Source organism: Pseudophryne corroboree, chromosome 4, assembly GCF_028390025.1.
Source record: "Pseudophryne corroboree isolate aPseCor3 chromosome 4, aPseCor3.hap2, whole genome shotgun sequence".
Taxonomy (NCBI): domain Eukaryota; kingdom Metazoa; phylum Chordata; class Amphibia; order Anura; family Myobatrachidae; genus Pseudophryne; species Pseudophryne corroboree.
This window is the reverse complement of record NC_086447.1, coordinates 760,905,644-761,194,001: the sequence shown is the minus strand read 5'-3', so window position 1 is coordinate 761,194,001 and position 288,358 is coordinate 760,905,644. Positions and strand designations below refer to the sequence as shown.

The 288,358-nt window shown below is 47.6% G+C and overlaps 3 protein-coding genes and 1 pseudogene across 7 annotated transcripts in view; 2 read left to right on the top strand and 2 right to left on the bottom strand.

Annotated features, from left to right (window-relative positions):
• PNPT1 (polyribonucleotide nucleotidyltransferase 1) overlaps positions 1–16,343 on the top strand; it is a 311,784-nt gene extending 295,441 nt beyond the window's left edge. For both annotated transcript variants that reach the window (XM_063918199.1, XM_063918198.1), the window contains 3 exons: positions 11,196–11,274; positions 12,477–12,524; positions 16,080–16,343. In XM_063918199.1, the coding sequence (XP_063774269.1) occupies positions 11,196–11,274; positions 12,477–12,524; positions 16,080–16,226 (274 nt within the window). In that variant the 3' untranslated portion in view covers positions 16,227–16,343. The remainder of the gene's footprint in view (positions 1–11,195; positions 11,275–12,476; positions 12,525–16,079) is intronic.
• A 16,603-nt stretch (positions 16,344–32,946) lies between these two features.
• CFAP36 (cilia and flagella associated protein 36) lies at positions 32,947–94,489 on the top strand. Its single transcript, XM_063918197.1, has 10 exons — positions 32,947–33,193; positions 44,875–44,939; positions 52,582–52,683; positions 60,281–60,395; positions 60,571–60,658; positions 62,704–62,746; positions 62,827–62,902; positions 64,900–65,060; positions 81,045–81,194; positions 94,135–94,489. Exons 1-10 carry the CDS (start codon positions 33,088–33,090, stop codon positions 94,219–94,221), a joined length of 993 nt encoding a protein of 330 aa, XP_063774267.1. The 5' UTR covers positions 32,947–33,087; the 3' UTR covers positions 94,222–94,489.
• Positions 94,490–148,068: 53,579 nt separating this feature from the next.
• PPP4R3B (protein phosphatase 4 regulatory subunit 3B) lies at positions 148,069–278,947 on the bottom strand. Of its 4 annotated transcripts, none has more exons than XM_063918193.1 (16): positions 278,403–278,947; positions 275,026–275,081; positions 269,983–270,081; positions 266,628–267,251; positions 237,639–237,716; positions 237,288–237,404; positions 226,103–226,219; positions 225,343–225,492; positions 225,012–225,114; positions 222,825–222,866; positions 174,631–174,789; positions 173,623–173,792; positions 173,160–173,299; positions 165,537–165,721; positions 151,489–151,691; positions 148,069–149,724 (listed from the first exon to the last, which is right to left on the bottom strand). In XM_063918193.1, exons 1-16 carry the CDS (start codon positions 278,542–278,544, stop codon positions 149,629–149,631), a joined length of 2,481 nt encoding a protein of 826 aa, XP_063774263.1. In that variant the 5' UTR covers positions 278,545–278,947; the 3' UTR covers positions 148,069–149,628. The 4 variants fall into 4 exon arrangements, with proteins under 4 accessions (XP_063774263.1, XP_063774265.1, XP_063774262.1 ...); XM_063918195.1 differs by having other exon boundaries at positions 225,361–225,492; positions 278,403–278,945; XM_063918192.1 differs by having other exon boundaries at positions 148,069–149,727; positions 278,403–278,944.
• On the bottom strand, positions 183,761–183,879 carry LOC134913795 (5S ribosomal RNA; annotated as a pseudogene).
• Positions 278,948–288,358: the final 9,411 nt, after the last annotated feature.

Below are 288,358 nucleotides of genomic sequence, written 5' to 3'. Positions count from 1 at the left end.
AAGACTTGTATATAGTTATTGCTTACACAAGGGTTATGTTATAGTTTCATCGGTTTTGGACTGATGCTATGTCGTTTTCATACTGTTAACTAGATAGTATATCACAAGTTATACGGTGTAATTGGTGTGGCTGGTATGACTCTTACCCTTGGATTAACAAAAATCCTTTCCTCGTACTGTCCGTCTCCTCTGGGCACAGTTTCTCTAACTGAGGTCTGGAGGAGGGGCATAGAGGGAGAAGCCAGTGCACACCAGGAACTAAATTCTTTCTTAAAGTGCCCATGTCTCCTGCGGAGCCCGTCTATCCCCATGGTCCTTACGGAGTCCCCAGCATCCTCTACGGACTACGAGAAAAAGATTTACCGGTAGGTTTAAAATTTTATTTTTTTTACCATCTCTTTCACAGAGCGTGTGGCGGGACCGTGTCTTTGACGCCCCCACCACCGCTCCTACGCTTTCCCTGCCCCAGCAACCGGAGTGCAGGTTTTGAAGTCAGTGTACTCGGCCAGGTTCCACACCAGTGAGCCGTAGCTGCAGCAGGTGAGACGGGTATCAGGTAAGGCTGCACTAATTGCGGCTGTTGCTGCCAGCTAGGAAGGCTACCCATTTGGCAATGGAGCACTATATTGATTGTAGCGGCAATGTCCCTGAGGGTTGCCAGAAGGGGGAGGTTGGCTTTTCCCATTAGCCCTTCCCCCACCCCTTGGCATGTCCCATAACTCAAGCTACCCGCCAGAAGGATTTCTCCCACAGGCAGACACCGGGCAGCCATTTCCACAGTACCTGCCTCTTGTGAAGCTGAGACACTGGCTCCTGCCTCTCTGTATACCTCACCCAGGTTATACATTTTTGCTCTTTCCTCCTCTCTGGGCTGGTCTGTTGCCCATTTCTCTGACGTCCTAAGTGGATGCTGGGGACTCCGTCAGGACCAGGGGGATAGCAGCTCCGCAGGAGACAGGGCACAAAAGTAAAAGCTTTAGTATCAGGTGGTGTGCACTGGCTCCTCCCCCTATGACCCTCCTCCAAGCCTCAGTTAGGTTTTTGTGCCCGGCCGAGAAGGGTGCAATCTAGGTGGCTCTCCTAAAGAGCTGCTTAGAGTAAAAGTTTTCTTAGGTTTTTTATTTTCAGTGAGTCCTGCTGGCAACAGGCTCACTGCATCGAGGGACTTAGGGGAGAAGAAGTGAACTCACCTGCGTGCAGGATGGATTGGCTTCTTAGGCTACTGGACACTAGCTCCAGAGGGACGATCACAGGTACAGCCTGGATGGGTCACCGGAGCCGCGCCGCCGACCCCCTTGCAGATGCTGAAGAGAGAAGAGGTCCAGAAATCGGCGGCTGAAGACTTCCCAGTCTTCTTAAGGTAGCGCACAGCACTGCAGCTGTGCGCCATTGCTCTCAGCACACTTCACACCAACGGTCACTGAGGGTGCAGGGCGCTTGGGGGGGCGCCCTGGGCAGCAATGAAAGTACCTATGCTGGCTAAAAATACATCACATATAGCCCCTGGGGCTATATGGATGTATTTAACCCCTGCCAGGTTGTCAGAAAAACGGGAGAAGAAGCCCGCCGAAAAGGGGGCGGGGCCTATTCTCCTCAGCACACAGCGCCATTTTCCCTCACAGAACTGCTGGTGGGAAGGCTCCCAGGCTCTCCCCTGCACTGCACTACAGAAACAGGGTTAAAACAGAGAGGGGGGGCATTTTTGTGGCGATATTATTACATATTAGGATGCTATAAGGGAAAACACTTATATAAGGTTGTCCCTGTAAAATTATAGCGTTTTGGTGTGTGCTGGCAAACTCTCCCTCTGTCTCCCCAAAGGGCTAGTGGGGTCCTGTCCTCTACCAGAGCATTCCCTGTGTGTGTGCTGTGTGTCGGTACGTGTGTGTCGACATGTATGAGGACGATGTTGGTGAGGAGGCGGAGCAATTGCCTGTAATGGTGATGTCACTCTCTAGGGAGTCGACACCGGAATGGATGGCTTATTTAGGGAATTACGTGATAATGTCAACAAGCTGCAAGGTCGGTTGACGACATGAGACGGCCGGCAAACCAATTAGTACCTGTCCAGGCGTCTCAAACACCGTCAGGGGCTTTAAAACGCCCATTACCTCAGTCGGTCGACACAGACACGGACACTGACTCCAGTGTCGACGGTGAAGAAACAAACGTATTTTCCATTAGGGCCACACATGTTAAGGGCAATGAAGGAGGTGTTACATATTTCTGATACTACAAGTACCACAAAAAAGGGTATTATGTGGGGTGTGAAAAAACTGCCTGTAGTTTTTCCTGAATCAGATAAATTAAATGAAGTGTGTGATGATGCGTGGGTTTTCCTCGATAGAAAATTAAAGACGCTCACACGCTTATCAAAACAAGTGGCGTTACCGTCTCCAGATACGGCCGCCCTCAAGGAGCCAGCTAATAGGAGGCTGGAAAATATCCTAAAAAGTATATACACACATACTGGTGTTATACTGCGACCAGCGATCGCCTCAGCCTGGATGTGCAGCGCTGGGGTGGCTTGGTCGGATTCCCTGACTGAAAATATTGATACCCTTGACAGGGACAGTATTTTATTGACTATAGAGCATTTAAAGGATGCAGTTCTATATATACGAGATGCACAGAGGGATATTTGCACTCTGGCATCAAGAGTAAGTGCGATGTCCATGTCTGCCAGAAGATGTTTATGGACACGACAGTGGTCAGGTGATGCAGATCCCAAACGGCACATGGAAGTATTGCCGTATAAAGGGGAGGAGTTATTTGGGGTCGGTCCATCGGACCTGGTGGCCACGGCAACAGCTGGAAAATCCACTTTTTTACCCCAAGTCACATCTCAGCAGAAAAAGACACCGTCTTTTCAGCCTCAGTCCTTTCGTCCCCATAAGGGCAAGCGGGCAAAAGGCCAGTCATATCTGCCCAGGGGTAGAGGAACGGAAGAAGACTGCAGCAGGCAGCCCCTTCCCAGGAACACTCGCAAGTGGACCCCTGGATCCTACAAGTAGTATCCCAGGGGTACAGATTGGAAATTCGAGACGTCTCCCCCTCGCAGGTTCCTGAAATCTGCTTTACCAACGTCTCCCTCCGACAGGGAGGCATTATTGGAAACAATTCACAAGCTGTATTCCCAGCAGGTGATAATCAAAGTACCCCTCCTACAACAAGGAAAGGGGTATTATTCCACACTATTTGTGGTACTGAAGCCAGACGGCTCGGTGAGATCTATTCTAAATCTGAAATCTTTGAACACTTACATACAAAGGTTCAAATCAAGATGGAGTCACTCAGAGCAGTGATAGCGAACCAGGAAGAAGGGGACTATATGGTGTCCCTGGACATCAAGGATGCTTACCTCCATGTCCCAAATTGCCCTTCTCACCAAGGGTACCTCAGGTTCGTGGTACAGAACTGTCACTATCAGTTTCAGATGCTGCCGTTTGGATTGTCCACGGCACCCCGGGTATTTACCAAGGTAATGGCCGAAATGATGATTCTACTTCAAAGAAAAGGCGTCTTAATTATCCCTTTCTTGGACGATCTCCTGATAAGGGCAAGGTCCAGAGAACAGTTGGAGGTCGGAGTAGCACTATCTCAAGTAGTTCTACGACAGCACGGGTGGATTCTAAATATTCCAAAATCGCAGCTGATTCCGACGACACGTCTGCTGTTACTAGGGATGATTCTGGACACAGTCCAGAAAAAGGTGTTTCTCCCGGAGGAGAAAGCCTGGGAGTTATCCGAGCTAGTTAGGAACCTCCTAGAACCAGGCCAAGTGTCAGTGCATCAATGCACAAGAGTCCTGGGAAAAATGGTGGCTTCTTACGAAGCGATTCCATTCGGCAGATTTCAGGAAAGAATTTTTTAGTGGGATCTGCTGGACGAATGGTCCGGATCGCATCTTCAGATGCATCAGCGGATAATCCTGTCTCCAAGGACAAGGGTGTCTCTTCTGTGGTGGCTGCAGAGTGCTCATCTACTAGAGGGCAGCAGATTCGGCATTCAGGACTAGGTCCTGGTGACCACGGATGCCAGCCTGAGAGGCTGGGGAGCAGTCACACAGGGAAGAAATTTCCAAGGAGTGTGGTCAAGTCTGGAGACTTCTCTCCACATAAATATACTGGAGCTAAGGGCAATTTACAATGCTCTGAGCCTAGGAAGACCTCTGCTTCAAAGTCAACCGGTGCTGATCCAGTCGGACAACATCACGGCAGTCGCCCATGTAAACAGACAGGGCGGCACAAGAAGCAGGAGGGCAATGGCAGCAAGGATTCTTCGCTGGGCGAAAAATCATGTGATAACACTGTTAGCGGTGTTCATTCCGGGAGTGGACAACTGGGAAGCAGACTTCCTCAGCAGGCACGACCTCCACCCGGGAGAGTGGAGACTTCATCTGGAAGTCTTCCACATGATTGTGAACCGTTGGGAAAGACCAAAGGTGGACATGATGGTGTCCCGTCTGAACAAAAAACTGGACAGGTATTGCGCCAGGTCAAGAGACCCTCAGGCAATAGCTGGGACGCTCTGGTAACACCGTGGGTGTACCAGTCGGTGTATGTGTTCCCTCCTCTGCCTCTCATACCCAATGGTACTGAGAATTATAAGAAGGAGAGGAGTAAGAACTATACTCGTGGCTCCGGATTGGCCAAGAAGGACTTGGTACCCGGAACTTCAAGAGATACTAAGAAGGGACTTGCTTCAGCAAGGATCATGTCTGTTCCAAGACTTACCGCGGCTGCGTTTGACGGCATGGCGGTTGAACGCCGGATCCTAAAGGAAAAAGGCATTCCGGAAGAGGTCATCCCTACCCTGGTCAGAGCCAGGAAGGAGGTGACCACACAACATTATCACCGCATTTGGCGAAAATATGTTGCATGGTGTGAGGCCAGGAAGGCCCCCACGGAGGAATTTCAACTCGGTCGATTCCTACATTTCCTGCAAACAGGAGTGTCTATGTGCCTCAAATTGGGGTCCATTAAGGTTCAAATTTCGGCCCTGTCGATTTTCTTCCAGAAAGAATTGGCTTCAGTTCCTGAAGTCCAGAAGTTTGTCAAGGGAGTACTGCATATACAACCCCCTTTTGTGCCTCCAGTGGCACTGTGGGATCTCAACGTAGTTCTGGGATTCCTCAAATCACATTGGTTTAAACCGCTCAAATCTGTGGATTTGAAATATCTCACATGGAAAGTGACCATGCTGTTGGCCCTGGCCTCGGCCAGGCGAGTGTCAGAATTGGCGGCTTTGTCTCACAAAAGCCCATATCTGATTGTCCATTCGGACAGGGCAGAGCTGCGGACTCGTCCCCAGTTTCTCCCTAAGGTGGTGTCAGCGTTTCACCTGAACCAGCTTATTGTGGTACCTGCGGATACTAGGGACTTGGAGGACTCCAAGTTGCTAGATGTTGTCAGGGCCCTGAAAATATATTTTTCCAGGACGGCTGGAGTCGGGAAAACTGACTTGCTGTTATCCTGTATGCACCCAACAAACGGGGTGCTCTTGCTTCTAAGCAGACGATTGCTAGTTGGATGTGTAGTACAATTCAGCTTGCACATTCTGTGGCAGGCCTGCCACAGCCAAAATATGTAAATGCCCATTCCACAAGGAAGGTGGGCTCATCTTGGGCGGCTGCCCGAGGGGTCTCGGCTTTACAACTTTGCCGAGCTGCTACTTGGTCAGGGGCACACCCTGGCTGAGGAGGACCTGGAGTTCTCTCACTCGGTGCTGCAGAGTCATCCGCACTCTCCCGCCCGTTTGGGAGCTTTGGTATAATCCCCATGGTCCTGACGGAGTCCCCAGCATCCACTTAGGACGTCAGAGAAAATAAGAATTTACTTACCGATAATTCTATTTCTCGTAGTCCGTAGTGGATGCTGGGCGCCCATCCCAAGTGCGGATTGTCTGCAATACTTGTACATAGTTATTGTTACAAAAATCGGGTTATTATTGTTGTGAGCCATCTTTTCAGAGGCTCCGCTGTTATCATGCTGTTAACTGGGTTCAGATCACAGGTTGTACAGTGTGATTGGTGTGGCTGGTATGAGTCTTACCCGGGATTCAAAATCCTTCCTTATTGTGTACGCTCGTCCGGGCACAGTATCCTAACTGAGGCTTGGAGGAGGGTCATAGGGGGAGGAGCCAGTGCACACCACCTGATACTAAAGCTTTTACTTTTGTGCCCTGTCTCCTGCGGAGCTGCTATCCCCCTGGTCCTGACGGAGTCCCCAGCATCCACTACGGACTACGAGAAATAGAATTATCGGTAAGTAAATTCTTATTTTATAATTTATCTGCATTGAATGTTCTGTGCGCCTATTTTATTTTAATGTGTAGGAGTACTTTGATAGGCTCTATACTTTATGTATGCTACCTGTGACTTTCTTCTCTTACACTTTACTACTTAGTTGTTGTTGTTTTTTTTTAGCTTTTTCTGTGTTTACTGTTTAGTGAGAACACTTTTTTATTAGTGTTCACAGTTCTTACAATATACAGTGTTGTAGCCCCACTCATTTCTTTATTTGAGGTGCTCGTACATCCAGTGCTCTCCCATTATAATTGTGCACTGTTGTTTTCTTATAAACTTCTCTGTGTGGGGACGTGGAATACTTTAGTCTGTCTTCCAAGAGCAAAGCACCCAGGGAGGGGGTGCTACTGTGCTGCAGCGCTTTCTCCTCAGGCTCCAGACCATGATGGCTTATACGTCCGCTGTTTTTAAAATATGCAACGTTATGTCCCTTTGGTTAATGCTTCCTCTCAGGAACCTGCATGGGCATCCTCGCTCTCGCAGGTAATGTTACAGCTAGTATACCAGCTTGCAAATCCCAGGCTGTGCTGAAGCGCTTTCTCCTCAGGCCCTAGACCATGATGGCTTATATGTTCGATGTTTTTAAAATATGCAGCATTAGGTCCCTTTGGTTACTGCTTCCTCTCAGCGGTGATCGCGCTGAAACAAAAAAAAAAGTGGGTCCCAGGGACCCCTCACTTTTAAAAATTGGGGTCCTACCGGTCTTTTTCTGGGTCCCATTGGAATGAAGGTTCGTATTAATCTTAATCTTGTTTGGACACTACAAAAGTGTTGCAAGGTGGGGGGATGGGGTGACAATGCTGCTGGGCCGTGTAGCATGCAGGACACCCTGCACCAGAGGTGTAACTAGACATTTTGGTGCCCTTAGGCAGAAAGTGAATTGGTGTTCCACCGCCCAGACTGCAAAGTATACGCAAAATTTCATGGGCATGGCTTCATGGGGACGGGGCGTGACCACATTATAGTGCCAATTCACATTACACCACACAATAGTGCCGCTTATATACATTGCACCAGGTAGAACCTCCTATGCACACTGCGCCAGGTAGAGCACTTTATAGACTTTGCTCCAGGTACAGCACGTTATACACTTTGCTCCAGGTACAGCACGTTATACACTTTGCTCCAGGTACAGCACGTTATACACTTTGCTCCAGGTATAGCCCGTTATACACATTGCGCCAGGCAGAGCACTTTATACACATTGCGCCAGGCAGAGCACGTTATTATACACATTGCGCCAGGCAGAGCACGTTATTATACACATTGCGCCAGGCAGAGCACGTTATTATACACATTGCGCCAAGCAGAGCACGTTATTATACACATTGCGCCAGGCAGAGCACGTTATTATACACATTGCGGCAGGCAGAGCAGGTTATTATACACATTGCGCAAGTCAGAGCACGTTATTATACACATTACGCCAGGCAGAGCACGTCATACACATTGCGCCAGGCAGAGCACGTTATACACATTGCCCCAGGCAGAGCACGTTATACATATTGCGCCAGGCAGAGCATGAGTGTGGTACTATCCTGCTAGCCCAAGTGGCATTATGCCATTGTGCAGATATGTCAAGGCAGTGCAAATAGAGGGTACTGCATACATGAATTGCCAAATATAGCTGATGGGAACCCACTTCTTGACAACCAGATTTTAAGTTAGACACCTCTGGCTTTAGTGTAAAAACACACACACATTTACACATGAATACAGCCACATTTATACTCCTATACATACAGACACATACATACAGACACACACATACTTATTATAAGTACACAAACACATGTATATATACAGACACAAACACAAGCTGCCCATCCTTGTTACCGGGTTGCTGGGTGCTGAGAATGGCATGACGATAAGGTCACAGCCTGGGAGTAGCTGCGGATTAAGGAATTAGCGGGGAACAGAGCTCTTTCCACTCTGCGTCTCCTGCTGCCCGCCCCCAGGCCCGAGCTCCATAGACACTGTGCCTGACATGCTGTCCTTCCCCCGTCGCCAGGTAATCACTGATCCGTTCTGGGCGCCGCTCTCTCTGCTGTGTCGGGCCGGAGGTGAGTGAGGAGAGGCGGCAGCAATGTCTATCAGTGACCGGGGGGGCTCACGGCAGCGCAACACTAATTGTAAGGGGACGGGGAGGCGGCAACAACCATGCTCCACCCTCCCTGTCTATCAGTGACCCGGGGGGGGGGGGGGGGGGGGGGCAGCTCACGGCAGCGCAGCACCAATTGGAAGGGGAGGCAGCAGGAGGATTATTACACTGGCTGGTTGCAGTGTGCAGCGGTAATCACAGTGTGGGACCCGCTGATTTTTGAAAACTGGGTCCCTTACTGCTTATAGCATGTAAAATACGCGCTATAGCGAGTATTAACGATCACTGTCTCAGGAACCTGCATGGGCATCCTCGCTCTCGCAGGTAATGTTACAGCTAGTATACCAGCTTGCAAAATCCCAGGCTACCCCCCCCCCCCCCCCTCTCTCCCCGCATTTGTAAGTACAGGTGTGTGTCAGTCTGCTCAGGGAGATGCACAACCCACTTCTGAAGAACCGCCATGGGTTCAGTCTTTCTCGCAGTCTGTTCAGGGGCTAGCGCAGGTGTCTGCTTCTCTCCAACAGATGCTTGTCATGGACAGGCCATCCAAGCACAGACTCGCCAAACAGGACATCGCTCTGTGTGCAACTGGGACTCGAATGTTTTGTCGGACCACAAGGACAACATCTCTATCTCTTCAGATGTGAAAATCTCCTCCTCTGTTTCGGAAGATTCCCAAGCACAAGTGAATGTTAGATCCGTGCTTTTGATTAAGGGCACGAATCAGTCTTCTAAGTCTGATGACTCTGTATTTAAATAACCGAAGAAGGTGGCAGCTGAATTCCCTTCCTCTAGCCAGGTAAAACGTGATAGGCCAACCCCCGCAAGTAGTGAGCTGAAATGCTGATGTCGCGCCCATCGGTAGCAACATTTGAATAGCTACCGGCGGGTGTGATAGGGGCCATATCCGCGAGTTAAGGCCACCATTGACCTTGGCATCCCCACTTCTAAAGTTTCAGTATCCGCTGCCGGGAGAGCTTCATACTTGGCGTGCCAATGCAAATTCCAAGAAGGCTTTCAAGTCTCTTCCCATTTCCAGCGATGTGCTGTTCAGTCCAGAATTGGATAAGATTATGGCTAAAATGGCACCTTCAAAAATGGCCTTTAAACCCTCTGTGACAGCCCCTAGGTTGCAAACTTCTACTTTTCGCTCCTTTCGCCTACAAGGTAAGGCCAAAAGCCAGTCTTTCAACAGGTTCCAAGGCTCTTCAACTAAGAGTTCGATGTCCAGTGGTAAACAGACCTGGTCTGCCCGACGTTTTGCTGCCAAGCCGGCAGACAATAAGAAAAGTAGCGCTTATAGGTCACATAAGAGAAGAGCAGTTCATTACAATACACATGTTTAATGGATTAGCAATTTGTACACTGCATTAATGAATAAAATAATAAATAAAAAATAGACACATAACATACACATTAAAATCTAATAAATAGGTCCTTGAAAAAGTTGCGTGAACGCAACGAAACGCGTTGGTGATAGCTGTTGTGTTGTTTACTCCCATGGATTTACAGTAACAGAAGATTATCAGACCTGGATCAAGTCCCCCATCTTTACACTTTTGGACATTCTCCTGCATCTATTTCATCAAGGGACTGCAAATTGCGGGACGCTGATCCGCTTAAACGCCTTGAACACGCTTGTGGTAACTATTACCCTCGGTTGTTAACCTCACGGGTCCACATGAGACTTATAAGGGGACTTATATGAGGAACAGGTCATTCAAATTCTTCTTGGTCCATATGCCATCTGATTGGGAGCAGCACTATTAGCAGTATTTTATTAGATATTAATGTGTATGTTATGTGTCTATTTTTTATTTATTATTTTATTCATTGATGCAGTTTACAAATTGCTAATCCATTAAACGTGTATTGTAATGATCTGCTCTTCTCTTATGTGACCTATAAGCGTTACTTTTCTTATTGCATTTGTATCCATTAGGGGTCTGACCAACCCCTCACTTTTGTTCAGCTGCTGGGCCTATCAAGCACCAGGAGTCAATTACCCTCTGGTAATTTTCTTTCATATCTGCATTATCACAAGCCGGCAGACAAGCCTTTTACCTGAGAACTCCCAGGGTGGGAGGCCGTGTTCTGCTTTTCATTGATGTCGACAATACTCCCAAGGTTCCTTTTTTTTTTTCTTTTTCTTTGCTTATCCTCCCTTAAGGACAGTTTTTGGACATCCTCATAGTATCCATTATCCCACGGTTGGCTGGCAGAGAAAATGGGATTTTTGTACTTTCTTAAATCTTATTTTTCTCAGTCATCCCTTTGTTTGGTTTTCTTTTATCCTTTGTTATTCCTTGTTAGGATTATGGTTTCCTTGCTTGTTTCTACCCTTGGTTCTGTCCTTTTGGGGCTTTATGCAAAAAAATACTGAACTCTAAGGTAGCTTGTGGAGTTTGAAGGGGAGGTTTTGCACTTTTAGAGTTAGATTTAAAGTGCCCTAATGCCTTTGCTGCACCTCTATACTACATAGTATCCTACCCCCCACCCCACCCCATCCAGCTGGGCATGTTATAAAACTGTGTTCAAGAAAATGGTTTATTGATCTCTCCTCCCTGTTAATAATCTACTTGTATTATTGCTTTATATGCTACTATACTGAAGCCAATGTTTTCCATCATTCTATATTTTCCCCAAAGTAAAAATAGAATATTTTTTGCTATTTTGAAATTAGATACTGGTGCATAGTTGTGACAAGAACACGTTGTAAGTTCATTTATGCAGTGGGAAATATTACTATACTGTAATAACTTTCCTCCATTTGTTTTCATTTTCCAGGGAGATTGGAGTAATGGTGAAGCTTTACCAAAACATGACGCCTGTTTTGCTTCATAATTCACAACTTGACCATCGAAAAGTAACTTTTTTTTTTAAGCGTTAATTCTTGAAATGTGCGAGATTTTGTCTGATTCCATAGCTTAGCATGATCTGAAATAGTTGAAATGTTACGTGTTTCACAAAGTGTTTCTAGTGGAAGCTTGGGTATACACTTATCCACCGGACACACAATTGGCCACCTGTAAGCTGAAAGTTAGCCAGATCCCGTTGCAGCAATGTTTCTTCTCTGCAGCAGAACTTTTAGTGAGATTCTGGCAGAATCATTATTCTCCTGATGGCTGTGCAGCATAGGGGCCCAGTCCTGTTTCTCCCCAAGTCCAACGTGGTGTTCCTGGGTTGTGACAGCCCAAAACATAGCTGAACCTTTCCTCTGGCACTGCCTTCACTCGATTTCATTACTCTAATCGAGTAGGGCAGCACGACTTGCGGCGGGCGGGAGGAGAGGTTGTGGTGGTGTCACTCTCACAGAGCAGGGTTTGTTTTTTTTTAGCAGGGTTTTTTTTTTTTTTTTTTTTGTCTCAAGACATTTCAACTCCTAAGTGATTTTTTATTCAGTTTTTAATCATGACGCTTTTTAGAATGACATGATGAGTTTTCTGAATGTCAGTATAACAAAATCAGATCCGATGTGTCCTTATACGCCTATCCTTGTTGTGTACACAGGGCATAAGCTGCATGGTGTGACTTAGAGGCTTTTCCACGGGTAGCGATTCCCAGACTTTAATAATCTTTCCTAAATTTAGTGTCTTATTCGCATTTTAGCCACATACAATTTAAATTGCTTATAGTGACCAAGTAGCTTAGAATGAGTATCTTTGTTGTAAATTAATTATGGCATGTCGTATCCGTGGTACACATCAGAGCGATGTAATGAAGGACGGAATGATCCCTTGTTCCGTCTTTCATTACACTGCATGGCGACGCATGCGATGTCGTCTGGTTGGCCGTGCAGCATGCCTGACTGGAAAACATTGTATGCGGGGGCGCGCATATTGGGTGTACACACTGAACGATCCTGCCAATATGTCACTCAGATTCAGCCGGAAACTACATATACCGGGCTGAGATCGCTCTAGTGTGTACCCGGCCTTAGTCACAAAATCTGGATTAGAGAATAGGTGTATGTGTTTATGAGAAGCATACCCTATGAAGTAAATTGAATTCACTGTAGGTAATAATTTTAATGTTATTTTATAAACTTACCTCTTAATATTCTTCCAGATACAACATCCTAGTGCATTGGGTTTAGAAGTCGGAAATGAAATCCAGGTAAAGTGGTTCATATTCACCAGAAAAATTATATTGTCACAGTGCAAGAATGTTGCAAAAACACAAATCTTATTTAGTTTGGTGGAGCGACAGAGCTCAAATAAACAAACAGTTGTATGAGTAGAGTACACTGGGCCTGAGCATTTCAGACTTTTACGTTAGAAGCTAGTATCTCTCTGGATTGAAAGATGCCCTCTAGCTCAGTGGTTCTCAAACCCGGTCCTCAGGATGCCAAATAGTTCATGTTTTCAGGTCACCTAGCAGGTGCACAGGTGCATTCGTTACTCACTGACCAGAGAGGCTGCATGTTCATGAGGTTCTGCACCATTGGTGGCTTTAGAGGATTGATCACTTCTGGTCTTCAGGGCAGAGTCACAAGAAAGTATTCTTGCCCTTGTAGCTGGTATAAAGCAAAATTCTCTTGAGTCTCTAAAAGAGCAACCAGGGACTTTGGGGCAGATGTATGAACCTGGAGAAGGCATAAGGAAGTGATAAACCAGTGATATGTGCAAGGTGATAAAGGCACCAGCCAGTCGGCTCCTAACTGTTCATTTACATATTGGAGCTGATTGGCTGGTGCGTTCATCACCTTGCACATATCAATGGTTTATCACTTCCTTATGCCTTCTCCAGGTTAATACATCTGCCCCTATGTTTGAAATATGACAGTCCCCTAAGCATTGAGTCGTGCTATAGCATTTATATAGTAATTATTAGATGTGGGGCCAAATGTAATAGAGTGAGAGTTTCAGAAAGTGAGAGATTTGGTCAGGTTTTTCTGTTTTTTTTAAGAAGGGCAATCATTTACACTACAAAACCAGGTTGCTCTTGCTGTGTAAATGATTGCCACTTTAAAAAAAAACTGCAAAACCTTCCCAAATCTCTCACTTTCTGAAACTCTCACTCTATTACATTTGGCCCGTGACATATTATTGTTATTATTACATTTTATTTATAAGGCGCCACAAGTATTCTGCAGCGCCGTACAAAGGACAGTACAGGGAGACAAAACTTAGCATTACAGTACATAAATAACAAAAACAGAGTACAGGTAACAAAGAGCACCACAATTCTCAAAACATAAAGCAGATAAGATGTAAGTAGCGAGGGAGTAATCATCGTACTACTTGGGGCTGATGAGCCTTTACCAGCAGGAGAAAAAGCGGGTAAAGATGGTCGCTGAGAAGGAGAGAGCTGCAAGTGAAATGTGTTGAGAAGTGGGCTTTGACAATAAGAGGAAAGAGGGCCCTGCTCTGAAGAGCTAACAATCTAGTGGGAAGGGGCGATAGACAGATGACATGAGGTTCAAGCAAGCGGGATGATGACAGTGATGATCAAGGCATGAGGCAGGGGGATGGAGGAGCAGCCTCAAAACTAGGTTATGCATCGGAAGGATACGCTTTGATGAATAGGTGGGTTTTTAGTGCCCGTTTGAAGCTTTGCAAGATTGGTGAGAATCTAATGGAGCGGGGGAGCGTGTTCCACTGAAGGGGTGCAGCACGGGCAAAATCTTGAATTCGAGCATGGGGAGCAGTGACCAGGGCAGAGGAGAGGCGACGGTCATTGGCCGACCGTAGGGAGCGGGAGGGAGTATGAAGGGAGAGGAGGTTGGAGATGTAGGGAGCAGTGGAATTAGAGTTGGCCATGTATGTGAGGGTGAGCAGTTTGATGAGGATTCTGTAGGGGAATGGGAGCCAGTGCAGATTTTGTCAAAGAGGAGTGGCAGATGTGGAGCGGCGTTGAGGACAGATTGGAGCGAGATGGGAGCAAGTGAGGCCAGTGAGGAGAACATTGCAGTAGTCGAGTCGTGAGATAACCAGTGAGTAGATGATAAGTTTAGTTGCACTCTGGGAAAGAAATGTCCTGATGCGAGCAATGTTGTGTAGCTGGAACTGACAGGATTGTGCCAGAGCTTGGATGTGGGGTGCAAAGGAGAGGGAGGAGTCAAGAGTGACGCCAGAGCAGCGGAGTTGGAAACGGGGGAGATGATGGTGTTGTCAACAGTGATAGAGGTATGGTAGGGGGTGTTGCTCTGGCTGGGGGAAAGATAATGTGTTCAGTTTTGTCCATGTTGAGCCTCAGCGGTGCGCTCAGACATCCAGGAGGAGATGGCGGAGAGGCAGCTGGAAACCTGAGAGAAGATAAAGGGGGAGAGATCAGGAGAGAAGAGGTAGAGTTGTGTGTCATCAGCATAGAGGTGGTATTGAAGGCCAAAGGAGTTAATGAGCGCACCCAGGGAAGAGGTGTACAGGGAGAACAGAAGGGGGCCTAGGACAGAACCCTGAGGGACACCAACAGGAAGGATGGAAGGGTGTGAGGTGGTGCCGGAGGCAGACACAGAGAAGGAGCGGTTGGTAAGGTAAGAGGTAAACCAGTCAAGGACCGTGCTAGAGAGACCAACTTTTTGGAGTATGCGGAGGAGGAGAGGATGATCCACGGTGTCAAAGGCAGCAGAGAGGTCCAGAAGGATGAGCAGAGAGAAGTGGCCCCTGGATTTGGCCGAAAGCAGGTCATTGGTGACTTTCACCAGGGCAGTCTCTGTGGAGTGGAGTGGGCGAAAGCCAGAATGTAGTGGATCAAGGATGGAGTTGTCAGAGAAGTAGCTTGTGAGACGGCTGTATACCAGTCATTCAAGTAGTTTGGAGGCGAATGGGAGAAGAGAGATGGGGCGGTAGCTGGTTAGTGATGAAGGGTCGAGGTTGGTTTTTTTGAGAATAGGTGAGACCAGAGCATGTTTGAATGGTGAGGGAAATATGCCGGTAGAGAGCGGTAGGTTAAAGAGGTGAGCAAGGTGGGAGCAGGCAGTGGGGGAGAGGGAGCGGAGAAGACTGGAGGGGAAGGGGTCCAGGGGGCAGGTTGAGGGGGGAAGGAGATAAGATGAGGGAGTGGACTTCCTTGTCTGTAGTGGGACGGAAGGAGGACAGGGTGGGATAGATGGAGGGGAAGGATGATGGGGGCAGCAAAGGGGTGACGGTAGGAGATGTGTTGGATATCCTCAATTTTGGGGATGAAGAAGGAGGCAAAGTCGGTGACAGTGAAGGAGGAGGGGGGCGAAAGGAGAGTGTTGAAAGTTTCGAAGAGACGTTGTGGATTGGAGGATTGAGAAGAGATGAGTACTTGGAAAAAGGATTGCTTGGCGAGGGAAAGAGCAGAGCTGTAGGAGGAGAAAATAAACTTGAAATGGAGGAAGTCCGCCAGAGAGTGAGATTTCCTCCAGGAGCGTTCAGCAGAGTGTGAACATTTTTGTAAGACTCGTGTTAGTTTGTTGTGCCAGGGTAGGGGTTTGGAGTGGCGGAGGGGAACAGAGGAGAGGGAAGCCACAGAGTCAAGAGCAGCGGTAAGGGAAGAGTTATAGAAGGAGGCTGCCTGGTTGGGACAAGTCATAGATATACATAGACATAACAAATTTTTTATTTTAGATGGAGTAAGATTATTATATACATCAGTTGTATTTCCTCACTCTTGATTTCATTACTGCTAGGTAAATACACATTCTGCATTAGTAGTCTGAAAAAAACTAACGTCTGTTTTTTTTCTGGGTTTTTTTCTGGACAGGTAAAATACTTTGGCCGTGATCCAACTGATGGTAGAATGAGGCTTTCTCGGAAAGTTCTCCAGTCACCTGCTAGTACTGTGGCCAAAACACTAAGTGATCGTAATAGTATTATCATGAGTGGAGTGGGCTCTTCAACATCACCTTAGACAATATCTTGAAGTTATTTCCCATCCATGTGAATGAACATCTCACTCTGTTTGTATATTCTGTAGATAATGTATTTTAAATACTTGATAAATAAAATGTATTTCGTACAATCTTAAGTACTTATTTTCCGTCGTTTTTTTATTTGTGCTTTTATGGTTCATTTAGGTAAATTGGGAACTGAAATATGAAAATCAAAAACATTCCATGCAATGTACAAAGCTTTATGTTGTGTCACACACTTCCTACACCAACCAGCTCTCTTTCATCAGGTTTCCTCTTACCTCTCTACCTCTGTCTCCCCAAATGCATCTTTTCTCCAAACATAGGGGCAGATGTATTAAGCCTGGAGAAGTGATAAAGCAGTGATAAGTGGAAGGTGATAACGCACCAGCCAATCAGCTCCTAAAGGTGGGTACACACTAGCCGATGTGCTCCATGAGTGATGTCGCTAAGTGTGTTCCCTTCCCTGCCGGTGCAGTTGTCAAACTTACCACAGACAGTACTGCTCCCCTATGCATTATTGACACCTACACTGTATCGCTTTCACTTACCATTTACAGTACAAACAATTCATATACTATATACAGACCACGCAACATTGCAGTTGCATGTAATGCTTCTACCCATACAATACACACAGAAATGTATAAAGCGCACACATTACGCAGAGCTTTACAGAGAATTTTTAGTCATTCACATTTTTGGATTGTGGGAAGAAACCAAACTACCCAGAGGAAATGCAAGCATGGAAAGAATGTAGAAACTCCTGAAGCATGGAGAGAACATATAAACTCTACACCTTTGTAGGGATCCTGCCCAAGACCATTGTACCTCCATACACTGCTATTACACTTTCTGAACTCCTTTTATAATAGCAACTGTTGATGGCAAGAGGGACATGAAGCAGCCATACAGTGATGTGAAAGGTCAGACCCGGGACTTATCCCTTTTCCATTGCAGTGCGCAAGATATTCCAGATTGGGACCCTGGGGTGTGGCCTCTGTTTGCCACACCTTCTCACAGAAGTTGTCCCGCGTCATGCTGGCGTGCACCTTCACCCGACACCGCTGCTGTCTTCAGGGCAGACAGCGTACACCATGCCCCCAATCCGTGGGACACAGCAGTTTATGCTCTCCGCATGCTGCAAATAGGTCCTATGTGGATGACCCGGGTTACCCATTCACATTGCCCCTGCACCCAGGTCCTACCAGTGTCCCAATACTGCAAGCTTCCCAGGCTGGATTCCCGGGTAGCAGCCCTTTTTTATTTTTTTGGGGGGGGCCCGTGTTGATGCAAATTCATTTGCAAAATCATGCAATTTCCAAGGCAGTGGAGTAATTACTTTGGCCATAAAGACAATACATTTCATCATCCATGGGGGAATCTGGAGACTTATAGCATAGCATGAGGAGTCCTAGGCATCAAGTAGTTAACTTCTTGCAGGCATAGGTTCCTCCTCTCCTATACCCTGCCTGCAACATCCAGTTTTTTCTTGGTGCCAAAGGGGCTATCTCTTTCAGCAACGCTGGGGGAAATTGGACCATGGGGTTGTAGGTTGGGAGTGCTGGAGCTGGCACTTAAACTATAGCTTTAAACTCTAAGCTCTTCCAAGTGCTTTTGTTTGCAGTATAAGCCCTGTGCGCACAGCCTGAGTGCAGTGGTGGCTGGGAGCTCTGGGCAGCTTCCTTAGTCATGATGATACTATGGTGACAGCCGGGAGGAAGGGGGAATGTGCTATTGGCTGAGACCACCCGGACCTGGAGACTGGGAGCACTCACCCTGTCCCAGGTTGCGGCACCATCTTTTGCCGGATTTTCTGCAGGCAGCTCCTTTACAAGCAGCTCGTGATCAGGTAAAACCAAGTGATTTCCCCATAGATGGATTGGAGTAGCACTTTCAGCAAGAAGAGTGCAGCCACAGAGTTGGGGAGAGCCTGTTGGTCCTCACTGTTGCTATGGTCCACTGTGGATTTGCTGCGTAGCACACTAAAACAGCATTCTCCAGCTCTCATGCAGAACAGAAACTGCCCTTCAGGCTGGGATCACTGTGGTGCAGATATATCACCAGCTCCTATTATCTACAGCTGTTAGCCTCTCCAGAAACACTAAAAGGACGTATTCACGGCCCAATTTGGGGAAAGATGTGTGCTGAGCGAACCGCGTCGGATCCAGAGGAGGGTGAAGTGGATGCGAGTGGGGAGGATGCTGTCCTGTCACAGGGTATTCAGATCTGTCCTACATATTCCTGACAAGACTGAAGATGTAGAAGAGGAATCTTATTTTAACACTAAAAATAAATCCTCACTTCAAAGGAATTAAATGCCCTGTTTGAAGAGATGTGGGAGAACCCTGACAAAAAGTTTCAGATCACTAAAAGGCTGATTTCTTCCTTTCCCTTTCCTGCGGAGGATAGGAAGAAATGGAATAACCCGCCGATTGTGGACGCATCAGTGTCCCGGTTGTCACGTAAGATAGTTTTACCGGTTCCTGGGGCCGCGTCCTTACAGGACGCAGCTGAGCGCAAGATTGAAACCACTCTCAAATCTTTACACACTGCAGCTGGGGTGGCCCAGAGACCCACTATTGCTTGTGCATGGATCACAAGGGCCATTGCTAAGTGGTCAGGTAACCTAATTCACGGCTTAGATTCCTTACCCAGGGGGGAGATTATTTTACTCCTACAGCATATTCAGGATTCTGCTAACTTTATGGTGGAGGCCTTAAAGGAAATTGGTTTACTCAACGCACGCACCACAGCCATGGCAGTGTCAGCACGTAGAGGCTTGTGGCTACGCCAGTGGACTGCAGATGCGGATTCCAGGAAAGGCGTGGAAAGCCTACCATTCACGGGTGAGGCTCTTCTTGGAGATGAACTGGAAACGTGAATATTCAAAGCTACGGCGGGTAAGTCTACAGGAAAATCCAAGGGTTCTTCTACAACCTTCCGAGGTGGTAAAAGTAAACCCAGAAAACCCGCGGTTGCAGGTTCTTAGGAACAGACCTCCGGATCTGCTTCCTCAAAGCCTTCAGCATGACGGTGGACCGCACTGCCTGGAAGACAGGCAGGTGGGAACCCGTTGCGTTATTTCAGTCACATATGGGCGACATCATGTAAAGATCCCTGGGTCAAAGAGCTTATCGCACAGGGATACAGACTGGAATTTCAGGAACTCCCACCTCCTAGATTCTTCAAATCCTGCTTAACAGCTTCTCCAGAAGCAGGTTTGACTTTGCAGGCAGAGATTCAAAAACTGGTACAGACTCAGGTCATTGTTCCAGTTCCACTATACCTACAAAACAAGGGTTATTATTCCAACCTGTTTGTAGTACCGAAACCGGACGGTTCGGTAAGGCCCATTTTAAACCTCAAATCACTGAACCCGTACTTACGGGTGTTCAAATTCAAGATGGAGTCTCTGAGAGCAGTGATCTCAGGTCTGGTGGAGGGGGAATTCCTGGTGTCTCTCGACATCAAGGATGCGTACCTTCACATTCCGATTTGGCCGCCTCATCAGACATATCTAAGGTTCACCCTGCAGGACTGTCACTACCAGTTTCAGGCCCTGCCAATTGGCCTCTCCACGGCACCGAGGGTTTTCACCAAGGTGATGGCAGAGATGATGTCTCTCCTCCGCAAACAGGGAGTAAACATCATACCATACCTGGACGACCTGCTGATAAAAGCGCCTTCCAGGGAGAGGTTGTTGGACAGCATTGCCTTCTCAACCAGATTTCTCCAGGATCATGGATGGATTCTGAACCTACCAAAATCCTACCTGGAACCAACACGGAGGCTTCTGTTCCTAGGAATGATCCTGGATACGGCGGAACAAAAGGTGTTCCTTCCCTTAGAAAAGGCTTTGGCAATCCAGTCAATGGTGCGGGGTGTCCTAAAACCAACCCGGATATCAGTGCATCTGTGCATTCGCCTTCTGGGGAAGATGGTAGCCTCTTACGAGGCTCTGCAGTACGGAAGGTTTCATGCCAGGCCATTCCAGCTGGATCTGTTGGACAAATGGTCCGGATCACATCTTCACTTGCACCAGAGGATACGTCTCTCTCCAAAAGCCAGGATTTCTCTTCTACGGTGGCTCCAGACTTCTCACTTGACCGAGGGTCGATGGTTCGGGATTCAAAAAGCCTCAGAGGTTGGGGAGCAGTCACCCAAGGGGAACAGTTCCAAGGAAAATGGCCAAGTCAGGAAGCCATTCATCTGATCAACATCCTGGAATTAAGGGCCATATACAACGCCCTTCTACAGGCATCGCATCTTCTTCAAGACCAAGCCATTCAGGTTCAATTGGACAACGTGACGGCCGTAACGTACATAAACCGACAAGGTGGAACGAAGAGCAGAGCTGCAATGTCAGAGGTGACAAAAATTCTCCTCTGGGCAGAAAGATACGCGGTGGCGCTGTCGCCAATCTTCATTCCAGGAATAGACAACTGCAAAGTGGACTTCCTCAGCAAACACGACCTCCATTCAGGATAGTGGGGCTTTCACACGCAGGTGTTCGAGTCCTTCACAAGTCGGTGGGGAATTCCACAGATAGACATGATGGCATCTCGTCTCAACAAGAAGCTAAAGCGCTATTGTTCAAGGTCAAGGGACCCACAAGCAGTGGCGGTGGACGCTCTGGTGACTCAATGGGTTTACCAGATGGTTTACGTGTTCCCACCACTTCCACTGATCCCAAGAATTCTCAAAAGAATAAAAAGGGAAAAGGTTCAAGCGATTATAATTGCTCCAGATTGGCCGAGAAGGGCCTGGTACGCGGATCTACTGGAGTTGCTCCTGGAGGACCCGTGGCCTCTTCCTCTGCAAGAGGATCTTCTGCAACAGGGGCCGTTCGTCTATCAAGACTTACCGGGGCTTTGTTTGACGGCATGGAAGTTGAATGTCAGATTTTAGCCCGGAAAGGCAATCCGAACAAGGTTATTCCAACCCTGATCCAAGCTAGAAAAGGGGTAACGTCTAAAAATTACCACCGTATTTGGAAAAAATATGTCTCGTGGTGTGAAAACAGGAAATTTCCTGCAGTGGAATTTCAACTGGGACAACATCCGCCTGTCACTGAGCTGGTGGCTTCAGGACCAGCAATTGAGCAGGGGCCGTCCTTTCTGGATATCCAACTGGGTCTTTCTGACGACGGATGCCAGTCTGAGAGGTTGGGGCGCGGTGTTGGAACAACACTCTTCAGGGTCAGTGGACCAAGGAGGAGTCTCTGCTCCCGATCAATATTCTGGAGCATCTTATACAGAACAGACCTGTTCAAGTACAGTCGGACAACGCCACCACGGTGGCGTACATAAATCATAAAGGAGGCACTCAAAGCCGCATGGCAATGAGGGAAGTATCACGGATTCTTCAGTGGGCATAACGCCATCTGCCGGCCATATCCGCAGTGTTCATTCCGGGGGTCCTGAACCGGGAAGCGAACTATCTCAGTCATCAGGACGTACACGCAGGGGAGTGGAGCCTCCATCCGGAGGTGTTCCAACTTCTCGTGGACACGTGGGGCCTACCAGATGTGGATCTGATGGCATCTCAACACAATCACAAGGTTTCGGTCTTCGGCGGAAGGACAAGGGATCCTCAAGCTGCGTTTGTGGACGCTCTTGCTATTCCATGGAATCTTCAGCTACCGTATGTGTTCCCTCCTGTGTCACTCCTGCCCAGAGTAATACGGAAGTTCAAGCAAGAAGGAGAAAACCTGCTTCTGGTCGCTCCAGCGTGGCCCAGAAGGCACTGGTTCTCCGACCTACTGGGTCTCGTGGGATCGTCCCCTTCTACTTACACAATGACCAGACCTCCTAGTTCAGGGCCCTTGTGTTAACTAGGATTTGGCCATTCTGGCTTTGACGGCATGGCTCTTGAAGCTTCCGTCCTGAGGGCTAAGGGTTTTTCTGAGGCGGTCGTTCAAACTATGTTAAAGGCCTGCAAGCTGGCTTCTGCTCAGATTTGCCCTAGGGTCTGGAATGTTTACTTTACTTGGTGTGCGTCTCACAGTCATGACATTTTCAAGTTTAGTAAGGCCGAACTATTGGCCTTTCTACAACAGGGCCTGGACTTAGGTCTGCCTCAAGGTTCACATATCTGCCTTGTTGGTTTGGTTTCAGAGATAGATTGCCACCCTACCTGATGTCCATACATTCACTCAGGGTGTGCTGAGGATTCAGCCTCCTTATGTGCCGCCTGTGGCCCCTTGGGACTTGGTGGTTTTGGAGGCCTTGCAAGTGTCTCCGTTTGAGCCTCTTGCCTCTGCTGACCTTATGTGGCTTTCCCTTAAGGTCCAATTCTTGCTAGCTATTGCTTCAGCTAGAAGGGTCTCGGACTTGAGTGCCTTATCCTGCAAGTCTCCCTATTTGATTTTTCACGTGACCGGGCGGTTATTAGAACACGGCCAGGTTTTTTGCCTAAGGTGGTGTCTTCTTTCCACCTTAGCCAGGAGATTGTGGTTCTGGCCTTTTATTCTCCTGAGTTGTCTCCCAAAGAACGGTCTTTGGATGTGGTTCGGGCTCTCCGTATCTATGTGAAGAGAACTTCCTCCGTAAGGAAATCTGATTCTCTTGATATTGTTTGGTTTTCACAAACGTGGCTGGCCTGCTTCCAAGTGGACTCTAGTGAGATGGATAAGAATGGTGATTGCATATGCTTATGTACAGGCTGGTCGTCCAGCTCATGCTACCATTAAGGCCCATTCTACTCGGTCGGTTGGACCTTCTTGGGCGTCCCACTGTGGTGCGACCCTTGAACAATTGTGCAAGGCGGCTCCGTGGTCCTCAGGGAACACGTTTATAAGGTTCTATGCCTTCAATACCGCCGCTTCCCAGGATGCTTCCTTTGGACGCTGGATTCTTGTGCCCGCTACAGTGCGTCCCCTCCGATAAGGAACTGCTTTAGGACATCCCCGATGTTATTCCCTGTGGAGCCCAGTGTACCCCGCAGCAGAAAACGAGATTTATGGTAAGAACTTACCGTTGTTAAATCTCTTTCTGCGAGGTACACTGGGCTCCACAAGGCGCCCACCCTGACGCACTTAGCTTCTTTGGGTTGGTGTGGCATTGGCCGCTAACACCATCTCCTGTGGTGAGTTTGTGGTGTAATTGGCTACGAGCGATTGTCGTCTCTGGTACCTGCTACTGCATAGGGCTGGTTAACGAAACTGAGGTCCTGCATCTTGGGAAGAAGGTCAAAGCTTTGAGCCTTTTGGTGCCTTGGATCAAGATCCTACTCGATACCCAATGTTATTCTTTGTGGAGCCCAGTGTACCTCGCAGAAAGAGATTTAACAACGGTAAGCTCTTACCATAAATCTCGTTTTTTCCTTGGAATTCTGGCGTTTAATCCAAAATATTGACGTCTGTGTCAAACAGTCCTGGCACTGTGGTTTACACAACATTCACATAAATCATTTTGAATTGCCTCAGACGATTTTCTTCTGTCTCTCAAGCACAGTTTTTTCATTCTTCTATCACAGCATGGCGTTGTGGATCTTATCTTACCTTTACCAGTTTGGTTTTGAATGGACAGAGTCTGCTGATACTTATTCCACAGTTTCGAAATTCCTCCTTTGGTTATGTTACCACCTACTTTTATAATTTCGTTGTAAGTGTTACCTACTTCATGTAAAGTTATTATTTTGTACCTCTTTCTAGGTGACCGGTCAACTCTTTTTACTTTGCTTGTCATCCTAAATAAGTTACGGCAGGAAATTACAGTAAAATAAACGCATAAAAAGCAGTGACCAACTTAGTGATAATCAAACAACTAAATAATATGTTTTACTATCAATTCTGGTAGCAAAAAATGTGAGCTTACTCATGCTAACATCTTATTGGATATATTTTGTGGCATCACAACACCTCAAAACAATCACTCCTATTGGTCAGTTTGGAGTTGAAGAAATCCCCTCTCTTTACAGATAAAGTCTACCTATGTTTATTTAGCTATAACTTTTTACGTAATAAAGATAATTAATTGCGGCAAACAGCATTATATTGTGTATAAAAAATATTTACAGTGATATATACCTTCATAGGCTTTTCTTTAAAAATAATGCAGTTATACACAATTAAAGCCTAAAAACACACATTTTACAAAAGGGTTCCACAATTTTGCCCACTACTATAAAAAAAAAAGCGAAAAGGTCAGTATTTCAACATGACCTGTACTCTGCAAGCACCACGTATCATTATGCTCAAGCTTATTTATTTTATTTTTTTCTTTTCATTTATGTAGATGCACCAAAGGAAATTTTTGCCCTGGGCTCCACTTGGTCTAGAACCGGCCCCGAGAGACACACAGATGAAAAACAGTATTGTTTGGGTTTCAGAATATCATGTTGTTCCTAAGACTGGGTACACACTGGAGCGATGTCACACCAAAATGCTGTTTTAGTGTGACGTATCACTTACATTGATCAGTGTGTACCCAGGACTGTGCACTCCCGCGGTCGCATGTGACAGACACTTGGTTTGATGGGCTGCACATTAAACCAAGCGTCCATCGCTAGAGTCCTGTGTTATGTTAATGAAGGACGGAACATGGTCATTCTATCCTTCATTAAAATCGCCCCAGTGTGTACGGGCAATTCAAGCTGACGGTGATTTATCCTGTGTTGGAACGAATCCCAGTTGCTCCAGTGTGACCCAGCTTAAGAGTTAAGATTCTAATTAAGCCTATAGATATGTGTAGGGGGAGATGCTATTGAAATTCGAGTTATATTTACATTTGTGTAAGAGACAAGAACATGCTCAGACTTTACATAGGAAAGCCTCCTCTATATAACCACGCCTCCAGGTACTGTGAGCTCAGTTTTAGTTAACCAGTCCAATGCAGAAGCAGGTAAAAGAGAAGGCAGATGTTAGTCACATAGAACCACGTTCTCACGACAGGAGAAAGGACTAGCGGCTAATGCCATACAAACCCAAAGAAGCTAAGTGCATCAGGGTGGGCGCCCTGTGGAACCCAGTGTGCCTCACAGAAAGAGATTTAACCATGGTAAGTCTACCATCAATCTCCTTTTCTCTGACGTCCTAAGTGGATGCTGGGACTCCGTAAGGACCATGGGGAATAGCGGCTCCGCAGGAGACTGGGCACAACTAAAAGAAAGCTTTTAGTCTAACTGGTGTGCACTGGCTCCTCCCTCTATGACCCTCCTCCAGACTTCAGTTAGAATCTTGTGCCCGGCTGAGCTGGATGCACACTAGGGGCTCTCCTGAGCTCCTAGAAAAGAAAGTATATTTTAGGTTTTTTATTTTCAGTGAGATCTGCTGGCAACAGACTCACTGCTACGAGGGACTAAGGGGAGAAGAAGCGAACCTACCTGCTTGCAGCTAGCTTGGGCTTCTTAGGCTACTGGACACCATTAGCTCCAGAGGGATCGAACACAGGACCCGACCTCAATCGTCTGGTCCCGGAGCCGCGCCGCCGTCCCCCTTACAGAGCCAGAAGCATGAAGATGGTCCGGAAAATCGGCGGCAGAAGACTTCGGTCTTCAACAAGGTAGCGCACAGCACTGCAGCTGTGCGCCATTGCTCCTCATGCACACCTCACACTCCGGTCACTGATGGGTGCAGGGCGCTGGGGGGGGGTGCCCTGAGCAGCAATATAAATACCTTGGCTGGCTAAAAATCACAATATATAGTCCCAGAGGCTATATATGTGATAAATACCCCTGCCAGAATCCATATAAAAGCGGGAGAAAAGTCAGCCGAAAAAGGGGCGGGGCTATCTCCCTCAGCACACTGGCGCCATTTTTCCCTCACCGCTCCGCTGGAAGGATCGCTCCCTGGCTCTCCCCTGCAGTTTCAAGCTACAAAAGGGTAAAAAAGAGAGGGGGGGCACTAAATTTAGGCGCAGCAATATATATATATATATAAGCAGCTATAAGGGAAAACACTCAGTTATAGTGTTAATCCCTGTGTTATATAGCGCTCTGGTGTGTGCTGGCATACACTCTCTCTGTCTCCCCAAAGGGCTTTGTGGGGTCCTGTCCTCTGTCAGAGCATTCCCGGTGTGTGTGCGGTGTGTCGGTACGGCTGTGTCGACATGTTTGATGAGGAGGCTTATGTGGAGGCGGAGCAGATGCCTGCGGGGCCGACTCCTGAGTGGATGGTTATGTGGAAGGAATTACGTGACAGTGTCGACTCCTTACATAAAAGGTTTGACGACATACCAAATATGGGACAGCCGGCTTCTCAGCCTGTGCCTGCCCAGGCGTCTCAAAAGCCATCAGGGGCTCTAAAGCGCCCGCTACCTCAGATGGCAGACACAGATGTCGACACGGATACTGACTCCAGTGTCGACGACGATGAGACTAATATAACTTCCAATAGGGCCACACGTTAGATGATTGAGGCTATGAAAAATGTGTTGCACATTTCTGATGTTACCCCAGGTACCACAAAAAAGGGTATTATGTTTGGAGAGAAAAAACTACCAGTAGTTTTTCCTCCATCTGAGGAGTTAAATGAAGTGTGTGAAGAAGCGTGGGCTTCCCCCGATACGAAACTGGTAATTTCTAAAAGGTTACTAATGACGTACCCTTTCCCGCCAGAGGATAGGTCACGTTGGGAAACATCCCCTAGGGTGGATAAAGCGCTCACACGCTTGTCAAAGAAGGTGGCACTACCGTCTCCGGATACGGCCGCCCTAAAGGAGCCTGCTGATAGAAAGCAGGAGGCTATCCTGAAGTCTGTATATACACACACAGGTATTATACTGAGACCAGCTATTGCTTCAGCATGGATGTGCAGTGCTGCAGCTGCGTGGTCAGATTCCCTGTCGGAAAATATTGATACCCTAGACAGGGACACACTATATTGCTAACCATAGAGCATATTAAAGACGCAGTCTTATACATGAGAGATGCACAGAGGGATATTTGCCGGCTGGCATCTAAAATAAGTGCAATGTCCATTTCTGCCAGGAGAGGGTTATGGACTCGGCAGTGGACAGGTGATGCAGATTCTAAAAGGCACATGGAAGTTTTGCCTTATAAGGGTGAGGAGGAGTTCGGGGATGGTCTCTCGGACCTCGTTTCCACAGCAACAGCTGGGAAGTCTGCATTTTTACCCCATGTTCCCTCATAGCCAAAGAAAGCACCGTATTATCAGGTACAGTCCTTTCGGCCCCATAAGGGCAAGCGGGTTAAAGGCGCGTCTTTTCTACCCAGAGGCAGAGGTAGAGGGAAAAAGCTGCCGCATACAGCCAGTTCACAGGAGCAAAAGTCCTCCCCCGCTTCCTCCAAGTCCACCGCATGACGCTGGGGCTCCACAGGCGAAGCCAGGTACGGTGGGGGCCCGTCTCAAAAACTTCAGCAATCAGTGGGCTCGCTCACGGGTGGATCCCTGGATCCTTCAAGTAGTATCTCAGGGGTACAAGCTGGAATTTGAGATGTCTCCCCCCCGCCGTTTCCTCAAATCTGCCTTGCCAACAACTCCCTCAGGCAGGGAGGCAGTGCTAGAGGCAATTCACAAGCTGTATTCCCAGCAGGTGATAGTCAAGGTGCCCCTACTTCAACAAGGACGGGGTTACTATTCCACAATGTTTGTGGTACCGAAACCGGACGGTTCGGTGAGACCCATTTTAAATTTGAAATCCTTGAACACATATATAAAAAAATTCAAGTTCAAGATGGAATCGCTCAGGGCGGTTATTGCAAGCCTGGACGAGGGGGATTACATGGTATCTCTGGACATCAAGGATGCTTACGTGCATGTCCCCATTTACCATCCTCACCAGGAGTACCTCAGATTTGTGGTACAGGATTGTCATTACCAATTCCAGACGTTGCCGTTTGGTCTATCCACGGCTCCGAGGGTCTTTACCAAGGTAATAGCCGAAATGATGATACTCCTTCGAAAGAAGGGAGTTTTAATTATCCCGTACTTGGACAATCTCCTGATAAAGGCGAGGTCCAGGGAGCAGTTGTTGGTCGGGGTAGCACTATCTCGGGAGGTGCTACAACAGCACGGCTGGATTCTAAATATTCCAAAGTCACAGCTGGTCCCTACGACACGTCTACTGTTCCTGGGGGTGGTTCTGGACACAAAACAGAAAAAAGTGTTTCTCCCAGAGGAGAAGGCCAAGGAGCTGTCATCTCTAGTCAGAGGCCTCCTAAAACCAAAACAGGTGTCGGTGCGTCACTGCACGCGGATCCTGGGAAATATGGTAGCTTCCTACGAAGCTATTCCATTCGGCAGGTTCCATGCAAGAACCTTTCAGTGGGATCTGTTGGACAAGTGGTCCGGATCGCATCTTCAGATGCATCGGCTGATAACCCTGTCTCCAAGGACCAGGGTGTCTCTGCTATGGTGGCTGCAAAGTGCTCATCTTCAAGAGGGCCGCAGATTCGGCATACAGGACTGGGTCCTGGTGACCACGGATGCCAGCCTTCGAGGCTGGGGGGCAGTCACACAGGGAAGAAACTTCCAAGGACTATGGTCAAGTCAGGAGACTTCCCTACACATAAATATTCTGGAACTGAGGGCCATTTTCAATGCCCTAAGTCAGGCAAAACCCCTGCTTCAAAACCAGCCGGTACTGATCCAGTCAGACAACATCACGGCAGTCGCCCATGTACACCGACAGGGCGGCACGAGAAGCAGGACGGCGATGGCAGAAGCCACAAGGATTCTCCGATGGGCGGAAAATCACGTGTTAGCACTGTCAGCAGTGTTTATTCCGGGAGTGGACAACTGGGAAGCAGACTTCCTCAGCAGGCACGACCTCCACCCGGGAGAGTGGGGACTTCATCCAGAAGTCTTCCAACTGATTGTAAACCGTTGGGAAAGGCCACAGGTGGACATGATGGCGTCCCGCCTAAACAAAAAGCTAGAAAGATATTGCGCCAGGCCAAGAGACCCTCAGGCGATAGCTGTGGACGCTCTAGTGACACTGTGGGTGTACCGGTCGGTTTATGTGTTCCCTCCTCTTCCTCTCATACCAAAGGTACTGAGGATAATAAGGAGAAGAGGAGTAAGAACTATACTCATTGTTCCGGATTGGCCAAGAATAGCTTGGTACCCTGAACTTCAAGAAATGATCTCAGAGGACCCATGGCCTCTGCCGCTCAGACAGGACCTGCTGCAGCAGGGGCCCTGTCTGTTCCAAGACTTACCGCGGCTGCGTTTGACGGCATGGCGGTTGAACACCGGATCCTGAAGGAAAAGGGCATTCCGGAGGAAGTCATTCCTACGCTGATTAAAGCTAGGAAAGAAGTGACCGCAAACCATTATCACCGCATTTGGCGAAAATATGTTGCGTGGTGTGAGGCCAGGAAGGCCCCAACGGAGGAATTTCAGCTGGGCCGTTTTCTGCACTTCCTACAGTCAGGGGTGACTATGGGCCTCAAATTGGGTTCCATTAAGGTCCAGATTTCGGCTCTATCGATTTTCTTCCAGAAAGAACTGGCTTCACTACCTGAAGTTCAGACGTTTGTTAAAGGAGTGCTGCATATTCAGCCCCCTTTTGTGCCTCCAGTGGCACCTTGGGATCTCAACGTGGTGTTGGATTTCCTAAAGTCACATTGGTTTGAGCCACTTAAAACCGTGGTTTTGAAATATCTCATGTGGAAAGTGGTCATGTTGTTGGCCTTGGCTTCGGCCAGGCGTGTATCAGAATTGGCGGCTTTGTCATGTAAAAGCCCTTATCTGATATTCCATATGGATAGGGCAGAATTGAGGACTCGTCCCCAATTTCTCCCTAAGGTGGTATCAGCCTTTCATCTGAACCAACCTATCGTGGTGCCTGCGGCTACTAATGACTTGGAGGCTTCCAAGTTGTTGGACGTAGTCAGGGCCCTGAAAATTTATGTTTCCAGGACAGCTGGAGTCAGAAAGACTGACTCGCTATTTATCCTGTATGCGCCCCACAAGTTGGGTGCACCTGCTTCAAAGCAGACTATTGCTCGCTGGATCTGTAGTACGATTCAGCTTGCACATTCTGCGGCTGGACTGCCGCATCCTAAATCAGTGAAAGCCCATTCCACGAGGAAGGTGGGCTCTTCTTGGGCGGCTGCCCGAGGGGGTCTCGTCTCTACAACTTTGCCGAGCAGCTACTTGGTCGGGGTCAAACACATTTGCTAAATTCTACAAGTTTGACACCCTGGCTGAGGAGAACCTAGAGTTTGCCCATTCGGTGCTGCAGAGTCATCCGCACTCTCCCGCCCGTTTGGGAGCTTTGGTATAATCCCCATGGTCCTTACGGAGTCCCAGCATCCACTTAGGACGTCAGAGAAAATAAGAATTTACTCACCGGTAATTCTATTTCTCGTAGTCCGTAGTGGATGCTGGGCGCCCATCCCAAGTGCGGATTGTCTGCAATACTTGTATATAGTTATTGTTTAACTAAAGGGTTATTGTTGAGCCATCTGTTGAGAGGCTCAGTTGTTGTCATACTGTTAACTGGGTATTGTATCACGAGTTATACGGTGTGATTGGTGTGGCTGGTATGAGTCTTACCCGGGATTCAAAATCCTTCCTTATTGTGTCAGCTCTTCCGGGCACAGTATCCTAACTGAAGTCTGGAGGAGGGTCATAGAGGAAGGAACCAGTGCACACCAGTTAGACCAAAAGCTTTCTTTTAGTTGTGCCCAGTCTCCTGCGGAGCCGCTATTCCCCATGGTCCTTACGGAGTCCCAGCATCCACTACGGACTACGAGAAATAGAATTACCGGTGAGTAAATTCTTATTTTCTGCAGCGGGGTACACTGTGTTCTGCAGGGAAAACATCGGGGATGTCCTAAAGCAGTTCCTCAAGGGAGGGGACGCACCTTAGCGGGTATGAGAAGCTGGCGTCCAAAGGAAGCATCTTGGGAGGCGGAAGTATCAAGTGCATTGAACCTAATGAACGTGTTCACTGTGGACCACGTAGCCGCCTTGCACAATTGTTCTGCAGACGCGCCACAGTGGGCCTCCCAAGAAGGTCCAACAGATCGAGTAGAATAGGATTCAATAGCAGCAGGAGCTGGGAATCCCTCCTGCGCATAAGCTTGTACAATCACCATTCTAATCCATCTGGCCAAGGTTTGCTTATTCACAGGCCAGCCACGTTTGTGAAAACCAAACAGTACAAAGAGGGTATCTGACCTCCTGATAGAAGCAGTCCTCTCCACATATATACGGAGAGCCCGTACCACATCCACAGACCGTTCTTTGGAGGACAATTCAGAAGAGATGAAGGCTGGAACCACAAAATCTTGATTAAGGTGAAAAGATGACACCACCTTATGTAAATAACCAGGGCGACTTCTAAGAACTGCTCGGTCACGATGAAAAATCAAAAAGGGTGGACGACAGGACAAAGCGCCTAAGTCTGACACCCGTCTAGCAGAGGCATTAGCCAGCAGAAACAGGACCTTGGCTGTGAGCCATTTAAGGTCCACTGATTTAAGAGGTTCAAATGGAAGTCGGCTTCCCAGTTGAGGACCCCCGAAATGAACACTGCCGATATTGCTGGCAGATGGCGTTCCGCTCAACAAAGGATTTTTGACTCTTCCATCATTGCCTTGCGGCTTCGAGTGACCCCTTGATGATTTATGTAAGCCACCGTGGTAGCGTTGTCTGATTGTACTTGAACAGGCCTGTTCCGTGTCAGGCAGGGCAAGAGTCAAAGCATTGAACACTGCCTGCAATTCCAGACTGCTTACCGGGAGGAGAGATTCCTCCCTGGTCCACTGACATTGGAGAGAGTGTTGCTCCAACACCGTGCCCCCAACCCCTCAGACTTGCATCTGTAGTCAGTAGGACCCAGTTGGGAATCCAGAAGGGACGGCCCCTTCTCACCTGCGGTCCCGTAGCCACCAGGTCAGAGACGGACGAACCTCCGGAGTCAAGATCATTTCAGACCTGATCCGATGAGTCAGGCCATCCCACTTGGAAAGGATTAACCTCTGTAGAGGGCGGGAATGAAATGGAGCGTACTCTACCATGTTTAACGCCAACAGCATGAGGCCTAGTACTTGCATCACCGAGTGTATTGACACTCTTGGGCGAGAGAGGAAGCATCTTATCCTGTCCTGAAGTTTCAGGACTTTCTCTGGAGGCAGAAACAGTCTTTGACTGTGTGTGTCCAGCAGTGCCACCAGGTGCACCATGCTCCGAGCAAGGACCAGCGAGGACTTCTTCCAGTTGACGAGCCACCCGTGGGCTTGTAGGAAGTTTACTGTCAGTTGTAGATGACTGAGGAGGACATATTGGGAGTTCGCCAGGATCCGCAAGTCGTCCAGATATGGCAGGATCCTGATTCTCAGACGACGCAGATGAGTCGTCATGGCCATAACCTTGGTGAAGATCCGAGGGACCGTGGCCAGTCCAAACGGCAGAGCCTGGAACTGATAATGAAGGTTGCCAATAGCAAACCGCAGATATTGCTGATGCGATACGGCAATAAGTATATGCAGATAGGCATCGTGTATATCTAGGGTTACCATATAATCTCCGGGTTCCACGCCAGTACAATCGAGCGCAGCGTTTCCATACGGAACTTGGACACTCTCACCCCGATGTTTTCCCTGTGGAACACAGTATATCCTGCTGCAGATATATCTATCTAGATAGATAGATATAATTAGTTTGTTTGTCTCAGCCTTGCAGCACAGCTTCTGGCGTGAACCACCCATACACATTTATACACTACACACTGCACTGCTGAGGCACAGCTGCATGCGCGGCCTCGCGGTGTTCCCGCATCACCATGACGTCGGTCGCCATGGAGATGCTCCCGCCCCGACCAGCGCGCTCACGGGCCCCTTCTACTGTACTTCATCCGGGGTCCTGGCTCCGGTGCCAGCCGCCGTTGCTTCCTTATCGGAGGAGGGTCCAGACAGGTACAGGCACCTGAGGGAGGATCGGCAATGGCCGCGGAGGACGCTGAGTGGGTGCTGGAGAGCGTGCTGGGCTTCCTTAGCTGCCCCGTCTGGACTGAGCCGGTGGCCGACTTTATAGAACAGAAATGCACAGGTACTAGCCGAGGACAGAGTCTCACCCCGCTCCCAACCGTGATGCCGTATTATTCTGCCTGTCCGCACTCCTCAGATGGACAGAGCAAAGGAAGGAACTACAAGTCCCAGCATGCACAGTTGGGAGCAGAGTGCTCAGTCACTAATACAGATACACGGGAGATGTCGGGGAAAGTGGTATATGATGACTGCAATGCATAACGTACAGGAGCGGGTGCTGCTGGGTGGCCCAGGTGCAGTCAGCATAGACCTGTGTGATGTAGAGTGCGTGTTGCTGTGTAGCCCAGGTGTAATGAGCATAGACCTGTGTAATGCTGGTGCTGATGGGTGGCCTAGGTGTAGTCAGTATCGACCAGCGCAAGTTACAGGAGCTGGTGCCCACATGTAGTCTGCATGGACCTGTGTAATGGACAGGAGCGGGTGCTGATGGGTGGCCCAGGTGTAGTCGGCATAGACCTGTGTAATGTACAGGAGCGGGTATTTCTGGGTAGCCCAGGTGTAGTCAGCATAGACCTGTGTAATGTACATGAGTGGTTGTTGCTGGGTAGCCAAGGGGTAGTCCGCATAGGCCTGTGTAATGTACAGGAGCGGGTGCTGATGGGTGGCCCAGGTGTAGTCCGTATCGACCAGCGCAAGTTACAGGAGCGGGTGCCCACGTGTAGTCTGCATGGACCTGTGTAATGTACAGGAGTGGGTGCCCACGTGTAGTCTGCATGGACCTGTGTAATGTACAGGAGCGGGTGCCCACGTGTAGTCTGCATGGACCTGTGTAATGGACAGGAGCGGGTGCTGCTGGGTGGTCCATGTGTAGTCGGCATAGACCTGTGTAATGTACAGGAGCTGGTATTGCTGGGTAGCCCAGGTGTAGTTGGTATAGACATGTGTAATGTACAGGAGCGGGTGTTGCTGGGTAGCCCAGGGGTAGTCTGCATAGACCTGTGTAATGTACAGGAGCGGGTGTTGCTAGGTAGCCCAGATGTAGTCGGCATAGACCTGTGTAATGTACAGGAGCGGGTGTTGCTGGGTAGCCCAGGTATAGTAAAATAGACCTGTGTAATGTACAGGAGCTGGTGTTGCTGGGTAGCCCAGATGTATTAAGCATAGACCTGTGTAATCTACAGGAGCGGGTGTTGCTGGGTGGCCTAGGTGTAGTCGGCATAGACCTGTGTAATGTACTGGAGTGGGTGTTGCTGGGTGGCCCAGGTGTAGTCAGCATAGACCTGTGTAATGTACAGGAGCGGGTGTTGCTGGGTAGCCCAGATGTAGTTGGCATAGACCTGTGTAATGTACAGGAGCTGGTGTTGCTGGTTAGCCCAGATGTATTAAGCATAGACCTGTGTAATGTACAGGAGCGGGTGCTGCTAGGTAGCCCAGATGTAGTCGGCATAGACCTGTGTAATGTACAGGAGCGGGTGTTGCTGGGTAGCCCAGATGTAGTCGGCATAGACCTGTGTAATGTACAGGAGCGGGTGTTGCTGGGTAGCCCAGGTATAGTAAAATAGACCTGTGTAATGTACAGGAGCAGTGTTGCTGGGTAGGCCAGATGTAGTTGGCATAGACCTGTGTAATGTACAGGAGCTGGTGTTGCTGGGTAGCCCAGATGTATTAAGCATAGACCTGTGTAATGTACAGGAGCGGGTGCTGCTAGGTAGCTCAGATGTAGTCTGCATAGACCTGTGTAATGTACAGGAGCAGTGTTGCTGGGTAGCCCAGGTATAGTAAAATAGACCTGTGTAATGTACAGGAGCGGGTGTTGCTGGGTGGCCCAGGTGTAGTCAGCATGACCTGTGTAATGTACAGGAGCGGGTGTTGCTGGGTAGCCCAGGTATAGTAAAATAGACCTGTGTAATGTACAGGAGCAGTGTTGCTGGGTAGCCCAGATGTAGTCAGCATAGACCTGTGTAATGTACAGGAGCTGGTGTTGCTGGGTAGCCCAGATGTATTAAGCATAGACCTGTGTAATGTACGGGAGCGGGTGCTGCTAGGTAGCCCAGATGTAGTCGGCATAGACCTGTGTAATGTACAGGAGCAGTGTTGCTGGGTAGCCCAGGTATAGTAAAATAGACCTGTGTAATGTACAGGAGCGGTGTTGCTGGGTAGCCCAGATGTAGTCGGCATAGACCTGTGTAATGTACAGGAGCGGGTGTTGCTGGGTAGCCCAGATGTAGTCGGCATAGACCTGTGTAATGTACAGGAGCAGTGTTGCTGGGTAGCCCAGGTATAGTAAAATAGACCTGTGTAATGTACAGGAGCGGTGTTGCTGGGTAGCCCAGATGTAGTCATCATAGACCTGTGTAATGTACAGGAGCTGGTGTTGCTGGGTAGCTCAGATGTAGTCAGCATAGACCTGTGTAATGTACAGGAGCGGGTGCTGCTTGGTGGCCCCAGTGTAGTTGGCATAGACCTGTGTAATCTACAGGAGCGGGTGTTGCTGGGTGGCCTAGGTGTAGTCGGCATAGACCTGTGTAATGTACAGGAGCGGGTGTTGTTGGGTGGCCCAGGTGTAGTCAGCATAGACCTGTGTAATGTACAGGAGCAGGTGTTGCTGGGTAGCTCAGGTGTAGTCGGCATAGACATGTGTAATGTACAGGAGCGGGTGTTGCTGGGTAGCCCAGGTATAGTAAAATAGACCTGTGTAATGTACAGGAGCGGGTGTTGCTGGGTAGCCCAGATGTAGTCGGCATAGACCTGTGTAATGTACAGGAGCGGGTGTTGCTGGGTAGCCCAGATGTAGTCGGCATAGACCTGTGTAATGTACAGGAGCGGGTATTGCTGGGTAGCCCAGATGTAGTCGGCATAGACCTGTGTAATGTACAGGAGCGGGTGTTGCTGGGTAGCCCAGATGTAGTCGGCATAGACCTGTGTAATGTACAGGAGCGGGTGTTGCTGGGTAGCCCAGATGTAGTCGGCATAGACCTGTGTAATGTACAGGAGCGGGTGTTGCTGGGTAGCCCAGATGTAGTCGGCATAGACCTGTGTAATGTACAGGAGCGGGTATTGCTGGGTAGCCCAGATGTAGTCAGCATAGACCTGTGTAATGTACAGGAGCTGGTGTTGCTGGGTAGCCCAGATGTATTAAGCATAGACCTGTGTAATGTACAGGAGCGGGTGCTGATGGGTGGCCCAGGTGTAGTCAGTATCGACCAGCGCAAGTTACAGGAGCGGGTGCCCACGTGTAGTCTGCATGGACCTGTGTAATGTACAGGAGTGGGTGCCAACGTGTAGTCTTCATGGACCTGTGTAATGTACAGGAGCGGGTGCCCACGTGTAGTCTGCATGGACCTGTGTAATGGACAGGAGCGGGTGCTGCTGGGTGGTCCATGTGTAGTCGGCATAGACCTGTGTAATGTACAGGAGCTGGTATTGCTGGGTAGTCCAGGTGTAGTTGGCATAGACATGTGTAATGTACAGGAGTGGTTGTTGCTGGGTAGCCAAGGGGTAGTCCGCATAGGCCTGTGTAATGTACAGGAGCGGGTGCTGCTAGGTAGCCCAGATGTAGTCGGCATAGACCTGTGTAATGTACAGGAGCGGGTGTTGCTGGGTAGCCCAGGTATAGTAAAATAGACCTGTGTAATGTACAGGAGCAGTGTTGCTGGGTAGCCCAGATGTAGTCAGCATAGACCTGTGTAATGTACAGGAGCTGGTGTTGCTGGGTAGCCCAGATGTATTAAGCATAGACCTGTGTAATGTACGGGAGCGGGTGCTGCTAGGTAGCCCAGATGTAGTCGGCATAGACCTGTGTAATGTACAGGAGCAGTGTTGCTGGGTAGCCCAGGTATAGTAAAATAGACCTGTGTAATGTACAGGAGCGGTGTTGCTGGGTAGCCCAGATGTAGTCGGCATAGACCTGTGTAATGTACAGGAGCGGGTGTTGCTGGGTAGCCCAGATGTAGTCGGCATAGACCTGTGTAATGTACAGGAGCAGTGTTGCTGGGTAGCCCAGGTATAGTAAAATAGACCTGTGTAATGTACAGGAGCGGTGTTGCTGGGTAGCCCAGATGTAGTCATCATAGACCTGTGTAATGTACAGGAGCTGGTGTTGCTGGGTAGCTCAGATGTAGTCAGCATAGACCTGTGTAATGTACAGGAGCGGGTGCTGCTTGGTGGCCCCAGTGTAGTTGGCATAGACCTGTGTAATCTACAGGAGCGGGTGTTGCTGGGTGGCCTAGGTGTAGTCGGCATAGACCTGTGTAATGTACAGGAGCGGGTGTTGTTGGGTGGCCCAGGTGTAGTCAGCATAGACCTGTGTAATGTACAGGAGCAGGTGTTGCTGGGTAGCTCAGGTGTAGTCGGCTTAGACATGTGTAATGTACAGGAGCGGGTGTTGCTGGGTAGCCCAGGTATAGTAAAATAGACCTGTGTAATGTACAGGAGCGGGTGTTGCTGGGTAGCCCAGATGTAGTCGGCATAGACCTGTGTAATGTACAGGAGCGGGTGTTGCTGGGTAGCCCAGATGTAGTCGGCATAGACCTGTGTAATGTACAGGAGCGGGTATTGCTGGGTAGCCCAGATGTAGTCGGCATAGACCTGTGTAATGTACAGGAGCGGTGTTGCTGGGTAGCCCAGATGTAGTCAGCATAGGCCTGTGTAATGTACAGGAGCTGGTGTTGCTGGGTAGCCCAGATGTATAAGGCATAGACCTGTGTAATGTACAGGAGCGGGTGCTGATGGGTGGCCCAGGTGTAGTCAGTATCGACCAGCGCAAGTTACAGGAGCGGGTGCCCACGTGTAGTCTGCATGGACCTGTGTAATGTACAGGAGTGGGTGCCAACGTGTAGTCTTCATGGACCTGTGTAATGTACAGGAGCGGGTGCCCACGTGTAGTCTGCATGGACCTGTGTAATGGACAGGAGCGGGTGCTGCTGGGTGGTCCATGTGTAGTCGGCATAGACCTGTGTAATGTACAGGAGCTGGTATTGCTGGGTAGTCCAGGTGTAGTTGGCATAGACATGTGTAATGTACAGGAGTGGTTGTTGCTGGGTAGCCAAGGGGTAGTCCGCATAGGCCTGTGTAATGTACAGGAGCGGGTGCTGCTAGGTAGCCCAGATGTAGTCTGCATAGACCTGTGTAATGTACAGGAGCGGGTGTTGCTGGGTAGCCCAGGTATAGTAAAATAGACCTGTGTAATGTACAGGAGCAGTGTTGCTGGGTAGCCCAGGTATAGTAAAATAGACCTGTGTAATGTACAGGAGCGGGTGCTGCTGGGTGGTCCATGTGTAGTCGGCATAGACCTGTGTAATGTACAGGAGCTGGTGTTGCTGGGTAGCCCTGATGTAGTCAGCATAGACCTGTGTAATGTACAGGAGCTGGTGTTGCTGGGTAGCCCAGATGTATTAAGCATAGACCTGTGTAATGTACGGGAGCGGGTGCTGCTAGGTAGCCCAGATGTAGTCGGCATAGACCTGTGTAATGTACAGGAGCAGTGTTGCTGGGTAGCCCAGGTATAGTAAAATAGACCTGTGTAATGTACAGGAGCGGTGTTGCTGGGTAGCCCAGATGTAGTCGGCATAGACCTGTGTAATGTACAGGAGCGGGTGTTGCTGGGTAGCCCAGGTATAGTAAAATAGACCTGTGTAATGTACAGGAGCAGTGTTGCTGGGTAGCCCAGATGTAGTTGGCAAAGACCTGTGTAATGTACAGGAGCTGGTATTGCTGGGTAGTCCAGGTGTAGTTGGCATAGACATGTGTAATGTACAGGAGTGGTTGTTGCTGGGTAGGCAAGGGGTAGTCCGCATAGGCCTGTGTAATGTACAGGAGCGGTTGCTGCTGGGTAGCCCAGATGTAGTCGGCATAGACCTGTGTAATGTACAGGAGCGGGTGTTGCTGGGTAGCCCAGGTATAGTAAAATAGACCTGTGTAATGTACAGGAGCGGTGTTGCTGGGTAGCCCAGATGTAGTCGGCATAGACCTGTGTAATGTACAGGAGCGGGTGCTGCTAGGTAGCCCAGATGTAGTCGGCATAGACCTGTGTAATGTACAGGAGCGGGTGCTGCTAGGTAGCCCAGATGTAGTCGGCATAGACCTGTGTAATGTACAGGAGCGGGTGTTGCTGGGTAGCCCAGATGTAGTTGGCATAGACCTGTGTAATGTACAGGAGCTGGTGTTGCTGGGTAGCCCAGATGTATTAAGCATAGACCTGTGTAATGTACGGGAGCGGGTGCTGCTAGGTAGCCCAGATGTAGTCGGCATAGACCTGTGTAATGTACAGGAGCAGTGCTGCTAGGTAGCCCAGGTATAGTAAAATAGACCTGTGTAATGTACAGGAGCGGTGTTGCTGGGTAGCCCAGATGTAGTCTGCATAGACCTGTGTAATGTACAGGAGCGGGTGTTGCTGGGTAGCCCAGGTATAGTAAAATAGACCTGTGTAATGTACAGGAGCGGTGTTGCTGGGTAGCCCAGATGTAGTCTGCATAGACCTGTGTAATGTACAGGAGCGGGTGTTGCTGGGTAGCCCAGGTATAGTAAAATAGACCTGTGTAATGTACAGGAGCGGGTGTTGCTGGGTAGCCCAGGTATAGTAAAATAGACCTGTGTAATGTACAGGAGCGGGTGTTGCTGGGTAGCCCAGATGTAGTTGGCATAGACCTGTGTAATGTACAGGAGCTGGTGTTGCTGGGTAGCCCAGATGTATTAAGCATAGACCTGTGTAATGTACGGGAGCGGGTGTTGCTGGGTAGTCCAGGTGTAGTTGGCATAGACATGTGTAATGTACAGGAGTGGTTGTTGCTGGGTAGGCAAGGGGTAGTCCGCATAGGCCTGTGTAATGTACAGGAGCGGTTGCTGCTGGGTAGCCCAGATGTAGTCGGCATAGACCTGTGTAATGTACAGGAGCAGTGTTGCTGGGTAGCCCAGGTATAGTAAAATAGACCTGTGTAATGTACAGGAGCGGTGTTGCTGGGTAGCCCAGATGTAGTCGGCATAGACCTGTGTAATGTACAGGAGCGGGTGCTGCTAGGTAGCCCAGATGTAGTCGGCATAGACCTGTGTAATGTACAGGAGCGGGTGTTGCTGGGTAGCCCAGGTATAGTAAAATAGACCTGTGTAATGTACAGGAGCTGGTGTTGCTGGGTAGCCCAGATGTATTAAGCATAGACCTGTGTAATGTACGGGAGCGGGTGTTGCTGGGTGGCCCAGGTGTAGTCAGCATAGACCTGTGTAATGTACAGGAGCGGGTGTTGCTGGGTAGCCCAGATGTAGTTGGCATAGACCTGTGTAATGTACAGGAGCTGGTGTTGCTAGTTAGCCCAGATGTATTAAGCATAGACCTGTGTAATGTACAGGAGCGGGTGCTGCTAGGTAGCCCAGATGTAGTCGGCATAGACCTGTGTAATGTACAGGAGCGGGTATTGCTGGGTAGCCCAGATGTAGTCGGCATAGACCTGTGTAATGTACAGGAGCGGGTGTTGCTGGGTAGCCCAGATGTAGTCGGCATAGACCTGTGTAATGTACAGGAGCGGTGTTGCTGGGTAGCCCAGATGTATTAAGCATAGACCTGTGTAATGTACAGGAGCGGGTGCTGATGGGTGGCCCAGGTGTAGTCAGTATCGACCAGCGCAAGTTACAGGAGCGGGTGCCCACGTGTAGTCTGCATGGACCTGTGTAATGTACAGGAGTGGGTGCCAACGTGTAGTCTGCATGGACCTGTGTAATGTACAGGAGCGGGTGCCCACGTGTAGTCTGCATGGACCTGTGTAATGGACAGGAGCGGGTGCTGCTGGGTGGTCCATGTGTAGTCGGCATAGACCTGTGTAATGTACAGGAGCTGGTATTGCTGGGTAGTCCAGGTGTTGTTGGCATAGACATGTGTAATGTACAGGAGTGGTTGTTGCTGGGTAGCCAAGGGGTAGTCCGCATAGGCCTGTGTAATGTACAGGAGCGGGTGCTGCTAGGTAGCCCAGATGTAGTCTGCATAGACCTGTGTAATGTACAGGAGCGGATGCTGCTGGGTAGCCCAAGTGTAGTCTGCATAGACCTGTATAATGTACAGTAGCAGGTGCTGCTTGGTGGCCCCGGTGTAGTTGGCATAGACCTGTGTAATGTACAGGAGCGGGTGTTGCTGGGTGGCCTAGGTGTAGTCGGCATAGACCTGTGTAATGTACAGGAGCGGGTGTTGCTGGGTGGCCTAGGTGTAGTCGGCATAGACCTGTGTAATGTACAGGAGCGGGTGTTGCTGGGTGGCCCAGGTGTAGTCAGCATAGATTTGTGTAATGTACAGGAGCGGTGTTGCTGGGTAGCCCAGATGTATTAAGCATAGACCTGTGTAATGTACAGGAGCGGGTGTTGCTGGGTGGCCTAGGTGTAGTCGGCATAGACCTGTGTAATGTACAGGAGCGGGTGTTGCTGGGTGGCCCAGGTGTAGTCAGCATAGATTTGTGTAATGTACAGGAGCGGTGTTGCTGGGTAGCCCAGATGTATTAAGCATAGCCCTGTATAATGTACAGGAGCGGGTGGTGCTGGGTAGGCCAGGTGTAGTCAGCATAGACCTGTGTAATGTATAGGAGTGGGTGGTTCTGGGTAGCCCAGGTGCAGTCAGCATAAACCTCTGTAATGTACAGAAGCCGGTGTTGCTAGATAGTACAGGTGTAGTCAGCGTAGACCTGTGTAATGTACAGAAGCCGGTGTTGCTAGATAGTACAGGTGTAGTCAGCGTAGACCTGTGTAATGTACAGGAGCGGGTGCTGCTGGGTGGCCCAGTTGTAGTCGGCATAGACCTGTGTAATGTACAGGAGCGGGTGGTGCTGGGTGGCCCAGTTGTAGTCGGCATAGACCTGTATAATGTACATGAGCAGGTTCTGCTGGTTGGCTGATGTGTAGTCGGCATTGGCCTGTGTAAGGTACAGGAGCAGGTGCTACTGGGGGACCCAGGTGAAGGACACACTATAGATATGTGGGTAATAATGGCACCTCAGCATAGACCTGTATAATGTACAGGAGAGGATGCTGCTGGGTAGCCCAGGTGTAGTTTGCATAGACCTGTATAATGTACAGGAGAGGATGCTGCTGGGTAGCCCAGGTGTAGTTTGCATAGACCTGTATAATGTACAGGAGAGGATGCTGCTGGGTAGCCCAGGTGTAGTTTGCATAGACCTGTATAATGTACAGGAGAGGATGCTGCTGGGTAGCCCAGGTGTAGTTTGCATAGGCCTGTATAAGGTACAGTAGCAGGTGCTTAGTGTTCACTCTAGGATTTTTTTAGGGCAGGGTGCTGAGCATTGAAGAGGGCACATTTTTATTTTGAAGGGCACATTGTTGATGTGACGCTTTGCACACAAAGCATAGCGCATATGTTTATAGTTTTTGTACATAGATTTTGCCCTTAGTAAATCATATACCCATGCATACATATAAGACACCTAACATTTTTACTGAGAAACATACTGTATATGTCCAGTCTTCTTGAAAGATTGGCTGTAGCATATACATAAGTAGATAATTATAAATGTCTCCAGTGCTGAGGTAGTTATAATCCGTATGTGTTCTAAAACAGAAAAGTTAAACAATGGGTTAAAATATATAGGAAAAAAAGAAGTCTGTTCTACTAGGGAAACTGTAAGCAGTACATGCTCACTGCTTACCCTGTTCTTTCCCTCTTATTAGAGTGCTGTGTTATTTACAGTGCCTCCTCTGCCATCCAGTTGGCTAAGGATAGAAATTGTGTTCCAATTTCAGAGGTGGGCAAGGAGTAGACGACAACATTGTAACATGCACTCTGACTGTTGCGTTCTGTTTACAAGGGGGCGATTTATGGTCCTGCAGGGTGCACTGAAAAAGGGCAGGGTGCTTTTTCACATTTCAAAAATGGGCAGGGTGCAGCACCCTGCTGAAACAGCCTAGAAGGAACACTAGGTGCTGCTTGGTGGCCCAGGTGTAGTTGGCATAGATAGACCTGTGTAATGTACAGGAGTAGGTGCTGCTGGGTAGCCCAGGCGTAAGCAGCATAGACCTGTGTAATGTGCAGGAGCGGGTGTTGCTGGGTGGCCCAGGTGTAGTCAACAAAGACCTGTGTAATATACAGGAGCTGGTGCTGCTGGGTGGTTCCATGTGTAGTCAGCATAGACCTGTGTAATGTACAGGAGCTGGTGCTGATGGGGACCCAGGTGTAGGACACGCAGTATAGATATACAGTATGGGGAATAATAGCATTTCAGCATAGACCTGTGTTAGAACCAGACTTATTGTAGCAGGATGAGAGAATGACTGCATGTGTTTGACATTTGCTATATGATAAACCTGGTACAGTCTGCACGTAATGTATATGTACATTCCTGCTAACCTGAGCCGTACCAGAAATGTTGTGCTCTTTGCATTTAAATTGGAATAATGTTGTAATAATTTTATTAGAACTTATGTTAAGGACACTTTCATACAAAACTACTTGTTAATGCCAGCCCCCTCCAGGTAGCAGACACGTACCTCCTAAACTAATCATCAGTTTGCTATGTAGCAGTAAATCGAAGCAAGTTTCACACATATTTTTGTTAGATTTATTACAGATTTGTCTGTTGCGTATGTCCTATCCCTAAGGGATATCTATCTATCTATCTATCTTTATTCCTGGCCGTACACGAGGACGACCAGCATCCAATCCGATTCCTCATACGATTTCGCTTCAATCCCCTGTGGATCCCATTGCTCATGATTTGGCTATTTTTCTGCATAAGATGAATCATACGATTGTATGCCTCGCCTAGCGTGTGATCACAAAAAAAATACATTTAAAGGGATGTTCATCGTATGCACCAACGTACGATGCGTCGTATGTGCATACGATTATGACGGATAATATGGGCTGCACGAATGATCATTTGATGCAACAACAGGGACCCACATCACATTGTAAGCCTACCGAAAACACATACGATGTGCACACAATGCCTCATACGAAGCGTTGAAATCTTACATACGGATCCGATATCGTCCTAATGTATGGCCAGCACATCTATAGCTGGCCATACAATAGGACGACCAGCATCCGATCCGATTCTATACAATCTATCAATCGATTGTGTGCCTCACAAAAAGCACGTGATCACCTGGAAGGAAATGCCACTCAAAAATTATGCTGATCGTATAAGATGCATTGTATGTGCATAAAACAAGGTACGCTGTGCATACGATTTCGCCAGATAATATGGGCCACACATATGATCTAAGGATGCAATATTCGACCCACGGGGCCGCGCATCGCATCATAATCATACCCAAAACATGTACCATGTGCACACAAAGCATCATATGATGCGTCTTAATCGTACATTTGTACGCGATATCGTACTAGTCTTTGGCCAGCATATTTATTTACACATATATGATGTCTACTTGAACACCTCCTGACAAAGCTTACTTTCAATATCCCTTCCTCCATTTTGCTGAATAGCTATGGGTGCCCTCACTGAATCCATGTTCAGCTTTGGGGAAACACCCAACCTGTTTTTAATTGCTGAAGCAGAGAGAAGTGGCATGAAGCCTGAGCTTGTAGAACCTAGGAGCCGTACAAAGGAAAGGGTGGTATTTCATGTTGGTGTCCTTCACTAAGATTGCACACTTCTTACATGCAGGTTGTGGTATACTGACGGTTCCTCTCCAAATTGTCCATGTAGCTATGGATTATTTCTATGTATTCTGCAGTTTCCATTATATATTTTAGTTTAATTACTAAAATCCTGACATTTCTGATTGCAGTTTTTGATGATGAAGAAGAGAACAAGTTGTCATACACAGAGATTCACAATGAGTACAAGGAAATGGTAAATATAGTCTTTTACTAATATGAATGGAAGATCAATATATAATTAGGGCCGAACAATTAGCTGCGAAAGAACCACAAATTTACTGCGAGTGGTGAAACGTGCCTATTCAATTGTCTGCGAAACCGGTTTCACTGTAATTTAACTGCAAATTTCAGTTCACCAACTGTGAGCAGGTGATAAACTTTTTTAATTTTTATAAACTGTATTTTAAGTTACAAAATGTCGGTATTTGGTTCAGAACCCCTGAGACGCCCCCTGAATGACTAATTAGGCACTTGGAAGTTTGATTTATTTTTAATTGGCTAATAATGACTTGTCATTTTTGGGGTAAAAAGTGCAAAATTATGGATATTGCTTTATCAGCGGGACAAGTGTTTTTAGACTTGCAGGTGGGACTTATCGGTCTGTTTCCACTTTAAAAAAAAAAAAAAAGTCCCCTGAAGTGACCCAAATATATACTTATACCCATTTTTATGTACCCCAAATTTAATGAGAGCATTTATTTTGCTGGGGAAAAAAATAGCTTTCTATAATTTTTGAAATTTAAAAAAAAAAGCATAGAACAGCCATTTGACCCAATTTAAGTACCAGAAATATTTTTATTCTAACAAATAATAAACTTCTATTACTGTTATCCAATGTTAGTTTAGCTTTTTTGGGGGGATATAGGCAAATTGACCAATTTTTCACTTTTGGCATCAATTTTTGCAGTAATCCCGTTTTGGGATTTTGTAATTAAATGCGCAGATCGCGGGTGCGTGCATAAAATATTTTTGTAGTGAAGAAGATGCAAATGCGGTGAAAATGCCAATCGAGGAAAATTACCTTGATTTGGCCGCTAATTGAATTTGCCTCTTATGCTGCTTTCAGATCGCAAATGCCGGATCCCACCCGGTAAGAGAAACGTATCCTTACCGGGTGGGATCCGGCATATGCGCTCCTTTGCTGGCTTTCCGACCCGGCAATATACCGGGTCGGTTGCCATAGCAGCGGGGGGAGCAGCAGGGGCGGGGGTGGAGGCGGCGCCGGGAGATGAGCTCATCTCCTGCGCCGCCTCTCCCTATGCTGCGAATGGGAGCCGTGTCGCATCGGAACGGCTCCCATTCACACTGCACCTGACCCGGTATTCAACCCGGTAATAACCCTTCTTTCTCTGACGTCCTAAGTGGATGCTGGGACTCCGTAAGGACCATGGGGAATAGCGGCTCCTCAGGAGACTGGGCACAACTAAAGAAAGCTTTAGGACTACCTGGTGTGCACTGGCTCCTCCCACTATGACCCTCCTCCAGACCTCAGTTAGAATCTTGTGCCTGGCTGAGCTGGATGCACACTAGGGGCTCTCCTGAGCTCCTAGAAAAGAAAGTATACTTTTAGGTTTTTTATTTTCAGTGAGATCTTCTGGCAACAGACTCACTGCTACGAGGGACTAAGGGGAGAAGAAGCGAACCTACCTGCTTGCAGCTAGCTTGGGCTTCTTAGGCTACTGGACACCATTAGCTCCAGAGGGATCGAACACAGGCCCAGCCTCGGTCGTCCGGTCCCGGAGCAGCACCGCCGTCCCCCTTACAGAGCAGCAATATTAAACACCTTGCTGGCATAAAACTCACATAATATAGTCTTAGAGGCTATATATGTGAAAAATACCCCTGCCAGATATCCATAAAAAAGCGGGAGAAGTCCGCCGAAAAAGGGGCGGAGCTATCTCCCTCAGCACACTGGCGCCATTTTTCCCTCACAGCTCCGCTGGAAGGATCGCTCTCAGGCTCTCCTCTGCAGTTTCAAGACTACAAAGGGTAAAAAAGAGAGGGGGGGCACTAAATTTAGGCGCAGTAGTATACATATAAGCAGCTATAAGGGAAAATCACTCAGTTATAGTGTTAATCCCTGTGTTATATAGCGCTCTGGTGTGTGCTGGCATACTCTCTCTCTGTCTCCCCAAAGGGCTTTGTGGGGTCCTGTCCTCAGTCAGAGCATTCCCTGTGTGTGTGCGGTGTGTCGATACGGCTGTGTCGACATGTTTGATGAGGAGGCTTATGTGGAGGCGGAGCAGATGCCGATAAATGTGAAGTCACCCCCTGCGGGGCCGACACCTGAGTGGATGGACTTGTGGAAGGAATTACGTGAAAGTGTCAACTCCTTACATAAAAGGTTTGACGACATAGCAGAAGTGGGACAGCCGGCTTCTCAGCTCGTGCCTGCCCAACTGTCTCAAAAGCCATCAGGGGCTCTAAAACGTCTGCTACCTCAGATGGCAGACACAGATGTCGACACGGATACTGAATCCAGTGTCGACGACGATGAGACTAATGTAACTTCCAGTAGGGCCACACGTTACATGATTGAGGCAATGAAAAATGTGTTGCACATTTCTGATGTTACCCCAGGTACCACAAAAAAGGGTATTATGTTTGGGGAGAAAAAACTACCAGTGGTTTTTCCCCCATCTGATGAATTAAATGAGGTGTGTGAAGAAGCGTGGGCTTCCCCCGATAAGAAACTGGTAATTTCTAAAAAGTTACTAATGGCGTACCCTTTCCCGCCAGAGGATAGGTCACGTTGGGAAACATCCCCTAGGGTGGATAAAGCGCTCACACGCCTGTCAAAGAAGGTGGCACTACCGTCTCCGGATACGGCCGCCCTGAAGGAGCCTGCTGATAGGAAGCAGGAGGCTATCCTGAAGTCTGTATATACACACTCGGGTATTATTTTAAGACCGGCTATTGCTTCAGCATGGATGTGCAGTGCTGCAGCTGCGTGGTCAGATTCCCTGTCGGAAAATATTGATACCCTTGACAGGGACACTGTATTGCTAACCATAGAGCATATAAAAGACGCAGTCTTATACATGAGAGATGCACAGAGGGATATTTGCCGGCTGGCATCTAAAATAAGTGCAATGTCCATTTCTGCCAGGAGAGGGTTATGGACTTGGCAGTGGACAGGGGATGCAGATTCTAAAAGGCATATGGAAGTTTTGCCTTATAAAGGTGAGGAGTTGTTTGGGGATGGTCTCTCGGACCTCGTTTCCACAGCGACAGCTGGGAAGTCAGCTTTTCTACCCCATGTTCCCTCACAGCCAAAGAAATTATCCGGTACAGTCCTTTCGGCCCCATAAGGGCAAGCGGGTTAAAGGCGCGTCCTTTCTGCCCAGAGGCAGAGGTAGAGGGAAAAACCTGCAGCATACAGCCTGTTCCCAGGAACAAAAGTCCTCCCCCGTTTCCTCTAAGTCCACCGCATGACGCTGGGGCTCCATAGGCGGAGCCAGGTACGGTGGGGGCCCGTCTCAAGAACTTCAGCAATCAGTGGGCTCGCTCACGGGTAGATCCCTGGATTCTTCAAGTGGTATCTCAGGGGTACAAGCTGGAATTCGAGACGTCTCCCCCTCGCCGTTTCCTCAAATCTGCCTTGCCAACAACTCCCTCAGACAGGGAGGCTGTGCTAGAGGCAATTCACAAACTGTATTCCCAGCAGGTGATAGTCAAGGTGCCCCTCCTTCAACAAGGACGGGGTTACTATTCCACAATGTTTGTGGTACCGAAACCGGACGGTTCGGTGAGACCCATTTTAAATTTGAAATCCTTGAACACTTATATAAAAAAATTCAAGTTCAAGATGGAATCGCTCAGGGCGGTTATTTCAAGCCTGGACGAGGGGGATTACATGGTATCACTGGACATCAAGGATGCTTACCTGCATGTCCCCATTTACCATCCTCACCAGGAGTACCTCAGATTTGTGGTACAGGATTGTCATTACCAATTCCAGACGTTGCCGTTTGGTCTGTCCACGGCACCGAGGGTATTTACCAAGGTAATGGCCGAAATGATGATACTCCTTCGAAAAAAGGGAGTTTTAATTATCCCGTACTTGGACGATCTCCTGATAAAGGCGAGGTCCAGGGAGCAGTTGTTGGTCGGGGTAGCACTATCTCGGGAGGTGCTACAACAGCACGGTTGGATTCTAAATATTCCAAAGTCACAGCTGGTCCCTACGACACGTCTACTGTTCCTGGGGATGGTTCTGGACACAGAACAGAAAAAAGTGTTTCTCCCGGAGGAGAAAGCCAAGGAGCTGTCATCTCTAGTCAGAGGCCTCCTGAAACCAAAACAGGTGTCGGTGCATCACTGCACGCGAGTCCTGGGAAAAATAGTAGCTTCCTACGAAGCAATTCCATTCGGCAGGTTCCATGCAAGGACCTTTCAGTGGGACCTGTTGGACAAGTGGTCCGGATCGCATCTTCAGATGCATCGGCTGATAACCCTGTCTCCAAGGACCAGGGTGTCTCTGCTGTGGTGGCTGCAGAGTGCTCATCTTCAAGAGGGCCGCAGATTCGGCATACAGGACTGGGTCCTGGTGACCACGGATGCCAGCCTTCGAGGCTGGGGGGCAATCACACAGGGAAGAAACTTCCAGGGACTATGGTCAAGTCAGGAGACTTCCCTACACATAAATATTCTGGAACTGAGGGCCATTTACAATGCCCTAAGTCAGGCAAGACCACTGCTTCAAAACCAGCCGGTACTGATTCAGTCAGACAACATCACGGCAGTCGCCCATGTAAACCGACAGGGCGGCACAAGAAGCAGGATGGCGATGGCAGAAGCCACAAGGATTCTCCGATGGGCGGAAAATCACGTGTTAGCACTGTCAGCAGTGTTTATTCCGGGAGTGGACAACTGGGAAGCAGACTTCCTCAGCAGGCACGACCTCCACCCGGGAGAGTGGGGACTTCATCCAGAAGTCTTCCAGCTGATTGTAAACCGTTGGGAACGGCCACAGGTGGACATGATGGCGTCCCGCCTAAACAAAAAGCTAGAAAGATATTGCGCCAGGTCGAGAGACCCTCAGGCAATAGCTGTGGACGCTCTAGTGACACCGTGGGTGTACCAGTCGGTTTATGTGTTCCCTCCTCTTCCTCTCATACCCAAGGTACTGAGGATAATAAGAAAAAGAGGAGTAAGAACTATATTCATTGTTCCGGATTGGCCAAGAAGAGCTTGGTACCCGGAACTTCAAGAACTGATCTCAGAGGACCCATGGCCTCTGCCGCTCAGACAGGACCTGCTGCAGCAGGGGCCCTGTCTGTTCCAAGACTTACCACGGCTGCGTTTGACGGCATGGCGGTTGAACGCCGGATCCTGAAGGAAAAGGGCATTCCGGAGGAAGTCATCCCTACGCTGATTAAAGTTAGGAAAGAAGTGACCGCAAACTATTATCACCGCATATGGCGAAAATATGTTGCGTGGTGTGAGGCCAGGAAGGCCCCAACGGAGGAATTTCAGCTGGGTCGTTTTCTGCACTTCCTACAGTCAGGGGCGACTATGGGCCTAAAATTGGGTTCCATTAAGGTCCAGATTTCGGCTCTGTCAATTTTCTTCCAGAAAGAACTGGCTTCACTGCCTGAAGTTCAGACATTTGTTAAGGGAGTGCTGCATATTCAGCCCCCTTTTGTGCCTCCAGTGGCACCTTGGGATCTCAACGTGGTGTTGGATTTCCTAAAGTCGCATTGGTTTGAGCCACTTAAAACCGTGGTTTTGAAATATCTCACGTGGAAAGTGGTCATGCTGTTGGCCTTGGCTTCGGCCAGGCGTGTGTCAGAATTGGCGGCTTTGTCATGTAAAAGCCCTTATCTGATTTTCCATATGGATAGGGCAGAATTGAGGACTCGTCCCCAGTTTCTCCCTAAGGTGGTATCAGCTTTTCATTTGAACCAACCTATTGTAGTGCCTGCGGCTACTAAAGACTTGGAGGATTCCAAGTTGTTGGACGTAGTCAGGGCCCTGAAAATTTATGTTTCCAGGACAGCTAGTGTCAGGAAAACTGACTCGCTATTTATCCTGTATGCACCCAACAAGCTGGGTGCTCCTGCTTCAAAGCAGACTATTGCTCGCTGGATCTGTAGTACGATTCAGCTTGCACATTCTGCGACTGGACTGCCGCATCCTAGATCAGTGAAAGCCCATTCCACGAGGAAGGTGGGCTCTTCTTGGGCGGCTGCCCGAGAGGTCTCGGCTTTACAACTTTGCCGAGCAGCTACTTGGTCGGGGTCAAACACATTTGCAAAATTCTACAAGTTTGATACCCTGGCTGAGGAGGACCTAGAGTTTGCTCATTCGGTGCTGCAGAGTCATCCGCACTCTCCCGCCCGTTTGGGAGCTTTGGTATAATCTCCATGGTCCTCACGGAGTCCCAGCATCCACTTAGGATGTCAGAGAAAATAAGATTTTACTCACCGGTAATTCTATTTCTCGTAGTCCGTAGTGGATGCTGGGCGCCCATCCCAAGTACGGATTGTCTGCAATACTTGTATATAGTTATTGTTTAACTAAAGGGTTATTGTTGAGCCATCTGTTGAGAGGCTCAGTTATATTTCATACTGTTAACTGGGTATAGTATCACGAGTTATACGGTGTGATTGGTGTGGCTAATATGAGTCTTACCCGGGATTCAAAATCCTTCCTTATTGTGTCAGCTCTTCCGGGCACAGTATCCTAACTGAGGTCTGGAGGAGGGTCATAGTGGGAGGAGCCAGTGCACACCAGGTAGTCCTAAAGCTTTCTTTAGTTGTGCCCAGTCTCCTGCGGAGCCGCTATTCCCCATGGTCCTTACGGAGTCCCAGCATCCACTACGGACTACGAGAAATAGATTTACCGGTGCGTAAAATCTTATTTTTTTACCGGGTTGAATTACCGGGTCAGGCGACCCGCTAATTTAGCAAAGGAGCTTTCACATCGCACACTGACCCGTTTCGACACGGCAATATGCCGTGTCGATACCGGGTTATTTGTGCGATGTGAAAGGGGTATTAATGTTAAGTGTCCACATTGGCTAAATTACTGTTTTTATTTAAAAAAAAGTATATATACAGACTTCCCTATAATTCTATTTAAAAAAAAGTATATATACAGACTTCCCTATAATTCTATACATTTAATATCAGAATTAAGTAGAACTGAAGTTTATTTGCCACGATGTAAATGACAAGCTTTTCATATGCAGTAAAGTTGCCAACTTTTGCCCAAATGGAATAACTTGCCGGTTGTCGTTAGTGAGCGGTAAATGTCTGATGATATTTCATGCAGCAATTTGTTTTAAGGCAATAACAACTTGGTTTCAGCAAATTGCCACGTCAATCTAGCGGCTATGTAACCGAAATCTTGCTGCTGGCCACAACTCACAGCCTTTTACATTTGGGACTTTGTGGGACTCCCCTCTGGAATGATTTCCATCATTGGTGTCGTGTGGTCATACCCACATACAGAGGTCAGCTGCAGGATAATGGGGATTCTACTCCTTGACTAAAATGATAAGGACTCATCCAGTCTAAAAACTGACTCCTCTTTCAATCAGTTCATCTGATCCCTCTTCTCCCATAGATTCTCCTTCATCTGTGAAGAAGAGGTACCCAATATAAGTGAATACAGGTGATGACTGCATCATACAGATGCTGGGGTGCCAGAGGAGACAGTCCAACAATGTTCTAGTTCAAAGAGAAAGACATCCCATTATCTTCCCCGCTTTTGTCCCAATGGTGGAACACAAAAACACCTTCAGATTGAAGCACAACATTGTGATCTGTAAATGATTGGACATGCACACATATTCACACTGATATTGGACAAACAATACAATTCCACAGGTGGAAACGCTGATTCAAGGCCATCTGAAAGAAGTAGGGATTAATGAAGAGCAGTTTCAACAAGCGTGTTTATCTCCTCTTGCTCATTCTCCAGGAGTAAAGGTAACACTCTTCTTCAAAATAACTATCAATGTGTAAATGGCTCTAAACTAACTTGTGCATGTACCAAGAGCTAACCAAAATATGTATATAATAATAGGGAGGCCAATCCCAGGCCGTTTTTTCAGTCCCGGGATTTCTGGGATTGTAGTATGGATCATTGTAGGGAGCAGGGAAAGTAAGGAAGGAGGGAGGGTGGGTGTAGGGAGCAGTGAGGGAGTGTGGTGGTACAAAGGGGTGTAGTATGGTATGCCGGCGGCCGGGCTCCCGGCGACCAGCATGCCGTCGCCGGGATACCGACAGCGTGGCGAGCGCAAATGAGCCCCTTGCGGGCTCGCCACGCTGCGGGCACGGTGGTGCGTTACGCGCACCACGCTATTTATTCTCCCTCCAGGTGGGTCGTGGACCCCCAAGAGGGTGAAAGTGTCGGTATGCCGGCTGTCAGGATTCCGGCGCCAGTATACTGTGCGCCAGGATCCCGACAGCCGGCAAACTGAAGACCAACCGGTAGAAAGCAGTGAGGGTGGGTATGTGGGGAACACAGACAGGATGGATGTAGGGAGTTTATACATGGTGCTTACTAATAGGTGGGCAGCCATGTAGATGCAGACAGTGCCAGCGGCATTTCAAAGGTAGCGCTGCCCACCAGCTAATCGGAGCTGGTGGTCTGGCAGCCAATGTACACTGCTGCCACCCAGTCCATACAGCCGGGCAGAGTCTGAGCTAAGTGCTGCTAGTGCTCAGCGCTGCCCGGACTAACTGCACATGCGTAACCTAATCCCGCAAATCCCGGGATTGGAGGCTCCAATCTCAAAATTCAATTCCGCTGTTCTAATCCCGGGATTGGCCTCCCTATATAATATATGTAATAGATATACCACTCTTGGGTGTGCTGTCACGCTCTGGTATACTCACGCCTTGGTGTTCGTGTATCAAAGCGCAACTGCACACGCAAGACTGGTATATCTATTCTATGGAATAGCACCGCTTGTGACAAAATACGGTGAAACAGATACAGAATAGTAGGAAAAAATAGTTAAGAATAGGCTGTTTCATTTTAATTATTTCGAGTGAATCAACACAACTGGATAGTGGTGTAAGTCAATAGAGCAGTTGACATTTTTCTGTTAGAAATATTTGTCAGTGAGGCGAGGATCGTGCGCTGCCGTCAGTGAGGCGAGGATCGTGCGCTGCCGTCAGTGAGGCGAGGATCGTGCGCTGCCGTCAGTGAGGCGGGGATCGTGCGCTGCCGTCAGTGAGGCGGGGATCGTGCGCTGCCGTCAGTGAGGCGGGGATCGTGCGCTGCCGTCAGTGAGGCGGGGATCGTGCGCTGCCGTCAGTGAGGCGGGGATCGTGCGCTGCCGTCAGTGAGGCGGGGATCGTGCGCTGCCGTCAGTGAGGCGGGGATCATTCGCTGCTCTCAGTGAGGCAAACCCCCATTTTTCTTGTTTCTACATATTGTACAAGGCAAATCATTTTTCTCTAACGTCCTAAGTGGATGCTGGGGACTCCGTCAGGACCATGGGGTTTAGCGGCTCCGCAGGAGACAGGGCACAATAATAAAAGCTTTAGGATCAGGTGGTGTGCACTGGCTCCTCCCCCTATGACCCTCCTCCAAGCCTCAATTAGATCTTTGTGCCCGGCCGAGAAGGGTGCAATCTAGGTGGCTCTCCTGAGCTGCTTAGAATAAAAGTTTAAGTTAGGTTTTTTATTTTCAGTGAGTCCTGCTGGCAACAGGCTCACTGCTACGAGGGACTTAGGGGAGAGAAGTAAACTCACCTGCGTGCAGGATGGATTTGCTTCTTAGGCTACTGGACACCATTAGCTCCAGAGGGAGTCGGAACACAGGTCTCACCCTGGGGTTCGTCCCGGAGCCGTGCCGCCGACCCCCCTTGCAGATGCCGAAGTTGAAGAGGCCCAGAGGTCCAGAAACAGGCGGCAGAAGACTTTCAGTCTTCATAAGGTAGCGCACAGCACTGCAGCTGTGCGCCATTGTTGTCAGCACACTTCATACCAGCGGTCACTGAGGGTGCAGGGCGCTGGGGGGGGGCGCCCTGGGCAGCAATGTATTATACCTTTTTTATGGCTAAAATACATCACATATAGCCCTTGAGGCTATATGGATGTATTTAACCCCTGCCAGATCTCACAAACTCCGGGAGAAGAGCCCGCCGTTTTAGGGGGCGGGGCCTATTCTCCTCAGCACACGGCGCCATTTTCCTGCTCAGCTCTGCTGTGAGGAAGGCTCCCAGGCTCTCCCCTGCACTGCACTACAGAAACAGGGTTAAAACAGAGAGGGGGGGCACTTATTTGGCGATATGATTACATATGTAAAAATGCTATAAGGGAAAACACTTGTATAAGGGGTTGTCCCTGTATAATTATAGCGTTTTTGGTGTGTGCTGGCAAACTCTCCCTCTGTCTCCCCAAAGGGCTAGTGGGGTCCTGTCCTCTATCAGAGCATTCCCTGTGTGTGTGCTGTGTGTCGGTACGTGTGTGTCGACATGTAGGAGGACGATGTTGGTGAGGAGGCGGAGCAAATTGCCTGTATTGGTGATGTCACTCTCTAGGGAGTCGACACCGGAATGGATGGCTTATTTAGGAATTACGTGATAATGTCAACACGATGCAAGGTCGGTTGACGACATGAGACGGCCGGCAAACAAATTAGTACCTGTCCAGGCGTCTCAGACACCGTCAGGGGCTTGTAAAAACGCCCATTTACCTCAGTTGGTCGACACAGACACAGACACGGACACTGACTTCAGTGTCGACGGTGAAGAAACAAACGTATTTTCCTTTAGGGCCACACGTTACATGTTAAGGGCAATGAAGGAGGTGTTACATATTTCTGATACTACAAGTACCACAAATAAGGGTATTATGTAGGGTGGGAATAATCTACTTGTAGTTTTTCCTGAATCAGATAAATTAAAGTGTGTGATGATACGTGGGTTTCCTCCGATAGAAAATTATTGGAGGTATACCCTTTCCCGCCAGAAGTGAGGGCGAGTTGGGAAACACACCTTAGGGTGGATAAGGCGCTCACACGCTTATAAAAACAAGTGGCGTTACCGTCTCCAGATACGGCCGCCCTCAAAGAGCCAGCTGATAGGAAGCTGAAAAATATCCTAAATAGTATATACACACATACTGGTGTTATACTACGACCAGCAATCGCCTCAGCCTGGATGTGCAGCGCTGGGGGGGCTTGGTCGGATTTCCTGACTGAAAATATTGATACCCTTGACAGGAACAATATTTTATTGACTATAGAGCATTTTAAGGATGCATTTCTATATATGCGAGATGCGCAGAGGGATATTTGCATTCTGGCATCAAGAGTAGATGTGATGTCCATATCTGCCAGACGATGTTTATAGACACGACAGTGGTCAGGTGATGCAGATTCCAGACGGCACATGGAAGTATTGCCGTATAAAGGGGCGGTCCATCGGACCTGGTGGCCATGGCAACAGCTGGAAAATCCACTTTTGTTACCCCAAGTCACATCTCAGCAGAAAAGGACACAGTCTTTTCAGTCTCAGTCTTTTCGTACCCATAAAGGCAGGAGGGCAAAAGGCCAGTCATATCTGCCCAGGGTTAGAGGAAAGGGAAGAAGACTGCAGCAGGCAGCCCATTCCCAGGAACAGAAGTCCTCCACAGCTTCTGCCAAGTCCGCAGCATGACGCTGGGGCCATACAAGCGGACTCAGGTGCGGTGGGGGGTCATCTCAAGAGTTTCAGCACGCAGTGGGCTCACTCGCAAGTGGACTCCTGGATCCTACACGTAGTATCCCAGGTGTACATTGGAAATTCGAGACGTCTTCCCCCTCACAAGTTCCTGAAGTCTGCTTTACCAACGTCTCCCTCCGACAGGGAGGCAGTATGGGAAAAAAATTCACAGGCTGTATTCCCAGCAGGTGATAATCAAAGTACCCCTCCTACAACAAGGGAAGGGGTATTATTCCACACTATATTGTGGTACTGAAGCCAAACGGCTCGGTGAGATCTAAAAGATTTGAACAATTACATACAAGGGTTCAAATCAAGATGGAGTCACTCAGAGCAGTGATAGCGAACCAGGACGATATGGTGTCACTGGATATCAGGGACGCTTACCTACATGTCCAAATTTTGCCCTTCTCACCAAGGGTATCTCAGGTTCGTGGTACAGAACTGTCACTATCAGTTCAGACGCTGCCGTTTGGATTGTCCACGGCACCCCGGGTCTTTACCATGGTAATGGCCGAAATGATGATTCTTCCTAAAAGAAATATGGACGCTTTCCTGATAAGGGCAAGGTCCAGAGAACAGTTGGCGGTCGGAGTAGCACTATCTCAAGTAGTTCTACGACAGCACGAGTGGATTCTAAATATTCCAAAATCGCAGCTTTTTCCGACGACACGTCTAATGTTCCTAGGAATGATTCTGGACACAGTCCAGAAAAGGATGTTTTCTCCCGGAGAAGAAGACCAGGGAGTTATCCGAGCTAGTCAGGAACCTCCTAAAACCAGGAAAAGTATCAGTGCATCATTGCACAAGGGTCCTGTGAAAAATGGTGGTTTCTTACAAAGCGATCCCATTCGGTAGATTTCACGCAAGAACCTTTCAGTGGAATCTGCTGGGAAAATGGTCCGGATCGCATCTTCAGATGCATCAGCGGATAACCCTGTCTCCAAGGACAAGGGTGTTTTCTTCTGCGGTGGCTGCAGAGTGCTCATCTATGAAAGGGCCGCAGATTCGACATTCAGGACTGGGTCCTGGTGACCACGGATGCCAGCCTGAGTGGCTGGGGAGCAGTCACACAAGGAAAAAATTTCCAGGGAGTGTGATCAAGTCTGGAGACTTCTCTCCACATAAATATACTGGAGCTAAGGGCAATTTACAAGGCTCTAAGCTTAGCAAGACCTCTGCTTCAAGGTCAGCCGGTATTGATCCAGTGGGACAACATCACGGCAGTCGCCCACGTAAACAGACAGGGCGGCACATGAAGCAGGAGGGAAATGGCAGAAACTGCAAGGATTCTTCGCTGGGCGAAAAATCATGTGATAACACTCTCAGCAGTGTTAATTCCGGGAGTGGAAAACTGGGAAGCAAACTTCCTCAGCAGGCATAACCTCCACCCGGGAGAGTGGGGACTTCAGCGGGAAGTCTTCCACATGATTGTAAACCGTTGGGAAAAACCAAAGGTGGACATGATGGCGTCCCGCCTGAACAAAAAACTAGACAAATATTGCGCCAGGTCAAGGGACCCTCAGGCAATAGCGGTGGACGCTCTGGTAACACTGTGGGTGTACCAGTCAGGGTATGTGTTCCCTCCTATGCATCTCATACCAAAAGTACTGAGAATCATAAGAAGGAGATGAGTAAGAACGATACTCGTGGTTCCGGATGGGTCAAGAAGGACTTGGTACCCGGAACTTCAAGAGATGCTCACGGAAGAACCGTGGCCTCTACCTTTAAGAAAGGACCTGCTCCAGCAGGGGCCTTGTCTGTTCCAAGACTTACCGCGGCTGCGTTTGACGGCATGGCAGTTGAACGCCGGATCCTGAAAGGGCATTCCAGATGAAGTCCTCTCTACCCTGGTCGAAGCCAGGAAGGATGTAACCGCAAAACATTTTCACCGCATTTGGCGAAAATATGTTGCGTGGTGTGAGGCCAAGAAGGTCCCTACAGAGGAATTCCAACTGGGTCGTTTCCTACATTTCCTGAAAACAGGACTGTCTATCGGCCTAAAATTAGGGTCCATTAAGGTTCAAATTTCGACCCTGTCAAATTTCTACCAGAAAGAACTGGCTTCAGTGCCTGAAGTTCAGACGTTTGTAAAAGGGGTACTGCATATACAGCCTCCTTTTGTGCCCCCAGTGGCACCTTGGGATCTCAATGTTGTTTTGAGTTTCCTAAAGTCACATTGGTTTGATCCACTCACCACTGTGGAATTAAAATATTTCACATGGAAGGTGAAGATTCTATTAGCCCTGGCTTCAGCCAGGCGTGTGTCAGAATGGGCGGCTTTATCATATAAAAGCCCTTACTTAATTTTTCATTCTAACAGGGCAGAATTGAGGACTCGTCCTCAATTTCTCCTTAAGGTGTTTTCTGTTCTTCACATGAACCAACCTATTGTGGTACCTGCGGCTACTAGGGACTTGGAGGACTCCAAGTTACTTGACGTTGTCAGGGCCCTGAATATATATGTTTCCAGGACGACTGGAGTCAGAAAATCTGACTCGCTGTTTAGCCTGTATGCACCCAACAAGATGGGTGTTCCTGCTTCTAAGCAGACGATTGCTCGCTGGATTTGTAGTACAATTCAGCTTGCACATTCTGTGGCAGGCTTGCCACAGCCAAAATCAGTAAAAGCCCATTCCACAAGGAAGTGGGCTCATCTTGGGCGGCTGCCCGAGGGGTCTCGGCTTTACAACTTTGCCGAGCTGCTACTTGGTCAGGGGCACACCCTGACTGAGGAGGACCTGGAGTTCTCTCATTCGGTGCTGCAGAGTCATCCGCACTCTCCCGCCCGTTTGGGAGCTTTGGTATAATCCCCATGGTCCTGACGGAGTCCCCAGCATCCACTTAGGACGTTAGAGAAAATAAGAATTTACTTACCGATAATTCTATTTCTCGTAGTCCGTAGTGGATGCTGGGCGCCCATCCCAAGTGCGGATTGTCTGCAATACTTATACATAGTTATTGTTACAAAAATCGGGTTATTCTTGTTGTGAGCCATCTTTTCAGAGGCTCCTTCGTTGTTATCATACTGTTAACTGGGTTCAGATCACAGGTTGTACGGTGTGATTGGTGTGGCTGGTATGAGTCTTACCCGGGATTCAATATCCTTCCTTATTATGCACGCTCGTCCGGGCACAGTATCCTAACTGAGTCTTGGAGGAGGGTCATAGGGGGAGGAGCCAGTGCACACCACCTGATCCTAAAGCTTTTATTATTGTGCCCTGTCTCCTGCGGAGCCGCTAAACCCCATGGTCCTGACGGAGTCCCCAGCATCCACTACGGACTACGAGAAATAGAATTATCGGTAAGTAAATTCTTATTTTTCAGTATATGATGGTGGCATGGTGCTGCTTTAAATACCCATTTTTTTCAGTATTTGTGGGTTGTTGTTTTTTTTTAAACCATGTTTTTAGTGCATAATTATTATTATTATTATTATTATTATACAGAACCATGTCGATTCTATTAATACATTTCATGCAGATATTGATGTCAGTTAAGGCTAGCTATTTTGCCATCATAAAAAATTCCACTGTTATTTGTAGGTTCTAATGTACACTCTCTAAAATGTAAAGCTTTTCTGTCCAATGTATATTGTTTCCAATTAAGATGAGGCAGCCTGCACCCATAAATCTCTCCAGACCATCTTTGAAGGATAATGTAGATTAAGAGATAATGCGCTGTAATCTGCTCATTGACCTTAGGTTTTTCATCTACATGGAGATCAGTCTGGGATGTTGCTTTCTGAACCTGCCGCAGTGAAACATTAAGAAGTATCAGAAAATAAAATGTAACTTTTATTTTTAATATCCCATCAAACTCCATAGTAATTTAATAAATGTGAATTGTCTTGTCCTTATGTATAGAGCATGTTGCAGCCTGTGGTAGCTGTGGAAGATTTTGCTATCTTTAAAGAAATGATGCTACAGAAGAATATTGAACTGCAGTTACAAGCAATTCAAATAATACAACAAAGAAATGGTAATACATTGCTCCTTCTCTTATTCATGTAACCGTTTCCACAACTAAAAGGTTCTTCTATTTAACTATAAATCCCCTTGTAAAAAAAATACAAGTTAACCCTTGTCATTTATTTTAAAGTGTTCCTATTATATTCTTTAGTATCCTTTAAAAATGTGTTTTATTTCCCATGCAGGTGTGCTTCCCGAATGTCTGCAGAATGGTACGGATATTATGTCTGACCTTGAGCAACAGGAGATGAAACTAATATCCGAAGCATTGAGGTAAAAAAAAAAAGCATCTATCTATCTATCTATCTATCTATCTATCTATCTATCTATCTATCTATCTATCTATCTATCTATCTTATATAAAATTATAGATAGAGTATTGGTGAGTACAACCACTACTTGTGTATCCTATATAATAAAAGGCTAATGCTGCTCCTCACCTCTATGGGGAATTCAAGTGTTTTGTGTGCTGGCGGCCAGTAGATGGCGCCCGACGGAACAATTCAAGTGTTGCTTTGTTCGGGCACACACAAGCACCGACGCTGATATTACTGTTATGTTCCATCATTTGGGCCGGCGGTAAATAGTCTATAATAAATTGTTAGGTATGTTTTGTTTTCTAAAGATGAGATAGAAATCTCCACATGTTATAAATTGTCTTTCATGTTAGGCTGCCGTAGTAAAGGACCTCAGTGCATGGGTTATTCTGCATACTGAATCTGCTTTGATAAGACTGGAAAAATGTATTACAGTGTTAAAAACCCTTGCATGCCTTCTTGGTAGTAAAACAAGCTCTTACTGAACCTCTTCTGCATGGTACACAAGCCCTTTGTCACACTTCCTAAGGTTCCAACAGCCTGCTGCATGTAACCCGCTCACCCCACAGTATAGAAACACCAGACTGACCCTCCACTCAGACTATTGCTCTACCAGTCTGCGGCCTACCCACAAAGTTTTGCACCACCATGCTGTGACTCCTGGAGCATTGCACAAAGCCTCTTCGCTTCTGCATGTGGCCTCCACTCCTGTGACAATGTTATATTACACTGTACTATTATTGCTAACATGGTTCCTAAGAAATACTGGTTCCTAAGACGCGTCCCCATGTAAAACAGCAAAACGGCGGCACTCCGGCCAATGAAACTTCAGTCAAAGAGGTTTGTTAGCTAACAAGCCTGTCTGAATAAAGTTTCATTGACCGGAGTGCCGCCTTTTTGCTGTTTTATAGATATTATATAAAAAATATATATATATATATATATATATATATATATATATATATATATACACATATATATTGTAATATCATTTTTTTTTTATTACATTCCTATGCTCATAGGGATCAGCACCATATTAAGTCCCGACAGTAATTGCGCTGACACCATATTATGCCCCAAACAGTAATGCCCCTGTAACCATATTCTGCCACACACAGTAATGCCTCTGGCACCATTTTAGTCCCCCACATTAATATCCTTGTCATCATATTATGCCCCACACAGTAATTATAATAGTGCCTACTCCTTGTCAGGTGATCCCCCCCCCTCCACCCCAGTTGTTTGCGCCTGCCTGCTTCAAATTAAAACTACACCCCCCTGATGGAGGCCCTGGCTGTGGCTTCTGCTGTTAGTCGCAGAGGCACAACAACAGGTCTACTACGTTATGCCGGCTGACGGGATCCCGCCCGCCGGCATGCAGGCAGCGAGGCGAGCGCCAAAGAGCCACTTGCGGGCACGGTGGCACACTATACGCACCATGCTATTTATTCTCTACCCAGGGGTGTCGTGGACCCCCCTATACGGTGAATAGTTGTTGGTATGCCGGCTGTCGGGATCCCGGCGCCGGTATGTTGAGTCTTCAAGTGTTTGGGGGAAGGTAGCTGCAAGGCTAGCACATAGAAGTGACATGCTTAGCACAGCAGTCCATGTTTTTAGTCGCTGTGGCACTGATTGGTCTAGCTGTGCACTAAGAGGAGACAGGAAGAGACCATGATCAGAGGAAGGCTTGATTTGCTATTGCAATTAATACAACTTACATTAGTCTTTAATAAAATATTGCACATTAAACGACTATATCAATTGAATACACAGTCTTTTCTTGATAAAAACGATTCCATTATCAATCAGGTTTTACTTCTACTATCCATTTGTGTATGTGTAGTATGTGAAAGGCCGCTACAAGTAGTCTGATAAACTTAGTTTTATATCTCTTGCATTTTTAATCTTGTATTTACCATACCAACTGTACTTTTAAAGTAGGGGCTGTACTGATGCAGTTCATGTGCAAAGTACAGCAAATGTGTTTATCTAAAATTCTAGGATATCAAGAGAAGAATATGAACAGGAACAGCAGCGCAAAAAGGTAAGTACATTTTAAGAAATAAATTAATAAAATTGTACAGTCTGCAATATCTTAATGTTGTTTTTTTATTTTTTTGGCAGGAAACAAGTGCAACTAATTTAGGAGAGAATTCCACTAAAACCTCAACATATGTTAAAATGACAGCACAAGAGACAGGTAATAAATGCATCAAGCCTGTACCATAGCGAAAGCCTAGTCGGTGAACGTCTGGGAATCAGTGTTGTGTTGAATCAGTGTTGTGTTATCCAGCTTTCCGGTCATGAATGATCTTCTGCTTGGTGTCAGTTCACTCAGCTGATTTAAAGAATACACTCACAGGTGGATCTGACTGGATAAAGGAGAGAATTAAGCATATATGATCTTCCAGATTCATAATAAATTCTTCCGAGATTGCTATAGAACAAGTAGAATATTCAGCCACTTCAACCTTGTCTTTACATAGTTATACTTATAACTCCAGTAAAGTGTTTTTCTTTGTCAGAATGCCAGCACTTCAGGTAACTTTACTGTCGGGAAGCAATATGTCATTGAAAGGCCCTCTCCCCTGTACTGTAATTGTGATCTAATCCTAGGTATATAATCCTGGATCAGGTCCCCACTTCTGAAAGATGAATTGAACAATGTTTGAGCACCTTTAAAATACGTATCTTTTATCACGGCCATTCGGCAGACATGTATATGATATCTCTGTGCTCAGGAGAACAGTCTAAATAAAGCAGTATTTACTGGTGAACAGTCACAACCTAACAGTATGGGCTCTCTAGTTTAAAAGTGTATTTCCCTCTCTTTTCTCCTTATCAAAAGCTATTCATTTTAATGCAAAGAAAACCTGATCTGTCCTGAAAAAACATTAGGAAATTCAGTTGACTAGACTCATGGCAAAGGGCCTAATTCAGCATGAGTTGTAGTTTTGTGAGAAATCGCAAAACTACAACTCATGGGGCTAATTCAGTAAGCCCCGCAGAAGTGCGGAAATCGCTATTTGCTGATTTCTGCACATGCGTGCACGACGGTGCGTGCATACGCGAGGTCTTAAAATTCAATTGCATGCGACCGCAGTTTTGAGAGCCAGCGGGGGCATCGACAGCACAGTTTTTGTGGTCGTCAACGCACCATTTGGGGAGCACAGTATGGACAACGGAGGTGGGGTGGGCAACCACTTCAACCCGAAAGATGGCAGCCTTCTGACTGCCTATGCAACTAGGCTGCATAGGCAGGGGGCTACCCTTACCATGTGAGCGCTTTGCTGTTTGGCGAAGCACTCGCATGTTATTGGGGGGGGGGCAGGACACTGCATGTGGGGCAGCCTTGCCTTGCCCTGTGCTGGGCGTCCCCCTGCATGCTAGCGAAAAGATTAGTAGTTTTGCTACTTTTAGCAAAACTACAACTCCTGCTGAATTGGGCCCCTTGTCTCTAGCATGCGGGGGGACGCCCAAGTACAGCACAAGGCTTCCCCGCATGCCGAGTCCTCCTCCACCCCCTGCTAAAATGTGAGCGCATCGCTATACAATGCTGCGCTCGTATCTTAAGGGTTGCCCCTTCCTACGCAACCTATCTGCGAAGGCAGTTTCCAGGCAGCCCCACAAACGGTCCAGGCAGGCCTCCATTGTACGGACCGTGCCCCCCGAATGGCTTGTCAATACCTACAAAATGCTGTATTAACAACCCGTTTCCGCCACCCCGCCGGGACTTGGATTGCGGTCACATGCGATTGCAGTTTAAGTCCTCACGTGTGCACACAGCGGCCAAATAGCAATTTCAGCACTTCTGTGATCCATGCTGAATCGGGCCCAAAGTTCCTTCCATTGCAGGCTTCTTTTGCCAAAATGTCACCTGGGTATAAATAGCAGAAAATCCTATGGGCAAGTGTTTAACTAGAAGTAGCTGCTGCAACAGACTTTAAGCTGATGGAAAGGCACACTAAATATATTGAAACCTACTGAGGACAAACACTGCCTGCCATCAAAGTAAGATACTGATGAGCTAAATTAGCTAAATAAAGGAAACGTATAATTATCAATAGTTATTGGTGCTCCATTTATTTGTAAAGTTAAAATTTTAATTTTGGACATATACAGTACATACACATATATGTACACCGCTTACAGTGTCATCTGTACCAAGGTTTCATTATATAGTTTATCTCCCCACAGAAGTAGCCAAGCCTGTTGAGGCCACAAAACAGTGCTTGAAAGCACAAGAGCTTCCATATAAGCCACCAACTGTTAGAGTTAAAGAACTTAGTAATACAGAGGCTGCTGAGGCCTGGATGGAGCAAGCAAGGAAAGAGGCTGGCATACAAGGTTCTGTCACTGTAAGTATTTTTCAGATTATTTTTTTCTTAATGTGGTAATTTTTTTTTAAATAGTTTAAACTAATAATACCCCTTTTCCACCTGAGTACTGGGTCAGATCCAGGATGTTTAACCCGGCTACAACCCATGTCAGTCCCGCTGTTTCCACTGCACTTCGACACGGGTTATTCCCGGGTCGGATCTGTTTCCACTTAGCCCGGGTAAGCTCTGTAAAAGCTATTGATGTCACTTGTTACTCGGGTCTGAAAACACGGGTAATGACCGTTTCCACTGCACAATTACCCGGGTCATTACCGTGTTCAACCCAGGTAGCTACCCGGGTAAGATTCCAGGGTCACTCAACCCGTGTTGAGCCGTTTCCACTTACTAAAAACCTGTGTTGATGCATGCCCCCGTGCAAAAACATGGGTAAATTTAGCCAGTCGAAAAGGAATATTAGTGGCAGGTTCTGACTGTGCTAATAGCTGGTAATTATATAGAGACTAGGCCTGGACTGCACACCCTAGCTTCTTATAGCTTCTAGCTGGTAATTATGGAGGGGAAACTCGGTTGTTTGTTCACACCTCTATGGGCTTAGAGCAAGGCTACCTTAGCAGATAACCCACGTTATAGTATCGCACAAGATTCTGATGAAACCTTGCGGCTACCCTCTCCCATAGAGTTTATCAGCAGTAATCCAGATCTCAAGAAGGTGAGAAGAGCAACACATTAGTCTACATCAGTGGGTGGTAGTCTCTGACACTCCAGCTGCTGTGGAGCTCCACAGCCCTGCTTATAGTCTTGTTAAGGAATGCGAAAACTGTGCACTAGAAAGGTGCAGGAGCATGGATGAGAATCCACCAAGTTTCTTAGAGGGACAGAAACAGCACCAAACACTCATAAAGATCGCTAGGAGACGTGAGTAATCCAGATTCAGATAGCTAGAAGGAGACACGAACAGCACAGAATACAGATGAGGTTGGATGGCTGCTCTCCAATGATTCCTGCTATGTACTTCTTAAGGCTGAAGAAACTGTTCAGAAGGAGAGGTGCATGTATAGGATGTGTTTGAGCAACTTCAATATATTAGAGCACACCTCATGTTGTAGAATTGCCTGCATTAGTATAGTAAGGCTTACAATTTTCCTGCTGTTGGTGGACTACAACTTTCAAAGTTCTCACTCAGTCTACAGTCTAAATAACACCTGTTAGACAACACACTGTTTCTGCCCTCCTGTTTAGGCTTAATGGAACATTCAAAGTGTATTCTCAAGTCTTCCCTACACCATGGTGTAGTACAGTGTGCACTCAGTGACTGCATCCCTAGAACTTTTGTATCATTTAACAAGGAGGTAATAAAATTGATGTAATGCAAAAACTTGCCAGAAAGTGTGCACATTTTTTTCTCTGACGTCCTAGTGGATGCTGGGAACTCCGTAAGGACCATGGGGAATAGCGGCTCCGCAGGAGACTGGGCACAAAAAGTAAAAGCTTTAGACTAGCTGGTGTGCACTGGCTCCTCCCCCTATGACCCTCCTCCAAGCCTCAGTTAGATTTTTGTGCCCGAACGAGAAGGGTGCAAGCTAGGTGGCTCTCCTGAGCTGCTTAGAAGTAAAAGTTTAAATAGGTTTTTTATTTTCAGTGAGTCCTGCTGGCAACAGGCTCACTGCATCGTGGGACTAAGGGGAGAAGAAGCGAACTCACCTGACTGCAGAGTGGATTGGGCTTCTTGGCTACTGGACATTAGCTCCAGAGGGACGATCACAGGTTCAGCCTGGATGGGTCCCGGAGCCGCGCCGCCGGCCCCCTTACAGAGCCAGAAGAGCGAAGAGGTCCGGAGAAAGCGGCGGCAGAAGACGTTCCTGTCTTCAAATAAGGTAGCGCACAGCACTGCAGCTGTGCGCCATTGCTCTCAGCACACTTCACACTCCGGTCACTGAGGGTGCAGGGCGCTGGGGGGGAGCGCCCTGAGACGCAATAAAAACGATATAAAAACCTTATATGGCTAAAAAAAATGCATCACATATAGCTCCTGGGCTATATGGATGCATTTATCCCCTGCCAGTTTCCTGAAAAAAGCGGGAGAAAAGGCCGCCGTGAAGGGGGCGGAGCCTTTCTCCTCGGCACACAAGCGCCATTTTCTTTCACAGCTCCGTTGGAAGGACGGCTCCCTGACTCTCCCCTGCAGACTACACTACAGAAACAGGGTAAAACAAGAGAGGGGGGGCACTATTGGCAGCTAATATATAATACAGCAGCTATAAAGGGAATAACACTTATATAAGGTTATAAGAAGAGAAAAATAATACAGCTGCGCCCGGGATTAACAGAGCATATAGTAAACCATAATTAATCCATTAATTGCACATGCGGATACAGGTCACCGAGTGTCAAATCAATCAAACCCAATCAATAATGCACATAAATGTTTTAATATAACAAAATAAAATTATATTTAAAATATACTGTGCACAGTATCAAATTAATATTGCTTTAAAAAAGCCAAGGAGAAAACATATAAGACATAAATCATAAAAATGTATCCAGTTATGGACACAACACTGTAGCATAAATGATATCTCAGACTTGTCTCAATTGGGAAATATGGTCATTGAGAAACACTGTTTGCGCAATTGATTTTTTATACAATGACTATAAAATCAATTTAAAGTCCACAATATTGTATGGTGCTATATAAAATTCGCACAGATATCTCAATTCATCAAGTCCATACGGTATATAACTGGTCTTATGATAAGTACTGTTCGTGCAAAAAAAACTGTGATATAAATTGCTTGTTCACTAAAACAGGTACGTGTGGCGTCCCACCGTGATGTTACCTGATATGTAGTAAAGGTAGGAGCTGATGTTCGGATTAAGCACACCTCATGTGGCTGCTAAATTGACTGGTAATGTTGAGACCGCTGGTCCTTGATTAAATAGCGGAGGGAAAGGTGCTAGTAATGACCGCCAGACTGCGCTGGCCTCAGGACGGGTCTGCCGGTGAGAGCGGTAAGAGGTGATCCTTCGGGCCAGCGCAGTCTGGCGGTCACTATCTGCACTATCTACGGGACGGATTTTCCGGTGAGAGCATCACGAGGTGATCATTGAGGCCAGCGCAGTCTGGCGGTCATTACTAGCACCTTTCCCTCCGCTATTTAATCAAGGACCAGCGGTCTCAACATTACCAGTCAATTTAGCAGCCACATGAGGTGTGCTTAATCCGAACATCAGCTCCTACCTTTACTACATATCAGGTAACATCACGGTGGGACGCCACACATACCTGTTTTAGTGAACAAGCAATTTATATCACAGTTTTTTTTGCACGAACAGTACTTATCATAAGACCAGTTATATACCGTATGGACTTGATGAATTGAGATATCTGTGCGAATTTTATATAGCACCATACAATATTGTGGACTTTAAATTGATTTTATAGTCATTGTATAAAAAATCAATTGCGCAAACAGTGTTTCTCAATGACCATATTTCCCAATTGAGACAAGTCTGAGATATCATTTATGCTACAGTGTTGTGTCCATAACTGGATACATTTTTATGATTTATGTCTTATATGTTTTCTCCTTGGCTTTTTTAAAGCAATATTAATTTGATACTGTGCACAGTATATTTTAAATATAATTTTATTTTGTTATATTAAAACATTTATGTGCATTATTGATTGGGTTTGATTGATTTGACACTCGGTGACCTGTATCCGCATGTGCAATTAATGGATTAATTATGGTTTACTATATGCTCTGTTAATCCCGGGCGCAGCTGTATTATTTTTCTCTTCTTATATTCATATACAAACGTACAGAAGTTTGTTTGCAGCAGCGAACGGGAGACACAGAGGTACGATCAATTTGGATGTACACGTGCATATTTGCATGTGTATATATACACATACATATCCAATTTTTCCTTAAAATTAGCGCCTAGGTATTTCGTTTTTTTTTTTTATATAAGGTTATCCCTGTATATATATATAGCGCTCTGGTGTGTGCTGGCAAACTCTCCCTCTGTCTCCCCAAAGGGCTAGTGGGGTCCTGTCCTCTATCAGAGCATTCCCTGTGTGTGTGCTGGGTGTCGGTACGATTGTGTCGACATGTATGAGGAGGAAAATGATGTGGAAGCAGAGCAATTGCCTGTGTTAGTGATGTCACCCCCTAGGGAGTCAACACCTGACTGGATGGTAGTAATTAAAGAATTACGTGACAATGTCAGCACTTTGCAAAAAACTGTTGACGACATGAGACAGCCGACAAATCAATTAGTGCCTGTTCAGGCGTCTCAGACACCGTCAGGGGCGCTAAAACGCCCGTTACCTCAGATGGTCGACACAGACCCTGACACGGATACTGAATCCAGTGTCGACGGTGACGAGACAAACGTAATGTCCAGTAGGGCCACACGTTACATGATCACGGCAATGAAGGAGGCATTGAACATTTCTGACACTACAAGTACCACAAAAAAGGGTATTATGTGGGGTGTGAAAAAACTACCAGTAGTTTTTCCTGAGTCAGATGAATTAAATGAGGTGTGTGATAAAGCGTGGGTTTCCCCCGATAAAAAAACTGCTGATTTCTAATAAATTATTGGCACTATACCCTTTCCCGCCAGAGGTTAGGGCACGTTGGGAAACACCCCCTAGGGTAGATAAGGCGCTCACACGCTTATCAAAACAAGTTTACCGTCTCCTGATACGGCCGCTCTCAAGGAACCAGCTGATAGAAGGCTGGAAAATATCTTAAAAGGTATATACACACATACCGGTGTTATACTGCGACCAGCGATCGCCTCAGCCTGGATGTGCAGCGCTGGAGTGGCTTGGTCGGATTCCCTGACTGAAAATATTGATACCCTGGATAGGGACAGTATATTATTAACTATAGAGCATTTAAAGGATGCATTACTATATATGCGAGATGCACAGAGGGATATTTGCACCCTGGCATCTAGAGTAAGTGCGATGTCCATTTCTGCCAGAAGAACGTTATGGACGCGACAGTGGTCAGGTGATGCGGATTCCAAACGACATATGGAAGTATTGCCGTATAAAGGGGAGGAGTTATTTGGGGTCGGTCTATCGGACCTGGTGGCCACGGCAACCGCTGGAAAATCCACCTTTTTACCCCAGGTCACCTCTCAGCAGAAAAAGACACCGTCTTTTCAAACCCAGTCCTTTCGTCCCTATAAAGGCAAGAGGGAAAAAGGCCGCTCATTCCTGCCCCGGGGCAGAGGAAGGGGAAAAAGACTGCACCATGCAGCCTCTTCCCAGGAGCAGAAGCCCTCCCCCGCTTCTGCCAAGTCCTCAGCATGACGCTGGGGCTCTGCAAGCAGACTCGGGCACGGTGGGGGGCCGTCTCAAGAATTTCAGCGCGCAGTGGGCTCACTCGCAAGTGGACCCCTGGATCCTGCAGGTAGTATCACAGGGGTACAAATTGGAATTCGAGACGTCTCCCCCTCGCCGGTTCCTGAAGTCTGCTCTACCAACGTCTCCCTCCGACAGGGAGGCAGTATTGGAAGCTATTCACAAGCTGTATTCCCAGCAGGTGATGATCAAGGTACCCCTCCTACAACAGGGAAAGGGGTATTATTCCACACTGTTTGTGGTACCGAAGCCGGACGGCTCGGTGAGACCAATTTTAAATCTAAAATCTTTGAACACTTACATAAAAAGGTTCAAATTCAAGATGGAGTCACTCAGAGCAGTGATAGCGAACCTGGAAGAAGGGGACTATATGGTATCTCTAGACATCAAGGATGCTTATCTCCATGTCACAATCTACCCTTCTCACCAAGGGTACCTCAGGTTTGTGATACAAAACTGTCATTATCAGTTTCAGACGCTGCCGTTTGGATCGTCCACGGCACCACGGGTCTTTACCAAGGTAATGGCCGAAATGATGATTCTTCTTCGAAGAAAAGGCGTATTAATTATCCCTTACTTGGACGATCTCCTGATAAGGGCAAGGTCCAGGGAACAGTTAGAGGTCGGAGTAGCACTATCTCAGGTAGTGCTACGTCAGCACGGGTGGATTCTAAATATCCCAAAATCACAGCTGATTCCAACAACACGTCTACTGTTCCTAGGGATGATTCTGGACACAGTCCAGAAAAAGGTGTTTCTCCCGGAGGAGAAGGCCAGGGAGTTATCCGAGCTAGTCAGGAACCTCCTAAAACCAGGACAAGTGTCAGTGCATCAGTGCACGAGAGTCCTGGGAAAAATGGTGGCTTCTTACGAAGCGATTCCATTCGGAAGATTCCATGCAAGAACTTTTCAGTGGGATCTGCTGGACAAATGGTCCGGATCGCATCTTCAGATGCATCAGCGGATAACCCTATCTCCAAGGACAAGGGTATCTCTCCTGTGGTGGTTACAGAAGGCTCATCTTCTAGAGGGCCGCAGATTCGGCATTCAGGATTGGATGCTGGTAACCACGGATGCCAGCCTGAGAGGCTGGGGAGCAGTCACACAGGGAAGAAATTTCCAGGGCTTGTGGTCAAGCATGGAAACGTCTCTTCACATAAATATCCTAGAGCTAAGGGCCATTTACAATGCCCTAAGTCAAGCAAGGCCTCTGCTTCAGGGTCAACCGGTATTGATCCAGTCGGACAACATCACGGCTGTCGCCCACGTAAACAGACAGGGCGGCACAAGAAGCAGGAGGGCAATGGCAGAAGCTGCAAGGATTCTTCGCTGGGCGGAAAATCATGTGATAGCACTGTCAGCAGTGTTCATTCCGGGAGTGGACAACTGGGAAGCAGACTTCCTCAGCAGATACGACCTCCACCCGGGGGAGTGGGGACTTCATCCAGAAGTCTTCCAAGTGATTGTAAACCGTTGGGAAAAACCAAAGGTGGACATGATGGCGTCCCGTCTCAACAAGAAACTGGACAGATATTGCGCCAGGTCAAGGGACCCTCAGGCAATAGCGGTGGACGCTCTGGTAACTCCGTGGGTTTTCCAGTCGGTATATGTGTTCCCTCCTCTTCCTCTCATACCAAAAGTACTGAGAATCATAAGAAGGAGAGGAGTAAGAACGATACTCGTGGCTCCGGATTGGCCAAGAAGAACTTGGTACCCGGAGCTGCAAGAGATGCTCACGGAGGACCCGTGGCCTCTACCTCTAAGGAAGGACCTGCTCCAGCAGGGACCTTGTCTGTTCCAAGACTTACCGCGGCTGCGTTTGACGGCATGGCGGTTGAACGCCGGATCCTGAAGGAAAAAGGCATTCCAGATGAAGTCATCCCTACCCTGATCAAGGCCAGGAAGGATGTAACTGCAAAACATTATCATCGCATTTGGCGAAAATATGTTGCGTGGTGTGAGGCCAAGAAGGCCCCTACGGAGGAATTTCAACTGGGTCGTTTCCTACATTTCCTGCAAGCAGGATTGTCTATGGGCCTAAAATTAGGATCCATTAAGGTTCAAATTTCGGCCCTGTCGATCTTCTTCCAAAAAGAACTGGCTTCAGTGCCTGAAGTTCAGACGTTTGTCAAAGGGGTACTGCATATACAGCCTCCTTTTGTGCCTCCAGTGGCACCTTGGGATCTCAATGTAGTTTTAGGGTTCCTAAAATCACATTGGTTTGAACCACTTGCCACAGTGGATTTGAAATATCTCACATGGAAAGTGGTAATGCTGTTGGCCCTGGCTTCAGCCAGGCGCGTATCAGAATTGGCGGCTTTATCCTATAAAAGCCCTTACCTGATATTTCATTCGGATAGGGCGGAATTGAGGACTCGTCCTCAATTTCTCCCTAAGGTGGTTTCAGCGTTTCACATGAATCAACCTATTGTGGTACCTGTGGCTACTAGGGACTTGGAGGACTCCAAGTTGCTGGACGTAGTCAGGGCCCTGAAAATATATGTTTCCAGGACGGCTGGAGTCAGAAAATCTGACTCGCTGTTTATACTGTATGCACCCAACAAGCTGGGTGCTCCTGCTTCTAAGCAGACGATTGCTCGTTGGATTTGTAGTACAATTCAACTTGCACATTCTGTGGCAGGCCTGCCACAGCCAAAATCTGTTAAAGCCCATTCCACAAGGAAGGTGGGCTCATCTTGGGCGGCTGCCCGAGGGGTCTCGGCTTTACAACTTTGCCGAGCAGCTACTTGGTCAGGGGCAAACACGTTTGATAAATTCTACAAATTTGATACCCTGGCTGAGGAGGACCTGGAGTTCTCTCATTCGGTGCTGCAGAGTCATCCGCACTCTCCCGCCCGTTTGGGAGCTTTGGTATAATCCCCATGGTCCTTACGGAGTTCCCAGCATCCACTAGGACGTCAGAGAAAATAAGAATTTACTTACCGATAATTCTATTTCTCGTAGTCCGTAGTGGATGCTGGGCGCCCATCCCAAGTGCGGATTGTCTGCAATACTTGTATATAGTTATTGTTACAAACAAATCGGGTTGTTTATTGTTGGAAGCCATCTTTTCAGAGGCTCCTACGGTTATCATACTGTTAACTGGGTTCAGATCACGAGTTGTACGGTGTGATTGGTGTGGCTGGTATGAGTCTTACCCGGGGATTCAAGATCCTTCCTTATTATGTACGCTCGTCCGGGCACAGTATCCTAACTGAGGCTTGGAGGAGGGTCATAGGGGGAAGAGCCAGTGCACACCAGCTAGTCTAAAGCTTTTACTTTTTGTGCCCAGTCTCCTGCGGAGCCGCTATTCCCCATGGTCCTTACGGAGTTCCCAGCATCCACTACGGACTACGAGAAATAGAATTATCGGTAAGTAAATTCTTATTTTTTTCCTCCTACGTCCTAGAGGATGCTGGGGACTCCAAAAAGACCATGGGGTATAGACTGGATCCGCTGGAGACATGGGCACTTAAAGACTTTAATGGACGTGTACTGGCTTCTCCCTCTATGCCCCTCCTCCAGCTAGATTCTGTGCCCAGCGGAGACTGGTCACACACTAGGGGAGCTCTACAGAGTTTCTCAAAAAAATACTGTTGTTAGGTTTATTATTTTCAGGGAGCACTGCTGGCAACAGGCTCCCTGCTTTGTGGGACTGAGGGGAGAGAAGCAGACCTACTTCTGTGAGTTCAAAGGCTCTGCTTCTTAGGCTACTGGACACCATTAGCTCCAGAGGGTCTGATCACTTGGTATAGCCTAGCTGTTCGTTCCCGGAGCCGCGCCGCCGTCCCCCTCACAGAGCCTGAAGTAAGAAGCCGGGTGAGTAGCAGAAGCAAGAAGACTTCAGAGGCGGCAGAAGACTTCAGTTCTTCCTTGAGGTACCGCGCAGCGGTCGCGCTGCGCTCCATTGCTCCCGCACACACAAGGCACCACATGGGTGTAGAGCGCAGGGGGGGCTCCCTGGACAGCAATAAAACCTCTAACTGAGACTGGCAAGTTGGTATACAGTGCATAGGCACTGTATACAGACCCCCGCCTGTATAAAGAAAAGCGGGACACAAGCGCGCCATTGAGGGGGCGGGGCTTCATCCTCCAGCTCTAACCAGCGCCATTTTATCTCCACAGCTTGCTGCAGAGACGCTGCTCCTGGCCCTTCACTGCTGTCACAAGTAACAGGGTGCAAAAAACAAGGGGGGGCACAGCAATTGGTGTTGGTTACTATTATATAAAAGCGCTTATAGGTCTGGGGCATTATTTAATTCTTTCAGACCGGTGAGGCGCTGGGTGTGAGCTGGCAAACTCCCTCTCTGTCTCTCTGAAGGGCCTTACTGTGGGTCTGTCCCCTATAGCCCAGTGTGTTTGTGGGTGTCTGTACGCATGTGTCGACATGTCTGAGGCTGAATGCTCTTCCCATGAGGAGGCTGTGGTGGGGGCTGAACAGAATGAGGGAGTGACTCCGTCGGCACCGCCGACTGCTGATTGGGTAGAGATGTGGAGTGTTTTAAATACAAGTGTGGCTTTGTTGCACAAGAGGTTGGACAAATCTGAGGCTCAGAACCAAGCAATCCATGGGAGATGTTTTGTCACAATCTCAGACCCCCTCAGGGTCCCAGAAACGTTCATTTACCCAAATAGCAGACACAGATACCGACACGGATTCCGACTCCAGTGTCAACTATAAGGATGCGAAGTTACATCATAAGGTGGCTAAGAGTATTCAGTACATGATTGTGTCAATAAAAGAAGTGTTACATATTACAGAAGACCCCGCTGTTCCTGAGACAAGGGTCTATGTTTAAGGGAAAGAAACCTGAGGTAACGTTTCCTCCCTCTCATGAACTGAACGCTCTTTGAAAAAGCTTGGGAATCTCCTGACAAGAGACTACTGATTCCCAGGAGGATTTCTATGGCGTATCCATTTCCCTCGGGGGATAGGTTACGGTGGGAATCCTCCCCTACGGTGGACAAAGCCCTGGCGCGTTTGTCCAAGAAGGTGGCGCTACCGTCCCCGGACACGGCACCACTTAAAGATCCTGCCGATCGTAAGCAGGAAACTACCTTGAAATCTATTTATGTCACTACGGGTACGCTGCTTAGGCCGGCCGTGGCATCGGCATGGGTGAGTAGCGCTATTGAAAAGTGGGCAGATCACTTGTCATCTGAAATTAGCACCCTGGATAGGGAAAGCGTGCTTTTGACGCTGGGTCACATCAGGGACGCTGCAGTCTATCTAAAGGATGCTGCGAGAGAGATTGGCCTCTTGGCTTCAAGGGCCAATGCCATGGCAGTCTCGGCTAGGAGGGCGTTGTGGATGCGTCAATGGAATGGTGATGCTAATTCTAAAAAGGCTATGGAGGCTCTGCCCTTCAAAGGTGAAGTTTTGTTTGGTGAAGGCCTCGCGGACCTGGTTTCTACAGCTACCGCGGGTAAGTCATCCTTTTTGCCTTTTGTCCCTCCACAGCAAAAGAAAACCCCTCAATACCAGATGCAGTCCTTTCGGTCTCATAAATTCAGGAAAGGACGAGTGTCCTCTTTCCTTGCTGCTAGAGGTAAGGGAAAAGGAAAAAGATCGCCGGCTGGGGCAAGCTCCCAGGAGCAGAAGTCCTCCCCGGCTTCTGCCAAATCCACCGCATGACGCTGGGGCTCCGCTGTGGAAGTCTGCACCGGTGGGGGCGCGTCTTCAGCTCTTCAGTCATGTCTGGGTTCACTCGGGCCTGGATCCTTGGGTGCTGGAAATTGTGACCCAAGGATACAAACTGGAGTTTCAAGACGTGCCTCCGCACCGATTTTTCAAATCGGCCTTGCCAGCTTCTCTTCCAGAAAGAGAGGTAGTGTGTGCGTCAATACAAAAGCTGTGTCGGCAGCAAGTCATTGTCGCGGTACCCCGTTACAGCGGGGGGAAGGGTTTTATTCAACCCTGTTCGTGGTCCCGAAACTGATTGGCTCGGTCAGACCGATTCTGAACTTAAAATCCCTCAATCTGTATTTAAAAAGATTCAAATTCAAGATGGAATATCTCCGAGCAGTGATCTCCAGTCTGGAGGGGGGGGGGATTTTATGGTGTCAGTCGACATAAAGGATGCTTACCTACATGTCCCCGTATATCCTCCACATCAGGCGTACCTGAGGTTCACTGTTCAGGATTGTCACTACCAATTTCAGACGTTGCCGTTTGGTCTTTCCACGGCCCAGAGGATTTTCACCAAGGTAATGACGGAAATGATGGTTCTCCTGTGCAAGCAAGGGGTCACAATTATCCCGTACTTGGACGATCTCCTGATAAAGGCGAGATCACAGGAGCAGTTGCTAAAAAGCGTTGCGCTCTCCCTTACAGTTCTGCAACAACATGGCTGGCTCCTAAATTTGCAAAAGTCGCAGTTGATTCCGACAACATGGGCATGATTCTGGACACGGAACTACAGAGAATTTTTCTCCCATTGGAAAAAGCTCTGGAACTCCAGAACATGGTCAAGAAGCTTCTGAAACCGGCAAGTGTGTCGATTCATCAATGCACTCGAGTGCTGGGGAAAATGGTGGCGGCTTACGAGGCCATTCCGTTTGGCAGGTTCCATGCAAGAACTTTTCAGTGGGACCTGTTGAACAAGTGGTCCGGGTCCCATCTACACATGCACCGGAAGATAAGCCTGTCCCCCAGGGCCAGGATTTCTCTCCTGTGGTGGCTCCTACTTTCTCACCTTCTAGAGGGTCGCAGGTTCGGGATCCAAGATTGGATCTGGGTGACCACGGATGCGAGTCTCCGAGGTTGGGGAGCAGTCACACAGGGGGTTAATTTCCAGGGAAAATGGTTGAGCCAAGAAGCTTGTCTACACATAAACATTCTGGAATTAAGGGCCATCTACAACGGCCTTCTACAAGCGGAACATCTGCTGCGCGGCCTACCCGTCCTGATTCAGTCGGACAACATAACAGCGGTGGCGCACATAAACCGCCAAGGCGGAACAAGGAGCAGAGCAGCGATGGCGGAGGCCACAAAGATTCTTCGCTGGGCGGAAAAACATGCAAGCGCTCTGTCAGCGGTCTTCATTCCAGGCGTGGACAACTGGGAAGCAGACTTCCTCAGCAGACACGATCTCCATCTAGGAGAGTGGGGTCTTCATCAAGAGGTCTTTGCAGAAGTGACAGGTCGTTGGGGAATTCCTCAAATAGACATGATGGTGTCTCGCCTCAACAAGAAGCTTCAGACGTATTGTTCCAGGTCGAGGGACCCTCAGGCAGTAGCTGTGGACGCTCTAGTGACACCGTGGGTGTTTCAGTCGGTCTATGTGTTCCCTCCACTTCCTCTCATCCCAAAGGTGATAAGGATCATAAGAAGAACAAGGGTTCAGGCGATACTCGTTGTTCCAGATTGGCCACGGAGGGCCTGGTATCCGGATCTTCAGGAATTACTCATAGGAGATACCTGGCCTCTTCCTCTAAGAGAGGATCTATTACAGCAGGGGCCGTGCGTGTTCCAAGACTTACCGCGGTTGCATTTGACGGCAGGGCGGTTGAACGCCAAATCCTAGCTCGAAAGGGTATTCCCGGAGAGGTCATCCCCACTCTACTGAAAGCTAGAAAGGAGGTAACGGCGAAGCATTACCACCGTATTTGGAGAAAATATGTGTCATGGTGCGAATCCAAGAAGGCGCCTATGGAAGAATTTCAGCTGGGTCGTTTTCTACATTTTTTGCAAGCTGGTGTGGATGCGGGCCTTAGGTTAGGCTCCATTAAAGTGCAGATCTCGGCCTTATCTATTTTCTTTCAAAAGGATTTGGCCTCGCTTCCAGAAGTACAGACTTTCGTGAAGGGCGTGCTGCACATCCAGCTTCCATTTGTGCCCCCAGTGGCACCATGGGACCTTAACGTGGTGTTACAGTTCCTTATGTCGCATTGGTTTGAACCTTTACAAAAGGTTTAGTTGAAATTTCTCACTTGGAAAGTGGTCATGCTATTGGCCTTGGCGTCCGCAAGGCGGGTGTCAGAGTTGGCGGCTTTGTCTCACAAAAGCCCCTACTTGGTTTTCCATGTAGATAGAGCGGAGTTGAGGACTCGTCAACAATTTCTCCCAAAGGTGGTTTCTTCGTTTCACATGAGCCAACCTATTGTGGTACCTGTGGCTACTGAAGCCTTGGCTGAGTCAAAGTCTCTCGATGTGGTCAGGGCTTTGAAAATTTATGTAGCCAGAACGGCTCGTATTTGGAAAACAGAGGCGCTGTTTGTCGTGTATGCTTCCAACAAGGTTGGGGCTCCTGCTTCTAAGCAGACTATTGCACGCTGGATCTGTAATATGATTCAGCATGTTCATTCTACGGCTGGATTGCCGTTACCGAAATCAGTGAAGGCCCATTCTACCAGAAAGGTGGGCTCATCGTGGGCGGCTGCCCGGGGAGTCTCGGCGTTACAACTTTTTAGAGCAGCTACTTGGTCGGGTTCAAACACTTTTGCAAAATTCTACAAGTTTTATACCCTAGCTCAGGAGTGGGGAACCTCAGGCCCGAGGGCCGTATAAGGCCCTCAAAGCCACTTGATCCGGCCCAGCCAGGCTCACCTAACCGAGAGGAGATGCCGAACGCCCGCTGAGATTTTACAACCAGCGGGCACCCGGCTCCTCATCCTCAGCAGCAGCCGGAGGCAGGAGCTCACTCCTGAGCTCCAGCTTCTGGCTCAGGCAGTGTACATGTGTGGCTGTTCGGTGCTATGGGAGAGATGTCATGACATCTCTCCCATAGTTCCGAGGAGAGGGAGGGCAGCGGTCCGGATGCAGGAGCGGGGCTGGTGAGCTTTGTGGTTTTTTTTTCTTTTAATGTGTGTGTGTGTAAGCGGCGCTACTAGGGGGCATATCTAATGGGGCATAACTACAGGGGGCATATTTAATGGGGCATAACAACTGACGGGGCATATCTAATGGGCCAAAACAACTGACAATGGGCATATCTAATGGAGCATAACTACTGACTGGGGGCAAAACTAATCGGGCATAACAACTGACTAAGGACAGGCTAATTTTTAAGTTGATAATTTTTGTATGGCCCCCGAAGGATTTTATAAATATCCAAATGGCCCTTGGTAGAAAAAAGGTTCCCCACCCCTGCCCTAGCTGATGAGGGGGATCCGGACTGAAGATCGACAGTGTCTAGGTCGACAATGTTTAGGTCTACCACTATAGGTCGACAGTCACTAGGTCGACATGGATGGAAGGTCGACAGGGCTTCTAGGTCGACATGTGCTAGGTCGACTGGTCTAAAGGTCGACATGAGTTTTTCATTTTTATTTTTTATTTTTGGATTTTTTCATACTTAACGATCCACGTGGACTACGATTGGAACGGTAAAGTGTGCCGAGCGAAGCGGTAGTGAAGCGAAGGCACCATGCCCGAAGCATGGCGAGCGAAGCGAGCCATGCGAGGGGACGCTGTGCACTAATTTGGGATCCCGGTCACTTTACGAAGAAAACGACACCAAAAAAACCAAAATCCTCATGTCGACCTTTAGACCTGTCGACCTAGCACATGTCGACCCAGAAACCCTGTCGACCTTCCATCCATGTCGACCTAGTGACTGTCGACCTATAGTGGTCGACCTAAACATTGTCGACCTAGACACTGTCGGTAAAACGAACCACACCCCTGATGAGGACCTCATGTTTGCTCAATCGGTGCTGCAGAGTCATCCGCACTCTCCCGCCCGGTCTGGAGCTTTGGTATAAACCCCATGGTCCTTTTGGAGTCCCCAGCATCCTCTAGGACGTAGGAGAAAATAGGATTTTAATACCTACCGGTAAATCCTTTTCTCTTACTCCGTAGAGCAGGCCTGGCCAACCTGTGGCTCTCCAGATGTAGTGAAACTACACATCCCAGCATGCCCTGCCACAGTTTTAGCATTCCCTAATAGCAAAACTGTGGCAAGGCATGATGGGACTTGTAGTTTCACAACAGCTGGAGAGCCACAGGTTGGCCAGGCCTGCCGTAGAGGATGCTGGTTGCCCGTCCCAGTGCGGACTTTTTTCTGCAGTACTTGTTAATGGTTATTGCTTTTGTTACACAAAGGTTGTGTTTCGGTTAAGGTCAGCCTGTTGCTGATCTCTTTGGTTCACGCTGTTACCTGGTTTTAGTTAAATGCCATGTTGTACGGTGTGTTGTGGTGTGAGCTGGTATGTATCCCACCCTTAGTTTAACAAAATCCTTTTCCTCGAAATGTCTGTCTCCTCTGGGCACAGTTCCTATAACTGAGGTCTGGAGGAGGGGCATAGAGGGAGGAGCCAGTTCACGCCCATTAAAGTCTTAAAGTGCCCATGTCTCCTGCGGATCCCGTCTATACCCCATGGTCCTTTTGGAGTCCCCATCATCCTCTACGGACTAAGAGAAAAGGATTTACCAGTAGGTATTAAAATCCTATTATTATTTTTTTTAATTATTGCCATTCAGTACACCTTTTACCTTGCCTTAATTAACAATGCCTGTTGATAACCTTATAATAATGCCCTTGTCTAAAGGAAAATAAAAATATACAATATTGTCTGCAAGTCATCTTATTAATTTAGAATATATGAAATAAATAAAAAATGAGATCAAGAGAGTGTGAGCAGTTTAAAAGCTGCATGTTCAATCATTTCTTGTACAGAGCTTGACGCAATCGGAGAAGGAACAGCTCAGAGAACGCGCAGAATATCTCAAACAGAGAAGAGCTGTTCTCTTAGCACAGAAGTTTGATTCAAAGAAGGAAACACAAAGTTCGGAAGAAAGCGAAGAACAGGCATCTTGTTCCAGACAGGTAATCTTTTTGAAATACTGTAGCTAGCAAAGATGTCAGTCAGTTGTCCAGATAGCTGTTGGCTCATAGTTGTAATTTTTTTTTTTTCCCTGTTGAAAGTGTCACTCCAAATTACCTAGTGGCTAATCATGTGATAACACCTTACACACAGTGTGTGCCATGTTCACTTGCAAAGGAGTTTCCCTGAGATGGCAGAACTAGCCTGGGCGAGATCCTTGGCACGGTATATTGCTGTGCTCGCTGCCATTTCTTGGGGATAGTGGAGATCAGCCTTGCTGAATGGCCAGATAAGTTTGGGCTTTGCCACTGCCTCACCAGATAAGCTGTCTTGTACAAATGTCTTCATGATGGTTTGAATCTTTGTTCCCTGTAAACTCATGTTTTAGCCATCTTGGTTTTCCTTAAGAGAAAAGTCACACTTTTACTGGAATTGCACATGCAACCTCGATACATCTACCCATTAGGGAGGCCAATCCTGGGATCGGTATCTGCGGGATCCCGGGATTTAGGTCAAAAAATGGCCGGGATTCAATCCCGGGGTTGAAAGATCCAATCCCGGGGATTGCGGGATTTACCTGCCCATTGTTTTTTTTAATGCTGGGCAGCGTTGAGCGTCCTCAGAAAGCTCAAACGCTGCCCGGCTACCCCTGCCCCCATAGTGCATACTGCGCAGCGTGACATGATGTTAGATGTCAGAAGTCACGCTGCACGCTATGAAGCCAGCCGCCCGGACTGCACCTCGCCACCCACAATAGAGAATCTGAAGCCAGCCGCCCGGACCGCACATCGCCGCCCGCTGGCGCAGTTCCCACCCACAGTGAGTATTTGTGGGGACTGGGCGGGTCTTCAACCAAATCCTGGGTGTCCCGGGAATCCCTGGATTTACCTTTTTTTCAATCCTGATACCCGAGATTGGCCTCCCTACTACCCATATAGCTCCTTATGATCTCACTTTAGTGTTGGTAGCATTACAAGATTCCCCCTTTAATCCTTTGGATTTGTTGGATTTAACATTCAATACTTTTGCAAGCCTTCTTTTCGCTATATCTACAGTTGGGAGACATTCGGAATTGGAGGCTCTGTCTTATAGATCTCCATATCTTTGTCTTTCATCAAGGCAAGGCTATTCTTCGGACTAAATCTTCCTTTCGGTGAGCACCTATGTCCAAAGGATTTGTAATGTACACAGGATGGATGACTTTTTGGTCCTTTATGATGTGCATAAGAAACGTTGGCCGCTTTTCAATTAGACCATTGTTAAGTGGATTACTTGCATAAATTCCCAGCCTCTTCCTGAGAATGTAAAGACACATTGTACAAGATGCTTGTGGTCTTGGCTTAGCAGCTGTGCCGGACAGTTACCTGGATTTTCATTTGACACAAAGATTTACACATTCAACATTTCTCTTACGTCCTAGAGGATGCTGGGGACTCCGTAAGGACCATGGGGAATAGACGGGCTCCACAGGAGACATGGGCACTAAAAAGAACTTTTAGGTATGGGTGTGCACTGGCTCCTCCCTCTATGCCCCTCCTCCAGACCTCAGTTTAATACTGTGCCCAGAGGAGACTGGGTGCACTACAGGGAGCTCTCCTGAGCTTCCTGAAAAGAAAGTATTTTGTTAGGTTTTTTATTTTCAGGGAGACCTGCTGGCAACAGGCTCCCTGCATCGTGGGACTGAGGAGAGAGAAGCAGACCTATTTAAATGCTAGGCTCTGCTTCTTAGGCTACTGGACACCATTAGCTCCAGAGGGAGTCAGAACACAGGTCTTCCCTAGCGGTTCGTCCCGGAGCTGCGCCGCCGTCCTCCTCGCAGAGCCGGAAGATAGAAGCCGGGTGAGTATAGGAAAGCAGAAGACTTCACAGGCGGCAGAAGGCTTCGGAGAGGTAACGCTGCGCGCCATTGCTCCCACAACACACACTGTGGGTTGCAGGGCGCGGGGGGGCGCCCTGGGCTGTAATGTAGACCTCAGCACTGGCTTTTAGGAATATAATTACTCAGTTTGATATTATTGCAGAGCCCCCACCAGTTTAAAGAAAGAGCGGGACCGAAGCCCGCCACTGAGGGGGCGAGGCTTCTCCTTCAGCACTCACCAGTGCCATTTTCTCCTCAAGCACACGCTGAGAAGCTGGCTCCCCGGACTCTCCCCTGCTGATCACCGGTGACAGGGGGTTTTAAAGAAGGGGGGGGGGGGGGGGGAATTGGACGCAGTGAATAGCGCTGTATCTGGGTACTATTTTTCTTTTTCCCAAGATTATTGGCGCTGGGTGTGTGCTGGCATACTCTCTCTGTCTCTCCAAAGGGCCTTGTGGGGGAACTGTCTCCAGATGGAGCTTTCCCTGACTGTGTGTTGTGTCAGTACGTGCGTGTCGGCATGTCTGAAGCGGAAGGCTCCCCTAGAGCATGAGTGTGGTGTCGCCGTTGGCAACGCCGACACATGACTGGATGGATATGTGGAATATTTTAAATGCAAATGTGAATTTATTGCACAAACGTTTGGACAAAGAAGAGTCCAGGGACAACACAGAGGGTCATACCCTGCCTTTCCCTATGTCACAGGGACCTTCAGGGTCTCAAAAGCGGCCGCTTTCTCAGGTAGTTGACACAGATACCGACACAGAGTCTGACTCTAGTGTCGATTTATAATGATGCGAGGTTGCAGCCAAAATTGGCTACGAGTATTCATTATATGATTATTGCTATAAAGGATGTGCTGCATATTATAGATGACCCCACGGTGCCTAATCCTAAGATCCACATGTTTAAAGAAAAGAAGCCTGAGGTTACTTTTCCACCTTCTTTTGAATTAAATGAGTTATTTGAAAGTGTTTGGGAAACTCCAGATAAGAAGCTGCAGATTCCCAAAAGGATTCTTATGGCGTATCCTTTCCCTATCAGGGACAGGATACGGTGGGATTCCTCCCCAAGGGTGGACAAGGCGTTGACGCGCCTTTCCAAAAAGGTGGCGCTGCCGTCTCAGGATACAGCGGCCCTCAGGGATCCTGCTGACCGCAAGCAGGAAACTACCTTGAAGTCAATTTACACACATACCGGTACATTACTCAGACCGGCGATAGCGTCGGCTTGGGTTTGTAGCGCTGTACTAGCGTGGACCGATACTTTATCTGCTGATATGGATACGATGGATAAGGAAACTTTTTTATTGACCCTGGGACATATTAAGGATGCAGTCCTTTATATGAGAGAGGCTCAAAGGGATATAGGCATGCTGAGGTCCAGAGCAAACGCTATGGCGATTTCTGCCAGGCGGGCGCTGTGGACTCGACAGTGGTCGGGTGATGCCGACTCAAAACGGCATATGGAGGTGTTGCCGTACAAGGGTGAGGAGTTGTTTGGGGAAGGTCTCGCGGACCTAGTTTCCACAGCTACTGCTGGTAAATCAACTTTTTTACCTTATGTTTCCTCACAGCCTAAGAAAACGCCACATTATCAGATGCAGTCCTTTCGGCCGCATAAATCCAAGAGAGCTCGGGGATCTTCTTTTCTTGCCAGAGGTAAGGGCAAGGGGAAAAAGCTGCCAGCTACAGCCAGTTCCCAGGAACAGAAGTCCTCCCCGGCTTCTACTAAATCCACCGCATGATGCTGGGGCTCCGCTGGGGGAGTCCGCTCCAGTGGGGGCACGTCTTCGTCTTTTCAGCCAAGTCTGCGTTCACTCTCAGGTGGATCCCTGGGCAATAGACACTGTTTCCCAGGGGTACAAGCTGGAATTCGAAGAGGTGCCTTCTCGCCGGTTTCTCAAATCGGCACTGCCGACTTCTTCCCCAGAGAGGGAGGTAGTTTTAGCAGCAATTCAAAAATTGTGTCTCCAACAAGTGGTGGTCAAGGTTCCCCGGCTGCAGCAGGGGATGGGCTATTACTTAACCCTGTTTGTGGTCCCGAAACCGGACGGTTCGGTCAGACCCATTCTAAATTTAAAATCCTTAAACCTATACTTAAAGAGGTTCAGGTTCAAGTCTGGAAGGGGGAGATTATATGGTGTCTCTAGACATAAAGGATGCATACCTTCATGTCCCCATTTATCAACCTCATCAGGCGTTCCTGAGATTTGTGGTGGAGGATTGTCACTACCAATTTCAGACGTTGCCGTTTGGGCTGTCCACGGCCCCGAGAATTTTTACCAAATTAAGGGCGGAGATGATGGTGCTCCTGCGCAAGCAGGGGGTCACAATTATCCCATACTTGGACGATCTCCTGATAAAAGCGAGATCGAGAGAACAGTTGCTGGTCAAAGTATCACTCTCCCTGAGGGTGTTACAACAACACGGTTGGATTCTAAACCTGCCAAAGTCACAGTTCGTTCCAACAACCAGATTGCCTTTCTTAGGCATGATTCTGGACACGGAACAAAAGAGGGTCTTTCTCCCGACGGAAAAGGCCCAGGAACTGCGGGACTTGGTCAGGGACCTGTTGAAGCCAGACAGGGTGTCGGTACATCACTGCACGCGAGTGCTGGGGAAAATGGTTTTCCATTCGGCAGGTTCCATGCCAGAACTTTTCAGTGGGACCTTCTGGACAAGTGGTCCGGGTCACATCTACAGATTCATCAGATGATCCGCCTGTCCCCCAGGGCCAGGGTATCTCTCCTGTGGTGGCTGCAGAGTGCTCACCTTCTAGAGGGTCGCAGGTTCGGAATCCAGGACTGGGTTCTGGTGACCACGGACGCGAGTCTCCGAGGATGGGAAGCAGTCACACAGGGAAGAAACTTCCAGGGTCTGTGGTCAAGCCAGGATGCTTGTCTACACATCAACATTCTGGAATTAAGGGCCATATACAACGGCCTTCGTCAGGCGCAGACCTTACTTCAGGATCTACCGGGTCTGATTCAGTCAGACAACATCACAGCAGTGGCGCATGTAAACCGCCAAGGCGGCACAAGGAGCAGAGTGGCAATGGCAGAAGCCTCAAAGATTCTTCGATGGGCGGAGGGTCATGTAAGCGCTCTGACAGCAGTCTTCATTCCGGGAGTAGACAACTGGGAAGCAGACTTCCTCAGCAGACACGATCTGCATCCAGGAGAGTGGGGACTTCATCAGGAAGTCTTCGCAGAGAATGCAAGTCAGTGGGGTCTGCCCCAAATAGACATGATGGCTTCACGCCTCAACAAGAAACTTCTGAGATATTGCGCCAGGTCAAGGGACCCTCAGGCGATTGCAGTGGACGCACTGGTGACACCGTGGGTGTTTCAGTCGGTCTATGTGTTCCCTCCTCTTCCTCTCATTTCAAAGATACTGAGAATCATAAGACGAAGAGGGGTTCAGGCGATTCTCATCGTTCCAGATTGGCCTCGAAGGGCCTGGTATACGGATCTACAGGAAATGCTCTCAGAAGATCCGTGGCCTTTTCCTCTCAGGGAAGACCTGTTACAACAAGGGCCCTGTCTGTTCCAGGACTTACCGCGACTGCGTTTGACGGCATGGCGGTAGAACGCAGGATCCTAGTGGAGAAGGGCATTCCGGAGGAGGTCATTCCTAATCTGATAAAGGCTAGGAAGGAGGTGACATAGAAACATTATCACCGTATCTGGAGGAAGTATGTGTCTTGGTGCGAAGCCAAGACTGCTCCTCCGGAAGAGTTCCATCTGGGCCGTTTTCTTCACTTCCTGCAAACAGGAGTGAATTTGGGCCTAAAGTTAGGCTCCATTAAGGTTTAGATTTCGGCCTTATCCATTTTCTTTCAAAAGGAATTGGCTTCTCTTCCAGAAGTCCAGACTTTCGTGAAAGGGGTGCTGCATATCCAGCCTCCTTTTGTGCCTCCAGTGGCACCATGGGACCTTAACATGGTGTTACGGTTCCTTAAGTCTCACTGGTTTGAACCGTTTCAAACAGTTGAGTTGAAGTATCTTACCTGGAAAGTGGTCATGTTATTGGCCTTAGCTTCGGCACGGCGAGTGTCAGAGTTGGCGGCTTTGTCTCACAAAAGCCCTTATCTGATTTTCCATGTGGATAGAGCGGAGTTGCGGACTCGTCCCCAATTTTTGCCTAAGGTGGTTTCTTCTTTTCATATGAACCAACCTATTGTGGTGCCTGTGGCTACAAGGGACGTGGAGGATTCCGAGTCCCTAGATGTGGTCAGGGCATAGAAAATTTGTGGCCAGAACGGCTCGGGTTAGGAAAACAAAGGCTCTGTTTATCCTGTACGCAGCCAACAAGGTTGGTGCTCCTGCGTCTAAACAGACTATTGCTCGCTGGATCTGTAACACGATTCAGCAGGCTCATTCTATACGGCTGGATTGCCGTTACCGAATTCGGTTAAGGCCCATTCCACTAGGAAGGTGGGCTCTTCTTGGGCGGCTGCCCGGGGCGTCTCGGCATTACAACTTTGCCGAGCCGCGACTTGGTCGGGTTCAAACACTTTTGCAAAATTCTACAAGTTTGATACCCTGGCTGATGAGGACCTAATGTTTGCTCATTCGGTGCTGCAGAGTCGTCCGCACTCTCCCGCCCGTTTTGGAGCTTTGGTATAATCCCCATGGTCCTTACGGAGTCCCCAGCATCCTCTAGGACGTAAGAGAAAATAAGATTTCTCTATCGTCCTAGTGGATGCTGGGGTTCCTGAAAGGACCATGGGGAATAGCGGCTCCGCAGGAGACAGGGCACAAAAAGTAAAGCTTTTTCCGATCAGGTGGTGTGCACTGGCTCCTCCCCCTATGACCCTCCTCCAGACTCCAGTTAGATTTTTGTGCCCGGCCGAGAAGGGTGCAATCTAGGTGGCTCTCCTAAAGAGCTGCTTAGAAAAAGTTTAGCTAGGTTTTTTATTTTACAGTGATTCCTGCTGGCAACAGGATCACTGCAGCGAGGGACTGAGGGGAGAAGGAGTCAACTCACCTGCGTGCAGGATGGATTGGCTTCTTGGCTACTGGACATCAAGCTCCAGAGGGACGATCACGGGTTCAGCCTGGATGGTCACCGGAGCCACGCCGCCGGCCCCCTTGCAGATGCTGAAGACAGAAGAGGTCCAGAATCGGCGGCTGAAGACTCCTGCAGTCTTCAAAAGGTAGCGCACAGCACTGCAGCTGTGCGCCATTTTCCTCTCAGCACACTTCACACGGCAGTCACTGAGGGTGCAGGGCGCTGGGAGGGGGGCGCCCTGGGAGGCAAAATGATTACCTATAAAGGCTAAAAATACCTCACATATAGCCCTAGAGGCTATATGGAGATATTTAACCCCTGCCTAATTTTTCTAAATAGCGGGAGACGAGCCCGCCAGAAAAGGGGCGGGGCCTATCTCCTCAGCACACGGCGCCATTTCCTCTCACAGCTCCGCTGGTCAGGACGGCTCCCAAGTCTCTCCCCTGCACTGCACTACAGAAACAGGGTAAAACAGAGAGGGGGGGGCACATTTATGGCGATAATTTGATATAACAAAGCAGCTATAAGGGAGCACTTATTATAAGGCTATCCCTGATATATATATAGCGCTTTTGGTGTGTGCTGGCAAACTCTCCCTCTGTCTCCCCAAAGGGCTAGTGGGTCCTGTCTTCGTTAGGAGCATTCCCTGTGTGTCTGCTGTGTGTCGGTACGTGTGTGTCGACATGTATGAGGACGATATTGGTGTGGAGGCGGAGCAATTGCCAAATATGAGGATGTCACCCCCTAGGGAGTCGACACCGGAATGGATGCCTTTATTTATGGAACTACGGGATAGTGTCAACACGCTAAAGCAGTCGTTTGACGACATGAGGCGGCCGGACAATCAATTAGTGCCTGTCCAGGCGACTCAAACACCGTCAGGGGCTGTAAAACGCCCTTTGCCTCAGTCGGTCGACACAGACCCAGACACAGACGATGACTCCAGTGGTGACGGTGACGAATCAACCGTATTTTCCAGTAGGGCCACACGTTATATGATTTTGGCAATGAAGGAGGCGTTACATTTAGCTGATACTACAGGTACCACTAAACAGGGTATTATGTGGGGTATGAAAAAACTACCTATAGTTTTTCCTGAATCAGAAGAATTAAATGACGTGTGTAATGAAGCGTGGGTTGCCCCTGATAAAAAGCTGATAATTTCAAAGAAATTATTGGCATTATACCCTTTCCCGCCAGAGGTTAGGGAGCGCTGGGAAACACCTCCTAGGGTGGACAAGGCGCTAACACGCTTATCTAAACAAGTGGCGTTACCCTCTCCTGAGACGGCCGCACTTAAAGATCCATCAGATAGGAGGATGGAAAATATCCAAAAAAGTATATACACACATGCAGGTGTTATACTACGACCAGCTGTAGCGACTGCCTGGATGGGCAGTGCTGGGGTAGTTTGGTCAGAGTCCCTGATTGAAAATATTGATACCCTGGACAGGGACAATATTTTACTGTCGTTAGAACAAATAAAGGATGCATTTCTTTATATGCGTGATGCACAGAGGGATATCTGCACACTGGCATCACGGGTAAGTGCTATGTCCATTTCGGCCAGAAGAGCTTTATGGACGCGACAGTGGACAGGCGATGCGGATTCAAAACGGCATATGGAAGTTTTGCCGTATAAAGGGGAGGAGTTATTTGGAGTCGGTCTATCAGATTTGGTGGCCACGGCTACAGCCGGGAAATCCCACCTTTCTACCTCAAGTCACTCCCCCACAGAAAAAGGCACCGACTTTTCAACCGCAGCCTTTTCGTTCCTTTAAAAATAAGAGAGCAAAGGGCTATTCATATCTGCCACGAGGCAAAGGTCGAGGGAAGAGACAGCAACACGCAGCTCCTTCCCAGGAACAGAAGCCCTCCCCGGCTTCTACAAAAGCCTCAGCATGACGCTGGGGCTCCTCAAGCGGACTCGGGGAAGGTGGGCGGTCGTCTCAAAAATTACAGCGCGCAGTGGGCTCACTCGCAGGTAGATCCCTGGATCCTGCAGATAATATCTCAAGGGTACAGGTTGGAATTAGAGACGGATCCACCTCGCCGTTCCTGAAGTCTGCTTTACCAACGTCCCCCTCCGAAAGGGAGACGGTTTTGGAAGCCATTCACAAGCTGTACTCTCAGCAGGTGATAGTCAAGGTACCTCTTCTACAACAAGGGAAGGGGTATTATTCCACTCTTTTTGTGGTACCGAAGCCGGATGGCTCGGTAAGGCCTATTCTAAATCTGAAGTCCTTGAACCTGTACATAAAGAAGTTCAAGTTCAAAATGGAGTCACTCAGAGCAGTGATAGCGAACCTGGAAGAGGGGGACTTTATGGTATCCTTGGACATCAAGGATGCGTATCTCCACGTTCCAATTTACCCCTCACACCAGGGGTACCTCAGGTTCGTTGTACAAAACTGTCACTATCAGTTTCAGACGCTGCCATTCGGATTGTCCACGGCACCTCGGATCTTTACAAAGGTAATGGCCGAGATGATGATTCTTCTTCGAAGAAAAGGCGTATTAATTATCCCATACTTGGACGATCTCCTAATAAGGGCGAGGTCCAGAGAACAGCTAGAGATGGGATTAGCACTGTCTCAAGAAGTGCTAAAACAGCACGGGTGGATTCTGAATATTCCAAAATCCCAGTTAATGCCGACAACTCGTCTGCTGTTCCTAGGGATGATTCTGGACACGGTTCAGAAAAAGGTTTTTCTCCCGGAGGAAAAAGCCAAGGAGTTATCCGAGCTTGTCAGGAACCTCCTAAAACCAGGAAAGGTGTCTGTACATCAATGCACAAGAGTCCTGGGAAAAATGGTGGCTTCTTACGAAGCAATTCCATTCGGCAGATTCCACGCAAGAATTTTCCAAAGGGATCTGTTGGACAAATGGTCAGGGTCGCATCTTCAGATGCACCTACGGATAACCCTGTCTCCAAGGACAAGGGTGTCTCTTCTGTGGTGGTTGCAGAGTCCTCCTCTATTGGAGGGCCGCAGATTCGGCATACAGGATTGGATCCTGGTGACCACGGACGCCAGCCTGAGAGGCTGGGGAGCAGTCACACAAGGAAGAAACTTCCAGGGAGTATGGACGAGCCTGGAAACGTCTCTTCACATAAACATTCTGGAACTAAGAGCAATATACAATGCTCTAAGCCAGGCAGAACCTCTGCTTCAGGGAAAACCGGTGTTGATCCAGTCGGACAACATCACGGCAGTCGCCCATGTGAACAGACAGGGCGGCACAAGAAGCAGGAGTGCAATGGCAGAAGCTGCAAGGATTCTTCGCTGGGCAGAGAATCATGTGATAGCGCTGTCAGCAGTGTTCATCCCGGGAGTGGACAACTGGGAAGCAGACTTCCTCAGCAGACACGATCTTCACCCGGGAGAGTGGGGACTTCATCCAGAAGTCTTCCACATGCTGGTAACCCGTTGGGAAAGACCAATGGTGGACATGATGGCGTCTCGCCTCAACAAAAAACTGGACAGGTATTGCGCCAGGTCAAGAGATCCGCAGGCAATAGCTGTGGACGCGCTGGTAACGCCTTGGGTGTACCAGTCGGTGTATGTGTTTCCTCCTCTGCCTCTCATACCAAAAGTATTGAGAATTATACGGCAAAGAGGCGTAAGAACGATACTAGTGGTTCCGGATTGGCCAAGAAGGACTTGGTACCCGGAACTTCAAGAGATGATCACGGAAGATCCGTGGCCTCTACCTCTAAGGAGGGACTTGCTTCAGCAGGGTCCCTGTCTGTTTCAAGACTTACCGCGGCTGCGTTTGACGGCATGGCGGTTGAACGCCGGATCCTAATGGAAAAAGGCATGCCGGAAGAAGTCATTCCTACTTTGATTAAAGCAAGGAAAGAAGTAACCGTGCAACATTATCACCGAATTTGGCGAAAATATGTTGCGTGGTGCGAAGATCGGAGTGCTCCGACGGAGGAATTTCAACTGGGTCGATTCCTACATTTCCTGCAATCAGGATTGTCTATGGGTCTCAAATTGGGATCTATTAAGGTTCAAATTTCGGCCCTGTCGATTTTCTTTCAAAAAGAATTGGCTTCAGTCCCTGAAGTCCAGACCTTTGTTAAGGGAGTGCTGCATATACAGCCTCCTGTGGTGCCTCCAGTGGCACCGTGGGATCTCAATGTAGTTTTGGATTTTCTAAAATCTCATTGGTTTGAACCACTAAATAAGGTGGATTTGAAATATCTCACTTGGAAAGTGACCATGCTTCTAGCCCTGGCTTCTGCCAGGAGAGTGTCAGAATTGGCAGCTTTATCTTACAAAAGCCCATATCTGATTTTCCATTCGGACAGGGCAGAACTGCGGACTCGTCCGCATTTTCTCCCTAAGGTGGTGTCAGCATTTCATCTGAACCAGCCTATTGTAGTGCCTGCGGCTACAAGTGACTTGGAGGACTCCAAGTTACTGGACGTTGTCAGAGCATTAAAAATATATATTGCAAGGACAGCTGGAGTCAGAAAATCTGACTCGTTGTTTATATTGTATGCACCCAACAAGATGGGTGCTCCTGCGTCTAAGCAGACGATTGCTCGTTGGATCTGTAGCACAATCCAACTGGCACATTCTGTGGCAGGCCTGCCACAGCCTAAATCTGTAAAGGCCCACTCCACAAGGAAGGTGGGCTCATCTTGGGCGGCTGCCCGAGGGGTCTCGGCATTACAACTTTGCCGAGCAGCTACGTGGTCAGGGGAGAACACGTTTGTAAAATTTTACAAATTTGATACTCTGGCTAAGGAGGACCTGGAGTTCTCTCATTCGGTGCTGCAGAGTCATCCGCACTCTCCCGCCCGTTTGGGAGCTTTGGTATAATCCCCATGGTCCTTTCAGGAACCCCAGCATCCACTAGGACGATAGAGAAAATAAGATTTTACTTACCGATAAATCTATTTCTCGGAGTCCGTAGTGGATGCTGGGCGCCCATCCCAAGTGCGGATTATCTGCATAAATTGTACATAGTTATTGTTAACTTATTCGGGTTATTGTTGTAGGAAGCCATCTTTCAGAGGCTCCGCTGTTATCATACTGTTAACTGGGTTTAGATCACAAGTTGTACGGTGTGATTGGTGTGGCTGGTATGAGTCTTAACCGGGATTCAAAATCCTCCCTTATTGTGTACGCTCGTCCGGGCACAGTACCTAACTGGAGTCTGGAGGAGGGTCATAGGGGGAGGAGCCAGTGCACACCACCTGATCGGAAAAAGCTTTACTTTTTGTGCCCTGTCTCCTGCGGAGCCGCTATTCCCCATGGTCCTTTCAGGAACCCCAGCATCCACTACGGACTCCGAGAAATAGATTTATCGGTAAGTAAAATCTTATTTTTAAACCTACCGGTAAATCTTTTTCTCGTAGTCCGTAGAGGATGCTGGGCGCCCATCCCTGTGCGGACAACATCCTGCAGGACTTGTATATAGTTGTTGCTTACATAAGGGTTATGTTTCAGTTGGATCAGTTTTGGACTGATACTGGTTTGTTTCATACTGTTGACTGGTTCGTATATCCCATGTTATACGATGTGAATGGTGTGGCTGGTATGAATCTTGCCCTTTGATTTACAAAATCCTTTCCTCGTACTGTCCGTCTCCTCTGGGCACAGTTTCTCTAACTGAGGTCTGGAGGAGGGGCATAGAGTGAGGAGCCAGTGCACATCCATACCTAAAGTTCTTTTTAGTGCCCATGTCTCCTGTGGAGCCCGTCTATTCCCCATGGTCCTTACGGAGTCCCCAGCATCCTCTACGGACTACGAGAAAAAGATTTACCGGTAGGTTTAAAATCTTATTTTTAGTGTCATAAGAATGCAGCTTTGGGTGCAAAGGGTTGCGCTCCTCTGTTGTGAAGGATAAATCTTAACATTACCAGTTGTGTGTTTGGACTGTGATGTGTTCAACATTTTCCAAGTTGGCCATAGCAATTTAGTCTTCTAGAACAGTGTGTATTCTAAAAACATCTGCTAGGAGGAGTTTTGATTAACCAAGCCACGTGTCCATCTATGTAACATGTGAAAATAGACGGTCTTTAAGATCTCAATATTTACTTTTTTCATTTTGCAGCAAAAGATGACAGAAGAAGAAATTAAGAATTTACAGAAAAGGAAGCAGCTAGCCGAGAAGCTGAAAGAAGAAGTAATTCATAAGTGAGAAATTGCCACTGCATTGCGCCTTTTTCATTTAACCAATTGCCAAAGCTAACCACATATATATTTTTTTGTATGCCTTTAAATAAATATTTAGTCACCGCCTCTGGAAAATATTCATCTTCGAAAGGAATGAAGCATGCAACCGAAGGTGGGCACAAAAACCTTTAATCCCTAAAAAGGACTGTCACAAGACGTGTTTGTATTTTTGTAAGCCACAGTTAAATTATATACATCGCACAAGCAATAAAGCTACAGCATCTTACCTTAGAGACCATACTTTTGAAAGCTTGTCTGGAGAATCTCTAGCCAAATGCATAAAGTAATTTTTATCTCCAAAGGCTTAGAGAGGTGAATTCCAGTGAGAAGGGTACCACCTCATAGGGTAGTAATACCTCATAGGGTAGCAGAATAATAAAGACATTAATGATGGTAGTCTGACTCGACCACTTCATTGAAAATCACCTTGAGACAAATTTTGTGGTTCCTACTTTGGAAAGCAGAGAATAGGGGTCATGATCAGACAACTTGCTAAGCTATGTAAGCACAGAACAGTGCTTAAACCGGTAACACAGAAGTCATCAGGCTCCCAGCTTATATGATGCAGTCCAGAAATGTGTTATACATTGTATCCAGAAAGTATTCACAGTGCTTCACTTTTTCCACATTTTGTTATGTTACAGCTTTATTCCAAACTAGAATAAATTAATTTCTCTAGCATCCGTAAGGGATATTGGGAGAACTAGTACGATGGGGTATAGACGGGGTCCAAAGGAGCCAGTGCACTTTAAATTTCTTCAACTGGGTGTGCTGGCTCCTCCCCTCTATACACCCTCCCACAGGCAGTTAAGAAAAAAGTGCCCTCAGGAAAGGATGCACATCTCTGCAGCTCCAGTGAGTTTTCTTCAATTTCATTTAAAACGTATTTTGTCTGGGCAACAGTATAACTGCGCCGTGGGAGTTAGGTGGTGGTGGTGGTGTGGAAGGAAGGGGGGGGGGCTGTCACCGTCCTTCAAGGTGCAGAGCAGATTCCCCGCTGTTTGTTCAGCGGGGCACTGCGCCTTGTCTGTCACAGCCGCAGCACGCCGCGCACCCCTAACATTAGCCTGAAGGTGACATCTGTGACACACCGGGGACCCTGCTAGGGGGGTCCCCGGTTTAAAGTGCGGCTGACCACGGGCGCGGTGTACGGGACCCTCCCTGGGGGGTCCCGTTAGGATCCCCCGTGAGTACACTGGCACAAAATTGCTTAACTAAGCACTTGTATGAGGTTTTAAGCTTATTTGGAGACTTTGCCAGTATAAATTTAATGTACAGCTCCGGTGCCATCGGAGGGGGCAGAGCTTCCTCAGAGCGGGACCAGCGGCGTTTTGGCGCCTTCCTCTACTTACAGCAGCCATCTACAGCACACACACACTGCGCATCCTGTCTCACCGTCACGCCGGAAACTGGTTCAGGGTGTAGCTAATGGGGAGAGCCGCTTGTGTACACTATCCTGAGCATATTTAGGGCTGCATTTATTAGTATTATTGTGATTACTGAGCCGACAGTCTCATTGGGGCTGTGCAGCTCAGGGTGTGCTGTGTTTCTCCCTCTCTTTGTGTCTCCTCTCACATACAGTAGGGCAGGCTTGCATCATAACTGTGTGTGTATGTTTTTGTACTTACTGTGAAATATGGGTAAGCACAAGCTGTGCAGTATATGTCACACCAGATTCTCTCCATTATCTAAAGACACTGTTTCCTGTGAACAATGCAGTCAATCTTCACAAATTAGTGAAGAGGTTAGGGGAGAGGGTACAGAGCCCCACTGGTTAGGGTCTCTTAAAACTATGATGTCAGATATGTCATCCCAGCTCACCGCTAATGTGCAGAAGACACAGCTACTGCAACAAGCTGTTGCAGATTTAGCTGCTAGGGCTGATGCACAGCCCCCCCCCCCCCCCCCCCCCCTCCCCTCTCTCTAATGCAGGTCCCCAGAAGCGTGGTTTACCTGCTCTGCTCTTTGATACAGATGATGATATCCAAAATGATGGGGATGACCTGGATCCCCTTTCTACTCAGGTTATTGAACCCCTCATTTTGGCTATAAGGGATGTGTTACAGCTCCCTCTAGAGTACGCTGATTTACAGCAGTCATTTTTCTTTGTGTAAAACAAGCCCAATGTCACTTTCCCTGAATCTCCAGAGTTAGATGACTTATTCAAACAGGCCTGGAAAAATCCAGACAAAAAATTCCAAGTGTCCAAAACGTTGCACTTTCCCATTTGCTCCTCCAGGTAGAAAATTTTGGGAGGAACCCTCTGGGGTGGATGTCTCAGCCTCTCGTCTGTCTAAGAAGGTGGTGCTGTCTGCCCCGGGCTCCTTTACTAGGAAGGATCCTGGGGTTATAAAGATAGAGACTCCCCCAAAATCTATATATGCTGCAGCCGGCCTTTCACAAAGACCAGTCATTGCGGGTTGCTGGATGACTCATGCCATTCATTCTTGGGCCACGCAAACTGAGGGGAGCCTCGGTATATGCCCTTAGTTACCATGGTTACTCTCCTGAAGCACATTCAGGACACTGCCCATGTCCTCTGTGATTCCCTCAAGGAGATGGGGAACATAAATTCTCGGACGTCGGCCATGGCAGTGTCGGGGACTCCACCATCTGGTGTACCACCAGATCATCGACTGGTGGGGTTGCCCACAAATAGACATGATGGCTTTTCTTCTCAACAAGAAACTTCCCTGGTATTGCTTGCGGACCAGGGACCCTCAGGCGAGGGCAGTGGATGCACTGGCGTCGCCTTGGCAGTACCGGCTGGTCTACCTGTTTCCTCCGATCCCATTGCTCCCAAGAGTGCTAAAGCGAATCAGGAATCAAGGTGTCCAGGCAATTCTGATTGACCCGGATTGGCCTCGGAGGGCGTGGTACGCGGATCTTCTGGACATGTCCGTCAAAGACCCTTGGTCTCTACCACTAAGAAGCGATCTTCAACAAGGACCATTCGTCCACCCGGACTTACAGCGACTTTGTTTGATGGCATGGAGGTTGAGCGGAACATCCTAGCTCACAAGGGCCTTTCCAAATAGGTTTTCTCCTACGTCCTAGAGGATGCTGGGGTTCCAAAAGGACCATGGGGTATAGACGGGATCCGCAGGAGACATGGGCACACTATAAGACTTTGAATGGGTGTGAACTGGCTCCTCCCTCTATGCTCCTCCTCCAGACTTCTGTTAGACTCTGTGCCCAGAGGAGACTGGACACACACTAGGGGAGCTCTCCTGAGTTTCTCTAAAAAGACTTTGTTAGGTTTCTTATTTTCAGGGAGACCTGCTGGCTACAGGCTCCCTGCATCGTGGGAGTGAGGGGAGAGAAGCAGACCTACTTCTTCTGAGTTCAAGGGCTCTGCTTCTTAGGCTACTGGACACCATTAGCTCCAGAGGGTCTGATCACTTGGTTCGCCTAGCTGCTTGTTCCCGGAGCCGCGCCGTCACCCCCCCTCACAAAGCCAGAAGAAAGAAGCCGAGTGAGTATGAGAAGAACAGAAGACTTCAGTGGCGGCAGAAGACTTTGCGCGCCATTGCTCCCACATACCAGCGGCACTACAAGCGTGCAGGGCGCAGGGGGGGTGCCCTGGGCAGCAATATACCTCACAGTTTAACCCTGGCAAAGATATATACAGTGCATAGGCACTGTATACAGACCCCCGCCAGTATAAAACTGTAGAAAGATAGCGGGGCTAAAGCACTCCGAGAAGGGGGCGTGGCTTAGCCCTCACAACTCTATACAGCACCATTTTCTCCTCACAGAGATGCTGGGCCCGCCAAAACACTGTTAAACACTAACAGTGTAAAATGAGGGTGGGGGGGGGGGGGGCCCCACAGTTATGTAGTGCAATATAGTTAACCTATGAGGCACTACAGATATATGTATATAATGTGCGTGTGTACACAGAGTTGGTTAGAATTTCTGTGGTTTCCCTGTCAGAAATCTGCCCATGTTAGCAATGCTGGTGGGTGTTTAGTACATGTGTGTCGACATGTGTGAGTGATCTACCGCAAACAGATATGGGTGTCCCTCTGTCGGCAGTGCCGACTCCAGATGGTACTTGATTCATGAGATTAAGTGTCAGCATGTCAGTAGTGGTAAGCTTTGCCAAAGTAAGCACTGTTTGGGGAACACAGAAGTATGTGGGTGTCCCTGTCGGCACCAACTATGATGACTGGGTGTAAAAATATATAAAAGACCTATACCTGTAGGTGTATATATGTATGGTACATTGCAGTGAGCTGTAACTCGAGCACAGACGTGATAGTATTTTGCGGGGGCGTCCTAGTGAAATTAGGTATATGTTTCCCTCAGATCCCTCGGGGTCACATAAATGTTATTTTGCCCAGTCACCACTCCCTGTCGTCGACACGAATACTATGTTCTATGTCGGCCATAATGTTTCCTGATTAGATCCACTACATTGGCATTCAGTACATGTTCATACACATTCAGAACACATAAATGTCACTAGGGACGCTGATGTTCCTGACAGAAAATAAATATATATATATATATAAGATGTATATGTGTATATATGTGTATTTAAATGTGTACAGTTATTTCTTTTTCATCCACTAGGGGTCACTGGAGTACTCTTGAGATATGGACGGCTTAGCAGAAACAAAGGCACTGAATATTTAAATTTAGAACTCTCCACCCCTCCATATCCCAGAGTACCTCAGTGTACGACCTCAGTGTTTTTTCCGTGCTCAAAGCACTAACAACGGCTTGTGGGAGTTCCCACACTTTGTGGAAGATTTTATTAATTTTTCATTTTTACTTTTTCATTTTTAATTTTTACACTTCCCTTCCCAGTTTCTATAAAAACATGGGTCCGGGATGGTGCCGCTGCAAGGCAGCGCATGGCGTGTCGGTCCTCACAAAGAGCACCCTCACAGCCACAGGCAGCCCACTGTCTACTGCAAGCTGGACGGAGCTTACAAATAGAAGCCCCGTCGCAGCCATCACCTGAACAGCTGGACGGAGCTTACACATAGAAGCCCCGTCGCAGCCATGATCTGAGAAGCTGGACAGAGCTTTCAGATAGAAGCCCGTCGCAGCATGAAGGCAGACCTTTCTACAAAAGGTATGCTGGGGAAACGGGACGGTCAGCGCAGGCTGCCGTCCCGCTGTGTGGGGTCCGTGGGTAAAGCCGACCGCTGTAACACCAGTGCTCTGTCTGCCGCTCAGACGCTCCACGCTCCGTCCCCCAACAGGCGATTCTTCCTCCCGCACGCCGCACGCCACAACCGCCAGCGTTGCTCACACAGGGAGACCCGCCGCACAGAGCTTCGATCCGTCAGCGGTGTTTTCAGTAAGATCGGAGTCTCGGACAAAAAGACCCGCGCAGCTTGCCTAGCGACGCCGCGCTCCGGCCAGCCGATCACTGCTGCTCTGGGTCCTTCGCCTCCCTGCAATAAGCTTCCCGGCTCCCCGCTGAAACACAGCGCTACAGGGAGTACAGGGAAGGGGGAGGGAGTGGGGGATCTGGCAGATTACTGCGTGGCTGCAGCTGCCAAATGCTACAAGTGTAATAGGCTGTTGAGTCTATATATATATCTATATTATCTATAGAATTTATTAATAATAACAGATTATCTATAGAAGATGTTAATACATAATAACTGCAGGCAGAGCTTATATTAAATATGACCTGCCTGTGATTGTATTGTAACCTGCATGTGAGTGTATACTAGACTGTGTTTTTATCAGTGTATACTAGACTGTGATTCTCAGTGGCAGCAGGTATTGTAACTTCTCCTATGAGTTTCAATGTAAGCATGGCATGGGGGCCATTTTCAATCATGTTTCCTGTTTCTTCCAGTGGTAATTCCAGAACATTCCTACACTACATCTCTACGCCACCGGAGGCGCAGGGGTGTTAGTGGGAAATTTGGTTCAGGTTTCACATAGGCCCATGTAAACTGTATTTAGCCATAGCTATATATATATATATATATATATATATATATATATTACGCACCTTAAGTAAACATTTTACTAATTAGTGCAAGTGTCTGTTACTTTGGCTATTGTGGTGTCTGTCTGTAGGGTAAGCCTCCAACACAGACTACATATAAGGTTTACTACAATGGCTGTACATAAATCTACCACAAATTCTGTTGGTTTGTACGTTTCCACTCCGGAAGCCGTGTCAGTCCTAGATCCTATGTTAAGCATAACTCCGCTCGACAGGAGCGGTAAGATCGGAGTCTCGGAAGTCACTCCGCCAGCTCTAACAAAGGAGTCTCAGTGTTTCCAAAGGTCCAATTTTCCCTTTGGGTACCAAGGTGTTAATTTAACTGGTTTTATAATTTAATCTGACAATTATATGTCAATTCTCACAACGATACCTACTAGTGAGAAGGGTACATTAGACCAGCAGTCAGATAGTGCGGGGTTTTGACAACCATACATTGCTAATAACCAGTAAGTCAGTGTCTCAATTGTTACAGAGACTAAGTAGACTTTAACATCTAATCTGTCGATTTTCATAAACAACAGATCTTCAATGAGTTATTATTTAGAATATCTGACTAACATTTAACCCTATTTACCCGTTTCCACATCTAAGTGGGACAATCCGTCATTGGTGAATTCGTCTGTGACAAGGATACATTTGGGTTACTAGACGCTCTATGTATGGAAACAATGACGATCACTGTTAATAAAAAAGCTGCAGAGTATCTCTGTAAAGCTTCTGCTGACACCTGTTACCTCGATTCTCGCTTTTCATCGTCGCTAGTTTCACCAAAACAAGGCCAGAAGTTGTTTGGTCCTAAATTTGATATTCAGGCCTCCGGTATCAAAACGAAAATACTTTGGCCGACGTTTAATCCCTTTAGACTTCAGTCTTTTCAAGGCTGTGGTACAAAAACAGTCACGACTGGTAACGCCAGGGTGCTAAAGTCAACAAGCCAGTGGCTTAACGGCCTCTCAGGCCATCTAGAATTTCCAATTGTGGAAGCGCGCCTTTATACGTTACATTTGCCGGGTTTCCAAACATCCACTCATGGATGTATCCGCTATTTACATAGTTTAACATACTGCCTCTGTCGGACGAAGCTAGGCGTTTTGCCAGGTGGCCATTCAGTCTCTGCTGGTTTCAGCTGTTTTTATTTCCAGACCTGGTACACCAACAGAGTCAGGGCTATTTATTCCCCTCTGTTTGGGGTAACGAAGCCGGAGGGCTCCGTCGCAGTCTCAATCAGCAAGTCGCTTACTACAGTTGCAAATGGTTTTACGGCAGTTAGTACTTGCATATTTGGAGCCACAAGATTGCATGATTGCGCTTGATCTTCACAATGTGTATTTACCCATTCACGTTTGGTCACCGCATCACAGGTTCTTGCGTGTTGCAATACGCCACAACCATTAACCATTTTTAGGTTCTACCGTTTGGCCTCTTATCAACGCCTCGTGTATTCACCAAAGTGATGTTGGTGATGATAGCTCATCTCAGAGCCCTGGCGGTGACAATCGTTCCATACGATCTGATCATAAGAACTCTGTCTCAACAGAGGTTCCTCTTACTTGCGCTACTAACGTACACCACGGTGGCAGGTCAAGTTCAAAAACAATCGCATCTAATTCCGTCTGAACGACTTCAATTCCTAGGTATGATTATAAATACGGTAAATCAAAGAAATTTACCTACTACACCAGGAAGAACAAATATACCATCTAGTACAATTAGTGCAAAAGCCCCGCACACTAGCGGTATATTGGTGTATTCGCCTATTAGGAACAATGATGTGTTTTCAAAGCGCTTTAGTTCCCCGGGTTTCATTCGCGTTTCCCACAGGGGGCCGAGGGTGTATATACTCTGGACGAGAGTCTCAGAGGTTGAGGAGTTGTAGTTAAAAAGGTCAGCGACAGGGGTTCTAAAACGGATCACGACAGATTGCTGTCTATAAATGTCCTGGAACTCCGTGCAATTTACAATGCACTACATGCTTCGCTTTCAGTCCAAGTGCAGTCAGACAACGCAACGGGAGTTACATACACAACAACCAGGGAGGACCGAGAAGCCGCATGGCAATGCGGAAGGTAGCTCGAATCCTCAATTGCCCAGAACACCATTAGGTGATGTTGTCGACGGGGTTCATTCCGGGAGTGGACATCTGTTAGACAGATGATTTCACCCGTCGGGATTTTCATCCAGGAAACTGGGCATTAAATCCAAAGGTGTTTCACATGTGGATCCACAGGGGGGGTTACCCTCAGGTGTACATGATGGCATCTCGCCACAATTACAAACGCTCAGTATGTGTACAGAACGACAGATCACAAGGGCAGTGGCGGGGGAGCCTCTCACATTCGTGTGGTCATACAGCCTCGTGTATCTGGCTCCACCGTTTTCCGCTGCTCTCTCCGTTGCTAAAACGGATCATAAGACAGTTACGTCACAGTCATACTAGTGATATCTCATGGGGTTCGGAGAGCTTGCTTCTCGAATCTCCAAGGAATACTCGCACACGATCTTTGCCCGCTCATAATACGTCCAACCTGTTACAACAGGGACCGTTCTTTTACCCCTATTTACCTATGTACCGCGGCTGCGGTTGACGGGGTGGTGGTTCAGACGCCCTCTTAAGGAAAGATATAGGGCATTACAATATTGGTTATACCAACCATGTTACGAGGGCATTACAGTATTGGTTATACCAACCATGTTACGAACTAGGAAGCCGCTTACGGCAGCTCATTATTGCAAAATTTGGTGTGCCTATATAGGTGGGTGTGAAGCTCGGAAGTTTCCGACATCATCTTTCAAGTTACCCGTATTCTGTTATGTTACAGACGGGGTGGGATGGAGAACTGCGTTTATCTGCACTAAGGGTGCAGGTATCTGTGTAGTCAATTTATTTTCAAAGACTTTTGACTCTATTGCGTCGGTACACACCTTTCTACAAGGTGTCATCAAAGTGCAGCCTCCATTTATCCCACCTACAGCGCCATGCGACTTGAAGCTGGGTTCAGATTTCTTACAGTTTTCATATTTTGAACCCTTACAACAAATGGGGATTAAGTTTCTCACTTGGAAAACGTTTTTCTTCTAGCCTTAGCTTCGGCAAGGGTTTTGTTTTCACATTTGGGTGCCTTGTATTCCAAGCCACCGTATTTGGGTTTTCTCATAACAAAGCAGAACTTCGGACGAATTCCGATTTCTTATTTTTCACATCAATAAACCAATAGTGGTTCCTGTGTTAACAGCACATTCTAGAATTCTGAATGTGGTACACGCATTACGCGTCTATATGTCCCGAACGTCTACAGTTCGTAATACGGATATGTTGTTTGTTCTCTATGATGCTGCCAACTGGGGTTAGCCAGTTTCTCAGCAGACATTATCCAGTTGGATAAAAATGACTACAAGTCAGGCTTACTTTAAGGCTAAGTTATAGTCGCCTACGTCAGTAATAGCTCATTCCACAGGTTCTGTGGGAATGTCATGACCAGTTGGTCGTAGAGCATCTACAACGCGGCTACATAGTCTTCAGTGCACACGTTTGTGCGCGTTTACACGTTATGAAACGGTTGCGGCATCAGCATCTAGCTTTGGCCGCCTACTGTTACAGGTGTCAAACAGCTCTCCCGCCCACGAGGGAAGCTTTGGTACGTCCCAAGAGTACTCCAGTGACCCCTAGTGGATGAAAAAGAAAATAGGATTTTGGTACTTACCAGGTAAATCCTTTTCTTTGAATCCATAGGGGGCACTGGACGCCCACCCAGAGCAGTTTTACCTGGGTTGTATTAAGCTCAGAGGAGCTTATGGTAACACATTTTCACCGATTGGTTCAAATTATAAGGGTCTATCGGTTATGGTGTCAACTGTTTAGTTGACAGTAACGTTATGGGTCAACTTTGTTGTTGTCCGTTATGTGATAGGAATTCTCCATTGTCAACCTCTCTATAGTTCTTGTTCGCTCAGTAAAAAACACTGAGGTCGTACACGGAGGTACTCTGGGATATGGAGGGGTGGAGAGTTCTAAATTTAAATATTCAGTGCCTTTGTTTCTGCTAAGCCGTCCATATCTCAAGAGTACTCCAGTGCCCCCTATGGATTCAAAGAAAAGGATTTACCTGGTAAGTACCAAAATCCTATTATTACAATTTGTTATGAATGCTGAAGTAAAGTTATTCCTTCTCATGTGCTGGTCGCTCTGTTGATGAAGCCCTAGGTCAGCCGTGGGAAGATGGTCTCGAATCCTCACGAGGAGTCTGAGTGTTTATTCTTCTCCCGCCGTGGATAGAATAAAGTGAATGTCTACCCCTGGTCTACACGGGGCCCTGTCACCAAGGATCGTATACAGGAAGCTAAGTTATAATTTTAATTATATGCTTTGATGATATTTGCATTACATGCGCATGGGGGTGTACTTGTATTCAAAGATGGTCGGTTACCTTGTTATCCGATATAATTACCCTGGGGAGAAATGGGATATTCCTTGGGTCTTTTCTAGAACATTGCAGCATGCTGCCGTGCGACTACAAGAGGTATGCACTGACTCCGAGAAATACTGGAGCATCTTCCCTATGAAGGGATAATCTGGTTTGGGGATGGCTTGGTTAAGTGGATCTCGGCAGATACCACTGGTAAGTCTACCGTCCCGAGCTATGTTCCCTCACAACGGTTGGTGACGCATTTTTTGTGGGATGCAGTCATTTTAACCGGTTGGATACCGTTTTGTTTTCCCCTTCTTTGCAGGTAGAGAAAGGTAAGAGGTCTGCGGCCTTTTCAAGTTCGCAGAGCAAGATATCGTCCTCTGTTTCTACCACGTCCATCGCAGATCACTGGGTCTATCTTGCGGGAGCCCACACTGGTGGGAACTCGTCTAATACTCCTCAGTCAGTCCTGGAATGGACTTGACACAGTGAGTTAAGAATACAGTCCATAGGGGGACATACTCGAGTTTCCAGATGATTCCCCTCGCTGATTTTTAAAATTGTTCTAATCAATTCTCCTATGGACGGAGAGGTAGTAGGCGACGCCATACAAGGCTTGGTTCAGGATCAGTACATTGTCCTGCTGTCCCTGTCATAAAAAAAAAAAAAAGGGAATAAGCTGTTATTCAGGCTTTTTCGTGCTCCTGAGACCGGACAGCTCGGTCAGAACAATCCCAAAAAAGATTTCTTCTTAAGAAGTTGAACTACAAGTTGGAATCTTTCAGGGCAGGGATTTCCGACCTGTAAAAGAAGAAAGGGGTTTTAAGTGCGGTGTCATCCGCATTAAACTTACCTATATGTGCTATTCAGGATTGTCATTGCCATTTCACCAGAGTGATGGTGGTATGATGGTTTCCTTCTATAGTAAGAGCCATTATTTTTCTGTACTGGGACGCTCTCCTGACCGACGAGTTCAAGAAACAAATGGTACAATTCGTTGTTTCTCTCTGACAGTTCTTCGTCACAAAGAATCGCTGTTGATCCCAACGACGCTGAGGTCGGAGTTGGTAATAAGTTTAGATACTGATCGGTTAAGAGTTTGTTTTTTCCTGTGGAAAGAGATCTGATGATCCAGAGTCGGATCAGGTTTGCAACAGTGTAAACCCGTCGATACCTTCCGTTGATGCGGAAGGTGGTTGTGGCCTACAAGGCCATTCGGTGAGCAGGTCAAATGCCAGAGTTGTTTTGCGGGACCAGTTGGACATATGGTCCGGGTCTTACCTGCACATGCACCGGTAAATATTCCTATTTTACAGGACCAGGATATCTCTCCTGTGGTGGCTTCACAGTTCTCACCTCCTACAGGGACGATGGTTCGGAATCCAGGATTAGATCCTGGTGTCTATGGATACAAGTCTCCGAGGCTGGGGAGCCGTTTTTCCAAGGGAAGAATTTCCAAGGGGAAAGGTCAAGCCGAAAAGCTTGCCTGCAATAAGCATTCTTGAATTAAGAGCTATTTACAACGGAACATCTTCTTCATGTTCTGCCCGTCTTAATTCTGTCGGAAGACTAAACAGCAGTGGCGTAAGTATGCCACTACGGCGGAATGAGGAGCAGAGTGGAAATGGTGGAAGCCACAAAAGTTTCCGATGAGTGGAAAGGAAGGTTAACGCTCTATTAGAGGTCGTCGTTCCGGGTGAAGACAACGGAGAAATAGACTTCCTCAGCAGACACGATCTTCATCCAGGAGAATGGGGTCTTCATCAAGAAGTTCACAGAAATAACAAGTCTTTGGGGAATTCCTCGATTAGACGTGAGGGCGTTTCGCCTCAACAGGAAACTTTGGGGATGTTGTTCCAGGTCAAGGGACACTCAAGCTATAGCAGTGGACCCCCTTGTGACACCTTGGGGGTTTTCAGTCGGTCTTTGTGTTCCCTCCACTTTCATTCTTTCCGAAGGTGATAACCATAAGAAAAACAAAGATTCAGGCGATCCTCATTGTTCCGGTCTAGCCAAGGAGGGCTTGGTATCCAGATCTTCAAGATTTACTCATAGAAGATCCGTGGCCTCTTCCTCTAAGTGTGGTCCTGTTACAGCAAGGACAGGGCGTGTACCAGGATTTACCGGGGCTGCGTTTGACGGCTTGGCGGTTGAACGCCATATCCTAGCCCGAAAGGGTATTGCCGGTGAAGTCATTTCCACATTGCTTCAGGCTAGGAAAGGAGTAACGGCGAAGATTTACCACCGTATTTGGAGGAAGTATGTGTCTTGGTGTGAATCCAAGAAGGCGCCTACGGAAGTATTTCGGCTGGGTCGTTTTCTCCATTTTTTGCATGCAGGTGTGGGTGCAGACCTAAGGTTAGGCTCTATTAACGTGCAGGTTTCGGCCAAATCAATTTTCTTTAAAAAAAAAAAAAAGAATGGGCCACCTTTCCAGAAGTTCGGACTTTTAGTGAAAGGAGTGCTGCACTTCCAACCTTCATTTGTGCCCCCAGTGGCACCATGGGACCTTTAATGTGGTGTTGCAGTTTCTTATGTCACACTGGTTGGAACCTTTACGTAAGGTAAAAATTTCTCGCTTGAAAAGTGGTCATGCTATTGGTATTGGCGTCCGCAAGGCGGGGGTCGGAATTGGCGGCTTTGCTTCACAAGAGCCCTCTTTGATCTTCCTTGTGGATAGAGCGGAATTGAGAAATTGGCAACAATTTCTGCCTAAAGTGGTTTCTGCGTTTTCACAGGAACCAACCTATTGTGGTGCCTGGGGCTACTTATGCCTTGGCTGATTCGAAGTCTCTTGTGGTAGTCAGAGATTTGAATATTTGAGTCGCCAGAACGGCTTAGATTGGGGAAACGGACGCTCTGTTTATCCTGTATGCTCCCAACAATAGTGGGGCCCCTGCTTCTAAGCAGACTGTTACACGCTGGATCTGTGATACGATTCGGCATGCTCATTCTACGGCTGGCTGGCCGGTACCGAAGTCGGGGAAGGCCCATTCTACCAGGAAGGTGGGCTCTTCTTTGGGCAGATGCCCGGGAATCTCGGCGTTTCAACTTTGCCGAGCGGCTACTTGGTCGGGTTCAAACACTTTTCCTAAGTTCTACAAGTTTGATACCCTGGCTGATGAGGACCTCAGGTTTGCTCAGTCGGTGCTGCAGAGTTGTCCGCACTCTCCCGCCTGGTCTGGAGCTTTGGTATAAACCCCATGGTCCTTTTGGAACCCCAGCATCCTCTAGGACAAAGGAGAAAATAGGATTTTAATACCTACCGGTAAATCCTTTTCTCTTAGTCCGTAGAGGATGCTGGGGGCCCGTCCCAGTGCGTACTGTATCTGCAGCTATTGGTTGTCGTTACACTCATGTGGTGTTTCTTTGCAGTCAAGTCTGTTGCTGCGGTTATTCGTGCCATGACATGCGATTTGTGATTATCGGTCATGATACACACAGGTTGTGTTACGTTTTCGGTCAGCATTTTGCTGTTTGGTTTTTCCATGCCGTCAGCTGGTGTTCTATTGAATGCCACGTTCTGCGGCATGTTCGAAGTGTGAGCTGGTATGACACTCACCGTGTTTAAACAATAAATTCTTTCCTCGAAATGTCCGTCTCTCTGGGCACAGTTTTCTAACTGAAGTCTGGAGGAGGGGCATAGAGGGAGGAGCCAGTTCACACCCATTCAAAGTCTTATAGTGTACCCATGTCTCCTGCGGATCCCGTCTATACCCCATGGTCCTTTTGGAAGCCCAGCATCCTCTACGGACTAAGAGAAAAGGATTTACCGGTAGGTATTAAAATCCTATTATTGCTACCATGGTCCAGGCCAGGAAACCTGTGACGTCAAAACACTATCATAATATTTGGAGGAGATATATCTCTTGGTGCGAAGAACGCACGTTTCCGCCTGCAGAGTTTCACTTGAGATGTTTCCTACATTTCCTGCAGGCTGGTGTGGATAAGGGCTTAAGTCTGGGTTCCATTAAGGTCCAGATTTCAGCTCTCTCCATTTTCTTTCAGAAGAAATTGAGTGTTGCCAGAAGTTCAGACCTTCTTGTAAGGGGTACTCCACATACAACCTCCCTTTTGTGCTGCCTATGGCACCCTGGAATTTGGATGTAGCGTTAAAATTTCTGCAGGCCTCCTGGTTTGAACCTCTGATGACGGTAGAAGACAAGTACCTCACGTGGAAGACAGTGATGTTACTGGCTCTGGCTTCTGCTCGGCGTGTCTCAGAATTGGGGGCCTTATCGTGTAAAAGTCCATACTTGGTCTTTTACGGGGACAGAGCAGAGCTCCGGACTAGACAGCAGTTCTTGCTGAAGGTTGTATCCGCGTTTCATCTGAATCAACCTATTGTGATTCCGTCCAGTTCTGACGCTTCTGCTCCTCCGGGGCCATTGGATGCTGTGCGGGCCTTGAAGATATGTCAAGCGTACAGCTCGGGTCAGAAAGACAAATTCCTTGTGCATGCTCTATGAAGCGCAGAAGAAGGGTTGCCCTGCTTCAAAGCAGGCCATTGCTCGTTGGATTAGACCACAGGTTCTCAAACTCGGTCCTCAGGACCCCACACAGTGCATGTTTTGCAGGTCTCACAGAATCACAAGTTAAATAATTAGCTCCACATGTGGACCTTTTAAAATGTGTCGGTTATTAATTAATACACCTGTGTACCTGCGGGGTTGCCTGCAAAACATGCACTGTGTGGGGTCCTGAGGACCACGTTTGAGAACCTATGGATTAGACTTACTATCCAACAGGCCTGTGTCGGCAGCCTTACCTGTTCCTAAGTCTCTAAAGGCCCACTCTACTAGATCAGTGGGCTCTTCCTGGGCGGCTGCCTGTGGAGTCTCGGCCTTACAACTATGCCAAGCTGCTACGTGGTCGGGGTAGAACACTTTTGTGAAGTTCTACAAATTTGATACCCAGTTTGGGCAGGCGGTGCTGCAGCAGTCTCTGCACGTTCCTGCCCGTTCTGGAAGCTTTGGGACGTCCCCATTGTACTAGATTCCCCCAATATCCCTTATGGATACTAGAGAAAATAGGATTTTAGTTACCTACCGGTAAATCCTTTTCTCGTAGTCCGTTGAGGATACTGGGGTCCACATTAGTGCCATGGGGTATAGACTGGTCCACTAGGAGCCATGGGCACTTTAAGAATTTGATAGTGTGGGCTGGCTCCTCCCTCTATGCCCCCCCTACCAGACTCAGTCTAGGAATCTGTGCCTGAGAAGACTGACATACTTTGAGAGAAGGATAGAAAAGATAGTGGTGAGATTCTGAACCAGCACCCACAAACTAGAGGAAAGCCAAGCTAACCAAACTTTAAACCAGGAACAGCAGCCGCTGAACCAACAATACTTAACCAAGTAACAGTGCAGGAATAAATGAAGCACTGGGCGGGCACCCAGTATCCTCTACGGACTACGAGAAAAATATTTACCGGTAGGTAATTTAAAATCCTATTTTCTCTTACGTCCTAGAGGATACTGGGGTCCACATTAGTACCATAGGGATGTACGAAAACTCCCAAACCGGGTGGGAGAGTGCCGAGGTTCCTGCAGAACTGATTGACCAAACTGAAGGTCTCAGAGGCCAAAATATCGAACTTGTAGAACTTGGCAAACGTGTTCGAACCTGACCAAGTAGCTGCTCGGCAGAGCTGTAAAGCCGAGACACCCCGGGCAGCTGCCCAGGAAGAACCCACTGACCTAGTAGAGTGGGCATGTACGGATTTTGGACATGGCAACCCTGCCGTGGAATAAGCATGCTGGATAGTAAGCCTGATCCAGCATGCAATTGTCTGTTTTGAAGCAGGACACCTAATTTTATTGGGATCATAGAGAACAAACAGCGTGTCAGATTTTCTGTGACGAGCTGACCGCTTCACATAGGTCTTCAAAGCCCTCACAACATCCAAGGACTTTGAAGTAGCAGAGGTGTCGGTAACGACCGGAACCACAATAGGTTGGTTGATATGAAACGCAGACACCACCTTTGGAAGAAATTGCTGACGAGTTCAATGTGACGAGCATAAAAGGGACAGGGAAATTGGGATGTGCTCTGCACTAGCTTAATCAAATGGCAATGTTAACTTCCAAAAGAGGCCCCAATTAATATCCTTTAAATAAGACAATCAATGTTTACTGGATTTTGGGGGTGCACCCTGAGACAATAATATCATACAGAAGAAAAAGGAGAGCAAAGAATGTCTCTTTGTTGGCGCACGTAGAATAATTTTTAAAATTTAACTTTTAATAAATTCATTAAAATTGTTCCAAAAAGACGAAGTTTTGACAATACAATACAACAAATACTAACTGTGAGTGAAATAACTGAATAAAAAGTTTTTTTTAAAAAGACGAAACACGTGTCGGCGGTGCTATGGCCGCTACCTGACTTGTCTAACATAATGATTTGCATGTAATAGATCAATACTCTGACACTTACGGACTTAATATAATATAATAACAGGCAGTTTCTGTGTCAATCCATGTGAGAGCTACCTAATGAATATACTGATACACTAATTTAATGTGGTTTGAATTAGGGGCTCTACGTTATCAGTTAGTGCCTCGTGTTTGAAGAATGCTTTAGAACATTATAACTTAATAGCTGCAGTATTTATTAGTGCTATATCCAATGCTACTGCAGAACACTGCTGACAGGATGTGTTCATGATAACATACTACACCACCTGGTGTCCGTACTCTATTTCAATAGCTACATTGTATGCAATAAAAGCTGATACAGTTTCCTGCTAAAACATCTACTTTCAAGATAGTTACAGTTACACTTCCACATGACGTTCAGCTGCTAGTAAAAGTGTTATAAAATATAATGATTGATAGCTGCAGTGTTTACTAGTGCTATATATCACACCACTTGGTGATTTCATTTATTGAAATAATCTTTTTTGTTACATTGTATTTAAATGACACAGTACACTGCTAAAAGCACTTGCTATCAAGCCAATCTATATTAGCTGCAATACTTAATAGTGTTATACCCAATGTTGCTGTGGAATATTACCAATAGGATGTGTTTATATTAATACACCACACCATCTGGTATTATTATCCTATTTCAATAGTCACACTGTATGCAACAGCAGCTGAGACAGGTTCTAGTTAAAAAAAACATTTACTCTCAAGCACCAACTGGTGTTATTATTTTATTTAATAGTCTCACTGTATGCAACAGCAGTCTACACAGGCTCTTGTTTAAAACATTTACTTCCAAGTTAAGCTACGGCTGTACATTCATGTGATATCTAGCGGTCAGTGATGAAACAGTTACTCACTGCAAGCATTTGTCTTTAAGTGATCTTTGTATCACTACATATCTTTATTTGATACAATTGCTAATAATGAAACAGGCTAGATAGAATTATGGATTCATTACAAGATTCATATAGATAGTTTCTTTGGCAATCTATGAGGAAACCACCTATTGTATATATTAATACACTAATTAAATGTGGCTATCAAACTATTAAAACACACAATTACTGTTTCTATGCAAAGCTATTATATAAGAAATTACAAGTGTGGGAGGTATGTCCTTACTGTGTTTAGCTATCAGCAATAAAAACAGTTATTTATAAGAAAGTATCTGCTTTCAAACGATTCAGCTATAATCATACACCTTTGTTTGGCAGAGCTATTAACAACAAAGGCAACATACAACTATTACAACTATATAATACCTAGAGAAATGCTATAAGAATATAATAATTGTCAGTGATAATATTCACCAGAGTTGTATTTAATGTTGCTGCAATATATTGCTAACAGGGCGTGCTTATATTAATGCACTACACCATTTGGTGATTTTTTCTTATTATAGTCACATTGTATGTAGCAGTGGATGATATAGTTTACTATTAAGAGCAATTATTTTTGAGTTACTCAGTCATAATTACATATTCCACCGTGTTCTCCTGTCCGTAATAATAACACAGGTATCTGCTGAAAACATTGATTCCTAAGGGTTCCTGCTACAATTATATACTGCTATTTGATATAGCTATTGATAATAAAGATAATACACAATTACTGTAACTAATTAATGCCATTATATGAGTGATCATATTGGCTTTTACATCACACTTACCGTAATACAGTAATCCTTTAGGAACATATTGGACATTGTCATAGATACCTAATTTATGGATTGATTATAATCTCACAGATTAACTACACTAGAATAATTAGATCCGTAAGTGTTTTACTATACCAATTAAGCAGAATTAATATAATATAAGACACAGGTAGCGAGCTTTTTGGTTTTAAGAAATTCACTTTATTCCGTTATTTCACTCACAGTTAGTATTTGTTGTATTGTATTGTCAAAACTTCGTCTTTTTGGAACAATTTTAATGAATTTATTAAAAGTTAAATTTTAAAAATTATTCTACGTGCGCCAACAAAGAGACATTCTTTGCTCTCCTTTTTCTTCTGAGTTCAATGTGACGGCCTTCCACGTCAGAAACTTGACGTCAACGTCCTGTAAAGGCTCAAACCATTCTGATTGCAGGAACTGCAACACTACGTTGAGATCCCAAGGTGACGTAGGAGGCACAAAGGGCGGTTGGATGTGCAGAATCCCCTTCAAAAATGTCTGAACCTCAGGGAGAGAAGCCAATGGTTTCTGGAAGAAAATGGATAAGGCCGAAATCTGGACTTTTATGGAGCCAAAACGTAGGCCCAAATCCACACCTAACTGCAGAAAAAGGAGAAAACGTCCACCGCAGGAAATTTCCTGTTCTCACACCAAGAGACGTATTTTTTCCAAATACGGTGGTAATGTTTAGACGTCACCCCCTTTCTGGCTTGGATCAGGGTTGGAATAACCCTATCCGGGATCCCTTTCCGGGCTAGAATTTGACGCTCAACCTCGGTGCCGTCAAACGTAGCCTTGGTAAGTCTTGATAGACAAACGGCCCCTGTTTTAGAAGGTCCTCACGAAGAGGTAGAGGTCACAGGTCCTCTAGGAGCATCTCCAGTAGATCCGCGTACCAGGCCCTTCTTGGCCAGTCCGGAGCAAAGAGAAGTGTTTGAACCTTTTCCCTTTTTATTCTTTTGAGAATTTTTGGGATCAATGGAAGTGGTGGAAACACGTACACCATCTGGTAGACCCATGGAGTCACCAGAGCATCCACCGCTACTGCTTGTGGGTCCCTCGACCTGGAACAATGCCGCTTGAGCTTCTTGAGACGAAAGGCCATCCTGTTGATTTGTGGCATTCCTCACTGATGTGGCAAGCACCCGAACACCTCAGAGTGAAGGCCCCACTGTTCTGGGTGGAGGTCGTGTCTGCTTCCTAGTTGTCTACTCCCAGGATGAAGATTGCCGACAACGCCACAGCATGTCCTTCCGCCCAGAGGAGAATCTTTGTCACCTCTGACATTGCTGCTCTGCTCTTCATTCCTCCCTGTCGGTTTATGTAAGTTACGGTTGTCACATTGTCCGACTGAACCTGAATGGCGTGACCTTGAAGAAGATGTGATGCCTGTAGAAGGGCGTTGTATATGGCCCTTAGTTCCAGAATGTTGATTGGAAGGATGGTTTCCTGACTTGACCATTTTCCTTGGAACTGTTTCTCTTGGGTGATGGCTCCCCAACCTCCTGAGGCTTGTGTCTGTGTTTAGCAGAATCCAATTTTGAATCCCGAACCTTCTGCCCTAGGTCAGGTGAGAGGTCTGAATCTACCACAGAAGAAAAATCCTGGCTTTTGGCGTCAGACAGATCCTCTGGTGCATGTGAAGATGCGATCTGGACCATTTGTCCAACAGATCCAACTGGAAGGGCCGTGCGTGAAACCTTCCGTACTGCAGTGCCTTGTAACAGGCTACCATCTTCCCCAGGAGGCGAATGCATGCATGCACCGATATCCGGGTTAGTTTTAGAACATCCCGTACCATCGACTGGATTACCAATGCCTTGTCTAAAGGAAGGAATACCTTCTGTGCCTCCTATCAAGTATCATCCCCAGCCTCTGTATTGGTTCCAGATGATATTTTGGTAGGTTCAGAATCCACCCTTGATCCTGGAGTAGTCTGGTTGAGAGGACAATGTTGTCCAACAACCTCTTCCTGGATGGTGCTTTTATCAGATCGTCCAGGTACGGTATTATGGTGGTCATTCCGAGTTGATCGCTCGCTAGCAGTTTTTAGCAGCAGTGCAAACGCTAAGCCGCCGCCCTCTGGGAGTGTATTTTAGCTTAGCAGAAGTGGGAACGAAAGGATCGCAGAGCGGCTACAAAAAAAAATTGTGCAGTTTCAGAGTAGCTCCAGACCTACTCCTAGCTTGCGATCACTTCAGACTGTTCAGTTCCGGATTTGACGTCACAAACACGCCCTGAGTTTTTCCTGGCACGCCTGCGTTTTTTCGAACACTCCCTGAAAACGGTCAGTTGACACCCAGAAACGCCCCTTTCCTGTCAATCACTCTGCGGCTGGCATTGCGACTGAAAAGCGTTGCTAGACCTTGTGTAAAAATACTTCGGCCGTTATGAAAGTACGTCGCGCGTGCGTAGAACTGCCGCTTTTTCACTTGATCGGTGCGCTGCGAACATTTTTCACTAGCGATCAACTCGGAATGACCCCCTATGTTTACTCCTTGTTTGCGGAGGAGAAACATCATCTCTGCCATTACCTTGGTGAACATGCTATGTGCCATAGAGTGGCCAAATGGCAGGGCCTGGAACTGGTAGTGGCAGTTCTGTAATGCAAACCTTAGATAAGCCTGATGAGGCGGCCAAATCGGAATATGAAGATATGCATCCTTGATATCTAGAGACACCAAGAATTCCTCCTCCTCCAGACCTGAGATCACCGCTCTCGGAGACTCCATCTTGACCTTGAACACCTGTAAGTACGGGTTAGACGACTTGAGGTTTAAAATGGGCCTTACCGAACCGTCCGGTTTCGGCACCAAACAGGTTGGAATAATAACCTTTGTTTTGCAATTGAGTTTTTGAGTTTTTGAATTGCTTTCTGTAAAGTCATACTTGCTTCTTGAGAAGCTTGTAAGCCTGATTTGAAGAATCTGTGAGGTGGGAGTTCCTAAAACTCCAGTCTGTAGCCCTGGGCGATAAGATCTTTGACCCAGGGATCCTGGCATGATGTTGCCCATATGTGACTGAAATATCTTAATCGGACTCCCACCTGCCTGTCTTCCAGGTAGTGCTGACCACTGTCATGCCGAAGGCTTAGAGGAAGTAGAACCGTGGTTCTGTTCCTGTGAACCTGCTGTTGCTGGTTTTCTGGGTTTACCTCTATTGCCTTTGAAGGCCATAGAAAAACCTTTGGTTATATTTTTAAATTTTGCCGTCCGAAAGGACTGCAGCGTTGGAGCCGAGTAGGTTTTCCTAGTTGGTGGAGCTGCAGAAGGAAGGGATGTAGACTTACCTGCCGTAGCCTTGGAAATCCACGTATCCAGTTCAGCTTCAAACGGCCTCACCTGTAAATGGTAGGTTTTCCACGTCTTTCCTGGAATCCGCAGTCCACTGGCGAGACTATAGGCCCCTGCGTGCTGACACTGCCATGGCGGTGTTGCGTGCATTGAGCAATCCTATTTCTTTTATGGCCTCTACCATAAAATTTGCAGAGTCCTGTATATGCTATAGGAGTAAAACTATCTAACTCGTCAATTAGATTTCCTGACCATTTTGGAATGGCCCTAGTGATCCATGCACAAGCAATAGTGGGTCTCTGGGTCACCCCATCAGCTGTGTACAGGGTTTTGAGAGTATTCTCAATTTTGTGCTCAGCTGTGTCCTTTAAGGAGGCTGCCCCAGGGACAGGTAAGACTATCTTACGTGACAACCTAGATGCTGATGCATCAACAATCGGTGGGTTTTCCCATTTTTTCCTATCCTGAGGGAAAGGGGAGGATGTCCGTAATCTCTTAGGGAGCTGAAACTTTATCAGGATTAACCCAGGTTTCCTCAAACAGAGAATTCAACTCTTTTGATGCAGGAAAAGTAGCAGAGTATTCCTTTTTTACATTAAAATAAGACACCGCATCCTCCTCTGTCACCTTATCAGGAATTTGTAGAACGTCTCTAATAGCTTCTACCAGAGCCTGTACCCAGTGATAGAGCTAAATCCCCCCACACTGAGTTCACCTCACCCTCCTCTGCATCTGACACGTCGTCAGTGTCAGTCTGCAGGATCTGGGCCAGTGTACACTTTTGTGGACAAATGGCAGAGGTCTGAGACGCTGGTATGGGAACTGAATCTCTATTCATCAGGTCATCCACAAACTGTCTTAAGGATTGCGTCTTTCTCATTCTGGGATAATTTATTAGAAATATTCGAGATCATCCCTTTTAGAGAATCCAACCATGCTGGTTTGGATCCACTAGCCAGAGAATGAATACTATCCTGTGTACATGGTAGTGATCCCCCTGGGGCAGAAAAGCACTCTGCCGTGCATGAAACACACTCCTTAGATATTGTAATGTGAGGTGTGTGTATGTGTGTGTATATATATATATATATACACACACACACGAGAAAAAAAGGTTAAGTCCAGTTAACCCACACAGAGCCCTTCTAGGGTGATACAGAGTAAGATGGAGCCAGCCACACAGCGCCCTTGTGCTTAAGCCTAAAGCCTAGCTGGGTTGCAGACTAAGTACCGTTAATAGGGTATCAGTACTCTTATACTGCTCACCCCCCCCCCCCCCCCTTGCTATGACCACCTGGTACCAGTGAGATAATCTGGAGTCCTTGTGGAGGAGTTGTGCTTCTCTTGCAGTCTGCAGTGAGAGCTGCAGGGGGGAAATGGCGCTGGTGAGCCGCTGGATCCGCTCATAGTGAAGCCCCGCCCCCTTAATGGCGTGGTCTTCCCGTTTTTTTTATACTGGCCGAGGTTGATAATGTGCTTTACAGTGGGTTAGAACCCCTGTAAGCTGCTGCTAGTGTGGGTATTTTGTATTTTAAGGCTTCAGCTCGCCCCTCACAGCGAAACACACATAGTATGCCTCTGAAACCTGGAGCCGGAGCCTGCCTGTCAGCGCTGTGTTCTCCCCCCGACATGTAAAATGTCGACAGGTCATAATGCCAACATGAGTTTGTCAGTGTTTTTGGGTGTGTATGTCGACATAGGTCAACATGGAAACTATATAAGTGTACTGCGTCCCCTCGCATGGCTCGCTACACTATTATATCCCCCCTCCAGGTCCACTGGGATGGTAAAGTATGAACAAGCAGTTTTCAATGAAAAACTCATGTCGGTATTTTGACCTTGTCGGTATTTTGTCCATGTCGGGATTTTGACCGTCGGTCAATTGCTGTCGGGATTTTGATTGTCGGTAAATTGACTGCATCCCACCTGTTCAACTGTTGCCAGCCGTAGCTGGTTGTTGTATGTGAGTGGTGTGTAAATCTCACCACCCTTTCTGGTATCGTGTTACTTCTCTCATATATGTCCTTTCTCCTTCGGGCACATTTTTTTTTTTTTACATATAACTGCCTGTGGGAGGGGGCATAGAGGGAAGGAGCCAGCACACCCAGTGAAGAAAATGTAAAGTGCACTGGATCATTTGGACCCAATCTATACCCCATCGTACTAGTTTCCCCCCAATTTCTCTTATGGGCTACGAGAAAAGGATTTACCGGTAGGTATTAAAATCCTATTATCTGTGAAGTACAACACAGACCTGCAGGGTGTTCCCACTGTGACCGGTATCTGCAGGACAGTGCACCTTACACGCACACAAAAACGCTCAATGCATAGCATAGGTGGCCAAATACACATAACAGTCCAGTTAGAAAAGCAGAAAGGAGTTTGCGCAATACAACCAGACTGCTGCGAGCAAGGTATGCAGGAGACAGAAGACCAGCTTCTCTTTGTGCTTAGCTAAGGCAGAAATGTGGTCAAAATGCTTGCCCAGCATTTATGGAGAATAGAGAGGAGTCAACTGGGCTGCAAGTGTGCTCAGGAACAGGGCCAGCAAGAAGCCCACCCACCCCCTCTGGTATGGAACCCAGGGTATCCTGTTCTGTAACTGCCCTGGTGGCCTAGTGTTGCTGCATGAGACTTATGGGAGCAGATTCAATTACCTGCTGTGCTTACTGCACAGGTAAAGCTCAGAGTTTAATGCCTGGAGCCATTAAATTATTGGCTAATTTCCCATAAGGTAACACACCGTAACCTATAGATTTCACATTATGCAGGAATTTAACGGTTATGAAAGTTAAGTCCCAGAGGGTGTGTTTAACACAGATTATTCCTTGCAGCTCCTGAGAAAGGTTGAAAAAATAGGATTTTAATACCTACCAGTAAATTCTTTTCTCCTAGTCCGTAGAGGATGCTGGGGTCCACTTCAGTACCATGGTGGTATAGACTGTTCGGCAGGAGCCATGGGCACTTTAAGACTTTTCAAAGGGTGTGAACTGGCTCCTCCCTCTATGCCCCTCCTCCAGACCTCAGTTATAGGAACTGTGCCCAGGGAGACAGACATTTCGAGGAAAGGATTTATACTAATGGTGAGATTCATACCAGCTCACACCTCAACCATGCCGCACAACATGGCATTCAACATAACACACGCCAACAGGCATGAACTATTTGCAGCAACATGCTGAAAACAAATGTAACACAACTTGTGTAACTATAAAGAACAAACTGCAGGTAAAGTACGCACTGGGTCGGGTGCCCAGCATCCTCTACGGACTAGGAGAAAAGGGTTTACCGGTAGGTATTAAAATCCTATTTTCTTATACGTCCTAGAGGATGCTGGGGTCCGCTTCAGTACCATGGGGTTATACCAAAGCTCCAGTACCGGTGGGAGAGTGCGGATGACCCTGCAGCACCGATTGACCAAACTTAAGGTCCTCATCGGCCAAAGTGTCAAACGTAAAAAAATTAGCAAATGTGTTTGACCCTGACCAAGTAGCCGCTCGGTAAAGTTGTAAAGCCGAGCCGCCCAGGATGAGCCCACTGTCCTAGTAGAATGGGTCTTCACCGACTTCGGTATCGGCAATCCTGCCGTAGAATGAGCGTGCTGAATCATACCTCTGATCCAGCGCGCAATAGTCTGCTTAGAAGCAGGACACCCAATCTTGTTGGGAGCATACAGGACAAATAGAGCCTCTGTTTTCCTTATTCGAGCTGTTCTTGCAACATAAATCTTCAAAGCTCTAACCACATCTAGAGACTTTGACTCAGTGAAAGTGTCAGTAGCTACTGGCACCATAATAGGTTGGTTTATGTAGAAAGATGAAACCACCTTTGGAAGAAAATGTTGGCGAATTCTCAACTCCGCCCTATCTTCATGGAAGATCAGGTAAGGGCTCTTGTGAGACAAGGCCCCCAACTCAGACACCCGCCTTGCGGATGCCAAGGCCAAAAGCATCGCCACTTTCCAAGTGAGAAACTTCAATTTTATCTCCTGCAGAGGTTCAAACCAATCTGATTGAAGGAACTGCAACACCGCATTAAGGTCCCATGGTGCCACTGGAGGCACAAATGGAGGCTGGATGTGCAGAACCCCTTTCACGAACGTCTGAACTTCTGGAAAGGAGGCCAATGGTTTTTGAAAGAAAACTGATAAGGCTGAAATCTGGACCTTGATTGACCCCAATCTAAGGCCCACATCCACACCAGCCTGGAGAAAATGGAGAAAACGTCCCAATTCAAACACTTCCGTAGGAGCCTTGATGGTTTCACACCAAGACGCATACTTTCTCCAGATACGGTGGTAATGTTTAGACATTACTCCTTTCCTGGCCTAAATAAGAGTGGGGATGACTTCCTTGGGAATACCCTTTCGGGCTAGGATCTGGCGCTCAGCCATGCCGTCAAACGTAGTCGCGGTAAGTCTTGATACACACACGGCCCCTGCTGTAGTAGGTCCTCTCGATGAGGAAGAGGCCGAGGATCTTCTATGAGTAACTCCTGAAGATCTGGATACCAAGCCCTCCTTGGTCAGTCTGGGTCAATGAAGATTGCTCGAACTCTTGTTCTTATTATTTTGAAAACTTTTGGAATCAGTGGAAGTGGAGGGAACACATATACCGACCGAAACACCCACTGGGTCACCAGTGCATCCACCGCTATTGCTTGAGGGTCTCTCGACCTGGAACAATATCTCTGAAGCTTCTTGTTTAGACGAGATGCCATCATGTCTACTTGAGGAACTCCCCAAAGACTTGTCACCTCTGCGAAGACTTCTTGGTGGAGGCCCCACTCTCCTGGATGGAGATCGTGTCTGCTGAGGAAGTCTGCTGCCCAGTTGTCCACTCCCGGAATGAAAATTGCTGACAGAGCTTCTACATGTCTTTCTGCCCAGAGGAGAATCCTTGTCACCTCTGCCATTGCCGCTCTGCTTTTCGTTCCGCCTTGCCTGTTTATGTACGCGACTGCTGTTACATTGTCCGACTGGATCTGCACGGGATGATCTTGAAGTTGATGTACCGCTTGTAGAAGGCCGTTGTAAATGGCTCTCAATTCCAGACTGTTTATGTGAATGCAGGCTTCCTGACTTGACAATTTTCCTTGGAAGCTTTCCCCCTGTGTGACAGCTCCCCAGCCTCGGAGACTTGCATCCGTGGTTACCAGGACCCAGTCTTGAATCCCGAACCTGCGTCCCTCCAGTAGGTGAGAACTGTAGCCACCACAGGAGCTAAATCCTGGCTTTGGAGGACAGGATTATCTTCCGGTGCATGTGTAGGTGGGATCCGGACCACTTGTCCAACAGGTCCCACTGAAATACTCTGGCATGAAATCGGCCAAACTGTATGGCCTCGTAGGCCGCTACCATTTTCACCAACAACCGAATGCATTGATGGATCGACGCGCTTGTTGGGTTCAAAATTTGTTTGATCATTTTCTGGATTGCCAGAGCCTTTTCCACTGGAAGAAATACTCTCTGTACTTCTGTGTCCAGAATCATCCCTAAAAAGGACAATCTTGTCGTTGGTTCCAACTGCGATTTTGGAAAATTCATGATCCAACTGTGTTGTTGGAGTATTGACAGGGAGGAGTACGATGTTCGGCACCAACTGTTCCCTGGATCTCGCTTTTATCAGGAGATCGTCCAGATAAGGAATTATATTGACTCCTTTCTGTCGGAGGACCATCATCTCTGCCATCACCTTTGTGAATACCCTTGGTGTCGTGGAGAGGCCAAACGGCAACGTCTGGAACTGGTAATGGCAATCCTGTACTGCGAATCTCAGATAAGCTTGGTGAGGAGGATAAATGGGAACATGCAAGTAAGCAACCTTTATGTCTACTGACACTATGAAGTCCCCCTCCTCCAGACTGGAAATCACCACCCTCAGGGATTCCATCTTGAACTTGAACCTTTTCAGGTAGAGATTCAGATTTTTCAGGTTTAAAATCGGTCTGACCGAGCCGTCCGGCTTCGGAACTACGAAGAGGCTTGAATAAAACCTTCTCTTTGTGACAAAGGTACCAGGATAATGACCTGATCCTGACATAGTTTTTGAATTGCCGTTGTTACTGCCTCTCTTTCTGGAAGAGAAGCTGGCAAGGTCGATTTGAAAAATCGGCATGGGGGGACGTCTTGAAACTCTAGTTTGTGCCCATGGGACACTATTTGTAAGACCCATGGGTCCAGGCCAGGTTGAATCCAAACTTGACTGAAATGTTTCAGACGTGCTCCCACCCAAGCGGACTCCCGCACTGGAGCCCCAGCGTCATGCTGCAGATTTGGCAGAAGTGGGGGTTGACTTCTGCTCCTGGGATCCTGGAGACGCTGCGGATTTCTTTCCTTTTCCCCTGCCTGCAAAGAAGGGGGAACCTTTGGCCTTTTTGTATTTATTGGCCCGAAAGCACTGCATGTGAGAGTGATGTCTTTTTTTGCCGGTGCAGGAGCATAAGGCAAGAATGTCGACTTACCTGCGGTAGCCGCAGGGACTAACGCATCCAGCCCATCACCAAATAAGGCCTCAGCTTTATACGGGAGAGCCTCCATATTTCTTTTGGAATCTGCATCAGCATTCCACTGGCGAATCCACAGCGCCCTCCGAGCCAATACTGCCATGGTAGCAGCTGTTGAACCCAAGAGTCCAATATCCTTCATAGCTTCCAGCATGTATGCGGCAGCGTCTTTGATGTTACCTAACGTTAGGAGTAACTCGTCTAGCAATCGTGTCAATCTCCGATGACAAGTTATCAGACCATTTTTCAATAGCACGCCTCACCCATGCACAAGCAATGGTGGGTCTGAGCAGGGTGTAGTATGGCTGACCGCCGGTCAGCTTACCGACGCCAGGATCCCGGCAGCATACCGACGCCGGGATCCCGGCGGGGAGGGGCGAGTGCAGCAAGCCCCTTGCGGGCTCGGTGGCAACCTGCGGTCGCCACGGGTTCTATTCCCACTCTATGGGTGTCGTGGACACCCACGAGTGGAAATAGTCCCTATTGGTCGGCATGCCGACCGTCGGGCTCGTGGAGGAGGTCATGTGACTGTCGGTCAGCTGCCTGGCGGTCACATGAGTACCACCCTCTGAGCAGCGTACCATTGGCCACATAGATTTTAACGTTGTCTCCATTTTACGGTCTTCCGCCTCCTTTAGTAAAGCCGTCCCAGGTGCCGGGAGAATCACCTTTTTTGTTAACCGTGACAGTGCACTGTCTAACACCGGGGGTGACTCCCATCTTTTCCTGTCCTCTAAAGGAAAGGGGTAAGCAATCTGAATCCTTTTGGGAATATGAAATTTCTTTTCAGGATTCACCCAAACTCCCTCAAAAAGAGTATTGATCTTGTGGGAAGGAGGGAAAAGTTACCTTACATTTCTTTTCCTTATAGAAATAAGCCTTTTCCTGAGGTACAGTAGGGCCTTCCATAACTTCTAATACCTCCTTTATAGCAACAATCATATATTGTATGTTTTTTGCCAATTTAGGATCTACCGCCCTGGAATCACTATCGTCGACACAAGAATCAGAGTCCGTGTCGGTGTCAGTATGGACAATATTTGCAAACGGTCTCTTATGTGACCCAGAGGGGTCGCCTGCAGATGAACAACAGAACCCTGAAAAATCACATCTTCAACTGATTTTCTCCAGCTTTCTGCATGAGACTCAGACTTATCTAATCTCCTATTTGATGATTCACACTATCACGTATTTCTTTCACCCATGCAGGCTCGTGGTGTGCCAGCAGCGCCACCACATTACAACTCTGTGTCCCTAAAATGGTTCCCTCAGGGGAAGAACTCGCTGCCTCAGACATGTCACACACGTGCACAAACACACCACAGACACTCCGGGACTTATAGGGGACAGACCCACGGTAAAATCTGTCAGAAGGACACAGAGAGGAGCAGCCAGTTCACAAACCCAGCGCCAGTAACACAATGCCTGTGAAACACAAAATACCCACTGACATACAGCGCTTTTTTATAATGTAAATACACAATGTAAAGCACCAATTTCACTGTGCCCCCCTGTTTTGCACCCTGATACTTGTATTCCGTAGTGGAGGAGGACCAGCGTTGTTTCTACAGCCTGAGGAGAGAGAAAATGGCGCTGAGCAGTGTGCTGGCTGACTGAGGAGGAATCTCCACCCCCGCAATGGCGCATTTCTCCTCAGAGATTCTGACAATATTATTTATATTGGCGGGGGTAGGGCTGTGCCTCGGCAAATTATGCCCCTTTCTACCAGTTTTATATGGTATCATGCTGCCCCCCCACAGTGCCTGTGTTATGTGGGTAGTATGGCGCGCTGCGGTCCCGCCAGCTGCGTGGTACCTTTAGCCGTCACCTTGATTGAAGCTCTGTCTTCTAACACCTGTTTTCTGACTTGGCTCTGCAAGGGGGGTGACGGCATGCTGTGGGAGTGAGCATCTAGGCACAGCTAGCGTTCAGTACCCTTCAGGAGCTAATGGTGTCCTGTCAACCAGAAGCAGAGCCATGAAACTCTTTAGGAAGTTGGTTCCTAATTCTGCCCCCTCAGTCCCACGAAGCAGGGAGACTGCTGCCAGCAGTTCTCCCTGAAAATAAAAAACCTAACATAAGTCTTTTCAGAGAAACTCAGTAGAGCTCCCCTGGAGTGCATCCAGTCTTCCTGGGCACATTTCTAAAACTGAGGTATGGAGGAGGGGCATAGAGGGAGGAGCCAGATCACAGCCTTTGAAAAGTCTTAAAGTGCCCATGGTACTGAAGTGGACCCCAGCATTCTTTAGGACGTATGAGAAATTAGGAACATTTTATGGAATTTGTTGGTATAGTGCCATCTGTAATATTCTATATATATTTTTTTTTTTTTTTTTTATATTAAACTGGTAGCTATAACCTCTCATCTCAACAGGATTCATCAGGTGGGGGCACCCAGGTCTCTCTTCCATTCGTTACAACACAGTTTCAAAGAGTCCTGACCAGTAATTTATAGATCATGGAGATCAAATCATTTTTATCGGAGATCTTAAGCATAGTTTGCCCTAACCTTTAGGTTTAGAGTCTTTGTAGGAGAAGGGTATATAAGAAAGTATTCAACTTCATAAAATAGGGGTCTGAACGAAGAGTCGTTTTCAGAAGGCTATTTTATGGCACCCATTTTTTTTTAAGGAAATTGGAATCCTTTTTAAGCATCATATTCCCCAACAACCATTAAGTGCAGCTGCTATGAGGCCCAGAGCGGAGAGGGACTCGCCGTACCAGTCAAAGATATGTGCCATAGGTGCAGTATAAGGTTACATAATATGAACTGCAGCATAGTAATTCAGCACAATATGAATTGGGACACAGCACTAAGAAACAATAGGAAGAGGAGGCACTATAGTGTGGGCATAGTATAAACTGGGGACACAGTCATAATGTGTACTGGCAGCCCTACAATGTGACATATAGTGAACAAGGGCACCACTATGGTCCATAAAATAAGCTAGAGCACTACTATAGCGCATAACATTAACTGCTGCTGAGAAGCATTGGCACAGGGGCCCCTTCAAAATGTTGCTATGGGCGCCACAAAGTTCTGGCTACGCCCCTGCAGATACACACCAGTATCGGGTGGTAAAGTGGTCCTTAATAATCGCAGATCCTCTCTCTTATTAAACACCACACAGGCTTGACAACAGTTACCAACAGTACCAGAGACCTCTATTTTTACTTTGTTAAGAATCCATGGATGTGTTTCTACTGGAAGAGAGTTATAAATCAGGCAAAGGTTCACAAAAATAATACGGTGTGAACAAGAAGTGCCTGTGGACCCTGAATCCCAGATCAGACCCAATACACCTTGTGGCTTAGCTAAGACGCCATCTCTCCACACATTTTTAGATGTTCGGGTGAAGTGACCACTTCAGAGGATATGCTTTGCTTATCCATTTTCCACTCCAGCCATGACCATGGCAGATCCCACCAAAACATTATTTTCTGTCTAGCACATAAGCCTGCTGCTTACTTCCATCACAAGAGAGCTTTCAGTGCCTGCCTGATGGAACAACACCGCATTATCCAAATTAACCCTTATGGGCTTTTACCAAAGTAGATGTCTCTGAAAACAATGAACAGAAACCTGGATTCACTTGTAAACTGCACACTCTGAAACCAGCAATGAAGAGACACCCAGAGGTTGACATCCATGGTCACAGTAGTACAATCCCAAACAGCAAAAAGTTTAGGTGTTTTTTTTTCCTTCAACTCGAACAGCAAGTAGGATAGTGTGGTGGCAGCCAAGTGCCTACCTGCACTGGTAGTAAAGAGCGTCACTTCCCTAAACAAAGTCCCTTGGTAGGAGCTAGTTCAAGGAGGAGGCTGGATAACACATGGTACCAGAGATCCCTAAATTTTATATAGAAAAAATAAGATTTTACTCACCGGTAATTCTATTTCTCGTAGTCCGTAGTGGATGCTGGGCCTCCGTAAGGACCATGGGGAATAGCGGCTCCGCAGGAGACTGGGCACAACTAAAAAAAGCTTTAGGACTACCTGGTGTGCACTGGCTCCTCCCACTATGACCCTCCTCCAGACCTCAGTTAGGATACTGTGCCCGGAAGAGCTGACACAATAAGGAAGGATTTTGAATCCCGGGAAAGACTCATACCAGCCACACCAATCACACCGTATAACTCGTGATACTATACCCAGTTAACAGTATGAAATATAACTGAGCCTCTCAACAGATGGCTCAACAATAACCCTTTAGTTAGGCAATAACTATATACAAGTATTGCAGACAATCCGCACTTGGGATGGGGGCCCAGCATCCACTACGGACTACGAGAAATAGATTTACCGGTGAGTAAAATCTTATTTTCTCTGACGTCCTAAGTGGATGCTGGGACTCCGTAAGGACCATGGGGATTTTACCAAAGCTCCCAAACGGGCGGGAGAGTGCGCATGACTGCAGCACCGAATGAGCTAACTCCAGGTCCTCCTCAGCCAGGGTGTCAAACTTGTAGAATTTAGCAAATGTGTTTGACCCCGACCAAGTAGCTGCTCGGCAAAGTTGTAAAGCCGAGACGCCTCGGGCAGCCGCCCAAGAAGAGCCCACTTTCCTCGTGGAATGGGCTTTTACAGAATTAGGGTGCGGCAGTCCAGCCGCAGAATGTGCAAGTTGAATCGTGCTACAGATCCAGTGAGCAATAGTCTGCTTAGAAGCAGGAGCACCCAGCTTGTTGGGTGCATACAGGATAAATAGCGAGTCAGTTTTCCTGACTCCAGCCGTCCTGGAAACATATATTTTTCAGGGCCCTGACTACGTCCAGTAACTTGGAATCCTCCAAGTCCCAAGTAGCCGCAGGCACCACAATTGGTTGGTTCACATGAAAAACTGATACCACCTTAGGAAGGAATTGGGAACGAGTCCTCAATTCCGCCTTATCCATATAAAAAATCAGATAAGGTCTTATGCATGACAAAGCCGCCAATTCTGATACACGCCTGGCCAAGGCCAACAGCATGACCACTTTCCACGTGAGGTATTTTAGCTCCACGGATTTAAGTGGCTCAACCCAATGCGACTTCAGGAAATCCAACACCACGTTGAGATCCCACGGTGCCACTGGAGGCACAAACGGGGGCTGACTATGCAGCACTCCCTTAACAAAAGTCTGAACTTCAGGCAGTGAAGCCAGTTCTATTTTGGAAGAAAAACGATAGAGCCGAAATCTGGACCTTAATGGAACCCAATTTTAGGCCCATAGTCATCCCTGACTGTAGGAAGTGCAGAAATCGACCTAGCTGAAATTCCTCCGTTGGGGCCTTCCTGGCCTCACAGCACGCAACATATTTCCGCCATCTGCGGTGATAATGGTTTGCGTTCACTTCTTTCCTAGCTTTAATTAGCGTAGGGATAACTTCCTCCGGAATGCCCTTTTCCTTCAGGATCCGGCGTTCAACCGCCATGCCATCAAACGCAGCCGCGGTACATCTTGGAACAGACAGGCCCCCTGCTGCAGCAGGTCCTGTCTGAGCGGCAGAGGCCATGGGTCCTCTGAGATCATTTCTTGGAGTTCTGGGTACCAAGCTCTTCTTGGCCAATCCGGAACAATGAGTATAGTTTTTACTCCTCTCCTTCTTATTATTCTTATTACCCTGGGTATGAGAGGCAGAGAAGGGAACACATACACCGACTGGTACACCCACGGTGTTACCAGAGCGTCCACAGCTATCGCCTGACCTGGCGCAATATATATTGCGTCCCTTGACCTGGCGCAATATCTTTTTAGCTTTTTGTTGAGGCGGGACGCCATTATGTCCACCTTTGGCCTTACCCAACGGTGTACAATCATTTGGAAGACTTCTGGATGAAGTCCCCACTCTCCCGGGTGGAGGTCGTGCCTGCTGAGGAAGTCTGCTTCCCAGTTGTCCACTCCCGGAATGAACACTGCTGACAGTGCTAACACATGATTTTCCGCCCATCGGAGAATCCTTGTGGCTTCTGCCATCGCCATCCTGCTTCTTGTGCCGCCCTGTCGGTTTACATGAGCGACCGCCGTGATGTTGTCTGACTGGATCAGCACCGGCCGGTGTTGAAGCAGGGGTCTAGCCTGACTTAGGGCATTGTAAATGGCCCTTAGTTCCAGAATATTTATGTGTAGGGAAGTCTCCTGACTTTTCCATAGTCCTTGGAAGTTTCTTCCCTGTGTGACTGCCCCTCAGCCTCGAAGGCTGGCATCCGTGGTCACCAGGACCCAGTCCTGTATGCCGAATTTGCGGCCCTCTCGAAGATGAACACTCTGCAGCCACCACAACAGCGACACCCTGGCCCTTGGAGACAGGGTTATCTGCCAATGCATCTGAAGATGCGACCCGGACCACTTGTCCAACAGATCCCACTGGAAGATCCTTGCATGGAAACTGCCGAATGGAATTTCTTCGTAAGAAGCTACCATCTTTCCCAGGGCTCGCGTGCATTGATGCACCGACACCTGTATTTGTATTAGGAGGTCTCTGACTAGAGATGACAACTCCTTTGCCTTCTCCTCCGGGAGAAACCCTTTTTCCTGTTCTGTGTCCAGAACCATACCCAGGAACAGTAGACGCGTCGTAGGAACCAGCTGCGACTTTGGAATATTCAGAATCCAGCCGTGCTGTTGTAGCACTTCCCGAGATAGTGCTACTCCGACGAACAACTGCTCCCTGGACCTCGTCTTTATAAGGAGATTGTCCAAGTACGGGATAATTATTTCGGCCATTACCTTGGTAAATACCCTCGGTGCCGGGGACAGACCAACGGCAACGTCTGGAATTGGTAATGACAATCCTGTACCACAATTTTGAGGTACTCCTGGTGAGGAGGGTAAATAGGGACATGCAGGTAAGCATCCTTGATGTCCAGTGATACCATGAAATTCTCCAGGCTTGCACTAATCGCCCTGAGCGATTCCATTTTGAACTTGAACCTTCGTATATAAGTGTTCAAGGATTTTAATTTTAGAATGGGTCTCACCGAACCGTCTGGTTTCGGTACCCCAAACATTTTGGAATAGTAACCCCGGCCTTGTTGAAGGAGGGGTCCCTTGATTTCACCTGCTGGAAGTACAGCTTGTGAATTGCCGCCGGTACTACCTCCCTTTCTCCGAGGGCAGCAGGCAAGGCTGATGTGAGGTAACGGCGAGGGGGAGTCGCCTCGAACTCTAGCTTGTATCCCTGTGATACTACTTGCAGAACCTAGGGATCCACCTGTGGGCAAGCCCACTGGTCCCTGAAGTTCCCGAGACGCGCCCCCACCGCACTTGTCTCCACCTGTGGAGCCCCAGCGTCATGCGGTGGACTCAGAGGAAGCGGGGGAAGATTTTTGATCCTGGGAACTGGCTGTCTGGTGCAGCTTTTTCCTTCTTCCCTTGTCTCTGTGCAGAAAGGAAGCGCCTTTGACCCTCTTGCTTTTCTGAAGCCGAAAGGACTGTACCTGAAAATACGGTGCTTTCTTAGGCTGTGAGGAAACCTGAGGTAAAAATTTTTCTTCCCAGCTGTTGCTGTGGATACGAGGTCCCAGAGACCATCCCCAAACAATTCCTCACCCTTATAAGGCAGAATCTCCATGTGCCTTTTAAAGTCAGCATCACCTGTCCACTGCCGGGTCTCTAATACCCTCCTGGCAGAATGGACATTGCCTTAATTCTGGATGCCAGCCGGCAAATATCCCTCTGTGCATCCCTCATATATAAGACGACGTCTTTAATATGCTCTATGTTAGCAAAATATTATCTCTGTCTAGGGTATTAATATTATCTGACAGGGTATCAGACCACGCTGCAGCAGCACTATTCATGCTGAGGCAATTGCAGGTCTCAGTATAGTACCTGAGTGTGTATATACAGACTTCAGGATAGCCTCCTGCTTTTTATCAGCAGGCTCCTTCAAAGTGGCCGTATCCTAAGACGGCAGTGCCACCTTTTTTGACAAACGTGTGAGCGCCTTATCCACCCTAGGGGATATCTCCCAACGTGACCTATCCTCTGGCGGGAAAGGGTATGCCATCAGTAACTTTTTAGAAATTACCAGTTTCTTATCGGGGGAACCCACGCTTCTTTACACACTTCATTCACTCATCTGATGGGGGAACAAAACACTGGCTGCTTTTTCTCCCCAAACATAAAACCCCTTTTATGTGGTACTTGGGTTCATGTCAGAAATGTGTAACACATTTTTCATTGCCGAGATCATGCAACGGATGTTCCTAGTGGATTTTGTATATGTCTCAATCTCGTCGACACTGGAGTCAGACTCCGTGTCGACATCTGTGTCTGCCATCTGAGGTAACGGGCGTTTTTTGAGCCCCTGATGGCCTTTGAGATGCCAGGGCAGGCGCGGGCTGAGCAGCCGGCTGTCCCACAGCTGTTACGTCATCTAGCCTTTTATGTAAGGAGTTGACATTGTCGGTTAATACCTTCCACCTATCCATCCACTCTGATGTCGGCCCCACAGGGGGCGACATCCCATTTATCGGCCTCTGCTCCGCCTCCACGTAACCTTCCTCATCCAACATGTCGACACAGCCGTACCGACACACCGCACACACACAGGGAATGCTCTGACTGAGGACAGGACCCCACAAAGTCCTTTGGGGAGACAGAGAGAGAGTATGCCAGCACACAGAAGAGCGCTATATAATGCAGGGATTAACACTATAACTGAGTGATTTTTCCCCCAATAGCTGCTTGTATACACATATTGCGCCTAAATTTAGTGCCCCCCCCCTCTCTTTTTAACCCTTTGAGCCTGAAAACTACAGGGGAGAGCCTGGGGAGCTGTCTTCCAGCTGCACTGTGAAGAAAAAATGGCTCCAGTGTGCTGAGGGAGATAGCCCCGCCCCTTTTTCGGCTGACTTTTCTCCCGCTTTTTTCATGGATTCTGGCAGGGGTATTTATCACATATATAGCCTCTGGGACTATATATTGTGATTTTTTGCCTGCCAAGGTATTCATATTGCTGCTCAGGGCGCGCCCCCCCCAGCGCCCTGCACCCATCAGTGACCGGAGTGTGAGGTGTGCATGAGGAGCAATGGCGCACAGCTGCAGTGCTGTGCGCTACCTTGTTGAAGACCGAAGTCTTCTGCCGCCGATTTCCAGGACCATCTTCATGCTTCTGGCTCTGTAAGGGGGACGGCGGCGCGGCTCCGGGACCGAACGATCGAGGTCGGGTCCTGTGTTCGATCCCTCTGGAGCTAATGGTGTCCAGTAGCCTAAGAAGCCCAAACTATCTCCAGTCAGGTAGGTTCGCTTCTTCTCCCCTTAGTCCCTCGTAGCAGTGAGTCTGTTGCCAGCAGATCTCACTGAAAATAAAAAACCTAAAATATACTTTCTTTTGTAGGAGCTCAGGAGAGCCCCTAGTGTGCATCCAGCTCAGCCGGGCACAAGATTCTAACTGAGGTCTGGAGGAGGGTCATAGTGGGAGGAGCCAGTGCACACCAGGTAGTCCTAAAGCTTTCATTTAGTTGTGCCCAGTCTCCTGCGGAGCCGCTATTCCCCATGGTCCTTACGGAGGCCCAGCATCCACTTAGGACGTCAGAGAAAATAAGAATTTACTTACCGATAATTCTATTTCTCGGAGTCCGTAGTGGATGCTGGGGTTCCTGAAAGGACCATGGGGAATAGCGGCTCCGCAGGAGACAGGGCACAAAAAAGTAAAGCTTTACTAGGTCAGGTGGTGTGCACTGGCTCCTCCCCCTATGACCCTCCTCCAGACTCCAGTTAGGTACTGTGCCCGGACGAGCATACACAATAAGGGAGGCATTTTGAATCCCGGGTAAGACTCATACCAGCCACACCAATCACACCGTACAACTTGTGATCTAAACCCAGTTAACAGTATGACAACAGAAAGGGCCTCTTAAAGATGGCTCCTTAACAATAACCCGAATTAGTTAACAATAACTATGTACAAGTATTGCAGATAATCCGCACTTGGGATGGGCGCCCAGCATCCACTACGGACTCCGAGAAATAGAATTATCGGTAAGTAAATTCTTATTTTCTCTATCGTCCTAAGTGGATGCTGGGGTTCCTGAAAGGACCATGGGGATTATACCAAAGCTCCCAAACGGGCGGGAGAGTGCGGATGACTCTGCAGCACCGAATGAGAGAACTCCAGGTCCTCCTTTGCCAGGGTATCAAATTTGTAAAATTTTACAAACGTGTTCTCCCCCGACCACGTAGCTGCTCGGCAGAGTTGTAATGCCGAGACCCCTCGGGCAGCCGCCCAAGATGAGCCCACCTTCCTTGTGGAGTGGGCTTTTACAGTTTTAGGCTGTGGCAGGCCTGCCACAGAATGTGCAAGTTGAATTGTGTTACAAATCCAACGAGCAATCGACTGCTTAGAAGCAGGTGCGCCCAACTTGTTGGGTGCATACAATATAAACAGCGAGTCAGATTTTCTGACTCCAGCCGTCCTTGCAATGTATATTTTTAAGGCTCTGACAACGTCCAACAACTTGGAGTCCTCCAAGTCGCTAGTGGCCGCAGGCACCACAATAGGTTGGTTCAGATGAAATGCTGATACCACTTTAGGGAGAAAATGCGGACGAGTCCGCAGTTCTGCCCTATCCGAATGGAAGATTAGATAAGGACTTTTATAAGATAAAGCCGCCAATTCAGATACTCTCCTGGCAGAGGCCAGGGCTAGTAACATAGTCACTTTCAATGTGAGATATTTCAAATCCACCTTTTTCAATGGTTCAAACCAATGGGATTTGAGGAAATCTAAAACTACATTTAGATCCCACGGTGCCACCGGAGGCACCACAGGAGGCTGTATATGCAGTACTCCCTTGACAAAAGTCTGGACCTCAGGGACAGAGGCCAATTCTTTTTGGAAGAATATTGACAGGGCCGAAATTTGAACCTTAATGGATCCCAATTTGAGACCCATAGATAATCCTGATTGCAGGAAATGTAGGAAACGACCCAGTTGGAATTCCTCCGTCGGAACCCTCCGATCCTCGCACCACGCTACATATTTTCGCCAAATGCGGTGATAATGTTTCACGGTGACTTCCTTCCGTGCCTTAATCAAGGTAGGAATGACTTCTTCTGGAATGCCTTTCCCTTTTAGGATCTGGCGTTCAACCGCCATGCCGTCAAACGCAGCCGCGGTAAGTCTTGAAAAAGACAGGGACCCTGCTGTAGCAGGTCCCTTCTCAGAGGTAGAGGCCACGGTTCGTCCGTGAGCATCTCTTGAAGTTCCGGATACCAAGTCCTTCTCGGCCAATCCGGAACCACTAGTATTGTTCTTACTCTTCTTTGCCGTATGATCTTCAATACCTTTGGTATGAGCGGCAGAGGAGGAAACACATACACTGACTGGTACACCCAAGGAGTTACCAGTGCGTCCACAGCTATTGCCTGTGGATCTCTTGACCTGGCGCAATATTTGTCCAGTTTCTTGTTGAGGCGAGACGCCATCATGTCTACAATTGGTCTTTCCCAACGGTCTATTAACATGTTGAAGACTTCTGGATGTAGACCCCACTCTCCCGGATGAAGATCGTGTCTGCTGAGGAAGTCTGCTTCCCAGTTGTCCACGCCCGGGATGAACACTGCTGACAGTGCTATCACGTGATTCTCCGCCCAGCGAAGAATCTTGGCAGCTTCTGCCATTGCACTCCTGCTTCTTGTGCCGCCCTGCCTGTTTACATGGGCGACCGCCGTGATGTTGTCCGACTGAATCAACACCGGCTTTCCTTGCAGGAGAAGTTCCGCCTGGCTTAGAGCATTGTAGATTGCTCTTAGTTCCAGAATGTTTATGTGAAGAGACTTTTCCAGACTCGTCCATACTCCCTGGAAGTTTCTTCCTTGTGTGACTGCTCCCCAGCCTCTCAGGCTGGCGTCCGTGGTCACCAGGATCCAATCCTGAATGCCGAATCTGCGGCCTTCTAATAGGTGAGCCTTCTGCAACCACCACAGAAGTGACACCCTTGTCTTTGGTGACAGGGTTATTCGCAGGTGCATCTGCAGATGCGACCCTGACCATTTGTCCAACAGATCCCTTTGGAATATTCTTGCATGGAATCTGCCGAATGGAATTGCTTCGTAAGAAGCCACCATTTTTCCCAGGACTCTTGTGCATTGATGTACTGACACTTTTCCTGGTTTTAGGAGGTTCCTGACCAGATCGGATAACTCCTTGGCTTTTTCCTCTGGAAGGAAAACCTTTTTCTGAACCGTGTCCAGAATCATTCCTAGGAACAGCAGACGAGTTGTCGGGATTAAATGGGATTTTGGAATATTCAGAATCCACCCGTGTTGTCTTAGCACCTCTTGAGATAGTGCTAAAGCTGTCTCCAGCTGTTCTCTGGACCTTGCCCTTATTAGGAGATCGTCCAAGTATGGGATAACTAATACGCCTTTTCTTCGAAGAAGAATCATCATCTCGGCCATTACCTTGGTAAAGACCCGAGGCGCCGTGGACAATCCGAACGGCAGCGTCTGAAACTGATAGTGACAGTTTTGAACAATGAACCTGAGGTACCCCTGGTGTGCGGGGTAAATCGGAACGTGTAGATACGCATCCTTGATGTCCAAGGATACCATAAAGTCCCCTTCTTCCAGGTTCGCTATCACTGCTCTGAGTGACTCCATCTTGAACTTGAACTTTTTTATGTAGAGGTTCAAGGACTTCAGATTTAGAATAGGCCTTACCGAGCCATCCGGCTTCGGTACCACAAATAGAGTGGAATAATACCCCTTTCCTTGTTGTAATAGGGGTACTTTGACTATCACCTGCTGAGCGTACAGCTTGTGAATGGCTTCCAACACCCTCTCCCTTTCGGAAGAGACGGTTGGTAAGGCAGACTTCAGGAAACGATGAGGAGGATCCGTCTCTAATTCCAACCTGTACCCCTGAGATATTATCTGCAGGATCCAGGGGTCTACCTGCGAGTGAGCCCACTGCGCGCTGTAATTTTTGAGACGGCCCCCCACTGTCCCCGAGTCCGCTTGAGAGGCCCCAGCGTCATGCTGAGGTTTTTGCAGGAGCCGGGGAGGGCTTCTGTTCCTGGGAAGGAGCTGCCTGTTGGTGTCTCTTCCCTCTTCCTCTGCCTCGTGGCAGGTACGACAAGCCCTTTGCTCTCTTATTTTTGTAGGAGCGAAAAGGCTGCGGTTGAAAGGTCGGTGCCTTTCTCTGTTGGGGAGTGACTTGAGGTAAAAAAGTGGATTTCCCGGCAGTAGCCGTGGCCACCAAGTCTGATAGACCAACTCCAAATAACTCCTCCCCTTTATACGGCAAAACCTCCATGTGACGTTTTGAATCCGCATCGCCTGTCCACTGTCGTGTCCATAAGGCTCTTCTGGCTGAAATGGACATAGCACTCATCCGAGATGCCAGTGTGCAAATATCCCTCTGTGCATCACGCATATAGATAAATGCATCCTTTATTTGTTCTAACGACAGTAAAACATTGTCCCTATCTAGGGTATCAATATTTTCAATCAGGGATTCTGACCAAACTACTCCAGCACTGCACATCCAGGCAGTTGCTATAGCTGGTCGTAGTATAACACCTGCATGTGTGTATATATTCTTTTGAATAACTTCCATCTTTCTATCTGATGGATCCTTAAGTGCGGCCGTCTCAGGAGAGGGTAACGCCACTTGTTTGGATAAGCGTGTGAGCGCCTTGTCCACCTTAGGGGGTGTTTCCCAGCGCGCCCTAACCTCTGGCGGGAAAGGGTATAATGCCAATAACTTTTTTGAAATTATCAACTTTTTATCAGGAGCAACCCACGCTTCATCACACACGTCATTTAATTCTTCTGATTCAGGAAAAACTGTTTGTAGTTTTTTCACACCATACATAATACCCTGTTTTACGGTATCTGTAGTATCAGCTAAATGTAACGTCTCCTTCATTGCCAAAATCATATAACGTGTGGCCCTACTGGAAAATACGTTTGAATTTCTACCGTCGTCACTGGAATCAGTGCCCGTGTCTGGGTCTGTGTCGACCGACTGAGGCAAAGGGCGTTTTACAGCCCCTGACGGTGTTTGAGGCGCCTGGACAGGCATTAATTGATTGTCCGGCCGCCTCATGTCCTCAACTGACTGTTTAAGGGAAGATAAACCATCACGTAATTCCACAAATAAAGGCATCCATTCTGGTGTCGACCCCCTGGGGGGTGACATCTGCATATTTGGCAATTGCTCCGCCTCCACACCAATATCGTCCTCATACATGTCGACACCACGTACCGACACACACCGCAAACTCACAGGGAATGCTCTAATGAAGACAGGACCCACTAGCCCTTTTGGGGAGACAGAGGGAGAGTCTGCCAGCACACACCACAAAGCGCTATATATACAAGGGATATCCTTATATTAAGTGCTCCCTTATAGCTGCTTTAATATATATATATATAGCCATTAATGTGCCCCCCCTCTCTGTTTTACCCTGTTTCTGTAGTGCAGTGCAGGGGAGAGACCTGGGAGCCGTTCTGACCAGCGGAGCTGTGACAGAAAATGGCGCCGTGTGCTGAGGAGATAGGCCCCGCCCCTTTTTCGGCGGGTTCTTCTCCCGCTATTTTTCCAGTCAGGCAGGGGTTAAATATCTCCATATAGCCCCTATGGGCTATATGTGAGGTATTTTTAGCCTTGTATAAGGTTTATATTTGCCTCTCAGAGCGCCCCCCCCCCAGCGCTCTGCACCCTCAGTGACTGCCCAGTGAAGTGTGCTGAGAGGAAAATGGCGCACAGCTGCAGTGCTGTGCGCTACCTTATGAAGACTGAGGAGTCTTCAGCCGCCGGTTTCCGGACCTCTTCACGCTTCAGCATCTGCAAGGGGGTCGGCGGCGCGGCTCCGGGACCGGACTCCACGGCTGGGCCTGTGTTCGATCCCTCTGGAGCTAATGGTGTCCAGTAGCCAAGCAGCAAATCCACTCTGCATGCAGGTGAGTTTACTACTTTCCCCCTAAGTCCCACGTTGCAGTGATCCTGTTGCCAGCAGGACTCACTGTAAAGAAAAAAACCTAAACTAAACTTTCTCTAAGCAGCTCTTTAGGAGAGCCACCTAGATTGCACCCTTCTCGTTCGGGCACAAAATCTAACTGGAGTCTGGAGGAGGGTCATAGGGGGAGGAGCCAGTGCACACCACCTGACCTAGTAAAGCTTTACTTTTTTGTGCCCTGTCTCCTGCGGAGCCGCTATTCCCCATGGTCCTTTCAGGAACCCCAGCATCCACTTAGGACGATAGAGAAATAGGTGTGTATAAACATTAACAATAGATGAATCTTAGCCTATGGCTTTTAAGCTGGTAGATAAACCAGCTGGAGGAGCTGAAGCTAAGAGTGTATACTGTCTGATAGCGTAGTCGCTGGGCTGATTGAGTAGTGTTCATGCTAGGCTATTTTTTGCAGTGTTCCCTGCCTGTTTTCAAGTGCTGGCTTGCACACAGTCTGGGAGCGAAGAGCTGGGTGCCCAGGCCCCAGGAGGCAGGCTGCACTTTTTTCAAAGAACAAGAGGCAGGTCTTTGGTAATCAAGCTCAACATTGCTGGCAGCCCACCACCCTTCACAAGCCTGTAGACTGAACATGGGGAGAGATGGGGGGGGGGGAGAGATGGAGGAGACCTCAAAGTATAGGCAGGAGGGGAGGCCACACTGGTACATCCTTATGTGCAGGTTCGGACCTTGTCCTGAAGGTGTACCACCACAGGACATGGTTTCTTTCTCCAATATGCTTAGCAACAGTGGCTATACACGCCTGGCTTCAGTTCCACCAGCCAGTTTATCTACCAACTAAAAGTTGTGGGCTTGGAAGATTAGCCCGGGGAACACATTTCTAATAGTGGTGTGAAAATGAGCTTTCTACAGTGGTGAAAATATTCACTAGCAACATTTCAGGATTTTTATGCATGTGTTTTTGACCTAATTCCATAGGGAATAAATTTGTCTCTTATGTTAGAACTGGCAATATGACTTATATTACAGGACATTTCTATCTTTCGCATTGGTTATTGCAGAGGCAATTTCAGGCTGAGCTCCTTAAGGTTTTTATTGATAGAGGTTATTATAATTTGGTTTATTTAATTTACTTAGTCAGTTCCTATTTTTTATTTCTCATACGTCCTAGAGGATACTTGTGACTCCAAAAGGACCATGGGGTATAGACGGGATCCGCAGGAGACATGGGCACTTTGGACTGTAAAAGGGGTGTGAACTGGCTCCTTCCTCTATGCCCCTCCTCCAGACTCCAGTTAGATTGTGTGCCCAGAGAGACTGGTCACACGCTGAGGAGCTCCTGAGTTTCTCGGAAAAGACTTTGTTAGGTTTATTATTTTCAGGGAGCACTGCTGGCAACAGACTCCCTGCTTTGTGGGACTGAGGGGAGAGAAGCTGACCTACTTCTGTGAGTTTATAGGCTCTGCTTCTTAGGTTACTGGACACCATTAGCTCCAGAGGGTCTGATCACTTGGTATAGCCTAGCTGCTCGTTCCCGGAGCCGCGCAGTTGTCTCCCTCACAGAGCCAGAAGAATAAAGCCGGTTGAGTAACCGGAGTACAGAAGACTTCAGCAAAGACGGCAGAAGACTTCAGTCTCAGAGGTACCGCACAGCGCGCCATTGCTCCCACACACAAGCGGCACTACAAGGGGGGGGGGGGGGGGGGGGGGGGGGGGTGCCCTGGGCAGCAATAAAGCCTCAATATTAAGCCTGGCATATGAGGTATACAGTGCATAGGCACTGTATACAGACCCCCGCCAGTATAAATAGCTAGAGAATAGTGGGCCATTGAGGGGGCGTGGCTTCGCCCTCATAGCTCGAACCAGCGCCATTTTCTTCCTGGAAACGCTGGCCCTGCCAAATAACACTGCTGAACAAGATCACAGTGAAAAAAAAAGGGGGGGCACAGTGATTTAGTGCAATACATGTTAAAAAAAGCACAATATGTAATACTAATAATAAGAATTTACTCACCGGTAATTCTATTTCTCGTAGTCCGTAGTGGATGCTGGGAACTCCGTAAGGACCATGGGGAATAGCGGGCTCCGAAGGAGGCTGGGCACTCTAGAAAGATCTTAGACTACCTGGTGTGCACTGGCTCCTCCCACTATGACCCTCCTCCAAGCCTCAGTTAGGTACTGTGCCCGGACGAGCGTACACAATAAGGAAGGATTTTGAATCCCGGGTAAGACTCATACCAATCACACCGTACAATTCGTGATATGAAACACAGTTAACAGTATGAAACAATAGAGCCTCTCAACAGATGGCTCAACAATAACCCGATTTAGTTAACAATAACTATGTACAAGTATTGCAGATAAACCGCACTTGGGATGGGCGCCCAGCATCCACTACGGACTACGAGAAATAGAATTACCGGTGAGTAAATTCTTATTTTCTCTGACGTCCTAGTGGATGCTGGGAACTCCGTAAGGACCATGGGGATTATACCAAAGCTCCCAAACGGGCGGGAGAGTGCGGATGACTCTGCAGCACCGAATGAGAGAACTCCAGGTCCTCCTCAGCCAGGGTATCAAATTTGTAGAATTTATCAAACGTGTTTGCCCCTGACCCAGTAGCTGCTCGGCAAAGTTGTAAAGCCGAGACCCCTCGGGCAGCCGCCCAAGATGAGCCCACCTTCCTTGTGGAATGGGCATTGATAGATTTTGGCTGTGGCAGGCCTGCCACAGTATGTGCAAGCTGAATTGTACTACAAATCCAACGAGCAATAGTCTGCTTAGAAGCAGGAGCACCCAGCTTGTTAGGTGCATATAGGATAAACAGCGAGTCAGATTTTCTGACTCTAGCCGTTCTGGAAACATATATTTTCAGTGCCCTGACAACGTCTAGCAACTTGGAGTCCTCCAAGTCCCTAGTAGCCGCAGGCACCACAATAGGCTGGTTCAGGTGAAACGCTGACACCACCTTTGGGAGAAACTGGGGACGAGTCCTCAATTCTGCCCTATCCATATGGAAAATCAAATAAGGGCTTTTACAAGACAAAGCCGCCAATTCTGATACTCGCCTGGCAGAAGCCAAGGCCAATAACATAACCACCTTCCACGTGAGATATTTCAGATCCACGGTTTTTAGTGGTTCAAACCAATGTGATTTTAAGAAACTCAACACCACGTTGAGATCCCAAGGTGCCACAGGAGGCACAAACGGGGGCTGACTATGCAGCACTCCTTTTATAAATGTCTGAACTTCAGGTACTGAAGCTAGTTCTTTTTGAAAGAAAATCGACAGAGCCGAGATCTGTACCTTAATGGAACCCAATTTAAGGTCCATAGTCACTCCTGCTTGCAGGAAATGCAGAAATCGACCTAGTTGAAATTCCTCTGTTGGGGCCCTTTCGGCCTCCCACCATGCAACATATTTTCGCCATATGCGGTGATAATGAGTTGCTGTAACCTCTTTCCTGGCTTTAGTAAGCGTAGGAATGACTTCCTCCGGAATGCCCATTTCCTTCAGGATCCGGCGTTCAACCGCCATGCCGTCAAACGCAGCCGCGGTAAGTCTTGGAACAGACAGGGCCCCTGCTGCCGCAGGTCCTGTCTGAGTGGCAGAGGCCATGGGTCCTCTGATATAAATTCTTGAAGTTCTGGGTACCAAGCTCTTCTTGGCCATCCACGAGTATCGTTCTTACTCCTCGCCTTCTTATTATTCTCAGTACCTTTGGTATGAGAGGCAGAGGGGAGAACACATAAACCGACTGGTACACCCACGGTGTTACCAGAGCGTCCATAGCTATCGCCTGAGGGTCCCTTGACCTGGTGCAATATCTTTTATAGCTTTTTGTTGAGGCGGGACGCCATCATGTCCACCTGTGGCCTTTCCCAATGGTGTACAATCCTATTGGAAGACTTCTGGAGGAAGTCCCCATTCTCCCGGGTGGAGGTCGTGTCTGTTGAGAAGATCTGCTTCCCAGTTGTCCACTCCGGGAATGAACACTGCTGACAGTGCTAACACATGATTTTCCGCCTATCGGAGAATCCTTGTGGCTTCTGCCATCGCCATCCTGCTTCTTGTGCCGCCCTGTTGGTTTACATGGGCGACTGCCGTGATGTTGTCTGATTGGATCAGTACCGGCTGGTTTTGAAGCAGAGGCCTTGCCGGCCTCAGGGCATTGTAAATGGCCCTCAGATCCAGAATATTTATGTGTAGGGAAATAACCTGACTTGACCAAAGTCCCTGGAAGTTTCTTCCCTGTGTGACTGCCCCCCAGCCTCAAAGGCTGGAATCCATGGTCACTAGGACCTAGTCCTGTATGCCGAACCTGCGGCCCTCTTGAAGATGGGCACTCTGCAGCCACCACAGTAGAGATACCCTGGTCCTTGGAGACAGGGTTATCAGCCTATGCATCGGAAGATGCGATCCGGACCACTTGTCAACAGGTCCCTCTGAAAAGTTCTTGTATGGAACCTGCCTAATGGGATTGCTTCGTAGGAAGCTACCATTTTTCCCAGGACTCGCGTGCAATGATGCACCGCTACCTATTTTGGTTTCAGGAGGTCTCTGACTAGAGATGACAACTCCTTGGCTTTCTCCTCCGGGAGAAACACTATTTCTGGTTTATGTCCAGAACCATCCCCAGGAACAGTAGACGTGTCATAGGAACCAGCTGTGACTTTGGACTGTTTAGAATCCAACTATGCTGTTGTAGCACTTTCCAAAATAGTGCTACCCCGACTACCAACTGCTCCTTGGACCTCGCCCTTATAACGAGATTGTCCAAGTACGGGATAATTACAACTCCCTTTTTTCGAAGGAGTATCATCATTTCGGCCATTACCTTGATAAAACACCCTCGGTGCCATGTACAGTCCAAACGGCAGTGTCTGGACTTGGTAATGGTAATCCTGTACCACAAATCTGAGGTACTCCTGGCGAGGATGGTAAATGGGGACATGCAGGTAAGCATCCTTGATGTCCCGGGATACCATGTAATCCCCCTCGTCCAGGCTTGCAATAACCGCCCTGAGCGATTCCATCTTGAACTTGAATTTTTTTATGTTCAAGGATTTTAAATATAAAATGGGTCACACCGAACCATGCGGTTTCGGTACCCCAACCCGTGTGGAATAGTAACCCCGTCCTTGTTGAAGTAGGGGCACCTTGAGTATTACCTGCTGGGAATACCGCTTATTAATTGCCTCTAGCACAGCCTCCCTGCCTGAGGGAGTTGTCAGCAAGGCATATTTTAGGAAACGGCTGGGGGGAGACATCTCGAATTCCAGCTTGTACCCCTGAAATACTACTTGAAAGAAACAGGGATCCACCTGTGAGCGAGCCCACTAATTGCTGAAATTTTTGAGACGGCCCCCCACTGTACCTGGCTACACCTGTGGAGCACCCGCGTCATGGTGTGTACTCACAGGAGGCGGGGGAAGAATCTTGATTCTGGGAACAGGCTGACTGGTGCAGCTTTTTCCCTCTACCCTTGTCTCTGTACAGAAAGGAAGCGCCATTTGACCCGCTTGCTTTTCTGAAGCCGAAAGGACTGTACCTTTGTCTGTGAGGAAACCTGAGGTAAAATTATTTCTTCCCAGCAGTTGCTGTGGATACGAGGTCCCAGAGACCAACCCCAAATAATTCCTCACTTATAAGGCTCTCTATGCGCTTTTTAAGTCAGCATCACCTGTCCAGTGACAGGTCTCTAATACCCTCCTGACAGAATGGACATTACATTTATTTTGGATGCCAGCCGGCAAAATATCCCTCTGTGCATCCCCCATATATAAGACGACGTCTTTAATATGTTTTTATGTTTGCCAACTAGTATCCCTGTTTGACAGGGTCACCGACCACGCTGCAGCAGCACTATCTGCAGGTCTCAGTCTAGTACCTGAGTGTGTAAATACAGACTTCAGGATAGCCTCCTGTTTTTTATCAACAGGTACCTATTAAAGTGGCCGTATCCTAAGACGGCAGTGCCACCTTTTTTGACAAACGTGTGAGCGCCTTATCCACCCTAGGGGATATCTCCCAGCGTAACTTATCCTCCTGGCGGGAAAGGGTACGCCATCAGTAACTTTTTATAAATTACCAGTTTCTTAACGGGGGAACCCACGCTTTTCACACACTTCATTTATTCATCTGATGGGGGAACAAAACACTGCCTGTTTTTTCTCCCCAAACCTAAAACCCATTTATAGAGGTGCTTGGGTTAAAGTCAGAAATGTATAACACATTTTTTATTGCCGGGATCAAGTCACGGATGTTCCTAGTGGATTGTGTATATGTCTCCACCTTGTCGACACTGGAGTCAGACTCTGTGTCGACATCTGTGTCTGCCATCTGAGAGAGCGGGCATTTTTGAGCCCCTGATGGCCTTTGAGACGCCTGGGCAGGCGCGGGCTGCGAAGCCGGCTGTCCCACAGCTGTTACGTCATCCACCCTTTTATGTAAGGAGTTGACACTGTCGGTTAATACCTTTTACCTATCTATCCACTCTGGTGTCGGCCCCACAGGGGGCGACATCACATATATCGGTCTCTGTTCCGTCACCATATAAGCCTCCTCATTCAACATGTCGACACAGCCGTACCGACACACCGCAGACACACAGGGAATGCTCTAAACGAGGACAGGACCCACAAAAGCCCTTTGGGGGGACAGAGTGAGAGTATGCCAGCACACACCAGAGCGCTATATAATGCAGGGACTAACTGAGTTATGTCCCCTATAGCTGCTGTTTTTATATATAATGTATACTGCGCCTAAATTTAGTGCCCCCCCTCTCTTTATTAACCCTTTGTAGACTGCAGGGGAGAGCTAGGGAGCTTCCTTCCAGCGGAGCTGTGAGGGAAAATGGCGCCAGTGTGCTGAGGAGATAGGCTCCGCCCCTTTTTCGCGGCCTATTCTCCCGTTTTTTATGGACTTCTGGCAGGGGTATTTACCTCATATATAGCCCCTGGGGCCATATATTGAGGTATTTTAGCCAGCCAAGGTGTTTTTATTGCTGCCTCAGGGCGCCCCCCCAGCGCCCTGCACCCTCAGTGACCGGAGTGTGAAGTGTGTATGAGGAGCAATGGCGCACAGCTGCAGTGCTGTGCGCTACCTTGGTGAAGACAGAGTCTTCATGCCGCCGATTTTCCGGACCATCTTCTTGCTTCTGGCTCTGTAAGGGGGACGGCGGCGCGGCTCCGGGACCGAACATCAAGGCTGGGCCTGCGGTCGATCCCTCTGGAGCTAATGGTGTCCAGTAGCCTAAGAAGCCCAATCCGGCTGCAAGCAGGCGAGTTCGCTTCTTCTCCCCTTAGTCCCTCGCTGCAGTGAGCCTGTTGCCAGCAGGTCTCACTGAAAATAACAAATTCTAAGACTATAACTTTCTAAGAGCTCAGGAGAGCCCCTAGTGTGCATCCAACCTCGGCCGGGCACGAAATCTAACTGAGGCTTGGAGGAGGGTCATAGTGGGAGGAGCCAGTGCACACCAGGTAGTCTAAGATCTTTCTAGAGTGCCCAGCCTCCTTCGGAGCCCGCTATTCCCCATGGTCCTTACGGAGTTCCCAGCATCCACTAGGACGTCAGAGAAATATATATAGATTTTCCCCCTGACAGTTCTTCAACAGCAGAACTTGCCGGAATCCCTCTTGGTCCCAACGACGCGGTGGTCGACTTGGAAAATATTAATTTGCTTCCAAAAAAAAAAACCTCTGAGGTTTCAGAGTCTGGTCGGACAAGCAACAGTGTCAATCCAAATACATTCAGTTATTGGAAAAGAGCATCCTCTAGGACAGAGGCGGCCAATACGTCGATCGCGATCTACCGGTAGATCGTGGAGCTCTCACCGGTAGATCACGATCCAAGTGTAACTTGCTGCCTCTGCCCGGAGTGTTCCCAATGATGCATTGCGCGGGTGACGTCATGACGTCAGCCGCGCACCCGCGCAATGCGCGATTGGGAACGCGATGTGAGGAGCCTGTGCGCCTGCTGGATCTGGGTTGATCCAGTCAGCGCAGTGGCAGCAGGACAGCAGCAGCGGCAGGAAGCGGGAGCAGGCATGGGAGCAGGATCCAGCCAGCGGGGATCCAGCCAGCTAAAGTAAGTATATCTGGCACTGTGGGGGCATATGTGGCACTGTGGGCACATGGCACTGTGGGGGCATATGTGGCACTGTGGGGGCATATGTGGTACTGTGGGGGCATATCGGGCACTGTGGGGGCATATGGGGCACTGTGAGGGCACATATGGCACTGTGGGGTCACATGTGGTACTTTGGGCATATGGGGCACTGTGGGCACATGGCACTGTGAGGGCACATATGGCCCTGTGGGGTCATATGTGGTACTGTGGGCATATGTGGCACTGTGGGGGCATATGTGGCACTGTGGGGGCATATGTGGCACTGTGGGGGCATATGTGGCACTGTGGGGGCATATCTGGCACTGTGGGGGCATATGTGGCACTGGAGGCATATCTGGCACTGGGGGCATATGTGTATCTGGCACTGTAGGGGCATATGTGGCACATGGCACTGTGGGGGCACATATGGCACTGTGGGGTCATATGTGGTACTGTGGGCACATGTGGCACTGTGGGGGCATATCTAACAGTGTGGGGGCATATCTGGCACTGTGGGGGCATATGTGGCACTGTGGGGGCATATGTGGCACTGTGGGGGCATATGTGGCACTGTGGGGGCATATGTGGCACTGTGGGGGTATATGTGGCACTGTGGGGGCATATCTGGCACTGTGGGGGCATATCTGGCACTGTGGAGGCATATCGGGCACTGGGGGCATGTGTATCTGGCACTGTGGGGGCATATGTGGCACTGTGGGGGCATATGTGGCACTGTGGGGGCATATGTGGCACTGTGGGGGCATATGTGGCACTGTGGGGGCATATGTGGCACTGTGGGGGCATATGTGGCACTGTGGGGGCATATGTGGCACTGTGGGGGCATATGTGGCACTGTGGGGACATATCTGGCACTGTGGGGGCATATGTGTATCTGGCACTGTGGGGGCATATCTGGTACTGTGGGGGCATATGTGTATCTGGCACTGTGGGGGCATGTGTGTATCTGGCACTGTGGGGGCATGTGTGTTTGAGGTTTTTACCTGTGGGGGGCCAATGAGTGATTTCGTGTGAGACAGTCATAACACCCAGTGCAGCAAGGATATGCCCCTTTTTGTTATACCACGCCCCTTTTTTGTTATACCACACCCCTTTTGTGGCACGCGCCTGCGGCGCGCAAAATTATCCCGCATGAGTAGATCACAAAAGCTTTTCAGCTTTCAAAGTAGATCACAGACTCCAAAAGTCTGGCCACCCCTGCTCTAGGACATATGAGAAAATAGGATTTTAATACCTACCGGTAAATCCTTTTCTCTAAGTCCGTAGAGGATGCTGAGCGCCCGTCCCAGTGCGTACTGTACCTGCAGTTATTAAGTTTGGTTACACACATGCTGTGTTACTTTTCCCTCAGCCTGTGGCTGACGTTATTCATGCCGTGGCATGCGTTATGCTATTATTCGTTGTGTTTACACACAGGTTGTGTTACGTTTTCAGGCAGCATATTGCTGCATATTGTTCATGCCGTCAGCTGGTGTTATGTTGAATGCCACGTTCTGCGGCATGCTGGAGGTGTGAGCTGGTTTGACGCTCACCGGGTTTAAATGATAAATTCTTTCCTCGAAATGTCCATCTCCCTGGGCACAGTTCTATAACTGGAGTCGGGGCATAGAGGGAGGAGCCAGTTCACACCTCTTTTAAAGTCTTAAAGTGCCCATGTCTCCAGCGGATCCCGTCTATACATGGTCTTTTTGGAGTCCCCAGCATCCTCTACGGACTAAGAGAAAAGGATTTACCGGTAGGTATTAAAATCCAATTTTTTTTCCATTTTCTTTTATGTACAGTTTATATTTATTAAATTCTTCGTACTGGTCTTTATACTTATTCTCTTTATTTACACCCGAGTATAGCCACTTATTAGAGATGCACCCCCTCTCTCTATATCTGTTTTTTTGGGGGAATTGCACACCCCCTATTCTGCAGCAACACTCTTGGTGTCAACAGTGACACATTTCAAGCACTCAAATGTATTTGTTACTTTATTCTATCTATGGAAACAGCTGAGCTGTATACCCTGCCTATTAGCATAGTGCAGCATTTTAGGAAAGGTTTTTACTAGAGATGTGATATTTCTAAGAACGTGTCACAAGTCAATGACTGTGGTGCAATAACTAATAACTATAAATGATTTCCTGAGATGTTTTCACTTATACATCTTCAAAATGATTAGCACAATACCATTATAAAGGAAAGGATTTCAATTATAAACTACAATGTGCACATTGCAAACTAGTAATGACCACTATAAAAAAAAACACATTTCTAATGCATTAATAGAAGACTTTATCACCCTGTTCACAAATAAAAGCTGGTAAACTGAAAGAGCATCTTGTCAAATAGTCAATGCGTTTCATCGACTAGAGCCAACATAAAAGTTCAACTATCTAAAATTTGGTACATGGACTATATATAGATCTTTAATCTTTGAAAGTTTTTTGTTTTTATTTGACTGTTCAGACAAGAAACCAAGCAGAAGACAAAATGTTATGGAATTACAGGGTCACATTTTAATTCCTGAATTTTACAGTTCAGCATTAATATCACCACATGTATACAAATGGTGTAAAACAAGTACAGTGGTATTTAATACAAAATAAACTTCTGTTTTTATGGAAAAAAAAAAAAAAACCTATACTTCATATCTACACAGACAGCCCATCTTTCCAAACAATAGCTAAAATTATAATTAACTACAAAATCTCCAAAACTGGGAAACTGCTTTAAACTATTTCCATGAGAAATAAGTCTATAACCTGTTACGAGGGCAACTGGCAGAGAGGATTGCAGCTGGTTTCGGTGTCTCTGGAACAGTAAATTCAGGTGACGGAGAGAGCAAGTTCATCAGCATGATCTCAGATCATATATGGGTGAATATTAAAATATTTACAGTTCAGGTGCGGCTTTAAGAAGAAAAAAAAAAAAATTCCAAATTGTGTTCCACAACTACACTGACGTATATCCGTTGCTATTCATTTACATCCATGGAATGTGCTGTGAATTCCTATGTATAAAATGATTGGATTAAAAGCAGCTTTTCCCATTACTCCCTGGCTGAAGATATTCAAAGCTGCATGCATCAGTCTTCCTCAACTTTACGGAATAAAATGGCTGAATACTCATTGCTTGCTGTGTTAACCCTTTGGTATCGGTTTCATAGCCATGGTGATTTCAGCTCAAAAATGTGGAAAAGAATTTTGTATGGACTAAAAGCGCTAGGGTGGTATTGTCAAACCAAGGAAGCCGAATGCAATAAAAAAAAATGTTAAAAAATAATAATAATCATGGTTTCTGTGAAATAAAATAACACTGCAAGAGATTGAGGCACTGGATAGGAGGTCAACGGGCAGTTTCCAGACAGATTTTGGAAGCTACTGATCCTTGGCGTCAGTATTTCTGGAAGTGCAGTATGTAGGACGGGCTACTTTATATTATTATATCTGTCCATTATGACTTCATATATTTTAATAAAATACACATGGAAAGGATTCTTCATTTTTTTTGTGTTTTTTTTAAACTTAACATGCACTACAGTGTGTCCCACTCCCCCTCCCAATTACTGAAGATGGGAAGTAAATTTACAAAGATGGTCCCAAGGTTCTATTATCAGATTTTATTCCCTTCAATTACATTTTGTTTTCATATATAAAATAGGCAATTGATAAAACACTATGGCCAGCACCATTTAAAAAAAAAAAAAAAAATTAAGATTACCGGTGTGCAACTGAAAGCTTTTATTTTATTCTAGTTGTTATACACCTCGGGGCAAACCTGAAACATTAAAATGTATGCCTAAGTGATCCACCTTGTCCCCCATCCCAACCACAAGATGCTTGTGATGCACTGAAGCATTCATCTTGGTTGTCATAGCTAACCCATCATTTTAAACCCCTGCAAGGATTCATAAACACTGGAAAGGCTTCCATAAAAGCTTGGCATTTACACCCTTCTAGTGGAGTTTGGCTATTTCCATATTATTCCCGACTCACACTAAGCTCAAACATCAGTTGCGTGATTGACCCACAACTAATGTTTGTCAGTTTCAGTTTAAGACCCAAGTCGTGGCCTTTTTCTTGGGGACGTGTCTTCCTCCTCCTCTTCATCTTCATCATCAGGGTAATCCACCAAGCCGATCAAACTTCCCTGCTAATGAAATAGTGAAATGTTTACAAATGACTTAGCGTTACATAAAAACATACATAGACCTCTAACGTCAGAGATAGTTCTTCTGGTCAACAGTGTGAAGAAATGAACACACCGACATGGACAAAGCAGCTGAAACAGTATGGAGCAGGGCTCTATGCTGGCCCCGCCCCTGTTATGTAATTACTTCATGTCTAGGGTCAGACCCACCGGCATTAGGAAACAGGGTCTAATGGTGCCATTTGTGCTATTTGTGCTAGATGTGATTTGAGCCTATACAATGTATGCTCAAATGCGATTTGGACTAAGGGGGTAATTCAGATCTGATCGCTGCTGTGCGTTTTCGCTCAGCGGGCGATCAGATCCGACCTGCCCTTGCACTGCAACTAGATGGTGCGAAAAATCCATTTGCACGGGCAATCGCAAGGAGATTGACAGGAAGAGGCCGTTTGTGGGTGGCAATTGACCATTTTCTGGGAGTGTCAGGGAAACCACAGGCGGAATCAAGCATTTTCAAGGGGGGTGTCTGACATCAAATCCGGTCCCGATCAGCCTGATGTGATCGCAGTGGCTAAGTCCTGGGCTCCGCAGAGACTGCACAAAATCAGTTTGTGCAGCTCTGCTACACGCGCGAACGCACCCCTGCACAGCAAAAACCCACTCCCCCTGTAGGCGCAGACTATCTGATCGCAGGGCTGCAAAAATCGCTGCCAGCAATCAGATCTGAATGAATCCCTAAGTGGGGTATGCTATCTGAACTACATCCAATTTTAAATACACTACAATGTACTATATGAGATGTACAAAAATACCTGCCTGCACATACTATTTTGCCTTAAGATATGGACTAGACGGGAGCATGCATCGCAAGGGACAATACACACAGTGTGATTTGAACTAGACGCAATGCTATTTGAACTTTAAAGAGCCAACAGCATGCGAGTATCGCACCATGTGTGGGCACCATTAAACCACTGCCTGGAGAGTCAATAGGCAGTTCTCAAAATCTGCGTGTCCCTGCTGTGGCAGCACTGGCAACAGGGTGACGTTTCAGCCATCCTGAAAGACAAATGTAGAAGCAACAGTGCTTTTCCCTGAGCACTTGGTGGCAGCACTGCTCGCACTCTCTTAGTTACGGCCCTGGTGTGGAGTACGGACTCACATGTCTGCCAGGTAAATTAAATTTACCCAGAAGCCCTCTCTCCTTTGAGATGTTAAGCATTTTACCAAAAGCATAGCCAGAAAGCTGCTTCTTGTTACAGGTATTGCATAAACGAACGGTGTAAAATAAGTTATGGCATTTTGGGATGGATAACTAATGTCCACGTTACACTGGTAGTACAAAGCATTCTGTGATATCCTAGCCTTACATGGTAGACTATGGTGGGTACAGCAAGACTACTAAGCCTTCCCGGTTACATTTTCCATCTTGCCAAACATCAAGACTTTTTTTCTATCTCTGTTTTAATGGCGATACTGAAGTTACAGTACATTTCCATTGCAGACCACAAACACAACAAGATTCTAAGCTGTGAACCGGCTCCTTAGAAACCATATAATGGAACAGCTGTACACCGTGATCCCTGAAAAAGATTATCTTAGGTTCCCCACACCGCACTAGTCCTAAGAATTGTTTGATTAGGGTTCTAAATAAAATAATGTATCACTTTTTTTTAAGTTGGTAAAGAGACCACAGCACAACCAGACTCCGTAGCATTTAATAGAAGGCAAGACTTAAAGAAACCTATATGTAGTAAGCCTCACCTTCGTAGATGTTACGGTGGCAGATAAGCTTGTGTTTTTGGAAGAGGATCCATTAGAACCTGCTGGTGGGGTTTGAGCTGCCACAGATTTGCTATTTGCACTATTTGCACCGTTCGCTGAACTGCCGGAGTGAGAAAAAGTGAACTTGAACCCCCCTACTGACGTCCTCTTTGGAAGATTCTCTTTGTCTTCACTCTCCTTAGCTGAAACACATCAAGTTCATCATTACTGCAGCTGCCACCATAAAGGGAGGATAAATGGAAAGTTACTGATATTGCTGAGAGTGGGAAACTTTGGTGTTTTACAAACTTCTATGCACTTTAACTACACAATTAACAGCAAAATAAACTGTTTGACAATCTCTGTAGAACTAGAAACATGTAATAAAGTTGTCCTACGTGGTAAGGCCAAATGTACATATATCTCCAGAAATCCTCAGTTTCTCACCACCAGTCACTCCAATTCCCAGTATGTATGTATATATGTATATATGTATTATGTACAGTTGTGCTCATAAGTTTACATACCCTAGCAGAATTTGTGATTTTCTGGCCATTTGTCAGAGAATATGAATAAATAAGATTTCTCTGACGTCCTAGTGGATGCTGGGGACTCCGTAAGGACCATGGGGAATAGACGGCTCCGCAGGAGACTGGGCACATCTAAAGAAAGATTTAGGTCTATCTGGTGTGCACTGGCTCCTCCCCCTATGACCCTCCTCCAAGCCTCAGTTAGATTTCTGTGCCCGGCCGAGCTGGATGCAACTAAGGGCTCTCCTGAGCTCCTAGAAAGAAAGTATAGTTTAGTTTTTTTATTTTACAGTGAGACCTGCTGGCAACAGGCTCACTGCAGCGAGGGACTAAGGGGAGAAGAAGCGAACCTACCTAAGTGGTGGTAGCTTGGGCTTCTTAGGCTACTGGACACCATTAGCTCCAGAAGGATCGCACACAGGACCCGACCTCGTCGTCCGTTCCCGGAGCCGCGTCGCCGCCCCCCTTACAGAGCCAGAAGCAAGAAGGTCCGGAAAATCGGCGGCTGAAGACTTCTGTCTTCTCCAAGGTAGCGCACAGCACTGCAGCTGTGCGCCATTGCTCCTCATGCACACCACACACTTCGGTCACTGATGGGTGCAGGGCGCTGGGGGGGGGGGGGGGGCGCCCTGAGCAGCAATATTAACACCTTGGCTGGCAAAACGGACACCATATATAGCCCCAGAGGCTATATAGGTGTAAATTACCCCTGCCAGAATAACACAAAAAGCGGGAGAAAGCCCGCCGAAAAAGGGGCGGAGCCATCTCCCTCAGCACACTGGCGCCATTTTCCCTCACAGCTCCGCTGGAAGGATCGCTCCCTGGCTCTCCCCTGCAGTCCTGCACTACAGAAAGGGTAAAAAAGAGGGGGGGGCGGCACAAATTTAGGCGCAGTATAATATATATATGCAGCTATAAGGGAAAACACTCTTTATAGGTGATATCCCTGTGGTATATAGCGCTCTGGTGTGTGCTGGCATACTCTCCCTCTGTCTCCCCAAAGGGCTTTGTGGGGTCCTGTCCTCTGTCAGAGCATTCCCTGTGTGCGTGCTGTGTGTCGGAACCGCTGTGTCGACATGTATGATGAGGAAAATGATGTGGAGGCAGAGCAAATGCCTGTAAATGTGTAGTCACCCCCTGAGGGGTCGACACCTGTGTGGATGGACTTATGGAAGGAATTACGTGACAGTGTCAGCTCCTTACATAAAAGGTTTGACGACATAGGACAGCCGGCTACTCAGCTTTGCGACTGTTCCAGCGTCTCAAATATCATCAGGGGCTTTAAAACGCCCGCTACCTCAGATGGCAGACACAGATGTTGACACGGATACAGACTCCAGTGTCGACGACGATGAGACTAGTGTACCCTCCAATAGGTCCACCCGTTACATTTCTGATGGTACCCCAGGTACCACATAAAAGGGTATTATGTTCGGTGAGAAAAAACTACCAGTAGTTTTTCCTGCATCTGAGGAATTAAATGAGGTGTGTGAGGAAGCCTGGACTTCCCCCGATAAGAAATTGATCATTTCTAAACGGTTATTGGCAGCGTACCCTTTCCCGCCAGAGGATAGGTCACGTTGGGAAACGTCCCCTAGGGTAGATAAAGCGCTTACACGTTTATCAAAACAGGTGGCACTACCGTCTCCGGATACGGCCGCCCTAAAGGATCCTGCTGATAGAAAGCAGGAGGCTACCCTAAAAGCTATATATACACACACGGGCATTATATTGCGACCAGCGATTGCATCAGCATGGATGTGCAGTGCTGCAGCTGCGTGGTCAGATTCCCTGTCGGATAATATTGATACACTGGATAGGGACACTATTTTGCTGACAGTAGAGCATATAAAGGACGCTGTCTTACACATGCGTGATGCACAGAGGGATATTTGCCGGCTGGCATCAAAAATAAGCGCAATGTCCATTGCCGCCAGAAGGGGGTTATGGACTCGGCAGTGGTCAGGTGATGCCGATTCAAAAAGGCACATGGAAGTTTTGCCTTATAAGGGGGTGGAACTGTTTGGGGATGGTCTTTCAGACCTCGTTTCCACAGCTACGGCTGGGAAATCGACATTTTTGCCACAGGCTACCCCACAGCAAAAGAAGGCACCGTATCATCAAGTACAGTCCTTTCGGCCCCATAAACACAAGAGGGCTCGAGGCGCATCCTTTCTGCCGAGAGGCAAAGGTAGAGGGAAAAAGCTGCAGCATACAGCCAGTTCCCAAGAGCAAAAGTCCTCCCCCGCGTCCGGTAAGTCCACAGCAATTTCAGCACACAGTGGTCTCTCTCACAGGTGGATCCCTGGGCCCTTCAAGTAGTATCTCAGGGGTACAGGCTGGAATTCGAGACGCCCCCCCCCCGCCATTTTCTAAAATCTGCCTTACCAGCAACTCCCTCTGCCAGGGAGGCAGTGTTGGTGGCTATCCAAAAACTGTATTCACAGCAAGTGATTGTCAAGGTACCCCTCCTTCAGCAAGGGAAGGGTTACTATTCCACAATGTTTGTGGTACCGAAACCGGACGGTTCGGTGAGACCCATCTTAAATTTAAAATCCTTGAACACTTATATCAAAAGGTTCAAGTTCAAGATGGAATCGCTCAGGGCGGTTATTGCGAGCCTGGACGAGGGGGATTACATGGTCTCCCTGGACATCAAGGATGCGTACCTGCATGTCCCCATTTACCCTCCTCACCAGGAGTACCTCAGATTTGTGGTACAGGACTGTCACTATCAGTTCCAGGCGCTGCCGTTTGGGTTATCCACGGCACCGAGGGTCTTTACCAAGGTAATGGCCGAAATGATGATACTCCTTCGCAAGAAGGGAGTTTTAATTATCCCGTACTTGGACGATCTCCTGATAAAGGCGAGGTCCAAGGAACAGTTGGTAGTGGGGGTAGCACTTTCTCGGGAAGTGCTACAACAGCACGGCTGGATTCTCAATATTCCAAAGTCACAGCTGGTCCCGACGACACGTCTTCTGTTCCTGGGAATGATTCTGGACACAGACCAGAAAAAAGTGTTTCTTCCAGTGGAAAAAGCCGAGGAGTTGTCATCTCTAGTCAGAGACCTCCTAAAACCGGGACAGGTGTCGGTACATCATTGCACATGAGTCCTGGGAAAAATGGTAGCTTCGTACAAAGCGATTCCATTCGGAAGGTTCCACGCAAGGACTTTCCAGTGGGACCTGTTGGACAAATGGTCCGGGTCCCATCTCCAGACTCAACAGCGGATAACCCTGTCGGCAAGGACCAGGGTGTCGCTGCTGTGGTGGCTGCAGAGGGCTCATCTACTAGAGGGCCGCAGATTCGGAATACAGGACTGGGTCCTGGTGACCACGGATGCCAGCCTTCGGGGCTGGGGCGCAGTCACACAGGGAAGAAATTTCCAAGGACTGTGGTCAAATCAGGAGATTTCGCTTCACATAAATATTCTAGAGCTAAGGGCCATTTACAATGCCCTAAGCCAAGCAAGGCCCCTGCTTCAGAACCAGCCGGTACTGATCCAATCAGACAACATCACGGCGGTCGCCCATGTAAACAGACAGGGCGGCACAAGAAGCAGGAGGGCAATGGCAGAAGCTACAAGGATTCTCCGATGGGCGGAAAATCATGTGTTAGCACTGACAGCAGTGTTCATTCCGGGAGTGGACAACTGGGAAGCAGACTTCCTCAGCAGGCACGACCTCCACCCGGGAGAATGGGGACTTCATCCAGAAGTCTTCCAAATGCTGGGAAACCGGTGGGAAAGACCACAGGTGGACATGATGGCGTCCCGCCTCAACAAAAAGCTAAAAAGATATTGCGCCAGGTCAAGGGACCCTCAGGCGATCGCTGTGGACGCTCTAGTAACACCGTGGGTGTACCAGTCGGTTTATGTGTTTCCTCCTCTGCCTCTCATTCCCAAGGTACTGAGAAAAGGGCATTCCGGAGGAAGTCATCCCTACCCTGATCAAAGCCAGGAAGGATGTCACTGCAAAACATTATCACCGCATTTGGCGGAAATATGTTGCTTGGTGTGAGGCCAGGAAGGCCCCAACGGAGGAATTTCAACTGGGTCGATTCCTGCATTTCCTGCAAGCAGGGGTGACGTTGGGCCTCAAATTGGGGTCCATTAAGGTCCAGATTTCGGCCCTGTCGATTTTCTTCCAGAAAGAACTGGCTTCACTGCCTGAAGTTCAGACTTTTGTCAAAGGAGTTCTGCGTATTCAGCCTCCTTTTGTGCCCCCAGTGGCACCTTGGGATCTCAATGTGGTTTTGGAGTTCCTGAAATCACATTGGTTTAAACCATTTAAGACTGTGGATTTGAAATATCTCACGTGGAAAGTGGTCATGCTGTTGGCTCTGGCTTCGGCCAGGCGTGTGTCAGAACTGGCGGCTTTGTCCTATAAAAGCCCTTATCTGATTTTCCATATGGATAGGGCAGAGTTGAGGACTCGTCCTCAGTTTCTCCCGAAGGTGGTATCAGCGTTTTCACTTGAACCAGCCTATTGTGGTGCCTGCGGCTACTAGGAACTTGGAGGATTCCAAGTTACTGGACGTAGTCAGGGCCCTGAAAATTTGTTTCCAGGACGGCTGGAGTCAGGAAAACTGACTCGCTGTTTATCCTGTATGCACCCAACAAACTGGGTGCTCCTGCTTCTAAGCAGACTATCGCGCGCTGGATTTGTAGCACTATTCAGCTGGCGCATTCTGCGGTGGGACTACCGCAGCCTAAATCTGTAAAAGCCCATTCCACAAGGAAGGTGGGCTCATCTTGGGCGGCTGCCCGAGGGGTCTCGGCTTTACAACTTTGCCGAGCTGCTACTTGGTCAGGGGCAAACACGTTTGCAAAATTCTACAAATTTGATACCCTGGCTGAGGAGGACCTGGAGTTCTCTCATTCGGTGTTGCAGAGTCGTCCGCACTCTCCCGCCCGTTTGGGAGCTTTGGTATAATCCCCATGGTCCTTACGGAGTCCCCAGCATCCACTAGGACGTCAGAGAAAATAAGAATTTACTCACCGGTAATTCTATTTCTCGTAGTCCGTAGTGGATGCTGGGCGCCCATCCCAAGTGCGGATTGTCTGCAATACTTGTAAATAGTTATTGTTACACAAATCGGGTTGTTATTGCGAGCCATCTGTTCAGAGGCTCCGTTGTTATCATACTGTTAACCGGGGTTCCTATCACGAGTTATACGGTGTGATTGGTGTGGCTGGTATGAGTCTTACGCGGGATTCAAAATCCTTCCTTATTGCGTCAACTCTTCCGGGCACAGTGTCCTAACTGAGGCTTGGAGGAGGGTCATAGGGGGTGGAGCCAGTGCACACCAGATAGACCTAAATCTTTCTTTAGATGTGCCCAGTCTCCTGCGGAGCCGTCTATTCCCCATGGTCCTTACGGAGTCCCCAGCATCCACTACGGACTACGAGAAATAGAATTACCGGTGAGTAAATTCTTATTTTTACTCACCGGTAAATCTATTTCTCGTAGTCCGTAGTGGATGCTGGGGACTCTGTAAGGACCATGGGGAATAGATGGGCTCCGCAGGAGACTGGGCACTCTAAGAAAGATTTAGTACTACTGGTGTGCACTGGCTCCTCCCTCTATGCCCCTCCTCCAGACCTCAGTTAAGGAAACTGTGCCCGGAAGAGCTGACATTATAAGGAAAGGATTTTGGAATCCAGGGTAAGACTCATACTAGCCACACCAATCACACCATATAACTTGTGATAAACTTACCCAGTCAACAGTATGAACAAAAACAGAGCATCAACAATGGATGCCCACATAACATAACCCTTTATTAAGCAATAACTATGTACACGTATTGCAGAAAATCCGCACTTGGGACGGGCGCCCAGCATCCACTACGGACTACGAGAAATAGATTTACCGGTGAGTAAAATCTTATTTTCTCTAACGTCCTAGTGGATGCTGGGGACTCCGTAAGGACCATGGGGATTATACCAAAGCTCCCAAACGGGCGGGAGAGTGCGGATGACTCTGCAGCACCGAATGGGCAAACACAAGGTCCTCCTCAGCCAGGGTATCAAATTTGTAGAACTTAGCAAATGTGTTTGTACCCGACCAAGTAGCTGCTCGGCAAAGCTGTAATGCCGAGACCCCTCGGGCAGCCGCCCAAGAAGAGCCCACCTTCCTAGTGGAATGGGCTTTCACTGATTTTGGATCCAGCAAACCAGCCGCAGAATGAGCCTGCTGAATCGTGCTACAGATCCAGCGAGCAATGGTTTGCTTTGAAGCAGGAGCACCCAGCTTGTTGGATGCATACAGGATAAACAGCGAGTCAGTCTTCCTGACTCCAGCCGTCCTGGCTACATAGATCTTCAAAGCCCTGACTACATCAAGCAACTTGGAATCCTCCAAGTCACGAGTAGCCGCAGGCACCACAATAGGTTGGTTCAAACGAAAAGATGACACCACCTTCGGCAGAAATTGCGGACGAATCCGTAATTCTGCCCTGTCCATATGGAAAACCAGATAGGGGCTTTTACATGACAAAGCCGCCAATTCTGAAATGACAAAGCCGCCAATTCTGACACACGCCTAGCCGAAGCTAAGGCCAATAGCATGACAACCTTCCACGTGAGATACTTTAGCTCCACGGTCTTAAGTGGCTCAAACCAGTGGGATTTCAGGAAACCCAACACCACGTTGAGATCCCAAGGTGCCACTGGTGGCACAAAAGGGGGCTGAATATGCAGCACTCCCTTAACAAACGTCTGAACTTCAGGAAGAGAAGCCAGTTCCTTTTGAAAGAAAATGGATAGGGCCGAAATCTGGACCTTTATGGACCCCAACTTCAGGCCCATAGTCACTCCAGACTGTAGGAAGTGCAGGAACCGACCCAGCTTGAATTCCTCTGTAGGGGCCTTCCTGGCCTCACACCAGGCAACATATTTTCGCCATATACTGTGATAGTGTCTTGCTGTCACGTCCTTCCTAGCCTTTATCAGTGTAGGAATAACTTCCTCCGGAATGCCTTTTTCCGCTAGGATCCTGCGTTCAACCGCCATGCCGTCAAACGCAGCCGCGGTAAGTCTTGGAACAGACAGGGCCCCTGTTGCAACAGGTCCTGTCTGAGAGGCAGAGGCCACGGGTCCTCTGTGAGCATTTCTTGCAGTTCCGGGTACCAAGTCCTTCTTGGCCAATCCGGAACAATGAGTATTGTTCTCCTCTTCTTCTTACGATTCTCAGCACCTTGGGTATGAGAGGAAGAGGAGGAAACACATAGACCTACTGGAACACCCACGGTGTTACCAGTGCGTCCACAGCTATCGCCTGAGGGTCTCTTGACCTGGCGCAATACCTTTGTAGCTTTTTGTTGAGACGGGACGCCATCATGTCTACCTGTGGCAGTTCCCATCGATTTGTAATCTGAGTGAAGACTTCGTGATGAAGTCCCCATTCTCCGGGTGGAGGTCGTGCCTGCTGAGAAAGTCTGCTTCCCAGTTGTCCACTCCCGGAATGAACACTGCTGACAGTGCTTGCACGTGATTCTCCGCCCAGCGAAGAATCCTGGTGGCTTCCGCCATCGCCACTCTGCTTCTTGTGCCGCCCTCGCGGTTTACATGAGCCACTGCGGTGATGTTGTCTGACTGAATCAGCACCGGTTGGTTTCGAAGCAGAGGCTCCGCTTGACTCAGGGCGTTGTATATGGCCCTTATTTCCAGGATATTTATGTGCAGACAAGCCTCCTGACTTGACCACAACCCTTGGAAGTTTCTTCCCTGAGTGACTGCCCCCCACCCTCGGAGGCTCGCATCCGTGGTCACCAGGACCCAGTCCTGTATGCCGAACCTGCGGCCCTCGAGAAGGTGAGCACTCTGTAGCCACCACAGAAGAGACACCCTGGCCCTCGGGGACAGGGTGATCAGCCGATGCATCTGAAGATGCGATCCGGACCACTTGTCCAACAGATCCCATTGAAAGATCCTCGCAAGGAACCTGCCGAAGGGAATGGCTTCGTATGATGCCACCATCTTTCCCAGGACTCGCGTGCAGCGATGCACCGACACCTGTTTCGGTCTTAAGAGGTCTCTGACTAGAGTCACGAGCTCTTGAGCCTTCTCCGCCGGGAGAAATACCTTCTTCTGGTCCGTGTCCAGAATCATGCCCAGAAAAGGCAGACGCGTTGTAGGAATCAGCTGCGACTTTGGGATATTCAGAATCCAGCCGTGCTGTTGCAACACTTCCTGAGAGTGTGCTACGCTGATTAGCAACTGCTCTCTGGACCTCGCCTTTATGAGCAGATCGTCTCAAGTATGGGATAACTGTGACTCCTTGCTTTCGAAGGAGCACCATCATTTCTGCCATTACCTTGGTAAATATTCTCGGTGCCGTGGAGAGCCCAAACGGCAACGTCTGGAATTGGTAATGACAGTCCTGTACCACAAATCTGAGGTACTCCTGATGAGGTGGATAAATGGGGACATGCAAATAAGCATCCTTGATGTCCAGAGACACCATAAAATCCCCCTCTTCCAGGCTTGCAATGACCGCTCTGAGCGATTCCATTTTGAACTTGAATCTTTTCAGATAAATGTTCAGGGACTTTAAATTCAATATGGGTCTGACCGAACCGTCCGGTTTCGGTACCACAAACATTGTGGAATAGTATCCTCTTCCTGTTGAAGGAGGGGAACCTTTACCAGCACCTGCTGGAGATATAACTTGGAATTGCCTCTAACACTACTTCCCATTCCATGGGGGAAGCTGGCAGGGCCGATTTGAGGTAACGGTGAGGGGGCATCACTTCGAATTCCAGCTTGTATCCCTGAGACACAATCTGTATAGCCCAGGGATCCACCTGTGAGCGAACCCACTGGTGGCTGAAATTTCGGAGACGCGCCCCCCACCGCTCCTGTGGAGCCCCAGCGTCATGCGGTGGATTTAGTGGAAGCCGGGGAGGACTTCTGTTCCTGGGAACTAGCTGTATGGTGCAGCTTCTTTCCTCTACCCCTGCCTCTGGCAAGAAAGGACGCAACTCTGACCTTCTTGCTTCTTTGTGATCGAAAGGACTGCATTTGGTAATACGGTGCTTTCTTAGGCTGTGAGGGAATATATGGCAAAACGTTTGACTTCCCAGCCGTAGCTGTGGAAACTAGGTCCGAGAGACCGTCCCCAAACAATTCCTCACCCTTGTAAGGTAACACCTCCATATGCTTTTTGGAGTCGGCATCACCTGTCCATTGCCGAGTCCACAGGACCCTTCTGGCAGAAATTGACATTGCATTTATTCTAGAGCCCAGTAGGCAAATGTCCCTCTGGGCATCCCTCATATACAGGACAGCGTCTTTTATATGCCCCAGGGTCAGTAAAATGGTATCCTTGTCTAAGGTATTCATTTCCTCAGACAGATTATCTGTCCATGCTGCTACAGCACTACACATCCAGGCCGACGCAATTGCCGGCCTCGGTAGAGTACCTGAATGTGTATAAACAGACTTCAGGATACTTTCCTGCTTCCTATCTGCAGGATCCTTTAGGGCGGCCGTATCCTGTGACGGCAGGGCCACCTTCTTATATAAGCATGTCAGAGCTTTATCTACCCTAGGAGAGGATTCCCAGTGCATCCTGTCCGTTGGCGGGAAAAGGTACGCCATAAGTAGCCTTTTGGAAATCAGCACTTTCTTATCGGGGGAATCCCACGCTTTCTCACATAATTCATTTAACTCATGTGAAGGGGGAAAAGTCACCTCTTGCTTTTTCTCCCCATACATATAAACCCTCTGGTCAGGGACAGGGTTTACCTCTGATATGTGCAAAACATCCTTTATTGCTATAATCATGTAGCGGATGGCTTTAGCCATTTTAGGCTGCAATTTTGCATCATCGACACTGGAGTCAGAATCCGTGTCGATATCTGTGTCAACAATTTTGGATAGTGGGCGCTTCTGAGACCCTGACGGCCTCTGCCCTGTAGGATCAGGCATGGGCTGAGACCCCGGCTGTCCCAAGGCATCAGCTTTATCCAACCTTTTATGTAAAGGAGTTTACATTATCATTTAACACCTTCCACATATCCATCCAATCAGGTGTCGGCGCCGTCGGCGGAGACACGTCATTCATCTGCACTTGCTCTGCCTCCACATAGCCCTCTTCGTCAAACATGTCGACACACGCGTACCGACACACCACACACACAGGGGATGCTCTATATATGAGGACAGGACCCCCACAAGGCCTTTTGGAGAGACAGAGAGAGAGTATGCCAGCACACACCCCAGCGCTATATGACCCAGGAATCACACAGTAACTTAGTGTTCACCCAGTAGCTGCTGTATATATAATTAATGCGCTAAATTTATGTGCCCCCCCTCCCTTTTTACCCTTTCTACCGTGAGTCTGCAGGGGAGAGCCTGGGGAGCTTCCTCTCAGCGGAGCTGTGGAGAGAAAATGGCGCTGGTGAGTGCTGAGAAAGAAGGCCCCGCCCCCTCAGCGGCGGGCTTCTGTCCCACGATTGTGTGTAAAATTAATGGCGGGGGCTCATGCATATAACAGTGTCCAACTGTATATATGCTGCTTTTGCCAGGAGGTACTTAATTGCTGCCCAGGGCGCCCCCCCTTGCGCCCTGCACCCTACAGTGACCGGAGTGTGTGGGTTAGTGTGGGCGCAATGGCGCACAGCTGCAATGCGCTACCTCATATGAAGACAGGAGTCTTCTGCCGCCGATTTTGACATCTTCTTGCTTCAACCCGCCGGCTTCTGTCTTCTGGCTCTGCGAGGGGGACGGCGGCGCGGCTCCGGGAACGGACGACAAGGTCAGGTTCCTGTGTTCGATCCCTCTGGAGCTAATGGTGTCCAGTAGCCTAAGAAGCGCAACCTAGCCGCAGTTAGTAGGTTTGCTTCTCTCCCCTCAGTCCCACGTAGCAGAGAGTCTGTTGCCAGCATAAGCTCTCTGAAAATAAAAAACCTAACTAAAATACTTTCTTATTAGCAAGCTCAGGAACGCTCACTAAAATGCACCCAGCTCTGTCCGGGCACAGATTCTAACTGAGGTCTGGAGTAGGGGCATAGAGGGAGGAGCCAGTGCACACCAGTAGTACTAAATCTTTCTTAGAGTGCCCAGTCTTCCTGCGGAGCCCGTCTATTCCCCATGGTCCTTACGGAGTCCCCAGCATCCACTAGGACGTTAGAGAAATAATACTTTTATTTATATAGCGCTCTTTCTCCAATAGGACTCAAGGCGCTTAACAGATACATAGCATAATATAGTACAGAAAATAATGAAGTACATTTTTATATAATACAGAAGCATAACGATACTACAAGGGACATTATGGAAATGCTTGAGTAAACAGGAAAGTCTGGAGTTTACTTTGATGATAACTCACAAACTTTTCTTTCACTCATGGTTAGTGGTTGGGTGAAGCCATTTACTGTCAAATAACTGTGTTTACTCTTTTTAAATCATAATGACAACAGAAACTACCCAAATGACCCTGATCAAAAGTTTACATACCCCAGTTCTGAATACCGTGTATTGCCCCCTTTAACATCAATGGCCGCTTGAAGTCTTTTGTGGTAGTTGTGGATGAGGCTCTTTATTGTCTCAGATGGTAAAGCTGCCCATTCTTCTTGGCAAAAAGCCTCCAGTTCCTGTAAATTCTTGGGCTGTCTTGCATGAACTGCACGTTTGAGATCTCCCCGGAGTGGCTCAATGATATTGAGGTCAGGGTACTGAGATGGCCACTCCAGAACCTTCACTTTATTCTGCTGTAGCCACTGACAGGTCGACTTGGCCTTGTGTTTTGGATCATTGTCATGTTAGAACGTCCAAGTACGTCCCATGCGCAGCTTCCGGGCTGATGAGTGCAAATTTTACTCCAGTATTTTCTGACAACATGCTGCATTCATCTTGCCATCAATTTTGACCAAGTTTCCAGTACCTTTGTAGCTCACACATCCCCAAAACATCAGCGATCCACCTCCGTGTTTCACAGTAGGAATGGTGTACCTTTCATCAGAGGCCTTGTTGACTCCTCTCCAAATGAACATTTATGGTTGTGGCCAAAAAGTTAAATTTTGGTCTCATCACTCCAAATGACTTTGTTCCATAAGTTTTGAGGCTTGTCTCTGTGCTGTTTGGAGTATTGTAAGCGGAATGCTTTGTGGCATTTGCGTAGTAACGGCTTTCTTTTGGCGACTCGACCATACAGCCCATTTTTCTTCAAATGCCTCCTTATTGTGCACCTTGAAACAACCACACCACTTTTTTTCAGAGAGTCCTGTATTTCAGCTGAAGCTATTTGTGGATTTTTCTTTGCATCCTAAACAATTTTCCTGGCAGTTGTGGCTGAAATTTTTGTTGGTCTACCTGACCGTGATTTGGTTTCCACAGAATCCCTCATTTTCCACTTCTTAATTAGAGTTTGAACACTGCTGATCGGCATTCTCAATTGCTTGGATATCTTTTTATATCCCTTTCCTGTTTTATACAGTTCAATTAACTTTTCCCGTAGATCCTTTGACAATTCTTTTGCTTTCCCCATGACTCAGAATCCAGACACGTCAGTGCAGCACTGGATGAAAGATGCAAGGGTCTTTCAGGAGTCCAGAAACTCACCAACCTTTTATACACACACTGATTACAAGCAAACAGATCACAGCTGAGGATGGTTACCTTTAGTAGCCATTCAAACCCGTTTGTGTCAACTTGTGTGCATGTTATCAGGCCAAAATCTCCAGGGTATGTAAACTTTTGATCAGGGTCATTTGGGTAGTTTCTGTTGTCATTATGATTTAAAAAGAGTAAACATAGTTGTCTGACAATAAATGGTTTCACCCAACCACTAACCATGAGTGAAAGAAAAGTTTGTGAGTTATCATTCACATTCTCTGACAAATGGCCAGAAAATCACAAATTCTGCTAAGGTATGTAAACTTATGAGCACAACTGTATGTATGTATGTATGTATGTATGTATGTATGATATGGACGTAAGATATTTCACTACTTAAAAACTTGGGGCCTATTTACCAAGCTTTTTTTATTTTCATGAAATTATGTACAAAGTGCAGTTTCTGCATAATTGTATTAATTGTTGCTATGTGCTAACAGCCTAATGCAGAAGATTTCGTAGAAATATCCCACAGAAGGCTTATTAGTGCAGCAGATAACAGTCTTCATCAACATCAATGGGGACTAGGATCTGACCCTTATGAAGCAAATTCAGAAATGACTCCATTAGTTTACACCATTTTCAGATGGTGTAAACCACTTTCAGCCTATGGAGGCTTACTTGCAAGAGAGATAACCTGACAACTCTCCTGCGGCTTGCAGCAGAAAATTACAATGCGTATGAGTACCGGAGGAGGTGAATCTCCAAAATGCAGGTGCAATGATTCTCAGGGACAGCGGTTATCGCTACCACTGTATCTGCAGGTTAAGTTTAGGACATAGCTGGTATATTTTAATTCAACATAAATATATCCACTGCGATAGATTACTAAAAATTGCAGCAGTCCCACAATTATTAATATACAGGCTTCTTGGCCTGACATCTGTTCATACCTTTTTTTGTCTCCATAAATTTTTCATAACTATCGGGAAAGTCATCTTCCGCTTTAGACTTTTCAACAGGAGGTACAACAGCTTCACCTTCCTCCTCTTCATCTTCATTAAACCATAGCTCTTCATCTTCTTCCAAAGCTCGTGTATCCCTACGGAATCTGTTGCTGCGTAATATAGATGGTACACTATGGAAAGTAAGAGTGAACGAAGTTAACAAAAAACTTTCATATTTTGCTTAGTGAAATAAAATGAATATACCGGTATTTGGGAACATAAATAAATATATATATATATATATATATATATATATATAATCCCAAAATAGAAGACAGCGGCACTCAGGGCATTTACGAATCAATCAAGTGTATTCAAATAATACAAAACAAAAGAGCAGACGTTTCGGGGCTCACCCGCACCTTTGTCAAGGTGTGTACACACCTTGACAAAGGGGCGGGTGAGCCCCGAAACGTCGGCTCTTTTGTATTTTTTTAATAAACTTTATTGATTCGTAAATACCCTGTCTTCTAATTTGGGATTCTGCAAAAGTTTTTCCAGAGGGCACCAGGCCCACTCCCATGCGCTATATATATATATATATATATATATATATATATATATATATATATATATATATATATATACACACATATATATATATACACATATATATATACATACACATACATATACACACACATATATATACACACACATATATATATACACACACATATATATATACACACATTTATATATTATTTAAAAAAAAATGTCCCCTTGTCTAACAATAACCCCTCCCTTACAAGCACCTGAGAGGTATTACTAAATTGACTGAGTAGCTACCATTTTATATTGCGGTTCCGAGATGCACAGAAGGTACCAGCATTTTGGAGGTCCTGCTGGTTCTTGCAGTGCCTTTTGGGTGTATGCTATCGTGTAGCATAACAATAAGCAATTATATGACCCAGGGTGGATGCTATTATCATGTAGCAAAAGGGACCACCAGTATCTGGTAAGCCTTGCAGAGGACTGGTGGCCTAACCGTATTGGTGAGCAACATCACCTAGTGTTTCTCCTCCTGGGCCGGGCCACCCGATCGCAGGCAAACACACTGTGCGATGTCGCACAGTCACGTCAGCAGTGACCGTTCCATGCATGCAGCTCATGGATGAGTCCAAATTGAGCTACATGCACAGCCGAGGGAGGGTGACGATGAGCAATGTGCGGGGCCACGCATCGTTCGCAGCATACTGGGCGACATAGTAAACAATGTTGCTCAGGAAGCTCAAAATGAGCAACATCGTTGACTTTATCGGCAAGTGTGTATGCACCTTAAGAGCTCTAATTTCCTATTATCATGTAGTGTTCAAGTCTTATTGATTATATATATTTTTATTATCCATCTATCACACTACACAACACAGATCTATTTAGTATTCAACACATATGGAAAGATCCACTGGCAATTTTGTTTTAACTTATTAAAACCCATAATACAAAAATTTCTATTTTCTAAATATGTAATGATAATATTACACAAACATTATAATCATGAATATGCTAATATTTTGACAAATCAGTCACCAGTTACAAAATTACTAAGTGTTCTATGTATAGGACATTGGGTGTATATTTATACCAATATGTATGAATAGTATTGTGTTGTGCACAAATGTATATAGTAATAGGACAATCGGTCTTAATATGTTAAAGTATAGACTGCAAATAGCAGTGTTGTCCACACAATTTAATGCAATGCTCAAATGGAAAACGGGGGGATTCAATTAGCGGCAGGGTAATTGCCGACGCCGGACCTATTTAATTAGCAGGGTTTGCCCTGCGAACGAGTCCCCAGAGTTGGATTAAACCTCACCGCTTGGGGAAAACCCCCCACTGATTTTGCAGTTTTTACGCGGAATCAGTGGGTCTCCGTGTGAATCCCAATTTTTAATTGAATAGCCTTGCATGTGGGGATTTTTGCCAGCAATTAGTCACTGGGTAAACCCCACGTAATTGAATACCTCCCATGGTTTATAAAAATAGGATTTGTGTCTTACCTGGCAAATCCTTTTCTTCGAGTCCACAGGGGGCACAGTAGTGCTAATGTTGGATATAGGGCTGGCTGGGAGCAGGCAGGCACCAAAAGGGTTACTTTAAAAGTACCCAGCAGGCCTTGCCTCCCCGTCCTCTATACCCCACCGCCAGGCCTACCAGTTTTGTAAGAAAGCCTAAGGCAGGAGCGGAAGGAAGAAAGAAAGGTCACACAGACACCTCACATACAGAAGGCCACTGTGAAGCTGGAAGGTCGCACACCACCTACACAGGAATCCAATACCGCAGGACAGGTGCGTCAGGGAGAGCATCTTGTGCCCCCTACGGACTCGAAGAAAAGGATTTACCAGGTAAACATAAATCCTATTTTCCTTCTTCGACCACTAGGGGGCACAGGAGTGCTAACGCTGGGACGTCCTTAAGCTGTCCCCACTTGGGCGGAGACGGCTCCTCGACTGCACCAATGACCCTTCGCCTGAAGGCCGCGTCGTCCAACGTGAAGTTGTCAAACCCATAGAATTTGATGAATGTCTGAGCAAAGGACCACGTAGCCACTTTACAAAGCTGCTCCATGAGTGGCTGCCCAGGAAGCCCCCACAGCTCGTGTGGAATGGGCCTTCACCCTCGAAGGGATAGGAAGATTCGCCACTAGATAGGTGTGGTGAACTGTCAACAGAAGATATCTAGCTAAGGTTTGTTTGGACGCAGGGCATCTCCATTTATTTGTGTCCAACAACACGAACAGGGAATCCGAACGCCGAATATCTCTAATCTTTTCCACATAGATACGGAAAGCTCGGACAACATCCAAGGAAGCCTCCTCTGGAGAAGTCAATAACAAAACAGGCACCACTATCTCCTGATTGATGTGGAAACTGGAAACCACTTTGGGCAGGAAACCAGCCCTAGTGCAGAGCACTGCCCTGTCGGAGTGAAAGACTATAAAAAGGGGAGCGTCAAGACAAAGCACTGAGATCCGAAACTCGACAAGCTAAGGATATGGCCAAAAGGAATAATGGCTTCCAAGTGACCCAACGAAGATCTGTCTTGTCCATGGGCTCAAAAGGAGCCATTTGAAGAGCTTTCAATGCCAATGAAAGATCCCAGGGCGCCACCGAAGACACAAACGGCGGCTGAACTTGAAGTACCCCCTGGATGAAAGTACTTGCTTCAGGGATAACGGCCAGTTGATTCTGAAAGAGTACTGACAAAGCTGAAACTTGAAGCCAACAGCCAAGGTAATCTGAAAGAACGTGGGTTGTATTGTTTTCCCACACACCAGGAGAAAAGTCCTCCAAATGCGATGGTAGACTATAGCAGAGGACGACTTCCTTGCCTTAAGCATATTCTTGATAACCTGGTTGGAAAATCCTTTCCTCCCCAGGAAGGATGTCTCAAGAGCCAAGCCATTAAAGCTAGACGGTCTGAATGAGGATGCACGCAGGGCTCCTGTGAAAGAAGGTCTTGACATAGATGCCATGGACTGTTGATGGACAGATTGAGCAAGTCCGTATACCATGGGCGACGTGACCAATCTGAAGCGATTAGTATTATCATGCCCCCTTCCTGTTTGAACTTTCGGAGTATCCTGAGAAGCAGGGAAAATCGGGGGAAAGATGTACACTAGGCGGAAAGGCCATTGAGCCGTCAGAGCATCCACTAGGAACGCTTGTGGATCCCTTGTGCGCGAGACAAATTTTCTGACTTAGATCTCATGGTGTCCCGCCACAACCACCATGTCTGGCATCCCCCATCGGGTTACCAGCTGGTCGAACACCTCCGGATTTAACATCCACTCCCTTGAGTGAATTTCTTGCCGACTTAGGAAGTCCGCTTCCCAGTTGAGCACCCCTGGTATGAATACCGCCAACAGTGCCAGAAGATTTCTTTCCGCCCACAGGAAGATCCTAGATACCTCTCACATGGCTCCTCGATTGCGAGTGACGCCCGTCGCGTTGTCCGACTGGATTGTTACCGGATGACTGCACAGAATCTGCTGAGGTGCACGTAGAGCACTCAGGATTGCCCTCAATTCTAGGACATTGATGGGAAGTTCGCTTTCCTAAAGAGTCCAACGACCTTGAAACGTATATGCTTTCGAGACCGCTCACCATCCCCGAAGACTGGCATCCGTTGTGACCACAGTCCAGTCTTGAATCCAAAATGGGCGTCCCTTGTTGAGATTGGATTGGAAGAGCCACCAAGTTAAAGACAGTTGAAACTACGGAGTGAGAATTATGGTCTGTGACCGTATGTGGAGAGGAGACCCGTCCCATTTCCAAAGAACTTCCAGTTGTAGAGGACGCGAGTGGAATTGGGTGTACTCTACCATATCGAATGCTACCATCATCAGGCCAGTACTCCCATACAAGCATCTATGGAAACAGTGTGATGAGGTAGCGTTCGGATTCTGGACTGAATGACCGTGATCTTGTCCCGAGGTAGAAACACTCGCTGCACACCGGAATCTAGAAGCGCCCCTAAATGCACGATTGTTTGAGAGGGCGCTAGAGACAATTTCTTCCAGTTTATTTTTCAGCTATGAGACTGCGAAAAGTCCACTGTCAGCTGAAGATGAAATTCGAGCTCCTCTTGCGAATGACCCAGAAGCAGGAGGTCGTCTAGATATGGGAGAATTTGAACATCTTTGCGTCTGAGGTAAGCTGCCATCACTTTGGTAGAGACTCTTGGAACCGTGGAAAGTTTAAAGGGTAGGATGTGTAACTGAAAATGGTTGGGTTTGACTGCAAAACAAAGAAACCGTTGAGGACGGATTGGGATATGCAAATATGCATCCTGGATGTCCAGTGATGCCATAAAGTGCCCTGGTTGCAGTGTGAGAATTATTCTCCTGAGGGATTCCATTCTGAACTTGGAAACACGTAGAAATCCGTTCAATCATTTGAGGTTGAGTATAGATCGATATGAGCCATCCAACTTCGTAACTAGAAAAAGACGTGTAGAAACCGTGGCCTTCCTGTACTGCTGGTACTGGAACGATCACGTTGGAGACGAGAAGGGAGCTGACTGACTCTTGTACAGCCGCTGCCTCTCCGGGATCACTCGGAAGACTCGCTGTGAAGAACCTTCTTGGAGGAGGACGCCAGAATGTCAAGGCATATCCATGAGTGACTACATCTCTAACCCAGGCGTCCGTTGTGACGTTCCACCACCGCGGAGCAAAAGACAGCAGTCGGCCCCCTACTCTGGGATCCCCCAGAGGGGGGCCTGCCCCGTCACACTGCAGGTTTGTCGGCTGGCTTGGTGGCCGGGCGTCTGGTAGCCAAAGGCTGCTTGCGAGACTTAGTATTCTTAGCTTGGGATTGGTATCTAGGAGAGGTTTGGTCCTTAGCTCTTCCCTGCCGCCGAAGGGGACGAAAGGAAGATTTAGATTTAGCCCGTGTAGCTAACGGCAGAAAAGCCATTTTAGCAGTAGCCAGTGACGTAACAATGTTGTCGAGTTCTTGTCCAAAAAGGGTATCCGCTGCATAAGGTAAAGCTTCTAGAGCTTTCTTGGAAGAGGTGTCCGCCCTCCAAGAACGCAGCCATAACGATAGTCTGTCACAGTGGAAGCAGAAACCTTAGACATAAGGGTGGCCTTATCCAGAACCGCTTCTGCCACGTAAGTATTTGCCTTCTGGATATTCCCAATGATTCCCACCAATTGCTTCCTATTCACGTTAGAGGAAATGCCTTGTTGAAGCTGGTCTGTCCAGCACGAGATTGCTTTATTTACTCATGCCGAAGCTAAAGCTGGTCTGGTTATTGCTCCTGCGTGAGCGTAGGCCGCCTTCAGAAAATTATCTAATTTGCGATCGGTGTAGTCCTTACTGGAGGTGGTGTCCAGAATCGGCAGAACAGAGGATCTCACGAGACGTGCCACATGCGCGTCCACAGGGGGTGGGTTCTCCCACTTGGACCTATCCTTAGAAGGGAAAGGCTAAAAAGACTGCAACCTCAGAGAGCTGAAACAGTTTATCAGGTTTAGCCCAAGCTGCCTCTAGCAAGTCCTCTAGCTGCACTGAGGAGGGAAACTGAAGGATCCTTTTTAGGTTTCTTGAAAATAGGCGTCTTGGAAGTTGGAGTCGGATCTTTGTGTTCAATATCAAGGACCAGTCTGACCTGTTTGACAAGGGCTTCAACTTCCGCTATGGAGAGACAGTCTTCCAGACTAGAAGCTGCGTCCGGATCAGAGTCTGCCGGCCCGCTTTCCTGGCCCAAATTGGGTGACAGAGTCCGAACCCCCTTCTGACAGGGGAGTAGCAGTTCCGCTAGAAGTATGTGCCCGCCTGGGATGGTTTTCTCTGCCCAGAAGCTGCGGCATGGGAGCCAAAACCTGTGACTGGCCCTGGACCAACTGAGTCAGTGTAGGAACCCATGCCGGTTCCATCTGCGGGGAGAAATAGGATAAGACTGACCTGGTACAACTGTACCGGAAGGCGCTGCAACTTCTGGACCCACTTGCGGCGTAGCCAACAGATCCACGAGTTGCATCATAACCTGTGTCAGCGTAGTTGCCCAAACTGGCTCCTGTGACACGGGCGCAGGAGGGAAATCCCTGCGTGATGGGAGGACCATGCACGCCCTGCAATGACTGGAGTCTAAAGAATCCTGTGAAGACAGAATATTACAACATACTGTGCAAGTTAGAAAAAATACAAACACGGTACAGTAATATATAACACAACAATAAATATTAAACATGCACAAACCAGTCCCTGAAGAACCCTCTGCAGAAGAAGAGTCTGTCCAAGCGAGACCAACTACTGCACAGTGGTGTTACAGTCACACACACAGCCCCAGAACGCCAGAAAGACGATAAGGGCCATGGTACTCAACTGGCCTGTGAGGAAGCCACAGGCAGGAGAAATTGACTGGACCCGGCTACAGAAATAGAGAACAGGGAAGACACTTACTCAGTAACTCCCAGCCAGCATGTGAGCCCAAAATGGCTGCTGAGCGTTTTTAGGGAGGGACTGAGTAAGGAGGGACTGCCCAGGGACTGACCTTGAGCCTTGCTACTGGTGAGCCCTGGGTCAGGAGAGGGGCTGTAGGCTAGGCACCCCCTCAAAAGGACACCAGGGACACTGCACACTTGCCCTGCGGCTAGAAAAGCTCACTAGAAAAGACTGGTGGCCGCACCTTGCCGCAACAAAATAAAAAACTGGCGGGCCTGGCGGCAGGGTATAGGGAAGCAAGGCCTGCTGGGTGCTTTAAAGTAACCCTTTTGAAGCCTGACTGCTACCAGCCAGCACCCAGTGTTAGCACTCTTGTGCCCCCTAGTGGACAAAGTAGTAAATTACTCTGACTAACTCTATGGGGTGGATTCAATTGAATGCATGACCACCACCGGGAAGGTCGTCCCGGCGCTATTAAAGTCAACGTGCTGCTTTGACACACTACTGGATCCAACATGATGTATTGTACCCTTGCACAGTGCAAACAGCATAGCGGCAGGCACTTATGTCAGAGACACGTTTAAGGCACAAGTACAGTCACTGTCAGACAAAGCAGTGCACGGAACTGAATAGCGCCAGAATTTTCTACTAATACATTGTGCAAAAGGCCCACCTGTTTAATTTCTGACTTTGTCGATCTTTTTCTTGCTCATACTTTGTCTTCAATCCTTTAAATGTTTGAACATATTCAATAGATTCAAGAGCCTTATAGAAGTTGTCTACTATATGTGCTGTTAAAGACTTAATATCTTCCTGCATGGGGAAAAAGAAGACGCACTATTACAGGCCACAAATACATGTTCGCTTTCTAATTTTCAGAAGCTGAAGAGACTACACAGTATTTTGTCTATCATTTCTGTTATTATGTATATGCTCCGATCTTCCCACTGAAACCATACAATGAAATTATGCTAGGAATGTTTTTTTTTTTTTCACTTCAAGCAAAAACAGGTAATTAGACAACCAACGTCTTATCACAACCAAACTTTTGTTTCAAGTGCGGAAGAAGAGCAGAGACCTGGCTCTCCGTACTAGCATATAAGAGCGCTAATGATGATGTATATAGCTATACTTACCACTCTGACGAATTCAAACAGTTCTATTATTGCAGAGTTTAACAGGTTGTATCTGGTACCATTATCCAGAAGGGCATTAATAACTGGTTCAAAAAGGTTTCCCTTTATGATATAACGGTTGTAGAATTCATCTTTCAGGCCAATTATTCGCCTCATGAAACGCAAAGCACCTAAAACAAAAACAAATCATTGCTACACAGGTTTCAGCTGTTCTAACACTTGCTCTGGATAGCTCATTCAAATAAAGAAAGCTCATGAGCAAGTCTGGGGGGAAAGCTGGGACTGTACTTGTTTCTCAAAAAGGGATCATGCTGGACTGGTGGGTGCAGGGCGATGGGGACTAGTGTACTCTCATCCACCTGCCACAAACAGCCCCTATTATCAATCTGCGCAAAGTACAAAACAAAATGAAATAAAATTACTAAGGATACAAAGCTCTGTTCCCCACCTTCTACATTGGGTACCAGAAAAAATAAACTGGTTATGAGAGCAGGACAGTTTGGGTTTATAGGTAGAATAACCCAGGGACTTATAGGATAGAGCTCAACTACCCATCTGCCTGCTCCAACCATAAGAGAAAGCCTTAATGCCGCATTAAGGGGGATATGCAATTAGAGGAGATAAAACACTGGGTCAGAAAATGTAAGTTTTTTCCAAAGCTTTCCCCAGATGTGTCTTTTTTATTTTTTTGTTTTAAATTACAGGCTATCCAATTAGATTGCCTTTTAAAAAAATAAGTTTTCTTACGAACACGCACAGGTTCAGTGAAAGATGTGCATTTTCGGATGAACACGGGGATGTTTCTGGGGATTTAGTTTCACCTGCCTGAGGAAGGGGAAACAAAATCCCAGATAATCCACGTCTCGTGCCAGCTTATTGGGGCTAATTGGATAGCCCGGCAAGACAATTATTCACCGCGGCTAATTGGATACCCCCCTATATCTACTTTAAGATGCATACAAATTGTACATCAATAGCAGGTAAAGGAAATGTAGGACAAGAACTTACAAAGGGCCAAAAAAGTGTGTTTCGAGTTCATAAGTATCAACACTCGCCGGAGCAAATCCTTGTTCATAATATAGTTTTTGATGTGGTATGTATGATGTTCCACGCAGAATGTCAGTAACTCCAAAATTAATGCAAGCAGCTGGGCTGTCTGGTAATTATCTGAAAAACACGAACAAATCTTAAATTATTACCAGTTATTTATATAGCGCACACATATTCCGCAGCGCTTTACAGAGAATATATGGCCATTCACATCAGTCCCTGCCTCAGTAGAGCTTACAATCTATATTCCCTACCACATGTACACGCACACATTCATGCTAGGGTTAATTTTGTTGAACCCAATTAACCTACTAGTATATTTTTGGTTGGTGGAAGGAAACCGGAGTACCTGGAGGAAACCCACGCAAATACAGAGAGAATATACAAACTCCACACAGTTAGGGCCCTGGAGAGAATCTAACCCATGACCTCAGTGCTATGAGGCAGAAACGCTAACCATTACACCATCCGTACTGCCCATAATAAATGGCCAGTTACCAAACTCACAATGTGTTCCATAAACACCTGCTAGATCTAAGATGCACAATGCTTTACACATACAGTATACATGTGTATAGAAATTATCCTACCAATGCAACACTCCCTTTACCTTGAGAGAACTTGACATGTATGCTGCATAACGATGTATACTGCTGTCTGTTATCAAATCACTCATCTGTGAGCCCAAGCTGTTGTCGTCTTGCAACTGCAGTAACTAACCCCAGCCATGATGGAAGAGAGCCGACTGCTTAGTGCTAGCCTCATCTTTCCAGAGCACACCCATTTTCCACTTACATGTCACCAAACTGCAATCTGATAAGGTCCCTATGTCTGAGCAATAAGAGGACTTGTTGCTGGAAACTGGAAGTTTGCTGCATATAGCAAACAGTTATACACTCTCGTGACAACTATTTCAGTATTTTCAGTTATCTGAACCCATAAAATATTTATACACATTTAAAAGTATTACATATTATTTTAGGTACTAAAATTTCCATTTACAATGCATATAGATTTATCGGCCCCATAATACAGCAATACTGACAGGAAAAAGACATTGTGAGACTAGTAAGCTCATCTTATAAAGGAAATGTAATCATCAATAGATTGTAGCACACACACACACACACACACACAGGAGAATACAAACCAGAATTAAATCTTGACCTATCTACTTTTACCACTAACCTAGTACAGTCGCATAGGATGTGACTGCAGCCAAATGGGACTTTCCCTGAAACGAGTAAAGCTTATGAGACTGTGCTATTTTGCTCCACCCCCAGGCGATTAAATGGAAACAACTTCTGCACAAGTGATGCACTGATTTCCAGCTCCTGCCTGGCCATCTAGACAATGATTAGGCGACCTATGAGCTCTGGCATCACTGCAGATTTGGAATCCCAGAATGCTGTGTCAATGGCACACTGGAGCATATGCGCAGGATTATAAAGTCCAGTGCAAAGAGTGGTTAAAGAAGAAATGGGACACATTGACAATCACTGATGTTCAAGTCCGTCTGATGTATATAGGTTATAAAACGTAAAAAGGAAATTCAAAGCCCAAAACATGTTGAGACAAAACCTAATGGCTAGGTCACTGTGCGACTGGGTTTTACAAACCCTGCACAAAATGGACAGCTCAGATCTAGCTTACCACTCTTACTGCATTTCTAAATAAAGCATGAGACACAAATATGTAACAAGTGTTGATGAGGATAGGGCCTGTACAACCTGAAGACAACCAAAAACAATGGTCCAAGCAGTACAGTGCATTTTAGGGGTCATGTGTACTGGTGTGACTAGAAACGTGCAACCCCCAATGTATACTGAACGAGAAGTAACGGGGCAGCGACTACAGCCAGCACAGAACATTAACAGGGCAGCAGCTACAGCCAGCACAGAATAGAAACAGGGCAGCGACTACAGCCAGCACAGAACAGTAACAGGGCAGCGACTACAGCCAGCACAGAACAGTAACAGGGCAGCGACTACAGCCAGCACAGAACAGTAACAGGGCAGCGACTACAGCCAGCACAGAACAGTAACAAGGAAGCGACTACAGCCAGCACAGAACAGTAACAGGGCAGCGACTACAGCCAGCACAGAACAGTAACAGGGCAGCGACTACAGCCAGCACAGAACAGTAACAGGGCAGCGACTACAGCCAGCACAGAACAGTAACAGGGCAGCGACTACAGCCAGCACAGAACAGTAACAAGGAAGCGACTACAGCCAGCACAGAACAGTAACAGGGCAGCGACTACAGCCAGCACAGAACAGTAACAGGGCAGCAGCTACACCCAGTACAGAACAGTAACAGGGCAGCGACTACAGCCAGCACAGAACAGTAACAGGGCAGCAACTACAGCCAGCACAGAACAGTAACAGGGCAGCGACTACAGCCAGCACAGAACAGTAACAGGGCAGCGACTACAGCCAGCACAGAACAGTAACAAGGAAGCGACTACAGCCAGCACAGAACAGTAACAGGGCAGCGACTACAGCCAGCACAGAACAGTAACAGGGCAGCGACTACAGCCAGCACAGAACAGTAACAGGGCAGCAACTACAGCCAGCACAGAACAGTAACAGGGCAGCAACTACAGCCAGCACAGAACAGTAACAGGGCAGCGACTACAGCCAGCACAGAACAGTAACAGGGCAGCGACTACAGCCAGCACAGAACAGTAACAGGGCAGCAGCTACAGCCAGCACAGAACAGTAACAGGGCAGCGACTACAGCCAGCACAGAACAGTAACAGGGCAGCAACTACAGCCAGCACAGAACAGTAACAGGGCAGCGACTACAGCCAGCACAGAACAGTAACAGGGCAGCGACTACAGCCAGCACAGAACAGTAACAGGGCAGCGACTACAGTCAGCACAGAACAGTAACAGGGCAGCGACTACAGCCAGCACAGAACAGTAACAGGGCAGCGACTACAGCCAGCACAGAACAGTAACAGGGCAGCGACTACAGCCAGCACAGAACAGTAACAGGGCAGCGACTACAGCCAGCACAGAACAGTAACAGCTATGAAGCAACAGGAATGGACCTTTGGAGAGAACAAAGGACCAGAAAATAAGATTTTACTCACCGGTAAATCTATTTCTCGTAGTCCGTAGTGGATGCTGGGAACTCCGTAAGGACCATGGGGAATAGACGGGCTCCGCAGGAGACTGGGCACTCTATAAGAAAGATTTGGTACTATCTGGTGTGCACTGGCTCCTCCCTCTATGCCCCTCCTCCAGACCTCAGTTAGGATACTGTGCCCGGAAGAGCTGACACAATAAGGAAGGATTTTGAATCCCGGGTAAGACTCATACCAGCCACACCAATCACACCGTATAACTCGTGATACTATACCCAGTTAACAGTATGAAATATAACTGAGCCTCTCAATAGATGGCTCAACAATAACCCTTTAGTCAGGCAATAACTATATACAAGTATTGCAGACAATCCGCACTTGGGATGGGCGCCCAGCATCCACTACGGACTACGAGAAATAGATTTACCGGTGAGTAAAATCTTATTTTCTCTGACGTCCTAGTGGATGCTGGGAACTCTGTAAGGACCATGGGGATTATACCAAAGCTCCCAAACGGGCGGGAGAGTGCGGATGACTCTGCAGCACCGAATGAGAGAACTCAAGGTCCTCCTCAGCCAGGGTATCAAATTTGTAGAATTTTGCAAACGTGTTTGCCCCTGACCAAGTAGCAGCTCGGCAAAGTTGTAAAGCCGAGACCCCTCGGGCAGCCGCCCAAGATGAGCCCACCTTCCTTGTGGAATGGGCTTTTACTGATTTAGGATGCGGCAATCCAGCCGCAGAATGCGCCAGCTGAATTGTGCTACAAATCCAGCGAGCAATAGTCTGCTTAGAAGCAGGAGCACCTATTTTGTTGGGTGCATACAGGATAAAAAGCGAGTCAGTTTTCCTGATTCCCGCCGTCCTGGAAACATAAATTTTCAAGGCCCTGACTACGTCCAGTAACTTGGAATCTTCCAAGTCCCTAGTAGCCGCAGGCACTACAATAGGTTGGTTCAAGTGAAAAGCTGATACCACCTTAGGGAGAAACTGGGGACGAGTCCTCAATTCTGCCCTATCCATATGGAAAATCAGATAAGGGCTTTTACATGACAAAGCCGCCAATTCTGACACCCGCCTGGCCGAAGCCAAGGCCAATAACATGACCACTTTCCACGTGAGATATTTCAAATCCACAGTTTTAAGTGGCTCAAACCAATGTGATTTCAGGAAACTCAACACCACATTGAGATCCCAAGGTGCCACAGGAGGCACAAAAGGGGGCTGAATATGAAGCACTCCCTTTACAAAAGTCTGAACTTCAGGCAGTGAAGCCAGTTCTTTTTGGAAGAAAATCGACAGAGCCGAAATCTGGACCTTAATGGAACCCAATTTTAGGCCCATAGTCACTCCCGACTGTAGGAAGTGCAGAAAACGACCCAGCTGAAATTCCTCTGTAGGGGCCTTCCTGGCCTCACACCACGCAACATATTTCCGCCAAATACGGCGATAATGGTTTGCGGTTACTTCTTTCCTGGCTTTTATCAGCATAGGAATGACTTCCTCCGGAATGCCCTTTTCCTTTAGGATCTGGAATTCAACCGCCATGCCGTCAAACGCAGCCGCGGTAAGTCTTGGAACAGACAGGGCCCCTGCTGTAGCAGATCCTGTCTGAGCGGTAGAGGCCATGGGTCCTCTGATATCATTTCTTGAAGTTCTGGGTACCAAGCTCTTCTTGGCCAATCCGGAACCACGAGTATCGTTCTTACTCCTCGCCTTCTTATTATTCTCAGTACCTTTGGTATGAGAGGCAGAGGAGGGAACACATAAACCGACTGGTACACCCACGGTGTCACTAGAGCGTCCACAGCTATCGCCTGAGGGTCCCTTGACCTGGCGCAATATCTCTTTAGCTTTTTGTTGAGACGGGACGCCATCATGTCCACCTGTGGCCTTTCCCAAAGGTTTACCAACAGTTGGAAGACTTCTGGATGAAGTTCCCACTCTCCCGGGTGTAGGTCGTGTCTGCTGAGGAAGTCTGCTTCCCAGTTGTCCACTCCCGGAATGAACACTGCTGACAGTGCTAGTACGTGATTTTCCGCCCATCGGAGAATCCTTGTGGCTTCTGCCATCGCCATCCTGCTTCTTGTGCCGCCCTGTCGGTTTACATGGGCGACTGCCGTGATGTTGTCTGATTGGATCAGTACCGGCTGGTTTTGAAGCAGGGGCCTTGCCTGACTTAGGGCATTGTAAATGGCCCTCAGTTCCAGAATATTTATGTGTAGGGACGACTCCTGACTTGACCAAAGTCCCTGGAAATTTCTTCCCTGTGTGACTACCCCCCAGCCTCGAAGGCTGGCATCCGTGGTCACCAGGACCCAGTCCTGTATGCCAAATCTGCGGCCCTCTAGAAGATGAGCACTCTGCAGCCACCACAGTAGAGACACCCTGGTCCTTGGAGACAGGGTTATCAGTCGATGCATCTGAAGATGCGAACCCGACCACTTGTCCAAGAGGTCCCACTGGAAGGTCCTTGCATGGAACCTGCCGAATGGAATTGTTTCGTATGAAGCCACCATTTTTCCCAGGACTCGTGTGCAGTGATGCACCGATATCCGTTTTGGTTTCAGGAGGTCTCTGACTAGAGATGACAGCTCCTTGGCTTTCTCCTGCGGGAGAAACACTTTTTTCTGTTCTGTGTCCAGAATCAACCCCTAGGAACAGTAGGCGTGTGGAAGGAACCAGCTGTGACTTTGGAATGTTTAGAATCCAGCCATGCTGTTGTAGCACTTCCCGAGATAGTGCTACTCCGACCAGCAACTGCTCCTTGGACCTCGCCTTTATTAGGAGATCGTCCAAGTACGGGATAATTAAAACTCCCTTTTTTCGAAGGAGTATCATCATTTTGGCCATTACCTTGGTAAACACCCTCGGTGCCGTGGACAGTCCAAACGGCAGTGTCTGGAATTGGTAATGGCAATCCTGTACCACAAATCTGAGGTACTCCTGGTGAGGAAGGTAAATGGAGACATGCAGGTAAGCATCCTTGATGTCCAGGGAAATCATGTAATCCCCCTCGTCCAGGCTTGCAATAACCGCCCTGAGCGATTCCATCTTGAACTTGAATTTTTTTATGTATGTGTTCAAGGATTTCAAATTTAAAATGGGTCTCACCGAACCGTCCGGTTTCGGTACCACAAACAGTGTGGAATAGTAACTCCGTCCTTGTTGAAGTAGGGGTACCTTGACTATCACCTGCTGGGAATACAGCTTGTGAATTGCCTCTAGCACAGCCTCCCTGCCCGAGGGAGTTGTCGGTAAGGCCGATTTGAGGAAACGGTGGGGGGGAGACGCCTCGAATTCCAGCTTGTACCCCTGAGAAACTACTTGAAGGATCCAGGGATCCACCCGTGAGCGAACCCACTGATCGCTGAAATTTTTGAGGCGGCCCCCCACCGTACCTGGCTCCGCCTGTGGAGCCCCACCGTCATGCGGCGGATTTGGAAGAAGCGGGGGAGGACTTTTGTTCCTGGGAACCTGCTGTTTGTTGCAGCTTTTTTCCCCTTCCTCTGCCTCTAGACAGAAAGGACCCGCCTTTTCCCCGCCTGTTTTTCTGGGGTCGAAAGGACTGTACCTGATAATACGGCGCTTTCTTAGGCTGTGAGGGGACATGGGGCAAAAATGCTGACTTCCCAGCTGTTGCTGTGGAAACAAGGTCTGAGAGACCATCCCCGAATAACTCCTCACCCTTATAAGGCAAAACTTCCATGTGCCTTTTTGAATCTGCATCCCCTGTCCACTGCCGAGTCCATAAGCCTCTCCTAGCAGAAATGGACAATGCACTTATTCTAGATGCCAGCCGGCAGATCTCCCTCTGTGCATCTCTCATGTATAAGACTGAGTCTTTTATATGCTCTACGGTTAGCAATATAGTGTCCCTGTCTAGGGTGTCAATATTTTCCGACAGGGAATCTGACCAAGCAGCAGCAGCACTGCACATCCACGCTGAAGCAATAGCTGGTCTCAGTATAACACCAGTGTGTGTATATATAGACTTCAGGATAGCCTCCTGCTTTCTATCAGCAGGTTCCTTTGGGCGGCCGTATCCGGAGACGGTATTGCCGCCTTTTTTGACAAACGTGCGAGCGCTTTATCCACCCTAGGGGGAGTTTCCCAACGTGACCTATCCTCTGGCGAGAAAGGGAACGCCATTAGTAATTTTTTTTGAAATCACCAATTTTTTATCGGGGAAAGCCTACGCTTCTTCACACACTTCATTTAATTCTTCAGATGGGGGAAAAACTATTGGTAGTTTTTTCTCCCCAAACATAATACCCTTTTTTGAGGTACCTGGGTTTATATCAGAAATGTGTAATACCTCTTTCATTGCCTCAATCATGCAACGAATGGCCCTACTGGACATTAAATTTGACTCATCGTCATCGACACTGGTATCAGTATCCGTGTCGACATCTGTGTCTGCCATCTGAGGTAGTGGGCGCTTCAGAGCCCCTGATGGCCTTTGAGTTGTCTGGGCAGGCACGAGCTGAGAAGCCGGCTGTCCCGCGTTTGGCATGTCGTCAAATTTTTTATGTCGACACTTGCACGTAATTCCTTCCATAAGTCCAACCACTCCGGTGTCTGCCCCGCAGGGGGTGACATCACATTTATAGGCATCTGCTCTGCCTCCACATAAGCCTCCTCATCAAACATGTCGACACAGCCGTACCGACACACCACGCACACACAGGGAATGCTCTTAAAGGAGACAGGACCCCACAAAAGTCCTTTGGGGAGAGAGAGAGTATGCCAGCACACACCAGAGCGCTATATAATGCAGGGACTAACTGAATTATGTCCCCTTAAAGCTGCTATAAGTTATACTGCACCTAAATTTAGTGCCCCCCCTCTCTTTTTTACCCTTTCTGTAGTGTAGACTGCAGGGGAGAGCCAGGGAGCTTCCTTCCAGCGGAACTGTGAGGGAGAAATGGCGCCAGTGTGCTGAGGGAGATGGCTCCGCCCCTTTTTCGGCTGACTTTTCTCCCGCTTTTTTATGGATTCTGGCAGGGGTAATTACCACATATATAGCCTCTGGGGCTATATATTGTGGTTATTTTGCCAGCCAAGGTGTTTTTATTGCTGCTCAGGGCGCCCCCCCCCCAGCGCCCTGCACCCTCAGTGACCGGAGTGTGAAGTGTGTATGAGGAGCAATGGCGCACAGCTGCAGTGCTGCGCGCTACCTTGGTGAAGACTGAAGTCTTCTGCCGCCGATTTTCCGGACCATCTTCATGCTTCTGGCTCTGTAAGGGGGACGGCGGCGCGGCTCCGGGAACGAACACCAAGGACGGGTCCTGCGGTCGATCCCTCTGGAGCTAATGGTGTCCAGTAGCCTAAGAAGCCCAAGCTAGCTGCAAGCAGGTAGGTTCGCTTCTTCTCCCCTTAGTCCCTCGTTGCAGTGAGCCTGTTGCCAGCAGGGTCTCACTGTAAAATAAAAAAACTAACATATACTTTCTTTCTAGGGGCTCAGGAGAGCCCCTAGTGTGCATCCAGCTCGGCCGGGCACAGAAATCTAACTGAGGTCTGGAGGAGGGGCATAGAGGGAGGAGCCAGTGCACACCAGATAGTACCAAATCTTTCTTATAGAGTGCCCAGTCTCCTGCGGAGCCCGTCTATTCCCCATGGTCCTTACGGTGTTCCCAGCATCCAATAGGACGTCAGAGAAAAAAGGAAACTATAGGCCTTTTCCTGGGCACACTTGAAAGGATTGAAATGATGAAATTATTAAAAATTAACTTTTATTGATATGTACTTAAGAAAAAACGAGAGCTGGCATTAATGTATGACAGTACCAATGTACCTGTTGTAGGCAAAATTAAATTATAAGTGAGCGAAAATATATGAACCCTCATCCATGAAGAGATTCATGCATATCCTCTATAGGAAGGAAATTTAATGAATGAGGTCACTGCCTCGATTCCAATATAATATGACAAATACTGATGATCTGAGATCAGATTGATATAATGAGTCCCAAATAGCCTAGGCTGTTGGAGAGTAAAATACCTACGGTACCTAGTATTCCCTGGTGGTTCCCCATCCAGGTACTGACCAGGCCCTGCAGTGCTTGGCTTCCAAGATCAGACGAGTTTGGGCATACTCAGTGCGGTCTGACCGTAGGTAAATTTTGTCTCCTCGGCGCACCGTTTTCCGATTGTATTGGAACCCAGGATCAATCACCAATTGAATAGGTATTGGATTGTAACAATTAATACTAATAATGATAATGAAATAAGCTGATGAATTTTATGCCAGGAGGTCTAACCAATGGTAATCTGTATTCAAACACCAGTACTGATTGTGCAGTCTGTGAATTGATATTACAAAAAGGCAAGTATACTTCCAATCAGCCTAAGAAGAAGGAGGGCTTAATAATGTCCTCTCTGAGATGCTCAGAACAATAAGACAAATGTGTCTATAGCATAGTCATAATCAATGATATTCAATTAGACATATATAGTAATAGCCAAAAACATTGTCCATTGTAAGAGGGTTGCTCCTCCCCCACCCTTATCCGGTAATAATATACAGTAAGGAGAGGAAAAAATTGAACATGATAATCATGACAAAATACATAAATGTGTATCACAAAACATGGATTTACCACCTTTCCCCTAATATGTGGGGAAATACTTGATAGACACTGTGGAAAAGAGAGGAAAGGGGGAGCCACGATTTGGGCAGGAAGAGCCAGTTTTCGGCTGAGAGCCGAGGGCTGTCTTACCCTGACCCCTATGGGAGACACTCAGATCAGTGGACGTGCAGGAATCGAGACAGGAGGTGCCGGCGGCCGCGGTCCGTGAAACCGGAAGTTCGGGCGCCGGGACCGGAAAGTGACGTACGTTTCGCTCCGAGAGCTTGATCACATGATTGCCTATATCATCAAATTCACTGAATTGAAATCGTTATATCCTGTGCAGATTTATTATTTTTTGCTACAGAACAGTTACAGGGCAGCGACTACAGCCAGCACAGAACAGTAACAGGGCAGAGACTACAGCCAGCACAGAAATTTTGAGCAGAAAGGTTTTGGTGTCATAACACATCATTACGTAACTTGTGCTGTTAGACATTTACCATGTACACAATGGTAACTACATCAAATATAGACAGTGGCTAAAACCATTTGTAGCTGCTTTGAGACTGTGGTGGATAGTCCGTATGCATAATAATGTGACAAATGAAGCTACTCCTCTCCCCTACCCCATCATATTTACATAGCTTATTATGCATATTACTGTTAGTAGCAAACTCTATTGGGTAAGTAACATAAGGTTTAATGGTCATTCAATCCTTAATTTAATGCACTGTGCCTTTTTATAGATTTAAGACAAAAGCAAAATCTCCGGCTTTCAAAAAAAAAAAAAAGCGCTCTGAATACAGTTCGCACACAACAAATAAAAGTTCCACATTACAAATTGTATTCTTTATGGTCATTATATCATACTGTAATAGGAGGATTTTGGTACTTACTGATAAATCCTTTTTTCGAAAGCCATTGGGGACACTGGCACAACTTAAAGACTGTGGGGTGATGGTGGCTTACAGGGAGCCGGCACTTTAAATAATCTAAGAAGTGAAACATGCTCCTCCCCCTCTATCCCTCCATCATCCCTCAGTTATGAATTAGCCAAGAGGAGACGGGAAGAAGAGAACAGAAACAAGACGAAGGAAGAGAGTATATAACTAAATTAAACACAACAGAACAACAAGGAAGGCAAGAGAACAGCGACAGGCGGGCAGCTAGTGTCCCCAATGGCTTAAAAAAAAAAAAAGAAAAAAAAAGGGGGATTTTTAGGTAAATACCAAAATCCTGCTTTTTCTGTCAGCCACTGGAGGACACTGGCACAACTTCAAGACTGTGGGGACTTCCCAAAGTTTCCCCCCTCAGCTGGAGATCGATGAGGAACTTGCAAAACAAGAGAGCCAAACCGTGAAGATGAAGCCGCAAAAGTGTCAAACTTGTAGAATTTAGCAAACGTATGAATACTGGCTGCTCTACAGAGTTGAGACGTGGTAACCCCCCTACTAGCGGCCCACGAAGACCCAAATGAGCATGTACAGTGGGCAGCAATGGTTAATGGAAATCGCCAAGATTGGTGTAGATAGGCCTGACGAATAGTCAACTGAACCCAGCAGGCCAAGGTCTGCTTAGTAGCAGGCCACCCTCGACGCGGGATATCATAAAGCATCAGTCTTTCGTAACAGTGCTGTTCGTTCCACGAGGATCTTCAACATTCTCACTACATCCAAAGGTGTCCCAGAATCCTCCTGCAAGGGATGGTACCGCGGGTGGTATTCATGTGTCCGGCGGTCTGCTGACCGACAGTCACATGACCTCCTCCACCATCCCGCCGGCTCAGTATCCCGATGGTCGGCATGCCGACCAACAGGGACTATTTCCACTCGTGGGTGTCCACGACACCCAGAGAGTGGGAATAGAACCCGTGGCGACCGCAGGTTGCCACCGCGCCCGCAGCGTGGCGAGCCCGCAAGGGGCTTGCTGCACTCGCCCCTCCCCGCCGGGATCCCGGCGTCGGTATGCTGCCGGGATCCCGGCGTCGGTAAACTGACTGGAGGTCAGGAGACCGCCGGTCAGCCATACTACACCCGGTACCGCAATAGGCTGATTGATATGAAAAGCAGACATGACCTTGGGAAGAAAAGAAACATGTGTTCGCAACTCTGCCCTATCAGAATGAAAAAATCAAGTAGGGAGGCATACCAGACAAGGCACTTAATTCAGATACTCTCCGGGCTTAAGCTATGGCCAGTAGAGAAAATAGGGTTTTGGTACTTACCAGGTAAATCCTTTTCTTTGAATCCATAGGGGGCACTGGAGTACTCTTGGGATATGGACGGCTTCCGCAGGAAACAGGGCACTGAATATTTAAATTTAGAACTCTCCACCCCTCCATATCCCAGAGTACCTCAGTGTTTTTTACTGAGCCGAACAGGAGCTATAGAGAGGTTGACAATGGAGAATCACATATAACATAACGGACAATAAAGTTGACACATAACGTTACTGACAACTAAACCGTTGACACCATAACCGATAGAACTTGAAAATTTGAACCAGTCGGTGAAAGTGTGTTACCATAAGATCCCCTGAGCTTACCACAAACCAGGTAAAACTGCTCTGGGTGGGCGTCCAGTGCCCCCTATGGATTCAAAGAAAAGGATTTACCTGGTAAGTACCAAAATCCTTTTTTCTTTTTCATCCACTAGGGGTCACTGGAGTACTCTTGGAACGTACCAAAGTTTCCCTTGTGGGCGGGAGAGCTGTTTGGGACCTGTAACATTATGCGGCTAAAGCTAGATGCTGATGCCGCAAACGTATTAAACTTGTAACAGCGCACAAACGTGTGCACTGATGACCATGTAGCCGCACGGCAAAGCTGCGTCGTAGAAGCTCCACGACCAGATGCCCATGAAGCTCCCACAGAACATGTGGAATGAGCGGTAACTGATGTAGGCGGCTGTAACCTAGCATGAAGGTAAGCCTGACGTATAGTCAGTTTTATCCATCTGGATAAGGTCTGCTTAGAAGATGGCCAACCTATTTTGGCAGCATCATAGAGAACAAACAACGTATCCGTCTTATGAACTGTAGACGTTCGGGATACATAAACGCGTAAAGCGCGTACCACATCCAGAGTTCCAGAATGTTCTGTTAACACAGGAACTACTATTGGTTGATTGATGTGAAAAGATGACACTACATTTGGTAAGAAAGCAGGATTCGTCCGAAGTTCCGCTCTGTCATCATGAAACACCAAATACGGTGGCTTGCATGACAAGGCACCCAAATCCGAAACACGCCTTGCCGAAGCTAAGGCTAGAAGAAAAATTGTTTTCCAAGTGAGAAACTTTATATCCACTTGCTGTAAGACTGTAAGAAATCTAAAACCAGATTCAAGTCCCATGGCGCTGTAGGTGGAATGAATGGAGGCTGTACTCGGAGGACACCTTGCAGAAAGGTGTGTATAGACGGCAATAGAGCCAATCTTCTTTGAAAGTAAATTGACAAAGCAGATACCTGCACCTTTAGTGTAAATAAACGCAGTCCTCCATCTAACCCCGTTTGTAGAAATAACAAAAGACGGGATAACTTGAAAGATGATGTCGGAAACTTCCGAGTTTCACACCAACCTATATAGGCACGCCAAATTCTGTAATAATGAGCTGCCGTAACTGGCTTCCTAGCTCGTAACATGGTTGGTATAACCGATTCTGGAATGCCCTCTCTTCTTAAGAGGGCGGTCTCAGCCACCCCGTCAAACGCAGCCGCGCTAAATCGGGGTAAAGGAACGGACCCTGTTGTAACAAGTCCGGACGTAGTGGGAGCGGCCAAGGATCGTCTGCGAGTAGTCCGTGGAGATCCGAGAACCAAGCTCTCCGAGGCCAATGAGGTGCCACTAGTATGACTGTGACAGACTCTTTTGATCTGTTTTAGCACCAGAGGGAGCAGCGGAAACGGTGGAAACAGATACACTAGGCTGTACGGCCAAGCGATTGTGAGAGCATCCACTGCCACTGCCTTTAGATCTCTCGTTCTGGACACATACTGGAGCGTTTGGTGATTGTGGCGAGACCCCATCAGGTCCACTTGAGGGTAACCCCACCGCTGAACCAACATGTGAAACACTTCTGGATTTAATGCCCATTCTCCTGGATGAAAATCACGACGGCTGAGATAATCCGCCTCCCAGTTGTCCACTCCCGGAATGAACACTGCCGACAATATCACCTGGTGGTATCCAATTGAGGATTCGAGCTACTTCCCGCATTGCCATGCGGCTTCTCGTTTCTCATTGCTTGTTGATGTATGCGACTGCCGTCGCGTTGTCTGACTGCACCTGGACAGTCTGAGACCGAAGCAATTGTACTGCTTGTCGTAGCGCATTGTAAATTGCGCAGAGTTCCAGGACATTTATAGACAGCAATCGTTCGTGATCCGCCCAGAGACCCTGGAGCTGACAATTTTGAACTACAGCTCCCCAACCTCTGAGACTCGCGTCTGTCGTTAGAATTATCCAATTCCATCCGCCGCCTGCGGTTAAATTGTGTACCTTGAGCCACCAGAGTAGAGACACCCATGCCCTTGGCGACAACCTCACCCTGTGGTGAATCTGCAGATGCGAGGCCGACCACTGTGCGAGCACATCCAGTTGAAATGGACGTGAGTGAAATCTTCCGAACTGAAGCACTTCGAAAGCCGCCACCATTGTTCCTAAAAGGCGAATACACAAAATGTACCGAGACTGTGTGGCTTGAGCACTAATTGTACCAGATGGCGAATAATCTGTACTTTCTGTTATGGTAGGTAAATTCTTTGATTTACCGTATCGAGAATCATACCTAGGAATTGAAGTCGTTGAGACGGAATTAGATGTGATTTCTTGAAGTTGACAATCCAACCGTGGTGAACCAGTACATTGTACGTTAGCAGCGCATGTTGGAGGAGCATCTGTTGAGACGGAGCTTTTATGAGCAGATCGTCTAAGTACGGAACAATTGTCACTCCCAGGGATCTGAGATGAGCTATTATCACAGACATCACTTTGGTGAATACCCGAGGCGCTGACGAGAGGCCAAACGGTAGAGCCTGAAACTGGTAATGGTTGTGGCGTATTGCAAAAGCAAGAACCTCAGATGAGGTGACCAAATCGGAATGTGTAAGTACGCATCCTTCAGATCTAGCGCAATCATGTATTCTTGTGGCTCTAAATCTGCAATTACTGACCGCAGAGATTCCATCTTTAATCTGTAGTAAGTGACTTACTGATTGAGACCCTTTAAGTTCAATATTGGCCTGACGGAGCCATCCGGCTTCGGTACCACAAACAGACTGGAATAATAACCCTGACCTTGTTGTACAAGGCCTGGAATTAAAACTGCTGAATCCAGCAGAGACTGAATGGCAATTTGCCGAACCGCCTTCTTGTCGTCCGACAGAGGCAGTCCTGTCTTGAAAAAGCGCAGTGGCGGGAGACAGCTTTGTTTTAACACTAAATTGCGGATCCATCCATCAGTGGATGTCTGGAACCCCGGCAAATGTAACGTCTGAAGGCGTGCTCCCACAATTGGATATTCGAAATATCCTGGGAACCCGTTAAGCCACTGGCTTGTTGGTGACCTTAGCGCGCCACCCCCTCCCCCTCCCTCCCCCTGGGAAGGGATGTGTTTAAGTTGTAATAAAAAAGTAAAAATTAAAATAAAAATATATTCAAAGAAAAGTGTGGGTCCCCACACAAGCCTTGTTAGTGCAGTGAGCACAGAAAAAACACTGAGGTACTCTGGGATATGGAGGGGTGGAGAGTTCTAAATTTAAATATTCAGTGCCCTGTTTCCTGCGGAAGCCGTCCATATCCCAAGAGTACTCCAGTGACCCCTAGTGGATGAAAAAGAAACAAACAGTTGTCAAGTAACATATTTAAGGTCTGCTTCTTCCAAGCGTTCAAAACAGGGTCACTAATTAATGCAGCAGTCGATTTAAAAAGCCAAGGAGCTGTAGGAGAAACAAACGGGGGTTGTACCCGTAGGACCCCTTGTAGGAAAGTTTGCACATTCAGTAGGAGCGCAAGGCGTCTCTGGATAACAAAAGTAGGTAAGGCAGATACCTGAACTTTCTGGGATCCCAGACAAAATCCGGAAACTACACCTGCCTGAAGAAAGAGCAAGAACAATGAGACGTGAAAATAATCTGATTGAAACCCTTTTCGGTCACACCAAGAGATATACGACCGCCAGATGCGATGGTAATGGGCTGCCGTAACAGGTTTTCGTGCCTGCAACATCGTGGGAATCACACCTTCTGGAATCTCTTTGAATTTTAGGATGTCTGCCTCAAGAGCTATCCCGTTAAACATAGCCGTGGTAAATCTGGATGCTCGAAGGGCCCTTGTTGGAATAGATCCGGACGTAGAGGGAGAGGCCAAGGATCGTCCACTAGCAGAAGGTGTAGGTCTAAAAACCAAGCTCTCCGAGGCCAATCTGGTGCCACCAAAATCAGTGATTGACTCCCGTTTGATTCTCTTGAGAATACAAGACAATAGAGGGAATGGAGGAAACATGTATACTAGGTCATACGGCCAGAGCGTCTACAGCTTCCACTTGAGGAGCCCGTGTTCTGGAAATGTATTGAGGAAGCTGATGATTGAGGCAGGACGCCAGGAGATCCACCTCTGGACACACCCAGTGTTGTGTTAGGGCGAACACCTCTGGGTGAAGTGCCCATTCTCCCGGATGTAGATCCTGATGGCTGAGGTATTCTGCTTCCCAGTTGTCAACTCCTGGAATGAAGACCGCCGAGAGAATTACAGCGTTGCGTACTGCCCACTAGAGGATGCGTGTCACCTCTCGCATCACCTGGCGGCTGCGAGTTCCTCCCTGTTTACATACGCTACAGCAGTCGCGTTGTCCGATTGAACCTTTATTGCCTTGGATCGAAGAATGTGGGCAGCTTGTACCAGCGCATTGTAGATCGCTCTCGGTTCCAACAAATTGGCAACAGTGATACCTGTGATTCTCTGAACATGGAAAACCAACACAACCGTGCCCCATTTCCTGAGGCTGGCATCAGTCGTTTGGAGCGTCCAGTTCCATATTCTGAAATGCCTGCCCGCAGTGAGATTGTGCAACTGGAGCCAACAAAGAAGCGAAATTTGTGTCTCTGGAGTCAGACAAACCAACTGCTGAAGGTGTAGATGCGACCCCAACCATTGACGTAACAGGTCCAGCTGGAAAGCACGTGAATGATAACGGCTGAACTCCAGCGTTTCGAAGGCAGCTACCATTTTTCCAAGCAAACAAATGCATAAATGGACTGATACTATTCGTGATTTGAGGACAGAGCTTTGTCTTGTGGCAGATAAACTTTCTGCACGTTGGTGTCCTAGATCACACCGAGAAACTGGAGATGTTGTGACGGTTGAAGGTTGGTTTTTTGAAAACTGATTATCCGTGTTCCACTAACACATTGTATGTTAATAGAGCATGCTAATGGAGAATGAGATCGAATGGAGTTTTGAGGAGGAGGTCATCTAGGTATGGTATTATTGTGACTCCTAATGACCTGTGGTGAGCAATCACCACCGACATGACCTTGGTGAACACCCTGGGTGCAGTGTACAGTCCGAATGGCAAGGATCTGAACTGAAAATGATCCTGTTGGAATAGTGAATCTGAGAAACGCTTGGTGAGGTTCCCAGATCGGGATGCGGAGATACGCATCCTTGATATCATGAACTCCTTGGGTTCCAGGCTCGAAATCACTGAGTAGAGCGACTCCATCTTGAACTGGTAATATGTTAAAAACAGTTCCATCCAGTTTTGGAACTACAAAAATATTGGAATAACCACCCTTCTTTCGGTGAAGTGGTGGCGCCAGCATTAATACTGCTGATTCCACTTAGGTCTGTATTGCACCTTGAAGGGCTAACAGTTTGTCCAGAAGAATTGGAAGACTAGTCTTAAAATATTTCTTTGGCGGTAAAAGTTCGAAATCTAACTTGTACCCTTGGGAGATATTGCGAATCCACACATTGTCGGATATCTTGAACCAGGCATATTAAAAATTTCGAAGCTAGGCTCCCACCGTACCTGGACCTCGTGGGATGGGAGACCGTCATGCCACGGTCTTTTCGGTAGGCTTTGGGTCCTGACGACGAGCAACGACTGGTTGTTTGTCGCGACCTCTCCCTCGCAAGGATGAATGTCTGCCACGTCCTCTAAAAGATTTAGTGGGACGAAAGGACCGAAAAGATATTCCGGGAATAAGAGCGTTTAGGTGGTGGTGGAACGGTCGGTGAAAAGGTGGATTTACCCCCCGTAGCTTGTGAAAATACCGTATCCAGTTCAATTCCAAAAAGAATGTCACCTATAAAACGGCAGTGCCTCCGCAGATCTCTTGGACTCCGTATCTACCTGCCCTGATCTAGCCAAAGGACTCTTCTGGCAGCAATAGTCAAAAGCGAGGTTCTCAAATTCACTTGACCGATATCTCTAGCCGCTTCCCATAAATATACGGACGACTGCTTAATGTGTTCCGCTAGGATAACTACTTCTTCAATCGGAACTCCATTTTGTAACTCTGAAATTAACTTAGTGGCCCAATGCCCCACTGCTTTGTTCACCCAAGAGCTCACCAAGGTTGGTCGAAGGGATACACCTGCGGCCGAATAAATGGATTTCAGCATGGTATCCAGTTTCCATTCAGACGGGTCTTTCAAAGAAGTTGCGCCCGGAACAGGTAACGCAGTCTTCTTTGATGAGAGAGAGATCCACCCGAGGTAACTTTTGCCACTTACCCATCATTTGAAACAGTTTGTGTGGGTTTTTCCATGCCTCCGTCAGCAGATCATTCAGCTTTTTTGGAAAAGGATAAGTGACCAATGAGCGCTGTTTTCTACAAAATAAGGCAGCATCTGGCAAATCCGGTGCCGTAGTTTCGGAGATGTTCAAAACCTGTTTTATTGCTAAAATAAGAGTTTCAACTCCTTGGGAAGATTCCGGAGAAACTTCATCGTCCACGTCAGTAATCTCGCCCAACTCCCGTTCATCATCTTCAACTTCGTCCTGAGAGAGAAGTAGTTCTTCTGATTCATCAGACTGCAGAAGTAATGGTACTGAACGCTTTTCAGCCTTAGCCACTGTCGGCAGCTGTTTATTGGACGTGTCCAAGCATTTTGAGAGACCCTCAACTGACTTGGCTAGCCCTGCCACCAAGGGCGGTTCCGTAGCAGTAGAGGGAACATCACTTTGACGGAAGTCCGTAACCGTCTTGCGAGTCTTCCGTAAAGCAGTCAAATCAGATTGTAATTGAGAAATGGCGAGCGTTACCACCCAGGGAGGAAAAATAGGATTTTGGTACTTACCAGGTAAATCCTTTTCTTTGAATCCATAGGGGGCACTGGAGTACTCTTGGGGATATGGACGGCTTTAGCAGAACAGGCACTGAATATTTAAATTCAGTAACTCTCCTCCCTTCCATATTCCCAGAGTACTTCAGTGTTTTTTACTGAGCCGAACAGGAGCGATAGAGAGGATGAACAATGGAGAATTACATATAACATAACAGACAACAATAAAGTTGACACATAACGTAACTGACAACTAAACAGTTGACACCAGAACCGATAGAACTTGAAAATTTGAACCAGTCGGTGAGAATGTGTTACCATAAGATCCAATGAACTTACCACAAACCAGGTAAAACTGCTCTGGGTGGGCGTCCAGTGCCCCCTATGGATTCAAAGAAAAGGATTTAACTGGTAAGTACCAAAATCCTTTTTTCTTTTTCATCCACTAGGGGTCACTGGAGTACTCTTGGGACGTACCAAAGCTTCCCCCGTGGGCGGGAGAGCTGTTTGGCACCTGTAACACTAGGCGGCCAAAGCTAGATGCTGATGCCGCAAACGTATCAAACTTGTAAAAGCGCACAAACGTGTGCACTGATGACCATGTAGCCGCACGGCAAAGCTGCGTCGTAGAAGCCCCACAACCAGCTGCCCATGAAGTTCCCACAGAACGTGTGGAATGAGCTGTTACTGATGTAGGCGGCTGTAACCTAGCATGAAGGTAAGCCTGAAGTATGGTCAGTTTAATCCATCTGGATAAGGTCTGCTTAGAAGCTGGACAACCCGTCTTGGCAGCATCACAGAGAACAAACATATCCGTCTTACGAACTGTAGACGTTCGGGATACATAAACGCGTGATACGCATACCACATCCAAAGTTCCAGAATCTCCTGTTAACACAGGAACTACTATTGGTTGATTGATGTGAAAAGATGACACTACCTTTGGCAAGAATGCGGGATTCCTCAGAAGTTCCGCTCTGTCATCATGAAACACCAAATACAGTGGCTTGCATGACAAGGCACCCAAACCTGAAACACGCCTTGCCGAAGCTAAGGCTGAGAGAAAAATTGTTTTCCAAGTGAGAAACTTAATATCCACTTGTGGTAAGGGTTCAAAATATGAAGACTGGAAAAAAATCTAAAACCAGATTCAAGGCCCATGGCGCTGTAGGTGGAATGAATGGAGGCTGTACTCTGAGGACACCTTGCAGAAAAGTGTACACAGACGGCAATAGAGCCAAACGTATTTGAAAGTAAATTGACAAAGCAGAGACCTGCACCTTTAGTGTAGATAAACGCAGTCCTCCATCTAACCCCGTCTGTTGAAATAACAAAAGACGTGATAACTTGAAAGATGATGTCGGAAACTTCCGAGCTTCACACCAACCTATATAGGCACGCCAAATTCTGTAATAATGAGCTGCCGTAACTGGCTTCCTAGCACGTAACATGGTTGGTATAACCGATTCTGGAATGCCCTCTCTTCTTAAGAGGGCGGTCTCAACAGCCACCCCGTCAAACGCAGACGTGCTAAATCGGGGTAAAGGAACGGATCCTGTTGTAACAGATCCGGAGGTAGCGAGAGCGGCCAAGGATAGTCTGCGAGTAGCCCGCGGAGATCCGAGAACCAATCTCTCCGAGGCCAATGAGGCGCCACTAGTATGACTGTGGCGGACTCTTGTTTGATCCGTTTTAGCAACAGAGGGAGCAGCGGAAACGGTGGAAACAGATACACGAGGCTGTACGGCCACGCGATTGTGAGAGCATCCACCGCCACTGCTTATGGATCTCGCGTTCTGGACACATACTGGGGCGTTTGGTGATTGTGGCGAGATGCCATCAGATCCACTTGTGGGTAACCCCACCTCTGGACCAACATGTGAAACACTTCTGGATTTAATGCCCATTCTCCTGGATGAAAATCCCGACGGCTGAGATAATCCGCCTCCCAGTTGTCCACTCCCGGAATGAACACTGCCGACAATATCACTTGGTGATGCTCGGCCCAAATGAGGATTCGAGCTACTTCCCGCATGGCCATGCGGCTTCTTGTTCCTCCTTGTTTGTTGATGTACGCGACCGCCGTCGCGTTGTCTGACACCGGAGCATGTGCACGGCTTGTCGTAGCGCATTGTAAATTATCCAGAGTTCCAGGACATTTATAGACAGCAATCTTTCGTGATCCGCCCAGAGACCCTGGAGCTGACAATTTTGAACCACAGCTCCCCAACCTCTGAGAAACGCGTCCGTCGTTAGAATTATCCAATTCCAGACGCCGATCCGTTTCCCTGCGGTTAGATTCTGTACTTTGAGTAGAGTAGAGATACTCTGGCCCGTGGAGACAACCTCACCCTCTGGTGAATCTGCAGATGCGATCCCGACCACTGTGCGAGCACATCCAGTTGAAATGGACGTGAGTGATATCTTCCGAACTGAAGCGCTTCGAAAGCCGCCACCATTGTGCCTAACAGGCGAATCACAAATGTACAGAGACTGTGCGTTGCTTGAGCACTAATTGTACCAGATGACGAATTCTCCGTACTTTCTGTTCTGGTAGGTAAATTCTTTGATCTACCGTATCGAGAATCATTCCTAGGAATTTAAGTCGTTAAGACGGAATCAGATGTGATTTCTTGAAGTTGACAATCCAACCGTGCTGAACTAGCACATTGTACGTTAGCAACGCATGTTGGAGGAGCATCTGTTGAGACGGAGCTTTGATAAGTAAATCGTCCAAATACGGAACTATTATCACTCCCAGGAATCTGAGATGAGCCATCATCACAGACATCACTTCGGTGAATACCCGAGGCGCTGATGAGAGGCCAAACGGTAGAGCCTGAAACTGGTAATGGTTTTGCCGTATCGCAAAACGCAAGAACCTCTGATGAGGTGGCCAAATCGGAATGTGTAAGTACGCATCCTTGAGATCCAGCGCAATCATGAATTCCTGTGGCTCTGAACCAGCAATTACTGACCGCAGGGATTCCATCTTGAATCTGTAGTAAGTGACTTACTGATTGAGGCCCTTTAAGTTCAATATTGGCCTGACCGAGCCATCCGGCTTTGGTACCACAAACAGACTGGAATAACCCTGACCTTGTTGGTGTACAGGGACCGGAATCAAAACTGCTGAATCCAGCAGAGACTGAATAGCAATTTCCAGAACCGCCCTCTTGTCGTCCGACACAGGCAGTCCTGTCTTGAAAAACCGCAGTGGCGGGAGACAGTCGAACTCTACCTTGTAACCTTTTAACACTAAATTGCGGATCCACCCATCTGTGAATGTCTGAAACCACGCCAAATGGAACGTCTGAAGGCGTGACCCCACAACTGGAGTTCAGAGATGAGCTGGGAGCCCGTCATGCCACTAGCCTTTCGGTGACCTTAGCGTCCTGATGACTGGTGGTGGTTTGTTGAAAACCACGTCCTCTACCAGGCGTGGCTGTTCCTCTACCACGGCCTCGAAAGGGCTGAGGTCTAAAGGATTTGAACGCTGGGCCAGAGTATTTCCGTCTAGGTACCGTTGGAGGCAATGGTAGGAAAACAGACTTCTCTCCCGTGGCCTCAGAAATCCATTTGTCCAATTAAGGACCAAACAACTTCTCGCCACCGTAAGGTAACGCTTCTATACCTCTCTTTACCTCTGCCTCCGCTTGCCAAGAAAGCAGCCAGAGTGCTCGTCGTGCCGTAACTAGCGACGATGAAAGGCGAGAACTGAGCTGACAGACGTCAGTAGAAGCTGTACATAGATAATCAGCAGCTTCACAGATTTGATCAGCGAGAAGTATAAGGTGATCGTCATGTAGGGCAGACTTGAGTTCTGTTATCCATACCATTAGCGCCTTAGTTACCCAAATGCCAACCAACCCAGGTCTAAGCAACACTCTTGCTGCTATATACATGGACTTTAGCATAGCTTCTATTTTACGGTCTGAAGGGTCTTTAAGCGTAGTAGCAGTTGGTACTGGTATGGTTAATTTTTTTGTAAGTTTTGACACAGACGAATCCACCATTGGCGGATTCTCCCATGTAGATGCCACAGACTCTGGAAACGGGTAACTAGACTTAAATCGGCGAGGTATGGAAAACCATTTATCTGGATTCTTCCGTGTATCTAACATCTTATTAAGAGATTCCGAAACAGGAAAACACACTGGAGTTCTGTCGTTTAGTAAATACCACCTCATCATTTGTCAGAGGTTCTTCAGTCTCTGTAAACTTCAGAGACTGACACACCGCCCTGATGAGATTATCAATGCCTGGGCTGTCAAAATCTTCACTATCTGACTGCTGGTCCAATTCGCCCTCCTCACCCTCATCTTGTGCAGTGAGGTCTGGCACAGAATCGTCAGAATGCAACATATCAGAAACTGGTAAATCATAAGACAAATTAAATTTATCCCTTCTACCCAAAGCGGACTTGGACCTTTGCAAAGGCTGAGACCCCTCTGGTAGTTCTGGCGGTCTCACCCGAGACTCAGATCTTGCCGCTTCCCGCTCGTGTCGAGCGGCGGACAATTCTGATTGCAACCCAGCCATTTCATCTGCTAGAAGTGCCCATGGAGGGTCCGGGGATGAAACCGGCTTCGAAACCGGAGCGGAAATTGTATTTGTAGCTGAATTTACAAAACATACTGTACATGTGGTAGAACCATCCGGTAACACACTCTTACAGACATTGCAGTGAAACTGCTTTTTAGTTTTTGCTGGTGCCTTACTCATTATGTAGACAGACAATACAATATACAAAGACAGACAACTTGCACGACTCAGTAAAATTGTTACTAAGGTGTGTCTAATATATATATATGGCAGAAGTGCAGTGCACGTGGCCAGTACTGTATGAAACCTGATCCCAAATTCCCACTAACACCCCTGCGCCATCCGGTGGAGTAGAGTTGTAGGACAGGAACATTCTGGAATCAAACAGGAAGAAACAGGAAGCATGGTTAAAATGGCCCCATGCCATGCTTACAGTTATAATCACAGTTCAGGTTATAACACCTGTCTTTATAACCTGTAACTAACTTTCAAACTAACTCTGTTAATATAGGCTTAACAGCCTATGTTAAAACTGTTATAACCCATGCAGCCCATGCATGCAGCCACAAAACCCCCCTTGGAGCTGCGCTGCCTGTGAGGAGACTTCTCCCCCCTCCCCCTGAGCTCCATGTACCGCTGCGTCTTCCAGCGGGGAGCGGGTTCCGGAAACCGGGTGCAGGGAGCCGGGGAGCGCGCTCTATAGCGTGGAGAGCGGCCGTGCTGCGGAAGTGCGGCTGGCATGTGTGAGCGGTGTGAGACGGGTCTGAGCAGCGGTGGAGCGGATCTGGCGGGCGCTGAGCCCCGTCTATATACAGCGTGGCGGGCGCCTTAGTCGGAGCGGCTGGGGCGGGCGTCTGTGAATAGAAAGCACGGACCCCACACAGCGGGGCGGCAGCGTGAGCTGACCGCCCTGTCCCCCCAGCATACCTGATCTCCTGTAGTGAGGGCTATGACGGGGCTTCTTCTGTCCTGCAGTCAGATCGAGCTGCGTGTGGCTGTGAGGGTGCTCTTTGTGAGGACCGACACGCCAGGCGCTGCTTCCGTGCTGCGTGCACTATCCCGGACCCAAGTTTTTTGATAAACTGGGAAGGGATATGCCTAAGTTGTAAAAAAATAAATAAAAACAAAAATACAAATAAAAAGTATAAAATATCAAAGTGTGGAAGGTCCACACATGCGTGTCACTGCTGTGAGCACAGAAAAAACACTGAGGTACTCCGTACTTACCAGGTAAATCCTTTTCTTTGAATCCATAGGGGGCACTGGACGCCCACCCAGAGCAGTTTTACCTGGTTTGTGGTAAGTTCAGTGGATCTTATGGTAACACATTCTCACCGACTGGTTCAAATTTTCAAGTTCTATCGGTTCTGGTGTCCACTGTTTAGTTGTCAGTTACGTTATGTGTCAACTTTATTGTTGTCCGTTGTTATATGTAATTCTCCATTGTTCATCCTCTCTATCGCTCCTGTTCGGCTCAGTAAAAAACACTGAGGTACTCTGGGAATATGGAGGGGAGGAGAGTTACTGAATTTAAATATTCAGTGCCTGTTCTGCTAAAGCCGTCCATATCCCCAAGAGTACTCCAGTGACCCCTAGAGGATGAAAAAGAAATTAGCGTCTTGGGACGGATTAACGAGTATAGACTATGAAGCACATGCTTCACTGAGGGAGAAGTCATCTGTGTGAGCCTTTTTGTTACACTTCGCGCAGACAAATAATTTTTGCGACGCCTTGTTCGCTGGTCCATTGCCTGCCATTGTGATGGACAGAGTGGAGACGCATACAATTCCCACAAGCACTCTCAACACAACAGACAGAGAGAGATATCAGGATAGAGGGAGATATAATATTTGCACTACTCCCCTATTCTAAATTCACACTATTAAATATATCTGCAGATCAATTGATCTGCAGATATATCTATGGACTGATCGGGCAGTGTGTTGAGCATACACACTGCCCTATTCGTCGGGGACTGACGTCATGAACTGGGCGGGCATGCAGTTCAGCTGTCAATCACCGCCGGCCGCCGCAGCATGTGTACGGGCGGTCGGCCGATCGCAATACACACACAGCGACGCACCAATATATCGGTAGATATATTGGCCGCTGGCTTTGCTGCGGGGCCGATGCGATACGTCTGTGAACGACGGAGTTCACAGACGTATCAGCTGTACACACTGGCCGACGGACCCGCGATATATCGGCCGTTCAAGAGAACGGCCGATATATCGGCCAGTGTGTACGGGCCTTTAACCTCCTCAGCCACCAGCCTGTATTTTAGGTGCAGAATTTCAGGTTTCTGGAGGTCTGTAGCAATGTGCACCTGTCTCTGCTAACAGTGCTGATTCCTGAGGAGAGAAGAAACATTGTTGCAAACACATGAACTGCCTGGCTGAAGGGCCCCATACACTAGGACTATAACCAGATTTATGGTAAGAACTTAACCTTGTTAAATCTCTTTCTGCGAGGTACACTGGGCTCCACATGGAATAACATTGCGGTGTAGAGTAGGATCTTGATCCAAGGTACCAACCTGCTAAAAGCTTCGACTGTTCCCAGAATGCATAGCACCGCCTCCTCTATAAACCCGCCTCCGTGCACAGGAGCTCAGTTTTGTTTACCAGTCCAATGCAGTAGCAGGTAAAAGACGACAACCGTTAGTAGCCACATTCTCACAACAGGAGAAGGTATCAGCGGCTAAAGCCATACAAACCCAAAGAAGCTAAGTGCGTAAGAGTGGGCGCCCTGTGGAGCCCAGTGTACCTCGCAGAAAGATTTAACAGTAAGTTCTTACCATAAATCTCATTTTCTGCTGCGGGGTACACTGGGCTCCACAAGGAATAACATCGGGGATGTCCTAAAGTAGTTCCTCATGGGAGGGGATGCACTGTAGCGGGCACAAGAACCCGGCGTCCAAAGGAAGCATCCTGGGAGGCGGATGTATCAAAGGCATAGAACCTTATGAACGTGTTCACCGAGGACCACGTAGCTGCCTCGCACAATTGTTCAACGGTCGCACCACGGTGGGCCGGCCAAGAAGGTCCAACCGACCAAGTAGAATGGGCCTTGATGGTAGCAGGAACTGGAAGACCAGCCTGTACATAAGAATGTGCAATCACCATTCTAATCCATTAGGCCAGGGTCTACTTGTGAGCAGGCCAGCCACATTTGTGAAAACCAAACATTACAAAGAGAGAATCAAACTTCCTGATAGGAGCTGTCCTCTTCACATAAATACGTAGAGCCTGTACCACATCCAAAGAACGCTCTTTGGAAGACAATTCAGAGGAGACAAAGGCCGGAACCATAATCTCCTGATTAAGGTGTAAAAAGACGACACCACCTTAGGTAGGTACCCGGGACATGTTCTAAGAACCTACCGGTCACGGTGAAAAATCAGGGGACCTACAAGACAAGGCACCCAAATCCGACACCAGTCTAGCAGAGGCACTAGCCAGCAGAAACCATACCTTAAGGGAAAGCCACTTAAGGTCTGCAGATTCAAGAAGCTCAAACGGAGACTCTTGTAAAGCCTCCAGAACCACCGACAAATCCCAAGGAGCCACAGGTGGGACATAGGGAGGTTGAATCCGTAACACACCCTGAGTGAACGTATGAACGTCAGACAGAGTGGCAGTTTTTCTCCGAAACCAAATCGACAAGGCAGAAATATGAATCTTGATTGAGGCCAGACGAAGGACCAAGTCCAGGCCCTGTTGTAGGAAGGCCAAAAGTTTGGCCGTACTAAACTTTTGTAAGCGTCATGATTGTTAGATGCGCACCAAGCAAAGTAAGAATTCCAGACCCTATGGTAAATCAGAGTAGAAGCCGGCTTACGGGCCTTCAACATAGTGTGAATGACCGCCTCAGAAAAACCTTTGGCCCTCAGAACGGAAGCTTCAAGAGCCACGCCGTCAAAGCCAGCCGGGTCAAATCAGGATTTTGGTACTTACCGATAAATCCCTTTCTCCGATTCCACAGGGGCCACTGGAGCGTAGTTACAATGGGGAAATAGTAGGCAGTAGTTGGGAGCTGGCACTTTAAAATTCTCACACTGTGGCTAGCTCCTCCCCTACTATCTCCCCTCCAAGCCAGTCTACGTAAAACTGTGCCCGAGGAGAGCTGTAATAAACAAACCCTAATGTAGAGGAGGTTAATGACGCCCTGTAAACCAGGAGAACACAAACCAAACCTGGAACAGAATTTAACAAAAACCAGGCTAGCCTGAACTCAACAAGCAGTCATATAGTGATCTGCAAACCGTTAAGCAAAAAACAAGGAGGAACAGCGCTGGGCGGGCGTCCAGTGGCCCCTGTGGAATCGGAGAAAGGGATTTATCGGTAAGTACCAAAATCCTGATTTCTCCTTCATCCACTAGGGGCCACTGGAGCGTAGTTACAATGGGGACGTCCCAGAGCTCCCAAAACGGGTGGGAGAGCGCTGAGAGTCCTGTAAAACCGCTCGGCCAAACTGTGATGCAGAGGCCGCAAAAGTGTCAAACTTGTAGAATTTGACAAAACGAATGTCGGTCCGACCAAGTAGCCGCTCGACAAAGTATTCATGGAGGCCCCATGGGCAGCCGCCCACAAAGGTCCCACAACACTCGTAGAGTGCGATGAAAAAGGAAGCGGAGGCTCCCGAGCAACCGCCAAGAGGACTGTCTGATGGTCAGATGTATCCAACAGCCCAGCGTATGCTGGAACCCCGGCTATTTAGTACGTGAGCATCGTACAGAACAAAGAAGAAAACACTTCGTCGAATAGCCTAATGTCTCTGTCGAGAAAGTCGGTGAGCCCTGACAACATTCAAAAAGGGCCGAAAACACTAGTGTCAGATTTATATGAAAAACGGACATCCCCTTCTGGAAGAAACGACCGCTGAGTCTGAAACTCAGCCGGGGGAGTTGCCAATAGAGTACTCCCTGAAAGAGAGCCCGAACTTACAGCCGCCAGGCTCCTCTCTTTTGGAAGAAAACCGAAAGGACAGAGACTTAAAATTCAGGTCAATATATTTTGAAGCGCAGCCGAGCAAACATCTCCCAGAGAAACCCCAGATGACGGCTGAATGGTAACTGAAAGAAGGGGAAAAACCCCTATTATCCTCACTATGCCCTATAAAGTTTTCCAAAAGTGGCAAAAGCGAGAAGAGGTAACAGACTTCTGAAATCGGGGCCCAGTAGGCCTAACCGAACTAGGGAACTCCTCCCTTCTGAGGTCTCGTGAACAGTCACGGTTAAACGAACGCAGTGTAAGATTGAACAAAGAAAAGGACCCTGTTGAAGTAGACAGTCCAGTTGAGGTAGGAGCCAAGGCTCCTCTACTGACAACAGGTGCAGGCTGGATCTTTAAGTCATGCATGGCCCAACCGGAGCCACCGAGAGGACTAGCGTGCATTCTCCCCTCCTGTGTTACCGAAAGTGAGGTAGAAATAGACAAGGAGGCAGGATAGACTAACCAGAAACTCCAAGGAGCCCTAAGGGCATCCTCGGCTACTGCCGCCAGAGCTCACGTCCGAGAGTAGTAAAGGGTTAAAGAATCAGTTAGAACGTTTTGATGTCGATCCGAAATCTCCGCCAAGAGCGGATCAGCTGACAAAACTCCGGGGAATGTATTCTCACCCGGGAGTCTGACCTGGCGGCTTGACCTGGAAAAAAGATTGTTGTCCTCCGCTCAGAGGGGAATGTAGGCGACCACTCATTGCGTCGCAACTTGACTGAAGAGAGAGAGTACCTGGTGCCAAGGAAGGAAAAAAATCCTCTGACGGACCGGGTTGAGAAACGTCTACTAGGAGCATAAATTGGATCCGTGTCGAACCCGAAACTCCTGGATCTTTCGGATATTCAGAAGCCACCTAATCTGCATAGTGGGATACTAGCAGTAGATTGTCCAATTAGAGAACCAACATCACTTCCTGCCCTTAAAAAAGAGTTATTCTGTGATCTTCCTGAACCCGTGGGAGCGGAAGAGAGATCGAATGGAAAGGACTGACCGTGAAAATGAGTATCCTGTAACGCGAATATGAGAAAAGCCCGATGAGGAAACCCAACGGAGTTCAGTAAACCGGCATCCCTGAAGACAAGGGACGCGTAAAACCCACTTTCTTGTTCAAAACTAGCAATCACAGACTGAAAGGATTCTAAGGCTAGAATAAGCCTGGTCGAGCCATCTGGCTTCGGCACGTGAAAAGAAAACAAAGGTCTGAGTACCGTTCTGATTCAAATGATATGTGACAACAGGGATCCACACCCTATGCGGTTAGAAGCATATGGAGCGCCGCCTGCAGTATGACTCTCTTGTCATCGTAAACCGGCCGACCCTTGCCGAGGGACCCCTGAGACGGTGGGACTCCAAAATCGAGTCTGTAACCGCCCAAGCCTTCCCAGTCCTCCCAGAAAGACCACAGACCTGCGCCTACCCTGGGACCTCCCAGGTGGTAGGAAGGTCTGACCTGTGGGTGTGTTGGAGGACCTAAAATCAGACTGGACCGAGGATGCTGAACCTTTGCTTCAGCCCGTTACCATGAGATCCCTTGGTGACGGAAATACCGCCCCTGACATGGAGTCGAAACCCTGAAAGGGCACGGAAAGATCTAAAGGAAGGACCTGTAAATGTCCGTCTTGGAGCTGGGGCAGCAGTAGGGGAAAGAAAAGTAGACTTACCCCAATGGTTCGAGAAATCATGCAGGAAGTTCCTTCCCGTGAACCATCTGCCCATTAGGATTCCCTGTTCGCCTGCCACTGTCGCAGCCCCAGAGGTCGTCGGGTTAAGACAGCCGAAGCGAAAATGCAGGTTCCGAGTATATAGACGTGAAGACCTCAAAAGAATATAAAGCAGAATCGTGACTCTAATCTGTCCCAAAGCATCAGTTGTTGTAACCTAGAGTACAATTGTTCCACAACCTACCTGCTTCGGACAAGGTCGAACCTCTGCTGCGGCATAAGTCTCTCAGATGGATCCTTCAGCAAGGTTGCCCCAGGAAAACGGCAGCCTGTTGGACCGGTGAGACATTGAGGGGTATACCCTGGAGAGGTCTGATATCGTTTCCTGCTATCTGCGGGAAAAGGATAGGCTAGGCAAACAAACATTGTTCGATACCTGAAATTGTGAATTCGGATGTCTCCCGGCCGCCTACCGGAGCATATCCAGCTCATCCGAAACTGAACAAGTCGCTGTCATTTCCTCCTTGGCGTCAAACCCCGGATGTTGAAAGAAAAATAAAATAAAGAAAATTCTTCAGCTAAACCCAAGTGAACCAGCTCACCTCGGGCACTAAACTAAGACTGGCTTGGAGGGGAGATAGTAGGGGAGGAGCTAGCCACAGTGTGAGAATTTTAAAGTGCCAGCTCCCAACTACTGCCTACTATTTCCCCATTGTAACTACGCTCCAGTGGCCCCTGTGGATGAAGGAGAAATCCTGATATACACAGGGGCCCTGAACGAGGAGGTCTGGGCGCTGTGGAAGTAGAAGGGGACGCTCTATTTATAGACACTGAAGGTCTGAGAACCAATGCCGTCTGGGCCACGTTGGGGCAATCAGAAGCAGTAGTCCTTCTTGCTTGAACTTCCTTATTACCCTGGGCAGAAGTGACACCGGAGGAAACACGTATGACAGCCGAAAGTTCCATGGAGTTGCCAGTGCATCCACGAATGCTGCTTGAGGATCCCTTGTCCTTGCTCCAAAGACTGGAACCTTGTGATTGTGTCGAGACGCCATCAGGTTTACATCTGGGAGACCCCACTTGTCCACTAGGAGTTGAAATACTTCTGGATGGAGGCTCCACTCGCCGGCGTGTACGTCCTAATGACTGAGGAAGTCCGCTTCCCAGTTTAGGATCCCCGGAATGAACACTGCCGATATGGCCGGCAGATGGCGTTCCACCCACTGAAGAATCCTTGATACTTCCCTCATTGCCATGCGGCTTTGAGTACCGCCTTGATGATTTATGTACGCCACCGTGGTGGCGTTGTCAGACTGTACTTGAACAGGCCTGTTCTGAATCAGATGCTGGGCCAGGTTCAGAGCATTGAACACCGCCCGCAATTCCAGAATGATTATCGGGAGGAAAGACTCCTCCTTGGTCCACCGACCCTGAAGGGAGTGTTGCTCCAACTCTGTGCCCCAACCTTTCAGACTGGCATCCTTTGTCAGGAGGACCCAGCTGGAGATCCAGAAGGGACGACCCCTGCTCAACCGATGGTCCTGCAGCCACCGGGTCAGTGACAGACGGACCTCCGGAGACAAGGAGATCATTTGAGACCTGATCCGGTGAGGCAGGCCGTCCCACTTGGCTAGAATCAGTTTCTGTAGAGGGCGGGAATGGAATTGAGCGTACTCCACCATGTCAAAAACAGGCACCATGAGACCTAGCATTTACATTGTCGAATGTAGCGACACTTGCGGACGAGAAAGGAAGCATTGAATCCTGTCCTGAAACTTCAGGACCTTCTCCTGAGACAAGAACAACTTCTGGTTGTGAGTGTCCAACAATGCCCCTAGGTGCACCATGCTCTGAGCAGGGACCAGGGAAGACATCTTCCAGTTGATGAGCCACCCGTGCGCTTGCAGAAACTGGAGCGTCAAATTCAGATGACGTAGGAGAATTTCTGGGGAATTTGCCAGGATCAACAAGTCGTCCAGATACGGGAGAATCCTGACCCCTTGACGACGGAGTACAGCCGTTATTACCGCCATGACCTTGGTGAAGACACACGGGGCCGTGGTCAAACCAAAAGGTAAAGCCCGAAATTGATAATGGAGGTTGCCCACAACCAACCTCAGGTACTGCTGATGCGACATTGCAATAGGAATATGCAGGCACGCATCCTGTATGTCGAGGGAGACCATATAATCCCCAGGCTCCAAGGCCAGATCAATAGAGCGAAGAGTTTCCATACGAAATTTGAAGACTATCACAAATTTGTTCAAGGACTTGAGGTTGAGAATGGGCCGAGAGGACCCATTCTGTTTCGAGACTAGGAACAGCGGTGAATATTACCTGTACTACCACTCCTGTGTCCAGGAGGGACTGTACCACCGAATGAAGCGTTTTTGCCTTCACCTGATCCGAAGGGACATCTGTCAGGCAAAATCGATGAGGGGGACGATTCTTGAAGGATATGGCGTATCCGCGAGTGACGACTTCCCGTACCCAGGCGTCGGAAGTGGTCTTCAAGCATTCCTGGGTAAACCCTAGAATTCAGCCTCCCACTCTGGGATCTTGTCCGTTTTGGAAGCAGGCCGACGGGCAGCCCAGGCCCGTTTAGGCTTGGGCTTAGAGGTTTTGGAAGTGCGAGCCTGTTTCGGGTACGCTTGACTTTTTGCTTTACCTGAAGGACGAAAGGAGCGAAAGGAAGTACTCTTAGCCTTCGGTACCGAAGGAGCAGTACTAGGTAGACACTGTTTTAGCAGAAGCTAAGTCAGCCACTATCTTGTTGAGGTCCTCTCCAAAAAGAATGTCTCGGGAGCACCTCCAGGGTTTTCTTAGAATCCAGATCCACAGACCAGGACTGTAACCATAAAATCCGGCGGGCCAAAACTGATGTAGTAGAAGCCTTGGCCGCCAGAATACCGGCATCAGAAGCCGCCTCCTTAATGTAATGAGAAGCTGTGACAATATACGAGAGACAATGTTTAGCATTATCAGAAAAGTTGGAAGGCAGCTCTGCTTCCACCTCCTGAGCCCACGCTTCAATAGCTTCTGCAGCCCATGTGGCAGCAATAGTGGGCAGATGCACAGCACCCGCTAGGGTGTAAATTGCCTTTAAACAACCCTCCACAAGCTTATCCGTCGGTTCTTTCAGAGAAGTGACAGTAGTTACAGGTAGTGCTGAGGATACCACCAGCCGCGCCACTTGCGAATCCACTGGCGGGGGTGTTTCCCAATTGTTACTCCGCTCCGCCGCAAGGGGATAGCGAGCCAGCATCTTCTTATGAAGTGTAAATTTCTTTCCTGGGATTTTCCCAGGATTCCTGACGCATGTCAACTAAATGGTCAGAATGAGGTAAAACTTGTTTAACGACCTTCTGACGTTTAAATCTGTCCAGTTTCTTAGGAACAGCATCAGGCTCTGGATCATCAGTAATTTGAAGAATTAGTCTGGTAGCCTCCAATAAGTTAGGAACATCCACCTCAGAGACCGATTCCCCGTCAGAATCATCAGGGTAAGTGTCTGTGGGGTCAGTATACACGCCATCCTAATCACACAAGGTGTCAGGGACATGGGTGGATTGTGAGGAAGTAACAGCCCGCTTAGAGAACCCCTTGGTCTTAGGCGGGCGAGGGTTAGATTTCTGTTTAGTCAGTGATTGGTTCAATTGCTGCAACTGATTGGACAGGTGATCTGCCCGTGGTGGATTAACCGCAGGGACCATAAGCGGCTGTACCGGCATATGAGGTCCCACAGGGGGCGTAAGTTTAGTTACTAGCGTACTTAATATCTCAGTTGCTACAGTCCCACTGGGGGCTAAGGAACCCCCAGATCCTGAACCCTCTGCTGCTATATTTTCCTCTAATACGTCTGTAGTGTCACCTCCACGATATCTGGGATCAGCCCCAGCTCCGTCGCCCCTTGTAGCTGACATAACTGAAAGCTCAGTATACGGGCAACCCAGTACAATATCAGCAGCCTAATACCTTACGAAATCCCTGTGCAGTGTAAACACAAACAGAGAAATCAAGAGGTATAAGGCGACTGAAAATCAGAGAGAGAAAAAATAAGAATTTACTTACCGATAATTCTATTTCTCATAGTCCGTAGTGGATGCTGGGACTCCGTCAGGACCATGGGGAATAGCGGGCTCCGCAGGAGACAGGGCACATCTAAATAAAGCTTTTAGGATCACATGGTGCGTACTGGCTCCTCCCCCTATGACCCTCCTCCAAGCCTCAGTTAGGTACTGTGCCCGGACGAGCGTACACAATAAGGAAGGATCTTGAATCCCGGGTAAGACTCATACCAGCCACACCAATCACACCGTACAACTTGTGATCTGAACCCAGTTAACAGTATGATAACAAAAAACGAAGTAGCCTCTGAAAAGATGGCTCACAACAATAGTAATAACCCGATCTTTGTAACAATAACTATGTACAAGTATTGCAGACAATCCGCACTTGGGATGGGCGCCCAGCATCCACTACGGACTATGAGAAATAGAATTATCGGTAAGTAAATTCTTATTTTCTCTAACGTCCTAGTGGATGCTGGGACTCCGTCAGGACCATGGGGATTATACCAAAGCTCCCAAACGGGCGGGAGAGTGCGGATGACTCTGCAGCACCGAATGAGAGAACTCCAGGTCCTCCTTAGCCAGAGTATCAAATTTGTAAAATTTTACAAACGTGTTCTCCCCTGACCACGTAGCTGCTCGGCAAAGTTGTAATGCCGAGACCCCTCGGGCAGCCGCCCAAGATGAGCCCACTTTCCTTGTGGAGTGGGCCTTTACAGATTTAGGCTGTGGCAGGCCTGCCACAGAATGTGCAAGTTGGATTGTGCTACAGATCCAACGTGCAATCGTCTGTTTAGACGCAGGAGCACCCATCTTGTTGGGTGCATACAATATAAACAACGAGTCAGATTTTCTGACTCCAGCTGTCCTTGAAATATATATTTTTAATGCTCTGACAACGTCCAGTAACTTGGAGTCCTCCAAGTCGCTAGTAGCCGCAGGCACCACAATAGGCTGGTTCAAGTGAAAAGCCGAAACCACCTTAGGGAGAAAATGAGGACGTGTCCGCAGTTCTGCCCTGTCCGAATGGAAAATCAGATATGGGCTTTTGTATGATAAAGCCGCCAACTCTGAAACTCTCCTGGCTGAAGCCAGGGCCAATAGCATGGTTACCTTCCATGTAAGGTATTTTAAATCTACCGATTTTAGAGGCTCAAACCAATGAGATTTGAGAAAATTCAAAACTACGTTCAAATCCCACGGTGCCACTGGAGGCACTATTGGGGGTTGTATATGTAGTACACCTTTGACAAAAGTTTGTACTTCAGGCACTGATGCCAATTCCTTCTGGAAGAAGATTGATAAGGCCGAAATTTGAACTTTAATGGACCCCAATTTTAGGCCCATAGACAATCCTGCTTGCAGGAAATGTAAGAATCGACCCAATTGAAATTCTTCCGTTGGAGCCTTCTTGGCCTCACACCACGCAACATATTTTCGCCAAATGCGGTGATAATGTTGTACAGTCACTTCCTTTCTAGCCTTAATCAAGGTAGGAATAACTTCCTCTGGAATGCCCTTTTCTTTTAGAATCCGGCGTTCAACCGCCATGCCGTCAAACGCAGACGCGGTAAGTCTTGGAACATACAAGGTCCCTGCTGAAGCAGATCCCTTCTTAGAGGTAGAGGCCATGGATCCTTCGTGAGCATCTCTTGAAGTTCCGGATACCAAGTTCTTCTTGGCCAGTCCGGAGCCACCAGTATTGTTCTTACTCCTCTTTTCCGTATAATTCTCAGTACCTTTGGTATGAGAGGCAGAGGAGGGAACACATACACTGACTGGTACACCCACGGTGTTACCAGAGCGTCCACAGCTATTGCCTGAGGGTCTCTTGACCTGGCGCAATATCTGTCCAATTTTTTGTTGAGGCGAGACGCCATCATGTCCACCTTTGGTCTTTCCCAACGGTTCACAATCATGTGGAAGACTTCTGGATGAAGTCCCCACTCTCCCGGGTGAAGGTCGTGTCTGCTGAGGAAGTCTGCTTCCCAGTTGTCCACTCCCGGGATGAACACTGCTGACAGTGCTATGACATGATTCTCCGCCCAGCGCAGAATCCTTGCAGCTTCTGTCATTGCTCTTCTGCTTCTCGTGCCGCCTTGTCGGTTTACGTGGGCGACTGCCGTGATGTTGTCCGACTGGATCAACACCGGCTGACCCTGAAGCAGCGATTTTGCCAGGCTTAGAGCATTGTAGATCGCTCTTAGCTCCAGTATATTTATGTGAAGGGACGTCTCCAGGTTTGACCACACGCCCTGGAAGTTTCTTCCCTGTGTGACTGCTCCCCAGCCTCGTAGGCTGGCATCCGTAGTCACCAGGACCCAGTCCTGTATGCCGAATCTGCGTCCCTCTAACAGATGGGCACTCTGCAACCACCACAGGAGAGACAACCTTGTTCTTGGTGACAGTGTTATCCGCTGATGCATGTGCAGATGCGATCCGGACCATTTGTCCAGCAGATCCCACTGAAATGTCCGTGCATGGAATCTGCCGAATGGAATCGCTTCGTAAGAAGCCACCATCTTTCCCAGGACTCTTGTGCATTGATGTACTGACACAGTTCCTGGTTTTAGGAGGTTCCTGACAAGTTCGGATAACTCCCTTGCTTTCTCCTCCGGGAGAAACACCTTTTTCTGAACCGTGTCCAGAATCATTCCCAGGAACAGCAGACGAGTTGTCGGGGTCAATTGAGATTTTGGAAGATTCAGAATCCATCCGTGTTGCTGAAGCACTACCTGGGATAGTGCTACACCGACTTCCAGCTGTTCTCTGGACTTTGCCCTTATCAGGAGATCGTCCAAGTAAGGGATAATTAATACGCCTTTTCTTCGTAGAAGAACCATCATTTCGGTCATTACCTTGGTAAAGACCCGAGGGGCCGTGGACAAACCAAACGGCAGCGTTTGAAACTGATAATGACAGTCTTGTATCACGAACCTGAGATACCCTTGGTGTGAGGGGTAAATTGGGACATGCAGATAAGCATCTTTTATGTCCAGGGACACCATGAAGTCCCCTTCTTCCAGATTCGCTATCACTGCTCTGAGTGACTCCATCTTGAACTTGAATTTCTGTATGTACAGGTTCAAGGATTTCAGGTTTAGAATAGGTCTTACCGAACCGTCCGGCTTCGGTACCACAAATAGTGTGGAATAATACCCCTTTCCCTGTTGTAGGAGGGGTACCTTGACTATCACCTGCTGAGAATACAGCTTGTGAATGGCTTCCAAAACCGACGTCCTTTCTGAGGGAGACGTTGGTAAAGCAGACTTTAGGAACCGGCGAGGGGGAGACCTTTCGAACTCCAACATGTAACCCTGAGATATTATCTGCAGGATCCACGGGTCCACTTGTGAGCGAGCCCACTGATTGCTGAAAATCTTGAGTCGACCCCCCACCGCTCCTGAGTCCGCTTGTAAAGCCCCAGCGTCATGCTGATGGCTTTGTAGAACCCGGGGCGGGCTTCTGGTCCTGGGCAGGGGCTGCTTGCTGCCCTCTCTTACCCTTTCCTCTGCCTCGCGGCAGATAACTGTCCTTTTGGTCGCTTGTTTTTATAGGAGCGAAAGGACTGCGGCTGAAAAGACGGTGTCTTTTTCTGTTGGGAGGGGGTCTGAGGTAAAAAAGTGGATTTGCCGGCAGTTGCCGTGGCCACCAGGTCCGAAAGACCGACCCCAAATAATTCCTCTCCTTTATATGGCAATACTTCCATATGCCTTTTGGAATCCGCATCACCTGACCACTGTCGCGTCCATAAACTTCTTCTGGCAGATATGGACATCGCGCTTACTCTTGATGCTAGAGTACAAATATCCCTCTGAGCATCTCGCATATAAAGAAAAGCATCCTTTAATTGCTCTAGAGTCAATAAAATACTGTCCCTATCCAGGGTATCAATATTTTCAGTCAGAGAATCCAACCACACTACCCCAGCACTGCACATCCAGGCTGAGGCTACTGCCGGTCGCAGTATAACACCAGTATGTGTGTATATACTCTTCAGTGTAGTTTCCAGCCTCCTATCTGCTGGATCCTTGAGGGCGGCCGTATCAGGAGACGGCAACGCCACTTGCTTTGATAAACGTGTGAGCGCCTTATCCACCCTAGGGGGTGTTTCCCAGCGCGCCCTAACCTCTGGTGGGAAAGGGTATAATGCCAATAACTTCTTGGAAATTAGCAGTTTTCTATCTGGGTTAACCCACGCTTCGTCACACACGTCATTCAATTCCTCTGATTCTGGAAAAGCTACAGGTAGTTTTTTCACCCCCCACATAATACCCCTCTTTGAGGTACCAGCAGTATCAGAGATCTGCAAAGCCTCCTTCATTGCCGTGATCATATAACGTGTGGCCCTATTGGAAAATACGTTTGTTTCTTCACCGTCGACACTAGATTCATCTGTGTCGGTACCCGTGTCGACTGACTGAGGTAAGGGACGTTTTACAGCCCCTGACGGTGTCTGAGACGCCTGAGCCGGTACTAACTGGTTTTCCGGCCGTCTCATTTCGTCAACTGACTTTTGTAATGTGCTAACATTATCACGTAATTCCATAACTAAAGCCATCCATTCCGGTGTCGACTCCCTAGGGGGTGACATCACCATTACCGGCAATTGCTCTGCCTCCACACCAACATCGTCCTCATACATGTCGACACACACGTACCGACACACAGCAGCCACACAGGGAATGCTCTAATCGAAGACAGGACCCTCTTAGCCCTTTGGGGAGACAGAGGGAGAGTTTGCCAGCACACACCAAAAGCGCTATAAATGTATATAAACAACCCTAGAAGGTGTTGTTTTTGATATAAGCGCTTTTAATATATCAATATCGCCAAATTATGCCCCCCTTCTCTTTGTTACCCTGTTTCTGTAGTGCAGTGCAGGGGAGAGTCCTGGGAGCCTTCCTCACCAGCGGAGCTGAGCAGGAAAATGGCGCTGAGTGCTGAGGAGAATAAGCTCCGCCCCTTTTTCGGCGGGCTTTTCTCCCGGGTTTTAAGAAAACTGGCCTGGGTTAAATACATACATATAGCCTTAATGGCTATATGTGATGTATTTATTTTGCCACTAAAGGTATTTAATATTGCTGCCCAGGGCGCCCCCAGCAGCGCCCTGCACCCTCCGTGACTGAATCAGTGAGACGTGTAGCAACAATGGCGCACAGCTGCAGTGCTGTGCGCTACCTTCATGAAGACTGAGGAGCCTTCTGCCGCCTGCTTTCCGGACCTCCGTCTTCAGCGTCTGTAAGGGGGATCGGCGGCGCGGCTCCGGGACGAACCCCAGGAGGACCTGTGTTCCGACTCCCTCTGGAGCTAAGTGTCCAGTAGCCTAAGACTCCAATCCATCCTGCACGCAGGTGAGTTGGAAATCTCTCCCCTAAGTCCCTCGATGCAGTGATCCTGTTGCCAGCAGGATTCACTGAGATTTAAACCTAAAAAAACTTTTTCTAAGCAGCTCTTTAGGAGAGCCACCTAGATTGCACCCTTCTCGGACGGGCACAAAAACCTAACTGAGGCTTGGAGGAGGGTCATAGGGGGAGGAGCCAGTACGCACCATGTGATCCTAAAAGCTTTATTTAGATGTGCCCTGTCTCCTGCGGAGCCCGCTATTCCCCATGGTCCTGACGGAGTCCCAGCATCCACTAGGACGTTAGAGAAATACACAATAAGCATATCCTTTGAAACACCTATATGAAATAGTAACCCTGACGCACCTAGCCCCCTCAGGGATAGCAATCTGAGTGAGATACACGAAATGGAAGTAACGCAGCAGCTGTATATGCACACACAGTCACATGTACAATGCAGAAATTATGACATGCAATAAAACTGCACTGGACTAGCAACACTAAGTAATACTAAGTATAGCTATACACAATAGATATATCAATGCACAGTAAATACTGGATGTATATCACAGGGTACTTGTACTATATAACCATTACTAAATGCCCTGCGTCTTAACCAACACTGTCAGCAGACATGTACAATACTTAAGTGTCCTGTAAAATGCACAGCGCTGACATGCAGGCGGCTTTACAGAAGAGGATTTGCCCAAACAGTCCCAGGATCAGCTCAGCATGCAGAAAATGGCGCCCAAACGCTGACAGGGAGTGAGTGAGGGAGAGAGAGAGAGAGAGAGATACAACTCCAGGGTGGGAACATTTACTGTAAATGGCGCCCTGGGGCTGTGGGAGGAGCTACAGGTCAAAACCTTATCCCCTTGCTGGACTTCAGCGGGTACTGTGAGCAATGTAATAAACATTTTTTTAGTAAAACCGACCTGTACCCTTGCCCTGGTGGTCTAGTACTACCCTGTACTACCACACAGTGTCCACGCCAGCACACGCAGCCCGCCTCTCACCGTCCACGCCGGATCGTGGTTTCCAGCAAGTCTCGCCTGGGGGACCCTCTTACCTCCTCCCAAAGAGCAGCCACGTGATCCTGGAGAGCTGCGGCGGGGTGTGTGACTAACTGAAGCTAACCAGAGCCTCCGCTGTAAGTACCCGGCAACCAGGGCACGGGAGTATACAGCGCCGCTGGGGGAGGTGATGGAGCTGCAGCATTAGATGTCTGACTGACATCTAATACAGTCAGTGTCTCTGCTGCAGCCCTTGAAGTCTTCAAAGTTCTTTTAAGAAAGCTCTTCTGAGGGCTGCTGAAGCAACCCACCTGTTTGTGCCATGCAGTGCAGGCATACAACTACAAAACTGAGCTCCTGTGCACGGAGGCGGGGTTATAGAGGAGGCGGGGTTATAGAGGAGGCGGCGCTATGCATTCTGGTAACAGTCAAAGCTTTTAGCCTGTTGGTGCCTCAGATCAAGATCCTACTCTACACCCCATTGTTATTCCCTGGGAGCCCAGTGTACCCCGCAGCAGAAAATGCCCGATTTCATCCGATTTCGGCCCGATATATCGGATGAAAATCGGGCATTTTGGAGGGGTTTCCGATCTGCGTTCCCGTGAGAATCGGATCAGATCCTTCAGACTGAATGTGCTGCACATTCAATCACGTCTGACCCCGCAGTCATGGCTGGGATCGTCCAAGATGCATCATATGCAAAAGGACAGCATACAATGTATCTTGGGCGATCCTGCCCCCTGGGAGGCTGCCGGAGTAATCGCCTGCGACATGTCACAGAAGTGTATGGGGCCCCTGAGAAAAGCACCTTTTTGTGATCGACAGCTTAAACCCCCCCCCCCCCCCCTTCCCCCAAAAACCTTTGCCCAGGCACATATCTCAACCAGGTCTAACGCCATTTTGAATGGGTGCCTGACCAAATTAACAGGTCTTTGTTGCACTTAATATATAAAATGTGCTCTGTTATGAACCCTGCTGTCCCACAGTGGTATTCTGGCTGTAAGTCCTCCATTCCCTGCAGTGGACCTCTGGTGGGCGACTTTGCAGGCTGTAGCTAGATCACGCGACCGCGTTGTGTGCGGTCAGCACGTCAGTGAAGAGGAAACCACGTCGCTGCTGTGACGCCGGGAAGCTGGTTTCCGTTAGCGCTGTGAAGCAGGAGAGAGCGACTGCTATGCTGGACGCGGATGTGTTGTGTGCAGTAGGTGCGGCAGGTGCGGCAGTAAAGACAACAATACCGCTGCCGCGCCTACCTCTGACACCGGGGAACTTGCGCTGGTGGAGGATGCAGGCACCGCATATCTGTACAGAGAGGATGTACTCACTGGACCGCTGCAGCCTCAGGATGGTGCGGCTTTTGTTTTAGGGACAAACAGTGCTTCTCAGTTAAGCTCTGTTCTCCCTTGTGTCTGACTCGGACACCCCACTTCTGTAGTTAAGTGGTGAAGGGTTCCTGAGGCCAAGGGACTAAATCCCAAGAACTACAAGATAAAAACAAACAAAAAAAAACATGTAACTAAGCAGGAGCTCAGTCAGCAGTGACCGGCTCCCTCGGCACAAATTCAAAACTGAGGGATGATGGGGAATAGAGGGAGAGGAGCCCGTTTCACTTCTTAGATTTAAAGTGCCAGCTCCCTGTAAGCCACCATCATCACCCCCCAGTCTTGAAGATGTGCCAGTGTCCCCAAATGGCTGACAGAAAAAATAAGATTTTACTCACCGGTAAATCTATTTCTCGTAGTCCGTAGTGGATGCTGGGGACTCCGTAAGGACCATGGGGAATAGACGGGCTCCGCAGGAGACAGGGCACTTTAAGAAAGAATTAGGATACTGGTGTGCACTGGCTCCTCCCTCTATGTCCCTCCTCCAGACCTCAGTTAAGGAAACTGTGCCCAGAAGAGCTGACAGTACAAGGAAAGGATTTTGGAATCCAGGGTAAGACTCATACCAGCCACACCAATCACACCGTATTACTCGTGATAAACTTACCCAGTTAACAGTATGAACAACAAAGCATCAGACAACCTGATGCAAACATAACATAACCCTTATTTAAGCAATAACTATATACAAGTATAGCAGAAGTCGTCCGCACTTGGGACGGGCGCCCAGCATCCACTACGGACTACGAGAAATAGATTTACCGGTGAGTAAAATCTTATTTTCTCTAACGTCCTAGTGGATGCTGGGGACTCAGTAAGGACCATGGGGATTATACCAAAGCTCCCAAACGGGCGGGAGAGTGCGGATGACTCTGCAGCACCGAATGAGCAAACACAAGGTCCTCCTCAGCCAGGGTATCAAACTTGTAGAATTTTGCAAACGTGTTTGAACCCGACCTAGTAGCTGCTCGGCAAAGCTGTAATGCTGATACCCCTCGGGCAGCCACCCAAGAAGAGCCCACCTTCCTTGTGGAATGGGCTTTTACAGATTTAGGATGCGGCAATCCAGCCGCAGAATGAGCCTGCTGAATCGTGTTACAGATTCAGCGAGCAATAGTTTGCTTTGAAGCAGGAGCACCCAGCTTGTTGGATGCATACAGGATAAACAGCGAGTCAGTTTTCCTGACTCCAGCCGTTCTGGCTACATAAATCTTCCAAGCACTGACTACATCTAGTAACTTGGAATCCTCCAAGTCTCGAGTAGCCGCAGGCACCACAATAGGTTGGTTCAAATGAAAAGATGACACCACCTTCGGCAGAAATTGCGGACGAGTCCGTAATTCTGCCCTGTCCATATGGAAAACCAGATAGGGGCTTTTACATGACAAAGCCGCCAACTCTGACACACGCCTAGCCGAAGCTAAGGCCAATAGCATGACCACTTTCCACGTGAGATATTTTAACTCTACGGTCTTAAGTGGCTCAAACCAGTGAGATTTCAGGAAACTCAACACCACGTTAAGATCCCAAGGTGCCACTGGTAGCACAAAAAAGGGGGCTGAATATGCAGCACTCCCTTTACAAACGTCTGAACCTCAGGAAGAGAAGCCAGTTCCTTTTGAAAGAAAATGGATAGGGCCGAAATCTGAACCTTTATGGACCCTAATTTTAAGCCCATAGTCACTCCCGACTGTAGGAAGTGAAGGAAACGGCCCAGCTGGAATTCCTCTGTAGGGGCCTTCCTGGCCTCACACCAAGCAACATATTTTCTCCATATACGGTGATAATGTTTTGCTGTCACGTCCTTCCTAGCCTTTATCAGCGTAGGAATAACTTCATCCGGATTGCCTTTCTCCGCTAGGATCCGGCGTTCAACCGCCATGCCGTCAAACGCAGCCGCTGTAAGTCTTGGAACAGACAGGGCCCCTGTTGCAACAGATCCTGTCTGAGGGGCAGAGGCCATGGGTCCTCTGTGAGCATTTCTTGCAGTTCCGGATACCAAGTCCTTCTTGGCCAATCCGGAACAATGAGTCTTGTTCTCACTCCTCTTTTTCTTACGATTCTCAGCAACTTGGGTATGAGAGGAAGAGGAGGAAACACATAAACCGACTGGAACACCCACGGTGTCACTAGTGCGTCGACAGCTATCGCCTGAGGGTCTCTTGACCTGGCCCAATACCTTTGTAGCTTTTTGTTGAGGCGGGATGCCATCATGTCCACCTTTGGCAGTTCCCACCGACTTGCAATCTGCGCGAAGACTTCTTGATGAAGTCCCCACTCTCCCGGGTGGAGGTCGTGCCTGCTGAGGAAGTCTGCTTCCCAGTTGTCCACTCCCGGAATGAACACTGCTGACAGTGCTTGCACGTGATTCTCCGCCCAGCGAAGAATTCTGGTGGCTTCTGCCATCGCCACCCTGCTTCTTGTGCCGCCCTGGCGGTTTACATGAGCCACTGCGGTGATGTTGTCTGACTGAATCAGCACCGGTTGGTTGCGAAGCAGAGGCTCCGCTTGACTCAGGGCGTTGTATATGGCCCTTAGTTCCAGGATATTGATGTGCAGATAAGTCTCCTGACTTGACCACAGCCCCTGGAAGTTTCTTCCCTGAGTGACTGCCCCCCACCCTCGGAGGCTTGCATCCGTGGTCACCAGGACCCAGTCCTGTATGCCGAACCTGCGGCCCTCGAGAAGGTGAGCACTCTGCAGCCAAAACAGAAGAGACACCCTGGCCCTGGGGGATAGGGTGATCAGCCGATGCATCTGAAGATGCGATCCGGACCACTTGTCCAACAGATCCCACTGAAAGGTCCTCGCATGGAACCTGCCGAAGGTAATGGCCTCGTATGACGCCACCTTCTTTCCCAGGACTCGCGTGTATTGATGCACCGACACCTGTTTTGGTTTTAAGAGGTCTCTGACCAGAGTCACGAGCTCCTGGGCCTTCTCCTCCGGGAGAAACACCTTCTTCTGGTCTGTGTCCAGAATCATGCCCAGGAAGGTGCAGTCTCGTCGTAGGAATCAGCTGCGACTTTGGAATATTCAGAATCCAGCCGTGCTGTTGTAACACCTCCCGAGAGTGTGCTACGCTGATCAGCAACTGCTCTCTGGACCTCGCCTTTATGAGGAGATCGTCCAAGTATGGGATAATTGTAACTCCTTGCTTTCGCAGAAGCACCATCATTTCTGCCATTACCTTGGTAAATATTCTCGTGCCGTGGACAGACCAAACGGCAACGTCTGGAATTGGTAATGAGTCCTGTACCACAAATCTGAGGTACTCCCGATGAGGTGGATAAATGGGGACATGCAGGTAAGCATCCTTTATGTCCAGAGACGCCATAATATACCCCTCTTCCAGGCTCGCAATGACCGCCCTGAGCAATTCCATCTTGAACCTTTTCAGGTAAATGTTCAGGGATTTTAAATTCAATATGGGTCTGACCGAACCGTCCGGTTTCGGAACCACAAACATTGTGGAATAGTAACCCCGTCCCTATTGAGGGAAGGGAACCTGTACCACCACCTGCTGGAGATATAATTTGTGAATTGCCGCTAACACTACTTCCCTTTCTATGGGGGAAGCTGGCAGGGCCGATTTGAGGTAACGGTGAGGGGGCATCACTTCGAATTCCAACTTGTATCCCTGAGACAATCTGTATAGCCCAGGGATCCACCTGTGAGCGAACCCACTGGTGGCTGAAATTTCGGAGACGCGCCCCCACCGCTCCTGGCTCCACCTGTGGAGCCCCAGCGTCATGCGGTGGATTTAGAGGAAGCCGGGGAGGACTTCTGTTCCTGGGAACTAGCTGTATTGTGCAGCTTCTTTCCTCTACCCCTGCCTCTGGCAAGAAAAGACGCCCCTCGGACTTTCTTGCCTCTTTGCGATTGAAAGGACTGCATTTGGTAATACGGTGCTTTCTTAGGTTGTGAGAGAATATATGGCAAAAAATTTTTACTTCCCAGCCGTAGCTGTGGAAACTAGGTCCGAGAGACCGTCCCCAAACAATTCCTCACCCTTATAAGGTAAAACCTTCATGTGCTTTTTTGAGTCGGCATCACCTGTCCATTGCCGAGTCCACAGGACCCTTCTGGCAGAAATTGACATTGCATTTATTCTAGAGCCCAGTAGGCAAATGTCTCTCTGGGCATCCCTCATATATAGGACAGCGTCTTTTATATGCCCCAGGGTCAGTAATATAGTATCCTTGTCCAAGGTATCAAGTTCCTCAGACAGAGTATCTGTCCATGCTGCTACAGCACTACACATCCAGGCCGACGCAATTGCCGGCCTCAGTAGGGTACCTGAATGTGTATAAAACGGACTTCAGGATACCTTCCTGCTTCCTATCCGCAGGATCTTTTAGGGTGGCCGTATCCTGTGATGGCAGGGCCACCTTCTTAGATAAGCGTGTCAAAGCTTTGTCTACCCTAGGGGAGGATTCCCAGCGTAACCTGTCCGTTGGCGGGAAAGGATACGCCATAAGTAACCGTTTGGAAATCTGCACTTTCCTATCAGGAGAATCCCAAGCTTTTTCACATAACTCATTTAACTCATGTGAAGGGGGAAAAGTCACTTCTTGCCTTTTTTCCCCAAACATATAAACCCTCTTGTCAGGGTTTTCCTCTGAGATGTGCAATACATCCTTCATTGCTATAATCATGTAGCGGATGGCTTTAGCCATTTTAGGCTGCAACTTTGTATCATCGCCATCGACACTGGAGTCAGAATCCGTGTCGATATCTGTGTCAACAATCTGGGATAGTGGGCGCTTCTGAGACCCTGATGGCCTCTGCGCTGTAGGATCAGGCATGGGTTGAGACCCTGACTGTCCCAAGGCTTCAGCTTTATCCAACCTTTTATGCAAGGAGTTTACATTATCATTTAACACCATTTAACACCTTCCACATATCCATCCAATCAGGTGTCGGCGCCGTCGGCGGAGACACCACATTCATCTGCACCTGCTCTGCTTCCACATAGCCTTCCTCGTCAAACATGTCGACACAAGCGTACCGACACACCACACACACACAGGGGATGCTCTATTTGAGGACAGAACCCCCACAAGGCCTTTTGGAGAGACAGAGAGAGAGTATGCCAGCACACACCGCAGCGCTATATAACCCAGGAATTACACAGTAACTTAGTGTTTACCCAGTAGCTGCTGTATTAGTGATTTTGCGCTAAATTTATGTGCCCCCCCTCTCTTTTTACCCTCTTTCTACCGTGATTCTAAGGGGAGAGTCTGGGGAGCTTCCTCTCAGCGGAGCTGTGGAGAGAAAATGGCGCTGGTGAGTGCTGAGGAAGAAGCCCCGCCCCCTCAGCGGCGTGCTTCTGTCCCGCGATTGTGTGTAAAATAATGGCGGGGGCTCATGCATATATACAGTGCCCAACTGTATATATGCTCTTTTATGCCAAGATGTACTCAATTGCTGCCCAGGGCGCCCCCCCCCCCTGCGCCCTGCACCCTACAGTGACCGGAGTGTGCGGGTTTAATGTGGGAGCAATGGCGCACAGCTGCAGTGCGCTACCTCATATGAAGATAGGAGTCTTCTGCCGCCGATTTTGAAGTCTTCTTGCTTCTCTCGCCGGTTCTGTCTTCTGGCTCTGCGAGGGGGACGGCGGCGCGGCTCCGGGAACGGACGACCAAGGGTGCGTTCCTGTGTTCGATCCCTCTGGAGCTAATGGTGTCCAGTAGCCTAAGAAGCATGACCTATCCGCAGTTAGTAGGTCTGCTTCTCTCCCCTCAGTCCCACGTAGCAGAGAGTCTGTTGCCAGCAGATCTCTCTGAAAATAAAAAAACCTAACAAAATACTTTCTAATTAGCAAGTTCAGGAGAGCTCACTAAAGTGCACCCAGCTCTGTCCGGGCACAGATTCTAACTGAGGTCTGGAGGAGGGACATAGAGGGAGGAGCCAGTGCACACCAGTAGTCCTAATTCTTTCTTAGAGTGCCCTGTCTCCTGCAGAGCCCGTCTATTCCCCATGGTCCTTACGGAGTCCCCAGCATCCACTAGGACGTTAGAGAAAATCTGTTATCATATGGCCCTTAATGCTGTCAACAAACGTAAAATTAAAAAGCATAAGAACTGTATGGCATACAGATCATATATTCCACGTATACCATTCCAGGAGTATCAAATATACAAGACACAAGTTACTTCAGACATTCAGCAATACACACTTACCTGGGCAAATAGTACTCTCCTTGGGAGACCCAATGCCAGCATCTGAGGGAAACACAAATGGCATGTTTATTTATAGTCTGAGATAAGAAGAATACATTATAATATGAAACATTAAAATAATTCCATATCCAATCTGTGTGCTACAACTATGAAACAGATCAGTGGCAGAACACTTTAATCGCATGTAATATTTTAAATGTTGCATTTTCATACCTGGCACATTTCTGGACATACAGTGTGTGTATGATAGAGAATATATATATATATATATATATATATATATATATATATATATATATATATATATAGAGAGAGAGAGAGAGAGAGAGATATATAGAGATATATATATATATATAGATAGATATATATATATATCTATATATATCTATCTCTCTCTCTCTCTCTCTATATATATATCTCTATCTCTCTATATATATATATCTCTATCTCTATCTCTATATATATATATCTCTATCTCTATCTATATATATCTCTATCTCTATCTCTATCTATATATATCTCTATCTCTATCTATATATATATCTCTATCTCTATCTCTATATATATCTCTATCTATATATATATCTCTATCTCTATATATATCTCTATCTATATATATATCTCTATCTATATATATATCTCTATCTATATATATCTCTATCTATATATATCTCTATCTATCTATCTATCTATCTATATATATATATATATATATATATATACACACACATACACATACCGTATATACTAGAGTATAAGTCGACCCGAATATAAGCCGAGGCACCTACTTTTCCCCAAAAAAACTGGGAAAACTTATTGACTCGAGTATAAGCCTAGGGTGGGAAATGCAGCTCTAGCCGTACACAGCCCTCATACGGCCAGATATGCCCCCCAGTGCCAGATATACCCCCACAGTGCTAAATATGCCCCCATGGTGCTAGATATTTGCCCTCATAGTGCCAGATATGCCCCCACATTGCCAGATACACATATTCCCCCACAGTGCCACATATGCCCTCATACTGCCAGATAATCCCCCACAGTGTCAGATATGCCCCCACAGTGCCAGATATGCCTTCATACTGCCAGATAATCCCCCACAGTGCCAGATATGCCTTCATAGTGCCAGATATGCCCCCACAGTGCCGCATATGCCCTCATACTGTCAGATAATCCCCCACAGTGCCACATATGCCCTCATACTGCCAGATAATCCCCCACAGTGCCACATATGCCCTCATACTGCCAGATATGCCCCCACAGTGCTACATATGCCCCCACAGTGCCAGATACCGTATGCCCTCATAGTGCCAGATATGCCCAGCCCCCAACTACCCCACGACAACCCCCCCCCCCCCACTGACACACCCGCGCTCCAGCCCGTAGCCCGTCTCTACTCACCATCAATGATGACGGGGCACGGGAGTACAGGCAGCGGCAGGCGGTGCGGACAGCGGTGGCCGGCCTTGGGACGGAACGCAGCGGCTGAGGAGGCGGGCGGCTGAGGAGGCGGTCAGCGCGGCGGTGCTTTAGCGAGCATGGAGAGGGAGAAGGATGGCTGCAGCAGCGTCACTGGTGGATGCACCAATTACAGTGCGCTGCTGCGGCTCCCGAGTCTCCCTCCCTCCCTCCCTCCTCCTCCTCCTCAAATGGCTTCTCCCTGCGCTCTGCTCCTGCACATGACTCCCGGGAGCATCACTCGAGTATAAGCCGAGGGGGAGCTTTTTCAGCACAAAAAATGTGCTGAAAAACTCGGCTTATACTCGAGTATATACGGTATATATATATATATATATATATATATATATATATATATATATATATATATATATATATATATATATATATATATAGAGATATATATAGATATATAGAGATATATATAGATATATATATATATATATATATATATATATAGAGATATATATAGATATCTATAGATATATAATGCCATTTGCCAGAGCGCAGCATTTCATGAGAGCCTCATCGGACTAAGCTAATGTCTACACCACGCTTTGTACAACTCTGCGGCAGAGACCAATGGTGCCAGAATAATATATATTTAGGCTACAAGTTATTTCACTAAACAGAACAGCATGGCAGGCCAGCATTTTACAGACTTAGAAAAGGTTATTTTGGCTCACTGTATGAAGCGGTGAACACACGCAAACAGCGCTGGCAGCCTACCCTTATCCGGCTTATCTTCAGAGGTGTTCGCCAGCAGGGGTGCAGTCAGGACTTGCATACAATGGTTATAGAAGAAATTCAAGAACTCACTTTTCTCCGTTTTCTGTAAAGAAAGAATGCTTATGTTATTTATCAGCTTACACACAGTCAGGGAAATACAATGTACTAGCAGAAAACAGATGCACACCCTCTCCGCTTTGCTAACTCTCCTGGTCTGCTTTAGCACTATTTGCAGGGACACAGCTAAAGCTAAAACACTACATATATGACTGTTACATCATCACAAATTCATTTTTAAATGAAATTGCAAAAAAAGTAAAGATGCTTTTACCCATTTGCATGTTCTTACATTAGCTGTCGCTAACATGTTCTCTGGGTCTATCAGAGTCCGCAGGAGTCCCATTAATTGAACCGCTCCTCCAAGCTCTGGGTCAGTATCACAAATCATTTGCTCAATTACAACATTAATTAAAAGAATGTCCTAGGATAGGAAAAGAGGAGAGAAAAAAAATAAGAAGTGTCACACACAGGATATAAGTACATAGTGATTTAATAGAACGCAAATACTATTTTTCTGTGACAGTCTGGGGGGATATCCATTTACCCAATCACCTCTACTAGGTTACAGTCGCTCTCTGTAAAGTACTGCAAAATTTCTGTGCGCTAATTAAATTAGTAAGTGCAATTTATATTCTACTTGGTATTTTTCCTAAGAGTGTTCATTCTGTAGACAGTATGTATGCATATTCTATATACGAATTCATTGTAAGTATCTGCATAAGCTTCTCTCCAAAAGTAAAATGATAGATTTAAACATCTACTTGTGACGGTAACATTGCTCGTTCTGCCTGTTGCTCTACTATAATCCTGCCACACACTGTCAGGAACTGAACCGGCCACAGAGAATGCTAGTTGTACAGTAGATATACAAAAACAGCATGACTGTATCCATTTCAAATAAGCATCTATAAGAAGCCCTCTTTACATTAAGCTTATGGACTAAAGAGAGCTACATCTGCATAGGGGTAAAGAAAAGGCAACACTACATCCAGTGCAATGGAAAATTGTTTGTCTGGAACTGAGCTACTTACATCGTCACTCTGCTGAACTTCTTGCATTACAAATTCCCGGACCATGGATGGACTAAATTCTACCAGATACGAAAATATATCGGTTGCAGCTGCTCTAACTTGCAAATCATCCATACCCTAGGAACAAGAAGAGAACATTAAAACCCAAGAAACAGGATGGTCCCACGGAAGGTAAGACAGATGTAACTTGAGGATTTTTTTATCAGGTTAATCACACATTTTCATTGCGTCTCTGTCATTTAGAATACCTATAGAACGAACCTTTCCAGAACCAGAAGGGGAAAGATGTTCAGATCATGGGCAGTCATGGTTGCCAGTGTGCACTGTCCGCTTTTCCTCAGTCACCGCCGTCACGGTGGCTGGCAATCATTACATCTTACAGCCACACACTCTCCCCAATAACAGCTACTTATTCCTCTACCACTCTTAGGGGTATATGCAATTGCGGTCGAATTCCCGAAATTGTCGAATTTCTGGACTTTTTCGCCCAAAAAAAAAACAAATATTCAATGCAATTCAGTACTTTCCGTCAAAAAAACGGACTTTCAAAATTCGACTTTTTGAAATTCGACTTTTGTCAAATTCGACTTTTCTGCAATGATAGAAGTGCTGCAATTCGACCAAAGTATATTCAATTGAAGTTTGGAAATTCGACAACAGTGCTTTTAGACAGTAAATTCGACATTTTCAATCAGCCACACTTTGGTGGGTAAAACTAATAAAAAAAAAATTACAACTTTTTTTGTGTTTTTTTTATTGATAATAGCATATCTATTTATATTAGAAGGGATTAGGTACTTGGTTTGTCTTTTTTGGAGGCACAAGTATTATTTATATATTTTTTTAAATAATATTATTATTATTATTTTTTTTAGATGGAATGGTAAAATTCAGAAAAAAAATGGCGTGGGGTCCCCCCTCCAAAGCATAACCAGCCTCGGCTCTTCGAGCTGGTCCTGGTTCTAAAAATGCGGGGAAAAAATTGACAGGGGATCCCCCGTATTTTTAAAACCAGCACCGGGCTCTGCGCCTGGTGCAAAAAATACGGGGGACAAAAAGAGTAGGGGTCCCCCGTATTTTATACACCAGCATCGGGCTCCACTAGCTGGACCGATAATGCCACAGCCGGGGGTCACTTTTATACAGTGCCTTGCGGCCGTGGCATTAAATATCCAACTAGTCACCCCTGGCCGGGGTACCCTGGGGGAGTGGGGACCCCTTCAATCAAGGGGTCCCCCCCAGCCACCCAAGGGCCAGGGGTGAAGCCCGAGGCTGTCCCCCCCATCCAAGGGCTGCGGATGGGGGGCTGATAGCCTTGTCAAAATTGAAAAAATATTGTTTTTTCCAGTAGTACTACAAGTCCCAGCAAGCCTCCCCCGCAAGCTGGTACTTGGAGAACCACAAGTACCAGCATGCGGGCGAAAAACGGGCCCGCTGGTACCTGTAGTACTACTGGGAAAAAAATACCCAAATAAAAACAGGAGACACACACCGTGACAAGTACAACTTTATTACACACTGCCGACACACACATACTTACCTATGTTGACACGAAGCAGTCGGTCCTCTTCTCCAAGTAGAATCCACGGGTACCTGAAAATAAAAGATAATTATACTCACCTGATCCAGGGTCCAGAGATAAATCCACGTACTTGTCAAAACAACAAAACGAACACCCGACCAGCGGACTGAAAGGGGTCCCATGTTGACATAGGAGACCCCTTTCCACGAATGCAGACACCCCCGTGACAGCTGTCACAGAAGTGTCTCTTCAGCCAATCAGCGAGTGCAACGTCCTTGCACTCTGCTGATTGGCTCTGTGTGCGTCTGAGCTCAGACAGCGCATCGCAAAGCCTCTCCATTATATTCAATGGTGGGAACTTTGCGTCAGCGGTGAGGTCACCCGCGGTCATCGGCTGACCGCGGGTAACCCCACCGCTACCCGCAAAGTTCCCACCATTGAAAGTAATGGAGAGGCTTTGCGATGCGCTGTCTGAGGTCACACGCGCACAGCCAATCAGGTGAGCGCCACGGAAGTAGCGCTTCCTAAATTGGCTGAAGGGACCTCAGTGACAGGAGTCACATGGTGTCCCGGCATTCGGGGAAAGGGGTCTGATGTGTAAACATGGGACCCCTTTCAGTCCGGCATGGTCGGGTGTTCGTTTTCTTTTTTTAACAAGTACGTGGATTATCTCCCGGACACTGGATTGAGGCGAGTCTAATTTTTTTCACAGGTACCCCGGATCGTCGGAGACTGTGGCAGTCGGCGGGTCAACATAGGTAAGTATGTGTGTGTCGGCAGTGTGTAATAAAGTTGTACTTGTCACGGTGTGTGTCTCCTGTTTTTATTTGGGTATTTTTTTCCCAGTAGAACTACAGGTACCAGCGGGCCCGTTTTTCTCCCGCATGCTGGTACTTGTGGTTCTCCAAGTACCAGCTTGCGGGGGAGGATTGCTGGGACTTGTAGTACTACAGGAAAAAACAATATTCTTTACATTTTCACAAGGCTATCAGCCTCCCATCCGCAGCCCTTGGATATGGGTGGGGACAGCCTCGGACTTCACCCCTGGCCCTTGGGTTGCTGGGGGGGGAGCTGATTGAAGTTTGAAGGGTTGCTGATTGAAGGGGTCCCCACTCCCCCAGGGTACCCCGGCCAGGGGTGACTAGTTGGATATTTAATGCCACGGCCGCAGGGCACTGTATAAAAGTGACCCCCGGCTGTTGCATTATCTGTCCAGCTAGTGGAGCCCGATGCTGGTGTATAAAATACGGGGGACCCCTAACTCTTTTTGTCCCCCGTATTTTTTTCACCAGCACCAGGCGCAGAGCCCGGTGCTGGTTTTAAAAATACGGGGGATCCCTGTCAATTTTTCCCCCGGATTTTTAGAACCAGGACCAGCTCGAAGAGCCCGAGGCTGGTTATTGCTTTGGAGGGGGGACCCCACGCCATTTTTTTCCGGGTTTTTCCCGTTTTTCCCCGTTTTTTTAAATTGCGGCAAAATCCGGCAAATCGGCCGTTTTTCGCCCGAGGACTGTCGATTCCGTTTTCCATTGAATATGGTGAATTTCGGCAACCACTTGCCGAAATTGGACGGTCGAATTGTGTCGAATTAAAAAACGGCGATAATTTGCCGTGATTCGCCGCTAATTGCATATACCCCTTAGGGGCGATTCAATCAAGTGTGATGGCCATAATGTACTGTTCCAGAGCAGTCCACTTTGCCAGGAACCCAGATGGTTCTCCCCCCAACACAATGTAAAGATGAACAGGAAAAATAGAGATAATGGAAACATGGAATTTGACAGCAAATAAGAACCACTTGGCTCATCTAATCTGCCCTTAGATAAAAATTTCAAGTATATGAGAGTGAGCGAGAGACTTAAAAAAAAATAAGATTTTACTCACCGGTAAATCTATTTCTCGTAGTCCGTAGTGGATGCTGGGAACTCCGTAAGGACCATGGGGAATAGACGGGCTCCGCAGGAGACTGGGCACTCTAAAAGAAAGATTAGGTACTATCTGGTGTGCACTGGCTCCTCCCTCTATGCCCCTCCTCCAGACCTCAGTTAGGATACTGTGCCCGGAAGAGCTGACACAATAAGGAAGGATTTTGAATCCCGGGTAAGACTCATACCAGCCACACCAATCACACCGTATAACTCGTGATACTATACCCAGTTAACAGTATGAAATATAACTGAGCCTCTCAACAGATGGCTCAACAATAACCCTTTAGTTAGGCAATAACTACATACAAGTATTGCAGACAATCCGCACTTGGGATGGGCGCCCAGCATCCACTACGGACTACGAGAAATAGATTTACCGGTGAGTAAAATCTTATTTTCTCTGACGTCCTAGTGGATGCTGGGAGCTCCGTAAGGACCATGGGGATTATACCAAAGCTCCCAAACGGGCGGGAGAGTGCGGATGACTCTGCAGCACCGAATGAGAGAACTCAAGGTCCTCCTCAGCCAGGGTATCAAATTTGTAGAATTTTGCAAACGTGTTTGCCCCTGACCAAGTTGCAGCTCGGCAAAGTTGTAAAGCCGAGACCCCTCGAGCAGCCGCCCAAGATGAGCCCACTTTCCTCGTGGAATGGGCTGTTACTGATTTATGATGCGGCAATCCAGCCGCAGAATGCTCCAGCTGAATTGTGCTACAAATTCAGCGAGCAGTAGTCTGCTTAGAAGCAGGAGCACCTATTTTGTTGGGTGCCTACAGGATAAAAAACGAGTCAGTTTTCCTGACTCCAGCCGTCCTGGAAATATAAATTTTTAAGGCCCTGACTACGTCCAGTAACTTGGAATCTTCCAAGTCCCTAGTAGCCGCAGGCACTGCAATAGGTTGGTTCAAGTGAAAAGCTGATACCACCTTAGGGAGAAACTGGGGACGAGTCCTCAATTCTGCCCTATCCATATGGAAAATCAGATAAGGGCTTTTACATGACAAAGCCGCCAATTCTGACACACGCCTGGCCGAAGCCAAGGCCAATAACATGACCACTTTCCACGTGAGAGATATTTCAAATCCACAGTTTTAAGTGGCTCAAACCAATGTGATTTTAAGAAACTCAACACCACGTTGAGATCCCAAGGTGCCACAGAAGGCACAAAAAAAGGGGCTGAATATGTAGCACTCCCTTTACAAATGTCTGAACTCCAGGCAGTGAAGCCAGTTCTTTCTGGAAGAAAATCGACAGAGCCGAAATCTGGACCTTAATGGAACCCAAATTTAGGCCCATAGTCACTCCTGACTGTAGGAAGTGCAGAAAACGACCCAGCTGAAATTCCTCTGTTGGGGCCTTCCTGGCCTCACACCACGCAACATATTTTCGCCAAATACGGTGATAATGGTTTGCGGTTACTTCTTTCCTGGCTTTTATCAGCGTAGGAATGACTTCCTCCGGAATGCCCATTTGCTTTAGGATCCGGAATTCAACCGCCATGCCGTCCAACGCAGCCGCGGTAAGTCTTGGAACAGACAGGGCCCCTGCTGTAGCAGATCCTGTCTGAGCGGTAGAGGACATGGGTCCTCTGATATTATTTCTTGAAATTCTGGGTACCAAGCTCTTCTTGGCCCATCCGGAACCACGAGTATCGTTCTTACTCCTCGTTTTCTTATTATTCTCAGTACCTTTGGTATGAGAGGCAGAGGAGGGAATACATAAACCGACTGGTACACCCACGGTGTCACTAGAGCGTCCACAGCTATTGCCTGAGGGTCCCTTGACCAGGCGCAATATCTAGTTTTTTGTTTAGGCGGGACGCCATCATGTCCACCTGTGGCCTTTCCCAACGGTTTACCAACAGTTGGAAGACTTCTGGATGAAGTCCCCACTCTCCCGGGTGTCGGTCGTGTCTGCTGAGGAAGTCTGCTTCCCAGTTGTCCACTCCCGGAATGAACACTGCTGACAGTGCTAGTACGTGATTTTCCGCCCATCGGAGAATCCTTGTGGCTTCTGCCATCGCCATCCTGCTTCTTGTGCCGCCCTGTCGGTTTACATGGGCGACTGCCGTGATGTTGTCTGATTGGATCAGTACCGGCTGGTTTTGAAGCAGAGGCCTTGCCAGACTTAGGGCATTGTAAATGGCCCTCAGTTCCAGAATATTTATGTGTAGGGACGACTCCTGACTTGACCAAAGTCCTTGGAAATTTCTTCCCTGTGTGACTGCCCCCCAGCCTCGAAGGCTGGCATCCGTGGTTACCAGGACCCAGTCTTGTATGCCGAATCTGCGGCCCTCTTGAAGATGAGCACTCTGCAGCCACCACAGTACAGATACCCTGGTCCTTGGAGACAGGGTTATCAGCCGATGCATCTGAAGATGCGATTCCGACCACTTGTCCAAGAGGTCCCACTGAAAGGTTCTTGTATGGAACCTGCCGAATGGAATTTTGCTTCGTAAGAAGCTACCATTTTTCCCAGGACTCGTGTGCAGTGATGCACCGATACCCGTTTTGGTTTCAGGAGGTCTCTGACTAGAGATGACAGCTCCTTGGCTTTCTCCTGCGGGAGAAACACTTTTTTCTGTTCTGTGTCCAGAACCATCCCCAGGAACAGTAGGCGTGTGGTAGGAACCAGCTGTGACTTTGGAATGTATAGAATCCATCCGTGCTGTTGTAGCACTTCCCGAGATAGTGCTACTCCGACCAACAACTGCTCCATGGACCTCGCCTTTATAAGGAGATCGTCCAAGTACGGGATAATTAAAAACTCCCTTTTTTCGAAGGAGTATCATCATTTCTGCCATTATCTTGGTAAAGACCCTCGGTGCCGTGGACAATCCAAACGGCAGTGTTTGGAATTGGTAATGGCAATCCTGTACCACAAATCTGAGGTACTCCTGTTGAGGATGGTAAATGGGAACATGTAGGTAAGCATCCTTGATGTCCAGGGATACCATGTAATCCCCCTCCTCCAGGCTTGCAATAACCGCCCTGAGCGATTCCATCTTCAACTTGAATTTTTTTATGTATGTGTTCAAGGACTTCAAATTTAAAATGGGTCTCACTGAACCGTCCGGTTTCGGTACCACAAACAGTGTGGAATAGTAACCCCGTCCTTGTTGAAGTAGGGGTACCTTGACTATCACCTGCTGGGAATACAGCTTGTGAATTGCCTCTAGCACAGCCTCCCTGCCTGAGGGAGTTGTCGGCAAGGCAGATTTGAGGAAACGGCGGGGGGGAGACGCCTCGAATTCCAGCCTGTACCCCTGAGATACTACTTGAAGGATCCAGGGATCCACCTGTGAGCGAGCCCACTGATCGCTGAAATTTTTGAGGCGGCCCCCCACTGTACCTGGCTACGCCTGTGGAGCCCCCGCGTCATGCGGTGGACTCGGAGGAAGCGGGGGAAGAATTTTGATTCTGGGAACTGGCTGACTGGTGCAGCTTTTTCCCTCTTCCCTCGTCTCTGTGCAGAAAGGAAGCGCCTTTGACCCGCTTGCTTTTCTGAAGCCGAAAGGACTGTACCTGATAATACAGTGCTTTCTTAAGCTGTGAGGAAACCTGAGGTAAAAAAATTTCTTCCCAGCTGTTGCTGTGGATACGAGGTCCCAGAGACCATCCCCAAACAATTCCTCACCCTTATAAGGCTCTATGTGCCTTTTAAAGTCAGCATCACCTGTCCAGTGTCGGGTCTCTAATACCCTCCTGACAGAATGGACATTGCATTAATTCTGGATGCCAGCCGGCAAAATATCCCTCTGTGCATCCCTCATATATAAGACAACGTCTTTAATATGCTCTTATGTTCGCAAAATATTATCCCTGTTTGACAGGGTTACAGACCACGCTGCAGCAGCACTATCTGCAGGTCTCAGTCTAGTACCCGAGTGTGTAAATACAGACTTCAGGATAGCCTCCTGCTTTTTATCAGCAGGTACCTTCAAAGTGGCCGTATCCTAAGACGGCAGTGCCACCTTTTTTGACAAACGTGTGAGCGCCTTATCCACCCGAGTGATATCTCCCAGCGTAACTTATCCTCTGGCGGGAAAAGGTACGCCATCAGTAACTTTTTAGAAATTACCAGTTTCTTATCGGGGGAACCCACGCTTTATCACACTTCATTCACTCATTAGATGGGGGAACAAAACACTGCCTGCTTTTTCTCCCCAAACATAAAACCCTTTTTTAGTGGTACTTGGGTTAATGTCAGAAATGTGCAACACATTTTTTATTGCCGGGATCATGTAACGGATGTTCCTAGTGGATTGTGTATATGTCTCAACCTCGTCGACACTGGAGTCAGACTCCGTGTCGACATCTGTGTCTGCCATCTGAGGGAGCGGGCGTTTTTGAGCCCCTGATGGCCTTTGAGACGCCTGGGCAGGCGCGGGCTGAGAAGCCGGCTGTCCCATAGCTGTTACGTCATCCAGCCTTTTATGTAAGGAGTTGACACTGTCGGTTAATACCTTCCACCTATCCATCCACTCTGGTGTCGGCCCACAGAGGGCGACATCCAATTTATCGGCATCTGCTCCGCCTCCACATAAAGCCTCCTCATCAAACATGTCGACACAGCCGTACCGACACACCGCACACACACAGGGAATGCTCTGACTGAGGACAGGACCCCACACAGCCCTTTGGGGAGACAGAGAGAGAGTATGCCAGCACACACCAGAGCGCTATATAATGTAGGGATAAACACTATCACTGAGTGAATTTTCCCCAATAGCTGCTTGTATAAACAATATTGCGCCTAAATTTAGTGCCCCCCCTCTCTTTTTAACCCTTTGAGCCTGAAAACTACAGGGGAGAGCCTGGGGAGCTGTCTTCCAGCTACACTGTGAAGAGAAAATGGCGCCAGTGTGCCGAGGGAGATAGCTCCGCCCCTTTTTCGCTGACTTTTCTCCCGCTTTTTTATGGATTCTGGCAGGGGTAATTATCACATATATAGCCTCTGGGGCTATATATTGTGATTATTTTGCCAGCCAAGGTGTTTTTATTGCTGCTCAGGGCGCCCCCCCCCCCCCAGCGCCCTGCACCCTCAGTGACCGGAGTGTGAAGTGTGTATGAGGAGCAATGGCGCACAGCTGCAGTGCTGTGCGCTACCTTGGTGAAGACTGAAGTCTTCTGCCGCCGATTTTCCGGACCATCTTCATGCTTCTGGCTCTGTAAGGGGGACTGCGGCGCGGCTCCGGGAACGAACACCAAGGACGGGTCCTGCGGTCGATCCCTCTGGAGCTAATGGTGTCCAGTAGCCTAAGAAGCCCAAGCTAGCTGCAAGCAGGTAGGTTCGCTTCTTCTCCCCTTAGTCCCTCGATGCAGTGAGCCTGTTGCCAGCAGGTCTCACTGTAAAATAAAAAACCTAACATATACTTTCTTTCTAGGAGCATCCAGCTCGGCCGGGCACAGAAATCTAACTGAGGTCTGGAGGAGGGGCATAGAGGGAGGAGCCAGTGCACACCAGATAGTACCTAATCTTTCTTTTAGAGTGCCCAGTCTCCTGCGGAGCCACTCTATTCCCCATGGTCCTTACGGAATTCCCAGCATACACTAGGACGTCAGAGAAATTATATAATTTTTTTTTCTTGAAACATCGAAAAAGTAAGACGAGCGGTATGAATCCACTACTGAAGGATCATCTGTCAGAGGTATAATAAGCTAAAGCATCTGTGACCTACAGAAATTGTTCTATGGCTGACAAGTATAGACAGGTCTCTCATTGGATGTCAACAGGACATAGACTAAATCTGCCAGTGTAATGAAGCAGAGATGACATTTCATCAGAGCTAGTGCGTGGGAACTACATGCATCTCTATCAACATGTCTATCTATCATACACATATGTGGACAGTGAGACCTCCAACCCAAGGAGGCCTTTCCTAGTCAAAAATTTGAAGGAAGCCTTTTGGAGCCATTGCATCTCTGATATTGACCAGAGTTTAAGAATGCAGCTCATCCATGCTGACCCCCAGTATTTCACTCAGATCGTTGATGAACTAACAGCGGAGGGCAGACAAGAGGATATAAAAACTGCTGAAGATAGTATTGGACGAGTAATAGTCAAGATTTTTTGTTGTTCTATAAAGAAGAGGCTGGCACACATTAGGGTTCCAGGCCCAGTTACCTGACCAGGCAAAGCAGTCTCATGGCCACTGGTGCTCCTCCTGGCTGCCAGAGATATCCCTAAGCTTTATGCTTCCCAACCAGCTGAATGGTTGGAGTATATCCTGGAGTATGCCTCCATCTTGGCTTAGTGTTCACGCTAGGCTGTTTTAGCAGGGCGCCGCGCCCTGTCCAATTTTTTTAAGGGCAAAATCTGCCCTGCCCTTTCTGCGGTGCCCTGCTAAAACAGCCGCCCGCTTCCTGACCTCCCAGCGTGTAAAGATGCCATGCGCACGACATCCATTCATGCTGTGGGAGAGAGCTTGGGGGAAGCCCAGCACTTCCGTAGGTGCTGGGCACGCCCCCCAACAGTGACGTCGCCGGCCGCCCACGCCCCCTGTAGCAACGTCTTTGGGCCGCACCGCCCGCTTAAAGGACGTTACATGGCCACACACCCTATTTTACATGACCACGCCCCCGTTTCAGCCGCGCATGCACACATATGCCCCCGTAGTCCGGCGTCCTGCTCTCTACAATTTCTAGAGGGAACACTATTGGCTGACATCATATGACTGAATACCAACCAGGGTCCAATGCCTGCACACACGATCCGCTCAGCCTATCTGGGACAAGGACGCCTTATTTAAACCAGCTCTGGCAGGGAACTTATTGCCAGAACTATTTCTCTCCAAAGCCCTGCTACCTGGCAGTTTACCTGCACATCTTTCCCAGTTCTAGTTTATGTGCGTGTGTGTGTGTGTATGTACGTGAAGCTTCACCATCAGCTCCATGCTGTGCACCATACACAGGTCCAACATCAATTGCAGGCTGTGTTCGATACACAAAAAACTCCAACATCAGCAACATTTTTTATTTTTCTGTTTTGCATGCAGTGACAATGCCTGCTGCTTTTGCATGCAGTACACAAATACGGAGTAGTTCTATTTTTACACTGTGATGTAGAGTAGACACATGCAAATTTCCAGACTCTAAGGGGGTGGAATTCAATTAGGTGTGAGTTTGGTGTCTTATGGCAAATGTGTGGCAAATTCGCATTGCGAATCGCATTTGCAATTCAACTCCAAACTCTCATTCCTTTTTCAGAATACATTTGCCTGTTTCTGTCCCTCAGAAGAAGTGAATAGGTAGGGGGGAAATGTTGGGACTTGCTTCAGAACCTCTTGGACCCTTGAACCATGGGAATCTCAGGTGCGCACAAGAAGGCGAGGTGTGCAAATTTATAGGCAAAGTGTGCCTCTTGCAAAATCCCACCTACTTGTAATGTCACCAAAATCTGTACAAACATTTGAATTTGTCCCCCGCGCTGCACAGGCTGGTTTAGCCAGGGGCAGAACTGCACCATCTAGTAGTACTTATACTGGGTACACACTACGTGGTGTGTGCACCCAGCAGATCCTGCGCTGCAGGACCGACCAGGGATGACGCTACCGACCTACTGGAGGGCGCATATCATTGTTACAAACTAGACGATCTACCCAATAGGTCACTCCGATCCGCAGGATTAGGCGACACCGTCTAGTAGTGTGTACCCAGTTTTACTCCTAACTGTAAATGAGGCTCAAAATATCCATTTCAGATAATGAAACATCTGCCAATATCCGAGGTACTTACCATGACAATTTCCAGGGCAGGAAGAATTCCTAGATTTGCCAGTGTTTTGAAAAAAGCATCCCTATTTTGAGGCTGTAATGTCTGGGAAAATGCACAGAATTCTTTGAAAAAATTAACCTACAGAAAAAAAAAATTTCACATAAATGTGTCATTGCAGCAACAATTATTTAGTAAATCACGAACAAAGGAGAAAATAAGGTGTTTATTAAAGGGAGGGTTTGTAGTAGTGGAGAAGTTGCTCATAGCAACCAGAATCTAGCCATTATCTCCACTTCATATACCAAATTTCGTCCAGACACATGGTTAAATACCAAGTGTGGGAATGTAGTAACTTGGAAATCCTTCTCTTACCAATTCACGTCTTTTGTCATCATCGGTAGCTTCATCAGTCAGCTGTGCAAAAACTTCAGACAAAAACTTTTCATCTTCCTGTGTTCGATAAATGAAGTAGCCATTGTGAAAAGAAAGGAAATATAAAAATCTCTAATTACAACTTATTCCAAAGTTACAAATCCAGATATGAAATAAATAAAAATTATGTGGGGGTTCGGAGATCCAACAGCCATGTTTCGGCACTAGATAGGCAACTCGTGTAACAAACTTCTCAGTCACAAGTTGGATAGATGCCAAAGTGCCCTATAAATAATCATCCTGAAAAGCTAGAAGATCTGTTTAAAGGGTCAGAACCCCTAATTATCAGCGTGCGAGTCTCTGGATCTGTATACGAAGTGCTATGATGCAGCAGCCTTTTTCCACGACAAGTTACGTTCTGCTCCGTATACAGACTCAGCCGCACACAGATATACAAACGTTGCATATCAAGTCAATCGGCAGTTTTCTGATGCATCCTAGTCGCATCGCGTTGCAACTAAGAAACACTTATCAGCAAACTACAAAAAATAAAGACACCCCTCGCTAGCAGAGCTCCACAGGATCTGTTGGCTAACTTACGCCAGGCATATCTTGCTGTGTGGTGTATTGAGGCTGGATCAGTGTTTCCCAACAGCAGTCCCTCAAGGCACCCCAACAGTCCAGGTTTTAAGGATATCCATGCTTAGGCACAGGTGAATTAATCTGCACCTCAGTTTTGATTATAGCATATGTGCACCAGCATGGTATTCCCAAAACCTGGACTATCGAGGTGCCTTGAGAACCACATTTGAGAAAACTCTGCGAGATGTATGAGGACACATCTGTACATACATAATCAATGTAACTTGCACACAGAGCTGATGGTTATTTGCAACACATCGGGGGGAATTCAATTGTTTGAAAAGTCGGTTGGGTGTCTGTTTTTTCCTGTCTTTAAGCTAGGAAAAACCAGACACCCAACTGACTTTTCAAACATTTGATTTCCCCCAATTAACTTGATAGTGTAAACAAGATCTTTTTTTTGGGGGGGGGGGGGGGGGAATGGGACCTCATTACAACCTGGAATGTGCAGGCATCAGATGAAAATATACTAAATATACTTTTTTATTCAAACCTAGTTAAGGTTTCAAACACAAGTCACGCCATGCAGTCTTACTGTCATTATACACACACGAATACTTATGCGCATAGATGGCAGATATAGGCTGCAAAACCAAGACTAACTCAATGGAGGCGATTTCATTGTTTTACCATGTGGCTACCAATAGATGGAGCCCAACAGAAGCCATTCAATCCTTGCTATGTTCCGGTGCTAATAATCACGGGGAAGGGGTGGAGGCGGACATTTCAGCTTGCCACCTCCTGATATGGCAAGCTAGATTGTCTGAAAAAAAATTGTCCTGTTTGGGTGCCCAAATATATTCGTTCACAATATATTAGTCACGTTTAGCTGCTTTGCGCAGCAAAACCTGTTGCATTTGGACAGGTCACAAGGGCATCCCCAAAAAATAATTGACTCGCCCCCAATGAGTTGGCTATGTACTATTGGATTCTGCTTTCATATAAACTTCCATGGTCAGGAAGAGAAGAAAAAAAAAAACACACATACTGGAACATTAGCAAAACGGTTGTAATGGCCCTCATACATCTTTAACATGTTTAATTTCCACGATGGATCGCCGATCAGGGAATACGGGGTTTATAACTCACAAAAAAAAAATCCCTGTTACGTCAATGCTGCTACATTTTTTGCATGTGAAAACACAGAACCATTTATCAAATAGCAGGAATCAATGTTATCATGTGGGAAAGACCCCAGAGTAAATGATGGATTCGCCTGCTTATAAATTCACCAGGAACCTGCTAAAAACCGATCAGTTGCATTTTCACAGCTTTAATGAGCGATACAAACTGGATCATCAAACGTCTAATCTATTGTTTACACCTAGTAAAACGTACTCAAAAGTATTAGCTTTGTAATATTCTGGACACAGCATTAAATATATATATTATATATATATATATATATATATATATATATATATATATATATATATATATATATATATATATATATATATATATATATATATAAGAATTTACTTACCGATAATTCTATTTCTCGGAGTCCGTAGTGGATGCTGGGGTTCCCGAAAGGACCATGGGGAACAGCGGCTCCGCAGGAGACAGGGCACAAAAGTAAAGCTTTCCGATCAGGTGGTGTGCACTGGCTCCTCCCCCTATGACCCTCCTCCAAGCCAGTTAGGTACTGTGCCCGGACGAGCGTACACAATAAGGGAGGAATTTTGAATCCCGGGTAAGACTCATACCAGCCACACCAATCACACCGTACAACTTGTGATCTAAACCCAGTTAACAGTATGATAACAGCGGAGCCTCTGAAAAGATGGCTCACAACAATAAAAACCCGATTTTTGTAACTATGTACAAGTATTGCAGATAATCCGCACTTGGGATGGGCGCCCAGCATCCACTACGGACTCCGAGAAATAGAATTATCGGTAAGTAAATTCTTATTTTCTCTATCGTCCTAGTGGATGCTGGGGTTCCTGAAAGGACCATGGGGATTATACCAAAGCTCCCAAACGGGCGGGAGAGTGCGGATGACTCTGCAGCACCGAATGAGAGAACTCCAGGTCCTCCTTAGCCAGGGTATCAAATTTGTAGAATTTAGCAAACGTGTTTGCCCCTGACCAAGTAGCTGCTCGGCAAAGTTGTAAAGCCGAGACCCCTCGGGCAGCCGCCCAAGATGAGCCCACCTTCCTTGTGGAATGGGCATTTACATATTTTGGCTGTGGCAGGCCTGCCACAGAATGTGCAAGCTGAATTGTATTACACATCCAACTAGCAATAGTCTGCTTAGAAGCAAGAGCACCCAGTTTGTTGGGTGCATACAGGATAACAGCAAGTCAGTTTTCCTGACTCCAGCCGTCCTGGAACATATTTTCAGGGCCCTGACAACATCTAGCAACTTGGAGTAGTCCTCCAAGTCCCTAGTAGGTGCAAGGCACCACAATAAGCTGGTTCAGGTGAAACACTGACACCACCTTAGGGAGAGAACTGGGGACGAGTCCGCAGCTCTGCCCTGTCCGAATGGACAAACAGATATGGGCTTTTTTGAGAAAAAACCACCAATTTGACACTCGCCTGGTCCAGGCCAGGGCCAAGAGCATGGTCACTTTTCATGTGAGATGCTTCAAATCCACAGATTTGACTGGTTTTAAACCAATGTGATTTGAGGAATCCCAGAACTACGTTGAGATCCCACAGTGCCACTGGAGGCACAAAAGGGGGTTGTATATGCAATACTCCCTTGACAAACTTCTGGACTTCAGGAACTGAAGCCAATTCTTTCTGGAAGAAAATCGACAGGGCCGAAATTTGAACCTTAATGGACCCCAATTTGAGGCCCATAGACACTCCTGTTTGCAGGAAATGCAGGAAACGACCGAGTTGAAATTTCTTTGTGGGGCCTTCCTGGCCTCACACCACGCAACATATTTTCGCCACATGTGGTGATAATGTTGTGCGGTCACCTCCTTTCTGGCTTTGACCAGGGTAGGAATGACCTCTTCCGGAATGCCTTTTTCCCTTAGGATCCGGCTTTCCACCGCCATGCCGACAAACGCAGCTGCGGTAAGTCTTGGAACAGACATGGTACTTGCTGAAGCAAGTCCCTTCTTAGCGGCAGAGGCCATAAGACCTCTGTAAGCATCTCTTGAAGTTCCGGGTACCAAGTCCTTCTTGGCCAATCCGGAGCCATGAGTATAGTTCTTACTCCTCTACGTCTTATAATTCTCAGCACCTTAGGTATGAGAAGCAGAGGAGGGAACACATACACCGACTGGTACACCCACGGTGTTACCAGAACGTCCACAGCTATTGCCTGAGGGTCTCTTGACCTGGCGCAATACCTGTCCCGTTTTTTGTTCAGACGGGACGCCATCATGTCCACCTTTGGTATTTCCCAACGGTTTACAATCATGTGGAAAAAACTTCCCGATGAAGTTTCCACTCTCCCGGGTGGAGGTCGTGCCTGCTGAGGAAGTCTGCTTCCCAGTTTCCATTCCCGGAATGAAACACTGCTGACAGTGCTATCACATGATTTTCCGCCCAGCGAAAAGTCCTTGCAGTTTTTGCCATTGCCCTCCTGCTTCTTGTGTCGCCCTGTCTGTTTACGTGGGCGACTGCCGTGATGTTTTTCCCACTGGATCAATACCGGCTGACCTTGAAGCAGAGGTCTTGCTAAGCTTAGAGCATTATAAATTTACCCTTAGCTCCAGTATATTTATGTGGAGAAAAGTCTCCAGACTTGATCACACTCCCTGGAAATTTTTTCCTTGTGTGACTGCTCCCCAGCCTCTCGGGCTGGGCTCCGTGGTCACCAGCATCCAATCCTGAATGCCGAATCTGCGGCCCTCTAGAAGATGAGCACTCTATAACCACCACAGGAGAGACACCCTTGTCCTTGGATATAGGGTTATCCGCTGATGCATCTGAAGATGCGATCCGGACCATTTGTCCAGCAGATCCCACTGAAAAGTTCTTGCGTGAAATCTGCCGAATGGAATTGCTTCGTAGGAAGCCACCATTTTTACCAGGACCCTTGTGCAATGATGCACTGTTTTTAGGAGGTTCCTGACTATCTCGGATAACTCCCTGGCTTTCTCTTCCGGGAGAAACACCTTTTTCTGGACTGTGTCCAGAATCATCCCTAGGCACAGCAGACGTGTCGTCGGGATCAGCTGCGATTTTGGAATATTTAGAATCCACCCGTGCTGTTGTAGCAGTATCCGAGATAGTGCTACTCCGACCTCCAACTGTTCCCTGGACTATGCCCTTATCAGGAGATCGTCCAAGTAAGGGATAATTAAGACGCCTTTTCTTCGAAGAAGAATCATCATTTCGGCCATTACCTTGGTAAAGACCCGGGGTGCCGTGGACAATCCAAACGGCAGTGTCTGAAACTGATAGTGACAGTTCTGCACCACGAACCTGAGGTACCCTTAGTGAGAAGGGCAAATTTGGGACATAGAGGTAAGCATCCCTGATGTCCCGGGACACTATATAGTCCCCTTCTTCCTGGTTCGTTATCACTGCTCTGAGTGACTCCATCTTGATTTGAACCTTTGTAAGTGTTCAAAAAAATTTTTTTTAGAATAAGTCTCACCTAGCCTTCTGGCTTCAGTACCACAATATAGTGTGGAATAATACCCCTTTTCTTGTAGTAGGAGGGGTAATTTAATTATCACCTGCTGGGAATACAGCTTGTGAATTTTTTCCCATACTGCCTCCTTGTCGGAGGGAGACCTTGGTAAAGCAGACTTCAGGAGCCTGCGAAGGGGAAACGTCTCGACATTCCAATCTGTACCCCTGGGATACTACTTGTAGGATCCAGGGGTCCTGTACGGTCTCAGCGCCATGCTGAGAACTTGTCAGAAGCGGTGGAACGCTTCTGTTCCTGGGAATGGGCTGCCTGCTGCAGTCTTCTTCCCTTTCCTCTATCCCTGGGCAGATATGATCTTATAGGGACGAAAGGACTGAGGCTGAAAAGACGGTGTCTTTTTCTGCAGAGATGTGACTTAGGGTAAAAACGGCGGATTTTCCAGCAGTTGCCGTGGCCACCAGGTCCGATGGACCGACCCCAAATAACTCCTCTTCCTTTATACGGCAATACACCTTTGTGCCGTTTGGAATCTGCATCACCTGACCACTGTCGTGTCCATAACATCTTCTGGCAGATATGGACATCGCATTTACTCTTGATGCCAGAGTGCAAATATCCCTCTGTGCATCTCGCATATATAGAAATGCATCCTTTAAATGCTCTATAGTCAATAAAATACTGTCCCTGTCAAGGGTATCAATATTTTTAGTCAGGGAATCCGACCAAGCCACCCCAGCTCTGCACATCCAGGCTGAGGCGATCGCTGGTCGCAGTATAACACCAGTATGTGTGTATATACTTTTTATGATATTTTCCAGCCTCCTGTCAGCTGGTCCTTGAGGACGGCCCTATCTATAGACGGTACCGCCACTTGTTTTGATAAGCGTGTGAGCGCCTTATCCACCCTAAGGGGTGTTTCCCAACGCGCCCTAACTTCTGGCGGGAAAGGGTATACCGCCCATAATTTTCTATCGGGGGGAACCCACGCATCATCACACACTTTATTTAATTTATCTGATTCAGGAAAAACTACGGTAGTTTTTTCACATCCCACATAATACCCTCTTTTGTGGTACTTGTAGTATCAGAAATATGAAACACCTCCTTCATTGCCTTTAACGTGTGGCCCTAATAAGGAATACGTTTGTTTATTCACCGTCGACACTGGATTCAGTGTCCCTGTCTGTGTCGACCGACTAAAGTAAACGGGCGTTTTAAAACCCCTGACGGTGTTTTTGAGACGTCTGGACCGGTACTAATTGTTTGTCGGCCGTCTCATGTCGTCAACCGACCTTGCAGCGTGTTGACATTATCACGTAATTCCCTAAATAAGCCATCCATTCCGGTGTCGACTCCCTAGAGAGTGACATCACCATTACAGGCAATTGCTCCGCCTCCTCACCAACATCGTCCTCATACATGTCGACACACACGTACCGACACACAGCACACACACAGGGAATGCTCTGATAGAGGACAGGACCCACTAGCCCTTTGGAGAGACAGAGGGAGAGTTTACCAGCACACACCAAAAACGCTATAATTATATAGGGACAACCTTATATAAGTGTTTTCCCTTATAGCATCTTTTTTATATATTTCTAACGCCAAATTAGTGCCCCCCCTCTCTGTTTTAACCCTGTTTCTGTAGTGCAGTGCAGGGGAGAGCCTGGGAGCCTTCCCTCCAGCCTTTCTGTGAGGGAAAATGGCGCTGTGTGCTGAGGAGATAGGCCCCGCCCCTTTTTCGGCGGCCTCGTCTCCCGCTCTTAACGGATTCTGGCAGGGGTTAAATATCTCCATATAGCCTCCGGAGGCTATATGTGAGGTATTTTTAGCCAAAATAGGTATTCATTTGCCTCCCAGGGCGCCCCCCTCCCAGCGCCCTGCACCCTCAGTGACTGCCGTGTGAAGTGTGCTGAGAGGAAAATGGCGCACAGCTGCAGTGCTGTGCGCTACCTTTAGAAGACTGAGGAGTCTTCTGCCGCCGATTCTGGACCTCTTCTTACTTCAGCATCTGCAAGGGGGCCGGCGGCAAGGCTCCGGTGACCATCCAGGCTGTACCTGTGATCGTCCCTCTGGAGCTGATGTCCAGTAGCCAAGAAGCCAATCCATCCTGCACGCAGGTGAGTTCACTTCTTCTCCCCTAAGTCCCTCGTTGCAGTGATCCTGTTTCCAGCAGGACTCACTGTAAAATAAAAAACCTAAGCTAAACTTTTCTAAGCAGCTCTTTAGGAGAGCCACCTAGATTGCACCCTTCTCGGCCGGGCACAAAAATCTAACTGGCTTGGAGGAGGGTCATAGGGGGAGGAGCCAGTGCACACCACCTGATCGGAAAGCTTTACTTTTGTGCCCTGTCTCCTGCGGAGCCGCTGTTCCCCATGGTCCTTTCAGGAACCCCAGCATCCACTAGGACGATAGAGAAATATATATATATATATATATATATATATATATATATATATATATATATATATATATATATATACATAATTTCTAATAATGTAATGCCTTGTAATTATACACCAATATATCTGTCAGCTGGCGCAATACACACTTAAGGCCCATACACACTGGGTGATTTTGAGCTGAAAGCAGGTCACTTTTGGTGTTTTCAGCTGCTTTCAGCTCAAAGCCGCCCAGTGTGTATGGACAAGCGGTGAGCGCTGATGCGGGCTCCCGCTTCATCAATGGCGGCCACTGTTCATCTATTGATATTACCAGTAGATGAACGGCAGGGTGAGCGGCTTTCCAAAGCGCCCTGCTATGGAAAGCCGCTCACCACCGCTGACATAGCTGGGCAGGGGGGAGAAAGCGCTCAGTGTGTATGCACCGAGCGCTTTTCAGCACAGCGATATCAGCGATCATCACTGTGCATACACGCTGGGCAGAAACGCCCAGTGTGTATGCACTTTAACAAAGAGGATCTGGAACCAGGTTGCTATACTATACAGAACACCGTGCACCGTGAGGCTGTCACACTATACTCTCCTGGGCTGGCATTTTCCAAAACTAAACCGCAGGAGAGCTGCGCAGTAGAGAGGAAATACGCCAGGAGAGAGCACAGTATACACAAGGCACAGTATTGAAGGAGAAAGCACAGGGAAAGACTTTTGCCATGTACACAGTACATAAGTATTATGTACAACTCATGGGAAAAAAATAAAAAATTATATATATATATATTTTAATTTTTTTCTTCAACACATGAAAACTTTGAAATTAGACATTCTTTGATAGGTTTATATCTTCTGATACAGGACAAAGGTCTAATCAAATAGCATGCTTACTGTACCATCCACTGACCTTGCTGCTGTGTATAAGCAAGCACAAGAGGACTCTACATGAATGCACACCACCAGCCTGTGTTCATTGTTAAATAATTAATTCATATTGGGAATAGTAAGTATCTACGAGCCTGCAGTTATGGCTCAGTGTCAGAGTATCCCTTTAATTGTGCGGGCCACCTTGCAATACAGTCCTCCAACCCAGTATCTGTAGCTGCGAGTGAGGTCATCCTGTAGAATCACAATGCAGGCCATCTAGGTCACTTCAGAGCTAAACAGAAAGCCTCTAACCTAGGGGAGAGAATGTGATGGACCAAGGCCTTGGGTGCTGTACAGTTACTGTAGCTAATGCTTATAGGGATCAAGGGTTGTGTTTATATGTGAAAGAACAACGGTTGGCCAAAACCTCTTTAAATAGCTCCAAGATTATGCAATTTGCTTGGTTATATACACACTGAAGAAGTTTCAATTTCGCAATTTAGATATGTAATATTTGGCCTTGCCATCAGCTATAATCCAGTTTGTCATACAAAAAGGCCATTTCAGCAGCTGTGGTAAAGACAAAAGATTTACAGAGAGAAAAAAAAAATAAGATTTTACTCACCGGTAAATCTATTTCTCGTAGTCCGTAGTGGATGCTGGGAACTCCGTAAGGACCATGGGGGATAGACGGGCTCCGCAGGAGACTGGGCACTCTAAAAGAAAGATTAGGTACTATCTGGTGTACACTGGCTCCTCCCACCATGACCCTCCTCCAGACCTCAGTTAGGATACTGTGCCCTGAAGAGCTGACACAATAAGGAAGGATTTTGAATCCCGGGTAAGACTCATACCAGCCACACCAATCACACCGTATAACTCGTGATACTACACCCAGTTAACAGTATGAAATATAACTGAGCCTCTCAACAGATGGCTCAACAATAACCCTTAGTTAGGCAATAACTACATACAAGTATTGCAGACAATCCGCACTTGGGATGGGCGCCCAGCATCCACTACGGACTACGAGAAATAGATTTACCGGTGAGTAAAATCTTATTTTCTCTGACGTCTTAGTGGATGCTGGGATCTCCGTAAGGACCATGGGGATTATACCAAAGCTCCCAAACGGGCGGGAGAGTGCGGATGACTCTGCAGCACCGAATGAGAGAACTCAAGGTCCTCCTCAGCTAGGGTATCAATTTTGTAGAATTTAGCAAACGTGTTTGCCCCTGACCAAGTTGCAGCTCGGCAAAATTGTAAAGCCGAGACCCCTCGGGCAGCCGCCCAAGATGAGCCCACTTTCCTCGTGGAATGGGCTTTTACTGATTTAGGATGCGGCAATCCAGCCGCAGAATGCTCCAGCTGAATTGTGCTACAAATTCAGCAAGCAATAGTCTGCTTAGAAGCAGGAGCACCTATTTTGTTGGGTGCCTACAGGATAAAAAGCGAGTCAGTTTTCCTGACTCCAGCCGTCCTGGAAATATAAATTTTTAAGGCCCTGACTACGTCCAGTAACTTGGAATCTTCCAAGTCCCTAGTAGCCGCAGGCACTACAATAGGTTGGTTCAAGTGAAAAGCTGATACCACCTTAGGGAGAAACTGGGGACGAGTCCTCAATTCTGCCCTATCCATATGGAAAATCAGATAAGGGCTTTTACATGACAAAGCTGCCAATTCTGACACACGCCTGGCCGAAGCCAAGGCCAATAACATGACCACTTTCCACGTGAGATATTTCAAATCCACAGTTTTAAGTGGCTCAAACCAATGTGATTTTAAGAAACTCAACACCACGTTGAGATCCCAAGGTGCCACAGGAGGCACAAAAGGGGGCTGAATATGTAGCACTCCCTTTACAAATGTCTAAACTCCAGGCAGTGAAGCCAGTTCTTTCTGGAAGAAAATCGACAGAGCCGAAATCTGGACCTTAATGGAATTCAATTTTAGGCCCATAGTCACCCCTGACTGTAGGAAGTGCAGAAAACGACCCAGCTGAAATTCCTCTGTTGGGGCCTTCCTGGCCTCACACCACGCAACATTTTCGCCAAATACGGTGATAATGGTTTGCGGTTACTTCTTTCCTGGCTTTTATCAGCGTAGGAATGACTTCTTCCGGAATGCCCTTTTCCTTTAGGATCCGGAATTCAACCGCAATGCCGTCAAACGCAGCCACGGTAAGTCTTGGAACAGACAGGGTCCCTGCTGTAGCAGATCCTGTCTGAGCGGTAGAGGCCATGGGTCCTCTGATATTTCTTGAAGTTCTGGGTACCAAGCTCTTCTTGGCCCATCCGGAACCACGAGTATCGTTCTTACTCCTCGTTTTCTTATTATTCTCAGTACCTTTGGTATGAGAGGCAGAGGAGGGAATACATAAACCGACTGGTACACCCACGGTGTCACTAGAGCGTCCACAGCTATTGCCTGAGGGTCCCTTGACCTGGCGCAATATTTAGTTTTTTGTTTAGGCGGGACGCCATCATGTCCACCTGTGGCCTTTCCCAACGGTTTACCAACAGTTGGAAGACTTCTGGATGAAGTCCCCACTCTCCCGGGTGTAGGTCGTGTCTGCTGAGGAAGTCTGCTTCCCAGTTGTCCACTCCCGGAATGAACACTGCTGACAGTGCTAAGACGTGATTTTCCGCCCATCGGAGAATCCTTGTGGCTTCTGCCATCGCCATCCTGCTTCTTGTGCCGCCCTGTCGGTTTACATGGGCGACTGCCGTGATGTTGTCTGATTGGATCAGTACCGGCTGGTTTTGAAGCAGAGGCCTTGCCAGACTTAGGGCATTGTAAATGGCCCTCAGTTCCAGAATATTTATGTGTAGGGACGACTCCTGACTTGACCAAAGTCCTTGGAAATTTCTTCCCTGTGTGACTGCCCCCCAGCCTCGAAGGCTGGCATCCGTGGTTACCAGGACCCAGTCCTGTATGCAGAATCTGCGGCCCTCTTGAAGATGAGCACTCTGCAGCCACCACAGTAGAGATACCCTGGTCCTTGGAGACAGGGTTATCAGCCGATGCATCTGAAGATGCGATCCCGACCACTTGTCCAAGAGGTCCCACTGAAAGGTTCTTGCATGGAACCTGCCGAATGGAATTTTGCTTCGTAAGAAGCTACCATTTTTCCCAGGACTCGTGTGCAGTGATGCACCGATACCTGTTTTGGTTTCAGGAGGTCTCTGACTAGAGATGACAGCTCCTTGGCTTTCTCCTGCGGGAGAAACACTTTTTTCTGTTCTGTGTCCAGAACCATCCCCAGGAACAGTAGGCGTGTGGTAGGAACCAGCTGTGACTTTGGAATGTATAGAATCCATCCGTGCTGTTGTAGCACTTCCCGAGATAGTGCTACTCCGACCAACAACTGCTCCTTGGACCTCGCCTTTATAAGGAAGTCATCCAAGTACGGGATAATTAAAACTCCCTTTTTTCGAAGGAGTATCATCATTTCTGCCATTACCTTGGTAAAGACCCTCGGTGCCGTGGACAGTCCAAACGGCAGTGTTTGGAATTGGTAATGGCAATCCTGTACCACAAATCTGAGGAACTCCTGGTGAGGATGGTAAATGGGGACATGTAGGTAAGCATCCTTGATGTCCAGGGATACCATGTAATCCCCCTCCTCCAGGCTTGCAAAAACCGCCCTGAGCGATTCCATCTTGAACTTGAATTTTTTTTTTATGTATGTGTTCAAGGATTTCAAATTTCAAATGGGTCTCACCCGAACCGTCCGGTTTCGGTACCACAAACAGTGTGGAATAGTAACCCCGTCCTTGTTGAAGTAGGGGCACCTTGACTATCACCTGCTGGGAATACAACTTGTGAATTGCCTCTAGCACAGCCTCCCTGCCTGAGGGAGTTGTCGGCAAGGCAGATTTGAGGAAACGGCGGGGGGGAGACGCCTCGAATTCCAGCTTGTACTCCTGAGATACTACTTGAAGGATCCAGGGATCCACCTGTGAGCGAGCCCACTGATCGACGAAATTTTTGAGGCGGCCCCCCACCGTACCTGGCTACGCCTGTGGAGCCCCCGCGTCATGCGGTGGACTCAGAGGAAGCGGGGGAAGAATTTTGATTCTGGGAACTGGCTGACTGGTGCAGCTTTTTCCCTCTTCCCTCGTCTCTGTGCAGAAAGGAAGCGCCTTTGACCCGCTTGCTTTTCTGAAGCCGAAAGGACTGTACCTGATAATACAGTGCTTTCTTAGGCTGTGAGGAAACCTGAGGTAAAAAATTTTCTTCCCAGCTGTTGCTGTGGATACGAGGTCCCAGAGACCATCCCCAAACAATTCCTCACCCTTATAAGGCTCTATGTGCCTTTTAAAGTCAGCATCACCTGTCCAGTGTCGGGTCTCTAATACCCTCCTGACAGAATGGACATTGCATTAATTCTGGATGCCAGCCGGCAAAATATCCCTCTGTGCATCCCTCATATATAAGACGACGTCTTATGTTCGCAAAATAGTATCCCTGTTTGACAGGGTTACAGACCAAGCAGCAGCAGCACTATCTGCAGGTCTCAGTCTAGTACCTGAGTGTGTAAATACAGACTTCAGGATAGCCTCCTGCTTTTTATCAGCATGTACCTTCAAAGTGGCCGTATCCTAAGACGGCAGTGCCACCTTTTTTGACAAACGTGTGAGCGCCTTATCCACCCTAGGGGATATCTCCCAGCGTAACTTATCCTCTGGCAGGAAAGGGTACGCCATCGGTAACTTTTTAGAAATTACCAGTTTCTTATCGGGGGAACCCACGCTTTTTCACACTTCATTCACTCATTTGATGGGGGAACAAAACACTGCCTGCTTTTTCTCCCCAAACATAAAACCCTTTTTTAGTGGTACTTGGGTTAATGTCAGAAATGTGCAACACATTTTTTATTGCCGGGATCATGTAACGGATGTTCCTAGTGGATTGTGTATATGTCTCAACCTCGTCGACACTGGAGTCAGACTCCGTGTCGACATCTGTGTCTGCCATCTGAGGGAGCGGGCGTTTTTAAGCCCCTGATGGCCTTTGAGACGCCTGGGCAGTCGCGGGCTGAGAAGCCGGCTGTCCCATAGCTGTTACGTCATCCAGCCTTTTATGTAAGGAGTTGACACTGTCGGTTTATACCTTCCACCTATCCATCCAAGCTGGTGTCGGCCCCACAGGGGGCGACATCACATTTATCGGCATCTGCTCTGCCATCACATAAGCCTCCTCATCAAACGTGTCGACACAGCCGTACCGACACACCGCACACACACACACAGGGAATGCTCTGACTGAGGACAGGACCCCACACAGCCCTTTGGGGAGACAGAGAGAGAGTATGCCAGCACACACCAGAGCGCTATATAATTTTGGGATTAACACTATATTGAGTGAATTTTTCCCAATAGCTGCTTGTATATACAATATTGCGCCTAAATTTTGTGGCCCCCCCCTCTCTTTTTAACCCTTTGAGCCTGAAAACTACAGGGGAGAGCCTGGGGAGCTGTCTTCCAACTGCACTGTGAAGAGAAAATGGCTCCAGTGTGCTGAGGGAGAAGCCCCGCCCCTTTTCAACTGACTTTCTCCCGCTTTTTCTGGAATACTGGCAGGGGTAATTTTACATCTATATAGCCTCTAGGACTATATATGAGGTAGATTTGCCAGCCAAGGTGTCATATATTGCCCTCAGGGTGCCCCCCCCAGCGCCCTGCACCCATCAGTGACCGGAGTGTGAGGTGTACATGAGGAGCAATGGCGCACAGCTGCAGTGCTGTGCGCTACCTTGGTGAAGACCGAAGTCTTCTGCCGCCGATTTTCCGGACCTCTTCTTGCTTCTGGCTCTGTAAGGGGGACGGCGGCGCGGCTCCGGGAACGAACACCAAGGCCAGTTCCATGCGGTCGATCCCTCTGGAGCTAATGGTGTCCAGTAGCCTAAGAAGCCCAAGCTAGCTGCAAGCAGGTAGGTTCGCTTCTTCTCCCCTTAGTCCCTCGATGCAGTGAGCCTGTTGCCAGCAGGTCTCACTGTAAAATAAAAAACCTAAAATAAACTTTCTTTCTAGGAGCTCAGGAGAGCCCCTAGTGTGCATCCAGCTCGGCCGGGCACAGAAATCTAACTGAGGTCTGGAGGAGGGTCATGGTGGGAGGAGCCAGTGCACACCAGATAGTACCTAATCTTTCTTTTAGAGTGCCCAGTCTCCTGCGGAGCCCGTCTATCCCCCATGGTCCTTACGGAGTTCCCAGCATCTACTAGGACGTCAGAGAAAGGCAAATTACCTTTGTCCTACATATTTTGTTATCAATAAGGTCTTTCAGACAAATCCTATTAGCCGCGAATTGCCGTTGCGACGGCACCCAAATTCACTCCCCCTCATGGACCCTTCAGTGCCAGACTCGCAGACAGCTACACTTTACTCAATCCGGGAAATTGTCGGCGGCTAATTGGATTCCCCCCAGATTGCTTCTACAATGCAAACCCTTGTCAATGGTGATCTGATCTTACAGCAATAGGTTACTCATCAATAGCTAACTTATGTCCCCCTTAATCGACGAGTAGCTTGTGAGTGCCTGACAATCACACTTGCCCACTGCAGCTTTTAGAATAGCTACATGTGGCTAGCAACCCGGCATACAAATAATGCTCTAATTTTGGATTATCAAGTTTATTAATTCATACATTTAGGGCATTTGGGAGGGGGGTTGGAGAATTGTTTTTGAGAGCAGCTGTCAATGCCAGATGGAGCAATTCAATCGTTGCTCCTTTGCGCACAAACAGCTGCCGGCTCTGGCATTTTAGCTCGCCACCCCTGGAGAAGACGAGCTGAAACATGTGAAATGCCGGCTGTTTAGGCATCACAACGCCAATTTTTGCGTCGCGCCCAGGGCTTTAGTAGGGTTTAGCAGTTGCACGTGTCTAAACCCCGCACGCACTGTAGGGCACAATGACAAAATAATTTAGTGTCTCGTACCCCGATCTCCCGTTACTTTAGACAGGAGATCGTACGTGGAAAAAACAACTGAATCGAGTGAATTTTGTTTTGAAGCTCCAGTACTTATGCATGTTCACTCACTACTACTATAAATTGTACGGGTGCAATTCTATTTTTTCCCCCCACGTGGCTACCACTAGAGGGTGCAAAACAGGCCAATTCAATTGTTTCTCCGTTTGAGCACTCATTAGCATGGACGCATCTAAAAGCACTGGGTTTAAACGTACAAAGTGGCTAAACCCATCTAAACAAGTGGCTTGGGTGTCCGAACAATGGACTTTGCACGCATTTCTTCACGCACCTTAGGAGGCTGCAAGAAGAAATCTTCACAACTAATACCCCTTTTACACTCGCACACCCGGGTCACTCCCGGGATGCATTCCCGGGACTGATCCCTTTCACACTGCACTAAGACCTGGGATCGACCCGGGACAGCCCCATTTAACACTGATCCCGGGATATCCCTGCAAATTCATATGTATGTCATTAGAAATGGCCTTGGGCTCAGAAAAGATGATATCTTCTTTTCTGAGCCCAAGAAAGCTCCAGGATAGTGAATCCCGGGACGGGCCCTTTCACACTACACAGCTTCCCGGGACGGTCCCAGGACCAACCCTGGTCAAGACCTGGGTTGAAATCCCGGGATGCTCGTCCCGGGAAATTGACCCTGTACCCTTTCACACTGAGAAAAATCCCGGGATGATGCGCGTTCACGTGCAAAATCCCAGGATTTTCATGCGAGTGTAAAAGGGGTATAACAGGCATCTAAATGGAGCAACAATTGAATTGCTCCTTTTGTACCCCATAGTGGTAGACATAGTGGAAAACAATTGAACTGCCCCCTAAATGGGCTTCTTTAATAGCATGTTTAGGAATTCCGTTGCCTTCTGTTTTCCTGAAAAAGCTCAGTGGCTTCATTGAACAGCCTGAAACACAGGACCAAATTAAATTTGCTGCAACTTTTTCCAACTCCATTTCAAATCCGTTTTAAGTTGATGTAGTTCTTAGTAGTGTTTCCCCGCACGTAAAGGGGGAGTGGACGGCCTGGGACGTCACTAGTGGGGGCGTGCCCAGCAGCTACGGAGTTGCTGGGCTTCCCCCAAGCTCTCCCTAGAATGTGAATAGATGCCACACGCATGGCGGCATCGTGCACCAGGCAGACTGTTTTAGAAGGGCGTCGCAAAACGGCCAGGGCGCGGCGCCCTGCTAAAACAGCCTAGCGTGAACACTATCTTAGTTTGTAGCCAGAGTGGGTGAAAAGGACATGTCAATTTTCAGGTGACTTTGGGCGAGAGTCAAATGTTATTGACCCCTCCTGTCCACCAGCAGCTATTCAAATGTTGCTGCAGACGGGCACAACATCAGCATTTCAGCTCACTACCCCTTGGGATGGTGAGCTAAAATGCGTGAAAAGTGACCCGTTTGAATGCCTACACGGGACTTTTCATGTTGCACCCAATAGTTTAGCCAGGCTTAGCTGCTTACGCTGTGGGCGCAATCAGCGTGAAAATGGGGGACATTTGTATATTGCCCCCCACGATCTCCTGTCACTTTAGACAGGAGATCGGGGGCGATAACATTTGAATCTCACCCTATCTGTGAAAATAGCAAAATAAGTGCAGTTTTATGTAGGGCATGTATTTTGAGGTGTTATATAGCTGGAGAATACGTTTTAGAACTTGCAGGTGGGGGTTACAAGTCATTTGTACTCAGTCTAAATCTAATCTTACTTGCCATTTTTCTGGAATTCAGGGGTATTTCACCAATGGAATGTGTTGTGAATCAGAATATGACACAATGGCTGCACTGACATGCTCAGAACTCTGAAGAGGCAGGCTTGAAGTTCACAGGACTAGCCTGCGCCAATTTCTACACCATGATGGGAAAACTCTAGTGGATTTGGTCTTGGCTATCCATGTACCCCTGATACGTGTCAGACACCCGAAGAACACTCTGCGATAAGCAGCCTTTGAAGGATGAGATAACATGGGAATCGGGAGGTAATTCAGTTTGTCATCGCAGGGTCAGGGGTCCTTTCTCGTCCCGATAAAAACAGACTTTAGTTGTCTAGCGTGAAAATTAACCATCGGTAAAAATAAGATTTTAAACCTACCGGTAAATCTTTTTCTCGTAGTCAGTAGAGGATGCTGGGGACTCCGTAAGGACCATGGGGATAGACGGGCTCCGCAGGAGACATGGGCACTTTAAGAAAGAATTTAGTTCCTGGTGTGCACTGGCTTCTCCCTCTATGCCCCTCCTCCAGACCTCAGTTAGAGAAACTGTGCCCAGAGGAGATGGACAGTACGAGGAAAGAATTTTGTTAATCCAAGGGCAAGATTCATACCAGCCACACCAATCACACCGTATAACTTGTGATAACAACCCAGTTAACAGTATGAAAACAACATAGCATCAGTTCAGGACCGATGCAACTATAACATAACCCTTATTGAAGCAATAACTATATACAAGTATTGCAGAAGTTGTCCGCACTTGGGACGGGCGCCCAGCATCCTCTACGGACTACGAGAAAAAGATTTACCGGTAGGTTTAAAATCTTATTTTCTCTTACGTCCTAGTGGATGCTGGGGACTCCGTAAGGACCATGGGGATTAAACCAAAGCTCCCAAACGGGCGGGAGAGTGCGGATGACTCTGCAGCACCGATTGAGCAAACAAGAGGTCCTCCTCAGCCAGGGTATCAAACTTGTAGAACTTAGCAAAAAAGTGTTTGAACCTGACCAAGTAGCAGCTCGGCACAACTGTAATGCCGAGACCCCTCGGGCAGCCGCCCAAGAAGAGCCCACCTTCCTAGTGGAATGGGCCCTAACCGATTTAGGCAACGGCAATCCAGCCGTAGAATGAGCCTGCTGAATGGTGTTACAAATCCAGCGGGCAATAGTCTGCTTTGCAGCAGAAGCGCCAAGCTTGTTAGCAGCATACAGGACAAACAGTGATTGTGTTTTTCTGACTCTAGCCGTTCTGGCTACGTAAATTTTCAAAGCCCTGACCACATCCAGGGACTTTGAGTCCTCCAAGTCACGCGTAGCCACAGGCACCACAATAGGCTGGTTCATATGAAAGGATGATACCACCTTAGGCAGGAATTGAGGACGTGTCCGCAACTCCGCTCTATCGACATGGAAAACCAGAAAGGGGCTTTTATGAGACAAAGCCGCCAATTCAGACACTTGCCTAGCCGAAGCCAAGGCTAATAACATGACCACCTACCAAGTGAGATATTTTAACTCTACCGTTTTAGGTGGTTCAAACCAGTGTGACTTAAGGAAACTTAACACCACGTTAAGGTCCCAGGGCTCCACCAGAGGTACATAAGGAGGCTGAAAATGCAAAACTCCCTTCACAAAAGTCTGAACTTCTGGGAGAGAAGCCAATTCTTTTTGAAAGAAAATGGATAGGGCCGAAATCTGAACCTTAATGGAGCCTAAGTTTTAGGCCCAAATTCACTCCAGTTTGTAGGAAGTGAAGGAAACGGCCCAGATGGAATTCTTCCGTAGGAGCATTCCTGGCCTCACACCAAGAAACATATTTTCGCCATATACGGTGATAATGTTTAGATGTCACGTCCTTCCTAGTCTTTATCAGCGTAGGACTGACCTCATCCGGAATGCCTTTTTCCGCTAGGATCCGGCGTTCAACCGCCATGCCGTCAAACGCAGCCGCGGTAAGTCTTGGAACAGACATGTGCCCTGTTGCAACAGGTCCTGCCTTAGAGAAAGAGGCCACGGATCTTCTGTAAGCATTTTCTGCAGATCCGGATACCAGATCCTTCGTGGCCAATCTGGAACAATGAGGATTGTTCTCACTCCTCCTTTTTCTTATTATTCTCATCCCTTGGGTATGAGAGGAAGAGGAGGAAATACATAGACTGACTGGAACACCCACGGTGTCACTAGGGCATCTACCGCTACTGCCTGAGGGTCTCTTGACCAGGTGCAATAACTCTGCAGCTTCTTGTTGAGGCGGGACGCCATCATGTCTATCTGTGGCAGTCCCCACCGAACTGCAATCTGTGCGAAGACTCCCTGATGAAGTCTCCACTCTCCAGGACGTATGTCTGGTGAGGAAGTCTGCTTCCCAGTTGTTCACTTCCGGAATGAACCCTGTTGACAGTGCTCTTACATGATTCTCCGCCCAGCGAAGAATTCTGGTGGCTTCCGCCATCGCCACTCTGCTCCTTGTGCCGCCTTGGCGGTTTACATGAGCTACTGCGGTGATGTTGTCTGACTGGATCAGAACCGGCTGGTCGCGAAGAAAGGTCTCCGCTTGACGTAGGGCGTAGTATATGGCCCTTAGTTCCAATATGTTGATGTGAAGACAAGTCTCTTGACTTGACCAAAGACCTTGGAAATTTCTTCCCTGTGTGACTGCTCCTCAGCCTCGGAGGCTCGCGTCCGTGGTCACCAGGATCCAGTCCTGAATGCCAAATCTGCGGCCCTCTAGAAGGTGAGCACTCTGCAGCCACCACAGGAGAGATACCCTGGCCCTGGGGGATAGGGTGATCAACTGATGAATCTGTAGATGTGACCCGGACCACTTGTCCAGTAGGTCCCATTTGAAGTCCTCGGATGGAACCTGCCGAAGGGAATGTTTTTCCCAGGACTCGAGTGCAGTGATGCACTGACACCTGTCTTGGTTTCAATAGGTCCCTGACTAGAGTCATGAGTTCCTGGGCCTTCTCTATCTGAAGGTAAACCCATTTCTGGTCTGTATCCAGAATCATACCCAAGAAGGGCAGACGAGTCATAGGAACCGTGACCTCGGGAAATTGAGAATCCAGCCGTGTTGCTGTGACACGCTGTTCAACAACTGCTCTTTTGATCTCGCCATTATTAGGAGATCGTTCAAGTATGGGATAACCGAGACTCCTTGCTTGCGTAGGAGCACCATTATATCTGCCAATTACCCTGAAATTGGTAATGACAATCCTGTATCGCAATTGTCAGGTACGCCTGATGGGGTGGATTAATGGGAACATGAAGGTATGCAGCCTTTATGTCTAGATACACCATCAAATTCCCCCCTTCCAGGCTGGCGATTATCGCTCTGGGCGATTCCACTTTAAATTTGAACCTTTTCCTGTATAGGTTCAGAGATTATAATTTTAAATAGGTCTGACCGAACCGTACGGTTTCGGGACTACAGCCAAGGTTGAGTCATATCGCCTTCCTTGTTGCAGGAGGAGAACCTTGAGCACCACCTGTTGGAGATACAATGTGTGAATTGTATTTAATATTATCTCCCTTTCTGGGGGAGAAGCCGGTAGGTCCGATAAGGAAAAACCAGCGAGGAAGCACCTTTCGAATTCCAGCTTGTAACCCTGAGAAACAATTTTTATTGCCCCGGGATCCACCTGTGAGAACTCAGATGTGGCTGAAGAGTCGAAGACGTGCTCCCACTGGGACGGACTCCCTTAAAGGAGCTCCAGCGTCATGCGGTGGATGTAGTAGAGGCCGGGGAGGACTTCTGTTCCTGGGAACTAGCTGTGCCCTGACCTCTGGTAAGAAAGGACGCTCCTCGTACTATCTTGTTATTCTGCGACCGAAAGGACTGCATTTGATAATGTCGTGCTTTCTTAGGCTGTGAGGGAATATAAGGCAAAAGATCAGAATTACCAGCTATAGCTGTGGAGACCAGGTCCGAGAGCCCTTCTCCACACAATTCCTCAGCCTTGTAAGGTAAACCATCCATATGCCTCTTTTGGTCGGCATCACCTGTCCATTGCATGTTCCACAGGACACGTCTAGCAGAAATCGACATAGCGTTGACTCTAGAACCCAGTAGACTAATGTCTCTTTGGGCATGAGACAGACAGACAGACAGACAGATATATATATATATACACACATACATACATACTAGGGTCAATAACATGGTATCCTTATCTAGGGTTTCAATCTCCGCTGATAAGGTATCTGTCCACGCTGCTACAGCGCTATAAACCCATGCCAACACAATCGCCGGTCTGAGTAGTGTACCAGAGTGTGTGTAAATGGACTTCATAGTACTTTTACTGCATGCTATCTGCAGGATCCCTGAGGATAGCTGTTAAGTCAGCGCTACCTTTTGGGTAAACGTGACAAAGCTTTGTCCACCCTAGGGGAAGATTCCCATCGTATCCTGGCCCTAGTAGGGAAAGGATACTCCCTGAGAATTCTTTGTGGGAATCTGCAGTCTCTTGTCTGGAGATTCCCGCTCTTTTTCTTCATGAGAGGAGGGAAATTTACCTCAGCTTTCTTCCCCTTAAACATGTGTACCCTCGTGTCAGGTACAGATGAGTCATCAGTGATATGCAAAACATCTTTTATAACAATAATCATATATTGAATACTTTTCTGCCAGTTTTGGCTGTAACTTTGCATTATCGTAGTCGACACTGGAGTCAGACTCCGTGTCGATATCAGTGTCTATTATTTTGGATAGTGAGCGTTGAGACTCTGAAGGTCTCTGCGACATAGGGACAGATGTGTAGATTCACTGTCTGTTCTCTAATCTTTTGTGCAATAAATTTACCTTAGCACTTAATTTCACACATCCAATCAGGTGTCTGCGTTCTCGACGGAGACACCACTCACACACACATTTGCTCCATTTCCTCCTTAGGAGAGCCTTTTACCTCAGACATGTCGACACACACGTACCGACACCACACACTCAGGGAATGCTCATCTGAAGATAATTTCCCCACAAGGCCCTTTGGAGAGACAGAGAGAGAGTATGCCAGCACACACCCCAGCGCTATATGACCCAGGAAAAAACACAGTAATTTAATGTTTACCCAGTAGCGCTGTTATTATATGCGCCGAATTATGTGCCCCCCCCCTCTTCTTTAAAACCCTCTCTTCTACCGTGGTATCAGCAGGGGAGAGTCCAGGGAGCTTCCTCTCAGCGGTGCTGTGGAGAAAAACATGGCGCTGGTGAGTGCTGAGGGAGAAGCCTTGCCCCCTCGACGGCGGGCTTCTGTCCCGCTAAAAGTGTAAAATTGGCGGGGGCTCCTGCATATATACAGTGTCCAGCTGTATATATGCTCCTTTTGCCAAATAAGAGGTTTATATTGCTGCCCAGGGCACCCCCCTCTGCGCCCTGCACCCTTACAGTGACCGGAGTATGTGATGTGTGTGGGAGCAATGGCGCACAGCTGCAGTGCTGTGCGTTACCTCAGTGAAGATCACAAAGTCTTTTGCCGCCTCTGAAGTCTTCTTTTCTTCTCATACTCACCCGGCTTCTATCTTCCGGCTCCGCGAGGGGGACGGCGGCGCGGCTCTGGGACAGACGGCGAGGGTGAGATCCTGCGTACCAATCCCTCTGGAGCTAATGGTGTCCAGTAGCCTAAGAAGCAGGACCTGCACTCAGAGAGTAGGGCTGCTTCTCTCCCCTCAGTCCCTCGATGCAGGGAGTCTGTTGCCAGCAGAGCTCCCTGAAAATAAAAAACCTAACAAAATACTTTCTATCAGCAAACTCAGGAGAGCTCACTGAAAAGCACCCAGCTCCTCTGGGCACAGTATCAAACTGGAGGAGGGGCATAGAGGGAGGAGCCAGTGCACACCAGGAACTAAATTCTTTCTTAAAGTGCCCATGTCTCCTGCGGAGCCCGTCTATCCCCATGGTCCTTACGGAGTCCCCAGCATCCTCTAGGACGTTAGAGAAAATAAGATTTTACTTACCGGTAAATCTATTTCTCGTAGTCCGTAGTGGATGCTGGGGACTCCGTAAGGACCATGGGGAATAGACTTTGGGCACTTTAAGAAAGAATTTAGATTCTGGTGTGCTCTGGCTCCTCCCTCTATGTCCCTCCTCCAGACCTCAGTTAGAGAAACTGTGCCCGGAAGAGCTGACAGTACAAGGAAAGGATTTTGGAAATCCAGGGCAAGATTCATACCAGCCACACCAAACACACCGTATAACTTGTGATAAACTTACCCAGTCAACAGTATGAACAACAACAGAGCATCAGTGCAACCCTGATGCAACAATAACATAGCCCTTATTGCAGCAATAACTATATACAAGTATTGCAGAAGAAGTCCGCACTTGGGACGGGCGCCCAGCATCCACTACGGACTATGAGAAATAGTCTACCGTGGTCACCAGGATCCAATCCTGAATTCCGAACCTGCGGCCTTCTAGGAGGTGAGCACTGTGCTGCCACCACAAGAGAGATACCCCTGGCTCTGGGAGACAGGGTGATCCTTTGATGCATTTGTAAATGGGACCCGGACCATTTGTCCAGTAGATCCCATTGAAAGGTCCTCGCCTGGAACCTGCCGAAGGGGATGGCCTCGTACGATGCCACCATCTTCCCCAGGACACGTGTGCAATGATGCACTAAAACCGTTTGTAGCTTTAATAGGTTCCTGACCAGGGCCATGAGCTCCTGAACCTTTTCCATCGGAAGAAAAACCTTTTTCTGGTCTGGGTCTAGAATCAGACCCAGAAAGGTCAGGCGTGTTGTAGGGACTAGCTGGGACTTCGGTAAATTGAGAATCCAGCCGTGCCCCTCCAACATCCTCACCAACAGCGACACGCTGTCCAGCAACTTCTCCCGAGATCTCGCCTTTATGAGGAGATCGTCCAAGTATGGGATAATTGTGACCCCCTGCCTGCGCAGGAGCACCATCATTTCCGCCATTACCTTGGTGAAAATTCTCAGGGCTGTGGAAAGCCCAAACGGCAACGTCTGAAATTGGTAATGACAGTCCTGTACTGCAAATCTCAGGAACGCCTGATGAGGAGGGAAAATCGGAACATGAAGGTATGCATCCTTTATGTCCAGGGACAACATCCAACAACCCCCCCTCCAGGCTGGCGATGACCGCTCTGAGTGATTCCATCTTGAACTTGAACTTTTTCAAGTACAAGTTCAGGGATTTTAGATTCAAAATGGGCCTGGCCTGACCGAACCGTCCGGTTTCGGGACCATAAACAGGGTTGAGTAATACCCCTTTCCTTGCTGGAGAAGAGGAACTTTGACTATCACCTGTTGAAGACACAATTTTTGAATCGCAGTCAACACTAACTCCCTCTCTGACGGGGAAGCTGGCAGAGCAGATTTGAAAAACCGGCGAGGAGGCACGTCTTCGAATTCCAGCCTGTATCCCTGAGAAACAATCTCTATAGCCCAGGGATCCACCTGTGAGTGAACCCAGACCTGGCTGAAAAATCGAAGACGCGCCCCCACTTGAGCTGACTCCCCCCGGGAAGCCCCAGCGTCATGCGGTGGACTTTGCAGATGAAGGGGAGGACTTCTGCTCCTGGGAACTAGCTGCATGCAGCTTTTTTCCCTTGCCTTTTCCTCTGGCAAGGAAGGACGATCCCCGTACCTTCTTGCTTCTATTGGAACGAAAGGACTGCATTTGATAATGAGATGCCTTTTTAGTATGCTTCGGGGGGACATAAGGTAAGAAATTCGATTTACTGGCCGTAGCAGTAGTGCCAAGGTCCGAGAGGCCTTCTCCAAACAAATCCTCCCCCTTGTAATGCAACGACTCCATATGCCGCTTTGAGTCGGCATCCCCCATCCACTGTCGGGTCCACAGGAGTCGCCTAGCAGAAATAGCATTTATTCTGGAGCTTAGGAAACAAATGTCTCTTTGAGCATCCCTCATATACAAAGCAGCATCTTTGATATGCTCTAGGGTCATTAGAATGGAATCCTTATCTAGGGTTTCAAGTTCCGTAGATAAGGAATCTGTCCATGCTGCGATAGCACTACACACCCAGGCCGATGCCATAGCCGGTCTAATGATAGTACCGGAATGTGTGTAAATGTGTTTCATGGTAACCTCCTGCTTACGATCAGCAGGATCCTTGCGGGAAGCTGTATCCTGAGAAGGCAGTGCCACCTTCTTGGTTAAGCGTGTCAGCGCCTTGTCTACCTTCAGCAAAGATTCCCATCGTATCCTGTCCTTTTGTGGAAAGGGATACGCCATAAGAATCCTTTTGGGAACTTGTAGTCTCCTATCTGGAGATTCCCAAGCCTTTTCGCACAATTCGCTTAGTTCAAATGAGGACAGAAAAGTGACCTCAGGCTTTTTCCCTTTATACATGTGTACCCTCGTGTCAGGGACAGGGGGTTCCTCAGTGATATGCAAAGCCTCTTTAATGGTCATAATCATGTAACGAATACCTTTCGCCACCTTTGGCTGTAATTTTGCATCCTCATTAGTCGACACTAGTCAGTCTCTGTGTCTGTATCTGTGTCAGTGATCTGGGATATGGTGCATTTTTGAGACCCCGAAGGTCCTGGTGCCACAGGGACAGGCATGGTCTGACTACCTGACTGATCCCTAGCTTCAGCCTTGTCTAATCGTTTATGCAGTAAATTTACATTTGCATTCAAGACATTCCACATATCCACCCAGTCCGGTGTCGGCGTTGCCGATGGCGACCTGACCATCATGCACTCCCCCTCCGGTGAGCCTTCCTCGTCAAACATGTCGACACACACGTACCAATACACTTCACACACACAGGGAATCTCTTTTCTGAAGACAGGTTCCCCTTGAGGCCCTTTGGAGAGACAGAGAGAGTATGCCAGCACACACCCCAGCGCTATATGTCCCTGGAGAAAAACACAGAATGTTTACCCAGTAGCGCTGCTGTAGTGTATAAACGCCAATAATGTGCCCCCCCTCTACTTTAAAACCCACTTTCACCGTGTGTCAAGCAGAGGAGAGTCCGGGGAGCTTCCTCTCAGCGGTGCTGTGTAGAGAAAATGGCGCTGGTGAGTGCTGAGGGTGAAGCCCCGCCCCCTCGGCGGCGGGCTTCTATCCCACTCAAACTTATTAAAAAATGGCTGGGGCTCTTTTATATACATGTACAGTGCCCACCTGTACATGTATATACACTTTTGCCATAGGAGAAGTGTTTTATTGCTGCCAGGGCGCCCCACCTGCGCCCTGCACCCTTACAGTGACCGGAGTGTGTGAGGTGTAGCGGAGCAATGACGCACAGCTGCAGTGCTGTGCGTTACCTCTGTGAAGCACCGAAAGGCTTCTGCCGCCTGAGACGTCTTATGTCTTCGTTTCTTCTGGCTCTGTGAGGAGAACGGCGGCGCGGCTCTGGGGTGAACGCCCAGGACGAACCTGTGTTCATTCTCTCTGGAGCTAATGGGGTCCAGTAGCCGAAGAAGCAGAGCCTAACATTTAAGTAGGTCTGCTCCTCTCTCCTCAGTCCCTCGATGCAGGGAGCCTGTTGCCAGCAGTGCTCCCTGAAAAAGAGAAAAAATCCTAACAAAAAAACTTTCTAAGCAGGAAAATCAGGAGAGCTCCCTGCAGTGCACCCATTCTCCTCTGGGCACAGTCTAAAACTGAGATCTGGAGGAGGGGCATAGAGGGAGGAGCCAGTGCACACCCAGAATCCTTAAGTATTTCTTAAAGTGCCCTATCTCCTGCGGAGCCCGTCTATTCCCCATGGTCCTTACGGAGTCCCCAGCATCCTCTAGGACGTTAGAGAAATTCCCTTTTCCTCTCTCAGAAGGTGACACAAATCCTGGCATATCTAGCCTAGATGGGAGGGGAGAAAGGCCCAAGAACTATTCGCTCCCACCCCTAAATGTGTATGCAGTCTATGGATTGAGGGCCTAATTCATGTTTGTATGAAACTGCACAACCGCAAGGAAGCAGCTACGTAATTCCTTATTATTCAAATAATAATGCAGCATGAGGAGTCTGTAGGAGAGACGACTCCTGCATGCATTTGGAAGAACAGAGTGCTGCTTCTGATCCAGACACCCAGGTCCAATAAGTCTGCATCAGATAACGCAGACCCTAGACAGTCACTCCTTCAAAATGGAGGCGTCACGTTCCTGTTCTGAAACACAGTGGTAGGCGATGCTCCCGCTCCTCTGCTACCCAAATCATGCCGTGGCTGACAGGAAGCTGTGAGCTATATATAGCAAGATCCGCTCTGCACCATCAGGGTTATGTGCAAATCTGAATTAGGCTGCAACGCAAATGTACACTACAGCAAATGAACCAACAACAATGCAAGTGCAGGTGGTCCTGTGTCCACCATAGAAGAGGTAGTAAAGGGAAGTCATGAGTTACTGCTTTCAGGCGCCCTTCCACCAAGGAATGAAACCATTACACACATTCTATGTCCCTCTACTGCCAAAAGAGACCGCTATATATCAATTTTTTGTACCTACCTGGTTTGGCACAATCTGTACATCCACTGTAAGTCATACCTTTTATACTTTTGCATTGCACACCCGATTCATGGACAAACCTCATAAAGGGAACATTTCTTTAAAATCATATGTACTTACTAACATCAGATTACGCAGAAAAGATAATGTTATATAATTGTTGCAATCAGCACCACTACCTGTAACTCCCAAAGTGTCTCAACAGCAAGATGCCAAAAAATCACATTCACAACCAAAGTACCACCTTAGTAAATAACTAGCCATGATGGTAGTTGGTTGATATTGTTCTTAATTTCATTTATATAAAATAGCATTTAAGAAAGCCTACACATGTAGTGTGGGGGAAGAGGCCACTGCAAGTAGTTATACTACCGGGATGTAGTTACGTGACCGGCGGTCACAATACCGGCACCTACATCCCGCCCCTTTACAATCCCTACAGATGGCATGCTGACTAACAGGGACTATTCCACTCGTGGGTGTCCACGATACCCATAGAGTGGGAATAGAACCTATTGTGAGCCCAGCTCGCCAAAGAGCCCGAAAGAGGCTTCTTTGCGCGCCCCCATGTACCCGATATGTTACAAGGACAGGACTTTAAACATAAATGTTGCAATTATGCAGATTAACCAAGTACGTAGAGCCTAAACTGACCGCAAATCACAATATTTTGGAGGTCAAAAACAAATGATGTCATCTTATCAAGACCTTCCATAGGTCGATGGGATGACGGCAAATGCGGTCATTTGCTTACTTGCACTAATGGTGCCTCAGAAAACAATGGCTGCTGGCCGTGAATAGGCAGATCCTCCTCATTTGGGCACAACTGCATAGACATGACTAGGGGGGTAATTCAGATCTAATCATAGATGTGCTAAATCTAGCACAGCTACGATCTCTTACTCTGACATGCGGGGGGACGCCCAGAACAGGGCTAGTCCGCCCCGTATGTCAGGCCCTGCCCCCCCCGCGCACGAGTGCAAAAACATTGCACGGCGGTAATGCTTTTGCACCCGCTGAGTAGCTCCCTACCTGTGCAGCCTAGATGTCACGCAGCCGCCGTGTCCGCCCCAGCAGCAGTCTGGACCCCACCGCGCCAACGGTGTTCTAACATCCCCCCCCTCCCCGCGACAGGAAGCTGTAAATCAGGCAGAGGCGATGCAGCCCTGAGATGCTGTTAGCATCTCACTGGGCTCCCGGGCTGAACGCACTCCGCAAAGGGCTACAGACTGCGACCGCTGCCGCGATCCAGACTGAATTAGGCCCTATGTTGAACCATAAATCACTGCCTGGATGTGATGTGGACAATGCAGAGAGCGCTCATATTACTGTAGAGGGATTTGTGGGATGACATGAGACACAAAAGCTTGTCAACAATTTTACTTACTTGCAACATGCTGACAATCTCCACTTTGTTGAAGAAAATGAAAGATGTGAGCGTAGAAAGAAAATTGTCTTCGAATACGGATGGTGTAGGCAAGATGACGTCTTGTATGTACTGTACCCTGTACGTTTGGTGAATCTTTTGCCTAAGTTCAGAATCTGTTATGGGAATCACTTCCTTAAACTTTGCCGTTTTGGTGAGGAACTCCCGGTGTCTTTTTGGCTGTGCCAAGGCTGGGTCATACTCTAGGCACCCCACAACATCCATGATACACTCGTCCGAAAACATCACCTCAAACAGAGTTGCTTTATTGAGAAATAATATCCCTCTTATAATCTCATATAAATGGTGCAAACCCTCGGTGTTATCCAAATTCTCACAGGTTTGGAAGAGTTGCAGCAGTTTCTTTATGTAGCCCTCATTCTCCAAGGCTAACGCTAGCTTTTCTCTACGGATAGGTGACGAGAGGACTGAGGTAACAAGGTCAGCAATCTCTTCAAGTTTATCAAGTTCACAAGTGGGAAGATCAATCAAGTTGCTAGTTTCAGGCATCTCCTCAAAGCGTTCCTCTTCTGATTCATCAATGGGGTCTTGTGTGACTTCCACGGAAGGGTCTTTTCCTTGAACCTTTAAGTAAAAAAAAAAAAAAATCACAACACTGGTCATAATACGTTCTCGGTTATTGCATACAAATGTAACGGCCTCAATACAAAATGCTAAACAAATTTGGAATTGGCCCTATAAGCGTGATCATTGTAAATACAGTAATGCAAAACAGCTGCTGCAAACTACACAGCAACCGTAACCAAGTTTACTAAATATAAAACACATACATGAATGTAAAAGTAATCATGCCATGTAAGTGAGAGATGGATCTTAGAAAACGTATGTAGCGCTATGGACAGAAAACAGAGCTCTCTAGAGCCACCTGGAATGAAGGGAAGGCAGATATAAAAGATCCCCACGTGGGCATGCTGTGTGGCTGTCACTCAAACATTTATAAAGGAAGCTTTTCAGAACTATACAGCAAATTTTCACCACCAACACCCCCCCCCCCCCCCCCCCAACACCTAAAAAAAAAAAAAAAAAAAGTCAGAATTGCAGAAGAGCTTATTCACCGAATTTACCCAGAATGACTTTGTATTTCTGTGTTGCAAACAGAATTTCTCTGTATGAATGGCGTACCAGGGAGGAAGAGTAAAGACTTGGGTAACATGCCCCAAGGGCAAGGCAGTGCCAGTGCTAAACTGGATTTAATAATAGCTTGCTTGTAAGGTGCTATGAGATCACATGTACACAATCAGTGAGACCTGAGACGTCTCATGTGACTCAAAGTAGAAACTCAAAAGAAAAAACATTCTGTGGAGGGACCCTAGGTCTGGCCTATAGAGAAATATGCAAAGCATGCTTACACATTCCCTAACAATGGGTCCAATTCAGACATGGAGGCAGCGTCCATGCTGTACGCAGTGAGCAATGTGGTCTTCCGTCACGTGCGCACAGGTCTCAATGTGATGGACAATCAGGGAGCCTTTGTGGATGGTAAAGGGGAAGAAGGGGTGGTCACTAACATGCTGACGTGTCTGCAATCACGTACACTGTTACAATGGCTCTGGTATTTTACTTACGATGGCCATGCTGCGTTACCATAGGGCTATTCAGGCCGACTATAGACTGATGGGACCAATTACTGCCCCTGTGTACACAAGCAGCACGTTTCTCATGCAGCCAGTGAGCGTCTCCGTACAAACCCAGGTGGCTGCGACATTTGCATATTCCCGCACAGTCGCTGCATACTGAATGGCAGCAATGGAGGCCCTGCCTACATCTCTGTATAAGGCCCATGCAGCATGTGATAAATCTCACAGCAACACAACTATGCCGATGCCTTACACATAGACTCACTCCCACACAGAAGTCCGGCTCAGACGTTACCCGGGGGTGTATCCCGCTGCATGGACAATCATTAGGCGATTAGATTTAGAGAGTAAGGGAACAATGCAGAGCTGAATGCAAGTGCGTTTCCACAGAAAGCGGCTCTGTAGAGCTACGCATGCAGATCGCTGTGCACACAAATCTACGGGAGGCTGACACATACAAATCACAGCTCTACCTGTGGCAGGGTGAAAGAGGTGGCAACGTACGACAAGGTGCCCGCACATAGGCCACGTGTAACAAGGGCGCGCTAACGGAGTCTAGTCTGAGAATTGGGGGCTATGCACAAAGGATTGATCTCAGAACTATCACCAAGGACATGGCTGGGGGAAGTGCATACTAACGTTGATGGACATGACACAAAGGGCGATATTCAATTGTTATATCACACCCAATCTCCCAGCTGAAGTGACGTGAGAATGTGGGGCGATATCGCGCCCATAGCAGCCGGGTTTAGGTGTGTAAAGCGGCTAAACCAGACTAAGCTACTGGGTATGAGGCGAAAAGTCCCATTTGGGCGACAAAACTGATCACTTTTCACCTATTTCAGCTCGCCATCGCCGGAGCAGAATAATACGAATAGCGGCCGGCATGCGCGATTGCAGGCGGGACAAACATTTGAATTCCACCCTAAGTGTACATGTATGGGCTGTGCTGTCAAATATCTATATACCATACTTCGTATAGAGGGAAACATCTGCACTTCTGTGCATGCACTGCCAGTATAACTGCTGCTAACTCAAACCCTAAATGCAGCTGCCGATTGATGCTAGATACGGCACTGAATAATGTAATGCACTTGTCTCTTTGTAAGTAATCCTTAGCTGGGTACACACTGGAGTAATGATGGCTGATTTCCCGTTTCGTAACGACAAATCACCTACTTCGCTTAGTGTATACGGGTTGCCAGGGATTGATCCACATTAAACTTAGAAATAACGCTAGCGACCTGGTTTAGGCTTATGAAGGACAGAACATGATTGTGCCATCCTTCATAAAACTCATTCTAATGTGTACACACAGAATTTGGGCACAAGTGCATTCATGGGTGGGAGGGTATTCAATTACCCGCAGTCAATGCTCGTGGGTAATTGTATCGCCAGGGGTTATCCTATTAGCCTCAATGCGGCACGCTCCTCCCCCTAATGCTGGCAACCAAAGCATAATCTATTAAAAGCCGAGATAACACATGGGATTCGGGAACTTATCCCCGATCGAGGGTCTGTTTTTGAACAATGAAAATTCTAATTGAATACCGCAATACTGACTATTAATTGCGATATCAGACTGCTTTATCGGCCAAAAACTGGATCAGGGATAATTGGATACCCCCTATAAATGAAAGACTCATATATAGGTTGATTTCTGGTACATTAACAAAAAAAAAAAAAAAAAAAAAAAAAAACACATCCCCACTAGTTACCTGACATATCTTTTCCCAGATTTCATCACAGCCGGCCTTCTCCTGAAAGCTGAGCGCCAAGTCATAGTTTTCTGCTTCAGACCAAACAATCAGTGTGTCCTGGGCACAAGCAAATACATCAGTCATAACACATAGGAACAGACTATACAAATCAGACTATTAAAGATTCATGTGGCAGGGTGGAGTTTAGGCAATACTAAGCATTCACAATACGGACAGTATTCTTACATTAATCTACATTACAAGCGGGGTTTTCCACCAGTACATTACAAAGCTGAAACCTAAACGACGTATCCACAGAGAATCAAATCAGATTTATTTTTTCCCTTTTTAAATTAGTCTCTAGTCTGTTTGGATACCGATTCTTTGCCACAAGTTTCACCAACTTCTCAGCATTGTCCAAACTTGTATAACTATGTAAGGGATAAATAATTAAAAAAAAAAAAAAAAATCAAAGTTGCAAAAAAACAAACAAACACAGGAGTATGATATATTACAATGGGTAATACAGACTGGAAAACACTTGCCTGTCTATTTTTGACAGCCAGTCCAAAGTCTTTGCTAATGATCATTAGAGATCTTGAACCAGAGGAAACATGCATCGCAGATATGCTCCTGCTTCCACCCCTACATACTATGTAAAGAACGTGAATTAGCCCTTACTGTCCACCGACTACGCCATTGAGCCCTTTCCCACTCCAAATGTAGACAGGCGCAACACTCCGAATCGTCTCAGATTTTGACCGAAACGGACTCCATTAAAAGGCGCAAGTGCAGTAATGAGAAATGCACTTTCATCTAATGCAGCACGAGCACTAAAATGTGGAAGTAGTTGGAGAAGTTAAGGCCCATACACACTTGCCGAGAAAATGAGCAACGTCGCTCATTTTCTCCCTTCCTGAGAGACGTTCATTTTCTCAGCAAGTGTGTATGCCGCCAGCGACGATCAATGCACGGCCACGCGGGATGGTAATGACAGGCACAGTCGGCAGTGCGTGCATGCTCTATCTGGACTGTCGGCCAGGAGTTGCATGCACGGACGGCCGCCGTGTGACGTCACTGAGCGATATGAACGGTCTTATCGCTCAGAGTGTACGGGCGGCCGCCAACCACCCAGCACGGGAGGGAAAACACGACGTCGCCGCTCATAGAATGACACTGTCTAGTGTGTATGGACCTTCAGGGTAGAGCTGCGAATGCAACTGGCAATAAAGTGAAATAGTTTATAAAAAACAAAATTGTGCAGAGTCCTATAATAAGAGATGAATTGCCATATAAGAAAAATAGATAAAATCTGTGTTTACTATTTAAATAAGCATTTCCTGCCCAGAAGTTCCCACATCCCAGTAAACCATATGGAGGAGATAGTTCATCTGAGGCGATTATGCTGAGGAGCTGTACGCCTACAGCACTATGCTGCAATGACACATTGCTTACTTTCACTTCTGAGGTATGCCTGTTAGCTATTCTGAAACAGGTATATTTCACAAAAATTAGGGGTGTGAGGTGAATTACTGCGCTGTAATGGGTCTTTTAGCAGCCTGGAAGAATGCTGGAGTTCCCCAAGAAGGCTTCCAACAAGAACATAAATCAAACAAAGAGTGGAATCTCCCTTCTGATCCTTGCTCAAAAAGGTCATAAGGGTGTGATAAACCTTATCAATTAAAATTCACCAAATAGTGAGATACTCTTGTAAAATATTTAAAACGGATTTTTTTTAAATTGATAAGGTTTATCAGACCCTTATGACCTTTTTGAGCAAGGAGCAGCGCCTATAGGGAGAATCCACTCTTTATGTTTGATTTATATTCTGAAACAGGTGTTTGCATTAAAAACTGTGTAACTATCACTAATGCAGAGGTCTTCCTGTAGAACCATAAAAGGTAATTCGCAGAACCAAGTATAGATATTCAAAATGGCCCCTTACTAGGCTCCCTTAGCTATATTGATGCTAATGTTTAGAGCAGCTATACATTTGTCTCAGATATGAAAATGCTGCAAGTGCCAGACTGAAAATTAGTAATGAGAACGCCATCCACAACAGGCTTGATACAAATGTGTATTATCATTGTGGAATGATGAGCAAGAAGCGCTACTGTCTGATGTAATTACAGCACCGACCAGGTAGATTTCCTATCTTCCAGCTTTTTAATCTCATGTTTCATCCCTCAAAAGAAATTCCATGAAAATGACTCAAATAGAGTGTTAAATAAGTAAAAAACAAGTTGTTTAAAAGTAACACTAAAGGGTGCAGTGGAATGCCCGTCTCCAGAATCACTACAATAACCTAGTTTACCTCACGTTTCTCAGCCAGACAGAGGCATGAAGCTTATGGAGACTACACACAAGGGCAATGGCATGTACAGTAGGTAGGCCCTTCGTTTTCTTAAGCTCACATTAGCACCAATTCTACAGAAGCAAAGGGACCTAATGCATTCGGATATTTAAAAAAAAAAAAAAAAAAAAAAAATGGATAATAAAAAAAGGCCATTCTGATCTCGAGTGGACAAGCAAGAAGTCCAGACTGACCACTGCTTCTATATATACTGAATGGAACATCATTTATGTACACTGTTGGATGCTTGCTAATATATCAACTAGGGATGTACCTGAAATGTCACTACTAATGCAAGGGCACACTTTTGTAGTAAAGTGTGGTCTTACTAAACTTCAATACATATGTGCATTGAAAAAAAAATATGGCAACAGTATAGGAACACCATATTCCCATCATACATTCCCAGGTTAAGTTTACAGTAATCAACTACAATAAGATAATAGACAAATAACCCACATTACAAAATAATGCACTACCCCACTAAACCACTAACTAGATTTATGCCTTCCACAGAAACCAACTATGGAAGTTATTTGCTCATACAATCCTCAGCTCCCCCTCATCCATTGTCTCTGGGCTACAGTGATGACCAAAAAGGTATTTAAGACATCTATATGGCTCAATCTCCCAATACATGTTACAATTAAGGGGGGGAAGCCTAATTACACAGGGGCAGATTTGTTTTACCCTGCAGCTACCACAAAATGGAGCAATTCAATTGTTGCTCCATTTAGATGCCCAGTAGCCGCAAGGCTGACGTTTGCAAGGAGAAATGTGCGCTTCAGCTTAATCCTGTCTGTTTGTGCATGACAGGCGCGATGTGCATGAGCACCCAAACACCAATTGAATTGTAACAATTGTTTGAGCGTCTAAACAGTCCCATTTAGACAGGACTTTGCCTAAAACAAATAAATCGGCCCCCTTATGTGTAAGCTGCAAGCCACGATTTCCATTTACTGTAGCAGAGATCCCTACAAGCAGGTCATGTTTTCTAAATCACCCAGGTGGTGCACTGCTATATTAATTAATAACGGACACATAAAAGATCCACATGTGGTCTGAACAGCACGGACTGTTAGGAGTCCTTGGGTCTTGAGTCATTCAGATCTGATCGCTGCTGTGCATTTTTGCACAGCGGGCGATCAGGTACTAACTGCGCATGCACCGCAATGCGCACGTGTGTCGGACAGCAACAACGGGCATCACCGGTCAGCGATGGGTAATGACCAGGGCTGCAGACCCAGGACACAACCCAGGTTTACCAGGCACTTTCCTGGGTGAAATAGGTAGAAATTAGTACCTCGGTCAATTTGATTAAGTCATCTGACTAAAGCATGGATATCCTCAAACGTGGACTGTAATGACAGAGTATGGTAAACTCTGCTTTAGAGTAGCTGCCATCGCCATGTTTTTGTCTAGACTATTTTCAGGTATGGTGGATCCCTACATTCAGTGCTCATAAACTTTGTATCATTATAAGAAGGAAGAGTGAGCTAAATTAGATTGATAGTAATACCAGGCCGATCCACTGCATGGGTTATGGATAGTAGACCACTATTGGTTGACACCGACAAGGCAGACATGACATTAAAAAAAATGTTTCTTGTGTAACATCACCAGGAACACCAATTAGTGCACCGTGTCCCCTAGTGATTGTACTATAAAGTGCAAAACCTATTTAGTTGCTATGGAGACAAAACACACATGTAATGCCTCACCCATAAAGTCACCCTTTCATGCCAGGTCCGTTTGTTGTTACATAAAACATTAATGGTACTTTCACTTTTCATGCGTTTGGATGAAACATGAAAATGTCTAGTTTCCTATGCAGCACTTTACACCTTTTCACGCAGTCCACTCGCAGTACAAAACACAAGCGTGAATGGACAGTCTGTGAAGCGTACTGATATTAAACAGGTTAATAGTCAGGTCCAAGTTCAAATCCACACGAACAGTATACAATTAAAACTTTTTCTAGTTACAGCATAGAACTGTGGGGCAGATGTATTAAGCCTGGAGAAGTGATAAAGCAGTGATAAGTAGAAGGTGATAACGCACCAGCCAATCAGCGCTTAACTGTAATTTTTCAAATCCGTAATGATTGGCTGGTGCGTTATCACCTTGCGCTTATCACTTCTTTATCACTTCTCCAGGTTAATACGTCTGCCCAAATAATTGTAAATCTAAGAATGGGCACGACAAAATATGGTTGCCAGGGCGACTATAAAATACATAGTGGCAACAGGTCTACAGAAAGCGCCCATCTTCCCAGGTCCCACCGTGTCCTATCCCCATGCAGGGTACGCTCATGCAACGCAGTGTTGAGTGGAGGCATTGGCAACTACTGCAATCAGTATGAACCAGCTGCACTCTGATTTGCTGACAGTCCATCACACTCACACTGTACTTTTAAGATCTTGCTATACAAAAAAGCAACAGACATGGCTGAAAGTGCCTACAACCAGCAGCTAATCTGTCTCATTGGTATTGGAAGGTTTTTGTTTTTTTTAAGAAACTGGTGGATACCAAGTTTCGGCCCTAACTGAGAACTCTTGAGCAAACTGGACAAGCCTTGATCCAAGCCTAGATTCTGCGTATCAGAGTGTGTTAATATTAGCTTTATGCAGTTATTCCTAATTTGTTTTATTCAACACAAGACAAAATACATAACAAGCACAGTAAGACCACAATCCATTTACACAAACCTGCTGCTTCTGATATGCAGTGTTTGGATTTATCTTCGATTCTAAAAGTAATGAACCTGAAAGACAAGACAGTTCAGTTGTAAACAAATGCTAGAGACAATGTTGGTTATATTTTGCAATGCCTAACTAGAATATTTTTCAGTAACCACCAAATGGAGAAAGACGCACAAACAAACATATATACAATCTTTTCCTAAACCTGGAACTTCACGTGCTAGCTACTACACATTTTAAAATTGATTTAGTAATCTGTTTGTGGTCTGACCAAAGACACAGATTATAATATTGATATATACAAACCTAAATATAAACCAGTGTGTGTTCTTACCTGCTTCTCTATTGACTGGAAAACTGCATTTGTTTTCCAACCTTGCACATAAATCAGCCGTCATAACATCCAACGGCAGCGACAGCAACTGTGGTCTATAGATTGTACTTTAACAGTCACTGTATATAAATGTATAACGCATTTTCAAAGCGGAACAATTCAAAGCCATAAAAGCAGCATGCGGTGCTATTATGCTGTAAAGAATATTCACACACACGATACGAAGCAGCTATTATTAGTATTTCACAGTTACAAGGCAGCGAATATAAATGACATATGCCTCAGTGTCTCCAATAATACAGGACAAGAACATTACACAGTAAAGAACCCTACACACTGCGGGATCTGCCGACAAGCTGCCCGACGGCGGATACGGTCAACCCGGCGGCGTGGTAGCAGTGATGGGGGGAGTGAAGTTTCTTAATTTCCCCCCCGTCACCATAGCAGTGCAGGCCAATATGGACGAGATCGTCCATATTGGCCTGCATGCACAAGTGACGGAGCACCAGCGATGAACGAGCGCGGAGTCGCGCATCGTTCATCGCTGGTGCCTCCACACTGAAAGATATGAACGATATCTCGTTCATATCTTTCACTCATATTGCCCAGTGTGTAGGGCCTATAAGGCTTTCAGTTGGATCATAGTAAATGTAACTGTCTTTGGTAATTTCAGTATTCATGTATTGTACTGAATAGTGTACAGAAGTGCTGCAACACGTTCAATGTCCATGTTGTAAAATTTAAGTCGGCTACTGGTATAATTATATACGTTTGCTGCGACAATTAACTGCAATTGGCCCTCAATTTAAAATTGCAGATCAAGGAATACTGTTAACATAAACCCTAGATAATTTGTTTTCGGTTTTACCTTCAGGGCTATACAATCGCTTATAAAGTGTTTGTAACAGAATCTAAGAATTTGGACCAAGAAAAGAAGTGGTAATACTTGTTTAACTGAACATGTATCAGTGATTGCTGAAGAATGAGCCCTCTGAAACCACAAGTAATGAAAACTTCTATAAAAAGTAAGGGGTCAAATTCAGCCCAGATTCAAAAGCGCCAGAAATTAGCTCCCGATGCTATTCAATTCAGTACGCTATGTTGGAGAAGGCTGGTTCTCGCAGACTAAACAGGGTGTTTAGTCGCAAGAACCAGCATTCTCAGACTAAAGTGCCCGGAGCAGAAAACAGCATCTAGCCACACTTTTGTTGGATCTCTGCTCGCCCCCTTCCGGGAGAGCGATAAGAAATCCTCTCTTCGGCATCATATTGTGCTGAATTGAACAGCACCGGGAGCTAACTCCTGCTGCTATTTAATCTGCGCTGAATTGAATTGACCCCTAATAATACATAAAGCACCAATTCCACTGTGAAAAAAATTAAGTTATTTATACAAAGCACTCCTATTCCACAGTGCTTCACAGAGACTATTATACCATTCAAATTAAGTCCCTGCCGTAGTGGATATTACAATCTATATTCCCTGCATGTACAAACTAGAGTAAAAAAATTTATCTGAAACTAAACAAATCTCAGAGTATGTTTTTTGATTGAGGTAGGAAACCAGAACACCCAGAGGACAACCGCGCAAACATGTGGAGAACAGACAAACTCCACACAATTGGGACTTTGGTCGGTATTGAACACAATACCTCAGTGCTGTGATACAGCAAATCTAATCAATGCTAACTGTGCTGCCCATGGTACATCAGAAGGACGTAGGGAACTCTAGGAACATAGGGGAGAATTCAATTCCCGATAATGGAAGCAATTTTCTGTTCCAGAATGGCAAACTGCATCACAAGTTATGTCTTGGATTCCAGATCACAAGTTATGTCTTGGATTCCAGATCACAAGTTATGTCTTGGATTCCAGATCACAAGTTATGTCTTGGATTCCAGATCACAAGTTATGTCTTGGATTCCAGATCACAAGTTATGTCTTGGATTCCAGATCACAAGTTATGTCTTGGATTCCAGATCACAATTTATGTCTTGGATTCCAGATCACAAGTTATGTCTTGGATTCCAGATCACAATTTATGTCTTGGATTCCAGATCACAATTTATGTCTTGGATTCCAGATCACAAGTTATGTCTTGGATTCCAGATCACAAGTTATGTCTTGGATTCCAGATCACAAGTTATGTCTTGGATTCCAGATCACAAGTTATGTCTTGGATTCCAGATCACAAGTTATGTCTTGGATTCCAGATCACAAGTTATGTCTTGGTGTGCAGGAAGACGTACGATACTGTGGCCGATATGCCGATATGTGCGCAGGCCGCCAGCACATCATGCTGAATTGAATAAGCTACTACCACTGTAAACAAGCTACATACTATAGATCCCATTATCATTCATTGGGCAGCACGGGTGGCCCCACAATCCAAAATACACTGACCGGACAATTGAAGTCTGGAAAAAAAATACAAAGAAATGAACCCTAGTGTGTAATTATATCCATGAGTGTACATGTGGTGGGGAACAGACTGTAAGCTGTGTATGACTCAATATTCTCTGTAAAGCGCAGTGTAATGCAAGATATATATAATATATCTGTTAATAAACATAAAATGTATGCCTTAAGAGGATCTAACTGTGCAATACAAACTGGAAAAACAATGGGAACAGACAATCTGGGGACATACAGCCGCAGAACATTCCCAAGGCCGATGGCACCCGCACCATTTCACCCACTCACATTGCCAATAGAATTATTTTGCGGTGGGAAACCAAAGTCTCACCAATGGGTGTAGTTAGCCAAAATAGCAAATAATTCTAGATTAATGACTCTTCTGCTGAAGGAGACCAGGACAGCTCTACCACCAGCAAGCCTTACACCAGCAGACTGGGCCGCATGTGGCACCCCAGCCACAGGGTATGCTGGGACTTGTAGTTCCACTGCAGCAGCAGGGCCACAGGTATCCACACCCGGCTATAAGGAATGCTAAGGAGCTGGGCTCGGGGCGGCATGTATTGTACAGGGACAGGGGGGACAGTGCCACACACGTGTACACATACATGTTACATACAGCCACAGGAACTCACCGTCGGACTCGGCCCGGACCAGTAGGGACATCCCTTTCAGCCGCTCCACGTAGGTGGAGGACACATGCCCGGTGCCCCTGTCGTCCCACTGGCGGTCCTCGTTCAGGGTGTAGACCTTCACCCGCCGCCGGGTGTCAGACATGATCCCGCCGCTCCGTGACCCAGCGTCCAGGCGCTCGTCCTCTTCCTCCTCCTCTTCTTCCTCCTCCTCCTCGCCGCCGCTTCCCTCCGCCTTCACGGGCAGCCCCCGCCGCGGCTCATCCTGCGCCGGCAGCCCCGGGCTGGGGGATGAGGTCGCTGTAGAGGAGGAGGATGTCTCAGCCGGGGTCTCCTCGTCGTCCGTCTTCACGCTGCCGTTAACCCCCTCCAGCCTGCGAAGATTCCCCGCCTCCTCCTCCGTCCTGCTCGCCGATCACACAGCCGCCATCTTGTAACCCGACTCTCTCCTTTCTCTTCCTCCAACGATAACTGGAACAGGTTGCACTGGCTTGCTTGGCAGGGGCTACGGTGTCGCTCCTGAGACCAAAAAGCAATTGATGAATTCCGCGAAGTAGCGGCGGCCGGCCGGCAGAGGTCAGAATCGTATCCAGTGTTACCACATTGCGGTGACACCGCGGCGGCCATCTTACGTGTGGGCAAATGCCGTACTTTGTACTTATTTGTTTGGGAATAATGTATCAGAGTGATATGGAATATGGCTTCTATTTAAGATATGTGGCTTTTACGAGTTGTTGTGCAAAACGTATTCTGTGCTATCCCATTACTGGAATGGTATGCTGGGACCTATGGTTCCCAAACAGCTGAGGAGCACTGGTTTACATACTACACTGACATACTTTCTGACAGATAGTGGACAATGCATGGTATGGCACGCTGCTAGACAGACCGATATAACGTTTCATTTCCACCTATGTATGACCCTGTTCATTGCCAGGGAGAAAGATGGCCTCCGATGTTTCGCCAGTACCTAGTGTTCCCCACATATCGCGTTAGCTGTAATCCTCGCCCGGCTGAGTGGCATTGCACGAATGCACGTACAAGGATTGTCTTAATGGTCCCAAGGATACACAGCATGAAAACAAACAATGTTTGCAGCCAATCAGGAGCCGGGAATGACTATCAGCCGCACACACCACCCTGCGGGTCATTCTGTCAGGGCTCTGAGGGCGGATGTCTGCAGTGTTTACAGCCTCACAGGGCACAAGTACATAGTTACTACAACTACATCATCTACTAGCGTGCTCTCAGTGTCTGACTCACAGCTGATAATAAGTTTCCATCACCCTATGTTACCTGCACTAAATAGAAGAGATAAAGGGGGATATTTATCAAAACTAGGAGAGAAATAAAGTAAAAAGTAAATCAGCTTATGTCATGAGTGGGATGTACTAACCTTGAAAACACGACAAAAATTCCAAAATGCTGTTTCTCTGACGTCCTAGTGGATGCTGGGGACTCCGTCAGGACCATGGGGATTAGCGGCTCCGCAGGAGACAGGGCACAAAAATAAAGCTTTAGGATCAGGTGGTGTGCACTGGCTCCTCCCCCTATGACCCTCCTCCAAGCCTCAGTTAGGTTTTTGTGCCCGTCCGAGCAGGGTGCAATCTAGGTGGCTCTCCTAAAGAGCTGCTTAGAAAAAGTTTTCAGGTTTTTTATTTTACAGTGAGTCCTGCTGGCAACAGGCTCACTGCAACGAGGGACTTAGGGGAGAAGAAGTGAACTCACCTGCGTGCAGGATGGATTGGCTTCTTAGGCTACTGGACACCATTAGCTCCAGAGGGATCGAACACAGGCCCAGCCATGGAGTCCGGTCCCGGAGCCGTGTCGCCGACCCCCTTGCAGATGCCGAAAAGTGAAGAGGTCCAGAAACCGGCGGCAGAAGACTTTTCAGTCTTCATGAGGTAGCGCACAGCACTGCAGCTGTGCGCCATTGTTGTCACACACTTCACACCAGCGGTCACTGAGGGTGCAGGGCGCTGTGGGGGGCGCCCTGGGCAGCAATGAAATACCTATACTGGCTAAAAGATACATCACATATAGCCCCTGGGGCTATATGGATGTATTTAACCCCTGCCAGGTCTCAGAAAAACGTGAGAAGAAGCCCGCCGAAAAGGGGGCGGGGCCTATTCTCCTCAGCACACAGCGCCATTTTCCCTTACAGAAATGCTGGTGGGAAGGCTCCCAGGCTCTCCCCTGCACTGCATTACAGAAACAGGGTTAAAACAGAGAGGGGGGGCACTTATTTGGCGATATGTTTATATATATTAAGATGCTATAAGGGAAAAACACTTATATAAAGGTTGTCCCTGTATAATTATAGCGTTTTGGTGTGTGCTGGCAAACTCTCCCTCTGTCTCTCCAAAGGGCTAGTGGGGTCCTGTCCTCTATCAGAGCATTCCCTGTGTGTGTGCTGTGTGTCGGTACGTGTGTGTCGACATGTATGAGGACGATGTTGGTGAGGAGGCGGAGCAATTGCCTGTAATGGTGATGTCACTCTCTAGGGAGTCGACACCGGAATGGATGGCTTATTTAAGGAATTACGTGATAATGTCAACACGCTGCAAGGTCGGTTGACGACATGAGACGGCCGGCAAACCAATTAGTACCTGTCCAGGCGTCTCAAACACCGTCAGGGGCGTTAAAACGTCTTTTTACCTCAGTCGGTCGACACAGACACGGACACTGACTCCAGTGTCGACGGTGAAGAAACAAACGTATTTTTCTTTTAGGGCCACACGTTACTTGTTAAGGGCAATGAAGGAGGTGTTACATATTTCTGATACTACAAGTACCACAAAAAAGGGTATTTTGTGGAGTGTGAAAAAACTACCTGTTGTTTTTCCTGAATCAGATAAATTAAATGAAGTGTGTGATGATGCGTGGGTTTCCCCCGATAGAAAATTATTGACGGTATACCCTTTCCCGCCAGAAGTTAGGGCGCGTTGGGAAACACCCCTTAGGGTGGATAAGGCGCTCACACGCTTATCAAAACAAGTGGCGGTACCGTCTCCAGATAGGGCCGCCCTCAAGGAGCCAGCTGATAGGAGGCTGGAAAATATCCTAAAAAGTATATACACACATACTGGTGTTATACTGCGACCAGCGATCGCCTCAGCCTGGATGTGCAGCGCTGGGGTGGCTTGGTCGGATTCCCTGACTGAAAATATTGATACCCTTGACAAGGACAGTATTTTATTGACTATAGAGCATTTAAAGGATGCATTTCTATATATGCGAGATGCACAGAGGGATATTTGCACTCTGGCATCAAGAGTAAGTGCGATGTCCATATCTGCCAGAAGTTGTTTATTGACACGACAGTGGTCAGGTGATGCAGATTCCAAACGGCACATGGAAGTATTGCCGTATAAAGGAGAAAAAGACAACGTCTTTTCAGCCTCAGTCCTTTCGTCCCCATAAGGGCAAGCGGTCAAAAGGCCAGTCATATCTGCCATGGGATAGAGGAAAGGGAAGAAGACTGCAGCAGGCAGCCCATTCCCAGGAACAGAAGCCCTCCACCGCTTCTGCCAAGTCCTCAGCATGACGCTGGGGCCGTACAAGCGGACTCAGGTGCGGTGGGGGGTCGTCTCAAGAGTTTCAGCACGCAGTGGGCTCACTCGCAAGTGGACCCCTGGATCCTACATGTAGTATCCCAGGGGTACAGATTGGAAGTTCGAGACGTCTCCCCCTCGCAGGTTCCTGAAGTCTGCTTTACCAACGTCTCCCTCCGACAGGGAGGCAGTAGTGGAAACAATTCACAAGCTGTATTCCCAGCAGGTGATAATCAAAGTACCCCTCCTACAACAAGGAAAGGGGTATTATTCCACACTATATTGTGGTACTGAAGCCAGACGGCTCGGTGAGACCTATTCTAAATCTGAAATATTTGAACACTTACATAAAAAGGTTCAAATCAAGATGGAGTCACTCAGAGCAGTGATAGCGAACCAGGAAAAAGGGGACTATATGGTGTCCCGGGACAGATGCTTACCTCCATGTCCCAATTTGCCCTTCTCACCAAGGGTACCTCAGGTTCGTGGTACAGAACTGTCACTATCAGTTTCAGACGCTGCCGGTTGGATTGTCCATGGCACCCCGGGTCCTTACCAAGTGTCAAAGTCAGAAAAATATCTCTATGCACACTACCATATTTGCACCTCACACAGGTCCGTGCTGCGCATGCGTACGCTCTCCCGTACGTGCGCATACTCACAGTCGCGGGCACCCGCAGGCGCACGGTATGCGTATTTACGGTAGAGTTTATGTGATCGTAGCGTGCGACTCAATCGTTACATATTTTCACTATATAATGTATTTTGTAGATCATGGTCCCTTTGATAGATTCTGAAAGTTTGGTTAATATAGAATGTTCGTGAACAGAGAAATCCCTCTTTGTTTGATACGAAGGGTCAGACAGGAGTAATACAGTGGTGTTTAGTACCCATCGGAAGAGTATTTAATTAGCAATATTCCGGTGTTGGTTTGAAGCGGATTAATCGCTCGTGCGAATAGTTATGGACATAAGAAGTTTATGAACATTTACTGTATTTGCACTTACTTAACCATGCGGCGGGAAACCCAGTTTCCCTCCCACCTGAGCTGTTGGAAATAGTCACGGCCCACCTGTATGAATCAACCTATGACCTTTTGTTATAATGCGAGGAGGAATTCCTGTGTCCAATGAACAATGAGATTGTAGGGACCATTGAATTGCATTGTGTGTGGGGCATAAATAGACAGGCCGATCACATCCAGCTCTCACTCTTCAACGGTTATCATTGCTGAAAATCGGGAGCTGGATGTCCAGAGGCGCATGCGATCGTTTCCTTTGTGCGTAAGTTTTTCTCCGCAACTATATTGATCTTCTTGTTATTGTGGGCCAATTTCTCTCTCTCTCTCTCTTCTCCTCTTTCTCTCTTATTTTCCCTTAAATAGTAATTGTATTGTATTTCCTGTGTAGTTATCTGGTTAGGTAGTCTATGTTATATTGTAGTGTATGATTTGTATTTGTATTAATTCTTTTGCAAGTATATCATTCAGAATATATATATATTAGGCGTTGGACCCTAAGCCCAGGTATCTGTGTATTTCTTATAGTGTTAAGTATCCTCAGAGCGTCGGTGACGCTCAAACATCTTTTGAGTTAATAAGGTTACACTGTGTTGCATCTACACCCTATCTCTACACTAAGGTTTTACAGCGTACTGCATTGTTTATGGTTTAGATACAAAGGTTTAACATTGTGAGCGCCAGCGCCGCTGGTGATCTCCTCGTGGTCCCGAGCGTCCGCTACAGCGAATCATTAAGTTAGTCAGCAGCCAATAGCGTGCCTGCCTGTGATCTCTTGGCCGTGAGCGAACGTGACGCTTGAGCGTCTCGACTACGGCTAAGCGATTGTTACGCAACGTGCGTACCCTTACGGTACTTCATACGTAGATAGCGTACAGTGTTCTTAGACCTCATAAAGGGTATTATATAAGATAAATATTTAGCTTTATCACAAGGTAATGGCCGAAATGATGATTCTTCTTCAAAGAAAATGGACGATCTCCTGATAAGGGCAAGGTCCAGAGAACAGTTGGAGGTCGGAGTAGCACTATCTCAAGTAGTTCTACGACAGCACGGGTGGATTCTAAATATTCCAAAACCGCAGCTGTTTCCGACGACACGTCTGCTGTTCCTAGGGATGATTCTGGACACAGTCCAGAAAAAGGTGTTTCTCCCGGAGAAGAAAGCCAGGGAGTTATCCGAGCTAGTCAGGAACCTCCTAAAACCAGGAAAAGTGTCAGTGCATCATTGCACAAGGGTCCTGGGAAAAATGGTGGCTTCTTACGAAGCGATTCCATTCGGCAGATTTCACGCAAGAACTTTTCAGTGGGATCTGCTGGACAAATGGTCCGGATCGCATCTGCAGATGCATCAGCGGATAACCTTATCGCCACGGACAAGGGTGTCTCTTCTGTGGTGGTTGCAGAGTGCTCATCTGTTAGAGGGCCGCAGATTCGGCATACAGGACTGGGTCCTGGTGACCACGGATGCCAGTCTGAGAGGCTGGGGAGCGGTCACACAGGGAAGAAACTTCCAGGGAGTATGGTCAAGCCTGGAGATGTCTCTTCACATAAATATACTGGAGCTAAGAGCGATTTACAATGTTCTAAGCCTGGCAAAACCCCTGCTTCAGGGTCAGCCGGTGTTGATCCAGTCGGACAACATCACGGCAGTCGCCCACGTAAACAGACAGGGTGGCACAAGAAGCAGGAGAGCAATGGCAGAAGCTGCAAGGATTCTTCGCTGGGCGGAAGATCATGTGATAGCACTGTCAGCAGTGTTCATTCCGGGAGTGGACAACTGGGAAGCAGACTTCCTCAGCAGACACGATCTACACCCGGGAGAGTGGGGACTTCATCCAGAAGTCTTCCACATGATTGTGAACCGTTGGGAAAAACCAAAGGTGGATATGATGGCGTCTCGCCTCAACAAAAAACTGGACAGGTATTGCGCCAGGTCAAGAGACCCTCAGGCAATAGCTGTGGACGCTCTGGTAACACCGTGGGTGTTCCAGTCAGTGTATGTGTTTCCTCCTCTGCCTCTCATACCAAAAGTACTGAGAATTATACGGCAAAGGGGAGTAAGAACGATACTCGTGGCTCCGGATTGGCCAAGAAGAACTTGGTACCCGGAACTTCAGGAGATGCTCACGGAAGATCCGTGGCCTCTACCTCTAAGACGGGACCTGCTTCAGCAGGGACCGTGTCTATTCCAAGACTTACCGCGGCTGCGTTTGACGGCATGGCGGTTGATCGCCGAATTCTAAGGGAAAAAGGCATTCCGGAAGAGGTCATTCCTACACTGGTCAAAGCCAGGAAGGAGGTGACTGCACAACATTATCACCGCATTTGGAGAAAATATGTTGCGTGGTGTGAGGCCAGGAAGGCCCCCACGGAGGAATTTCAATTGGGTCGATTCCTACATTTCCTGCAAACAGGATTGTCTATGGGCCTCAAATTGGGGTCCATTAAGGTTCAAATTTCGGCCCTGTCGATTTTCTTCCAGAAAGAATTGGCTTCAGTTCCTGAAGTCCAGACTTTTGTAAAAGGAGTACTACATATACAGCCCCCGGTTGTGCCCCCAGTGGCTCCGTGGGACCTTAATGTAGTTTTGGATTTTCTCAAATCCCATTGGTTTGAGCCACTCAAATCGGTGGATTTGAAATATCTTACATGGAAAGTAGCCATGCTACTGGCCCTGGCTTCAGCCAGGAGAGTGTCAGAATTGGCGGCTTTATCGTATAGAAGCCCATATCTGATTTTCCATTCGGACAGGGCAGAACTGCGGACGCGTCCTCAGTTTCTGCCTAAGGTGGTGTCAGCGTTTCACCTGAACCAGCCTATTGTGGTGCCTGCGGCTACTAGCGATTTGGAGGATTCCAAGTTGCTGGACGTTGTCAAGGCATTGAAAATATATATTTCAAGGACGGCTGGAGTCAGAAAATCTGACTCGCTGTTTATACTGTATGCACCCAACAAGCTGGGTGCTCCTGCTTCTAAGCAGACGATTGCTCGTTGGATTTGTAGCACAATTCAACTTGCACATTCTGTGGCAGGCCTGCCACAGCCTAAATCTGTCAAGGCCCATTCCACAAGGAAGGTGGGCTCATCCTGGGCGGCTGCCCGAGGGGTCTCGGCATTACAACTCTGCCGAGCAGCTACGTGGTCGGGGGAGAACACGTTTGTAAAATTCTACAAATTTGATACCCTGGCTAAAGAGGACCTGGAGTTCTCTCATTCGGTGCTGCAGAGTCATCCGCACTCTCCCGCCCGTTTGGGAGCTTTGGTATAATCCCCATGGTCCTGACGGAGTCCCCAGCATCCACTAGGACGTCAGAGAAAATAAGATTTTACTTACCGATAAATCTATTTCTCGTAGCCCGTAGTGGATGCTGGGCGCCCATCCCAAGTGCGGATTGTCTGCAATACTTGTACATAGTTATTGTTACAAAAAAAATCGGGTTGTTATTGTTGTGAGCCGTCTGTTCAGAGGCTCCTACGTTTGTCATACTGTTAACTGGGTTCAGATCACAAGTTGTACGGTGTGATTGGTGTGGCTGGTATGAATCTTACCCGGGATTCAAAATCCTTCCTTATTGTGTACGCTCGTCCGGGCACAGTATCCTAACTGAGGCTTGGAGGAGGGTCATAGGGGGAGGAGCCAGTGCACACCACCTGATCCTAAAGCTTTATTTTTGTGCCCTGTCTCCTGCGGAGCCGCTAATCCCCATGGTCCTGACGGAGTCCCTAGCATCCACTACGGACTACGAGAAATAGATTTATCGGTAAGTAAAATCTTATTTTTTTGGTGTCATTTTCTTCGTACAGTGACCGGGAACCCCAATTAGTGCACCGTGTCCCCTCGCATGGCGAGCGAACCGCTGCGCTTGACACAGGTTACCGGTCCCAACTGTAGTCCACGTGGATCGTTAAGTATAAAAAGGTTAAAAAAAGAAAAAAATTATGAAAAACTCATGTCGACCTTTTGACCTGTCGCATACCTCCCAACATGACCCTCTCCAGGAGGGACAGATTGCTCTGCTTCTGGATTTACCTCTTAATTTATCATTGCCATCACCTGTGGTGAAACACCTTTCTTATCCATTAACCTGTTCAACACAGGTGCCAGCAATCATACATTAAGAGAAAAGTCCAGAAGGAGAGCATTGTGTCCCTCCTGGAGAGGGTCATGTTGGGAGGTATGCTGTCGACCTAGAGACCCTGTTGACCTAGTTACTGTCGACCTAGATAGTGTAGACCTAGTTACTGTCAACCTAGATCCCCTCCCATTATGTGTCATCAATTCCTCCAGGCATTGCCTATTAAGCCCAGCATAATCCTATGTCAGGGATGGGGAACGTTTGGCCCTCCAGCTGTTGTTGAACTACACATCCCAGCATGCCCTGCAACAGTTTTAGCATGGCCAAATACCAAAACTGTAGCAAAGCATCCTGGTATGTGTAGTTCAACAATAGCTGGAGGGCCAAAGGTTACCCACCCCTGTTCTATGTAGTGCACATAAAATGGCTGCCTCATCTAGATCCTTCAGGGGTAGCATGAATAATCCTTGCAATTGTTGATAATAAGTTTCCATCACCCTATGTTACCTGCACTAAATAGAAGAGATAAAGGGGGATATTTATCAAAACTAGGAGAGAAATAAAGTAAAAAGTAAATCAGCTTTTCTCTGACGTCCTAGTGGATGCTGGGAACTCCGTAAGGACCATGGGGAATAGCGGGCTCCGAAGGAGGCTGGGCACTCTAGAAAGATCTTAGACTACCTGGTGTGCACTGGCTCCTCCCACTATGACCCTCCTCCAAGCCTCAGTTAGATTTCATGCCCGGCCGAGGTTGGATGCACACTAGGGGCTCTCCTGAGCTCTTAGAAAGTAATAGTCTTAGATTTTTTTATTTTCAGTGAGACCTGCTGGCAACAGGCTCACTGCAGCGAGGGACTAAGGGGAGAAGAAGCGAACTCGCCTGCTTGCAGCCGGATTGGGCTTCTTAGGCTACTGGACACCATTAGCTCCAGAGGGATCGACCGCAGGCCCAGCCTTGATGTTCGGTCCCGGAGCCGCGCCGCCGTCCCCCTTACAGAGCCAGAAGCAAGAAGATGGTCCGGAAAATCGGCGGCATGAAGACTCTGTCTTCACCAAGGTAGCGCACAGCACTGCAGCTGTGCGCCATTGCTCCTCTCACACACTTCACACTCCGGTCACTGAGGGTGCAGGGCGCTGGGGGGGGGCGCCCTGAGGCAGCAATAAAAACACCTTGGCTGGCTAAAATACCTCAATATATAGCCCCAGGGGCTATATATGAGGTAAATACCCCTGCCAGAATTCCATAAAAAGCGGGAGAATAGGCCGCGAAAAAGGGGCGGAGCCTATCTCCTCAGCACACTGGCGCCAT

Excerpts from the sequence above, each read along its gene's own strand:
- CFAP36 (XM_063918197.1), top strand. The coding sequence starts at position 33,088 with ATGGCCGCGGAGGACGCTGAGTGGGTGCTGGAGAGCGTGCTGGGCTTC. Across the intron at positions 33,194-44,874 it reads TATAGAACAGAAATGCACAG|TTTTTGATGATGAAGAAGAG; the intron begins GTACTAGCCGAG and ends TTCTGATTGCAG. Across the intron at positions 62,747-62,826 it reads AGGAACAGCAGCGCAAAAAG|GAAACAAGTGCAACTAATTT; the intron begins GTAAGTACATTT and ends TTTTTTTGGCAG.
- PPP4R3B (XM_063918192.1), bottom strand. The coding sequence starts at position 278,544 with ATGTCTGACACCCGGCGGCGGGTGAAGGTCTACACCCTGAACGAGGAC. Across the intron at positions 267,252-269,982 it reads TCTGGGAAAAGATATGTCAG|GTTCAAGGAAAAGACCCTTC; the intron begins GTAACTAGTGGG and ends TTTTACTTAAAG. Across the intron at positions 226,220-237,287 it reads CTGCCCTGGAAATTGTCATG|GGTATGGATGATTTGCAAGT; the intron begins GTAAGTACCTCG and ends TCTTGTTCCTAG.